This window comes from Lissotriton helveticus, chromosome 1_1 (assembly GCF_964261635.1).
Source record: "Lissotriton helveticus chromosome 1_1, aLisHel1.1, whole genome shotgun sequence".
Taxonomy (NCBI): Eukaryota; Metazoa; Chordata; class Amphibia; order Caudata; family Salamandridae; genus Lissotriton; species Lissotriton helveticus.
This window is the reverse complement of record NC_136057.1, coordinates 1,059,532,209-1,059,820,566: the sequence shown is the minus strand read 5'-3', so window position 1 is coordinate 1,059,820,566 and position 288,358 is coordinate 1,059,532,209. Positions and strand designations below refer to the sequence as shown.

Sequence of the window (288,358 nt, the reverse complement as noted above, 5' to 3'; positions counted from 1 at the left end):
GGTCAGGCGCAGGACGGTCGGGAGGGAGTTCCAGGTCTTGGTGGCCAGGTAGGAGAAGGACCTTCCTCCTGTTGTCGCTCTTCGGATGCGGGGGACGGTGGCGAGGGCGTGACTGGTAGATCGGAGATGGCGTTTGGGGGCGTAGAAGTTGAGGCGGTTGTTGAGGTAACTCGGACCTTGGTCGTGTAGGGCTTTGTGCGCGTGGGTGAGGAGACGGAAGGTGATTCTCTTGTTGACGGGGAGCCAGTGAAGGTCTCTCAGGTGTCCGGAGATCTGGCTGCGTCGGGGGATGTCGAGGACGAGTCTGGCTGAGGCGTTCTGGATCCGCTGGAGTCTCTTCTGGAGCTTGGCGGTGGTTCCGGCGTAGAGGGCGTTGCCGTAGTCCAGTCGGCTGGTGACGAGAGGGCCTGGGTGACCGTCTTCCTGGTCTCGATGGGGATCCACCGGAAGATCTTCCGTAGCATGCGTAGGATGTTGAAGCACGACGAGGAGACGGCGTTGACTTGTCTGGTCATGGAGAGGGAGGAGTCCAGGATGAAGCCCAGGTTGCGTGCGTGGTCTGTAGGTTTGGGTGCGGTGCCCAAGGCGGGGGGCCACCAGGAGTCGTCCCAGGCGGAGGGCGAGGAGCCCAGGATGAGGACTTCGGTCTTGTCTGAGTTCAGCTTCAGGCGGCTGGTCGTCATCCACTCGGCTATGTCTTTCATCCCTTCGTGTAGGTTGGTTCTGGCGGCGTCGGGGTCGTTGGTCAGGGAGAGGATCAGCTGGGTGTCGTCGGCGTAGGAGATGATGTTGAGGTTGTGTTGGCGTGCGATGGCCGCAAGGGGGCTCATGTAGATGTTGAAGAGGGTGGGGCTGAGCGAGGACCCTTGGGGGACGCCGCAGATGACTTTGGTGGCCTCTGACTTGTACGGTGGTAGGCGGACTCTCTGTGTCCTTCCGTCGAGGAAGGAGATGATCCATTCCAGTGCCTTCTCCTGGATTCCGACGTTGCTGAGGCGCTGCACTAGGGTGCGGTGACAGACAGTGTCGAATGCTGCGGAGAGGTCTAGGAGGATGAGGGCCGCTGTTTCTCCGTTGTCCAGCAGGGCTCGGATGTCATTGGTGGCAGCGATGAGGGTGGTCTCGGTGCTGTGGTTGGCTCGGAAGCCAGACTGAGAAGGGTCGAGGGATCCATTCGTCTCGAGGAAGGCGGCCAGCTGCTTGTTGACGGTCTTCTCGATGACTTTGGCTGGAAACGGGAGGAGCGAGATGGGGCGGTAGTTCTTGAGTTCGGTGGGGTCCGCTGTTGGTTTCTTTAGTAGAGCGCTGAGTTCGGCGTGCTTCCAGCTCTCAGGGAAGGTGGCGGTGTCGAAGGAGGTGTTGATGATGTCCCGCAGGTGGGGTGCGATGACGGCGTCGGCCTTGTTGAAGACGTGGTGAGGGCAGGGGTCGGTCGGAGATCCGGAGTGGATAGAGTTCATCATGCGGATGGTGTCTTCTGTGTTGATTGGGGTCCAGGCGCTGAGGGTGGTGGTGGGGGGCGTTGGTGTGGTCGTGGGGAGCGTTGGTTGTGTGCTGAAGCTGTTGTGTATGTCGGCGATCTTGTTGTGGAAGTGGGAGGCGAGGGAGTTGCAGAGGTCTTGCGATGGGGTGATGTCGTTGGATCCAGCGTTGGGGTTGCAGAGCTCTTTCACGATGTTGAAGAGTTCCTTGCAGTTGTGTGCGTTGTTGTCCAGCCGGTCTTTGAATGCTGTTTTCTTGGTGGCGTGGATCAGTTGATGGTGCTTTCGGGTGGCGATCTTGAGGGTGGTCATGTTGTCCGGTGTTGGCTCCCTTCTCCAGGCTTTCTCGAGGGCTCGGCAGTTCTTCTTGGAGCTCTTGAGTTCGTCTGTGAACCATGGGGCCTTCTTGCTGCCGGGTCTGCTGGGCGGGGTCTTCAGTGGGGCGAGTTCGTTCGCGCAGTTGCTGATCCACTTTGTGAGGTTGTCGGCGGCCTGGCTTGGGTTCGCTGAGCTGGCGGGAGGGTGCTGGCTCAGGGAAGCGGCGAGCTGGTCGGCTGTGATCTTTTTCCAGCTTCTTCGTGCAACCTGTTGCTGGTGGTGGTGGATCGTGGTTCTTCTGAAGGTGAAGTGGATGCAGCTGTGGTCCGTCCAGTGGAGTCCGGTGGCATGGCTGAAGGCGATGTCTTTGCTGGATGAGAAGACGGCGTCGAGTGTGTGTCCGGCGAGGTGGGTGGGGGTGGTCACCAGCTGCTTGAGTCCGAGGGTGGCGAGGTTGTCAAGCAGGGTGGTGGTGTTGCGGTCGTTGTCGTTCTCCAGGTGGAAGTTGAGGTCCCCCAAGAGGATGTAGTCGGCGGAGGGGAGGGCGTGCGGGCTGATGAAGTCGGCGATGTCTTCGCTGAATGGTGTGCGTGGTCCCGGGGGTCGGTAGATCAGGGTGCCTCTGAGGGTGGTCTTGGGGTCGGTGTGGATCTGGAAGTGCAGGTGTTCGGCGATTGTCAGGGTGTCGTAGGTGTTGGTCGTGATGCGGATGGTGTCCCTGTGGATGATGGCGATGCCTCCTCCAGTCTGGTTGTCGCGGTCTCTCCGGGTGATCTTGTATCCGTCCGGGATGGCGATGGCGATGTCGGGCGCTGAGGAGTCGTTCATCCAGGTTTCCGTGAGGAAGGCAACGTCAGGAGCTGTGGCGTCGAGGAGGTTCCAGAGTTCGATGGCGTGTCTGTGGACGGAGCGGGTGTTGAGCAGGATGCACTTGAGGTGTTTGCTGCTGGTGTTCGGCTTGGTCGGTGCTGGTGTAGTGCAGGTCCGGATGCAGGCGAACTTGCAGGCGTGGCAGCTGAAGGGTCCGTGGGTGCGTCTCGGGGTGGCTCGGTAGCATCCCGGGATTCGGCCGGTGTTGAGTGCGTTGAGGGCGGCGGCGTCGTACGTCCGGCGGGTGGGGTGGCCTCTGCGGGGGCCAGGGGTCTTGGCACTGGGCGTGGTCCAGGCGCGGACGGGCGCAGACGGGCTTACCTTTGGCGCACCTTCGGCGCGCAATCGGCGCGCCCGCTGCGCGTGCACGCTGCGCGTTCGCCACTCTGCCATATGAGGAGAGTGGGGGGGCGGAGCGAGGGAGGGGCAGCTGGGAGGGGGAGCGGGGTGGCGAATGGGGAGGGCGAGCGAGGGAAGGGGGCGGGGCTGGAGGGGGGCAGCGGTGGGGAGGTGGCGGGAAAAACGCAGCCGGGGCTGGGCGAGAAGATGGGGGGAGCCCAGGGGGCTAGGGCAAACAGCGGTAAAAAGGGGAGAAAGGCGGCGAAGCAAGCTGGTGGCAGGGGGCACAGGAGATCCGCGGACCAAGCGGATCCGGTGGTCGGGGCACAGCAGAGGGCACAGCTGGTGGCAGGCGGCGCAGGAGACCCGTGGACCAAGCGGATCCGGCGGTCGGGGCTTCAGCAGAGATGCACAGGGCACAGCTCAGGGCAGAGGCGGCACCAGGGGACGGGCTCACTCGCGAGGAGTGTGCTCGGGGGGTGACCTGCCCGGAGGGTCAGAGGTCACTGCACCTCACTAGCCACAGGACTCTAAGTAGTCTCGTGGGAGGGAGGGGCAGCTGGGAGGGGGAGCGGGGTGGCGAATGGGGAGGGCGAGCGAGGGACCACACATTTAGTTAGAAGTTCAAATCCAAAGAGGATGGGTTTTAAACAAACATTAGATATGATATTCCAATCTTCTACCACATTTAAAGGCGGAAGAATAGTTCAGTCCCATGTAAGAATAAAGGTGAGTCCAAGAGCATTTGGCAAAATATGAAGTGAAACAATTCGTTCGGCAAAGAAAGGTTACAGGTTTACTGCATAAAAGGGTGCAGCATAACAAAAGGCAGTCCAAGATAGAAACTTTAAGGATGATTACAAGATCATAGAAAATGAGTTCCGGTATCTCCCAAGGATAGAAATAAAAAAATGTGTTGTCCAAAAGAAAAATAATGGCAATGCTCTGTCAAAAGTAAAATTGGTATGGCCTTTTCCCTTTTTTGGGGTTTCTTCTTTTGTAGTTCTTATGACACCTTAATGATGTGGTGTGACTCCACTAGTCAGTCCAATGTACGATTAGTTTATGTATGTTGTCACAAAATGCATTTAGTTACTCCTGCATTTTTTCCCAAACACTTCCAGGCCACACAGGTTTGTCAACAGTAAGAAATATACAACGGAACAGACTAGGGCATCGGGTGAGAGTTGATTTTCCCACTTAGCCATTCCACCATGAACTTCGAAAGAATGTCCTTTGTATGTCTTCTGAAACATGCACAGAGCAAATAAAGAAACATTTGCACAAATGTCAATTAATTATTATGCTTGCTGAGGCAGTCATTCATTCAAAGTAATGTTTATTTAGACCGTTGGTCTTTAAACAATGCAAATATATGTATGTATAGGTCACTTATATAACATTTATCAATTTAAATGCAAATCTAATATCATAATTAATTTAATCAACAAGTTTGTGGCTAAAAACAATATTGCTTAAAAATGCCCGATTATAGATGTACCACTTAATTGCACATACTGAATAAAAGAGAAATGTCTACAAGGGTTTTCACTGTCCACAATTCTTCTACAAAAATCAAGCTAATATTGATACTAGTTGGAACAAAAGCCCTACTCATTTTTATATCCTAAATTTCTCACTCTGGCTTCCATTCCTTAATTACCTAAATACACAGATTTTTTTTTTTGTCAAACCTTTTTTTTTGCAGAACCAAAGGCATCACAACTTAATCAGGTATCATGACATCAGCATGGGACCCCCATCCCCTTGTGTGTACATCCATTTTTCGAACACAGCCATTCAGCCCACATCCCGGAGGCCGGGCGGCAATACGCATAGTCAGGAAAGAACGGTTCAATCAACATTTGCTGTGTGCGACGTATGAAGAGGTCCGCTGTCTGCATTTGAGTTATTAACCCCCCCCCCCCAATGTCTCGCGTTAGGGTCGTCACTTGTGTATCGCCTTATCTAAGCACCCCCCCCAACTATCCCAATCCCCTCCCCCCCAAATGTTCCCACTTGCGCCTGTCCAGTCTACCTTTGGTTACTCAATGACCAGCAGGAGGTACAATCGGTTATCTAGATGTGTGTGCCTGGTGAGGGCGCTATCGCTGTAGTTGGGCCGGTCGCGTCTTCTGGCGCCTCCTCATCCCCTTCCTCTTCATTAACTGAGCTATCTCGCAGAGCTTGCACTAAGATCTCCCACTCCAGTGCCGCCTCCTGAGCCCTCTCGTCATCCTTCCGACGCGCTAGTTGGTACCTGATTGTGCTCTCGCTCGCCGCCCATTTCATAAACTCATTCAACCACCTCCGATATGTGGGGCCCGCCTTCGACTTCCACCCTTTGGTCACTTCCCTTTTGGCTAAGAGGAGGCCCATGTCAATGAATTTGCTCGATATCTTATTCTTGGGCGTATGTGGGAACCAGTGCAATATGCTGACTGCTGTATCAAAGCGGAGATCCCTACCCGCCACCTCATTCAGGGTGTCACCAATCTCCTCCCAGTAATTCTGTAGGCGAGGGCAGTCCCTGAGCATGTGGATCAGGTCCGCTCCCATGCTATTACAGCGCGGGCAGGCCGCCTCCTCCGCTCCGAAGTACTCTCTTATTTTACGTGGGGTAAGGTAGGCCCTGTGGAGGATATAGAAGTGGATCAGCTGAAATTGTGCGTTTCTTGTACTCTTTCTAGCTCGCTGTACTAGCTGTGCCCACGTGGTGTCCGGGATCTCCTTTTGCAGGTCTAGTTCCCATTTGGCTTTCAGCCCAGTCAGAGGTTGCAAGGTTTCGTTTAATATCCTAGAATAAAGGCATGTGACCGCCTTGTAGGTGCCCGCAGACATCATAGTATATTGGCATGCCAGCGACGTTGGTGGTTCCACCAAACCCTCGCCCCAGTGCGCTTGAATGGCGCGTGCTACTGCCGCGTGCAGCAAGTAGTCCCCTCGCGGCAAGTCGTAGCGCTCCTGCAACGTTTGGTATGGGGCCAGTGCCCCATCATCGTATAAGTCCCCTACCATCTGCAGTCCCGCTTCCTCCCAGTGCTGCAGGTGCGACCAATCTCCACCATGTTGGAGTGCTGTCAGCATGCCCAGTGGGATCTCGGGAGCGTAGGGATGTTTATTTTCCGCCCGTCTGTGCAATCGGTTCCAACAAAGGCGGAGAGTTCCCTCCTCTAAGGATAAGTCTCTGATTGTTAATCGTTGCCTCAGGGCGATATAAGCAAGCACATGCCTGGGGGTGCCACTGTCTCTCTCCTGATCCGGACCACGGTACACTCTCGCAATTTCTTGTGTAAAGGTCTGTAGCTGGGCTGCCAGGTAGTAGATTTCAAAGTCGGGGACCGCCAGGCCTCCCTCGTCCTTTGGGCGGGTAAGCGTGGCTAGCGCTATTCTGCGCCTGCCCGTGCCCCACAGAAAGGAAATCACCATTGACTTCAATTGTCTAAATATCGCACCCGGCACCCATATAGGTAGTGTCCGGAAATAATATAGCAATCTGGGTAAAGCTATCATCTTTAAAAGAGAAAGGCGGCCCGCCACCGAGAGCGGGAGGGTAGTCCAGAAGGCCATATTACCTTTCAGGGCACGGAGGCAACGGCCCACATTGCCCTCCAGAATGTCCACAGCGTCATGGTACACGTGAACTCCCAGATATTCTAAGCAGGTTGGTTCCCATCTAAGCAGTGGGCGGGTAGAGGGCTGTAACTCTCCCTTCCGAAGGGGAAACAGGCAGGTCTTGGCCCAGTTGACCCTCAGGCCGGAGAGCTCGCCGAAGCGCGCCATAGTCTCTCCGCTCCCTCCACAGCCCCGTCGACATCCTCCAAGAAGAGGAGGAGATCATCCGCGTACAGCGAGATAAAGTTGCGGACACCATTGCGCTCCAATCCTCTGTAGTATCCGCCTGTTCTGGCCATCGCCGCGAGCGGTTCCACCGCTAGGGCGAACAGCAACGGGGATAGCGCGCACCCCTGTCTAGTACCGCGGCACACATCGTATTGGTTTGATATTAGAGTACCCACTCTCACTCTCGCCTTCGCCGCCGCATATAGCACTCTCGTCCATCCTATGTAGCCCTCTCCAAGACCGAAGCGCCGCATCACCCTGTACAAGTACTCCCACTCTAGGCTATCAAAGGCCTTTTCTATGTCAACCGCTAGCACTAGAGGTACTCTAGCCTCCTGCAATGGGTCGCCCATCAAGCGGGTAAGCCTGCGGATGTTGTGGGTGGTATTACGCGTGGGTATGAACCCAGATTGGTCCCTGTGGACCAGGTCTTGCATATGTTGTAGCAGCCTGGCCGCCAGCACGGTGCTTAGGATTTTATAGTCAGTCGTAAGCATCGACAGCGGTCGGTATGATGCCGTGCTGGTGCTCTCCCTTCTTGGTTTCAGTAGAGGGATCATCAGGGCTTCGCGCATAGAGTGCGGTAGTCGTCCCTTGTCCTTGGCTTCGTTGTAGACCGTTTGAAGCCGCGGGGCTAGTTGCTCTATGTATCGCCCATAGAACTCAATTGGCAGGCCGTCCAGACCCGGGGTCTTATTGCGGGCCATGTGTTTCACCGCTCCCCTGATTTCGGCCAGATCTATCGGGCCACCCAATGCGTCTGCTTGCGCCTGGTCCAGGTGCGGTAGGGTCAGGCTATCCAAGAACGCTTCTATGTCTTCTCCTCGGTCGCCCAACGCACTTTTGTATAGTGTTTTGTAGTAGGACCTGAAGCTGTCAAGAATCTCTGGTTGTGTGGTATACATGCGGCCCTCTCCTCTGGAGATGGCCAGGATCGGGTGACTGCGCCTGGTGGGGTCGGCTAGCCAAGCCAGCAATGTTCCAGCTTTATCCCCCTCAGCATGCGTTTTCGTTAGGTAGGCCTTATAATCATAGCTACGGAGTCGCTCAATTTCAACCGCCAGCACTTCCCGCGCCTTGCAGAGGTCCTCCTGTAGCTCGGGTCGATTAGGGCGTGCCAGCTCAGCCTCGCTTAGAGCGCGTTCCGCTCTATCGAGGTCATCTAACAAGGTTTTACGGACCCCAGCGTACTTACCTATGCAATGACCCCTCACCACTATGTTGAAGGCGTCCCATTCCGTTGCCCTGGAATTAGCGGAGCCTTCGTTTTCTAGGAAGTATTGGCCAATTCTCTCCCCTAGCGCTTCGCGGAATGGCGGGTCGTCCAGGGTGTCCGGCCTCAGTTGCCACGTCGGGACCCGGGAGACTTCGGTCATCCAATTGAGTGACAACAACAGGGGGTTATGGTCCGATAGCGTGCGCGCTAGATATTCGGTGCGGGCCACCGCCGGGAGCACTAGTGGAGAGCACAGAAAGGCATCAATCCGGACGTGGAGGTCATGGAGGGCAGAGTGGAATGAGTAATCCCGTTCATTTAAGTGTTGCGTGCGCCAAGCGTCGGCAAGCTCCCACTGCTCTTGCCAGTCTGATCTACACTTCGCTAGCCTGCGCACCGGGGAAGCATGCAGTGGTGGGTGTGATCTGTCTAGGGTTATGTCTGCCACTGAATTAAAGTCTCCTCCCATCAAGATAGGACCTGCAAGGTAACTAGCCAATTCCCCCGATAGTTTCGCAAAGTATGCTGTCTGATCTACATTGGGTGCGTATACGCTGCAAAGCACTATGTGTCGGCCCCTGAGCTTCCCCTCCACCGCCACAAATCTCCCCTCCGGGTCTACTATCTGTCTGATCACTTGAAAAGGTACACCCGCTATGATCCAAACTAGGACCCCCCTGGCAAAGGCCGAGTACGTGGTACTAAACAGGTGACCCCTCCACCTACGCTGCAGCGCTATTCCCCCTTTTTTCGTCAAATGTGTTTCCTGTAGCAGTGCGATGTGGACTCCTCTACGAACTAGGTATGCATGAACCTTATGTCGCCGCGTCATGGTGTGGAGCCCCCTCACATTCCAAGTCACACATTTCAATGTTCCTGCATTAGCCATCATCCCAAAGTGTTCGATACATCGTGTCTTTGAAGCGGCTCCAGGCGCTCGTGGTAGAACATTTCCCCTTTTCCCAAATAACAGTCCCCTTCCCCCCACCCACAACTGTGCCTTGGATCCCCCCAACTTCCTCAGGCCCCCCCACCCCAGAACAGGACCTAACTTCTCAAAAGCCGCTCCCATCCAAACCGTGTGTGAGCAACCGCGCTCTACAATCCACCTAATCCGCAGTCTGCACTATGGAGGCCTTAAGGGCCTTAAGGAGCGTGAGCTAGCCTAAAGGTCTGAGTCACAGTCCCATCCCCCCGCCCCTCAATGTATTTTGTAACTCACGATACCACATTAAAGATGTCGCCCGCTCCTGTGTCAGCTCCGGCAAGGTTCAGGAGCCGAAAGTCAGTATAGAGGCAACGGTCTGCTCTCAGCCTTCAATGATCTCCCCTGATGTTTGTGGCGTGACCTCCGGGCCCTTCATGCTGCCAAGTTCCGACAGTTCAGTTTCAGAGCCCGTTGCTTGATTCTCCGATCCCGAGGCACGCCCCGGGTGAGTTAATGCTGTGGATGATAAGTCCACCACCGCCTGTAGAGCGGCCTTCCGCTCAACTGCTGTCTGGGAGAAAGTCGGTTTACCGTTTTTTTGCTGACGTCTCCGGACCCTCCGCGATCTCCTCACCGGTAGCTGATGTCGTGCCTCCTCTGCCCTCATCTTCGCACCGTCCGTGCCAGCTTTGTAAGTGTCCCACCAAGCCTACGCCTCCGCCGAAGTAGGGAAAAATAGCGATTTCTCATCCACTACCACCCGCAGCCTGGCCGGGAAGAGGAGCGAGTATTGTAGGCCCTCCAACCTCAGTTCCCTTTTGATGGATAAGAAAGAGGCACGTTGTTTCTGAGTCTCGAAGGTGTAATCCGGGAATAGCGTCACCCTGCTATTGTCCACCTGGAAGGGACCCACCTCCCTCGCTCTCTGCAGTAGCCAGTCTCTGTCCTTGTAGTGCAGCAGTTTCACTACCACTGGGCGAGGAGGCAGTCCCGGAGCAGGAGGTCTGGCCGGAACTCGGTGCGCTCTTTCAATCGTGAAGAATGGCGAGAGCCCCTCTGGCGCCACTATTGTTCTCAGCCAGTCGGTTAGGTATTCCATGATGTCTGGGCCCTCTTTTTGTTCCGGAAGGCCCACGAGGCGTACGTTGTTGCGCCTGCTGCGGTTTTCAGCATCCTCTGCTCGCCGTTCCAGAGTTTGTATGCGGTCAAGCGCCTCAGTCAGCCGACCCTCCATGGATTTGTGTGCAGGCACCAGGTCCTTTAGAGTGGTTTCGGTTGCCTTGACCCTATCAGACAATTTCCCGTGGTCGGCGCGCAGGAGGCCCAGACCCGTCGCCACTTGTTCTATATCTCGGTGTAGGGCGTCTTTTGTGGCAGCAATGGCCTCTAGGATACGATCCTGCATCTGTTGCAGGTCCGTCGAGGGTGGCGAAGTCTCGTCAGGCACCTCCGAGCTAGGGCCCCCCTCGCCCTTTGGACCCTTGGGCTTCCCCATCTTGCGCCTCTGCGTGCGTTCCGGGCTCCTCCAGGTGCCAGTGGGTGCAAGCTCGTGTCCCCGCACACGCACCAGTGCTTCACAGTTCGGCGGCCAGATAAGTCCAGTAGGGCAGCCCTTCTAGGATCAGGGGCAACCGCCCCCCGGAAGGGTCAGGTCTCAAGGGGCCTCACTCGTCCAAGCCTGCGTTGTCCAGCCTGTGAGGGGGGGGGGGCAGACGTGTCCTCGTACCTCTGCCCGGGAAGTACCTGGTCCCGGCGTCCACCTCACAGCTCTGCTACCAGCACGTCCACAGGGCAGCTCCGGTCCGATCCGGCAACAGCGGCAGCAGGTTAGGACACAGGAGACTACGATCCAGCCCCGAAGTCTCGCTGCCACGAGGAGCAATTAACAGCTAGGGTAGGCACAGGCCGAAAGTCCGTCCGCCACGGCTGGTCCGTAGATCTAGGTGTCTCCCCCGGTCGGGGCTCGTTCAATAGTGCTCGGGTGGGGAGAGCCTCGTCCAGCGTCCGCGGCGGCCCTCTCATGCCACGTGCGTCATGCCAGTGCTGGCAGTCAGGAGTCTCAGGGCCCCTCCGGTTACCGGCATCTGTGTAGGCGAGGAGCGTCCCCTCCCCAGGTGGATCGGGTGGCAGCAGACCCCATAGGGGGCAGGCGGACTCGGCATATGTCCTCTCCAGCGGGAGGCGAAAGGAAGATGGCCGCCGCCACCAGGGCCACTGCTCTGCAGTGGAGATAGTTCCCGGGGGCTCCGGGGGGTCGTCCGGCACCTCAGACCTTACACCGTAGGTCCGGTTCCGCCCCTCTTAGGCCGCTCGAATCGCCAGAAAGGTCCCCCAACGCCCCCAGCACTCCCAACAATAAAGGCCCCGGGAAGCCGGGGGGTCGATTTGGTGTGTCCCAGGGAGAAGCCTCGCCAGGAGCCTCGCAGGGAGCCTCAGGCCACGGCTCCGGCGTTGGTAGCAGGAGGAGACGGGGCTCAAAGCAGCTGGTCCCGCTCACCCTTAGGGTTCCGGGCGGCAGGCGGTCCGTCGCAGGTGGGCGTCTGGGCCAGAGATGCAGCCTTCAGTTTCTCATCGGCCGTGCGAGCGCCGCCATCTTGCGCTCCGGACGCTTGCTCCCTTTTCTCCGAGCGAGTGTCCCGCAGTGCTGTCTCCGCCGTGCCGGGCAGACCGGAGCAGGCGCTGATATGTTACTCGGGATCGCCCGGAGTTTCACGGGGATCCCGGGTCAAAAACAGGAGGAAGATTCAGGATTACTGGGCGGAGGGGTCGGGAGCCTCGTTAGGCTGCGACCATCTTCTCCGGCTGCTAGCCACGCCCCCCTTACCTAAATACACTGATCATCTTATTTCTCTAAGCAGTGCCTTTTTTACTGTAATCATGAACCTTCTAATAGATATTGCTATATCCAGGTAACGCATATCAACAAGGAGTTCTAAAGCTTGGGCACGGTTCTTTTTTTTTTTTTTTTTTTTTTGGTTAAAAACTTTTATTGAGCAACAAAATCAGGGTTACAGAGACGGGCCTACAACCTCGCGGGCTGGCCGCTAAAATCAAGGCACAATGTGGGAAAAACACTTGCGGCCACTCCGGAGGTCAGGCACAAATCGGAAACAAAATGTCGCCCAAAGTATAAAACAAGATAAGGCATTTTTCTTTTTTATACACACCAAAAAAACAAACAACAAGAAAGGCGAATGCATACTAAACGGAGTCAGCCCAGAAGGAGGAGGGGAAACCCACTAATCAGGAATATGAAATCATAATCAGTAGGACAAAGCAGGGTGGGGGGGACAGCGGGGAGGACAGGCAAATCAAAGGACAGTATACGAAATGTCAGGAACGCCAGCCTAGGGCGATAAGGTAACATCGGGGGGTTCAACCAATGGAGGAGCACAAATACCTCCGCGATAGGCGTTCCACTGACTCCAGATCTTCGTCCATGCCCTAGGTCTGCCCCTGGCTGTATAGACCGTCTTTTCGCGGAACATAGACCAGTCCATGTTTTCCTCCCACACAGAGACAATGGGGGGCCGGTACGAGCCCCAGAGTTGCGCTATGTCCCGCTTCGCAACCATATATCCCAGGGTCGCCCATCTGGTCTGGGCCACCGAATAGTCGGTAGGTTCCCACATGTTCAACAGGCATCTCCGGGCCTCAGGCACTAGGGCAATGCCAGTCACATCAGCCATCACCGCAAGTACCTCAGTCCAGTAGGCAGCCACCCTCGGGCACTCCCAGATAATGTGAAGAAATGTAGCACTCATCCCGCATCCACGCTTGCATAAACCATCCGGGGAAAAACCCATCACAACCAAACGAGGACCAGTAACATACACCCGGTGGAGGATCTTGAGCTGAACCAGACGGAGACGGGCAGGAATGGCGACCTCTTTCGGAGAAGATAGTGCCGACTGCCAATCCTCGTCATCCACTTCCAGCCCGTCGCCGACCCAAGCCTCCCTAAGGCGGACAAGCAAGTCAGCGCGATTGTGAATCAGCTTCTTGTAGATCAAGGAGATAGTGCTATCGGGGAGGTGGCCATCCAGGATACGATCTTCGAGGGGGGAGGACTCAGGGATGGCGGCACCAGAAGTCAGAACAGAAGCAAGGGCATGGCGGACCTGCAAATATCTAAAAAATTCCCTATCACTCAAGTCATAATCATTCCGAAGGGCCTCGAAGGACTTCACCGCTCCATTCGTACATACGTCACCCACTCTACTTATTCCAATCATATCCCAGCGGTCAAAACCCTTCGTCGTCCAAAGACATCCCAGACGCTCGGATGCATAAAGCGGAGTCGCCAGTGTCATGCGATCCTCCCATCCCAGGCTTACATTCGCAGCGCGCCACACACTAACCGCAATCCTGGTCGGTCCCGTAAGATGGCGCCCAGTCGACCTGGAGTAAAGCGCTCTATTAAAGTCCCCTCCCGGCAGTTGGAGTCTATCCATTTCAAAGGCCGGATCCCGACCCGGGGAGTACATTGAGTGGTTAATGGCAGACAGTTGGGTAGCCCAATAATATCTCCTGATATCAGGAAGTGCTATGCCCCCGTCATACCAAGGGATGGCAAGCTTCGCAAGGGCGATACGTGGACGCCCGTCCCAAATCAGCTGCCTTTGTAGACTCTCGACCTCTCGAAAATAGGTAGCGGGGATGTCATCATAGGAATTCTGGAGTGCGTAAAGGAATCGCGGCAAGGACATCATCTTGAAAAGGGCAGCTCTGCCCAGCGGAGACAGAGGCAATTTACGCCAGCGAGCCACGTCCAGCCTCAGTCTAAGAAGCGGGGGAAGGAGATTACGTTCAAACCGGAGCGATGAATCAAGTGTAATAAAAATCCCCAGATATTTGAAGCCAGACTGAACAACCTGGATAGGAAATCTATTCGGCAACGGGGGCAGAACACCCGAGAGAACATATACACAGGACTTAGCCCAGTTGATAATCAAACCAGAATTTTTACCAAACGAGGTGAGAACGTCGAATAAAACATTTAAAGATTTACGCGGGGAAGTAAGGTAAAGAAGAATGTCGTCCGCGTAAAGCGAAACGCGGTCCTCAAAATCTGGGGACCAACGTATCCCCTTGAGAGAAGGCTCCCATCGAAGCCACGCAGCCAGCGGCTCTAACGCGAGAGCAAAAAGTAGCGGAGACAAGGGGCACCCCTGTCTGGTCCCCCTATCGAGGGAAAAGGGAACAGAAACTCGACCGTTAACCAAAACCTGGGCCAGGGGGTCGGTGTATAGCAGCTTCACCCATCCAATAAACCCCGGGCCAAAACCAAACTTCTCAAGAGCTGCCCAAAGATAGGGCCTCTCTATCGTATCAAAGGCCATCGAGGCGTCCAACGAAGCCAAAATGGCCGGCTCCGTCAGAAGCCCCGTGGAGGCGACGCAGATTAAGAGCTGTGTTACGGTGCGGGATAAAACCGGATTGGTCCGGATGAATCAAGTCACTAATGACCGTCAGGAGGCGAGTAGCCAAGAGCTTGGCAAGAACCTTGGGCTCAACATTTAACAGGGAGATGGGTCTATATGACGAACAAAGATCCCGGGGCTTACCCTCTTTAGGAATTACAACGATCGTAGCCAGGCGCTGGTCATAGGGGAGAGCACCCCGCTCACGGGACTCCAAAAACATTGTTCGAAGATAGGGCGCAATCTTATCAGGACGCAGTTTGTACAACTCGATTGGCAATCCGTTCGGGCCCAAAGCCTTGCCCGAACGGAGAGAGCGAATGGCAGTCGCTATTTCGTCCGTAGAGAATGGGGCCTCCATAGAGACCTGCTCCAAATCGGAGAGGCAGGGCAAAGCTATATCACGCAGCAAGAGGCGAGAGTCGTCTACATCCCGTTCTGACACAGGGGAATAAACCGCACGAAAGTAGTCCGCAAAACATTCCACTATTTCAACTGGGTCCGTCACTCTCACACCATTCGAAGTCTGAATCACCGGCACCACTCGATTCGCCCTCTCCTTCTTATCCAACCAGGCAAGCAATTTACACGCTTTGTCCCCAACATCATACAAACGACCCTGTTGCTCTCGAAACATCATTTTAGCCGCATCTGTGACCAGAGACTTATAGGCAAACTGCTTCAGACCCAGGGCATGGAGTTTGCCAGGAGTAACAGTCAATTCCAGGTCAGCCTCCATCTCAAGTATTTCCATCTCAAGATCCACCACCTCCCGATTCCTCGCCTTTTTGGTTTCAGCAATGAGAGACAGGGCCTGCCCACGAATCACTGTCTTAAAAGCCTCCCATAGGGACACCGCAGAGGAGACGGACCCCTCGTTGTCTAGAAAATAATTGTCCAGGGACTTAATCAATAGACCATGGGTCACAGGGGTGTTCAGGTACCAAGGGTTGATAGGAGCCACCCGGCCCGCCGCCTCCACCCCCACATCAAAGCAAAGCCAGAGCGGAGAATGGTCCGAGATGCCCCGGAGAAGGTGTCTAATCTCCCGGACAGCCGATGACTGTGCAGCTGGCATTAGGAAGTAATCCAGTCTAGACAAACTCCCATGGGCCCCAGAATGGAAAGTATATTGAAGCTGAGTGGGGTGCATAAGTCTCCAACAGTCCACCAAACCAAAAGTATCCAAAAAACCACCCAGCCACAGTCGGGCCAAAGGAGTGTCCCTAGGGGGGTAACGATCACTCAGACCGGAGAACACAGAGTTAAAGTCACCAGCCATAAAAAGAGCGCCATCAGGGAGGCCCAGCAGCACTCGGCCCAAATCAGAGAAGGTAGAGGTCTGCAGGCCGGGGGGCAAGTAGACAGCGAACAGAGAAAGGGTCCGGCCCTCATATCGTCCCACGAGGACGGCATAACGCCCCCGATCATCAAGGATCACATCATCTATCGCAAGGGGAAGGGAAGCCCGGACAAGGATGCCCACCCCCCTGGAACCCGTAGTAAACCCTGAGTGCGCGACAAGGCGGTAGCCCCACCTATTCATTGCACGACAAGTATTACCCACTAGATGGGTCTCCTGCAGAAAAACAATATCGGGAGACAAACGTCGCAGGCATCGCAACACCACCACCCTTTTTATACGATCCCCCAGACCATTGACATTCCACGAAATAAACCTCAACCCGCTACCCCCATCCCACAGAGTGATGCAGGAACCATCCCCCATTGAGCATGACATTGAAAATTCCATTAGCAAGATAGAGTCGCCTTGAAAAAACAAAACACGAACCTCAAACACCCCACCAACCCACCCCCCAACATCCAAGAAAACACCCCCCACCCTGCACCCCTGCAGTAAGCTAGAAAGCCACCCCAACATGCAGTGTGCCTGTCGCCCAAAAACCCCTGTTCTACAAAAAGACCCCGGAGGAGGAAAGGCCCCGTCCCACCCGCCACCCCGACAGAGCTAAAGGAAGAAGAGAACACACAGAAAATAGAGGCACTCAAGTATGGAACCCTGGGAGAATTCACAAGGCACAGAGACAGGGGCATAGACAATAAGTTCAGCTCTCTACACCACCCTCGGCACCACCCGGGTGTTCGGTGGGCTCAGTCCAGTTAGGCCGGTCCGGCAGATAGTCCAGCCAGTCATTTACCGAATCAGGCCGATCAAAGAAAAGGGTCCGTTCATTGTACTCAACACGCAGCCTGGTAGGAAAAAGCATGGCGTATCGCAGTCCCAAGTCCCGAAGACGCTTCTTGACTCCACGGAAGCCCATACGTTGTCTCTGCACAAGCTGTGAGAAGTCCGGGTAAAAGTTCACCATGGCATTCTCGAAGGCCACCGGGCCCTTAACTCGCGAGGCCTGCAGGATAGCGTCTCGGTCCCTATAATAAAAGAGTTTTGCAACAATGGGCCTCGGCGGGGCGCCCGGCTTGCCCTGGCCACCCGGAACACGATGGGCACGTTCCACCGCAAAGAATTTGCTCAATCCAGATGGAGAAAGGTAGTTTTGTATCAAGTCCTCAACCAGGAGATCAACAGAATGTGGGTCAGGATTTTCCGGAACGCCAACCACACGCACGTTGCAACGCCGTGCTCTGTTTTCAAAATCCTCCAAGCGCCGAGTCATGAAATCATTCACCTTTCTGAGGTTGCCAATCTCCGTCTGTATCTCCGAGACGTCGGCCGTGAGGCTAGATGACTTGAGATCCAATGACTTCACCTTCTCATTGGTTTTAGATAGGTCGGCCCGAATCAAGTTCACATCGATGGCCACAGTATCTATTTTGTGGGCCAGAGCTTCATACTGTTGGCCGATGGTTTCTCTCATGCCAGAAATGGCGCCCATGATGTCCTGCAGGGACGGCTCCGCCGAAGCCTCCAAAGGGTGCCCAACTGCACTCGGGCCAGGCAAGGCGGCCCCTTCGATTGTGTGTACCGGTCCATGATGTTAGACTGGACCGGGCCCCCGTCTTCCGCCTCTCTTGGTCCCCTCTGCCAGACATGATGGAGACCGCGTCCCCGAGGGACCCACGCGACCTGGTGAAAATGGCCGCAGGAGGACAGGGCGCCGGAGTCAAAAATCAGCAGCGAGGGCACATCGAGGTGTGAACCCGTCTGGAAGGATGCGAGGCAGGCAAAAAGTGCAACAGCAACCTCGCGTCGCTGGACCCAACAACGGCCAGACACCTCTGCCGGAAGACGTAGTCTAAGGCAAAATCGAAACCGAAAGTTAAGAGGGGGACCCACAAGTCGAATCCCCCTGCCGCTGTTGTTCAACTCAGACACGGCAACAGAGCCTCACCAAGACCCGGGCGCACCACCGGGGCGGGCCCCGAAAGTTTGAGTCGACGTATCTTCGGTGCCCCTGGTTCAATTCGAAATCCAAAAACGGCATTAAGATCAGCCCAGGTTCCTCTACAAGAGTCCTCGTAATTAATCAGGATATGTTCAGGATATCATGCCGGGAGTGGCGGGGGTCCGGAGAGCACTGTGCTCACGCGGCCATCATGGATGCCCGCCAAGCTCCTCCTCTTGGGCACGGTTCTTAATTCGATATTTTGAGAAAACTGGACATATAATCAATTTCTGCAAGGGTAACACTTTTTAACAATCCACTAATATGTGAAAAATATCACATTTTGTGTCCAGCCTACATGTACAAATCCCACCAGGTTAAATCATTTCCATTTTTATTCTCCCATTTATTTCCCAAGGGTTAATACTGATTCTTATTCCTAATAATTCACATCTAAGGCAATGATTTTGAAATATGTTCAAATAAGGGTACCAAACTTTCTTCTGCCATGAATTTAGTATACATTGCACCATTTTCTTCTCTCTCAAATACTGCCAGTCCCGTTCCCAAGATAAATACTTCCCTAAGGTTCTTAGTTCACCCTTTGAGACTTCTACCTGTAACGTAACGTCAACCCTCATATTCCCACATACAGATTCCAATTTCTTTCTGACTCATGCGGCCCATTTAAATCACTTTTCTGGATCTCGTTCTTACACCACTGGGAGACTTTCTGTTCTTCTCCCGAGCCCAGTCTTTTCTAAAATCTTATTAGTGCCACTTGGGCCTGTATATTCCATGAAGGCATAACCATCTCCAGTCTTATTGTCAGTATCATGGATGAGCCTGGTAGGGACATTAAGGTCATTATACATTTCCCTTCCTCAATATCGCACCTGCTTTTCCTACTGATACAAAGTAATTCTGCTCCATATTGTAGTTGTGGAGGTATGATGGCCATAAAGGCTTTCATCATAAGGGTATACAACCGTTACAACGCAACTTTTACAACGGACTACTTTTCCAACAAAACTTTTACAACGCAGGATCCATTACAACGAAGTACCATTACAACGCATTTTTTACAACGCAAATACCTTTACAACGCATACCATTACAACGTAAGTATAGGTAAGTATATAATTATAGTAAAAATGTTATAGGTTTGGGTTTTTGGGTAAAGGGTTATTTTTAGGGTTCAGGGCTAGGTTTGGGTTTTTGGGTAAAAGGGTATTTTTAGGGTTCAGGGCTAGGTTTGGGTTTTTTGGGTAAAGGGGTATTTTTAGGGTTCAGGGCTAGGTTTGGGTTTTTGGGTAAAAGGGTATTTTTAGGGTTCAGTGCTAGGTTTGGGTTTTTGGGTAAAGGGGTATTTTTAGGGTTCAGGGTTAGGTTTGGGTTTTTGGGTAAAGGGGTATTTTTAGGGTTGAGGGCTAGGTTTGGGTTTTTGGGTAAAAGGGTATTTTTAGGGTTCAGGGCTAGGTTTGGGTTTTTGGGTAAAGGGGTATTTTTAGGGTTCAGGGCTAGGTTTGGGTTTTTGGGTAAAGGGGTATTTTTAGGGTTCAGGGCTAGGTTTGGGTTTTTGGATAAAGGGTTATTTTTAGGGTTCAGGGCTAGGTTTGGGTTTTTGGGTAAAAGGGTATTTTTAGGGTTCAGGGCAAGGTTTGGGTTTTTGGGTAAGGGGGTATTTTTAGGGTTCAGGGCTAGGTTTGGGTTTTTGGGTAAAGGGGTATTTTTAGGGTTCAGGGCTAGGTTTGGGTTTTAAAATAAATTAAATTAAATTAAATTAAAATTAAATAAAATTAAATTATATTAAATGTAATAACTTACATTTAAAAAAATAATATATACTTACCTATACTTACGTTGTAATGGTATGTGTTGTAAAGGTATTTGCGTTGTAAAAAAATGCGTTGTAATGGTACTTCGTTGTAATGGATCCTGCGTTGTAAAAATTGCGTTGTAAAGGTATGCGTGCTAAAAGTAAGCGTGGTAACGTCATACATCCATCATAAGTCTATGTGACATCTCTCCATTTCTTCAAACCAATCACCGATGTTAGGGCCCTAGCCTTTAGGGTCTCGATATGGGTGTGACAATTCAGGGACCTTTCAAACCAGATCCCTAGATATTTAAATTTGTTTACTGTTTCCAGTTTTGTGGAGCCCAGGTACCAATTAAAAGTATCTACTGTTTTTCCCAAAGAACAGCACCTTGGTTTTATCCATATTTACAGTTAGGTATTTGGACCTACAATATTCACTGAATGCATTCAGATTTTTCTAGAGAACCTTTTCTGTCTGATCTAGAATTACCAAATCGTCTGCATACAACAAGCAAGATATTTGTTTGCCGGTCATTCTAGGGCTAGCACTTCTGTCCACCACAAGAGTAGTTGGTAGGTCAGCTAGAAATATGGAAAAGAGGTGTGAGGCCAACATGCTCCCCTGTCTTAATCCATTATTAATTGCTATTTTCCGTGTCAATGTCCCCTCGGTGTCCTTAATGACCTGTGCCCAGTTTTGCCTATGCAAATCCTGTATTATAGACAATACCACTTTGAAATGTCACATTTTATCAGGGTTTCCCATAGGCAATTCCGGTCTCCCAGGTCGAAAGCTGAATGGAAATCTACGAAATAGCAGAACAACCTCACTCTCTGCTCGACTGATTTCTGTGCGATAGACCAGAGGGCAAAGTGGTGATTAATTCTGGAGTGGCCCTCCTTGAAAACACCTTGCTCTACTGGCACAACTGATCTCTGTTCCCCCCATTCCTTCTGTATTCCCAAGACTATTTTTGTGAATGCTTTTTTTCCCACATCTAGGAGATTGATCAGCCTACAGTTTTTTGTGGCCTTCGTTCCCTTTCTTATGTATCGGTCTAATTATGGCATCTCTCAGCTGTCAGGTATTTCACCTGTATCTAGCATGAGTAAAAACATTTGAGATATCAATTCAGTCCACCACTTAGACCGTGTCTTTATTATAATTGCAGAAAGGTTATCACGGCCAGCTGTGCAAGTGAAGTTTAGTTTTACTATAATACATTTTATGTTGTCGACTGTGAAGTGCACTTTTATATCTTTGTCCACCCCTTCACAAGACATTATATCCCTTTTTGTAGGCTCTGTCCCCCAAATGCGCTTCCCATGCGGCTTCCCCCACCACACAATTCATTGCCCCTTGTTTGTTGCCTGAGCCGTCCTGTATTAACTTCCAGAAATTTCTAACATTTTTTATATCAATTGATTCCATAGATTCCTCCAACATTTCTCTTTAACTTTCGGTTTCTGATTATGGATTAGCATTTTATACGCTTGCCTAATTTTTACTAGATTAATATAACTTTCAAAAATAGGCCCGACACTGTCATATGGTAATGAGATTTTCAGGGGTAAACTGAACATGAATTTAAACCAACACGTGACAAAAATTTATAAAAAAGTCCCTCATTTGCCCAAAAATGCCTCCGCTGCCCAGATTAGGCTAGAATTTGGTTTATTAAACTATGAAGCTTCGAGCATTGGCACTTTTCTAAATCTCTGCCACATATTCAGACAAGCAGACATAGGCTCATTGGAGTCACTAGTTTGGCGAGACATCTTTGTGAAAAACCCAGGGGGCACGTATGGGCGCCTCTTTAAGGAGTACATTCAAGAACTCTCTGCGGGTGACCTATGGGATCTCAACCCCAGTATGACAGTATTTAAATCCACCATTAAGAAAAGCGTCCGAATAAGTTCCCTCATCATGGATAAAAATCACCTTGCCAAACGTAGACACGCCTGGGCCATTATGAACTCGTACGGGCGTTTAGCTCCTGCAATCTATCTGTCCTGCACCTACTCCCTGCACCTAAAACTCAGTTTTATGGCTATCAGACTTGGTGACTGGCAATTTTTAAAAGATCTGCCAGGCTGGCGTCGCACGTCAGATGAAATATGGTGCAGAGGGTGCGGCAGGACGGCTGAAACTCTGGAGCACGTGGTTTGTCTTTGCCCAGCACTCATGGCACAGCGCAGACGTAAATTGAAAGTGGAGTGGAATAGGTTGGGAATCCAGTCCTGCAGACAAGCAATCATTGCGGCCTTATGCCCAGAAAACACAGCTTTAAATATCGGCCTTATACTGTTTATACGCTTTGCATACCGCAACTTTTTGCATGCTCCCCTCATGTTGGGAGCAGCCTAAACCAAGTTGTATCATCTGTAATTTGATTTTATTTACCTTTGCACTATCATGATTTGCTGCTATTGACCTGCTGTTGCTATTTTATCTGATCCCTTTTTTAACATTTGTAATTATTTATTAACGGCGGGTTGGCCTACAAGTTCAACATGGTAAATCACTGTATAACAAACTCCGTATCTTTTTTCTTCTTTTTTAAAAAAAAGTCATTTTTAAACGTCACTTGGATTGTTCAATAGGGAACTGCACAATGCAATGTGGGAACTTTTATCCACTTAAAGTTGATCATTGATGTTATTTTTGCTCTTACAATGTGTATTGCTGTTGGCACTTCTTTTAAGGATGTTATTTTATATCCAAATAAAGATTATTATTATTATTACTTTCAAGATCATACCTAGCTTCTCTCTCCTTCTCTCTACTTTCCTTATCAACCCATTTAGTTTTCTACAATCCCCACTAAAACAGTTCATTCTCGTTCCATGATTAACTCGGTTCCCCTTAGCCATGATCCTTTGTCTTTTAATGTTACCTTAAGCATTGTACCACTGGTCTAATTCTTTTTTTGTACCATTCTAGTTTTTGTATCCTGGCATTTTCCAGGTTTAAGTTCTGTTGGAAATTAGCCAGATTTAGCAAACATTCCTCTGTTAATCTAGTGGTGAGGGGGCAGATCTACAAGAAACTAACGCAGCACAGTACAGTACGTCATGTTGCTGCACCACGCTGCGTTAGTTTCGAAGCAAAGAGATGCATCATATTTACAACAATATGTCACATCTCTGTGCTTCCCCCTGCGCTGGCACACAAACTGCTGCCGTACGCCGATGCAGGCACCCTTGCACCATGGTGCAAGGATGCCTGCGTCATGGGAGATTGTTTTTGTGCAGGAAAGGGCACCTTCAAACATTAAAACATTTCTCCTCGTGGCATCTAGCTACGCCACCCCTAGGGTGGCATAGCATTCTGACGCAGTTCCAGATTTTCAATTTCTCCTAAATCTGAATATGCGATCAAAAGTACAATTGATGGACAGAATGCAGAACAATGTCTTACATTCACCCCAGTTCAGAGATATGGGCCTAAATCCATTGTTTTGTTGCTCACCATGCCATTCCAGTTTGGACCCAGCCATATGCAAATCAGTCTTGACCCTGTGCCCAATGGGGACAGTCCAGCCCAAACTGCCAAGCCAGGTCCTCCCTGAACTGGAAACAAGCATCCTATGACCGGTTTCGGGCTTTAACCCCTCATCAGCCAGGATAGCTTGATTCCATTGGCATGGAGAACACAGGACCCACGTCTGGGCATACCCGTCCAACTCAGGGTGGCAAATGCAAAAAGAACAATTGATGGTCAGAATGCAGAGTAAGCATGGACGAATTTTGCGAATTCGCGATTCGCGAATTTGCGGATTCGCGTATTCGCGGATCCGCAAAATTCGCGGATTTGCGAATTTTTTAAATGGGGTGGTCTTCTGTGCGAGTTCAAGTGCCTCTTGTGTGTATAAATGGTCGGAGACCGATCAGAGCAGCAGATGAAGAGAAAGAAGCTCCTGGTCACAGGAACAGGACGAGGATTGCGCTCGTGAAAGTCAAGGATACAAAGGCCTCTATCCAGCATCACAGCTGATTTTCGACGGTAGATTTGGGAAGAAAGCACACCTGCCCAGCCTCAACAATGCTCACTATTGTTTTTGGGCTGATGAATGCGTCACTGAATTTGAGCTTCAACTAGGGCACATGCTTTATTGATATCTGTAAGTGCTTCCTGTTGAGGTTTAATTTTTGTGATAGGACCATCGTGCCAGAATGAACCCTGCCCTTCATATGTATCCAAGAAGACGCCACCGTTTTGTGCCATACCTCTACTCAACTGGAGTACTTTCTACTGGCTAATCAGTAAGTGCTACCTTGTTGGGTAAATGTATAGTGCTTTTACAACACTACAGCTGCCTAAAGTGCCAGAAGATTTGTCTACAGTGACCATGTGTGTGTTACTATTCAGTCGCGCCGAAGGGCGCAGGGGTCCCTTGAGTGAGCTGTTAATCATAGTGGGTAAATGGCGGGAAGACGGTGCACACCACGAGTGTGTGGGCGGAGCCAAACGGGCGGGCCTTCCATGCGAGTTCACATGCCTCTAGTGTGTATAAACGGTCAGAGACCGATCAGAGCAGCAGATAAGGAGAAGGAAGCTCCTGGTCACAGGAACAGCACGGCGATTGCGCTCGTAAAAGTCAAGGATGCAAAGGCCTCTATCCAGCATCACAGCTGATTTTCGACGGTAGATTTGGGAAGAAAGCACACCTGCCCAGCCTCGACAACGCTCACAATGGTTTTTGGGCTGATGAATGCGTCACTGAATTTGAGCTTCAACTGTCCATCATAGTGGGTAAATGGCGGGAAGACGGTGCACACCGCGAGTGTGCGGGCAGGGCTTCCATGCGAGTTCACATGCCTCTAGTGCAGAGGTCTTCAAACTTTTTGATGCCGAGACCCCCTTGTAAAACCTTTTTAGGCGTAGGGACCCCCTTACGACAAAAGATTCTAGAAACTGGTACTCCTCATCATCAACAACTATCGACAACCATAAATGCGCCTGTTAGACCTCATCACATCCATCCATCCATCATTCATCCACCCACACTTTCACACATCCATCCATCCTTCATCCATCCACCCTTTCATCCATACGTCCATCCTTTACCTATCCACCCATCTATTCATCCACCCACCTTTTCACATATCCATCCATCATTCATCCATGCAACCTTTTACCCATCCCTCCATACATCCATCCTTCATCCATCCACCCTTTCATCCTTCCATCCATACATCCATCCACCATTTCACCTATCCATCCTTCATCCATCCACCCTTTCATTATTCCATCCATACATCCATCCACCCTTTCATCCATGCATCCATCCTTCATCCAGCCACCCTTTCATCCATCCATCCACCCATCATTCATCCCCCCACCTTTTCACACATCCATCCATGCATCCATCCTTCATCCAGCCACCCTTTCATCCATCCATTCACCCATCATTCATCCACCCACCTTTTCACACATCCATCATTCATCCATGCAACCTTTTTATCCACCCATACATCCATCCTTCATCCATCTACCTTTTTGTCCTTCCATCCATACATACATCCTCCATCCATCCATCCACCCTTTCATACATCCATCCTTCATCCATCCACCTACCCTTTCATCCATCCACCCATCATTCATCCCCCACCTTTTCACACATCCATCCATCCATCCATCCTTCATCCAGCCACCCTTTCATCCATCCATTCACCCATCATTCATCCACCCACCTTTTCACACATCCATCATTCATCCATGCAACCTTTTTATCCATCCATACATCCATCCTTCATCCATCTACCTTTTTGTCCTTCCATCCATACATACATCCTTCATCCATCCACCCTTTCATCCATCCATCCATCCTTCATCCATCCACCCACCCTTTCATCCATCCATCCATCATTCATCCATGCAACCTTGTATCCATCCATACATCCATCCTTCATCCATCTACCCTTTTGTCCATCCATCCATACATACATCCTTCATCCATCCACCCTTTCATCCATCCACCCACCTTTTCACACATCCATCCATCCTTCATCCATCCATCCACCCTTTCCTCTTTACATCCATCCACTCATCATTCATCCACCCACCTTTTCACACATCCATCTATTCATCCTTACATCCACCCATCCACCCATCCATCCGTCATCCTTCCTTCCATCCATCCATCTATCCACCCACCCTTCATCCTTCCATCCACACATACATTCATCCTTCATCCACCCACCTTTTCTGTGCCTCTCTCATGGGGGTGGGGTCAGTATCTCTCTGCGTCTTCTTCCTTCTTCTTCCTCTGTCATGGGAGGGCATCTCTGTGCTTCCCTGCTTGGGGGGGGGGGGGAGCAGACAGGCTGTATAAACACCTCACCGTGAAGAACAGTCTCAGGCACATTTCTCCTGCACAGGCGCCAGGTATGAGGGCTCGTGGGACTTGAACCAATGACTGTAATGTCCTTCTGCTGTTTACTATGTGTGTTTGTAAAGCGCTCTGATACCTACGGGTTAAGCTAGCGCTATATAAAACGTTAAAAATAAAAATAAACCCCACAGCTAAGTCCATTGATTGAACTCAAAGGGCTACAGCCTCCTCCCCCAGACACCCCCCCCCCCCACTCCCCAGCACGTGTAAGTGAGCCCGGCTGAAACCGCTTCGGGACACACAGAAAGGCACACCCGAGTACTTCACAGGTCTTCAGAAGACCTTTACTTGTTAATGAGGCGTGAATTAGGCCTCCGCCGTGATCACCCGGCCTCAATCAGCCTGACGCCAGGAACTGCTGCACGCTCCAACAGAATCTGCGACCCCCTTCCCAGGACTCCACGACCCCCCTGGGGGTCGCGCCCCACAGATTGAAGACCTCTGCTCTAGTGTGTATAAACGGTCAGAGACCGATCAGAGCAGCATATAAGGAGAAGGAAGCTCCTGGTCACAGGAACAGCATGGCGATTGCGCTCGTAAAAGTCAAGGATGCAAAGGCCTCTATCCAGCATCACAGCTGATTTTCGACAGTAGATTTGGGAAGAAAGCACACCTGCCCAGCCTCGACAACGCTCACGATGGTTTTTGGGCTGATGAATGCGTCACTGAATTTGAGCTTCAACTGTCCATCATAGTGGGTAAATGGCGGGAAGACGGTGCACACCGCGAGTATGCGGGCGGAGCCAAATGGGCAGGCTTCCATGCGAGTTCACATGCCTCTAGTGTGTATAAACGGTCAGAGACCGATCAGAGCAGCAGATAAGGAGACGGAAGCTCCTGGTCACAGGAACAGCACGGCGATTGCGCTCGTAAAAGTCAAGGATGCAAAGGCCTCTATCCAGCATCACAGCTGATTTTCGACGGTAGATTTGGGAAGAAAGCACACCTGCCCAGCCTCGACAACGCTCATGATAGTTTTTGGGCTGATGAATGCGTCACTGAATTTGAGCTTCAACTGGTGGGTGAGCTGTCCATTATCCTGTAACTATTTTAGGATGGCGCCGGCAAGCTGCCAGCGCCATCCTAAAATAGTTACTAAGTTAGCTTCAACAGGAAGCACTAATAGATAAAATAAAGCAGGTGCTCGAGCACCAGCTTTATTTTATCTATTAGTGCTTCCTGCTGAAGCTAACTTAGTAACTATTTTAGGATGGCACTGGCAGCTTGCCGGCGCCATCCTAAAATAGTTACAACAACGTCAAGCTTGAAGGCTTGAACTTTTGCCCCCCGGATCCGCCGCTCGCGGATTTACGGATTTTTGGTAAATTCGCGGGAGTTCGCGGATCGCAAATTTACCGAAAATCCACAAAATCCGCGAGCGGAACGGATTTTGCGCTCATGCTTAATGCAGAGCAATGTCATACATTCACCCTAGTACATAGATCGGGGCCTAAATCCATCGTTTTTTTGCTCACCATACCATTCCAGTTTGGACCCAGCCATATGCAAATCAATCTTGACCCTGCGCCCAATCGAAACAGTCAAGCCCGAAGTGCCAGGCCAGGTCCTCCCTTGACAGGAAACATTGGACCGGCTCCGGGCTTTCAGCCCTCATCAGCCAGGATATCTTGACTCCAGTGGCATGGAGAGCACGGGACCCACGTACAGAGATCTGGAGCCGGTTTTGGGCTTTCAGCCCTCATCAGCCAGGATAGCTTGACTCCAGTGGCATGGAGAGCACGGGACCCACGTCTGGGCATACCCGTCCCACTCGGGGTGACAAATGCAAAAAGAACAATTAATGGACAGAATGCAGAGCAATGTCATACATTCACCCCAGTACAGAGATCTGGGCCTAAATCCATTGTTTTCTGCTCACCATGCCATTCTAGTTTAGACCCAGCCATATGCAAATCAGTCTTGACCCAGCACCCAATGGGAACAGTCAAGCCCGAACTGCCAGACCATGTCCTCCCTGTACTGGAAGCAAGTATCCTCGGGCCAGTTTCAGGCTTTCAGCTCTCATCAGCCAGGATAGCTTGACTCCAGTGGCATGGAGTGCACGGGACCCACGTCTGGGCATACCAGTCCTCAGCAGGCTGCGCCACTGGTGCGTCACACAACATGATGCACCGGGGGCGCAAGTGGCTTTTAAATCTGCCCTGACGTGTTTAGGGAAGTCTAATTTTTGCCTCTTATTTTTAACGAGTCATGGTCACTTCCCCCTCCTTGTGCTACGCAAAACCCCTTCATTTTTCCCAAGTTCCAGGCATGCATAAACATGTATTCAATTGGGCAGGATTGAAAGCCTACCTTAAACGTTTGCCCAGCAGGGCGGGCGGCCTCTATCATGCCATTCAAACAAAACAAGCCCTTTGTGCCCAGATACCTTCCTAATGCCATGTCTCATGAGAATAGTGTAGTATCAGGAAAGCTAGTCATACTTATATTACATGAGCATTGTATTTCTTTAAACCACAGGTCTATCCTTTTTGTGTAAATTTTATGATTAAAATCTCCCATCAGAATAAGCGTATTAGTGTTGTAGTTTTCACCCAGACAGTTCACATCTTCCCTAAAATTCCCCATCTCTGTCCTACACTCCTCAGGACTCCCCGACTGCATGTATTGATTCATGATTACCATGTTGTCATACTTAGTGTCAGGGTCCAGCAGGCATACTCTGCAAGCCAATAGCAATTTACATTTTGCGACTATGGGTATCAACTTTTTCAAAATCTTAGCCAATATTAAGGTCATAATCCCCCTATGTGATGTCCCTGCTTTCTCATTTTTGCCGGCCTGCTCAATTGAACAAACCCTTCTTTCATGGGGGTTTCATCACACAGCCATGTGTCTTTACAAGCATATCATTTCTAGACTGTTGGTTAACTTTTTAAGGCTTTCTAGTTTTGCCATTCTCCCAAGCCCATTTAGGTTCCATGTTAATATTCCAAGGCTGTGCGAATACCCAGTACCTTAGGCATCCATATCCTCCTGGGCTGGCAAGGAATGGCCTGCTAAACAAATTTCAAAACTCCAATTACTCTAATGCTTACTTGTCTCTGAAGTATCTAAGGTTATTTCGATATTTGCTTTATCCTCGCTCTCCGGATGTATCAACCTGGCCTGTCTTCCCCAAGACCTGCATGGTGCTTCATAAAAGCTTTGCCTTTCTTCAGCCAAATCTGTGTCAGGGATTAATCTTATCCCTTCCTTCAGTACCTCTTTCTCTGCTATTACAATAGCCACTTTTACTGATCCTGAATACATCAAGACCTTCATTATTTCATCCCCTTTGTTATTCTGAGTGAAGTCAACTTGTCCAAGATCCGTGGTTCCTATTTCTTGTAAACTAGCACATTTAGAAAAGGCAAATATGAGCTGGGACCGATTTAAGAATCGTAGCTTTCAAATATTTTTCTTACCCCTCCCTGACTGGGGCGGTTGAAAATATAGCCCCATATTACCTCTACCCTTCTTTTCTACCTCTTGAGTGCTCCCTCTTTCCTGCACTCACTTCCTGCTGAGTGCCTCTTTCCACTTAATCCCCTATGTTTCCATGTTCTCCAGATCCCTTAACCTGTTGTTTACCTATTCTTCTCTCACTTTTCTTCTTCATTTGTCGTTGTAACGTAGCATTCCTTTTTCCCACATGGCTTTTATTCCTTTTTTTCTCATGAGGTCCCCATCTTTTCCCTTTTTTTTAATGTTACTTACAGGGTCTCCCCTTTTTGTTTATTCAATGGTAGGGAACGTCCTCCCTCTTTTCCTTTATGCCATCTCATTTGCATCCCCTTCCCCTGTTGCCAGGCCTTCCTCCTTATTTTTTATCTGTGGGACATGTTGCCCATACCTTAATGATTCCTTGCATTTATTTATCAGCATAGTGCATCTAGAGATGTACACACTCTGTTACTCTGCCGGCCAAGCAGGTTCCCCAGCACTTTCCATATTCCAGTTTTCGATAACAGGTCTTACTTTAGTTGGCATATGGTCCTGAATAACTTTTAGTTCACCCGCAATGTTCTGTAGTGATCTTTTTGGGCTGTTAAGATGTCCTTATTAATCATAGTAACTTCTAGTAATGGTTGCAGTGTTTTGCAGCATCAACATTATGTCCAACATAGAGGCTGATGGTGTTACTGTGATATCTAGTCCTAACATAATGTTTTGCACTAACCCTTCTATCTAAGTATTGCTTTCCGACTGCCCCATGTTCTTTTCCTGTTCAGCCCTTTGGGCTATTTCATGACCCCCCCCCCTCTTTCCATCAGTACTATTCTCCTCCTTCTGCAACCCTTCTTTATCTTGGAGGGTAAAGCGCAGTGGTGATGAGGGCAGTCTTGGCTCCATAGTAGATTTGTTTTTGCTTAAAATGTTTTGATAGTTTAGAATGGATGAGTCTAACTCAAGTGTGCATTGGCTAGCATTCTCATCCTCCAATTGTTGCATTTCTCTGGTTTTCGGTGATTCTAACAGAGATTGTTTCCTCTCAAAGGGTTTACCCACGAAATCCTTCATTGATTTGGAGAAAGATGCTCCTTCCTTCTCTCTCTGCAGTGGGCTTTCAGATGCAGATTTCTTTTTGATATTCCTCCGTGATGGCCTTCTCCTTGCTTCTCGAGGATTTGCCATACTTTCTTCTAATGACCCAGTTTCTGTTGAGGTCTCATGGTCCATCTGTAAGTGTAAGTGCTTGCTGAGGGAAAATGCAGCTCGAGAAAGAACTCGTTTGAAGCTTTAACTGCACACATCAGCTTTAAATGAACCAAACTTAATTGAAATCAAATATAATATTATTATTTCACCAATGTATTATTACACGAAATTGATTAGCATTACCCTTGGTCTACTGCCACCATTTATTCAACACCCATACACGTAAATTATTCTTCAAAAACCATTTTACCAAAATCGTTTTTGTATTTTTAAAAGCATTAAGATCTCTACTATCACCTCTGTAAATTTCAACTTCCTTGCTAACTTTTTTTCATAATTGTACCACAATCCATGTTATAATGCATCTGCAATGAAAGGCAATAGAACTGTTAGGCCTCATCATTAGATGCATTTGTTTTTATCAATACGTGAATAATAAAACATCATTTCATGTGTAATCTTGTTATGAAAATCTATTAATAAGCGTTGTAACTTTTAAGCAATGTGTTTTCTCCTTTTCTAACTTTTTCAAGAATGCTTTTACTGTGCTGTTACTTCACTTGTCTTTATTGTTGTATCACATCTTCTATTTTGTGCAATGTGCACATACAGGTTTTTGTGTCTAATCCGTAAAGTGTCATGTAATGCGCTGTTTAAAATATTTGTTCTCTCAACACCATATTAAGGATAAAGTTTAGTGAGTAATCTTTTCAGTCAATGTCACTAAAAATATTGTGACTTTTAAAGTGAAACTAAAAGTCCTGGGATGCTTAATGCCATTTGTTAAAATGTTACTGGCTGAAAGTTATCAAAGTGAGTTAGCCAATAGCCATGCATTAGACTTTTGTAGCACACCCATCGTCTGGCTCCTGAATTCTGTGTGAGTGTACTTCCTCCCTCTAAGCCATTGCAGAACTTTGGTGCTGTACATGGACCCCAGGACCAGATCATCCTTATCATGCAATGTGCTCCTTTGTAGGTCATGGTAGGCAGTATTGATAGCTATGCCTCTGCACATACAGGCCTGACCATCGCCACAACAAAGGTTCATACACAGCCTAAACTAACCTGTGATGGCTACTGTGGCTTAGTTTTCCTGTCCTCTCTTATATGCCTTTTCTGGAAACTAATCAAGCTGAAGTCTGCGAGGCTGGTGATTAGTTCACTAGAGCTGAGCCCAGACGGGCCTGACTCCCAAGAGACAGTGAGGCAAGCACCGTCCTGGATAGGAATTAGCCAGGGAGGCTGTAGCACCAGTAGGACAGCCACAGGGCACTTTCATGTATGCTTTGCTAGGCCTGGAAAGATTAGCAGGTGTCTTTGAGCATAGTATCTCCTAAACTCTTACAACTATGTCATCGGGTCCGAGGAGAGGTGCTGCACAACACATACTGCTCTGGCAGAGGGCGTGTTATCTGCCCCATAGGTGAATACCTTCAGACACTCTCACTGCTGAGACAGTATCAGAACAGGGCCAAGAATGCTCACGTTAGACTGGACAAACTGGCAGCTTTTGACACATTCAGTAGTGCTAGGAACTACAGGCCATTATCTCCTGCTTAATGCGACATATAGAACACCAAATGGTTTGTACCTAGAGGCATACCTATTCATACTTTTGAAACTGCAAATTCTTCATGACACTGCAGCAAGATGGGAACTTATTACACACAGATTATGATGTCAGCCGGAAAGCCTGCGACCGACATCTCCGGTTTCAATTCCGACCGGCTAATAACAATGTAGGCTGCCGAAATTGAAACCGGCTGGTCATTCTGGCTGGATTTCGACGGTCTCAAGGAGCCCGTTGGCCACTTGAAGGCCCCAACGTAAGCCCTGTGGACTGCATTTCTGCCTTCGGGATTGCAATGTCAGTTTCCGACAAGATTTCCATATCAGGCTTTCCTTCAAGGAAAGCCTGTCGGAAAGGGACTTTGGGGGCCTCCATGGCTTCCGGTTGGGGTTTGAGGTTCCTGCCACGTGGTGCAGGGTTTACCAGAATCTCCCATTTCTCCATTGGAGCTTGTGCTATGGCTGGTTTATGGCCACAGCACAAGCTTCAATAGAGAAATGGGAGTATGCGACCGACCGCACCATGTGGGGTCACATTGTAATTGGCGGTGTTGAGGCTGCCGACCAGAAAAGTTGGTCCTGAGACCACGGCAACATCCACCGGCATCATAATCAGGCCCTAACTCTTCAGGAGCTTCACGGAGCCATCCAAGGTAAAGGTATATTGTTCCTCCAAACTATATTCTAAAAATACTCTCAGGATACACTTCATTGAGAAATAGCCCCTTGTGTTTCCATTCCTCCTGCAAGGAGAAATGCATTGACGACATTTCATTTTCATTATAGGTTGCAAAACTTTAGAGTTTACTTTCATATATTATAAAAACACATACAGGGCTATCTGAAGTTTGAAAAGGAAGTAAAGATTGGCTTTTCGCTAACTAAGGATGTAGAACCACTCGAAAAGCTTTACTACACAAAAACTGCACAGGCTTTGAGATTAGTCCCAAGAAAGACAATCAGTAACCATCACCTGGCATGAGTGATGCATGTGTTTCTCCAATAAGGCATGTTTTCCAGCTGTCAGTGTCCGGAGCAGGACAAGGTTAGCTCCTCTGTTGCTCCTGTATGGGTTTTCAGAGCATAATATCTTGGCAACCAGTGATGAGAACATGTCATTGGAAAGACCAATCCAAACACTCAGACTCTATTCACCAATTCTGAAATAATTCTGGGTCACCGAGAAGCTAACATAGAGTCAATCAGTGCCTTTTTTGTAAACAAATAAATGCCAGTGCCCAAATTAAAGAAGTAATTTACAACAAGGAGTGGTGATGGACAGAGTCTCTGAATTAAGCAGAGTACTCTCACCCAGTCAAGAGATCAGGGCTAGATCCAACACCGTTTTATGGTTCTGAAACTGGGATGGTGCAATGAGCTAAAAAACGGTGTTGGATCTAGCCCAGATCTCTTGACTGGGTGAGAGTATTCTGCTTAATTCAGAGACTCTGTCCCTCACCACCCCTTGTTGTAAATATTTTTGTCCACCCTAAGCGTGGAAGGGTATACTCAGACATGAGTCCCTTGCTCATTGCACCATCAGGATTCAAGCAAGCCGGGCCGAAGACGGCTGTAATGCCAGAAACCGGTCCCCGGAAGCTTGTTTCCTTCCCAGTGTAAGAATTGGCTTTTGTAGTCTGGTCTGCCCTGTTCCCATGATGCACTGGGCCAGGGACAGACTAATTTGCATACAGCCAGGTTCTGAAACTGGGATGGTGCAATGAGCTAAAAAACGGTGTTGGATCTAGCCCAGATCTCTTGACTGGGTGAGAGTATTCTGCTTAATTCAGAGACTCTGTCCCTCACCACCCCTTGTTGTAAATATTTTTGTCCACCCTAAGCGTGGAAGGGTATACTCAGACATGAGTCCCTTGCTCATTGCACCATCAGGATTCAAGCAAGCCGGGCCGAAGACGGCTGTAATGCCAGAAACCGGTCCCCGGAAGCTTGTTTCCTTCCCAGTGTAAGAATTGGCTTTTGTAGTCTGGTCTGCCCTGTTCCCATGATGCACTGGGCCAGGGACAGACTAATTTGCATACAGCCAGGTTCTGAAACTGGGATGGTGCAATGAGCTAAAAAACGGTGTTGGATCTAGCCCAGATCTCTTGACTGGGTGAGAGTATTCTGCTTAATTCAGAGACTCTGTCCCTCACCACCCCTTGTTGTAAACAAATTAAAGAAGGGCACTGCAGCTTGTTCCACCCTTGCCCCTGTCAGAGCAGACATCACAGTACCTACACAACTGCTAACCATCACACAACTAAAGTGTTACAATTCAGACTGTTCGAGACCCCCAAAGCTATAAGAATGGCTTGGGTAGAAGGTATTAGCTGTTTCAATGTATATAGAATTAACAAAACAACTGTAGTTCTGCTTATTTCTACATCACACAAACAGCGCCACCATTTGGCAGCTGTCATTAGTACCGGTGTTGACAATTAAGTGCTGGTGCCGAGCACCACCGGCACAAATTAGGCACTGGAGTCAATGCACGAAAGTGACAGCTGCCTGTCACCATGATCGGATACAGTACAACATATACAAACTCTTTATCTAACTTATACAGTAACTGCATGGACATAGTGAACATCATGGGATGGATACTGTAGGATATTTAGGCTGCCTGCCTGTAATCAGTTAATGCCGTGTTTTTTTTTACACTGACATTAAGAGTGACCCTATCCTGGTCCCACAAGTGAGGTGATTTACCTTCACCTTCACCTGCACCATCCCCTCAGAAGTATTTTATCGAGCTCCTAAATTGGCTACCTGTCGTTGGTACAGCTCTGGAGAAACTGGGGTAAATGCAAGGAATGGTTTTCTTAAGAGCACAAGCAGTGCTTAATTTGTAAAAAAAAATAGGTGCAAGGGATCTCGTTAAGAGGGCAATAGCGGCGATAATCTCATATTGCGCGCCTTGATAATATGCCCCTAGTTATCTTTATATAGACTGAACACAAAGCTTAAAAGCACTCAAGGAGCCACAATGCACATAATTACAGATTCACTTCAAAAGCAATAAAGGCACTCAAAAAGCGTGTGGAATGAACTTAGGGGGTCATTAGTATGGCAGGCTGAATTTGTCCGCCCGCCTACCCCCGGGAAACGGGACAGCCCGCTGAGGGTGCGGTGGTCCCGCACTCCCAATTAGGATGCGCCCGCTACACTGATGGGCGTATGGTGCATTTTTGACATTGCGGCGGGCGGTGCTGATAGCACCGCCTGCTGCAATGCCACAAAGGCAGGTTGTGCCTTTCAATGTACAACGTGACAGGCACCACGCAGTGCCTGTCACGTTGTTCATTGAAATGCAGGGGGGTTCCATAGGTACCCCCATGTGAACTCCCCACCCCCCAGAGTCCCTGAGGGCCCGAAATAGGCCCCCAAAAGCAGACTCTGCATGCCTATCCGTGGCGGAAATGCCGCCACAGAAAGGCATTTTGTAATATGGCTGCCGGTGTATAACAGACAGTGGTCTTTGCTGAAAGGATGGCGGGCAGATCGCCCCTGCCGGGCCGGCGGTAACTACCGCCGGCCCGGCGGGGCGATCCGCCTGCCCTCCTAATGGGACCCATAGTTCGAGGCCGGGGTCCACGTGACCCGGTGATGCACAATGTACCTGAGATTTAAAGGGGCACAGCACGCAGCCTCACAAGAAAAACACTTTGATGACAGTCAGACTTGCAGCTACCACACCTCCCGCTGTAGCGGTCCACGGCGTGCACTCACGATAATCCTGGGACGGGGCTTAAAGGCGGGCACCCAGCGGCACAAGCAGGTGATAACAAAATCCTCGAAGAGGTGACTAATGCGGGAACTCAGCAGCACAGCTCCTCGGCTACAGGGCCCCACAATAGCGAATGCGATAATTCTCGTAGGATGGCAAATGCGGGCACTCAGAGGCAACAGCTCCTCAGCTGCGGAGGCCTACAATAGCGATACCGATGACTTTGGTAACACAGGCAAATGCGGGCTCTCAGCGGAAACAGATCTCTCAGCTGCGGCGGCCCACCATAGCATTAGCGATGACTTTGTAACAGGCAAATGCGGACTCTCAGCGGCAACAGCTCCTCAGTTGCGGTGGCCCACAATAGCGATAACAATTACTTTGGTAACACAGGCAAATGCGGGCACTCAGCGGCACAGCTCCTCAGCTGCAGTGGCCCACACTAGCGATACGATGACTTTCGGCCCGCGTTCCCTGCAGTAGAACCAGAGGCTCTGGAATTCTCAACAGAGGTCTCATTTGCGAGTAAAATGCCCCTCAAATAGGAATCCGGACGGCTGATGGGTGAAATCTAATGTCGCTGAGACTTCAGCAGGAGGCAAGCTCAAATCAGGCTCTTGGGTAGTTGCTTCAGCAAGATGAAAGAAAGTTTCAAAGTCCTTTCCCTCTAGTTACACGGACAGAGGTTCGTCTTGACATCCAGAAGTAACACACCGTGTAGGGGTTTTAGCACAGATCTTTATGCCCCAAAAGTCTTTGTTCTCAAAAAGTCACAAATCACTGAACCCAGCCAGAACCAGTTTGGTATCATCCTGGAGAAGCTTGTTTACAAGGCGGCATCCTTCCTTTCAGGAAGAGGGGTTCTGCCATCAGACGCACAGTGGGAGGTGGAGGCATCATTGACCTTGCCAGGCACAGCCCTGCTCAGATTAAAGGGTCACCCCTCCCCATACTCCAACTGCAGATCTCTCTATTCAATCCAGGTGGGGCTCAGCCTGCCCTGACCCTCCAAAACCAGACAGCCAATACACATAACAGCAGAGCACACTGGAAGGCTTACGCAAGAAAATACCCACTTTCTAAAAGTGGTATTTTCAAACACAGAATATAAAAATAATCTTCACTAAAAGATGCAATTTAAAATTCGGAGTTCAGGCATACCAAATTCGTATTTCCCATCATGTTCCTTCGGTAAATTAGGATTATACCAATTCATACAGTCAATGTACAACAGGGAGCATTTGCGCTGTGGCACTGAATGGCAGTGGCACAGCGACCAGAGCATCTAACACCAGCAAACACAGAGGAGACAAAAGCGAAAAAATGGAAGGGAGACCCACACTAAGGGTGCCAGGTCTAACACACATACCCTCCAGCTGGAATGTGTGGAGAACTACCCACCCACTTGGGAGTTCTCATCACAACGGTGGAAAATTTGGACAGACCATCAGCATTGGCGTGTTCTGTACCAGGGCGGTGTTCCACCATAAAGTCCATACCCTGTAGGGAAATGGACCACCTCAACAACTTTGGATTCTCTTCCCTCATCTGTATCAACCATCTGAGGGGCCTGTGGTCTGTCTGAACCCGGAAGTGAGCCCCAAACAGGTATGGTCTCAGCTTCTTCAGTGCCCAGATCACAGCAAATGCCTCACACTCAATTGCACTCCACCTCTGTTCCCGTGGAAGTAACCTCCTACTAATGAAGGCTACAGGTTGGTCTAGGCCCTCCTCATTGATCTGTGATAGAATGGCCCCCACACCATGCTCGGAAGCATCTGTCTGGACAACAAATTCTTTTGAAAAGTTGGGTGACTGAAGTACAGGTGCTGTGCACATGGTAGTCTTCAGGGCTTCAAAAGCTTTCTGACAGGGGTCAGTCCAGTTCACAATCTTTGACTGCTTCTTAGAGGTCAACTCAGTCAAGGGTGCAACAATGTTGCCATACCCCTTGACAAACCTCCTGTAATAACCTGTGAGGCCTAAAAAGGCTCTCACCTGTGTCTGCGTCTTTGGGGGCTCCCAAGCCAGGATGGTTTCAATCTTGGGCTGTAGGGGTACCACCTGGACGCTCCCCACCTGGTGTCCCAAGTACACCACAGAACCCTGCCCAATCTGGCACTTCATTGCCTTGATTGTGAGGCCTGCCTTTCACAGTGCCATCAACGCTTCCCAGAGGTGGTGCATGTGGTCCTCCCATGATGAACTAACCACTGCAATGTCATCCAGGTAGGCGGCACTGAAATCTTCCAGCCCAACCAACACCCTGTTGATCAACCGTTGAAAGGTGGCTGGGGCATTTTTCATCCCAAAGGGCATCACCCGGAACTGGTAGTGCCCATCTGGTGTGGGGAATGCTGACCTCTCCTCTGCCCCATTAGTCAAGGTGATCTGCCAATACCCAGACATCAAATCAAACGTGCTGCGGTAATGGGCAGCCCCTAGCTGATCTATGAGCTCATCAGCTCTGGGGATTGGGTGCGCGTCAGTCTTTGTGACTGAATTGAGACCTTGGGAGTCCACGCAGAACCGAAGTTCTGGGGTGGCACCAGGAGCTGCAGCTTTTGGTACCAGGATCACGGGGCTGGACCAAGGGCTGCTAGAGGATTCAATCACCCCTAAAGCAAACATTTTGGAGACCTCCTCATTAATGTATGCCCTAACCCGGTCAGTCACTCTGTAAGCCCTGTGCTTAACAGGAGGACTGTCCCCAGTGTCTATGTCATGGACACACAAATTAGTGACACTAGGTACCAGGGATAACAGATCACTGAATTGCCCCAACAGTTGGCGACAATCGCTCCATGGCTCAGGGGTCCGTATGGTGGAGAGAAACACACCATCCACTGACCCATCTTGTTCCTCTGCACACAGGAGGTCAGGAAGAGGCTCACTCTCCTCTTCCATTCCAGGATCTGTGGCCAGAAGCATGCACACTCGCTCAAATGGGGTACTGACAACTGGAAAGGGCTGGAGTGGGGCTTTGATCCTCCCCCACTCTTCCCACTTGCCTGGCAAGTTTCATATGTCCTGCAGTGAGCATCTGAGCTCCTGCGCATCTGGGGCCAATGAAAGTGGGTGACCAGCCTCTCGTAGGTCTTGGCCTGCCCCAGATATCCGGCCAATGGCACATCAAGAGCCAACCCCAGTAGGAAGGCTCTGAAGTACTTGAGTACCACCAGGACACGGGCTGACCCAGGCTCAGCAACCTTAGGCTCGCTGTAAAAGAGGTCATTCTCCCAATAGATCAGATGTGATCCTGACTGATCACCTGCTGCCTGGGCTGCAGCCTGTCACCCCAGCCCCTCAAGAGAAGGGCACGTTCTCTGTTGTTCACAAAATTCCTCACTGGTGGACCCTTCTTCCTGCTGCCAATGGGTCAGCTCAGGCAAGTTCCCCGGTTTGGCTACTTGTTCCCCTATAGGCTCCAGGGCATCCCCTTCTAGGTCTGCTCCCTCCTAGACCGTGGGAACCATGGGGGCTGGTTTCCCACGCCCCCTACCCCTTCTCTTTGAGGCAGGGGCCTGGGCCATACTCTCAGGCTCCAGGTCCTTCTGAACATCCCTACTGGCTGCCATGGACCGAGTGGTCGCGCTTGCCTACTCAGGCAGACCCAACATTTCCAAGTGATATTTCCTCTCCACAGTAGCCCACGGGGAGTTCTGTAAATCGTTGCCCAACAGACAGTCTACCGGCATGGCAGGCCTCACAGCTACTTGAAGAATTCCTGAGACCCTCTTCCCCACTCAAAGAGAACTTGAGCCACCTCACACTGGCTCTCGGAATTGTTCGCTGACACTACTGGGCAGAATGCATGGGGACAACCTGCTCCTTGGACACCAACCAGCAACTGACAGAAGTCAAACTAGCTCCTGTGTCCCTCAGAGCCTCCACCCTATGGCCATTGATGGTCACCCAGTGCCTGTACTTCTTAGTGTTATCAGGCAGCATGGACCTTCTCAAAGTCTCCTAGTGAGGCAAGGGTCAATTCTACAGGACCCCATCCACCTTGGACACCCATCTCCTCCCCTCCCAGGGCTACACTATTAATCTAGAGGGGGCACTCGGGGTGGTGCATTGGAGTCCCTCTGGGGACACTGGGGATCGGAATACTGGTGGCCCACTTGACCACACTTAAAACAAGTAAGGGGCCCCCTCTGAACAGGCCTACCTTTTGGGGGGCACTTGCGTCACCTCAGGGGGAGGCTGGGACAGCACACTTTGGTTCCCTTGGGAATTACTTTGGGGCCCTCTCTGGAACTCCCTCGGTTTATCCCTGTCCCCCCTCTTCTCTGCTGGGGACCCTGCCCACCTTTGGCGAAGTCTCCCACAGGACCCTTGCAAACCTGGGTGCTCACCCAGCAGTCCACCTCCTCAGCAAGCTTCCTAGGGTTAGTTAGCTTGCTATCAATAAGGTGCTGGCATAGCTCAGGAAAACAGTTACTAGATAAATGCACCCATGCAAAAAATCATGCTATTTCTCAAAAGTTTCCATTTTGCTACCCTTTACATCAGCGATCCATTGCTCTGCAAAAAAAATACACATATTCAACCCAAGTGGTACCCACTAACTTTTTACTGGTTCTAAATATCTGCCTGTACATTTCTGGGGTCAACCCATATTGCGTCGTCAAGGCCTCTTTCATATGGGCATACACCATCCTGCTCTCTTCAGGCAGATCCAACAGGGTATCCCTCCCATCACTATTAATCAACAAGGTCCACCTCACGTAGGGTCAGTGTGTATCCTGTTGTTGATGGAATACACAAAATGTGTTAAAATACCCCTCACACACCAAAAGGGCCGTTGGTGTCATGTTTCATCATCGGGGTCTTCCCGCCCGGCTGCCGGACGGGGCAGTGCTACGACAAGCGACTACGCTGGAGCACCTTTTAAATGGAAGTGCTGTGTGAGTGAAATGGAGTGAGTGTCAGTAGGGTCAGGGGTGATATAAATAAGTGGTGTTAAAAAATACCTGGCCTGGTGATAGAAAAAACTATTTAATTAACACTGGCTGGTATTGTTAAAAAATGTGGTTCGGAAAGATCAAGCGGATTAATAGGCTTTCTTTCCTGTGTGGGTCAACATGTTTCGGGGCGCCATGCCCCTTCGTCAGGACCGGGGTCAGATACCCCTGTCACTCACTAATGTCTTTCCACAGTAAAAATATATATAACGGTGTATGTACAAAGTAGTGTAATGATACTATATTTATCAATGTGTATAGGTATATACTTTATAAATATACACAGCCCTAGCTAACACAGAAATACTGGTGTAGTATGCCTGCAAGACAAGAGCATGAGGTTATTAATGCGCAGATCCCAATGCGCTTAAATCTAAGTTACCTGTAAGGGAAAAAGGAAAAAACAAACACATACACAAGGACTGTCGTGCTTCGAATCCTGTGAGATTAGAGAAGTACTCAGTTATGGAACAGTGAAGTGATCAACCACACACAGTCAGACACACACACAATAGGGACACAGTACAATAGGTTAGCCTGAAAAGGTATGTACTCAGTTGTAAATACATACTTAGGGAGGTAGGGAACAATGCCCCATGAGCCAACTCTGGACAAAGGGTATTTGAGGGTCCAACTGCAGAAGGGAAAAAAAGGGAAAAAAAGAGAAAAAAAGGAGAAGAAATAGTTTCTTGTCCCTGTATGCTTTTTTAGGCAGTCTTAGCGGTTTTTTAAGGTATACTTAGTTGCAAACCAAGTATTCAAATGTTTGTCCCCAGTCGGCTATGCCGTACTTACTCAACCCCCAGCACGGTTGTGCTTCCTCCTTCGTCCGTGGCTTCCGTGTTTGTGAGAAGGGAGGAACTGGCGGGTATTTATATGGTTGAGTTAATTGGAAAATGCCCGGTTAATTGATAGATTGCCTGCCGACTCGGGACAGGTGTGCCCGGGAAAATGAGTCCAAAAACGAGGTTACTGCGGTGGCCATTGTTGGCAGGACACAAACTGCCTTAAGATCGTCTTTTTTGTATTTGATATTAGTATCCATGCCTACCGTGGCCGTCCGCTACCTCGTGGATTTGTTTATTGCTCCTTATCTGTACTAAGAACACACAGCTAATCGCCCCTGCGCAGCCGCTATTCCGCTTGTACTGCGCATGTGCTAGGGAGTGTGATATCCCAGCGCATGCGCGGTGAAGTATTAGTTCGTTGCGCATGCGTGGAAGGAAGATAGTATTGCCGGTAGGCGGTAAAGAGATGATGGTTGGCGAGTGTTGTAGAGAAAATTGTGATACACAATCCAAGGCTTTTAATGAGGATGGTTGCCAAAATTGCATTAGTGATGGGAATATTATTAGTCTGGAAGACATGAAAGAATAAGGGGGATGAAACTGAATGAACGGAGGGTTTCAGGCAAGGGACAGCTACACTCGCATGGCGAGTGTGGCACAAACAGCACATCCATGCAGTGCATAATGCTATGCTGCTTTTAAGAGTTAAGGCTAGAGTGGCTTTGGTAATGTGGACATTACTGAGATATTTTTGACACATTTTTGACAATCTGAAGTCTCAAGAGAGGTGGAAGTGGGACTGATTAAGACTTGAGTTGGGACCAGGGTATCTCATCATTGAGGGCAGTCTGATGTGTACCCAACCGGTACACCCAGCGTTGTTCCTTAGATAGGAGGCCCTTGTCACTTTTGAAAGACTCAATAACTGTCCATTTCAGATCATGGATGCTATGTCCCATTGTGGCATAGTGTGTCGCCATTCTGGTCGTGGTTTTTTTGCAGCGTACATTGCTGCGGTGTTCGCCCATACGAATTTTCACCGGCCTGCTGGTCATGCCTATATATTCTTTTTTACAAGGGCAGGTGATTAAGTAAACCACGTTGCGGCTATTGCAATTCGTGAAAGAGCTTTGTTCCCGTGTAGTTTGATTAGAGAAAGTGACGATGCAGCTTTTCTGCGTATATTGGCAGGACGCGCATGAGCCACATGGATGATGTCCCCCAACTGTTGTGAGTCTTGAAGGCGCATTGGACCCCATGTTCCTAGGTCTTGTATGGACCAACATATCCTTGAGGTTTTTGCCTCTCCTATGTGAAAACATGGGTTTAGGGAAATCAAGTTTGCCACAGTTAAGCATACTCCAATGCTTGTTCACAATTTTAGTGATACGGTTGGAGTTGGTGTTATACATTGTTACACAGATGGGTCGTGGATCAGGTTCTTTGTTACATGTTTCTTCCAGTAAGGCCTCTCTGTTGTTATTGCGGGCTCGTTTTAGGCCTTTCTTTGGATAGTTTCTATTCAGTAGTTTGCACTCCAAATCTGCTGCCTGGGTTTTAAAATCCTTAATGTTGCTGCAGTTGCGCCGCAAACGAAGGAATTGCCCATAGGGTAGATTTTCACGTAGGTGTCGCGGGTGAAAGCTGTCGTAAAGTAACAGGCTGTTCTTAGCCGTAGGTTTGAAGTGAGCGCATGTTTCTAGTTTCCCATTGATGGGATAAATATTCAGATCCAGAAACACAAGGTTCTCTTTGGAAACTGTGTGGGTAAATTTAAGAAACCGGTCTTGGTGGTTTAGCCATATCATGAAATGGTTGACTGAGTCCTGATCACCCCTCCAAATCACTAGCACATCGTCAATGTACCTATTCCATGTCACCACGTGGTTTCTGTAGGGATTTTGATCGCTGAGGATCTTTGTTGTCTCTAGGTGGTGCACGCACAAACCGGACAGACTTGGGGTGCAAGTGCTCCCCATGCTAGTGCCGTGCTTTTGTAGATAGTACGTGTCTTCATACTGGAAGTAGTTTTTCTTTAGGGATAGAGAGATACATTCAAGTACCACCTGTCTCGGTGTGTGATATCTCCAAGGTGTAGAGAAGAGGACTTCCTCTATTATTTCCAAAGTTTCCTGGTGGGGGAGGCTCGTGTAGAGGCTCTCCACATCCAAACCTATGAGGAGGTCCTGATCTGGATCGAAAAGTACCTCATTGACTAGTTGCAGGACAGCTTTGGTGTCTCTCAACTAGGTATTGGTCGCTTGCACTATGGGTCTAAGGAATGCGTCAGCGAACTTCGACAGAGGTTCTAGGATTGACTCGATACCGGATACTATAGGGTGTCCAGGTGGATAAGGGGCATCCTTATGAATCTTTGGTATCGTGTAAAAATAGGGTTTTCTGGGGTTGTCCTGAATCAGGAATTCACTCTCTTTTTTGGATAGCCAATCATGTGCTGTGGCTTCCTCTATCATTATCAGAATGCAAATCCTGACCTCCTCTGTTGGGTCTTCTCTGAGTACTTGGTAGTTGCGTCTACCAACAATTTTCTGCATTCCCTGTCGTAATTTGCATAGGTCTGTATGACCGTAGCCCCGCCCTTATCGGCTGGCTTAATCACGATGTCTTGATTGTTGGCAAGTTCTTGCAGTGCAGCTCTCTCCAATTTGGAAATGTTCTGGTAAGTGGTACTTGCATCAGTGGGCAGTTTCTCTAGGTCCTCCATGACCGCTTTCTCGAACGCCAGAAGTTCTACTGGTATGGTAGAATCTAATGGGGTAAAAGTAGATTTTTTTCTTTAAACCCGTGTCTGTTTGGTCAATGGTCTCATTATCAGAGTTCTGAAAGAAGGCTCTCAGCTTTAATTTCCGTATGAACTCTTTCATTTCTTGGCAGACTTTGAATTTGTCCATCTTATTGGTTGGGACAAATCCCAGCCCCTTTGCCAGAACATTCACTTGGGCTTCTGTTAATTGTAGTTCAGACAGGTTCACCACTAGGTTCCCCGACTGGTTGATGCTGTTTTGCTCCGGGTTGACACACCTGGGGGCCCCACTGGTTGTTGATTCCAGTGCACCTGTGTGCCTCTTCGATTTCTTCCCCTTCGGGGGCCATGGCTCTGGCCTAAAAAGGCCGGTGGGCCATAGTAATTGTATGGAGGTGCCTGCTGGTTCCAAGGTTGGAACTGATTGCCCATATAGGGTGGTACTGGTGGATATTGCATGTAGACTGGTGGTCCTTGATAGGGTGCCCAGCCTCTGCCGCTTTGCGGATATGGTCTTCTGTGGGATGGTGCCCCACCTCTAGCCCCCTGATTGCTGTTCCTACTTGAACCTGAACTGTTCGAGCTTGTGTCTGAATAGTCCGTGTCCTGATCGCTGTTGTTATTCTTGGACACATAGTCTTTTTTGGTATACGGATATATGCGTTCTTGTGTGAACCCCTCTGTGTCTTTTTTATGTTTTTTGTATTTACTTTTCTTCAGGGTGAGTTCGAAGTCTGTCATCTCTTGGTTGAGTTCCTCTAGTCTCTTTTTTAGGGCGGCAGGGGATAGATAACTCTTGATTTTCACCTCGAGTTTCGTTATCTCTATTTTGAGTTCTTGTGTAAGTTTGGTGGCAGTTTTTATAATCAGGACTAGCCAGTCCCTGGTGCACCTCCAACTTATCAGAGACCAGTCTCTTTTGAATTCCAAGTCATGGGTGAAAATGAAGGGTTCATTCTTTACTATTAAGCCGGGAGGGACTGTTTTTGTTTTAAGGTACTCAGACATGAGTAGGCCATGCAAAGCTGTCTTTATCTGAGTTCTTCTTAGGACTGCTAGTTCATCCCAATCGCCATCGTTTGTGCCTGGTTCAGAATTGCTCAGCCCTTCAAAGGGGCGGAGGGTAGCTAGGATCCTGTCAACTTCCTCATCATCGAAAGTGAGGCCGCCTGCATCCTCCATGATGAGTGGCTAACTAACTGAGTGTGTAGTGACTATGTGTGTGGAGTAACTGTGATGTACGTGAAAATAATCAGTGTGGATACAAAATGAGACACAGAAACAAACAATTAGGTAGTTCTGTGATGGTCCAGAAATACTGTTTTTTCTCAATCAACCGGTTGAGAGAGAACGAACTCCCACAGCTGCGCACTGTCTAGAGAGTAGAGAAATCAAAAGGGGGGAGTGAAGAGGTGGTGCTGGGTGGCACCGAGGTGGGCACGTCCTCCTCTTTCAAAAGTACTATTAATCAACAAGGTCCACCTCACGTAGGGTCAGTGTGTATCCTGTTGTTGATGGAATACACAAAATGTGTTAAAATACCCCTCACACTATGGGTCTAAGGAATGCGTCAGCGAACTTCGACAGAGGTTCTAGGATTGACTCGATACCGGATACTATAGGGCGTCCAGGTGGATAAGGGGCATCCTTATGAATCTTTGGTATCGTGTAAAAATAGGGTGTTCTGGGGTTGTCCTGAATCAGGAATTCACTCTCTTTTTTGGATAGCCAATCATGTGCTGTGGCTTCCTCTATCATTATCAGAATGCAAATCAGGAAAGAAAGCCTATTAATCCGCTTGATCTTTCCGAACCACATTTTTTAACAATACCAGCCAGTGTTTATTAAATAGTTTTTTCTATCACCAGGCCAGGTATTTTTTAACACCACTTATTTATATCACCCCTGACCCTACTGACACTCACTCCATTTCACTCGCATAGCACTTCCATTTAAAAGGCGCTCCAGAGTAGTCGCTTGTCGTAGCACTGCCCCGTCCGGCAGCCGGGCGGGAAGACCCCGATGATGAAGCATGACACCAAGGGCCCTTTTGGTGTGTGAGGGGTATTTTAACACATTTTGTGCATTCCATCAACAACAGGATACACACTGACCCTACGTGAGGTGGACCTTGTTGATTAATAGTACTTTTGAAAGAGGAGGACATGCCCACCTCGGTGCCACCCAGCACCACCTCTTCACTCCCCCCTTTTGATTTCTCTCCTATCCCTCCCATCACTCACAAAGCATCCCCACAACCCCGCTCCTCAATCATTCTCAGGGACCCAGTAGGACACCATGGCTATCTCATATGCAGCAAACCATTGCCCAATATCCTCACTCTTATGGAAATCCTTGATGACATCCTTGGGAATGTAAACTCTACTCTCTGTAGGTACTAAAGGTATGCTGCCACCAGAGGGGGAGATCTCTAAACTCCTAGCCTTAATCTCCAACTCTCTCTGATGCTCAAGTTTCATTTTCTCAAGTTCAAATGCCAACCTGTTATTCTCAATATCCAACTTTTTACTCTCTAGTTCCTTCTGACCTTCTAATTTGACCATCTCCACACTATGCCTCCTATCTCTCTCCCTGTCCTCCATCTCTTCTGGAGACAGACCCTTTGCGGACACACTAGTACCTGGATTGAAAAGTGTTTTACCTCCCACTAAATCCACTTGTCATCCTGCTGCCCTCCAGCATTCTCTCCCTCATCCCTAGGAGACTCTCTCGCTTCTAACCAGGCCTTAAGGGTGTTCTGATACTCCTCCTTCCTAGAGAGACCTGCAACAGGGACTGTGAATCGTTTGCAAAAAGACTTTAGCTGTTTGCCAGTGTAGGTTTCTAACCTATCTTCCTCAAAGATGAGGTCTTCCGAAGCATTGGACGTTGGCCCACCCATTGTAGACATAACTGGCAATTACAATCAACAATGGAACAAAATCAAACTGTATGTGTTTGTGCCTAGGCCTACACTCACTAGTAGCATACACTAGATATTGTATGTGGATCATAAATGCAGGTCCTGATCCTCACCGCTGACCACCAATGTTAGAAATGGAGATCTCTAGTTGGCAGCTGCTGGCTCCGAGGTCCAAATAGGGATCCTTCTTCCTAAGTCAGAGTAAGGGGGCTACACCCTTTAATAACCCCTGCTCAACCCTGTGGTAACGTAGCGTGAGCACACTGGCCTATCTCAGAGGCAGTATGTGAAGCATTTATGACCATACACAACAACGCAGGAAAGGCGCTACAAATGGACACCACAAGCAGTTATAGAAAACTAGTTATTTTTATATAGACTGAACACAAGGCTTAAAAGTGCTCAAGGAGCCACAATGCACTTAATTACAGATTCACTTCAAAAGCAATAAAGGCACTCAAAAAGTGTGTGGAACAAACTTAGTTCGAGGCCGGGGTCCACGCGACCCATTGATGCACAATGTACCTGAGATTTAAAGTGGCACGGCACGCAGCCTCATAAGGAATCCGCGGTGATGACAGGCAGACTCGCAGTGGCCACAGCTCTCGGCTGTAGCGGTCAGTGGCGTGCACTCACGATAATCCTGGGACGGGGCTTAAAGGCGGGCACCCAGCGGCACACGCATGTGATAACAAGATCCTCGAAGTGGTGACTAGTGCGGGCACTCAGCAGCACAGCTCCTTGGCTGCAACAGCCCACAATAGCAAATGCGATGATTCTCTTAGGACGGCAAATGCGGGCACTCAGTGGCAACAGCTCCTCAGCGGCCCACAATAGCGATAACAATGACTTTGGTAACACAGGCATATATGGGCTCTCAGCGGCAACAGCTCCCTCAGCTGCGGCGGCCCACAATAGCGATAGCGATGACTTTGGTAACACAGGTAAATGTAGGCTCTCAGTGGCAACAGCTCCTCAGCTGCGGCGGTTGACAATAGGGATAACAATGACTTTGGTAACACAGTCAAGTGTGAACACTCTGCGGCAAAGCTCCTCAGCTGCAGCGGCCCACACTAGCGATACGATGACTTTCAGCCCGCGTTCCCCGCAGTAGAACCAGAGGCTCTGGAATTCTCAACAGAGGCCTCATCTGCGAGTAGAATTCCCCTCAAATTGGAATCCGGATGGCTGATGGGTGAAGTCTAATGTCCCTGAGACTTCAGCAGGAGGCAAGCTCAAATCAGGCCCTTGGGTAGTTGCTTCAGCAAGATGGATGAAAGTTTAAAAGTCCTTTCCCTCTAGTTACGCGGACAGAGGTTCGTCTTGACATCCAGAAGTAACACACCGTGTAGGGGTTTTAGCACAGATCTTTATACCCCAAAAGCCTTTGTTCTCAAAAAGTCACAAATCACTGAACCCAGCCAGTTTGGTGTCGTCCTGGAGCACTTTGTTTACAAGGCGGCATCCTTCCTTTTAGGAAGAGGGCGTCTGCCATCAGACGCACAGTGGGAGGTGGAGTCATCATTCACCCCTGCCAGGCACAGCCCTGCTCAGATCAAAGGGTCACCCCTCCCCATACTCCAACTACAGATCTCTCTATTCTATCCAGCCTGCCCTGACCCTCCAAAACCAGACAGCCAATACACATAACAGCAGAGTACACTGGAAGGCTTAGGCAAGGAAATACCCACTTTCTAAAAGTGGTATTTTCAAACACAGAATATAAAAATAATCTTCACTTTAAAATTCGGAGCTCAGGCATACCAAATTCATCTTTCCCATCATGTTCCTTGGGTCAATTAGGATTATACCAATTCATACAGTCAATTTACAATAGGGAGCATTCGCGCTGTGGCACTCAATGGCACTTGCACAGCGCCCATAGCATCTAACACCAGCAAACACAGAGGAGACAAAGGTGAAAAAATGGAAGGGAGACCCACGCCAATGGTACCAGGTTTAACACATATTTTTGAAGATATGGTGCTCTCCTGCTCCCTCCCTGTCGTCGTTGCATGACTTTTTGGTAAATCTCCCCTCAGTTTTGGAACTTTCTTGTTTTACGTCTTTTCATCATACCATGACTTATTTACCGTGACCATGCTTTGTTTTTGTCACCAGATCAGGAAAGGGATATGTCTATTTCCATGCCCGTTCTGGTAATGTATTTTTCTCTAGCCATCACACATGTTGAGTTAGAAGCATTGCTTGAGTGTTAGTTATGCCTCCCACCAGGTCTGTTTTGGAAGTTCCAGGAGATGTCATCAAAGCAGATCATGATACAGAGACCACTGCTTAAAAGTCATCCCATTCACTAGTATGTAAAAGGATGAACTCAGTGGCTTTTCAATCGTCCTGTTATATCGATGGTTTTGTTTTCGGTCCCTAATATTGAGGCTTTAAATATAGAAAGAATGCAATAAGGAATCAGCACAACTTTCACCTTCGTTTTGTCTACAGGCGCCCGAGTCTGCGTGCAGTGAAAATTGCCCTCTTGGTTATAGAGAGGCTGCTCAGGAGGGGAAGCCTGTCTGCTGCTTTGACTGCATCCTGTGTCCAGAGGGAGAAATTTCAAACACTACCGGTGAGCAGCAAATGTGAACACGTGGTTTGAGCTTTAGAAAATGCATGGTAGGTCTTTGTAAGGGGATCAGAATTCCTGAGTCAGGAGGTATTGGTAAAAGGTAGTAATGATCAAATGACACATGGTAATAAATGTCATAACATAGGACAAACAAACATGCAGTAATTGAAGAAAAAACAGGTTGCCCATAAATGCCCGCAGCAACACATATCAACAGACTTCTAGACATAGAAAAGCGCCCACAACTGGAGGCAAAACCTTCTTTAATTATTTTCTCACAATACCAGGTGAAAAATACATCAGTGCCAGCTCACATATTGATAGCATTGCATCACTTTGGCCCACTTTATGGGAAGCCTCATACTTTTGATCGCCACTTAACAGTAGTCACCATCCCAAATAAAATTATGAATTCTGGTCAGTGCCACATTGAGATTGCTTTCAGCTGTCAAAATCTCATGGTGACACTCTGGGAAAAATATGTAATTATGGGGGAAAATCAGACCTGGAATTACCGATTTCCCCTGGCAAGTCCTCATTTCCTAGAGTAGCCTCAGGTTTACACCTACTATGCCATTCGTCCCTCCTCCAGAATTACCTAGTATTATTAATTCCGCTGTAGGGCGCAATTACAAGGCTAATTCAAGGCTACTCCGAATGAGGTTCTTAATGAGCATGTGCGGGTGCAAAAATGAGTTGGAAGCAAAGAGGCAAGATTGTGTAAGATAGTGGGGAGAAGCCAGGATGGCGACCGGGATGGCTGCGTGAACGCTCGGCTCCATGAGCCCTCTCACCCCGCACGTATATCCTGGCGATTATCCTGCGCAATAATTGCATATCTGAAGTTGGCGAAAGTTACCGTTCACTTACCGTCAGCTCCTGAGGCTTCTCCGTGCGATAGACCCTAAGATCTGTCCCCGACTGTTTGGCGGCCTTCACTGTGCCGGAGCCGCGATCTCGAGTGAGGAGAGTATCCGGCCGCGACTGCAACAACAGCGGCCTCTGGCTGCGGTGGGGAGCCGATCGGTGGGAACCTGAGATCCGCTAGCCAAAGGCGACAGTGCCGACCTACTCAACATAGCAGATTGCCCTGCGGGAGGTGCGCTACAGCAGGACCGGTGGGAACCATGATCCTCGGCCCCCCCTCGGTGTGATGCCAGGGCATTAACAACTTCTCCCGAGACGGACGGGTGACTCACGGGGAGCGGCAGAGACTTTGTTTAGCCCTTTGGTGACCCTCCGTTGAGATGCCTGCCTTGATTTTTGGGGTCCTCCTGTGAATCCTGTTGCGTCCTGGTGTAGGGCCCGGTCCTACGGGGAGATGGGGAAGGAGGAGGCCGTAACGGCTGGAATGGCGGATGGCACCTTTTTCCGCGCCCCCCACCCGGGCAGAGAAACCGCTGTACAAGAGAGTCCCGGGGGCCGGAAATGTGAGGAGGGGCCCACGTCCAGAGATGTACTGGCTGCTTTAACAACCCTGCAAATGTCCCTGGTCCGAGAGGCCCGGGAACTGGGAAGGAGGATGGCCGCCATTGTTGTTCCACCGCTCCACGTCGACTTGGTTCAATCTTGTGTAGGCGCCGATCTGCCCGCCTCTGTGCCACTGACGAATGCCTCCGCTACGTTTACGTCCGTAGAGCCGCTAATAGACTTGGTTCATGTGATTACTGTGGGTACACCGGTTGCTCATCGGGGCCATTGTCTGCTTGGCGAGTGACGGAACGACATCGATCTATGTTTTGGGCTGCATCGGCGGTGTTTCATCGCTTGCCGCATTGTGTGACTCTTTTTTCATGGCTGGCGAAACTATGTTCGGATTGGAGGTTGTTATCGGAGTTGCTATTGCCACAGACAGATCTCCGCCATGCATCTTCGGCGGGGTTCTGGTGGTTAACTTCCCATGGAGCAACGACACTTCCAGATCCTCCTGGAACATTTGGACCCTTAATTCTATTTTGTTGGCCGCTTGAGATCGAGACGTACGTTGGTGCTATGGATAGAAGAGGCCAGGGGTGAGACCGTTTGGGACATGGTGGGACTCATTGTTGGTTGATGGTGATTTAAGGGACACTCAGCGGGGTTATAATTGATTGTGATGTAAGTGGTTACTTTTTTCGTAGTCCGTTTTATCATTGCTGTCAGATGATTATTGCATGCGGTGGTGGGAAGGGGCCGGATGGCCGGTTCGATGGTCCTTCTCCAATAATTTTTCTCCTTTTTCCTTCTTCTTCTCTATATTTCGGGTTTCTTCATTAGGGCGACAGGCACGCTGCTGGGGGAGGTAGGCCGTAACCTTCTGCAGGGGTGCAGGGTGGGGGGTAGGGGGATGGGATTGTTACTTTGTCCTTTCTTTGTCTTTATGGCCCTTTGTCCTTTTCTTTTCGATGTCGTCGTCTTCTATGTTTCCTATAGTGTGTTTTGCTTTGTGGGCTAGGGCATAGCTTGCAACGAACTGTATGTGTTTTTTACAACTGTCCTGACTCCAATGCCCTACCCCCGTTACTTTGAATGCATGTGCACTGCTGGCGGGTTTTCTGCTTTTTGATTACTATTGTGGGAGCGTGTATGATTGTACGACATAGATTTTAATCTTATTTTCCTTTATTGTAAAATGAACCTTCTTGGATCCTTATTTTCACATCGTGCATTTCCTCTTATGTTATATCCTGGATGCTCATCAGACCTTGATTTCCGCGCCGCTGTATTTTTCTATAATGTGAGGTTCTATTTTCGATTTGAATAGCGGCCGGCCGGAGTGGTTGTAGGCCCATGTTTGTATTTCCTTGATGACACAATAAAGGTTCTTAAAAAAAAAATACAAAAAAAAAGATTGTGTAGGATGCAGAATTGAACAGCGAGCATGGTCACAGCACAATGACGCGTATGTATACAATGGAGAAGGCCAACAGAAATCATCGCAAGAAAGTTGTAAGCAGTGATTTAGAAATTCGCATTTCTGTAGAGAGTGTAAATCGTTCATGATTAATTACTGTCTGTATGATACTTCTGTGCCATTGCGTCCCTTCAGGACAGATAACTTGGAACAATGGAATGCCTTACCTGACTTCTCCTGCATCTTCACACAGACACTCATTGCTATGCTCCAGAGAATAGATGAGCAAATTCACTAGCAGCGGCATGGAGTAGTGTGGCTCACTGGTTAGAGTTGGCAGACCCGGGAGCAGAAGTCGGCCCGGGACCAGGGTTCAATTCCCGACGCGGCAGGGTCGTGGACTTGGGTCAGCGGACTTGATAATTCTCGCTTCGGTGCTTACTCTAATCAGGGGTTCCACTCGGCAACTCTGGGCATTAGCTTGCCTAATCTCCACAATGGCCCCATAAATTCCGGGGATGCCTGGCTCCACCTTGGGGAATCCCAGCAGGGACCATCCCACAGGGAAAGCCAGGACGGGTTCCCCAGAGTTATACAGCGCCAGGAAACCTACGGACGGGTAGCAGTGCACTTTACAAGCTAAAAAACATTTACATTTACATTTACAGTGATTGTAAATTAATAAACTGCCCACTTGGCCATGTCATATTGCGAGATCTGGGAGGACGTTTCTAAATGTCACATGTACATGTTCTCTTTCCTATGTCTTGCAGGAGTTGCATCCTCAGCCTCATAACAACAATTCACCATTAGAGGATGTGCCTTTTAGGTCAACCCTGCAAGAGTATGCGCTTGCGCATGCGCCTTCGCTTACAAGACTCTTGCGAATCTGTTCATTGCTTACCATTCATTGACATCATGTGTGTTCTTCTTTGCTGCCTTCTCATGGGGCAGCGCATGCCATGTGTCACTTCCTTTTCTTTCCGTGGTTGCACGGACCAAGTACAGATTAATTAGGATTTGATTAATTAGGTTTGATTAGTGTCAGTTAGCCATCCACTGCTCGCAATGTGATTCAGGTGCTATTTCAGCGTTATGATGTGGTCAGCCCTGGCCATGTCATAGCTCTTTTTTAACTCATTCCCCACTCCCTCCCTGTTTCTTCTCCCCTCCCACAAATCTTCCTATCCCTGAGTCTTCTCCCCCACCCAACAAAAGGAAAAAAAGCACCATGAAGCAGCCTGCTCTGGCCACTTCATAGTACTTTTTAAATCATCTTGTTATTCACCTACTCCCGCCTCCTCGTTACCCACCACCACCTGATTACCAAAACCAATAGCTCTCCCACAAGCAAGATTTATTGGCTTTGCCAATGTTTGTTAATAAAGGCAGACAATTACACTGATGAATTTGTAGCAAAACTAAATGGGAACACACCAGTGGGAGCCCTGCACAACTTACTAAGCATGTCTACACACAGACACACACACATACATACACACATAAGCCATGCAGCATGAAAATACTTGTACCTGAAACACAGACGTTGACCACCAATGTTAAAGTTGCTCTTCCCTTAACTTTTTAGTTTCTTATGAAGGGTGCTAAGGGGGTGACCTTCCATAACTGTGACACAACAATCCTTCAGAGTGCCTAGATGAACAGTGGAAAGATGTCAGTTGAATGTACAGATAGAGATGTCTTGCTCAAAAGATGAAGAATCTGATCAGCAGACAAAAACACACTGGATGTATAAAACATTTTGAAAGCAAGTACTCACTTGTGCATGTCCTTTAAAGCCTGCCATTCTTATACATAGGGTCAGAGCTCACATCACATCCTTTCTGGTAATTGAACGTCCCCCAAAGTTTCTGCGTTTTACATTCCCAGAATAGTTGTCCCTTATAAGTTGAAGTTGAAAAGGTTTTATAAAGCGCTCTAACACCATGCGGTTTCTTGGCGCTACACGATGACAGAACTGAGGGGAGACCGGAAGGTTACTACGGTGAATATGCTTGGGAAAAAAGGTACGTTTTTAGGGCTTTACGGAAGTCCATATAGGTGGGGGTGGACCTAATGGTAAAGGGGAGGGTATTCCAGAGGTGGGGGGCAAGGGTAGAAAACCTCATGCCTCCAAATGTTTTCTTCCGAAAACGAGGAACGTTTAGTAGAATCTGCGTGGAGGAACGGAGGCTTCTGCTAGGAACATAAGCACAGATCATCAAGTTGATGAAAGCTGGAGCAGTGCCAGCTAAGGCCATGAAGATCAGGCAGCCCATCTTGAATAAAGATCGCTGCAAGATGGGTAGCCAATGAAGAGTTTTTAGCAAAGGGGTGACTCGATGAGACTTAGGAAGCCTATAGATGAGGCGTGCTGCTTGATTTTGAATTAATTGTAAGCGCTGAAGTTCATAAGCCGGAACGCCTACATATAGGGCATTGCCATAATCAAGGCGGGATAAAATCATAGCCAGAAGAATAAGTTTGAGGGCATCAGTAGAAAAAAAGCGGGAGATTTTGCAAATGATTCTAAGAGACAAAAAACAAGATGAAACAACTGTGCTAATCTGGGAACGCATGGTGAGATCTTGACTGATTTTAATGCCCAAAGTTTTAACAGAGACAGAGGGTGGGGGGGCCGAGGGCTGGGGGCCAGAAGGCAGAGGTGCAGGGGCTAAAGGGACCACCGGTAAGGACCAACTCTGTCTTATCAGGATTAAGTTTTAAATGATTGTGGTTCATCCAATCATAGATGAACATCAGAGTGGATTGGAACTTGAAGATAGAATCAGGGGAAGAAGAAAGGTTAAAGATAAGCTAAAGGTCATCGGCATAGTTAAATACCGTGACCTCCATTGTTAGCAGAGCAGCTATAAGAGGATAGATATAAAGATTAAAGAGAAGGGGAGAGAGGGAAGAACCCTGGGGGACCCAGCAAGAGACAGAACAGGATGGGGCAGAAAAACGCTCCAGCTGAACGGCCTGGGTACGGTCTAGTAAGAAGGAGGCGAGCCAGGCCAAAGCTGTCCCCCGAATGCCGGCGCCCCCGACACGATCGAGAAGGATGGAATGATCGACTGTGTCGAAGGCGGCGGACAAATCGAGTAGGACCAGGGCCTGAGGAGAGTTGATATCAGCGCTACTCCTAAGCTCGTCCAAGACGGAGAGGACAACAGATTCCGTCGAGTGAGCTGGGCGAAAACCGGCCTGATGGGAGGCAAGAAGATGGTTCTCCTCAATAAAAGCAGAGAGACAGGTGGTGACTTGGCTCTCCAGGATCTTTTCCTTTTCAGTATAGGCAATAGTTTTGTCATCAACTGGGATAGTCACTACTATAGAATTTACTTAAATCTAGTAGTGATATTCTTTCTATCAACAGAGTGTGCCTTTTTCATATCTTCTAAAAAAAAACACTATGTGTCTGTGTGCATCTGCTTGAATATCGTGCAGGCAATCTACTAGATATGTAGAAGAAAAGATTCAAAAAAAGGTGTGAAAGGGGCCTCACGGGAGCAACCACCAGGCAACTACTGACTGGTACTCGTCAGTGTGTTCCTCTTATCATCATCGGCTCCTTCCAACCCAAAAATAGGAAAAGTTTCAAAGAATGATGTAGAAAGGAAAAACAATTGTAAACAACTCAAATGGTGGTGATACCTATACTACATATATGTGCACCTCAACCCCCAAGGGAGTGAGAGCCGCTATCCGGCACTCTACTAATGCTAAAAACTGGGTTAGGTATCCCTAGCTATCTGATAATTTTTATTCTGTGCTGGGTACCTACTCCTATTGAAACCTACACTCTACAGTTGTGCTTCGTTTTAATATATGAGAAGCCAACATGTTTCGTTGCCTGTCACTCTTGGTCGGCAACTTCTTCAGGGCTGGGGGTTACCTTTGCCACACATTTCTGGATTCTTCCAGTGTTTAAATCTATATACACATAGAGACACAACAACAAAGATAAAAACATAGAGTGACACTGTTAGATGTATAGCCCTTATTGTAAACAATTTATGATATACCAACTGTGCATGGGACATGCCGTGTTTACCTTCATAGGGGTATACGATAGCATACCTATGGTTTATTCGTATGCACGTATTTCAGTGTTTCGTCCCCCTGTATATGAGGCGGACGCTTTACGTCAACCTAAAAACATGTCATCATAAAAAACGAGTCATTAGGTGATTTGCAGGGGGGCCCCCCTCGTTCACTCGCTTCCCTCTGCTTAGCGTTTTAATTATTTAACACGATGCACCCTCTGTGCATGTACTGACGTGGCTGCCCCGCCTGGTGTTGTGGTGTAAAACAGTAGCTGGGCGCTTAAAATGTCTATCAAAAAGACTCGCATTCATCAAACAATAGTGCCCCTCTGATGGCTGCGCCGCCTGATGTTATGGAGTAAAACAAGAGCCGGGTGCTTAAAATGTCTATCAAAAAGACTCCCATTTATATAACCATAGTGCCCCTCTGATGTTGGCGCAATTATCCCCACTAAATTTAGCAATGGACCCGCACCGCAACTCCTCTTACCGTCACCTGCATTCGGTATTAACTCGTCTCGGGCTCCCGTTCCCGTTCAACATGGCAGTGTTCCTTGCAGATAGATTTATCAAACATAGTGACGCGATATGTTGGAACGTGCGTCCCGAACGTATGACGTCACGGGGCCCTTTGCCACTTGGCGGCCATCTTAGAATGGTGCAATACTAGTGCGAAAAACCCAAGTGAGATATGCCCTGGGATTCCTATACTGATGTACCCCTGTTCCATCTAAATTATTACTCTGCAGGTGACTAGAAATATTAACACGAGGAGACCTTAGATGTATAGCTCAGTGCACAGTACTTGTTTACTATTGATTCACTGTGTCCATTATACAAGGCCAGTCAGAAATCTAGTGTCCTATGAGTAGAACAGAATGTGACAAATACACACGTAGGGAGAAATGCAGTGATGCTATGTCTGATTATTCTCCTATGTATATGCTATTGACCTAGGCTGACAAGAGGAATTTGTGGGCGTTAGCTATTTGTATCAAGGAGCACTAGGTAGGACACTACTAACCCCCATGGAGAGGAATGCTTAGGCGAGCCCTCCTAGTAAGACTGTGTCATTTTGTGATGACCTTATCACTGCATTTCTCCCTACGTGTGTATTTGTCACATTCTGTTCTACTCATAGGACACTAGATTTCTGACTGGCCTTGTATAATGGACACAGTGAATCAATAGAAAGAATATCACTACTAGATTTAAGTAAATTCTATAGTAGTGACTATCACAGTTGATGACAAAACTATTGCCTATACTGAAAAGGACCAGGTTAAATTTGTTTAATACAGTTTGAGTGGAGGGCAACCTGGGTTCTATGTTTTTCCCTCTAAGCTCCTATTTTTCAGCATCTCCAGGATCTTTCCCAGGAGCGGGAGCAAAGAAATAGGTCGAAAATTAGAAAGAGAGGTAGGATCAGCACCAGGTTTTTTTTTCAAATAGGAATAACTATAGCAGATTTAAGTGAGTCTGGGACAATTAGGCACCTGATGAAATACTTTGTAGCACTTAGCTGTGCTGGTCAAAGCATGGGCCTATAAGAACTTTTCTCTCCAAGTGTCCCTTCTGTCTAACCTCTGGTAACTAGGATTGTCACACAATGGCATGAGGAAGGGGGTTGCGGCCACAGGCGAGTTTGCCTTTGGCGCACCAGCGGCATGTCCTTGCACCAGCCCTTACTAAATAATGAGGCCAGGAAGAGAGACACTAATCAATATCAATCTGTTTACACATTTATACTAAAAAGTAAATGTATGAAATTCAATAGTGACATTTGGCCATAGTTTTATAAGGCTAAGGTGTCTTGATTTAGAGTTTGATGGTACTAGAACATTTTCTAGTGTCTGAAGGTGTCATGTATTTCCTGCATGGCCCGTAATTTTCCCTATGTTAGCCTAATTGGGCACATTGTAGGCCACATTTTCTTTTGCACACGTTACTATATAAACACGCTTGCTTTTGTGCCACATTGTGCTTGCACACAGAACCTGCATATGTTTTTGTGTTCTGTTCTTTTCCTGGATTTAGTCTGAACACCACAGACAAGGTCAAACAAAAATGTCCCTTGTTTTTATCTCTGGTCTGGCACTAGCACCTAGACACAACACAAGAATGCAGCTGCTGTTTGTGAGCGCACATGTATTGTCATATAACTGAGCACAAGTGTTTAAGCAAACACTGAGCAAGGATTCAGAGACAATATTGCTATATCAGGTGAAATGTAGAATGTCCATCTATATATATGCTAAGGTTCGGAGTCCACCGCTAATCCCAGAGATGTTTGATATATAGGGCCAGATGTAGGTAAATCCTGATTACCGACTCTTAAATACCGACTCATACCAAATCGGTATTTAAAATTCGGAAAACGGGATGTAGGTAAAAAATCGGTAAAAATTACCAATTCGGTATCACTCGGAAAATGAAATCGGTATTTACCGAATCGGTATTTTCCAAATCGGTAAATACTGATTCGGTAATACCCATTCATTCCTATGGTCCCCCTTGCCCATAGGAATGAATGGGAATTACCGATTCGATATTTACCGATTTGGTAAATACCGATTCGGTAAATACCGAATCAGAAATTTGAAAAAGAACCCATGTGAGCCTGTGAACCAATCAGGAACACCTACCACACCCCACAACAAAGCTACAGAGGATCCAACCAATCAGATGCAACCACCCCTCCTCAGTACCTTGGAGTGGCCACACCCATGCAGGTGCAGAGCAACTGAACATTTTGCAGAGCAGGAGGAACAGAGAGGAGCAGGCTTCCCTGAACATACCTGATCACCAAAATGGAGTCCCAGGATGTGCAGAAGAATGCAGCAGAGCGCAGGAAGAAAATACAATTCAGCCCAGCAGAACTGCAGGTGCTTGTTGAAGAGGTGGGCAAGCACCACACCCAAATTTTCGGTAAACAGTCCCTGCATGTTGCAGAGTCTGTGAAACGTAATACATGGCTTGACATCCAGACAAAGGTCAATGCCATTGGAGTGACGCACAGGGAGATTGATGACCTCAAGAAAAGATGGTACAATCTGCGTATCATCACAAAGAAATAACTTGCTGCACAAAGAAAGGAAGCTGGAGCCACTGGTGGAGGAAAAAACAGAGCACCAAGACTAACAGACCTCGAGGAGCTGGTGGAATCCACCCTGGAGCCAGAAAGCATCGATGGAATTGGTGACGCTGATAGCTCTGCCAGAGCTGCAAAGAAGCAAGGTAAGATGCATGGACAGTAATCCCCACCCATTTCCCTGTCCCCCTTCCCCACTGTGTGTGTAAGCATAACACTCCAGAACAGGTTTCACTGATGTCCAGCAATGCATCATGGGAGACGTAGTCATAGGTACCTCAGATTTAGGAGGATGATGAGGGTGAAATGCAAAGTAATCCACCTGTGGCTGACAAGGCTAGGGAGCAGAGTACTGCAGGCGCTGTGCGGGCCGGTGTTCTTGGCCGAAGGGCACGGGAGAGAGATTAATGCCAGGAAGGAGAGGGGGTCTTTTGTGGACTAGAGGCCACCATGGTAAAGGTGCAGCGCCTGCAGGCGAAGGCAATGTTGGCAGTGCACAGGCAGGTGTGCAGTATCAATTGCAAAATATCTAACATTGACCATGGAATTGGCAACATGTCTGGGAGCATGCAGTCAATTGCAAACGGGATGACAGACATCACACAGTACATGAGTGCTCTTTGTGACAAATTGGATAGAGACCACTCTGAGCGGCGCAGGGAGCGCCAGTGTATGCGGCAGCAGTCAAAAGCCCTGAACCGCTTTGCCACAGCAACCTCACTACTGTGCCGTCGTTCTGTCGCCATGCAGGATGCAATTGTGCACAGCTGCACAGATTTGTCAAGGGGGATGGGGAGAGTCACCTCTGCCATGGAGCAGATGCTCACAAACCAGGCAGGCACTGCTGGAGACACAGGTATCGATGAAACTGAAGGGTCCACCAGCAGGAGTGGCTCCAGCACTCCTGTCACCGAGATGCGTAGGAGCGGCAGGCGCCAAATTTCAGACCCAGGCACCACCGAAAATGTTGAGACCCAGCTTCGTACATCCCGCACTGTAGTGCGTGGGTGCAAACGTTAAAAATGCCCTCAACCCTCAGGACAGGTCACAGTGAGGAGAACTGCGACCACCCAGTCATGGACATAAACATTGTAGGACCATGGTGTTGAATCTTTTACATGCTGTAGTGACAATTAAACTACATACTTCACATACTACGCCTGTCTGTGTCTCCTTACTTACTTAGAAATATCGACGTGTGATCTCTGCCCGTCTCAATCTCCCATATGTTGCTGCTGCTCCTGTTGCATGGGGCTCTGCCTGTACTTGGTCATCATCAATATCCTCGTGATGTGTGAGCTCCACCTCTGTGCCTTCCCTGGTGGCAAAATTGTGCAACATGGCACAGGTCCCTATCATCTTGCAGCACAGGATGGGAGTATACTGGCGTGCACCTCCACTTTTGTGGAGGCAGCGGAACCTGCTCTTGAGGAGCCCAAATGTGCTCACCACTATGTTGCGAGTAGACCTGTGAGCCACATTATAACGCCTCTCACTCCTGGTAGTTGGATTGAGGTAGGGCGTGAGCACAAAGGACCACAGGGCATATGCACTATCGCCTAGGTTGAAATGAGAGGTCCATTAGTTACATACTCATGATACATTCATCTGCTATGACTATCAGGGTGTGTCACAGTTATTTACCTAGCAGGTATCCGTCCCCAAACTCTCCAGCAACAAGGCGTGTGTATATCCCACTGTTCTGGAATATGTACAAGTCGTGGGTACTCCCAGGGAATTTAGCCACAATGTCTGTAATGATGTTGCCAGCATTGCATATCACCTGCACATTGATGGAGTGCGTTGACTTACGGTTCCTGTATATGTGTTCAGTGGCTGCAGATGGACAGAGTGGAATGTGGGTGCAATCTATGCAGCCTATCACGTGAGGGAAGTGTGCAGTTGATACAAATCAGTTTTGGTCTTGGCAAGTTCCGCAGGTGTGTACGGGAACCGGATGTAATGATGCATTCTCTGCATCATGGCCTCAAGGAACTTCCTGAAAAAACGGCACAGGCAGCTCTGTGACACACCACCAACTGCAGCTATCACACTCTGGTAGCTCCCAGAGGCAAGCAGGTGTGGGCTACACAGCACATGCACATGGGGTGGTATGGCGTGCGCCCTTGATGTTGGGTGATCCAGGTGTGGGTGGAGGTCCCCAATCAAGTCCAGGATGGTTCTGGGGTGTAGCCTGTACCTCTGCAGTATCTCTGGCTCAGTCAGTTGGAAGAGCGTTATCCTCTGCCTGTAGACCTGCTCCTCCCTTCTCCGTACCCTCTCTCCTGCTGCCTGTTGCTATGACGTAGAATGCCACCATTCTGGTTGCGCTGTTGCATTTTGGGACCTTCTTTTATAGTCTGCACCTGGTTACCACCTGCTTTCAATCCATGGTAAATATCGACTCTTAAATACCGAATTTCATGGAATTCGGTATTTCTTGGGTTTCCTACATCTCGATGGACATTTTTTACCATTTCTTATTTACCGATTCGGTAAATAAGAACTCAGTAAATAGGGATTCGGTACATACCGAATCGGTAGATTACCGACTCATATTTACCGAATCAGAAAGTTTTTGCCTCCTACATCTCAATTTCCAAATACCGGCCGGTAACGACCGAAATTACCGAATTTCGGCCGTTACGACCGGTATTTGGCTACCTACATCTGGCCCATAATCTTCTAGCATCTAGCATTTTATAACAAAACAGGCAGGACTTTTTATAATATATAGTTTATTGGCCGTGTATTTTTAGTATACATTTGATTTCTAATTGTGGTACAAATACTGCATTTTAGGACACAATAGTTTGAATAAATATTCTAAACTTCCTTTATGTCTCTTCTTTATTTTATTGTGGATGATTACGAGTGAGAAAGGGTGTGTCTTATTACCGCGATCCCTGAGAGGGTCGAGAATGTTGTATTCTGGGGTGTCAATTCACTTGCTTCACTGGTAAAATTAGGAAGGTAAGTGAGACACTGCAGCTAGTCAGACTCTGGCTCATAGGTACTGAGGTGGCATGGTAACTGAGTCCTTGCACAGTGGCGTAACATTAGCCCCTTCAGCCCTGTGGTGTGGGGGCCCCAAGCATCAGGGGGGCCCCCTTAGCACAGTAACTTGGCCAGACAGCTCCTGATTGAGTTCGGAAGGGGCCCTTCCATATACCTTGCAGCATGCAGGTTGTTATGCCACTGTCCCTGCATGCTGATATTTTATGGACCCACGCTAAGTTCTGTTCCTGAGCAGAATCCCTGCAGCTGAGGAATTGCTAAACTATTGGTGGAATCTCCTCTACTATAGGGACAATTTGGAGAAGTAACTTTGTGGGTGGGTTATCCTCTGAATCTCAATCCAAGAGAAGAAATCAGAGCTTTTTCCATTTCCCTTCCATAATATTTAGCTTTCTTAATAACCAATCTGGTCAACAAATATATATTTTAAAACAGTAAATATAACTACCAACAATTCCGTTATTTAAATAATTTCCTGTGCATTAATTGTTTAGAAAATGTGGAAGTTTGCAATTGTTGATATCTCTATATCAATAAATGGTAGTTCCAGCATCATAATTGCTCCTCTATAATACATGGGATTCTACAATCCCTGCATAAACGCCCATCTCTTATTTTGTTTGTGACACTCGAAGTCACTGACTTTAAAGAAAGGAGTCAGAATATATCTATGATAAGTTATTACAGTCGAGTTCTACCGTCCCAATGCCTGCTGCCAGCAGCTAAGGCGAAAAGCAGATCAGGTCACGGAGCAGCTATCAAAAGCAACAGAAAATAAATGTTACTTTTCTGTTTTTCTGCTCTATTTTTGTAGTTTTCAGTGACCAGCACCATAGCAATGAACGAAAAACAAGATGGCCGCGCACATTGCGACCACGTGGGTAAGTTTGTGCAATATTTTCCCCTCGAGCGCGCAATAATGGATGCAAACACGCAATTGCGGCCCGCACGTAGGAAATGCACAACGCGAGCATGCAGCTGGTGCCCGGAAACGGAAATACGCAACGGGAACACTGAAAACAAGATGGCCGTGCCCATGTACGACTGCATGGGTAACCTCGCGGTCGCCGCGCCCGCCAACACGCAAATTGCCCTGCGAACACGCAAACATAAAAAGATTTTGCGGACCGCGAATTCGCATTCCCGCCAATTTGCGTACCGCGAATTCGCAAATTTCGCTCATACTTAACCAGCAGAAAGAACAAGTTTATTTTTTGTACTCCTTAAATAGTTATAGAAAAGCTATAAACATTCTGCATATTTCTAAACATTCTACAGCAGCCTTTTCTAAATTGACTTGTATTGAACTGTTCTAATATCTTATGCAACAAATATCTAACAGGTTTTTGATGTGTTTAATTTTGCAGTAGAGGTTCTAGTTGTCTTCTTCATGTTTGCAAACATACTCTCTCCTTCTTATAAAAGAGCTACGCACCAAGGTTTTAAGTGGTTTGTGGGAAAGGTGATTGTGTGACCATGTATTATATGGGATAAAGTCCCTTCTGCCATAAATAATAAGGATATTGCAAGTCACCTCAGAGTTCCATAACCTTATAAAGGAACTCAGCCTTCGGCTTCCTTCTTCTATATGGTATCCTTATAATGTTCGACTAGGGCTACCTAATCCCTTATATAATAATTTCTTAGAGTTGAGCTGTGATGTCATAATGCCGGTTTAAGACAACAGACTGTGCAAAAGGAAGCATCCTGAGCAGACCCTCAATACTTTCATTTACTCAGTAACAGGGAGGACATCTTTTTAAATTGGTTTCTTTTTACATTGTCTGAAATTTCAGTCATTGTCTGCTATGGAGATGAGTTGCAGAATATGTTTTTATTGCACGGCTGTAGTTATCTAAAGGATACATTTCATATTCTTAACAGCAAATCAGGTAATAATATGGACTTACATTAAAATGGTTGAAATGAGTTCATAACATATTGAAGTGGCCAGAATCTAAGCTTTAAAATCTATAAACTGTTATCAAAGATTAGTCCAAAACTACTAAGTAAGCACACCACAATGAAGAAACTTGTAGTAAAAATATTTAATACAGACTGAAGTGCTCATTCCAAGTAGGCTCTTAGTAACAATGTGGTGGAACAGGAGTTTCTACCCAAATCGTTATTCCAAGGATGTGGTAATGCCACTGTTAGACCTGGCATATTTTGGTGTTGTCGCCCCTGACTTTGTGGCTTCTGACCTCCTGTTTAGACCTTGTTTTGCTAGCTTAGGACTTTGTTCACTTTGACACTGCCATTCAGTGCCAAATAACTGTGCTTGTGATATACATACTTGTTATTGGTCGATACATGATTGGCTGATTTGAGTTAGCTGTAAGATATTTGTCCAGTGGTAAGACATATACCTAGGGCATGTTAGTCAAATGCTACCCCGTGGGCTTGCAGCATTGTTTGTGCCACTCAAGTGGATAGATCTTCAAACGTATCACAGGTTTGTAATGGGGGGGGTTGGTGTGCAGGTTCCTATCACTCAGCTTGGCAATGAAAAGTTACTTGCCAAAGATCTGCGTGTCTCTCACTACATCTGAATTCTCCCTGAGGGCAGGGTAAGGTGTAGGGAAAAGGGAAGGCAGGAGGGAGGGCATGGGCACATGTGCGCTACATGCCCAAGTAGAGAATACCACTGGATGATGTGTTCAGTACTGTGAGGCATGCTTTTTGCATTGATGAACATTGGGGATCAATGGAAGGGCTATTGAGCAGTATTTCCTATGTGCACATAAGTAGCAGTATGGTGATTGGCATCAATAGATTAGTAATGGCAGATCACCTTGGTAGTGAGAGTGAATTTGGTATCACTAAACTATAGACCTCTGATTCTGAGGGGCCTTCCTGGGATGGATAAGAGGGGTGGAATTGGCGTCTGCATTCCGAGGGGCAGGGTCCTGGTTCCATGAAAGATATTGATCAAGCCTCCCAGGGTTAGATGCCAGACATGACAATTTTTAGAGGGGGCTGTGCATTTCAAAGGTGGCCTTTTGAACTGATCTCATCTTCAAAGGTGATTGTGGGTATAATTTCTGGGGTTCCGTCCTCAGGAGTTTAGAGACGCTTTTGGATTAGAACCACACTATGCTGATTCGATGCTGGGACATCAACAAGAGAAACCATTGGGGAAGGAGGGACTGCAATGGGATTATCTACAGACTTGTGGTGGCCTGGGACTTGTTGTGATCCAGAGGGAGGACTATCACTCTGTGGACTTTGCTTGCTGCTAATTGCCAACTGTCATAGCCTGGGTCCCTGAGCACTCTCATAGGGCAGGTTGGCTTGGCTCCTGTCCACGAGATGCTAGGGACAGAAAGCATCCTCCTGTTTCCTCAAGATCACAAGAACCATGCAGGGTGCAGCAGAAGCATGTGGAGGTTATCGTAGGTTGGGACAAGAACCATCCTGACGTATGCAGTAATCACACTGTGTAGAGGAGTGTGCTCATAATGATCTGTGGCCCACCTAGTGTGCCATAATGTGAGGAGTTCGAGGAGTAAAGGGGAAGTTTGCAGAGTCCGAGGACCCAATCTTGCAACTGGAAACCGCAAGGGTTGTTGGGCGATGTTTGTCAGGTCCACAGGACCTGAGCCGAAAGCCTGGACTGTCTGTGACTTCCAGATCATGAGGAGGATAGTGTCAGTAATCATTGCCCTAGTCCGAGGTTGCTGGCTCCCTCCCCCCAGACCCACACCACAAGGTACACTGCTGTTGGTAATATCATGACTAGGCCCGAGGGGTCTCGTTCTGCCTTGTGTGCACCCACAACTGGCTGCTTGGAGTAACTGCAGCTCACATCTCCATCTGGGGGAAACATTTATCTATATTGGAAGTGGGCCAGCTTCTGGTGTCATAGTCTTTTGCCTACAGGAGGATAGTGATTCCACACTTCTGTAGGTGCAGTTGGGTGCCTTGACAGTCTAATCCGGATGGACAAAACCAAGTAACTATTTCCTTCCACGTTAGGTGGTCCCGACAATCTAATCAAAGTGTCGCCAGGGGGGGCAAACGTGTATCATTGAAAGGTGTAATTTGAGTGCCTGCGGGGCTGGTGCAGGAGCCATAGTCAAAACCTCTGAACTGCCTGCATGTATGTTTCTTTCATTGTTGAGGTAGGAGGGATCGCTTGGATCGTGAATAGATCAGGGAACTGCGCACCTGGGTTTATGTCGCTTAGGAGGCTGTGGAGAGAACGGGGCAAATTAAGACTTCTGACTGGTACATATATGTTTATGTCGTTCTTCTGCTAATGGGAAAGATCCACAAATGTATATAACTGTAAAGCATATATCCAATGTATATGTCGTTTTGATTTCAATGTGTGTGTAACCCTAAGACTCAACATACAGTCTTTTTGTAGTGTACTCAGTGTGTTGCGAGGGTGGTGATGTGCCAAAACTTTACACTTTGAACCTGAGGATAAGACTGACTGAGCTATGCCAAGCTACAAGAAGGTGAGTGTTAGACCTGGCACCTTGGCGTGAGTTTCCCTCCCACTTTTTGCTGTTGTGCCTCAGATGTTTTTGCTGGTGTCCGCGACTCAGGGCACTGCGCCACGGCCAATCCGTGCCGCAGTGCAAGTGCTCCCTACTGTAAAGTGTACATGTGATTGATATACCTGATTGGTTCATTGGATTTACTGTCAGTCCCCAGTAAAGTGCACCAGGAGTGCCAGGGCTTGTGAATGCCAATACTGCTAGTGGGCCTGCAGCGCTGGTTGCGCCACCCACAGAAGCAGCCTTAAAATGTGTCTAGGGTCTGCCATTGCAGAACCTGCGTGCAGTCTGGTACTGTCACCCTGGCTGGGCAAGTGCACACACTTGCCAGCCCCTAAACCTTCCCTTAACTTCATATTAGTCACCCCTATGGTAGGCCTGAGGGCAGGGTGCATTGTAAGTGTAAGGTAGAACATGCCCTGATGTGTGTGGCATGTTCTAATAGTGAATTACTGCCAAATTCGTTTTTCACTATTGTAAGGCTACCAGTTCCCTTCTAGGCCAGATGGGCTGCTGGAATTATTACACTCTATAATCCCAGCAGGCTCCGGGAACATGGTAGAAATTCATGTTTAGTATGCCTGAACTCAGAATAATAAAATACTTCTTTTAGTAAAGTTTATTTTAATATCCTGTGTTTGCAAATGCTACTTTTAGAAAGTTAGCATTTGCTTGCCTAACCATTTCAGCCCGCCTCTGCTTGGATGTGGATCTGACTGTCTGGTGTGTGTGAGTGACAGGGCTGGGAGTTGACAGGTAGTGAATAGCCAGATGACACCTTAGTGGGTGGTGGGAGTTTTCCCTGAATGATGCATCAGGCTGTGCTCTGCCACCACAATGCTGGCTCCGCCCTCCTGGGGAGCGACTGATGACTCAGCCTGCACCTGGCCCAGGAAGGACCGAAGCTTGTCAACAGAGTGCTCAGGCTGCCCCTGTCTTCACAATGCCGGCTCCGCCCCCCTGGGGAGCGGCTGATGTGCCTGCCCTCACACTGAATGCAGAAGCAGAAGTACCCACCACAAGTGCTCAGGAGCTGAGAGCAGTTATGCAGAGGCCCCCCTGGCCAGTGAGAACAAAAGAAACTGTGTATAAAAGTAGGAGCCCTGCTCCTTGTAAATTAGAATCCTGTTTCACCACGAAGGACCTCTGCCCGACTAGAAGGAGAAGAGACGCTGGGAGAACTGGCCTGCTGCTTGCCTTGCTGAGAAAGGAGAGGAAAAGACTTGATGAGAAAAGACTTTGCTGCTTTGTGCTTAAACATTCTCCAAGGGCTTGACTGAGCTTGCCCCCTGACCTGAGCCACAGGACCATCTGGCTCAACCTGCCTCTGCTCGTCTGCCGGTAATTAACCGGGATATCTACTACTGCCGGAGCTGTGACTTTGGTGCCCCCCAGCCCCTCTCTGAGGCCGTGACCGACTGTGTCTCCTCGTCCCCGCCGAGGAAGAGCTCCGCTCCGTTGAGCCGCTCTCCCCCCGCTGAGGAGATCGCTGTGTTGACCGCCTGGAAGGCTCACTGCTGTGGTGCCCCCCAGCCCCTCCCTGAGGCCGTGACCGACTGTGTCTCCTCGTCCCCGCCGAGGAAGAGCTCCGCTCCGTTGAGCCGCTCTTCCCCCGCTGAGGGGATCGCTGTGTCGACCGCCTAAGAGGGCCCGCTGCTGTGCCTCACCCTCCCGCCAGAAATCCCCACCGGACGCAAACAGACCCAGGGGACAGACCTCCGACCTGGACGGACGCCTCGGGTGCCAGCCCCGCTCTGCCTGAGCCGCTGGGCACCTCGCCTTTGTCCCCGGAGGAAAGCCGCCACCGAGACCGTCAACGGGCTCGGGGCCCGCAACGTTTGTTTCTACCCTTGATTTTGGGGTTGCCAGCCTGCCTGCAAGGGCCCAGGAATTGTGACTATCACCCGCGGTGCGAGCCGCCCCTGTCCGCGGACTCGCGCCGCTCTGTGTGCCTGCCTGCAGCTCCGCGCTGAGAAGAGCGCTCCAGCCCCTCCCGCTGGAATCCTTTAGCTGTCGGGGAGACGAGGCTGCAACCAGAGCCCCTGACCGAGTGACTGGGGCTGCGCTGGGTCCGTGGGCCTCCCCTCCACCTGGACAGCTCTGAGGTCAGTGTTTCCCCCCCGAGGGGGTCCCGCAGACCAGGGGGGCCATCAGCTGTCAGAGACCCGGCCGGGCCGATCGCGTCTCACGCGGGAAGCGTGAGACTTGGCAGGGCGTCGGGATTTCACCCGTCAAAAGCGCAACCGAGTGCAGAAACGAACAAAGAATCAAGAGAACATTGTGGAATACAACTTAAGAGAAGAACAGTGCCTTTTTGAACTATAACTAAAAGAGAGCTTGCCTATTTACAACCTGTGGGCATACAGAACCGTTATTTGATCTTGTGATAAGTCTGACCTAAGAGATATATATATTTTACATAAAGAAGCGTATTTTTATATACTCACAGCCTGGTGTCCATTTGTGGGGGGATTGGTACATTTTACTGTGTGTGTGTCTACAAATGCTTAACTGACTAACGCCTGGAGAATCGCCTTGGCTGCTCACGCCACGCACCTAGAGGGTGAGCAAGGGTAATTCTGAAGGGTCATCCTTTGCCCTGACTTAGAGGAGAGGGTCCCTGCTTGTCACAAGTACCTACTTGCGCCAACCAGAGACCCCCAATTCTAACATTGGTCGCAGCGGTGAGGATTTGCGAATTTGCATTTGTAGTTTACATACAGTGAATTACTGATCACCACATAGGGAGAGCAGATCTATAACGCAGCCACAGGTTTCCAGTTCCTTTTTGCTAGTTTTGTTGAGACATCTGCCATTACTGAAGCCATGCCTGGCTCACTTCCTGCCGGAAGAGCGCTCTCTACCTTCTCTGGAGCAGATGACATAGATTGGAGAGAGGGAGCCTTGAGGAGCTTAACCAATGACCAGCTGAAAGATCTCTGCACAAAATGCAGAATTGCCAAAAGTGGATTGAGCAACAAGACCCAACTCGTGACGGCGCTGAGAGCCTGGAGGGAGTCAAGAGATCCACAGACCCCAGTGGATATCATTCCACCAGATGGCGCTGTAGAGCCCCCCAGAGGCCTGTCACCAGAGGAGCTGGCAGACAGAGCCGCAGACAGGGCACATGCAATGGAGATGGCAAGATTAGCTGGGCAAATGGAAATGGAAAAACAAAAACTGGAAATGGACAAGCAAAGATTGGCCATGGAGGCACAGCAACGCCAGCTGGACCATGACCTGAGAATGAAGGAGTTGGATCAAAGAGGTTTGGGAACAGCTCCTTCTGGTGGCAGCACAACGCCGGTGCAGGTAGAGTCCAAGGTGTACATCCCCAAAGATATAGTTAAAGAATTCTTTAGGGGGGATGACATAGGACAGTGGTTTAGGGCATATGAGGTAGCCATGTCCTCCCACCGGGTCCCTGAGAAAGATTGGGGAGCGGGGTTGTGGGGAAGGTTCCTTAGCGAAGGGCGGGACACCCTGCTAGATTTGCCCACTGCAGAACAGATTTCTTATCCCCACATGAAAGAGGCCTTAATGACCAGGTATGGGCTTACCCCTGAATTATATAGACAGAGGTTCAGGGGATGTGCAAAGCGTCCTGGGACTACGTATGTGGAGTATGTGAATTTTTTTTGCAGAGCCCTGGATGGTTGGGTGAAGGGTAACAAGGTGAATGATTTTCAAAGTCTCTTTGATTTAATTGCATGGGAGCACTTGTCTGATAACTGTTTTCCTGAGTTACGCCAGCACCTGATTGATAGCAAGCTGTCCAACCCGAGGAAGCTTGCTGAGGAGGCGGACCGCTGGCTCAGCACCAGGGTCCACAAGGGTCCAGTGGGAGACTCCGCCAAGGGTGGGCAGGGTCCCCAGCAGAAGAGTGGGGGGGACAGGGGTAAACAGAAAGGGTTCCCTAAAGGCCCCCAAAGTAATCCCCAAGGGAACCAGCAGAAGGGTTCTCAGCCTCCCCCACCCCCAAAGCAGAATGGGGCCCCGACAGGTAGACCTGTTCCAAAGGGGCCCTTCAATTGTTACAAATGTGGTGACCCGGGGCACATAGCCAGTGACCCCAAGTGTCGCCTGTTTGGAAAACCAGCACCCACTGGTGCTCCGCCCCGACAAGTGACCAGTGTTCACTTAGGAGAAGAAGTGATGGTCCCGGGGGGGTGGAGATCCTGTTCAGATGACCCTAGTCTCACTAGGAGACAGTGAGATGGTCCCTACCAACTACCTGCCCTCTAACACTAAAAAATATGGGCAGGTGGTTACCATCAATGGTAAGAAAGCTGAGGCTCTTAGAGACACAGGAGCCAGTGTGACTGCAGTGAGGCATCACCTGGTGTCTCAAGAGCAGGTTGTACCCCATGCCTACTGTAGGGTTATCAATGCTGATAATTCAGAGAGTCAGTGTCCGATGGCTCAAGTTCCCTTCGAGTGGGGGGGGGTCTCTGGTACTCTGCAGGTCTGTGTGAGGAACGCCATGCCTGTTGACTGTTTGCTAGGGAATGACTTGGAGGACTCCCCTTGGGAAAAGGTGGAGAAAACGACTCACCTGAAGATGGTGGGTCTACCTGACTGGGCGTGCGTGACCACCCGGTCAATGGCAGCCAGTAGGGGTGATCAAGAAGTCCTGGGACCTGAAGGAGAGGCCCAGGAACCGGCCTTAGGGAGAAGGCGCAGGGGGCGCGGGAAACCGGCCCCTCCTGTTCCCACGGTCCAGGAGGAAGCAGACCTTGAGGGGGATGCCCTGGAGCCTACAGGGGAACAGATTGCTGAACTGGGGGACCTGCCTGAGCTGACCCATTGGCAGCAAGAAGGAGGCCCCTCCAGGGAGGAATTCTGCAAGGAGCAGAAAGAATGCCCTTCTCTCGTGGGTATGCGGCAGCAGGCTGCAGACCAGGCCAATGGTGTTCAGGCCAAAACACATTATGTGTACTGGGAGAATGACCTCCTGTATTCAGAGCCTAAGACTGCTGAACCTGGGTCAGCCCGTGTGCTGGTGGTACCCCAGAAGTTCAGAGCCTTCCTACTGGGGCTGGCTCATGATGTGCCGTTAGCAGGACATTTGGGGATGGACAAGACCTATGACAGGCTTGTCACCCACTTTTACTGGCCCCAAATGCACAAGAGCTCAGATGCTCATTGTAGGACCTGTCCAACTTGCCAGGCAAGTGGGAAGAGTGGAGGGAAGAACAAGGCTCCACTCCAACCATTCCCTGTGGTCAGTACTCCATTCCAACGAGTGGGTATTGACATTGTTGGGCCTCTGGACCCCAAGACAGCCATGGGCAACAGGTTCATCCTGGTCTTGGTGGATCATGCCACCCGGTACCCTGAAGCCATCCCTCTGAGGACAGTGACGGCCCCCGTGGTGGGGCGTGCACTAATGGGAATTTTCTCCAGAGTGGGGTTCCCTCTAGAGGTGGTGAGCGACAGAGGGACCAACTTCATATCCAAGTATATGAAGTCCCTTTGGCAAGAGTGTGGTGTGACCTACAAGTTCACCACACCTTACCATCCCCAAGGAAATGGGTTGGTTGAAAGATTCAACCGAACCCTAAAGGGCATGATCATGGGCCTGGAAGGTCCAATGAGGCGTAAGTGGGACGTCCTCTTACCATGCCTGCTCTTTGCATACCGCGAGGTGCCACAGAAGTCTCTAGGGTTCAGCCCCTTTGAGCTGCTGTATGGTCACCCCGTGAGAGGACCACTGAGTTTGGTAAAGGAAGGCTGGGAGCAATCTCCCAGGAAACCTCCCCAGAATGTATATAGCTACATGCTGGCCTTCAGAAACCAAACCAGGCGCTTCAGACAACTTGCTGAGGCAAATCTGGAAGCTAGCCAGGAGGAGATGAAGCGGTGGTACGACCAGAATGCCACTCTGGTAGAGCTTCAGCCTGGACAAGAGGTGTATGTCTTGGCCCCAGTGGAACCCTGTGCACTTCAGGATAAGTGGACAGGCCCATTTGAGGTTGTGGAGCGCAAGAGCTCAGTGACATACTTGGTGGACATGAAGACGCCCAGGAATCCTTTAAGGGTCTTACATGTCAACCGCCTCAAGCCCCACTTGAAAAGGTCCGAAGTGGGCATGCTGTTGGCCACTGATGATGGAATGGAAGAGGAGTCTGAGCCTCTTCCTGACCTCTTAGTGGCCTGTGAGAAAGATGGGTCAGTGGATGGAGTTAACCTCTCACCCACCCTGACCCCTGAGCAACAGGAAGACTGCCGCCAGTTACTGGGGCAGTTTCCAGACCTGTTCTCCCTGGTTCCTAGTGTCACAGATTGGTGCGTCCATGATGTGGACACAGGAGACAGCTTACCTGTGAAGCATAAGGCTTACAGGGTAACTGACAGGGTCCGGGCCTGCATCAAGGAGGAGGTCTCCAAGATGCTTGCTCCTAGGGTGGTTGAGTCTTCCAGCAGTCCTTGGTCCAGCCCCGTGGTCTTGGTCCCAAAGGCTGCTGCGCCGGGAGCCACACCTGAACTCCGGTTCTGTGTGGACTACAGAGGACTCAATTCAGTCACCAAGACTGACGCGCACCCTATCCCCAGAGCGGACGAGCTCATTGATCGGCTAGGGGCTGCCCGGTTCCTCAGCACGTTTGATTTAACGTCTGGGTACTGGCAGATCGCCTTGACCGATGGGGCAAAGGAGAGGTCCGCATTCTCCACACCAGATGGGCATTTCCAGTTCCGGGTTATGCCATTTGGGATGAAGAATGCCCCTGCCACCTTTCAGAGGTTGGTCAACCAGGTGTTGGTTGGGCTGGATGAGTTCAGTGCCGCCTACCTGGATGACATCGCAGTGTTCAGTGGCACCTGGCCAGAACACCTGCGGCACCTCTGGGAAGTGTTGATGGCCCTGCGCAAGGCAGGCCTCACAATCAAGGCGAGCAAGTGCCAGATTGGGCAGGGTTCCGTGGTGTACTTGGGACACCAAGTGGGGAGTGGCAAGGTGGCACCCTTGCAACCCAAAATTGAGACCATCCTGGCTTGGGAACCCCCCAAGACCCAGACTGCAGTGAGAGCCTTCCTGGGGCTCACTGGGTATTACAGGAGGTTTGTCAAGGGCTATGGCACTATTGTGACCCCCTTGACAGAGCTGACTTCTAAGAAGCAGCCCAGGAATGTGATTTGGACTGACACCTGTCAGAAGGCTTTTGACACCCTGAAGACTGCCATGTGCACGGCACCCGTGCTCCTGGCTCCTGATTTCTCTAAGGAATTCATAGTGCAAACAGACGCTTCAGAGCATGGTGTAGGGGCTGTTCTCTCACAGATGACTGAGGAGGGCTGGGACCACCCTGTAGCCTTCATCAGTAGGAGGTTACTGCCACGGGAAAGTAGGTGGAGTGCAATAGAGCGTGAAGCATTTGCTGTGGTCTGGGCACTGAAGAAGCTAAGACCCTACTTGTTTGGGTCTCACTTCCGGGTTCAGACAGACCACAGGCCCCTCAGATGGTTGATGCAGATGAGGGGTGAGAACCCAAAACTGTTGAGGTGGTCCATCTCCCTACAGGGTATGGACTTTACGGTGGAACACCGCCCTGGCACAGATCACGCCAACGCTGACGGTCTGTCCAGGTTTTTCCGCCTTAGTGATGTGGAACTCCCTGGGGAAGGGTAGTTCCCCCCACATTTCAGCTGGAGGGGACACGTGTTAGACCTGGCACCTTGGCGTGAGTTTCCCTCCCACTTTTTGCTGTTGTGCCTCAGATGTTTTTGCTGGTGTCCGCGACTCAGGGCACTGCGCCACGGCCAATCCGTGCCGCAGTGCAAGTGCTCCCTACTGTAAAGTGTACATGTGATTGATATACCTGATTGGTTCATTGGATTTACTGTCAGTCCCCAGTAAAGTGCACCAGGAGTGCCAGGGCTTGTGAATGCCAATACTGCTAGTGGGCCTGCAGCGCTGGTTGCGCCACCCACAGAAGCAGCCTTAAAATGTGTCTAGGGTCTGCCATTGCAGAACCTGCGTGCAGTCTGGTACTGTCACCCTGGCTGGGCAAGTGCACACACTTGCCAGCCCCTAAACCTTCCCTTAACTTCATATTAGTCACCCCTATGGTAGGCCTGAGGGCAGGGTGCATTGTAAGTGTAAGGTAGAACATGCCCTGATGTGTGTGGCATGTTCTAATAGTGAATTACTGCCAAATTCGTTTTTCACTATTGTAAGGCTACCAGTTCCCTTCTAGGCCAGATGGGCTGCTGGAATTATTACACTCTATAATCCCAGCAGGCTCCGGGAACATGGTAGAAATTCATGTTTAGTATGCCTGAACTCAGAATAATAAAATACTTCTTTTAGTAAAGTTTATTTTAATATCCTGTGTTTGCAAATGCTACTTTTAGAAAGTTAGCATTTGCTTGCCTAACCATTTCAGCCCGCCTCTGCTTGGATGTGGATCTGACTGTCTGGTGTGTGTGAGTGACAGGGCTGGGAGTTGACAGGTAGTGAATAGCCAGATGACACCTTAGTGGGTGGTGGGAGTTTTCCCTGAATGATGCATCAGGCTGTGCTCTGCCACCACAATGCTGGCTCCGCCCTCCTGGGGAGCGACTGATGACTCAGCCTGCACCTGGCCCAGGAAGGACCGAAGCTTGTCAACAGAGTGCTCAGGCTGCCCCTGTCTTCACAATGCCGGCTCCGCCCCCCTGGGGAGCGGCTGATGTGCCTGCCCTCACACTGAATGCAGAAGCAGAAGTACCCACCACAAGTGCTCAGGAGCTGAGAGCAGTTATGCAGAGGCCCCCCTGGCCAGTGAGAACAAAAGAAACTGTGTATAAAAGTAGGAGCCCTGCTCCTTGTAAATTAGAATCCTGTTTCACCACGAAGGACCTCTGCCCGACTAGAAGGAGAAGAGACGCTGGGAGAACTGGCCTGCTGCTTGCCTTGCTGAGAAAGGAGAGGAAAAGACTTGATGAGAAAAGACTTTGCTGCTTTGTGCTTAAACATTCTCCAAGGGCTTGACTGAGCTTGCCCCCTGACCTGAGCCACAGGACCATCTGGCTCAACCTGCCTCTGCTCGTCTGCCGGTAATTAACCGGGATATCTACTACTGCCGGAGCTGTGACTTTGGTGCCCCCCAGCCCCTCTCTGAGGCCGTGACCGACTGTGTCTCCTCGTCCCCGCCGAGGAAGAGCTCCGCTCCGTTGAGCCGCTCTCCCCCCGCTGAGGAGATCGCTGTGTTGACCGCCTGGAAGGCTCACTGCTGTGGTGCCCCCCAGCCCCTCCCTGAGGCCGTGACCGACTGTGTCTCCTCGTCCCCGCCGAGGAAGAGCTCCGCTCCGTTGAGCCGCTCTTCCCCCGCTGAGGGGATCGCTGTGTCGACCGCCTAAGAGGGCCCGCTGCTGTGCCTCACCCTCCCGCCAGAAATCCCCACCGGACGCAAACAGACCCAGGGGACAGACCTCCGACCTGGACGGACGCCTCGGGTGCCAGCCCCGCTCTGCCTGAGCCGCTGGGCACCTCGCCTTTGTCCCCGGAGGAAAGCCGCCACCGAGACCGTCAACGGGCTCGGGGCCCGCAACGTTTGTTTCTACCCTTGATTTTGGGGTTGCCAGCCTGCCTGCAAGGGCCCAGGAATTGTGACTATCACCCGCGGTGCGAGCCGCCCCTGTCCGCGGACTCGCGCCGCTCTGTGTGCCTGCCTGCAGCTCCGCGCTGAGAAGAGCGCTCCAGCCCCTCCCGCTGGAATCCTTTAGCTGTCGGGGAGACGAGGCTGCAACCAGAGCCCCTGACCGAGTGACTGGGGCTGCGCTGGGTCCGTGGGCCTCCCCTCCACCTGGACAGCTCTGAGGTCGGTGTTTCCCCCCCGAGGGGGTCCCGCAGACCAGGGGGGCCATCAGCTGTCAGAGACCCGGCCGGGCCGATCGCGTCTCACGCGGGAAGCGTGAGACTTGGCAGGGCGTCGGGATTTCACCCGTCAAAAGCGCAACCGAGTGCAGAAACGAACAAAGAATCAAGAGAACATTGTGGAATACAACTTAAGAGAAGAACAGTGCATTTTTGAACTATAACTAAAAGAGAGCTTGCCTATTTACAACCTGTGGGCATACAGAACCGTTATTTGATCTTGTGATAAGTCTGACCTAAGAGATATATATATTTTACATAAAGAAGCGTATTTTTATATACTCACAGCCTGGTGTCCATTTGTGGGGGGATTGGTACATTTTACTGTGTGTGTGTCTACAAATGCTTAACTGACTAACGCCTGGAGAATCGCCTTGGCTGCTCACGCCACGCACCTAGAGGGTGAGCAAGGGTAATTCTGAAGGGTCATCCTTTGCCCTGACTTAGAGGAGAGGGTCCCTGCTTGTCACAAGTACCTACTTGCGCCAACCAGAGACCCCCAATTCTAACAGTGAGCACAAGTTATTTGACCAGGGTATCGTACATATCCTTTCTAGGACGATGGATTCTGCCTGGCTTCAGTGCATCCCAGCCAGCTAGAAATCGTTGGATCTAACAACTAAATTGTATATTATCACAGTGGTTCCATGTATAAGTTCTCTAGCACACATTTGTGCGAATGTTCTCCAACAGTAAATACCTAAATTACAGACAGACGTGTAAATGAGTCCTGCAACACTGGCTTAGGCAAGTTGTTCTCCATTCCAATGGGACCAATACGTGCTTATTTGTGATTCAGCACTCATTCTGAATGACTGTTAATAGTAAGGATTTTAGTGATATTTCATTTCCTATATCTGTTTGGCTGCTCTACTTCTTCATTGTTCTTGTGTCATTTTGCCAACATATGGAAGTTTACCCAGACAGGTGATGCCTTACAATTGAATTAACAATGCTATAATCTGTCTGTGCCTTTAATTTATATTGCATTGTCCCATGGTAATGTTTTGAGATTGAGAATGTAATCAAATGCTCTACAATTTCCATATTTAAAACTGCCATCCACAGCACCAGTGCCCGGACGGTCAGTGTCAACTCGTTGTCTTCCTCCATCTCAAATTTATTAAACTCATAGGCACTTTCCATTACTGCCTGCACGTGGGCCCTTACATTTGCCCCTCACATTTGACAGTGTGTCCAGGAATCCTGTTGTACTGGTTGCTAAATTACCTGTGTGTACCATCACTCCAGGCGTTACGGTTATCATTTAATTGGGTAACAGTAACACCTGTAGATAATGATGTGAAATGAAGTGCTATATAAAAACTATTACTGATTTCAAAGTCATTATTAGGAATAGTACTTGTAGTAAAATTAGAAGTACCAGTGGTGGTATACGCACAGATCAATAGGTGGACATCTCAATGTCCAAACATTGGGATCATGTTCAAGATTAAGAGCATATGTACCCAGAGAATGATGTAATTGCTGCTTGCACTATGGCATCCTAAAAAAGACTGTATTGCATGCATGCCTTTGGTATGCAGTTACTTTGCAGACAGTAGGGCATGGATTTGCTAATTGTTCATGCAATGCAGTGCAGCGTCCAAACTGGCTGCTGTGCAGTTCACAAGGGGGAAACAGTCCATAGCAATATCTACTAAGATTTGACTGCTGCTTCTCTCATCCCAAAGCTGGTGCTCAAACAAGGCTGCCTAACGCAAAGAACAGCCACACACCATGGCGCAGGTGAAGAGGTGTGTGTTTACTGTTTGGCATAGGATCTGTATGCAATACATTTTTTTATAAGTACACAGTTCCCCTTACATTGATGGGAAACCCGGTCTGGATATATTATGAGGACAAGCCTTGTAACAAAATCTATAACTAATCATGCAAGGATACCAAGATAGAAAACCGGAGTGCAACGGTATCCCCCATTTATAAGATCAGTACAGAATACTGGGCAGAGAAATTGTACTGGTCTTTAATAATGTTTTACAAACCCAGGTTCTCTGGAATCCTGGAGAGGGTCGATGGGGGAATAGGTCACAACCTGAAAACTATCATCTAATCGCATTACTTGATAATGAGACTCTTACTAGGGGATTTAAGAACTTGGCCTGCTGTTCAAAATATACTTTCCATTAACCACATTGGCTTTTCTCGTGGAACTAGGACATCCACAAGCATTATGGCTCTGACCATAATTATAAATCAAATGTTGGAAAATCGCCATACTCTAAATTGATGTTTTATTGACTTTAAGAAAGCACTTGACTGCCTACTGTGCAACTTTCTATGGTATAAACTGTCCAACTGGGTTCTACCACAGCCATGCTAAGTTCTATGTAATTGTTGCACACTGACACGTAGCTGAGAATTAAGATTGGAGGCTGTACCGGCCTCTCAAAAAGGAACGTCATGGAGAAGGGTCTCAAGCAAGGATGTGTGTTGGCACCTCAGATATTCAGGGGCAGAGTTACAAGAAACTGACAGATCTTTAGAGATGCGTCAGTTTCCCTGCGCCGGCCTGCGATACCCTTGCGCCACCATGGATGCACCGTATTTAAAATACGGCGCACCATGTTGCAAGGATTAACACATACGTCAGAAATTCTGACGCATCTGGTGGCCCAAAAGTCACGCATTGCTGGTGTCGTGTTGCAAGCACGACGCGAGTCCAACAATGCATTTTGAGGCTGATTCCCACTACACTGCGTGACACCTGATGCCTGCTTGAAGCATGTAAGGTTTTGATGCAGTGGTGTCCTAGAAGTGACAAAATGAAATGTTGTAGATTTCACTGCGTCACTTTTACGAGGCTTTCCTGCATGGGAACGCCCACCCTGCATACATTATACCTAATGCAGGTATAATGTGACGCAGGGCTTTACAACGTGACGCATCTCCCTAGATGCATCACGTTGTAAATTGGATGCATTTTTTACGCCGCCATTGTGTCACAAAAGTGACGCAACAACAGAGTAAAAGTGCCGCTAGGGGCTTGTAAATCTGCCCCTTTTTCTGTCTAACATAACTGCAGCTCTGCATTCAGTCAATTCACACCCACCGAAGCTTGGAGACCTTCAAGTTTCAAACTTACTACACACTGCTGATGTAATACTTTTGAGTCAAGCCAAAGTAGGCCTTCAATGGCTGCTAGGCGCACTAAAACAACATTCCACTTCTCATGGGATGCTTACTAACCTGAACAAATCTAAAGCTATGGTGGTTAGTAAGCAGCCCGCGAAAAAGCACAAATAGAGCCTGCAAGGTCAACCCCTGGATATTGTTGAAGAGTATACATATCTAGGCGTTCTCTTTGATGTTAAGGGTACATTCTAGCCTCAGAAGTCACAAATCTCATGGAAATGCACTACCCAGACACAGGCCTTTCGTACCATGTAGAATACTTCAAAAAGTCCTAGCCTTGCCACTTTTTTAAAGATTGTCTGCTAAATGTTTACTCAAACTAACTAACAGTACTGATGTCGTGATACAGCATTGTGATGTCGTGATCCTTGTTATTGCATCCTCTGTAATGCTTTGGAGAGAAGAGATACTGGGGCTGTGGGCATATCCTTTGCCTATAAATAAATGGGACTGCAGAAAGGTTAACAAGCTGTGAACAGTTTTTGGGTTGCAAAAATGTGCTGGGTCTGTGGAGAGGAGGTATGGCATGCCACAGGTGCTGCTTTGGAGATATGCTGAATTGATGAGAGATACTGGGACTGTGGTGAGATGTGAGGATGTTAACAGATGCTTGGTTATATTGAGATACTGGTGCAGTGAAGATATGCTGGGGCTTTATTTTTATTTTTTGTAAAAAAATTTATGAAGGTATTTTTCCAATTTTTTTGTACGGGGCAGAAGCAATACATTATTAGAATAATACATTAATCTTGACATACAGCACAAAATATAAACAGAGCATATATAAAAGAAAATTGAGGCAGGCATATTTAGGCCGGGGTACATATTAACATATGTATCTTCATATACATAAGCCAAGGCATCATAAAAAAAAATAAAAAAAAAATACAACAGCAACAGGGAAGAAAAACAGAAAGAGAAAGGAAGAAACAAAGAGACAAAGGGTAAGCAACAGTATACTAACACAATAAAACACTACCCACGGTCTTCATCCTTCCATCTTTTTATGGGTTCCCAAATTTGCATGCCTAATTTCCTTCCCTTTTTTCCTTTTCTTGCATAAATTGCTTTCTCTTGGTTATAAGTTGAAAGTAATTTAGCTAGCCATTGGTGATAGGTCGGTGGATGGCAATCAAGCCATGCCGAGGCGATACATAACCGCAAGACTGCCATAGCTACAAAAATAAAGTATCCGCATTCTGCCTGTCTATCAGCGTCATTCACTTTAATCAATATTATTGATGGTGTTAAAGTGATTTCTATTCCTAATGACCTTTGAAAAAACAACTCAATATCATTTTGTGTTATTTGTAAATGAGTGCATGTTGCAAATATATGTACAATATCAGCCTCCAGACTACCACATCTTGGGCAATTGATCCCCGTTGTCCCCCCCATTGTGCAATCCTTGCGGGTGTGTAATATAATAAGCACAGAGTTTTATAGTGTTGTGCCTGGAGGGCCGCTGAACACAGAATTTTCTGCTCCATATCTAGTGATAAGCGGAAGCTTTCCTTCCCTATACCTACCTTCAGCGCCCATTTATCTTCATATTTCTCCAGGTCGTCCTGCTTATAATCTATCAATTCAGCGTAAAACCTTTTTATTGTACTGTCTGCTCCACCCTGGATACTCTCCAAAATTGAATTCCTTTCAAACCCCGCCGGCCCTCCCTTTTTTGTCACTATAAAACTTCTAATTTGCAAAAATGTCAAAAAATTTCTGGAGTCTAAACCATACGCTGTCCGAATGTCCGAGAATTGAATCATTCCCTGTGCCCCTATAATATCTTCAATCTTTGTTATCCCCTGTCTCCCCCATTCTGCAAACACTGAATCCGAAAATATATCTCGGGCAAGTGTAGAATTGTTAATCATTCTGGTATACGCATTATATTTCCCTAGCCCAAACTTTTTTGTGAAGGCCTTCCAAATATTATGCGCTGCAATAATCGTTTTGAATCTGGTCCTTTTAAAATAACTAGAGTCGGTGTGTTTCAAAAAGGCGTGCTCCGCCTCAGCACCCAGAACTAAGGCATATATGGCTATTGTACCTAGCTCGTCCTGCCCTTCCAACTCCGCTCCCCCCAATAAGCCTGTCATATATTGTAGGGCAGCTGCTCAATAGTACAGCTTTAAATCCGGCAGAGCCCCCCCTCCCCTTTCCCTCGGAAGTGCCATAAACCTCAGTGCTCTTCTAGTCTTACCCTGTGCCCAAACAAACCTATTAATCATGTGTTCTAAAATTTTAAACCACTTTGCTTCAAAAAACAGCGGAATTGCCCTAAAAATATAAAGAAACTTTTGTATCCCCTTTAAAAGGGGATACAAGCATTGTATGACAACCCTTGTGCCTGTATCAGTTATGGGGGGCTGACGTCGTCAGACTTTTTGATTTCCCGGGGCACTCGTCAAGGCTGCCCCCTTTCACCTTTACTATTTGCCCTATCCCTCGAGCCTTTCCTTCATGCACTTCAGGTACAATCACAAATTATACCCTTTACGTCTAATACACAGACACTGAAAATTACAGCTTATGCCGACGATATCGCCATTTATTCATCTGATGTCACAGAGGCACTGAAAGGAATCTTCATAGAGGCTTGTAAATTTGGGACAGTATCCGGCTATAGGTTAAACATAAATAAGACGCAAATTATAGCTAATTACGTACCGGCAGTAGCGACCCCTGAGATCTGTAAAGTCGCTACATACCTAGGCGTGAAGATAACATCTAAAATACGGGAAATTAACAACATTAATTATAGTGCACTGATTAAATCTACCACTGCAATTTTGAAGAAATGGCATAGACTCCCCCTGAACTTAATCGGCAGAATTAATTTAATCAAAATGAAGGTACTTCCAATTTTTTTTTATTTATTCCGCTCTATTCCTTTGGCACTAAATATTTTTTTTTCAAACAACTGGACGGAATATTCAGCAGTTTTATTTGGGGCTATAAAAAATCTAGAAGATCGTTGAAATTTCTCAAGAACGGAACCGACAGGGGCGGGCTTAATTTCCCTGATGTTAAGTTATATTTTTGGTCCTCGTTTATTAGGCGTATTCGTTCTCTGCTTAACAGAGAAGACACTTTCTTTTTTCATTTATTTATGCTAAAAGCTGACTCAAATTTGTTTTTATTTCGAGTAAACGACCCTAACTACTTTAAAAGGGTTAAATTCAAGACTGCAAGGGACATAGTGAGGATTTGGACAAATATATTAGCATTCTGTAAGACCACAGTCTTTCATCCGAAACTACAACTATGGGGTAATCCGGGTCTTCCTGGAATCTTTAATGATGGAGCAGCTCTAAGATGGGCTACGCAGGGAGTTAACGTTCTGGGGGACTTATACGGTGCACAAGGGTTCTTAGATTTCCACACACTTAAAATTTTGTATGGTCTGCCGGAAACGTGTAGGTTTAAATATCTCCAAATTCACGACTTCTGGTACGAAAAAAACAAATTTACAACATCTTAGATTGTGATATTTGGAATTGCCTACATGCAACTAAAAACAAATCCATAATAAGTGATGCGTATAGAAATCTCTGTGCCTTTACATCTGATGATTGCCCAAAACTGGCAAGGAAATGGAGCATTAAAACTGGCTTAAATATTACTCCAAAACAGATAACTCAATCTTTATCTAATATTAACAACTCAGTCAGATCATCTAGTTTAAGGCTGCAACAGTTTAGAACAACATGCATGCTATATTACACACCAGAGTAGATTTCGAAATGGTCGCCCAACAGCAGTTATGGCGACCGTACTAAATGCCCTAAATGTTCAGAGTACGCAGCTGATTTGGAACACATGCTGTTTTCTTGTCCTACTCTGAGGGATTTTTGGGGGGAAGTACATAAAGTTCTGGAAACCAAGAAGATCTATTTACCTCACATCACAGCGGTTACAGTTCTACTTGATGTACATTCCTCCCCTCCACTTTACCCAGCTCTGGTTACGATTCTCTTATCTTGTGCTAAACTGACATTGGCCAGAGCCTGGACTTGCCCCAACCCTCCTAACATCTCGGAATGGTGGTCTTTAGTACTAGAAATACAATCTAATACAAATCTAAGGAGTCAGCTCTGGCAAAACTAAGAGGAGCTCGTTCGCAAAGAAAATTTGAGAAAATATGGAGAAACTTTATATGATGTATGTATAATTATGGCAACACTGTTCATTTGGTCAAATTCTGATTGTTTCGTTTACCAATTTTTATGTTTAATATGAATTACTATCTATTTAATTTATTTTACGTGGAAGCTAGAAACTGAACACGAAAATGTAACAAGTTTGTATGGACAATATAATTTGGCATGTTTCTTCTTATCAGTTTGTCAATAAAAAAAAAATAAAAAAAAATATATAAAGAAACTTTTGGCGGATAATCATTTTCACAATATTAGTGCACCCTACTATGGAGAGATGTAAGTTGTGGAGCCTGTCCAAGTCCTTCTTAACTTTGGTAATTATTGGAGTTATATTTGCTTCCACTAAAGTATCTAACTACAAGGTAATCGTTACCCCTAGATATACTCCTGATTGGACCACCGGATGGTCGGAGCATTGCAGATTCCTGTTCTTAATTATTTGTGTCTTGGAGGTATTCAAAGAGTATCCTGAGACCTGGCCAAACTTCAGAGCTTCAATCTCAACCTGTATTATAGCCTCTGAGGGGTCTGGGATGACAACCGCCACGTCATCAGCATATGCCAAAATCTTACAGTGACCCCTGTGTGTGGCCAATGGGGGAATGCTATCATTCCTCTCTATTTTACGTAACAGCGGGTCCATATACATGGCAAATAAAAGTGGGGAGCATGGGCATCCCTGCCTTGTTCCTCGCTTAATTTGAAGTGGCAATGTATATCCTGTATTTACTCATATACGAGCTACCGGGGCTGTGTACAGAACTTGTATTTCTTTGACAAACCCGTCCCCGAAGCCGGCTCTCCTTAAAATAAACCACAGGTAGTCCCAGGAGACCCGATCAAAAGCCTTCTCAGCGTCTAGTAGCATCACTGCCATCGGGTCTCCTGTGACTTCTGTGTCATCAAATAGGGTAATAACCTTCCGTGTGTGGTGGGTGGTACCTCTCCCTAGAATAAACCCATGCTGATTGCTGCTCACCACTGTATCTATTATACTAGCAAACCTAAGTGCCAGTGCCTTGGAATAGATCTTTGTATCCGCATTCATAAGAGTAATTGGCCTATATGAGCCGGGTTCACTGAATAGCTTCCCCTTCTTTAAAATTATCACAATATCTGCTCCTGCCCAGGAGCTTGGTATAGATACCCCTGCCTGTGTCTGCTGTATTGTGTTTATCAAATCCTGACTAAGAATATTCCAGAAGATTTTAAAAAATTCGATTGGGATTTGATCTGGCCCCGCCGCCTTACCAGAAGGGAGACTAAGTAAGGCGGCCAAGATCTCTTCTGGCTCTAGGGGTACGTCTAACCTTTCGCATTCCTCCTCAGTTTGTATAGACACCGGTATATCCTGCAGATATGCGCATTTTTCATCAGGGTCTTTAACTTGCCGCTCACCATATAATGTAGTGTAGAATTGCCTGAAAACTTCACGTATCCTGTCAGGATCTGTGAGAAGTCTTCCAGCACTGTCCTTAATCTCCCTTACCTCTCCTGTAGCTACTTTCTGTCTAGTACGGACTGCTAGGGTACGCCCCACCGTTTCGCTAAACTCGTGGCACCTCTCCCTGTTTGCTAGAAAGATCTTGGCAGCTTTGCTAGCTATATCTTCTTCTACCTCCATTTTTGCCTTAGCTACTTTAATAAGCACCTGATCAAGCAGTGCCCCCACTATCACACATTGAGACAGCTCCTCCTCAGCATTTAATATGGCCTTAGTTAATTCTACACCTGCTCCTTTTTTCATTTAAAAGTATTAAAGCTTACGGTCTCCCCTCGAACACCTACCTTAAAGGCATCCCACACATTACCTGATGCAGTGCTATCCCTGTTGATCTCAAAAAAGCTTTTAATCCATTGCGTTATGTGCTGAATATAGTTATCATCTTTCAGCAACCCTCTCTCAAAGGTCCAGACCCGCTCACTTCTATGTGTTGTTCCTGTGCTTAAGTTCAAAATCAGCGGATTATGGTCGGAAAGTAACCGAGGGAGCCTTTCAATTTTTAATTGAGACAACAGAGAGTTGGACGAAAAGAAATAATCTAGCCTTACGCATACCTTATGAGGAGCTGAATAAAAAGTGAACCCTTGCTCCCTAGGTTTTAAGCTACCCCAGACATCTGCCAGCGCGTTGTTCCTTGCGAGACTGAGAATTGCTTGGCAAACCCTTTTTTTCCTGCCTTGATATCTCCCACTAGAGTCCAGGCCCAATCCCCCCGCTCCATTAAAGTTAAAATCGCCAGCCAAAATAATACATGGGGACCAAGTAGCCAATTCCAATTTCAAAAAGTCAAAGATCTCTGGATCGTCTTCCGTTGAGCCAGAGATTAAACCTTGGGTAGTCCACTCCCCACTGATTGAACATTCTACAAGCACCCATCTACGCCACTGATCTTCAAGCTTCTTTCTTATTATGATATCCCTACGTTTTGATAATATAGCAACTCCTCTATTCCTAGACCCCTGCTTTGAATATGCTAACACATGAAATCCTAGTTGTTCTAAAAGATAGCCTTGTGTCCCCTCAATATGTGTTTCCTGCAGGCACACAAAATCTACCCTCATAGTTCTCAGTAAGGTAGCCACCCGCTATCTTTTCTGCCGATCATTTAGACCACAGACATTCTATGTGACTAGTCGAGTACCCATTTAAAAAGCATCCGGCGATTGTCCTAACCAGTTATCCATGCACAATTTATTAACGTTTTTACATACTTCAGTCATTTGTGCTCCATCGCTATAAGTGCTCCGTAACTTCCAACTTGTGTCCCTTCCCTGTGTACCCAAGTGCTGTTTCAATGTGCCGTGCCCTGTACCCATTCCCTCACCCAATCCCCCCCCCAGGACCCCTCCCTGACGAGCCCCCCCCCCATACTGGCAAATAGGTCAATCCTGACCTATGTGTGACAGCTGTGACCCCAGGTTGTCCCCTCCCTCCCCTCCCCTCCCATCCCCTCCCTGTTCACATCCTGTTACATCCTCTCATATACTGATACTGCTATTAATGACTGGTCTAGTACTAGAGCCTTCAACCTTGACTACGTAGTTCACCTCTTCATGTTACTACTGTTGCAACTTTCGGTTTGTCTGCCTCAAGGCAACCGTCATATTGTTCTGGCCTCTTTTTTCCTTGAGCTCAGTCAGATATGCTTGTGCCTTAACTTCCGAATAAAGACCCCTGAACTGCCCATTTACCCCCACTTTAAGTCGACATGGAAACATCAAAAAGGCCTTGCAGCCTAAGTTCTGAAAAGGTGATATTAATTGTCTCATTCGCCACCTTCTCTCGATGTGGCATGGCAAAAATCAGTTCTAGCAAAAAATGCTGTACCATTATAGGTACGTCTAGCCTCAGGTTTAGCCTTGCTCATGATCTCTTCTCTCAACAAGTAGTTCCCTACGTAGACCAAAATAGCCCTCGGTTTGTCTGCTGTATTTCCCTTTCTCTGAACCAAAGGGAACCGGTGGGCACGTTGTACTTCACTTTCCCAGTTCCATGCGGTTATTTCAGGGAGCCCCCTCTGAGCAAGTCAGTAAAGTAGGCCAGCACATCTTGTCCTTCCTTTCCTTCTGCGACACCAAGTAGCCTTATGTTGCTGCGTCTTTGGCGATTCTCGAAATCCTCGAGCTTCCACAGGACATCAGACGATATTTTCTCCTGGTCCTGCCTGAATTCCTGCCATTTTGCAACCTCATCTTCCAATTTCCCTGTCATTTTTTCCACCTCCGTGACTCTGCCTGCCCTGTCTGCATACAGTTTATTTACCTTTCTCATTGACCCCTATATCTTCTTATTCGCCTGCCTAGCCCTACGGCTTTCAGATCGGGCCTCCCCTTGCATCTGCTTCAGGGTTGTATATAGTAGCTCCATCGTAGTAGCCTGTGTTGGACTATGAGAATGGGGCTGCTGAGGATTGCTTCCTACCCCCTCCTGATACAGCTGGGAGGTAGCGGAGTAGTCCCAGTCCAATTTTGTTGGTTCTGACGGGTTTTCTGTCCTTTTTGGCCTGCTACGACATCTGCCCTTACTGTTTTTAGATTTCCGGTGAGTGCAGGTCCTGTGAGCTGTATCCCTTCTACCTCAGATGTATCTAATTCCAGCTCTGAGTCCTCAGTGAAGCTCTCTTCCGCTGTTGAGAGCAAGCCTGATTCATCCTCCTGCTCCTCACCCTCATCATCATTAACAGAGAATAAGCATTCGTCACTAGGTGACTCAGGAATTGAGGTAGTAGTGGCTGGTATTTGTATAGTAGTTATACAGTTAACGCCTTAGTTTTATCAACCATCATAATTTGCTTTGGCCTCGTTATTTGCTCCCCTGTAGTCTCCTCTGTCACCTCAACCCATACATTTCAAGCCTTTTCCCCAGCCTGCACTGGTACGCCTGTGCCACTAAAAGCGCAGAGTATATTTGAGACATTGTTTGTATAAATGTTCTGTTCTGTAAGCCCGCCATTATGACTGCCAATGCCAATGTTCCCGCTATCCTCCATATTATTATTCTCGGGTATGGGCAAGGGCACAGGTAATTGCCAGTCTGGACCCACATTTTCTTTCCCCCATACCTGCGAGTCCTTAGAGCCCTGCGGGACCTGCTCCACCCGCTGGCCTCGGCGATCTATTCGATGAAGAGACACTTAACGTTCCCCGCACTGCATTTCAGATTGCTCCGTGCTGTGATCCTCGGTCTCTACTGCTGTGATCTGTACATCTGTATCCATATCGGCGGCCTGCGTCTCTCCCTGGTCATCCACTCCGTTGTTACTCGGCTCTCTCTGGTTGTGCGCGGGGCTGGGTCCTGTGGGGATAGATGACTCTGGATTTTGCGAGGATGCTAGGGCAAATGACTCGTACAAGGTAGGCTGGCATAAATTATTTTCTTATACTGAATCTCCTCCATTCTGCTGTGCCTTAATTGCTCTTCTTCCAACGATGCCCTTCTCTTTTTTTTCCTTTATTTTCTCACTGTTCGCGGTTTCTCTGGGCTCTTCGGGATTCCTTTCCTTTCGATGTTCTTCTGGGACTGTGCCTTTGCTCTTAGATTAGATGCCGGCACACCGGGGTCACTGAGGACTGCTATCTCCTTATCCTTCTCTTTCTGCTCCTTCAGTTCTTTCTGTAGTTTCTGTATTCTTGGTGCCATGGCTTGCATCGGATTCCGCCAACCAATACGGCAGTACTGTCTCTTTATCCCGCTAAAAAATTTTGCTAGCTGTGGTCGTGGGTGCCTTATTCCGCTCCTAGATAGCCAAGACAAGAGGCGCTGAGTCAAATTAGCTATATACAGCATACTTCAGCAGTGACCAGCAGCATTCCACAGCAGTATTCAGAAACCAGGGGAGAGAGTGCGGCTGCTCCCTACGGCCTGTCAGCGGCCATCTTGCCCCTGCCTGCTACAGTTCGATATGCTGGGGCTTAAAAGGCATTATGAAACTGTAATTATTTTGAATTACTTTATTCTGATGATAAGCTTGAGTTGGGGAATTAAGGTATGAGGGAAATTGGAGAACATGAAGCAGACCAATATTGGAGATGTTTTTCAAGTGGAGAGAGAAGCGAGTTTTGAAAAAGTAGGTTATTAAGAGATGATGTGGATTGGAACGATAAGAGACTGTGAGAATTGAGGGGGCAAATGAGCGAAGGGAGTTAGTCAGACAATGAAGGGTCTGTGAAGAAAATTGAGAAAACACAGCGGGCTGTATAACAACGTGAAGGTGAAGAGATGCAGGAATTCAAGAAACACGGACCAGTGAAAAAATTTAGAGTCTGCAGAGCGATGTGACAGTGAAAAGATGCTGGGACTGTAGAGAAATGATTGCAAACAAAACAAAAACAGAGGAGGGCAAAGGAAATTGTCCACCCCTACAAACTGGAAATTTTGTTCAGATGATTGTAGCAGTATAAAAAAGGATTATTAGGGAACGAGGAGCGGCGCCTCCGTTAAGGCATTAGGACATTGCCCAACTCACTATTTTGGCCCCCTGCTCTCCCCCAATAAATGGATTAGTAAACATGTAAAATCCTGTTTCTGACTGCAGTATATCTGGAAAAGCCAAGCCACAAGTGCGGGCCAGAGGGAGTAGGGCATAAAAGTGCAACAATATTGCAACTGCCAGTCAGTCCCAGTCCGGTGTGACCACCGCATTACTCACTACTAGCCTGCGCACCTAAGTGAGTATGTTGCGTTGTTGGACTGCAGCCTGATACCGAGTGCGAATGTCAGGCTGGCCGGAGAATTGCTCCGTCTAGCCCGACATGCACACTAAGAGGCAGATTTACAAGGCGCTTGCGCCATGTTTACGCCGCCGTTTGCGTCGCGTTGTAAAGCCCTGCGCCACATGTGGGCGTTCCGACGCAGGGTGGGCGTTCCGGGGCAGGTGCGCCTGGCAAAACTGCCTGCGTGAAATCTACAAGATTTCACACAGGCACTTGTGCGACGCTGCTATGTCAATTCGTTACGCCTGCTTGAAGCAGGCGTAAGGACTGACGCATCACGTTAAGTATAGGGCACACCCGAGCATTGCTGGAGTAACGTCGCGCTTGCAATGCGACTCCAGTGATGCACTGCCCTTACATCACGAGATGCGTCACGCATCTGCCTACACTTGCGCCACGACGCGCCGCATTGTAAATGCGTCGCATCCGCCGTGACGCAAGGGTAGTTTTGCGTGGCGCATTTGTTCTGGCGCATCCCTGCTGATTTGCAGAGTTGCGCCAGAACTTATAAATTTGCCCCCAAGTCTCCAGAGAGTCTTGGTAATAGCTCAAATTAGTGAGACTGGGGTGACTCAAAGTCGGAGCCCTCAGTCTCAGTAATGAGCGGTGAGATCCACCCGCGTAGCTGGGGGGGGCGAGGGGGGCGGTCCGCCCCAGGCGGCACTATTTTCAGGGCGGCTGTCACGTGGCACTAATGACCCATGATGACGGCCTTTATAATTTATTTGGGGACACTGACAGACTGTCAGTGTCCCCAAATAAATTATAAAGGCCGCCGTCATGGGTCATCAGTGCCCCTACAGTGACCGATGTACAGTGCACTCCCACACACACTTGCGGCTGTTACTTGTGCAAAAAACGCAAGACGGGCGCAGTCCGCTGCGGCCCTCACGTAATGCATTTCAGGCGGGAAACAGTGGATTGGCTGGGTGCGGCTGAGACGACGGCGTTGCCCCTCTGCAGCCAGTGATCGAGTTGCCGAGGCCGGGAGGCCTAACTGTTTGTTCATTGCAGGGCCGGCTCTAGGCTCATGGTGGCCCTGGGCAAGGAGCGTAGGTAGGGGGCCCAGAAGAGGGGGTCCGGGCGGGGCGGAGCGCGCAGGCCAGTAAAGAGGGGAGGGGGTCAGGGTGTTTAGAAGTGGAACAGAGCCAGAGGCCGCCAAATCCCTGCCAGGGGCCGCCACACAAATATGTATCCATCCTCAGAGGATTAATATATTAAGGATATATATTGGCGTGGTGGCCCCTGGGGTGTGGTGGCCCTGTGCAGGTGCACAGCTTGCACATGCCTAAAGCCGGCCCTGTTCATTGCGATGATGGGGCCAGCGAGATGGAAGCGGATGGCTGCAGAGTCAGACCCTGGTGAGGCATCCTGCTCTGCGGTGGGAGATCCGGAGCGGGTGCGGAGGCAGTGCCGCTGCCTAGCCAGTGAGGTGAGTGAGGCTAAGGGACATGCCGTAGTGGGGCCCCAGGGATCTGGCGTCAGTGCCTGTGTGCGGCTGAGCGCCTGGAAGATCGTGGCAAATTACTAGCACTGAAATCCAGCCTACTGTTAAAAGCCGCACTACCGGCTGGTGGTGCAGCGGCTCTGGATCTGTGCTGTACTGTGCTGCCTGCCTGGCTGCCCACACGGGATCTGTGCTGTACTGTGCTGCCTGCCTGGCTGCCTGCACGGGCCTGGATTGCCTTGGGGGGGGGGGGAGGGGGGACTGTGCTGTGCTGTGCTGTGCTGTGCTGTGCTGTGAACACACGGGTGCCGCAGCAGCGACGTATCCCCGGGGGTAAGAAGGTGCAGTGATTTGCGACGTGCATAGAAGTGTGGGAAAGTGTGTGTCTGAGGCCTTCTACCCGAGTATGCATATTTTTTGCCTGCCGTCTGAGTGTGCATGTGGGCAGACTCTCGCCACGCTGCAGGGTCTGCACTCAGCGCATGCTGCAGATGCGTTTTCAGTATCCTGCCAAGTTCCAACAGACTTGGGCCCCCAGGAAATGCTGCCGCCAGCCGAGCTTCACTGTGCCCACTAACCTCAACACCAGGACATTTTAAGGCAAGCCCTGGGCATCAGGCCGCTCAAAGTTGTTAAACTTTGAACTTTCTGCGAAGATTGCTGCAGGCTTCCCTCGTCGACAAGCGCAGGGCCTCCCTCCTTTTCCCTATAGTTTTTTTTGCTTCAACAGCCAAGGTAGCAATGGTTTGGCTTTTCTTTAAATATCAACAGTATTGTTTGTTTATGCTGTTGTGGGGCAGGTGCCCGGTGCACATAGCGTGCGCCAGGTTTCCCTCTCCTGACTGTATTTCATTTTACTTTTACATCAGGCAGTGGAGAAGTCTGTGTGCTTTGTATATTACAGTAAGCGATGCAGTGCTGGAGCGCTTACTTTTCTTTTCGAGCTCCATCTGCAAAGTCAGAAGCTACCATGGTTCATGTTCTCCTTTCTCTTTGCTCAGGAAGCAATTTAAATGTCAAGATAACCCTCGGGAATAATATTCCTGCTAAAGCCAGATAAGCGTTTTGTCTAGTGGCAGTTTCACCCATCATCAAGTAGCGCAGATGGTTAATGTACCTGCTGCACAGAACATGTGCCAGACAGATCACTACACTGCATTTTATGTGGCAAGCTTAGGGGGTTACTACTCTTGTCACAGAGATCCTTTTGTTACTTGAAGTTTGTTACAATCCTAATATAACATATATACATATGAAACACAATCAATGAGCTGCATCTAAACTGCATGGTATAGGCTAGAAATCAATTTTTCCACCAGGTTTTCATTATCTCAATGTTGCTAACAGGGTTAGGTGGGGTAGAAATACATTCTTTTTAATAAAACCAACCACAGTGGTACGTTTAAAATCCTGCGTTTTTGCCTCTCTGGACCACACACACTTAAAATATACTGCCTGTTAATAAGGGTGATGTGTATTCCTACAACTTGTAGCGTAGAGCATGATTGTGGGGGTTATTCCCAGCTTGGATACAGCCGGATGCAAAGAGGCAGTCTGGCTGAGAATGGATCTTACGTTTAGCTTTAGGATTAATACTGCTCAGTGTCTCGAATTGTCTTTTTGAAATAATACAGCATAGATATCTAGCCTATGTGTTCCTCAGTCAGCCTCTTCTCCTGAGGCTTGACCCCCCATCATGCCTCATTGTATTGTAATGTAATTACTTAGACTAGCCATGCAACTTACTTTCAGCCTCAGGTTAATATAGCTGGTGGCGCTGTGCGCAGTGCTGTAATCAACTAATTGTTTTTTATTTAACTGCTCAATATGTCTTTTGAAATAAATAGCATCATTATGCATAGCTGCCTAGGTTTCAGATTGCTGTGTGTGACATTTTTAGAATTTCAGTGTATTATGAGTGACATTTCAACAACTGTGAGTGACTCTTCCGCGTGAGCAAAATCAAGCAATAAAGATGATGGAAACTTATAAAAATAATAAATTAGACCAATTTGAGCAACACAAAACCATAAGAAGATCTTAAAACTGCTGGAAAGCACCAGAAATGGATGGGCACGTACATAGCTAGGGATCGCAACCCAGACTGGAAGGTACTGAATGTGGTGATGAGGAATGAGGTTAAAAATACATGATAACGGGGTGGAGTAATGGAGTATGTCAAACGTTAGGACGTAAAGCATGCCAAGAATGTCCGAACACAAAAGCAGTGTGGGATTTCGCTAAGTCACTAGGCCTTGTGTGAAATTAACTTCTATATATCAATAACCAGCTGGAGGTTTTTGGCGCGATAGAGCCAAGCTACACTGTTGACTTCATTGTGGGCTCCGGAGCAAATATACCCTTTTTTCCCAAGCCCCTCTCTCCCCCTCCCGCTATCGGCCAGGGGCGGCAATCTGAGGGATAGCCCCGGGCGCCAGAAGCTCTAGCTACGCCCCTGGTGAGATCATCTGCCCCAGCCAATCATGGTCCTTCAGCAAAAGCAGGAGCAGTGTCAGGATTGGCTTGAGACGCAGTGGTGCTAGGGCCCTTCAATTCCAATGAATGTGCACGTCGTGACATAAGGCAGCGCAGGGTGTGAAATGAAGCTGTCTCTCTCTTCCCTGGCATCCCTTTTTAGATGTCAGGGGGGAGAAATAAGCGGCAGGTCACAGGACAGCGTTGGTTCAGTTGCTAACTAAAACTAATCCATTCCAATTCCTTACTGACACAAGAGGTGCAGGCTGCAGCTGAGCTGAGTTGTTCGGTTGAGTTTTTCCAAGGGTAAATTCGGTTTATTGACTGAGTTGGTGGAGGTAGAATAATATGTGTCAGTCCGCCTTTGTATAGCATGCTCTCTGTGAAATGCATCTGTTTTGGCAATGCGGCCTGCGGGTGTGACTCTCACCACCCACTTTGGATTCGGTTTAAAGCATTTTTATCTTCTCAGCAGCCATCCTCTACTAGCAAGCACCTTGCGTAGCCTAGAGCTCCGTGCCCGGTAATGGGGTAAACCCACTCTTCAGGACAACAATGACCAGAACACTGGCTCAGGGAGAGTAATGACACTCAGTTTCTGCATTTTTCCATTGTTGTTTTTGAGCCTGTTAGTGCCACTATTTATTTAAACTTTTAACTTCACAACTGTGCAGTAGTACTTTGGCATATATATTCTTTTTGCAGGAAGGTATTTCACTCTCCACAGAGTGAAGTCACGTGCCACTGAGAGTCGCGACTGCTGGCTGTGGAGGTCTGTGCTGCAGTGGATGAGTTGTGTGACTTTTTTGCCTTTTTTGGCATTTGAGTGCTCTATAAGCAAATACATAAAAATATATATATATATTTTTTTACAGTTTTATATATCGCAAACTTGACCCGAATCGGGTTTCAGAATGCTTTACATAGCACCAGTTGCATTACATGAGGACACATTCATTTTTGTTAGGCACGGGGAGATTACGTAATATTGCACAGAATTACAGGATTTTCAGCAACATTGCTGTGACTGGAACCCAGTTCCCCAGATTCGAGGTCGACCGCCCTAGCTGTTAGGCCAACTCCTCTCTCCATAACCACAGAATTGGACGAGCACCAGCAAAACATGACTCCAGCAATTATTACACATATATCCGATTTGGTAGGGAACCCAACCCCATTTAACGTAAACTAACACACGGACACAGGTCCTTAACATTGCAAAACCTTGACTTCTTCAATTAAAAAAAAGGAATTAGCTGACTTTTTCCCCTCAAATTCTGGCTAACCACACTCTTTAGGAACTCCTTAGAGGAAGACACTACCAATACCAACACATACCACAGAAAAAAATCCTATTTTTAACCCCTCTCCACTACAGTGCCCCCACAAATCTTATCTTTGAACAAAAAGACACTATTGATATTAAAAATTTGGAAAATGAACCAGGTAGTCACTACAACATCTACTCTAGACCAGAGAAGGTAGCTCTCAATGAACTGAGGAATAAGAAGGACCTAGGGGCATATTCTCAAGGACTCATCGCCGAGTTAACAGTACTTTATTGCAGCCAAAGTCGTGATACATTTATCGCCCCATTCACAAGCTGGTGCTAACAGCCCATAGCACCAGTTTACCTGCGATAACAGCCGCAAAAAACATCGCCACAGATGACCCCCACAACTATCGTTAATGAGATGCAGAGAAGGCATTCCCGTGCCAAAAGGCGCGACAACACCACTCCGCAACATTCTCAATGACCAGCCAGATCGGCTATAAGAATGCAAAACATGCGATAAGGCCCATTAGCAACAGGAAACTAACACCTGCTCTGACCTGGTGTAAAGTCGGACGACAGCCTGCACCACAAAACGGAGCCCAGCCCAGAGCCACACCTGAATGGCAACAGATGCCATGGATCCAACGATTATACAGGCCGGACACCCAAGAGGGCCACAATACCCACTGCCACCACACCCATTACCCCCCCTCCCCCGGAACTCCACAGCCCCCCTCCGGGACCAACACTGAGGCGGCACAGACAAAGACAGCAACCCTAAGAAAATGCACCAACCTCAAAGACCCAACAGCAGAGAATGTCATTGCCCACTACAGGCCCAAAGGGACAACCATCCACCGCATCCTGACCACCATTGTCCACAGGCTGCTGGTACCAACACAGCGGACAACAAACATCCCACTTCAGACAAAGCTGCTGGCCGTGCTGTACGTGTCGGTCTCTGGTACCCTCCAACCAACAACCGCCTGAGATGGAGGAGTCACACAGCCAGCCCAATCCAAGTCTCTCACAACGGTCATGGATGACATCATCAGCCTGGTACCACACTATCCATACTTCCCACACACTGCGCAGGAACATCCGGAGACCAAGCAAGGCGTCTACGCCACAGCTGGCTTCCGGCACATGTCAGGGGGCAATTGACTGCACACATGTCCTACGTGCAGCACTGCACACAACAACAGCAACAACAGAAAGCGCACATATTCCACCAATGTCCAGGCAAAATTGGACCACAGGGGAATCTCCACCAACATCATCGCCAACCACCCTGGCAGTGTTCATGATCCCCACATCTTCCGACAGTCCATCATCAACCTGCCCTACCAGGATGGCACCCTCGGAAATGCACTGCACGTTGGCAAATTCCAAATGAACACACCACACACCTCAACTCCACAATCATGCAACTAACAACACAGGAAATGCACATGTCACAAGCTCACATACCACATGCACACCCACTAGACATGACAGCACAACTTACTGTGGGAACCTGGGCCAGCCATGTACATCAGCAATCAACGGCATGGCACAGCAGCCACACAATAGCAGCATGTGGGAAGAGGTGGGAACCAGGCATGTGCGAAGGAGGCAAGTGACCGATGAATAAGAATGTATACAATGCCAATTGTGGCGTGGATGTGAGGGCCAGACTGCAGTATGCAGACCACACACACATCCATGTCGACACACACCGCTGTTGTTTGGAGTGCAGTGGACAATGGACGCAACCATGTCACCCCAGCCTGTGGGGAAGATCATGGAAATGTAGCTTGTTATGTGCTCCCGTAAACGTGAGTGGAGTGGGCTGGCCTGGCGTATGCCAGGCCAGCATAGGGGTGTGAATAAAAGGCACGTAACTCTGGGCGTGGTCATCTTCTAGAATGCCCAACGTCTCTGCCAGGGCGGCACCTCTCACCCTGCCACGAGGCCAACGCCATCGCCGTGAGCAGGGTTGCCTGCGATCCTGTGTGCCTGCTGCACCCTGGGACACTGGTCCCCGACCCAGTCTTGCCCACCCCTGCGCACCAAGGACTTAATGCCCACCTGCCGACACCGGCGTGTGTCGAAGAGGGCCCACCACGTGCCGGTTAAATCTCCATGCCCGAGGGACGCGACCTTGGCGGCCTCCTCAGACCATCACGGCCTCCGAGACACAGGCCTGCAGTACTCCTTCCTCGTTGACGTACTCTACCGTCAGACACAGCGGACAAGTAGGACAAACATTTGGAAATGAATCTTGATTACACCATGGCAGAGGACATTAATTATGGCTGAATTTATGTCACTATACTCCCTTCAATGTGGTGACACCAAGTCTGTGCATAGCATCATAACCACACATGCATGTGGGCCCACGTGGACTACTGCCCTCGGCCTACGCTCCGCTCGAGTAGGTCACACAATTCCAACAGAGCATTGATTTTTCAAAGGCAGAGTACATATCATTGCATGCAAGGATAGGTGTAAGAGGATGACGCGTTGCATTTTGGAGCAAAAAAGGATAATCGCTACGGAGGTGATCAAACACTACCGACAACTGCCGTGGTGTCACTAACTCTGTGCATCGCGAGCCTACGACACTTGTCTGGGGGCCACTGCTGACAGCAGCCTCCGGCAAACAATGCGGTCCAGTAGGTCACAGAGTCTTGTTCATATCAGTGTACCTGCATCATCGCAGACAGCATCCCCTCTCAGCCCCTGTGCCACTAAGTCTGTTCCCCGACATTCATGGACACTCTCTGGTCAAACATCGTGGCATCTGAGTCTATGGACTAGGGGGTAGTTTTCATCCTCATGTAGCTGAGACTGAATTGATGGTGGCAACGAGGCTGTAGCATTCCACTCCTCCATTTGCTGCTTCCGGATAGCTTCTGCCCTCTGCATCATGCCTTGGAGGACACCTTCCACTGCCCCCCGCAACCCTACACCACAGTCACCTTCGACATTGATGAGGACCCACTCAGTCTGCGTGACCCTACCTCAGTGGACCGCAAGTCACCTTCCCGTGGCTGTGTGCCTGTGCCGGGCATCTATGCATCCGGGGCCACTAACTCTGGGCAGCTCAATTCAGGGACCCTGTCTGATTCAATATTTGATGGCCTCTGAGACGATGGCCTTGGGGTCATCAATGCCATGTGTCTGTGTCCCTGCGCTGTCTGCTGCCTTCAGCCTCAACTGTGGTCCACCAGGGCTCACACATCCAATCGATTCCTGACCGGCCCGGACGTGGCCTCACCACAGGAGACACATGCCACCATCTCCAGTAGCACCTCCAACCGCCATCTGCCAGTGTCGAAACAGTGGTACTGGCAGACTAACGGAGTTGCTCACACCTGTCTTGGATGCCATCATCTGCCTGATACTCTGCTCAACACTCCAGGTGCCACTGACTCAGTGCATCGCAACCCATGGACCGTTACTGATTGAGTTTTGTGCTGTGGAGAGGTTGCGCAGCAATGTCACCTCAGGCAGTGTGGGAGACCTGGGAAGTTGATGAGGAAGATGATGCAGGTCTCACACCCCCCAATGCATCTGAATCATGAATATCCAGAAAGGACACAATCCTAGTAATTTTCATCTCATGTGCGAGCTCAGTTCTAGTGCCCCAACCTCAGTGCATTGCAACTCACGCATATTTCTGTTTGAATGTTGGGTGACCTCTGTACTTGCTCCAGCTCCCTTCCATGTTGCCCAGCAGTTGACTCTGTTATGCAGGGGTTTTCTGTTTAAAAAAAAAAAAACTATATCCTGAGCTAATAGAACACAATCAATGAGGTGTCTTCGATAAGTCACAAGTAGACGCCGGTTTGCGATACTCTCGACATATTACACTTTGTCCGAGATCTGATATGAATTGTGAACTCTTCACGACACTGAAGTACCTATATTGACAGAGTGAACAAATTATATTCACTCTGTTAAATCTTGGCGGCACTATCGAATATATATGGTATATTGTTTGCGTGGACAGACTATCAGCAACCTAGCATTTGCCCTGAAGAAGTCTGTGGTCTATACCACTATAGACGATACACGTGTTGGCGGCTAGACCTTATGAGAAGATTATTATTGGAATAAAATGAAGAAATGAAGACCACTCTACTTGTGACTTATTGAAGACACCTCATTGATTGTGTTCTATTAGCTCAGGATATAGTTTGTTTGTTAAGTATATATGGTACTGATTTTCATTACCATTCTGGTTGTTGGTAGGTGGCCATCACCTTATCCCTGGAGCTATTCAGATTGTGCTTATACATTTTTGTCAGAACTCTGCGCAACCATCACCCAGCCACCCTTCATCCATTGTTTTGTTTTCTGTTTTCATTTTGCTGGTATCCACTGTTCAAAATATTGCCAGCACCAACCACTCCATTGTGGGCTGGCTTACACTCATCCCACGCACATCCAGCACAGGCATCACTGTACATGTGGCCCTGCCAATAAAGGGGCTGGGCGCACTTGCCCGTAGCCAGTTCAACAAAATATCTGTGTGTGTCTCTGTGGTCTTGTTGTATGCATGACGGCCCTGGGCCCTATGACATTACATTGTGCTGTGTTATGCGGATGCAGATATGTCACCACAGGTAGCGGGTAAGAGCTTGGAGATTTATCTTTGTTGTCACTCACTCAATATGTAAGGGGAGTGGACTGGGCTGTCGAACGCAGAGCCTATGTGGGTGTGTGACTGATATTTGCGTGCCCTTGGGCGTGGTTCAGTAATGGAAATGTGCATCTGCATGTGTCTCTGTGGCAGTGTGGGTCTCCTTTGTTGGGTGTAGGTGGTGGTCCCTGAAGGGTATTAGACACCTACGTATGTGATCTACTTCATCTTCCATAGGTTCGGACCTCACCCGCACCTGTTTGGCCACCTCTTTTTAGCATTCTGACGCCTGGCATTGGGGTGCAATGTATGGGTCGGTGAAGAGTTGTGGCCAGCCGTGCTTACTGGTGCTTCCTGCTGTGTGGTCTGTTGCAGGGGCTGTGTTCTCCTTTAAGTAGCTTGGCTGCTCTTGTCCTGGTGGTGGGTTGTGTGGGATGTCCATGGGCTGTTGTATGGTGTCGGTGTCAAAGGTGTGGTGGTCGTCTCTGGCCTCACTGATGTGTGTCCCTCTCCAATGTGAAGGGGAGATGCTTGTTGACATTGTGTTGACATGTATGTTGGTGCATTGTTCTTGTTTCCATGCAGACTGTATGACAATGTACATTGTGACTGTTTTGGAGATGAAGGATTTAGATGTGGTACAGTGTACATTTGGTCTACCTGACGGATGTGAGGTTGTACACATGCATTTGCATTTCACAGTTTCCAGCTCTGTCAGATGTAGTAGGCCTGTTTCTGCACGTGTGCGGAGCCAGTTGTGTCCTCTGTTCTACAGTGTCGGGGTTGCGCTTTGTACCACATTGTCGTCAATCTGGTGTACTGTTCTTGCTATGTGTATGTGCTGGAGTGTGCCACAGGGAACAGCGACATGATCCAGGGTCATTGTGGGTGTGCAGTGTGCTACACATCGTTGTGCATGTGTGCCATTGTGCTCGTCATCTCCCCGTCCCCACAGTCCCTGGTCGTTATTCACCCTGTTGATGTTGTGTCAGGTCCTCCTGAGCTGTGTCCGCATTCCCGACTCCTTGCACCGCCTTCACGCTGTTGACTGTGGCCTCCGTTTCCTCCAGTTCCGCCTGTAGCACAGGACTCCCACCTCCTGTCGCCATTGTTGCCTTCCTGTTGGCAGTGGGTTTGTGTCTGGTTTAGATTTTCACATCATGCCAGCACCTCTTGGCCTCCTCGACACTCCAACTGCATTCCTGGTAGTCTAATTGTGGGTCAGTTGATGGTAGTGTTCTGCCACCTCGTGACGCTGATCTGGTTTTGCGGCAGACTGCACCTCGTCTTCCTCTCCCTCTTGGCCTTCCCCGACCCCGTTGTTCCTTGCTGGTGGTCTGTGGGGCTTGTGGAGTTCACGTTGGCCTCTGCGCTCGGTCATGGTGCATCCATGTTGATACGCACTTTGGATTGTTTCTGGTGTCTTATTTTTGTAGCTTTTATAGTGCATTTTCCGACCAGACACATGGGATTTGCAGGCCTGCCGCTGGTTTTCGCAGCTTTTTTTCCACTTGTGTTTCACATTTTTGCGGCGTGGCGCTGATTTTAATGCGGTCATTTGTCGCGTTATCTGGAGTCGCGTTAAGTTACTTTGCGATGGTTATCACACGTTCTTGAGAATATGCCCCCTAGTCTTTTATCCAGCAAACAAGCGTGGGGCTAATGTTCTCCAGACAGCTGCTAGGTACTGTAACAAATACTTAATACTATTATCAGACAATTCCAGCTATAGACCTATAGACCAAGACCCCTCTCCAGTGATATTGAGGCAGATTAAAACAAAAGTCAAGGAAGCTGAGACAGAAGTGTGGATCATAAAACAGGAGGTAGAGTTCCTGGTGACAACACAGTCCCAGATCCCAAGCCTTTATATACAAAGAAATAATACTACCTCTGGATCCCCTGTATAATCTGGTATTGAGCCTCTCCAAATTCATGGGTTCCTTTCTTATTGGTTAAAAAATGCCTTTGTATCTTAAGGATACAAATTATATACTGCACCTGATTAGTGAGAATGTAACCCTACCACAGAAATGATGATTAGTTTAGATATTGAAGCTCTGTACACAAGCATTCCACAAGAGGGAGCCCTCAACGTCTATAAAGTCTATATTACATGGACAAGAAAAGCAGTATGTGATATCAATTACCTTCAATATGGACTGTGCCAGATTAGCAATAAGGCAGAAATTGAAGGACAGTTTTACCTGCAGATACAACATACCACTCTAGGAAGTAAAGCTGCACCCAGTCTGTTATGCATCTATGTTAAAAACTTCAAAGAACAACATATTCTGGCTCCTGGTAAACACATCTATGCCATCATTTAAAGTGGCAAATATATATTGATGATATTTTCATCCTGCGGAGAGGGGACACTGCAACAGCAATTGAATTTTTATGTGGATCCACACCAGAAACCACCACTTAAAATGTTCCAATTCCATGAATAATAAAGAATGTAATTCCTCAACGTGCGGTTTATATCAGAAGATTGGTTCTCTACAACTGATGTATATCACAAATTCAAGGATAGAAGTGGTCTCTTGAGATTCAATAGCCATCATCTGCGGTCTTTTCCGGGATAATCTGACATACAAACAATTACTTAGGCACCAATGGAATTGTTCCAAAGTACAAGGATATCAGATGGTCTTACAAAAAAAACTCCTGGCCAGACATCATCTGTTAGAAATTGGATCTCTAGTTAGCAAATGTTTGCACCCTGTCCAAGTAGGGACCACAATTCTAGTCCGGGTAAGCTAGATACACACTTTAAATTAACCTCTGCTCACTCTCTTGTAGCTTGGCACTGAGCAGGCACGCCTAACTTAAGAGGCAATGTGTAAAGTATTTGTGCCACACATAGTAACACAATGAATACATCACAAAAAAAATCCACACAGGTTTAGAAAAAAAGAGAATATTTATCTAAATAAAACAAGAACAGAATGAGAAAATGCAATCAGTAGAAATCGAGATATGCATTTTTAAAGAATAAATGCAAAAACAGGCTTTGAATTTAATTGTGCTAAAAGGTTACTTGAGGTCGCGTGGGACAGGGTAAATCCAAATTTTAGGCTGGCCACGATGCAGATCAGGTGAGCTAAGAGGCTCACGCAGGTCCAGCAGAGAAGGTACATTGGATGGAGCAAAGCGTCAACTCTGAGAGCACAATACATCGATCTTTCCCACAAAGCAGGGTAGCTGTGTCGTCATCAAGCTCTGTTGAGATGCAGGCAATGCATCGTCGCCAAGCTGAGCAGATTGTCGTCGTCGCGCTGTGCATGCGATAGAACTGCTGTTATCGTACAGCCACTGTATCTGTGTTGAAGGGCGATGCATCGGTTCTTATCGGCGCAAAGATGGTGATGCTTTGATGTTGTAGCAAAACAGATGCAAAACCAACTTCTGAGGCCCAGGACTGGAAGAGTCACCTAGGCAATGGTAGAACTCACACACCGCAGAATCTTTTGTGTCCCTGACACTTCAAAAAGCAGAAGGCAAGCTAGCATGCCCTTGGAGTCACTCTGGTTTCCAGTGAGATGGGTCGAGTCCTTGTAATCAGCAAGGCAGAGATCTGCAGGCATCACGGCAGCTCAACAAAGCAGAGAATCAGTTGATCAGAACAGTCAGCCCTGGCTATGGGGTAATCCTTGCAGCCCAACAGTCCTTACTCCAGCCGAGGTTTATTCCAGGTCAAGTAGTATACTGACTTGTTAGGGTCAGAGCCCCAGTACTCATACCCAAATGTGTCTTTAAAGTAGGGGGTGACTTCAAAGCAGCTCCTTAAAGGGCACAGGTTCCCTTTCATACCAGCCCTATCTACAAAGCTATGTGTCGGGCATATTCAGCCTTTTGCGTGGGACACGGGACACTGCCTATTCAGAAGTAAGTGTTAGCTCCCACTCCCCCTTCTTGCCCAAGAAGGCTATCAGAATGCAGATTAATAAGTCCTCTGGTACACCCAACCCTTCCTGCGTTTGTGGCTGTCTAGAATGAATGCACAAAAGGTAGTTGTCACCCAGCCCAGATGTGTATTAGAGACAAGCTGCAGACACACAGAGCAAAGTTAAGAGCAGAGAAATGTCCACTTTCTAAAAGTGACATTTTCAATATAGTAAAGTCAAATTCTACTTTACTACTAAAGAGGGCTTATCATTCCCATTCCAAAGGTATGAAACATGATTTTGCTACTCCTTTATAATCAGGAATTACAGCTTAAAGGTGTTTTAAGGAATGCCCAATGTTAAACGAGGAGAAAAATGAATTTAGCTGTTTGTCACTACAGGACACGTACAACTTAAAATTGCTTGTCCAACATTTTACTTACACAGCACCCTGACCAAAGGGCTACCTAGGACCTACCTTAGGAGTGACCTATGTATAATAAAAGAGAGGTTAAGGCTTGGCAAGCGGATGTAAATGCCAAGTCGAAGTAGCAGTACACTGCACACACAGGTCCTTCAATGTCAGGCCTAAGACAGGTTTGAAAGGCTACTTTTATGACTGGCACAATCAGTGTTATAGGCCCTCTAGAAGTATTCAGATTACAGGCCTTGTGTCATAAGCTGAACAGAAAGTAACTAACCTCAAACCTCCGGATACAGCAGGAGCGATATCTGATGCTTATTTCCTTCCTACCCTGACGTGAAACACCTCTTGTAAGAACTATATATAACTCCAATAAGGGGTTCACAGCCGGGGGAAGGGGAAAAGTGGATAAAAAAACCATAAAGTAGATGCAGTGTAAATCAGCAGGTTTGGATGTAGAAAATGTTAAGGATCACTCCTTCTTACACAGAACCCCTGCAAGAACAAGAGAACAGGTCATACACACATACACTCTCTACTCTCTTTAGTAATCACACTAAGTGTGCAAGAACACTTACTTATTTGAGCACTGCTGCAGTTTCATATAATTGAAATCACAAAAATAGAAAAATAACTCAAATATAAATGAAAATCACAAAAGTAATTCTACTTACAGAAGTAGTTTGTAATTACTGTAAGGAGAGGGAATGGCCCCAGTGTTCTTTTATAAGTACTTATCTGAACTCAGTTCTTCAAACTGTGTGACCACAGAAAATAACATCTTAAGTAATAATGGCCATTATCCCGACTCCCAAGGAATGCAGTGTTCTCCGTGAACACACTTTCAATTTGAGGCAAACCAAGCCTAACTAATCCCGCGCGGCATGCGCGTTTCTAACTACAGTCCCGTATCCATTTAGGCACAAACAAACGCCTCCTTCACGATTCGGTCTTCGCGTTTGCACAGTACACTCGGGACCGTTTAAAGTCTCCTGGACCCTAAGGGCTTCAATCTTCTTGCTCGTATGAGCTCCGATATCCAGCGCGGCAAGCGCTGCAACTTGAAAGGGAGAAATGACTCCAAGAAATCCGGAGAATCCTAAACACGAGTCCCTCTCGGCGTCCACAATAATCAGATGACAAGCACCCGTATCAGGGAAAACAGCGCTTTTGTATCATAGAAAGTGAAGACAGAGTAGGGAATTCTAGCCCTATGACTTCTGGGACATGTAGTCCAACAGGCCTACATCACACATACAGGGCAGAACGTGACAGAACCCCCTCACTACGACCGACGTACCGGCGGTCCACCAGGTTTTCCTGGAAACCGTGCATGGAAACGCCTTAACAATGCAGGGCAGCGCAGATTGGAACGGGGTTCCCAGGAGCGATCCTCAGGGCCAAACCCCTTTCAATCCACCAGGTACAACACCCTCCCTCTCATGCACTTGGAATCAAGGACAGCCCTCACCTCATACTCCAGCTCTCCCTCCACTACAAAGGGGCAAGGTTTCGAAGACAACCTAGCACCAGGATGACAAGGTTTCAGCAACGAAACATGAAACACAGGATGAATGTGCCAAGAAGAAGGAAGGGCTAGTCTCATCGCCACAGGGTTAATAATACTTTGGATAGCATAAGGCCCTACAAATTTAGGCTGCAATCTAGTATTACCCTTAAACTTCAAGTGTTTCATGCTAAGCCACACCTTGTCCCCTATTTGATAGGAAGGCTCTGTTCGTTTCTTTCTGTCAGCATAACGTTTGTCTCTATCTCGGGATTCACACAAATGTTGCTTAGCTTCCTTTAGAACAGTTCTCAGATGTTCGTGATGAGCCTGAATTGTAGGATGAGAGGAAGTGATAGGTTGTGTCATGGGCAACATATTGGGGTGATATCCGTTTAGACAAAAGAAGGGGGAACATCCCAAGGAAGAGTGAGTGGCATTATTGTATGCAAATTCGGCAGTCCATAATAGCATACTCCATTCTTCACTATGTTGGATGGTGAAACATCTAAGGTATTGTTCCAAGGTTTGATTCAACCTTTCCGTCTTACCGTCTGTTTGAGGATGATAACTCGTAGACAGACGAGCGTCAATCTTCATGCTGGAGCAAAGAGCCTTCCAAAACCTAGATGTAAATTTCGTACCCCTGTCAGTAATCAAAATTGAAGGCAGTCCATGTAATCTTACCACATGTTGCAAGAATATGGTAGCCAATTCCCCTGAAGTGGGTAATTTACTCAGTGATACAAAATGCCCCATATTTGTTAAATGATCAATAACAACAAGAATGGTGGTATAACTTCTAGAGATGGGCATTTCGACGATAAAATCCATAGAGACCATGTGCCATGGGGCAGGAGGTACAGGAATTGGCCGTAATAACCCTACAGGGGATTGATGGAGGTTTTGGCTTGGGCTCAAACAGAGCATTCAGTGACATATTCCATTGTGTCCTTCTTCATCGACACCCACCAGAAATAACGAGATAACATCTGCAATGTTTTTTGTTGCCCCAGATGGCCACCTAATGGTGAGTCATGAGTCCACTGTAGTACTAACTGCCTTAAAGGACCTGATGGAATATAGAGCTGCTTATCATGAAATAACAATTCCTCTTTCGTACAGCGATGCTCAGGATCCTCATCCAACCATGCCTGTACATCAGCGACGTCACATTGTTCTTTCACCTCATCCAAGAAGTTTTCAGTTGTTATAACAGCTACGGCATCGGTTTGGAACAGAGCCTTGTGTAAAATAGAAGGAGGGTCGTCATTCATCAAAAGGGAATCAGCATTAGGCTCCGGTCTAGACAAGGCATCCGCTTTCCCATTCTGGGGTCCCGGTCTATATTTGATAACAAAATCAAAATTGGCAAAAAACAGGGACCATCAGAGTTGCCATGGGGTTAAGGCCTTAGCACTTTTTTAAAACAGGAGGTTACGATGGTCCGTAAAAATCTCAACTGTATGTTTGGCCCCCATCAAATGGTGTCTCCATTCTTCACATGCTCGTTTTATTGCAAGCAATTCTTTGTCAGTAATGCTATAGTTGATTTCTGAGGGAGTCAACTTCTTAGAATAGTATGCGACTGGATGTATTTGCCCAGTCTCATGATGCCGTTGGGAAAGAACTCCACCCAATGCATAATACGAAGCGTCTGTCTCTAACACAAATGGTTGGTCCGGGTCAGGATGTCTCAGGATGGGAGCACTGGTAAAACACCTCTTCAACGTCTGAAAGGCTGCTTCTGCTACATCAGTCCAAAGGAATGTAGTTCCCTTTCGCAAGAGCAACGTCATAGGTTGTATGATGGAAGAGAATCCCTGGATAAATCTCCTATAAAAATTGGAGAATCCAAGGAAACTTTGCAAACTTTTCACAGAGGCAGGAGATTGCCACTCGATAATAGCATTGATTTTCTTTTGATCCATACATATACCCCCTGGGCCGATGACATACCCCAAAAACTCCACCTCTCTGGCATGAAACAAACTCTTCTCAAGCTTGGCAAACAGCGTATGTTGCTGCAGACGTTGTAACACCGCCTTCACGTCTTGTACATGCTGATCTTCCGTCCTGGAGTATATTAATATATCATCAATATAGACGATACAGGATACATCCAGCAATCCTCTTAGCACGTCATCCATAAAAAACTGGAAGGCGGCGGGGGCATTGCAAAGACCGAAAGGCATGACTCGGTATTCATACAACCCATATCTTGTACGGAAAGCTGTTTTCCACTCATCCCCTTTTTTAATCCTTACCAGGTGGTATGCTCCTCTTAGATCTAATTTCGTGAACACCTTGGCTCCTTTTAACTGATCCAACAGCACTGGTATCAAGGGGAGAGGATACCTGTTGTTCTTTGTAACCTTATTAATCGCTCGGAAGTCAATGCATGCCCTCAAGCCGCCTTCACGCTTCGGAATAAAAAAAAGCTGCGAAGATGCGGGTGAGGTGGAAAGGCGTATGAACCCTGAGGCCTACATCTTCTGTAAATACGATTGCAAATATTCGTTCTCAGCTTCAGTGAGAGCATATATTCTACTACATGGGATGCTTGCTCCTGGTTCCAATTCAATCACACAGTCATACGCCCTATGAGGAGGCAGCCTGCTCGCTTCTTGTTAGTTGAATACATCCGCAAAGGTAGAATACATGTCAGGTAAGGAAGAGACTAGGCATACACTCTTCTCTCTGCATCCTGATGCCAATAATACCGCTAGATTGGCCTGATTCTCCTTGGATGGTATGTGACTTTCTTTGGTACAATTCTCAGCACAAAAAGAAGAATTCATATCTATGGTCCTTGCTGCCCACTGCACATGAGGATCATGCATAGTTAACCATGGCATGCCTAATATTAGTTTGAAGTTTGGGGCATCAATAAGATCAAATTGATTATGTTTAAAATGTGTTAATCCCATCTGCATTGGAATAGGGTGAGTGTGATAACACACTGGCCCAGAAGTTAGCTCTGTGCCATCTACTGCCTTCACAGGTTCTGGCCGTAACTTCCGGATACAGGAAATTCCCAATTCGTGCGCATACTTCTGATCAATAAAATTCCCAGTGGCCCCACAATCCAAAAGTGCATGAACCATTTCAACCTTTCCTGTAGACACTTCTAAGGTTACACACACATTCATGTGAGCCACAGAATTCTGAATGGTATTGATCAATGCGGGAGAGACTTCACTTTTCTCCAACCTCAAACAAGGAGTCTCCATCAAGTTTGAGGACTTTAGTTTTCCGCCGGCTCTGCCATCCATTCCACCACAGGCACCTTCTTCCCTTCTTGCCTTTCTTTATAGGGAAACTTAGTTTTGGCAGTGCAGTTCTTAATAAAATGCCCAGCTTTCCCACAATACATGCACAGTTTCAACTGCCTCCTTCTTTACCTTTCTTCTGTGCTCAGGGGACCACGTACACCACCTACTTGCATCGGCTCTGTACCATCTGATGAGGTGGTATGTTCGTCTACCATCGGACGTGGTCTAGTAAACAAAAGTCTGGAATCACCTCGCTGTTTATCACCTTTCCTCTCCAGTAAACGGTGATCCAACTGGACGGTGAGTTCTATAAGTTCATCACAATTGTCAGGCATTTGAACAACCTGCGCCAAGACATCTTTTAATTCACTGCGCAGTCCTTGATAGAACAATGAAGTACGCTTCTTCAATGGCCACTCAGTCTCTATAACCAATCGATTAAAATTAGTGATGTAGGTTAAAAGGTCTTGTGTTCCTTGTCTCAATGTCATAAGTTCCCTATCTAATGACAACGAATGAGCCTTCCTGTCAAAAAGTTTCCTCATTTCCTCACAAAAGTTATCAAAATGTAACAGAACGGGGTCATTCCTTTCTATCAACGGAAAAGACCAAGTGGCAGCGTTGCCCCCCAAATAAGACATAACAAACGCTGTCTTCAATTGGTCATTCGGAAAGACGGCAGGCTTACACATAAAGTGCAATTCACACTGCCCCAAAAAGATGCCAAATTTTTTAGGATCCCCATAATACCTTTCGGGAGGAGAAAGAGGTAATTGAAGTGGCTGAATGACCTGAATGGTAGAAGAACTAGTTCCCCCACTCTGAGCCTGCGTAGAGTCCCTCGAGGCAGGAGGAGGAAGTGTCCAGTGTTTAATATAGGAACCCCCTTGTGTTCCTGAAGGACTACCCCTAGAAAGATCAGCAACCTCCCTCCTCAAGGTAATCAGTTCATTACGCATTTCAGTGTTTTCTCTTCTAAAGGCGTCTACCTCCATTCGGAGGGACGTTAAGGATTCCAACACAGTTTGCAAAACGGTGTTAGTATCCATCGCTCAGGCTGTAATATACCGTGGGCTTGCCACTCTGTCATAAGCTGAACAGAAAGTAACTAACCTCAAACCTCCCGATACAGCAGGAGCGATATCTGATGCTTATTTCCTTCCTCCCCTGACGTGAAACACCTCTTGTAAGAACTATATATAACTCCAATAAGGGGTTCACAGTCGGGGGAAGGGGAAAAGTGGATAAAAAAAACATAAAGTAGATGCAGTGTAAATCAGCAGGTTTGGATGTAGAAGATGTTAAGAATCACTCCTTCTTACACAGAACCCCTGCAAGAACAAGAGAACAAGTCATACACACATACACTCTCTACTCTCTTTAGTAATCACACTAAGTGTGCAAGAACACTTACTTATTTGAGCACTGCTGCTGTTTCATATAATTGAAATCACAAAAATAGAAAAATAACTCAAATATAAATGACAATCACAAATGTAATTCTACTTCCAGAAGTAGTTCGTAATTACCGTAAGGAGAGGGAATGGCCCCAGTGTTCTTTTATAAGTACCTATCTGAACTCAGTTCTTCAAACTGTGTGACCACAGAAAATAACATCTTGAGTAATAATGGCCATTATCCCGACTCCCAAGGAATGCAGTGTTCTCCGTGAACACAGTTTCAATTTGAGGCAAACCAAGCCTAACTAATCCCGCGTGGCATGCGCGTTTATAACTACAGTCCCGTATCCATTTAGGCACAAACAAACGCCTCCTTCACGATTCGGTCTTTGCGTTTGCACAGTACACGTGGGACCGTTTAAAGTCTCCTGGACCCTGAGGGCTTCAATCTTCTTGCTCGTATGAGCTCCGATATCCAGCGCGACAAGCGCTGCAACTTGAAAGGGAGAAATGACTCCAAGAAATCCAGAGAATCCTAAACATGAGTCCCTCTCGGCCTCCACAATAATCAGGTGACAAGCACCTGTATCAGGGAAAACAGCGCTTTTGTATCATAGAAAGTGAAGACAGAGTAGGGAATTCTAGCCCTATGACTTCTGGGACATGTAGTCCAACAGGCATACATCACACATACAGGGCAGAACGTGACACCTTGGGTATATGATATACCACTTTACAAAGGACTTAGAAGTGAACTAAATATGCCAACCAGGTATATACCAATGTCACAATGTTTTAGGGGAGAAGCACATGCACTTTAGCACTGGTTAGCAGTGCTAAAGTGCTCAGAGTTCTAAGGCCGACAAAAAGATACAATAAAAAGTGGACGTAAGCAGGAAAAACGTTGGAGGAAGACCACCCTAAGGATGACAGGTCTAACATGTGTCCCTTCTAGCTGAAAGTAGGAAGATCTACCCAACCTTTAGGGAATTCTATTCACTTAGGCGGAAAACCTTGGACAGACCGTCAACACTTGCATGGTCTACTCCTGGTCTGTGTTCCACCCTGAAGTCCATTCCCGGTAGGGAAATGGACCACCTCAACAATTTTGGATTCTCACCCCTCATTTACATGAGCCACCTGAGAGGCCTGTTGTTAATCTGAATCAGGAATTGAGAGCTAAACAGGTATGGCCTAAACTTTTTCGGGCCGGCCCACAGCAACAGATTCTCTTTCTATTGCACTCCACCTCTGCTCACTGGGGAGTAACCTCCTGGAGATGAAAGCTACCTGTTGACCCAGGCCCTCTTCAAGTAGCCCCTATGCAATGTTCTGAAGTATCTGTTTGAATTATAAACTCCTAGGAGATGTCAGGGGTGCTGATCAAATGGGCTGCGCACATGGCATGCTCCAGGCAGTCAAAGTCAGTTAGGCATGTGTTGGGCATGGCCCTTCTTAGGGAATTTCCCTAAAATATTTTGCTTTTTGTGCTCCCTGTTTTTGCTGATTCTCTTTTCGTGGCCTTAGGACACTAGTCACTTTCCCACTGTAATGCAGTGAGAAAGCATGCATGACCTTCTTACACATGCTAGGAGGTGGACTTACCTGATTGGTTTAGATGTTGTACCTGTGAGTACCCCGTAAAGAGCTATACCACATACCCGGGCAGGTACTGAACTGGCTACTAGTGGGCCGCAGCACTGGTTGTGCTACGCACAAGAATGGCCTTTCAAACATGTCTCAAGCCTGCCATTGCAGGCCTGTGTGTGCGCAGTTGCCCTTATGCTTGGGTTGGCATTTCCAAACCATTAGCCAATGCTGAGTGGGCCATTCACTACCTCTAGGGCACACCCAGGGTAAGCCCTGATGGGTGGGGCAAGTGGTAGAGCAAAGGCATGGCAGGTACACATGTGTGTTCCCTGCCCTGGTAGTGAATAATCCTTATGTGCATTTTCCCTACCTAGGAGGTCTGCCCTCCCCATGTCAATATGAGGGAATTGCTGAATGACTTTTAAACTACACTTATTAGCTTACAGTAAGGAGTAGCCTCATGGTGTTTTCAACATGGCTTAAGCCTGCCATTTCAGGCCTGTGTGTGTGCATATGCACTTCTGCTCAGGTTGATCTTTCTGAACCATTGGCCAATGCCAACGGTGCCTTTCACTAACACTAGAGCACCCCTAGGGTGGTGGAGCAATTGAAGGTGAAAGGCAGGGCAGGCACCCATCTGAGTTCCCCACCCAGGCAGTGAACCCCCATGTGTGTTTTCACTACCTGAGGTTTGCTTTCCCCATAGGTTAACATGGGGGAATGGCTGAGATTACTTTAAGCTGCAGTGGTGGCTTACAGTAGAGCAGCCTCATGTTGTTTAATATTTTTTGATTCACAGTGACAAATCCTCCCTTGTGGTAAAGGTGGATTTGTCACGAATAGCTTAGAAATGCCACTTCTAGAAAGTATTTACAACAAGGGGTGGTGATGGACAGAGTCTCTGAATTAAGCAGAGTACTCTCACCCAGTCAAGAGATCAGGGCTAGATCCAACACCGTTTTTTAGCTCATTGCACCATCCCAGTTTCAGAACCTGGCTGTATGCAAATTAGTCTGTCCCTGGCCCAGTGCATCATGGGAACAGGGCAGACCAGACTACAAAAGCCAATTCTTACACTGGGAAGGAAACAAGCTTCCGGGGACCGGTTTCTGGCATTACAGCCGTCTTCGGCCCGGCTTGCTTGAATCCTGATGGTGCAATGAGCAAGGGACTCACATCTGAGTATACCCTTCCACGCTTAGGGTGGATAAAATTATTTACAACAAGGGGTGGTGATGGACAGAGTCTCTGAATTAAGCAGAGTACTCTCACCCAGTCAAGAGATCAGGGCTAGATCCAACACCGTTTTTTAGCTCATTGCACCATCCCAGTTTCAGAACCTGGCTGTATGCAAATTAGTCTGTCCCTGGCCCAGTGCATCATGGGAACAGGGCAGACCAGACTACAAAAGCCAATTCTTACACTGGGAAGGAAACAAACTTCCGGGGACCGGTTTCTGGCATTACAGCCGTCTTCGGCCCGGCTTGCTTGAATCCTGATGGTGCAATGAGCAAGGGACTAGAAAGTAGGCATTTCTCTGTGCAAAACCTTGTTTGTGTGCCTTTTAGTTTGCCTCCAGTCCACACTGGAGGGAGGGGGATCATATCTGTGCATTCCTCAGTACAACCATAAACATTGGACATGCAACTGGAATGACAGACCTCTGCCATTTGATGACTTGGCTGGATAGACTGGGGGAGAGGATCTGACACTTGGCCTCTAGGAAGCCAGATCATGTCCCTACTAAATATTAGGATCTACATTCCAAGGCCTCGTGTCAGGCAGGACTGAAATTTAGGGGAGACATCTGTGGTTCAAAGGGGAACCTGAAACCACCCCCAGCATCAAAGGTACACTACAGTAGGCAGCAATACACTTGTGGGGACATTGGACCACACATCCTGGGCTGCATGGTGCACACAGTCAGAGGAATCTTTGTGCACAAGGAAGATTAGTGCCATTGGAAGGGACCGTACACCCTGCCTGAATAGTGGCTGGCCTGGATTGACTACCTGATGCTGTGTGACGCAATAAGTGTGCTATCCATGGGCTTGTTGGCTTGCCCCCTGTTCTTTGTGGTGGTCTCAGGGACATAAAGACCTCCCTTGAGGGACCTATTCTGTGCACGTGTTTCACCTGGAGAGCGGTGCCCTCTCAAGTTCCTACTTTATCTACTGGATTCTGACGGCAGCGCGGTGTGAATGTGGAACTAAGAATTGTGCCTGGAGACTGGATTGCCTTGTGTTGGGCTCCCAAATGGAGCCCACAAAAAAGGAGTGTGCTCAAGCATCTCTTTGGTGGTGAGCAGATTCACAAGTTGTGGGACTCAGCATGGCCCACCTTGTCGTCCATGTCACATCTCTCTCGTTGGACATGCTGACTGCATGCTCATTGCGTGCGGTGTCTGATTAACAGTTTGCGACCCTCTGAGGGAGGGCAAATCCATAGTAATGCCTCATTCTACCTTATGCAGTACCACTGAACTTGTAACTGTAAGTGTAGATCCGAATTGTCTGGTGCTACTCGTATCATCAAGCCCCAATCATTGTGCCTCATTCCAAAGCGATACAGAAGACCCAACTGTGAGTTGATTGTAACCGGATATTCTGGTGCGACTCGGATCATCGCGCACCACATGTTGTGCCTCATTAAAGGGAGGTACGGCAAACCTGACCGTAGGTTGATTGGGACTGGATTGTTTGGTGTGACTAGGATCATTGCACACCAAACATTGTGCCTCATTTCCAGGAAGGTACATTTAATCCAAATTTTGGTTAATAGTGATCGGATTGTCTGTAGCGACTCGTATCATTGCGCACCAGATAATATTTATCACTTCCCATGGGGTGCAGGGACAGCTGCACCCCCCATTCACCGAGAGTTCTGTATTGCCCTCAGTGCAGCAAATCAACTGCCCTCTCCTCATCTGGTCCGGAGACTTTATTTTGCCAAGTAGATCACCCAGATCGGGCCTTTGTGGCGAGAGTAAGTGACTGGGCTGAGGAACCCTTCCAAGAGCGATTGGAAGCGGGTTGAGAGCCTGCGTAACCCCCCTGTGCTTCACATAACTGGGCAGGTGCTGGAAAGGGAATTCAAGGACCTATTAGGATAGGATAGGATAAATGTTTGTATAGCGCTTGAATGCCACGGTGTCTTGGCGCTGGTGCATGTTAAAATGGTACGGCCAATATTACCAATGAGCTAAATCGAAGTAAACAGCCACGTTCTCAGATCCTTTCTAAAGGACTGTAGATTTGATTGGACTCCCATTGCTGTTGGCATTTTATTCCATAACTTTGCTGCACAGTTAGAAAACATTCTGCTGCCCCATCTTACCCGCCTGACCCTATCAATCTGAAGGGACCTATATTGCCAGACCTAAGGGCACGAGCGGGGGTATAGGGTGAAAATATTTTTTGAATGTCCCTAGCCCCACCCCCGTAGAGTGCTTTATGAACCAGGCATAAGGCCTTGAATTCCACGCGCTGCTGAACAGGGAGCCAGTGCAGTGCTTTGATTCCTGCCGAGGTTGATTGACCTCTAGATATATTTAAAAGCAGCCTTGCTGCGGCATTCTGTGGGAACTGCAACTTTCTCACCTGGGTTTTATCAATGCCCAATAACAGGGCATTGCAGTAATCAAGTTTGGATAGCAAAAGAGCCACCACCACCATCTTTTGCAGTTCCTGTGAAATTAAAGGAAACATCTTCCTCAAGGTTTTTATTAGAAAGAAACAAGAAGAGGTGTGGCTGTTTACCTGGGCATACAAATTTAACTTGTCATCGAAGATGACTCCGAGGTTTCTAACCTTAATTACCGGGCGGGGGCATTCCGCTGCTCCAACCGGCCATTAGGAATCATTCCACATGGGTCGGCCCTGACCAAAGTCTATAACCTCCGTCTTATCTGTGTTAATTTTCAGGAAGCTATGGTTCATCCAGGTCATAATCTTGGTGAGACATGCATGAAACCTAACCGCTGTGTCTTCAGGTTGCTTAGATATCGAGATCACAAGCTGAGAGTCATCAGCGTAGGAAACCAGGGTGAACCCATGCTTCCCGATGAGTCTGGCCAGGGAAGTGACGTAGATGTTGAACATTGTCGGCGATAAGACCGATCTTTGTGGACTCCCACAAGGAAGATAAAAACTGGCCGATGGCATATCCTCCCAATACAGACTCTGCTCCCTCACTTCCCAAAAAGATGAGAGGAGGGACAGGGCAGTATCCTCAACCCCGCCTCCTTCAGCTGCTGCACTAACACCGTGTGATTCACGGTGTCAAAATTAAGCGTGGGCGTAAAATCCGTTTCGTTCGCGGAATTTGCGGATTTTTAGCAATTTCGCAGTCCGCTAATCCTGCGAATTTGCCCAAAAACCGGTAAACTTGCAAGCTTACGTTTTTTTTTTGCTTGATCGCGCTTGAAAAATACAATATCGCGCGCGCGGCGTTGACTTACCGTGATTCTGAGTCCGCCGAGTTGTTTTTCTCCCGGTTTGCGAGTGCTGCACCATTTTGGATCTTGCTGCGTGATCGCGCAAGAGTTTTTCGACCGCATTTACGTCATTGCGGTCCGCCATCTTGCACAGCGAGAGTTTGACATCGCGAGTACGTCATAAGGGCCCGCGATCACGCATCGCGTGAGTAAACAATGCCGAACACGTAGATGCGGCGCGCATCTGACTTCCGGTGGGAGATTTGAACAGCTCCCTTTCCCGAACCTGCAAAAATTGCAATTCTGCACAAGAAATCCACCGCAGGCAGCATAAACCTTCTGAAAATCATGATTTTGATCAGAATAACTCCTCAGATTGAGATTTGGCTGCACTTTTTTGTGCAAGGAGTCCATTTTTGTGGGGGTGGGAGGAAGGAAGTGCCCCAGAGTCTCCAACTTCCTGTTCCTGTCCAGCAGGCTCCTCCCAGTGCTTTGTCCATCTCCTGGTCACTTTTCGTTTGGATCTGGAGCTGGAAGGATTACTTTTTGTGGCTGCTGCTGGATATTTGTATTTGAGGACTTTTTGGACTTTGGAGTTTTTGGATCACTTTTGGAATTCAGATTTTTTTTTTCTTTTTTTAAATTTGTTTTATTGAATTTTACAGGTAAGTACAGTGTATACGGTTCATCAGAGATAGCAAATACATTTGACAAACAGCTGTTCAATATGACCGAGTTATACACAAGATATTTCGTAATGTCCAGATTCATAACAACAAAAACAGGTAGTAGTCAGTACTTTCAATTTTGGCCGAATGAATATCACCCAGACTCAGATTAAGCAACATGCAATTACTATGGGAAGTGGGCAGCATGATACATCCCACATTTCAAAGGATAAACAGTGTACTGAGTAAGTATACATGTTCCGGCAATGTACGAGGTTGTAGTCCTATTACAAACTAACAGGCTACAGGTCATAGTTTCTTATATTCTTTTAGGGTAGCTCAACCTCTCTTCCTGGGCTTGGAGTATGCACATCTATCGGGTCATTTTGTCCTACCATTCCAGACATAGTCTGGGCGGGTGCAGGGGAATGTACTCTAGTCCGTGCCCAGTTTACAAACGGTTCCCATATATCACGGGGTCTAGATGCTGTAGGCATCAACTCCCAGTATGGGCCTAGTTGTGTGTGTCCGTATGTTACATCCGATAACCAGGCTGCAAATGTGGGCAGAACTCTAGGGCCCCATCTGACCGCCACCTGGCGCCTGGCATACAACTATAAAAGGGCATGTAATTTGCCTCTGGCCGGGACAGTGTCAGTTATCAAACCCAGGAGTCCTAGTTGTGGAGAGGGATCATCAGATCGACCAACTATTTGATTGATAGCGTCGAATATTTCAGTCCAGTAATTAGTAGGGAAAGAGCAACTCCAAGCCACATGTAAGAATGTAGCCTCGTCCATACCACATCTCCAGCATCTAGCATTGTCCCTTAAACCCATTTGGTGGAGGCTAACAGGAGTGCGATAATATCTATGCAGGAACTTAAAATGTATAAGGCACAGTTTGTAGTTAGGTGAAAGTTCCAGCAGTTGTTTACAGCAAAAGGACCATTGGTCTTTGCGCAGTGGTGGGTTTAGTTCTCTATTCCAAATTTGCATTGATTTTGGTATAATAATCGGGGCTTGGTCTTGCATAGTAGTGTAAAAGCGAGTTACTAGTTTTTTCGGTGAAGCTCGAGCCAAAATATTTTGGAGTGCAAGCAGTGCCGGAGGCTCATCCGGAAATTCCCCCCAGAATGCCCGACAGGATGATTTCAGTTTATGATAGGTGAATGCGTCCTGGAATGACACATCCGAACCCTCCACCCCCAACTGTGGATCTTTGAACACACCATCTGGGTATATATCAGCAAATGTTTGTAACGAAGTGCCAGCTAATGATATCTCACCTCCACTTTCCAGCAGGCAGGGGATCATTGGATTGTATTTCAGCGAAATGGCTGGTGCGTATAGTAGCGGGAGGTGATCTCGCTTCTGCAACTCCCGCCACGCCCATCATAATGTATTGGCCGAGTCCACATCAGAAGTGGGTCTTGGAGCTCTATGATAGAGAGCCACACTCAAAGGCAGTGGAGCCACCGAGTCGCGCTCAACCGCCACATGCGGTTGATAGGGTGTTGGGTAGGACCCGAAGTGCAGGAATTGAGCTTGTGCACATAGGGCGTACAGGTGCATGTCTGGAGCACCCAGGCCTCCCTGTCTTAGCGGTAGTGTCAATAACGCCCAGCAGATTCTAGCTTGAGTGCCGGCCCATACTAATGATAACAGGCAAGATCTTAAGCAAGTAAAACATTGTTTCGTGAGCGGAATTGGGATGTTTGTAAACAAATACAGGAACTTGGACAGGATTACCATTTTCGCAAAGTGCCACTTTTCCAGCAATAGAAAGGGGTAACTGCGACCAGATCGCCACCTTACCCTTAAGCCAATTGATAGCTCTTCCAAAATTTAAGGACCAAATACTTTGGAGGTTGCGGCTTATCCATACACCTAGGTACTTTACCTCATCTGCCTCCCATCGTAGTGGGAATTCTGATTGCACCTCGGGTGTGCTATCTGTTAGGGGAAATATTACAGATTTAGACCAGTTTATTGATACTCCAGTTAGGCCACCAAAGAGTATAAACTCCCTTAGCAGAGGGTTCAAATTTACAGCTGGATTAAGGACGTAGAGGGTGACATCATCAGCATATAAGGAGTTCAGCAAACTGCGCGTGCTGAAGCCTATCCCCCTCTCAGTATGATGTTTTCTTATCCTTGCCGCGAGTGGTTCCATAGCAATGGCGAATAAAAAGGAGATAGGGGGCAGCCCTGTCTAGTTCCTCTGGAGATCTCGAATGGGTCAGATATCATGCCATTGACTTTCACTTGTGCCATCGGCTTGGTGTATAGGAGCCGTATCTGGTTAATAAATAGCGGACTGAATCCCATGCGCTTCAATATGCGAAACAAGTAGGGCCATTCAAGAGAGTCGAATGCCTTCGTGGCATCTAAAAAAATTGCTGCAGCATGTACAGTGTGGTTGAGATAGTGCAATACTGAGAATATGGTTCTGAGGTTGTGGGATGTGGAGCGCCCAGGTATGAATCCCGATTGGTCCGGGAGGGCCACCATTGGGAGTAGAGGTTGCAGCCTGTCAGCTATGATTTTCGCGTAAATTTTCACGTCCACATTTATGAGCGAAAGGGGCCTGTAGGAGTCCAGAGACTGACTATCTTTATCTGGCTTCAGTAGTGTGATAATCAACGCCTCCCGCATGGATGCTGGCAGAATTTCTAGTTCTAGTGATTCCGCAAAAACAGCGTGCAGTTTTGGTGCTAATTCCTCCACATATGTTTTATAGAATGCTGTGGTGAGCCCATCTAGGCCCGGCGCCTTATTTAACGGTAAGCCTTTAATCACTTTTGCGATATCTTCAACCGTCACTGGGAGATCCATGTATTTCCGATGTGCATCTTTGAACCAAACCAGCGCTATGGATTCTACAAAGTTTTCGAGGTGTCCTGGAGTCGTAGTGTGTGTAGATGTGTATAGCATGGAATAGAAATTTCGGAATTCTTGCAGAATTTCACTTTGACCCACAATTGTAGCGCCTGTAGGGCTATCTATCGTGTGTATATATGCATTAGGTTTGACAGTGTTAATGAGCCTTGCTAGTGTACGGCTTGGTCTATCCCCTTCCCCATAGCGCCTAGCTTCAGCTTGTTTACCTAGGAATTTCAGTTCCCGTTGTGCTTCTTTAGCAAAGTCTAGTAGCTTAACTTTCAGTTCTGCTGCTATTTCAGGCTTGGGGTCTGCGCAAAATAGGTTTTCTAGCTCTTTTATATCCCCCTCTATGGTATTCACAGTGCTTCTAATGGCCTTAAGGACTCCCGCCTGCCTTGCGATGCACTGTCCCCTTATAACTACCTTGAAGGCATCCCACAGCACTGATTCAGTGGATACTGAGCCTGAGTTAATATCAAAATAGTTTGTGATGTCTTTTCTTATTTCGTCTTTAAAAGCTTCATCAAGTAGCGCGTGGGGTGGCAGGCACCAATTAAAGGCACGGGTAGGGGCATCAGGAATTTTCAATTCCAATAGACACGGGGCATGATCTGATAGCGAACGGGCCAGGCCTCCAACACTCGCCGTCCAGGTGGCCACATCAGGGGAGACAAGCCAAAAATCTAGTCCCGACCAGGCTGCATGGTGACTGGAGATACATGTGCCTTCGCGCGCATGCTGGTTTCTTACTCTCCAGATATCTGTCAGATCTCCTTCCAGCATAATATCATGTAAAGCTGGGTTAGCGTGCGGGTGCAATGGCCTAGCCGTACCTCTGCGATCAAGGGAATCGTTCAGAACTACGTTAAAATCTCCTCCCCAAATAACGGTAGCGCAGTCCATCATAATTATCTCAGCCCAAACAGCTCTAAAAAATTCTGCTTCATCTGTGTTTGGTCCATACACAGCTGCCAGTACAACCATTTGCCACTTAGCACACCGCTGACGACAACAAAGCGCCCATCCGGATCTATGCATATTCTGCGCTCCCTCCAGTCCAGTCCCCTTCGTATCAGTATTGCCACCCCTCAAGCATAGTTCGAATATATGGCAGAGTATGTAGCACCCCATCTGCTATGTTTGAGTTTCGGTGATGGCTGGGTGTTTATGTGCGTTTCTTGTAAGAAACAGACATCTATGTTATGTCTCTGTAAATATGTATGCATTAACCTCACCTTCCTGCCGTCGTTCAAACCTCAAATGTTCCACGTCAGGATCTTAGTCATACCCAGCTAGAATGATCAATCTGCATGCACACAGTACCACTCAGCCCCCCATCAGGACAGTTTTGCAGGGTGACATTCAACAAATTATATAGGTACTGACATCCTACCAAACCCCCAACTGTTCCCCACCTCCCCCCACCCTCACCAACCCCCCAATCAGGTTGTGACTTGACGCCCCCAGAAACACACAAAGCGTGAAAGTTAACAGAAATTGTATCCATTGGGAGACTCCCCCGGAGGCGCGGCAGCACGCGCATACACCCCCGTTTGCACAGGGTGGCCGCGGGGGCGTGATTCATTTCCGCAAATACCCAACCTTGTTTTGCTAATAAATCAACCTGATCTAATTATAAGACGAATGTTCCATTATAAGTATCCCTAGTAACAACTAGAAATTGGACATTTGGCAACCAGCAACCATCCCTGAGCACAAAAAAAGAACAACAATGTAACATAATAGTGACATCAGGAGCGCTACATTACACACATGTTTACACACAAATTAGGTGCCCATTATCAATCATTGTCGCTCATGTGGCCTTCTACATTACCACCTGCAGTGCCCTTTCGTGTCGCCTTGGAACCACAGACGTGTGCTTGGCAAATTTGAGTGCTGATTTAGCGTAAGTAAAATAATGTGCAAAGAGTAGGGAATCTCAGCCTGAAAGAGAAGACGCTTAGCTGGCAAGAACTCACGGCGAGCAGCCTGTACCAGTGGCGTGAAATCAGGGTAAAAGGATATCGAGTTCCCCTTGTGTGTAATTCGACCTTTTTCTCTGGCCAGCCGTAGAATTACGTCCCTGTCTTTATAATTCAGCAACTTGGCTAGTATAGGTCTAGGTGTGCTCCCCACCGGGGGCCTCTGGCCAAGTGCTCTGTGTGCACGTTCTACAGTAAATACAGTGGATAGGTGTGGGTCAAAGAGTTTGTGCAATAAATCAGAAACAAATACTTCCATTTTCCCGATGGCCGTCGTCTCTGGAATTCCAGTTATTCTGATGTTGACCCTCCTGGAACGCGCTTCCAAATCATCTGCTTTCACGCGCAAGATATCCAAATGCTTATCCATGGCCGAGATGTGCTCCTTAGCTTCCTTCTGAAACTCACGTTCTACAACATGCCTGTTTTCTAGACAGTCCAGCCTCGTTTCATGCGTTGCGTCCTGGGAGCGTACTTCTTCCTGTCTAGTTGTTAGGGCGTCTAGTTTGGTATCAATGCTCTTAAGGCTGCTGCGCACCTCCAACATTAGTGCCTTAAGGTCGTCATCTTGACTCTCCCTTTGTGTATCAACCGGTTCAGCGTCTTGATTTGGGTCGCTGTGCTTTGGTAGGCGCTTGTTTTCAAATGTGAGTTTGGGCTTGCGGTTTTCAGCTTTTCCCATTTTGGCCCGATTGTAGTGTGCCCTACTCGCTGGTTACTGTGTCTGGCAGCTAGGCACTTGTCCGTAGCACGCTCTCCAGCAGGAAAGAGACGCAACTGCCAAGGGTATTGTAAGTAAATCCCAGGTTATCCGCTATCCTGTTAGGTGAGTAGGGTTGTTGTACACCGGCTAGCAGCTTTTCAAGTGTCCATGCCACCTATTCCCTCACGACGGCGACGGTTCGCACAGACGGGGATCTCGAAGGAAGGAGCGGGCCACGCCACACCAGTCAGTTCTCGGGCCCCGCGCGGCACAATTGAGTGTGGTTCCACTTTTCGTGTAATGGTCATGCAAATGCTAGCCCCCACATGACCAGAGAGCGGCACTGCTCAAACCAACATTTCGCCCAGTCTCAGTCTTAAGGATGAACTAGGGGTCCCCTCTCTGCCCCTTGCTGCTTCGCCGTATTCCGTTTCCCGCTCAGGAGCAATGCTAGTGGGGGGGGAGGGGCGCAGATACCGTTCCCAGTCCAAGCCCTTTTCGCACCACACCGGTGAGTGGACTGTGTAGATCACGGAACTTTGACCTTTTCCAGCCAACACGAACACAGCCCAATTTCTCGAGTCCCTCTCAGACCCTTTGTATAGTTTGTCCGCCGCTGCCATGCAGGTGGCATGGGCCGCATTTTAAAATGGCGTCACGCTGGGACGGTTACAAAGCCCTGCGCCACGGAGCCCCGCACTTACTAGTCAAGCCCTTGGTATTACAGGACAGCGTCTTCCTGGGCGGTGTTATTTGCGGGCAGCTTCGCAGGCGTCGCGTGGCATCTCCTGCAGTCGTTGCGATCCCAGCGAGTGGAATCGTGCTGGGCCTCTGCAGCCTCGGGCTCAGGTAGCAGCACGTAGCAGGGCAGGGCACCGCTACCTTCGGTGCTCAAAGCAGGGCCAACCCGGTGGTACTTCGGAAAAGCGCAGCAAGCCGTATGAGTCAGTTCAGGTCTTGTGCTTTTGTCAGCAGGTGTATCTCAGCCTCCGCTTCCAACTTCTGGTGTTTTAGTGTCATTTAGTCGCGGAAGAAGCAGGATTAATTCAGGATAAAAGCCCCGGCCGGTGGAGCTCGCTCAAGAGGTGCCCATTTTGCTGCCCGGCTGGCCACCCCCCCTTGGATTTCAGATTTTACAAGTAAGTTGGTGTTGTTTGTTTGGGGCATTGCTGTTGCTGCAACTACAATTATAAAACTTTCACAACTTTAAAAATATATTGTGGGTAGCCACAGTATCTAGTAGGCCCAGGGTTAGTCATGGGTGCACGATACAACTGTTTCTGTGAGTTTTGTTGAACTTAAATCTCATTTATGTAATTGAATTTTAGCTCACTATATGTGGATTTTTTTTATTTTATTTTGGGGTGCCTGTAAAGCCACACCAGCCAGGAGGCCCAGGGGTAGTGAGTGGTGCATTCACCAAGTCTTTCTGTGGGGTGTCTTGAATTTAAACATCATTGAGGGCATGTATGGCAGTGGATTGTGGTGATTTTTGTGTGTTTTTTTACTTTTTGGGGTGGTGTTGGGGCCTGGCCATGTGGGTGGGGGCCATTTTGAGGCCTGGTCCAGGCAGGGCCCGGCCATGTGGCTGGGGTTCAAGGGGACATGTTGAAGCCAGGCAGTGTGCTCAGGCCTGCATCCAGGTTGCCTTGCTTTCATCCATTAGGCCCAGGGGTACTCAGTGGTGCATGGACCAAGACTTTCTGTGGGGTGTCTTAAATTTAAACATAATTGAGGGCATGGATGGCATTGGATTTGTTGTGTTTCTATCTAGGACCCTAATTCGATATTCCCGATTTATGCCCTTATATGGCTATAATAAATAATATCCTTATAAAGGCATAAGAATCATATCCATATTTAGTAATAGCTCATGCAGTCCAAATACGGCAAGGCTACTCCCCTAGACTCCTACAAAGTACAACGCGTTCTTTAAACAAACCAAACCTCCAGCAACCTGGGAATTCCCCATGCTTTTGTTTTGATTTGTCCTAGAACTCCTGTGAGCACTGAAAGAACGGCCAGTTCTTAGTGACATCTTTTATTGACGTCTTATGTCCAACCTTACGTCAAACCCGGCACCTTTCAGGTATAAATATACCAACGTTGCCTTAAGCAAACACACGGTGGTTTGGAGCAGAGCGGCTATCTACTTGCCCGAGAGCCCAGCTGATGCAAGAGCCCACGGACGCCGCCTCTCCCCTTTGACGCACTGAGAAAGACGCTGTCTTTTTCTCCAGCCGAGAAAATCCAGCTCCGATGTTTCCAGCCACCCTTGCGGGTTGCTGGGATATCGAGTCCTGAGAGAGAGATACCAGACCTCCTACATTCTATTACCAAGGCACGGAGCTGACTAAACCCTTAAGAGAATTCTTGATTCAGATTCTTGGCAAAAACCACCTTAACTTAAAGTGCTACTTACTTACTCCTTCCCACGTATTAGGCTTAGGTCAGGTACACCGGGGTAGGCGTAGATTAGAAGCACCAGTTGAGTACGTTAGTCAATGTATTTATGTATGTATATATTTTATCCATTTTAAAGTATCATATGGCTAAGAAACCATATCAATGCTTTTACAGTATTATTTCATAATACTCCTTTTACTGTACGCACTTTACTTTATGATTAGTATTGCAATTGTGGCAATTCATTTCTCTTGCATGAGAAAGAAGACTGCTCAAAAAATAACACCTTTTATTGAAAACGCCCGTCTCTCTATTTCTCTGCACTCTGGTGAAACTAAGTATGCACGATTGACTGAGTGAAATAACTGTCTATTGTTTTCACACGACTCTAGAGATACACTCCTTATTCTGAGGGAGCAAAGTTGTCATGTTGTATGGTTGTCAGAAGGTAATCCCTTATTGTGTATCCAGGGAAGTTAAACTCCTCCTTGTTTATTCGAGAAAGTTTCTAGTGACCTCTGAGCTAGCTGGCAAAACTAATTAAGTCTAATATAGTCAGTAGAGACCTAGTCGACCTCAGTCCTACGTCTACACTGCTGTTTATATTATTCCAATGCGCAGAGCCTATTCGGAATATAGGAACTACACTACAGATTGTGGTGATTTTTGGTGTGTTTTTCGACTTTTTGGGGTGGTGTTGGGGCCTGGCCATGTGGGTGGGGGCCATTTTGAGGCCTGTTCCAGGCAGGGCCTGGCCATGTAGCTGGGGGTCAAGGGCCCATTTTGAAGCCAGGCAGTGTGCTCAGGCCTGCACCCAGTTTGCCTTGCTTTCTTCCATTAGGCCCAGGGTTACTCAGTGGTGCACGGACCAAGTCTTAATGTGGGGTGTCTTGAATTTAAACATCATTGAGAGTATAGATGGCATTGGATTGTGGTGATATTTGTGTGTTTTTCAACTTTTTGGGGTGGTGTTCGGGCCTGGCCATGTGGGTGGGGGCCATTTTGAGGCCTGGTCCAGGCAGGGCCTGGCCATGTAGCTGGGGGTCAAGGGCCCATTTTGAAGCCAGGCAGTGTGCTCAGGCCTGCACCCAGTTTGCCTTGCTGTCTTCCATTAGGCCCAGGGGTAGTAAGTGGTGCATGGACCAAGACTTTCTGTGGGGTGTCTTGAATTTAAACATCATTGAGGGCATGGATGGCATTGGATTGTGGTGATTTATGTGTGTTTTTCGACTTTTTGGGGTGGTGTTGGGGCCTGGCCAAGTGGGTGGGGGCCATTTTGAGGCCTGGTCTAGGCAGGTCCTGGCCATGTAGCTGGGGGTAAAGGGGACATTTTGAAGCCAGGCAGTGTGCTCAGGCCTGCGCCCAGGTTACCTTGCTTTCATCCATTAGGCCCAGGGGTACTCAGTGGTGCATGGACCAAGTCTTTCTGTGGGGTGTCTTGAATTTAAACATCATTGAGGGCATAGATGGCATTCGATTGTGGTGATTTGTGTGTGTTTTTCGACTTTTTGGGGTGGTGTTGGGGCCTGGCCATGTGGGTGGGGGCCATTTTGAGGCCTGGTCCAGGCAGGGCCTGGCCATGTAGCTGGGGGTCAAGGGCCCATTTTGAAGCCAGGCAGTGTGCTCAAGCCTGCACCCAGTTTGCCTTGCTGTCTTCCATTAGGCCCAGGGGAAGTGAGTGGTGCATGGACCAAGTCTTTCTGTGGGGTGTCTTGAATTTAAACATCATTGAGGGCATGGATGGCATTGGATTGTGGTGATTTTTGTGTGGTTTTTGACTTTTTGGGGTGGTGTTGGGGCTTGGCCATGTGGGTGGGGGCCATTTTGAGGCCTGGTCCAGGCAGGGCCTGGCCATGTAGCTGGGGGTCAAGGGCCCATTTTGAAGCCAGGCAGTGTGCTCAGGCCTGCACCCAGTTTGCCTTGCTTTCTTCCATTAGGCCCAGGGGTACTCAGTGGTGCATGGACCAATTCTTTCTGTGGGGTGTCTTGAATTTAAACATCATTGAGGGCATGGATGGCATAGGATTGTGGTGATTTGTGTGTGTTTTTCGACTTCTTGGGGTGTTGTTGGGGCCTGGCCATGTGGGAGGGGGACATTTTGAGGCCTGGTCCAGGCAGGGCCTGGTCATGTAGCTGGGGGTCAAGTGGACATTTTGAAGCCAGGCAGTGTGCTCAGGCCTGCACCCAGGTTACCTTGCTTTCATCCATTAGGCCCAGGGGTACTCAGTGGTGCATGGACCAAGTCTTTCTGTGGGGTGTCTTGAATTTAAACGTCATTGAGGGCATGGATGGCATTGGATTGTGGTGATTTTTGTGTGTTTTTTGATTTTTTGGGGTGGTGTTGGGGCCTGGCCATGTGGGTGGGGGCCATTTCGAGGCCTGGTCCAGGCAAAATAAGGAATCGCAAAATTTGCCATTCCTTATTTTGCGATTGCATTTAAGGAATCGCAAATTTTGCGATTCCTTAAATGCAATGTATTAAGCAAAAAAAAATCCAAAATTCCCTTAAGGAATCGCAAATTACCACCAACTTCTAGTTGGTGGTAAGTTGCGATTTCCTTGAAAAATGCAAATTTCAGCATTTTTCAAAGTGCCATGTGACGCACATACATGCCCTTAGGGCATGTATGTGTACCGCATGTGCACCCATGCTTATTTCAGGGGTGCAACAGGGTGTCCTTTGGACACCCCTGCACCCTTGAAATTATTCTCAATTTGCGATTAGCAAATTGCGAATCGCAAATTGAGAAAAAATTCCCATTCCTTCCTATGGGCCTCCTGGCCCATAGAAATGAATGGGAAAGTATTTCTTAATTGCAAATTCGCAATTAAGGAATATCAAGAAATCGCTAACAAATTGCGTTTTTCTTGATACATACCATTTTGCGAATCTGAAATAGCGATTTCTTAAAAATCGCTATTACAGAATCGCAAATTGGTTCCTTGATGCATATGGCCCCAAGTCTTTCTGTGGGGTGTCTTGAATTTAAACATCATTGAGGGCATGAATGGCATTGGATTGTGGTGATTTTTGTGTGTTTTTCGACTTTTTGGGGTGGTGTTCGGGCCTGGCCATGCGGATGGGGGCCATTTTGAGGCCTAGTCTAGGCAGGGCCTCGCCATGTAGCTGGGGGTCAAGGGCCCATTTTGAAGCCGGGCAGTGTGCTCAGGGCATGGTGGGATTGGATTGTGGTGATTTATGTGTGTTTTTCGACTTTTTGGGGTGTTTAACTGATGTTCCTCTGGCTTCCATTGCTTTTAGGTGCACAAGAGAACCACCAGTGCCAGGAAGAAGTCCTGCAGCGGTGTGTGCAGCACTACGTCACGTGACGTCACGTGTGGCCACAGACAAGACAACTCTGCAACTCGTGCAACTGCGGCCTGCTGTTCTGACATCTGAAGAAGATGGGCCCAAAGAAATGTGGCAGTGGCGCCTCAGCGAAAAAAGTTGCCAGTGCCACTGCCAGTAAGAAGAAGCAGAAGAAGCAAGTGGCACCACCTACCAAGGAGACTGGTGGGCCCACCGACACCTTTTTTGGGAGAAAAAAACACTATGCCTGCAGCAGCAGCGGTGTCCGCCGGGGACCAAGCTGGAAGCAGCACCTCCGCTTCATTGGGCTCAGTGCCACCACGCCAAGTTAGGTCCAAGACCATGAGTGCTGCTGAGGCAGCCACTTTAGTTTCTCAATCACCATCGACCAGTGATGTTGGCTCATCAAAAGAAAGTACCATCCAATCAACGCCGGGTGTAACTCAGCTGACAAGTGTTCAACAACCACAGCCGCAACGACAACCACAGGTGCAACTAGTACAAGCGCAAGTACATGGGCAAGGAGAGGCGCAAGTACATGCGCAAAGAGAGGCGCAAGTAGAGGCGCAAGGAGAGGCGCAAGGAGAGGCGCAAGTAGAAGCGCATGGAGAGGTGCATGGAGAGGTGCAACTAGAGGTTCATGGAGCGGCACAACTGCCTACAACGCTTGTTCCTCCAGAAGTAGGGGCATATCAGGAAATTGATATTCAAGCGGAGGTATCATCCGAGGAAGCCACTCATCTTGATGATGATCCATTGTTTTCCAGATCCCCAGCAAGAAAAAGGTCAAGGAGGGCTACTACTACTACAAGTTCTTCTTCAAGCCCCCTTCATTCTGATGACCTTGATCTTGATTGGAACCCACCAATGCAGTCTGAGAGTGAGGCACGCCATGAGCCGACAAAGGTAGCTAAGCCTAAAATGAAGGTTTCCGCAAGACTTCCACTTATGGGTGATGACGACGAACAAGAAGTGGTGTCTTCTGCTGCTGATGAACAGTCTGACGACGACCCAGTCATCACAGTCGTCACTCCAGCCCCAGCGGGCATGCAGCAGACAGACATTTTCACCCTATCCCGAATGGCGGCTGAGCGGGATGTGGGCGGCGTGGCACTGGTACCACCAACAATGCAGTTAACTACAACACCAACACGACCTACAGCTTCCATATTTTTTTGTCAGAAGGGCCGGCAGGGACCTCCATCCAGCTCGACCTCCATTACCTCAAGTAGTGGTGCTGTAAGTGACCAACAGAGACGAATTCAGCCACGCCCATCCTCCACTTCATCTGGCATTGAAACTGAAAGTAGCACCTCCACCAACAGCAGACATCTCCAGTCCCCAGTTTGGGACTTCTTTAGTGTTAGCAAAAATGCAGAAAACATGGTAGTTTGTTGTTCGATTTGTAAAATATTAGTTAGTCTGGGTAAGCTTGGTACCAACTATGGTACCGGAGGCCAGAGAGGTCATCTCCAAAAACACCACACTATCCAGTGGGAGGCGCACCTAAGAAAGATCTGGGATGCCAAAAGTAGAACTGATCCAAATGTATCCATTCTCATTGCATCTGATGCTGACGAGGGGCTGATTGTGCAGGGGGGAAGTCAAGAACCGACCGACATTTTTTCTGGTACACCCAGTACCCCTGGCAGCAGCACTGCAGTGGTAGCGCCCACACTCTCTACCCCTGCAACATGTATAAGGCACACTAATAGTCTGGGAGAGACACCAATTAGAAAAAGTACATCAATGAGCCTCACTGGTTTGAAGAAGTCTGCATCATCATCATCACGTAAAACGGTCCAGACCACCATTAGCAGAATGTTTTGGACGGATGCGCCATTTGAACGCTGTAGGAGAGTAGGGTCTGCAATCCTATGATCACCCAGATTTTTGCTTTTTGCTTCACTGGTTTACGACTTTCCCTGGCTGTGGGCCTGCTAATCAGACCCACAGCCTAGCTGTTCTCTCTATTCCAAATTGTACCCAGGTACTGAATTGGCACTGGGCCCTCTCTAAGTCCCTGTACCCAGGGCTGAGGTGCACCCAGAAGTCTCCCAGGGGCTGCAGCATGTATTATGCCACCCCTGGGCTGACTAACTAAACAGACACAACTGGCTGCTTGACAGCTGGGGCAAAGTGGTGTACTCACCCTTTGCTTTAGATATAGTATTCCTATGTCTAACCCCAAAATGGACACATATATTCCTATCAGTCACTCCTATGGCAGGCCTTAACAATCCTGAAGGCAGAGTGCTTGGAATAATGTGAGATGGTGCTCTGGCATGAGCTGAGCCCGTTTGCAGCTTGCGGAACCAAGTCCTAATAGCTGTTCCATGATAACGCATACCATATACTCTTAGGTGCATTATAATCCTCGCGGTTATATGCCAACTCTGGTATCGCTTTATTAAAACATGTCGAGTACGGTGTCATACAAATTGGAATACTAACCCCTCGCCAATTCTGGCGACGGGGTTAGCATTCCACCCTTCTAGAGGGACACGACATGTTGGTAACCTGTAACCCCGGTTAAAGTCAGACATAGCCTCAGCTCCACAAGATGGATGCTGCCACCGAGACACAAGTCTGCCCTTCTGTTGCTGGGAGTCCTCCCAGCGCAGGAGGCAAGGACAAAGGGTTTCCTGTCAGGGGCGGTGCCAGCACCGTCCCAGACAGGATTTTGTGTATCCTAGGTAGGCAGGGCTTTAGAGGAAGGTGACTGCAAGTGGCACCCCGGTGCTCACTGTGCATATGCCGGCTAGAACCAGTTCCAGGGGCACACCAGCCCCTGAGCTGGGGAAAGCCCGGCATGGGAGAGGGGTGTAACCACCCCCTTCCTAGTCCCACCCATAGGGCAGGACTTAGTCGCGTGCCAGCCCCCTTTTTGCAGGATAAAGGTAGGAGCAGGCCCCCTTCCAAATTAGATCAATCTTTGAATCCTGAACCGACTTTCTACGAGAGGAACTCAAGACTCTTCCTAAGATTTCTCCCTTGTGACTAAGGAGTAGTCACCCTGCAGCAGCAGGCACCAACCAAGCATCGCGGTCTGCTGTAAGTCTCTCCTCCGGATCAAGACTGCCCAGCTCGACGAGAACCAGCTCCCTGGCACCTCTGACCTCAACCTACATCTTCAGCCCAGCTGAGACCCGTGGGTGCGACGAGACCTCGAGGGACCGGCCATCATCAAGACTGCATGACGCTTGTCCAGCACGACCACCGAGTGACCCTCGACTGAGTGCTTTGGGGTAAGAGAAGCCCCGACCCTGAGCAGCTCCAGCACCGAAGTTCAGCCCCCCTGCATCCACGATATCTGCGTGGGGCCCTTCTGCTCTTTGCTGCTCACCGCGTTGTCCAGGTCGCCTGCCCGTTGGCTAGTGGCCCTTTTACGACGCTTCACGACGACAAACACCGCTGGTCTGGTTGCTCCAGACTAGCCCTTGCTCCCCTCCAACAGAGGAGCACCCTGGACCCTCCTGGTCCACTCCAGACTCCATTTTAAGTCCACCGCGTGGGCTTGCGTTTGCCAAGACTTGTTGCCCCAATCCTGGGTCCAGCGACGTCGACAGCAGACACCTTCGTGGGACAGCTCGCACCTCCATCCTGGTCGCCGACAACGCCTCCTGGTCCGAGAGACTGCAGAGCCCAGCAGCGCCCACTCACCTGGTCGAGGTGACTTCGTCCGGTGCCATCCTGGTGCCCACCTAAATCACTGGCTAGTGATTCAGAACTTGGTCCCCTCTGCTTACAGGTCTTCTTCTTCCCTGATCCAGGCTTGGATCACCACGAACTTCTTCACTGGCCGCCTGCCAGCAACTTCTTTCTTCAGGCTCCTGGTTCGTCAACGAGGGTTTCTGACGCCACTTGAACCCTATGCAGCCGCAGCCCCTGGGCTAGGTAAACCGAGTACTCCGGTGCTCCAGCGTAGTCCAACACTCTAAGTGTCCGGATCCACTTTCGTTTTTGACCTACCTAGTCGGGTTCGCCCGAGAACAGTAACTTTGTCTTTGCTAGCCTCCATAGACTTTTCCCCGCCTTACGCGTGAGAGTTCCCACTCTGCACACGACGTCCCTAGGCCTCCTGCTTCTAATCTAAGGGTTTAGCATTGTAGGCCTAGCGTTTCTAAAGTCTATGAGAATAGTACTTACCTGCTAGTAATTTCGCATTCCACTTCTTGTGTATATGGTGTTTCGTGCCCCTCGGGCATTTGTGTAAATTGTGCGACTTTAAGTATTTTCGTCAGAGTTTTGTTGTGTGCTTAGCTCCCTATCTCATAAAGAGCCAGGGTAGTCTTGTTAGAAATAAATATACGTTTATTTTCATAACAACTTGTGTGGTGTCCTTTCACTTGGTGTTCAAGGGGTATATGTGATGGTAAAACAGCTGGCTTAACACGCCCTCTAGAGTCTTAGCCTTAGACTGCTCGTATCCATGCTACTAGGATAGCTGGTCTATAAGGTTGACTTACAACCAATCATCAATAAGGGTTGTCTGGACTGATACATAGTGATCACTAGAATAGTGAGCACTGCATATCAGGCCAACTTCTCACATTGGTGAGCAGCGGTTGGGATTTGAGCTTGCTGTTGTTTTACCACACGTATCCTAAGAATATCATTTGAAAGATCACATAAGTACCAAGGTACATATAACTTAGCTTAGAATACTCTGAGTTCTACTGAACCAGCTGTTGTAGCTCCTAGGGCCTAGCACACCCTAAACTACAACTCTAGCAAGGGATCAGTAGGTAAACATATAGTGTAGGTAAGTGCACCACTTACACCTCACTAGAAAAGCATGTCTACCCATGTAGAGTCTACTGAGACTCCCCTTGTGGTTATTGACCCTCCACAGGTCAAATCAAGATATGCAGCTCTCAGTTTCCAGGAGATGAGACGAGTGTGTACCTCCAGGAAACTGAAACAGGGGTCTAACCCCACCATTCCCTTTCTGATAGGTCTCTTAGAGACATATGATGCTAGGAAAGCATCAGATGGGAATATGCCAGCCTTAGAGGGACACCTTGGTGATCCAGACCTCCTTGACACTGAAAATGCAGTTGAGGAGGAGGAAGAAGAGGAGACCTCTGGGGATGAGGCAGACAAGGGTCCTGAGTTAGTCAGCAGACTTACTAGGGCCAACTTAGACCTGCTTGGGAGAGGAGCTGGGGGCCCCCCAGTACTGACCCTGATCAGGCCTAACATTGGAGTTAGAAGGGATAGATCTCCTTCTAGGGAATCCAATAGATCTCTGCACTCTAATGCCTCTTCTCAGAGGAGAAGGAATTCTCCCCAGAGGAGATTGACTTCCCCTCAGAGAATAGAGCATGAAGCAAGGATGAGACAAGCTAATCTGAGGATTGAAAGGGAAGAACTTGCCCTGGCCAAAGAGAAGCTTGCCTTTGCTAGAGAGCAGCAGATGAGTGGGACAGTTCCCACTGGTGGCAGCAATCTCCCAAGAGATAAAGAGAAGGGTTTAGATACTAAACACCTGACAAAGATAGTGCCCCCCTTTAAACAAGGGGATGACATCCAGAAATGGATGGCTGCTTTGGAGAGGGCCTGCACTGTGCAGTGCATTCCCCAGAGTCAGTGGGCAGCTATACTGTGGCTCTCCTTTGAATGCAAAGGTAGAGATAAGCTCCTCACTACTAGAGTTGAGGATGCTAACAATTACCAGGTCCTGAAAAATACACTGGTTGATGGGTTTGGCTTAACCACTGAACAGTACAGGTTGCTGTTCAGAGACACCCAGAAAACTCAGTCTCAGGACTGGTCTGACTTTGTGGATTGTGCCACTAAGGCTTTGGAAGGCTGGTTGCTGGGTAGCAAGATTACTGATTACACAGGGTTGTATAATCTTATGATGAGAGAACAGATTTTAAATAACTGTCAGAACCAGTTGTTGCACCAGCACCTTGTTGATTCAGATCTGACCTCTCCCCAAGAATTGGGAAAGAAGGCAGACAAATGGGTCAGGACAAGGATCAAGCAGAACCAGACTCAGAACCAGGGTGCTCAGAAGAAAGCAGACCAAAAGGGTAGTAACAAGAGTGAACAAAATGACCAGAAGTCTTCAACAGGTCCCCAACAAACCAAAGAGGGTGGGGGTCAGGCTTCACAGCAGAAAAAGAAGACTCCAGAAGGCCAGTCAAAAAGGTGGTGCCAGTACTGTAAAAGTAAGTCTCACTGGTTTAGTGAGTGCACCAAAAGAGGAGGGCAAACTCCTACCACTACAGCCCCTAAGGGAACTGCACCCCCTAGTACAGTCAGTAGTGGTAGTGCACCTCCCAAGGCATTAGTTGGGTTAACCTTGGGAACTGAGGGGTCTGACAACTTAGTTGGCACACTCACTCAGGCTGTCCTTGTCTGTACAGGGGATGTGGATATATCCCCTGACAAAAGTCCCAATACTTTGGGCAAATACAAGCAGACACCTTTGATAAATGGAAAAATGGCTCAGGCCTGCAGGGACACTTGTGCCAGTGTCACAATGGTGACACCTAACTTTGTGGACCCTGGACAGATCATGCTAGGTACAGATTACCTAGTTACCAATGCTAGCAATGTCACTACCAACCATAGTATGGCAATTGTTAGTTTCTCCTGGGGAGGGGTAAGTGGCCAAAAGAAAGTTGTGGTTAGTTCAGACCTCCCAGTTGATTGTTTGTTGGGCAATGATTTGGAAACATCCCTATGGTCAGAAGTGGAGCAGAGGATTCACATGGAAATGTTAGGCTTGCCAGCACATGTCCTTGCTGTGACTAGGTCACAGGCCAAAAGATGCCCCACTGAACAGGTGCTGGATCCTGGAACAATGGACCAGACACCTTCCAAGAAGAGGAGCAGTAGGGTTAAGGCTTTGCCTTCCCCCTTGCCCCAGGTTGAGGATCAAGCCTCTGAGGAAGCTGATCTCAAGGAACTGAGGGAAACTGAGCCTAAAGAGCTTGAACCTGATCAGGTTGAGTTTCTGGGCTCAGGGGACCCTCCAGGGAAGACCCGGGGAAGGCACAGTTAGACTGCCCCTCACTTGAACCCCTCAGACAGCAGGCTGCTGCTGAGGCTGCAGGGAATGCCACAGGTACCCACAAGGTATACTGGGATGATGGACTCCTGTACACTGAGTCAAGAGACCCCAAGCCTGGTATGACCAGGAGGCTGGTTATCCCCTTGTCTCAGAGAAGTTTCCTTCTTACCTTGGCCCATGAAATTCCCCTTGCAGGTCACTTAGGCCAGAACAAGACGTGGGACAGGCTTGTCTCACACTTTCACTGGCCTCACATGAATGAAGATACCAAGGAGTTTTGTCGCTCCTGTGACACCTGCCAAGCCAGTGGCAAATCAGGTGGTCAAACAAAGGCCCCCCTCATACCACTACCTGTGGTGGGGATACCCTTTGAGAGAGTGGGGATTGACATTGTTGGTCCAATGGAACCCCAGACAGCATCAGGGCACAAGTTTATACTGGTGGTGGTGGATCATGCCACCAGGTATCCTGAAGCTATACCACTTAGGACCACTACAGCACCTGTTGTGGCAAGAGCCCTAATTGGATTGTTCTCCAGAGTGGGCTTCCCTAAGGAGGTTGTCTCTGACAGAGGTGCAAACTTCATGTCAGGATATCTGACTGCAATGTGGAAGGAATGTGGTGTCAACTACAAGTTCACCACACCCTATCACCCACAGTGCAATGGGCTTGTTGAAAGATTCAACAGGACCCTGAAAGGGATGATTCATGGATTACCTGAACCTCTTAGGAGGAGATGGGATATCCTGATCCCCTGCCTCTTGTTTGCTTACAGAGAGGTCCCACAGAAGGGGGTTGGCTACAGCCCTTTTGAGCTTCTGTTTGGGCATCCTGTAAGAGGACCCCTTTGTTTGGTAAAGGAAGGATGGGAGAGACCTCTCAAAAAGCCTGGAACAAACATTGTGGACTATGTACTTGGTCTCCGCTCCAGGATGGCTGAGTATATGGAAAAGGCATCTAAAAACCTTGAGGCCAGCCAAGAACTCCAAAAAGCTTGGCATGACCAAAAGGCTGTCCTGACTGTGTACAAGCCTGGACAGAAGGTGTGGGTGCTGGAGCCAGTGGCCCCAGCAGCACTCAAAGACAAATGGTCTGGGCCCCACACAATCATTGAGCAAAAGGGAGAGGTCCCCTACCTGGTGGACCTTGGAACTCCCAGGAGCCCCCTCAGGGTGCTCCATGTAAACAGGCTCAAGGCATATGTCAACAGGAAGGACATGGGCTTGCTCATGGCCACAGATGAGGGACAGGAGGAAGAGAGTGACCCTCTCCCAGACCTGCTCACTCAGAATCCTGATGATGGATCAGTAGACGGTGTTGTCTTTTGTGGCAGCCTCTCTGAACATCAGCAACAGGATTGTAGACAAGTTCTGCAATCCTTCAGACATATGTTCTCTCTGACCCCCAGCCAAACTGATTGGTGTACCCATGAAGTTGACACTGGAGACAGTCTGCCTGTCAAGAGTAAAATCTACAGACAGCCTGATCATGTCAGAGACTGCATCAAGACAGAGGTGCAGAAAATGTTGGAGCTGGGATTCATTGAGCCCTCAGATAGCCCTTGGGCTAGCCCAGTAGTTCTAGTGCCAAAGCCTCACACCCAGGGTGGTAAGAAAGAGATGAGGTTTTGCGTAGACTACAGAGGTCTCAATGCAGTCACTAAGACTGATGCTAACCCAATACCAAGAGCAGATGAACTTATTGATAGATTGGCTTCTGCCAACTACTTAAGTACATTTGACCTGACAGCTGGGTATTGGCAAATCAGGTTAACTGAGGAGGCCAAACCCAAGACAGCATTTTCTACCCCTGGTGGGCATTATCAGTTTGTAGTAATGCCCTTTGGTTTGAAAAATGCACCTGCCACCTTCCAAAGGTTGGTGAATCAAGTCCTCACTGGGTTGGATGACTTCTGTGCAGCTTATCTTGACGATATTGCTGTCTTTAGCTCCACCTGGGAGGATCACCTGGTCCACCTGAGGAAAGTGTTAGAGGCACTGCAAAAGGCAGGCCTCACTATCAAGGCCACTAAGTGCCAGATAGGGCAGACACAGGTTGTATACCTGGGCCACCTTGTAGGGGGAGGCCAGGTTCAGCCATTGGAGAGTAAGATACAGGCCATCAAGGACTGGACTCCTCCAATCACCCAGACTCAGGTTCGAGCTTTCTTGGGCCTGACTGGTTACTATAGGAAATTTGTCAGAAATTATGGGTCCATTGTGACCCCCCTTAATGACCTGACAAGTAAAAAGATGCCAAAGAAAGTTCAGTGGACAGCAGGCTGTCAAAAGGCATTCAATGACCTAAAGCAGGCCATGTGCACAGCACCTATCCTAAAGAGTCCAGACTACTCCAAGCCATTCATTGTCCAAACAATGCTTCTGAGTTGGGTGTGGGAGCTGTTCTATCTCAACTGAATTTTGATGGTAACGACCAGCCCATTGCTTTTATTAGCAGAAGGCTGACCCCCAGAGAGAAAAATTGGTCAGCTATTGAGAGGGAGGCCTTTGCTGTGGTTTGGGCCCTGAAGAAGTTGAGGTCCTACTTGTTTGGCACTCACTTCACAGTTCAGACCGACCACAAGCCCCTCTTATGGCTAAGTCAGATGAAGGGTGAAAACCCCAAACTACTTAGGTGGTCCATTTCCCTACAGGGGATGGATTTTACAGTGGAGCACAGACCTGGTACTGATCATGGCAATACTGATGGGCTCTCCAGGTATTTCCACTTAGAGCAAGAAGACTCACCTGGTCAAGGTTAGTTTATTGTCCCAAAGTTTGGGGGGGGGTCATGTAGGAGAGTAGGGTCTGCAATCCTATGATCACCCATATTTTTGCTTTTTGCTTCACTGGTTTACGACTTTCCCTGGCTGTGGGCCTGCTAATCAGACCCACAGCCTAGCTGTTCTCTCTATCCCAAATTGTACCCAGGTACTGAATTGGCACTGGGCCCTCTCTAAGTCCCTGTACCCAGGGCTGAGGTGCACCCAGAAGTCTCCCAGGGGCTGCAGCATGTATTATGCCACCCCTGGGCTGACTAACTAAACAGACACAACTGGCTGCTTGACAGCTGGGGCAAAGTGGTGTACTCACCCTTTGCTTTAGATATAGTATTCCTATGTCTAACCCCAAAATGGACACATATATTCCTATCAGTCACTCCTATGGCAGGCCTTAACAATCCTGAAGGCAGAGTGCTTGGAATAATGTGAGATGGTGCTCTGGCATGAGCTGAGCCCGTTTGCAGCTTGCGGAACCAAGTCCTAATAGCTGTTCCATGATAACGCATACCATATACTCTTAAGTGCATTATAATCCTCGCGGTTATATGCCAACTCTGGTATCGCTTTATCAAAACATGTCGAGTAAGGTGTCAAACGAATTGGAATACTAACCCCTCACCAATTCTGGCGACGGGGTTAGCATTCCACCCTTCTAGAGGGACACGACATGTTGGTAACCTGTAACCCCGGTTAAAGTCAGACATAGCCTCAGCTCCACAAGATGGATGCTGCCACCGAGACACAAGTCTGCCCTCCTGTTGCTGGGAGTCCTCCCAGCGCAGGAGGCAAGGACAAAGGGTTTCCTGTCAGGGACGGTGCCAGCACCGTCCCAGACAGGATTTTGTGTATCCTAGGTAGGCAGGGCTTTAGAGGAAGGTGACTGCAAGTGGCACCCCGGTGCTCACTGTGCATATGCCGGCTAGAACCAGTTCCAGGGGCACACCAGCCCCTGAGCTGGGGAAAGCCCGGCATGGGAGAGGGGTGTAACCACCCCCCTTCCTAGTCCCACCCATAGGGCAGGACTTAGTCGCGTGCCAGCCCCCTTTTTGCAGGATAAAGGTAGGAGCAGGCCCCCTTCCAAATTAGATCAATCTTTGAATCCTGAACCGACTTTCTACGAGAGGAACTCAAGACTCTTCCTAAGATTTCTCCCTTGTGACTAAGGAGTAGTCACCCTGCAGCAGCAGGCACCAACCAAGCATCGCGGTCTGCTGTAAGTCTCTCCTCCGGATCAAGACTGCCCAGCTCGCCGAGAACCGGCTCCCTGGCACCTCTGACCTCAACCTACATCTTCAGCCCAGCTGAGACCCGTGGGTGCGACGAGACCTCGAGGGACCGGCCATCATCAAGACTGCACGACGCTTGTCCAGCACGACCACCGAGTGACCCTCGACTGAGTGCTTTGCGGTAAGAGAAGCCCCGACCCTGAGCAGCTCCAGCACCGAAGTTCAGCCCCCCTGCATCCACGAGATCTGCGTGGGGCCCTTCTGCTCTTTGCTGCACACCGCGTTGTCCAGGTCGCTTGCCCGTTGGCTAGTGGCCCTTTTACGACGCTTCACGACGACAAACACCGCTGGTCTGGTTGCTCCAGACTAGCCCTTGCTCCCCTCCAACAGAGGAGCACCCTGGACCCTCCTGGTCCACTCCAGACTCCATTTTAAGTCCACCGCGTGGGCTTGCGTTTGCCAAGACTTGTTGCCCCAATCCTGGGTCCAGCGACGTCGACAGCAGACACCTTCGTGGGACAGCTCGCACCTCCATCCTGGTCGCCGACAACGCCTCCTGGTCCGAGAGACTGCAGAGCCCAGCAGCGCCCACTCACCTGGTCGAGGTGACTTCGTCCGGTGCCATCCTGGTGCCCACCTAAATCACTGGCTAGTGATTCAGAACTTGGTCCCCTCTGCTTACAGGTCTTCTTCTTCCCTGATCCAGGCTTGGATCACCACGAACTTCTTCACTGGCCGCCTGCCAGCAACTTCTTTCTTCAGGCTCCTGGTTCGTCAACGAGGGTTTCTGACGCCACTTGAACCCTATGCAGCCGCAGCCCCTGGGCTAGGTAAACCGAGTACTCCGGTGCTCCAGCGTAGTCCAACACTCTAAGTGTCCGGATCCACTTTCGTTTTTGACCTACCTAGTCGGGTTCACCCGAGAACAGTAACTTTGTCTTTGCTAGCCTCCATAGACTTTTCCCCGCCTTACGCGTGAGAGTTCCCACTCTGCACACGACGTCCCTAGGCCTCCTGCTTCTAATCTAAGGGTTTAGCATTGTAGGCCTAGCGTTTCTAAAGTCTATGAGAATAGTACTTACCTGCTAGTAATTTCGCATTCCACTTCTTGTGTATATGGTTTTTCGTGCCCCTCGGGCATTTTTGTAAATTGTGCGACTTTAAGTATTTTCGTCAGAGTTTTGTTGTGTGCTTAGCTCCCTGTCTCATAAAGAGCCAGGGTAGTCTTGTTAGAAATAAATATACGTTTATTTTCATAACAACTTGTGTGGTGTCCTTTCACTTGGTGTTCAAGGGGTATATGTGATGGTAAAACAGCTGGCTTAACACTCCCTCTAGAGTCTTAGCCTTAGACTGCTCGTATCCATGCTACTAGGATAGCTGGTCTATAAGGTTGACTTACAACCAATCATCAATAAGGGTTGTCTGGACTGATACATAGTGATCACTAGAATAGTGAGCACTGCATATCAGGCCAACTTCTCACAAACGCAACCACCCAACGGCACGTCTGTATAACGCAAAGCTGGCTAAAATGCTAGCGCTGGACCTTCTCGCTTTTTCTTTCGTGGAAGGGGTGGGTTTTCTAGAATTTGTGGCAACAGTCTGCCCTAAATGGAAGGTTCCTAGCCGGTCCTATTTTGCCAGGGTTGCTGTTCCAGCACTACATCAAGATGTGCTGGAGGTGATTGGGGCAGCTATTCCGAAGAGTGCTGTTCACACTATCCACCTGACAACAGACATGTGGACCAGTTGCCAAGCCCTTAATTACACGTGCATCACTGCACACTGGGTCTCTTTTGCAGGGGTTAAAGACCAGTTAAAAGCAGGTGTTGACAGGGACACAGTTATTGAAGCTACTCGGAAACATGCAACAGTAGCAATGTTTGCCATGGAGAATACTCATACTGCACCTAACCTTTTGGAGGAGTTTGATAGGAAGGTCTCTGATTGGCTGCATCCAAGAATCGCATAGTTGGTTATGTTTCCACGGGTAATGGCAGTAATATAGTTAGGGCCATGGCTGATGGTGAATATTTCAGAGTGCCGTGTTTGGCGCACAGTTTTAACATCGTGGTGCAAGATTTCTTGAAAAAAGAAAACACAGTCAGAAAGTTACTGACCACCTGCCGAAGAATCTGCACACATTTCAGCCATTCTTTTAAGGCCCGGAAGCAGCTGAGGAGCCTTCAACATGAACGTAGACTGCCAGTAAAAGGACTTATGCAGGAGGTGGCAACACGTTGGAACTCCACCTTTTACATGCTTGAGCGTCTGTCTGAGCAGCGGGGGGTAATAAATGATTATGTCTATAAACTGGGTTCTACTATGAAAGAGATGAGGCTAGAGTTGGAGGTATGGAAGCTAGTTGCAAGCCTGACAGACATGCTTTGTCCTTTTGAGGTCTTCACGCGTGAAGTCAGCAGGGAGGACTGTTCTTTGGGCAAAGCTATCCCATTGTTGGTCATGCTAGAGCACCAACTGAAGGCGGTGTCTTCAACGTTCCGAGATGATGCTGAAAAGCAAGACGCATATCAGTTGGCGGAGAGGTTTGTGGGCCGCCTAGTTGACAATGAAAGGCTTAAAAACATACATACAGAACAACATTACATTTGTGCCACTATTCTGGATCCACGGTACAAAAAGGCAGTGGCCAGCAAAGCATTCATTCCTTTTGATGAAGCAGATGTTTCAAAGTACAAACATTGGCTAGCTGTGTCAGCCACTCGGTTCGAAAAAGAGTGGCAGAAAATTCAAGGAGCCGGCAGAAGTACAACTGAATCAGCAGGCCATCCGGCATCAAGTTCCACTTCTGAATCCGTGGCCAAAGGGAGTCACTTTCCCTCACTGCCGTTAACGACACCAGCAACCGTATCATCATCCTCACCTGCACCAGGCCCAGCCATAATATTGTCGGAAGCGGATTGGCTAAGTCATCAAGGGTTTGCTCATTCCAGTGATGCAAAGGCCACAGATGGTACGCAAAGTGGATCAACCCTGGAGAACCTTGAGTCGATGGTGCAGGCCTATCTGGATGACTCAACAGAGGTCTTTGTTAATCAGAACCCATTGCTGTATTGGTATAGGAAAAGGCCTCTATGGCGACTGATCACCAACCTGGCTCTAAATTATTTGTCTTGCCCACTCGCCAGCGTGTCTTCGAACGTGTTTTCAGTGCTGCTGGTGCCATTGTAACTTCAAAAAGGACCCGCCTCTCGCCCAAAAATATGGAGAGGTTAACACTGATCAAGATGAATCATCACTTCATACCACCAGATTACAAAATACGTGAATGCACGCAGGAAGAAGAGGACACCGACTTAGGTGACGGAAGTTCTTCTCTGTTAGCTGACCTACTCCCGTCTCAATTCATAGAGTTTGAGGATGAGCTCTACTTCCCTGACACCGAGGCCTGAATATGACTTCCTTTTTTTTCGTCCTTATTCACTTTTATTCCTGTGTGTCTTTCTTTGTTTTGCAACTTTTACCACAACAAAACCCTAATCACCTAATCACAACAAGTCCACCAGCAGCACTGTCTTCATCTTATTTTCCTGGATTCCTGAGGTTCACAAGTTCACAACTCAATCATGCTCCTCTATCCTCCTCCTCCAGACTCCCCCTATTCATTTCCCTCAAGGCAGATGGATGGATTACGAAGATTAAAGAAACTTTGTCTTCGTAGACGAGTCCCATCAAGTGGGACTGAAATTACTGACTGACTACATGCTTGCTGATTGCTGACAGAGTTACTTCTGAAATTGACAGGAGAGTCTGCCCTGTGGGCCCTCACTTTCCGAAGAAGATGCGGACAAAAAGTAGAACAGGTAATGAATAACGAGAAGATGGCATGCAGTGGACAGCAATGGCTGTCTTGCTCTAATGAAACACATTGCTGTTTGTTTTTTGTGCATGAAATGAATCATATGTCTTGTCTTAGTTATTATTTAATCTTTTACACAGTAATTGTAACTCATGTCTACTACTCTGTTTTTTTTTACTTTGTTTAATTCAAATTGTACTTCAACTTCAGGGGCCACTATGTTGCATTTTCCAATATGCAAAATGTCTTTGGAGTGGACTCACTTGCCAATATGCCATGATGATTGATTAAATATTATATTTTTTTTCTTTACAGATCATCAGCGTCGGTTTACGGAAGAACTATGGCCAATTCGTGAGTGGCAAACAGGTAAACCAGTCTACAACAACTACTACAGCAGAACTACATGTCTGTCTATTCGTGGTATGTAGTGGTCGAGGGCGAGGCAGTGTACTGTTGTTGTTATGCCAGGCAGCGTCCACTCCACTCCAGACAGCAGTTCATGTAAAATTGGGGCTATGTGGCTTGCTGCATACAATTAGATATGCTTTGTCTGTCTGACAAAGAGCCTAGGTATGCTACATCAGGTTGCTTCACTCAGTGGTGCCTGCCTTGACCGTCTGCATGGCCCTGCCTCCATCTTGGACCAAACCTCCGTTATGTTTGCGAAATTTGCTGTTTTTCGGTTTGTCATGAATCTCGCGAAATTACCGAAAATTCGCAAATTCTTGAGCGGAACGGATTTTTGGCCCATGCCTGCGGAAGGGCCATGCAGACGGTCAAGGCAGGCACCACTGAGTGAAGCATCCTGATGTAGCATACCTAGGCTCTTTGACACAGACAGACAAAGCATATCTAGGGTTTAGGGTTCAGTGCGATTTCCTAGGGTTTTTGGGTTTAAGTTGGTAGGGTTCCCGCGGAGTCTAGAGCTCAGGGCCCGATGCAGGCTCGTTCATAATGATGTTGGCAAGGTTTTAGGGGGGTTTGGCGTTCTTTGGTCCAGAATTGGCAGAATTTTGGCCTTTTTTTGGTGTTTTGTGGGCGCATGTGTTTGGGTGAAAAGTGAAAACTAGTCGTAGACCTTCTTCTTCTTCTTCTTCTTCAGTTGTTCAATTTTGTTCTGCCTTGCTGAGATTCTTGGGAATCGCTGGAACGAGTGTCCAGGTAAGTTTCAAGAGGATCGAAGTAGTGGAAGTGCTGAAAACAGCAATTCTTTGTGAACAGCGCAATTTGTCATGTTTTGGATATACCAGTATTGCATGCTTTTGGGGCGCTGATTAGGGGTGTTCTAGATTTGTGGTGGTGGGTTTATGGGTCTGGGAGCACTGCTGGGAAGGTCTAATTTTGATTGCAAGTGGTTTGAAGAAAATCCATGGTGGAAAAGGGTGGTTTGGGCCTTGTTGCAGACAGCTTTTTGGTACAATTTAAACTGAGGCCTAGCAGTATGGCATGTTTTTTGGGGGCTGTTTGAGGGGGGGTTCTACATTTTTGGGGCTGGGTCGAGGGGTTTGAAGAAAATCCATGGTGGAAAAGGGGGGTTAGAGCCTAGCTGCAGAGCGTGTTTGGAGCGATTTTCAGGTAGGCCTCTGTAGATTTTCTAAGTGTGGCATTTTCCATTTTTGCTTTTGGCCTGTTTGGGGGGGGTTTACTTTTTTGGGGGTGGGTTGAGGGGTCTGGGGGCACTGCTGGGAAGATCTTATATTGGATGCAAGTGGTTTGGAGAAAATCCATGGTGATTTTTTTTTTCTTTTTTTAGCTCACTTGCGTGTTTTTGGAGGACTGTTTTGGGGTGTTCTAGTTTTTTGGGGGTGGGTTGGAAGGTCTGGGGGCACTGCTGGGAAGGTCTAATTTTGTTCTAAAATCGCAGTTTACACTGTACACCTAGCTTGAGGGGAAAGATCCGCAAATTTCACCCACACTTATTTATCCTTGAAAAGGAGACACAGAGTATGCACTTTCGAAATGATGCTTGTATGTAATTTGTAATACTGTCGACTCTGAAACTGAAAGTTTTATTTTGCACTACACAGCGTACCTTATATTTTTTCTCCATGGTGTTTTAATATCACTTCCTGTTTTTCCATCAACAATTACAGGCCGGCTTTTACCCTGTGCAATGGGAAAATGGATGAACTCAGGCTTACCATTAGCGAGCCGCAATTCAGCATCCGCCAGGCAGGCAGAGGACAAGGTGTCTTCTGGTCCCCAACATTGATCGACGGAGCCTCAGATGGAATGGAGGAGTACCGCGAAAAAGAGGAATGGCTGGATGCATGCAACTTCCCAAATTCAACAGGACAACTACAACAACATACAGTTACAATATCCATCTTCATTTCTACTTATCTTTTAAGTAATGTGAACTTCTACGAGTGTGACTCTGTGCATTTGTTTGCTCTCTGCTTCAATTCATCCCTCCAGCCATTGTATACTTTTTTCTTTGCTATTTTTTAAACTAATTTAATGTACTAAGTGGTTCTTCTCTCTGAGGCAGATAGGCAAGTGAAATTGCGTAATTACTGCAGTCCTGTACTGTCACATTGATTCTTCATAGTTAGTACATTGTAGAAAGTACTACTTACTTTTCAGTAACCTATCCATTTAGCAAACAACTTCATGGTTGCAGTAGTGCATGTACTTCCTTTATGTCCCTTAAAAGATTTATGGATAGCTTTGTATCCAAAGATTTGTTTATCTTCATTTATTGTTTGTCTATGCTGTGCTTTCTTTTTTTCCTCTCTCCACAAAACATTCCCCACAAACCCCATTCCCATCCAAGTTTCAAACCCTAAGCCTCTTCCCCCGGGCTGTGTGGTTTTCATTGAGGTGTGAGTAAATTACAACAATAATTCCACACACTTGCTGGGGAGGATAATGTGCAAGCACCCTCCTCAAATCAATTTTAAGGCAGCTAGATGAATCCTAGGATATTGTAATTCTGGTTATTTTAAAATAAATTCTGAATTTCATGCCCACCATCAATTGGATCCATCGTCAACATCATCCTCCTACATGTCAAGAAGACTTGTTACGCTGCTGTGTGACTGTTCTTGTTGTAGCCATAATCATCCATGCAATTCTTTTTTCCCCATACTTATCTTCAGCATTGCTTAGGCTACTGTTCCTTCTAATACTCCTCTCAGGCCACTCAATGTCTCATTTTTTTACTTTGTTTTTCATATGCTGCTACTGCTAGTGTGGTACCACTCCTACTAACACCACAACAACGGAATTTCGGTCCGGGGTGGCGTAATCGCCATTTGGAATAGCAGCCAGCGCTGTGCCTAGCTCTATTCTCAGTACAAAAGGGGGTGGTGATGGACGGGGCATCTGAACCAATCTGAAGATGGCTGGAATGCCAGAAACCGGTCCTCGGAAGCTTGTTTCCGGTCCAGGGAAGGCATGGTTTGGCAGTTCGGGCTGGACTGTTCCCATAAGGCACAGGGTCCGACTGATTTGCATATAGCCATGTCTAAACTAGGATTTTGCAGATCGCTAATTCGCGCATTTCGCCCATACTTAGTCAAAATCTGCTGACAGGTCTAAAAGTAAAAGGACTGCTCTACCCCCTCACTGGATATTTGACCTTGTTTATCCGAAACATTTGAGTATTCAAAAGATCGTTATAAATCACTTGCACGTTATTCTGGAAATAAAGGCCCTGTTTATTGCACATAGCTTGATCAGGTTGGAATACATTAGCCTGCTGTGACTTAGACAGCAGGGTTATAGTTTTAAAAAGTTCCTTAGTGGAATTTACGGCTTCCTCTATCTTAGTAGTATAAAATAGTCTTTTTGCAGCAATGATTTACTATAATCTTGTCTCCAAAGGCGTTCCGCTCTCCTGCAGTTTACTTTTAGACATTTCAGCTCAGGCCTGTACCAAGGTGACGAAATCTTAGATCTCTTAATCGTCACTAGTTTTTCAGGTGCAACACAATCGGCCGCTTTCAGGAGCCATTCATTAAACTGAGACGCTGCCTCATTATTGTCCTTTCCCAGCGTGAGAGGAACGTGGCTGAGGGTCAACTCTAAGTCGCTGGCTAAAACTTTGTTCCAACGTCTATTTTTTACCTTGGATTCTTTGGTTTGAATATGATGATTAGGCTGCATGACCCTGATATTAAAATGGACAGCCTTATGGTCTGTCCATGAAAGGACTGTTGTTTTCGTCAGATTAATGCCAGTATTATTAGAGAAAATACCATCTAATGTGTGGCCTGCCAGATAGGTATATTCCGTAACTAATTGGCTTAGGCCTTGATTGGACTAGGACGGCCTTTAGTCTATTTCTGCTCCACTTAAAGTTCCAGAGTGTTGGCCAACCCCCAATTTGTCGACTGTTGTCTAGTTACCATGAGAGTCACTCTGTCGTGCAGGCCTCAGCCAGACCTGCTAGTGCAAGGGGTTCGCCCTTCTCTGCACGAAGTCCTCAGACTAGATTAAAAGAAGTTGGCACAGAACCTGGAAATAGAAAACGTAACATTTATTACACCTCATGAGGTGGTGCTACGGTTCAAACAGTACCCTTTGGCATTGCAAGAAGTAGCACACCAAAGCTAGGGATGCCTGGTTTATTTATACCCACACAGGGGCTCTAAAGAAGGCGGTACAAAGCACAAGAGCACATTTTATGTACATTTAAGGTAATATCGAGAGGCACAATCGATCAGTGGGAGGAGCTAACAGTCTTCGGGGTATCGGCTAACACATTCCAATCTAGGGCTAATCACTAACAGATGTGAACCCTAACGGTCAGCGGCAAAACAAGGGGACGCTAATAATAGCCTGTTGCTGGGCAGATTCAAGTGTCATGGACAGGAAGATAGGACAGAGCACATGGTCGGCACGAGGTAGCGTGTGGCAGTCAAAATGGCTGCCATGAATACAAAATGGAGTCCTTTAAATGTCAACGGATAGAACTAAGATGTCTTTCGCTAATGCTCAATCTAATCGCTGTTAAATTACAACAGACGACCCTTTTAGCATTAGCTAAAGATATATGCTCTTTTGGGGTAATCTAAACATTCATCTCGTATATCTATACGCATCATATCAGCTACTTCCTTATCCAACGTATGTTGTGCTTTCACAGTATTCCTTTTGGATGGTATACAAGCAGTTATGCACATAGAACATAGCATCGGGCCACAATGGATACACATACAACAGGTGAAAATCACTGCAATTGCAATACTGAGAATAGTCAGTAATTTCCAACCCCAGGCAGAAACTAGAGCCCAAAACCAACCAGCAAAAGTCCAGGTGCCATTTTTAGTATGAATATCTGCAGCTATCTTATGCTGTTTAAGAATTGCATCATACACTAAGGGCGAATTATCTGGAATGAACACACAGCAACTACTACCGATAACTTTACATGCACCTCCTCTATCTCCTAACATGACATCTAGTACCATCCTGTTCTGGAGAGTTACAATTCTAGCAATTTGCAACTCTTCAGTAATATTGCCAAGAGCTATAGCAGTTTGATTAGTGACAGCTTCCACAACTCTAGTCAGTCGTCGTATTTTCCTGCTATTTAATGCAGCACCCACAAAAGGAAACAAACCCAAATTAAAATCAACATATTGTTGCAGACTAGTGTCTGTCTGGTCTACATCATCTATTGTTATGGCCCTTTTATAACGATTCATTGAAATATTTCTAAACAGTTTAAAATCTCGGTGGTATGAAGCAGGTGCCAGAAAAACAGGAGGCAATAGAAAAGATACATAGCACGTACCGGACAACCCTACTGGTAGTCTATGATATCCATGGCTCCCACATACTAAATACGTGTTGTGTGAGGCCAGGAACGAACTGTCATTTTGCCCATCTATATTTAATACAGTAACACAATCACTAGTTCCAACTGGAATTCGTCGAGTACTTTGTACACATAAATCTGCTTTAGTCCTTGTAACAGTGATTACAGACTGGTTGCTTGTGGTAGAGTCTCTCGTATGGGTGAAAACATATGGTGTAGATGCATTGTCCGGTCGGTATTCCTCCCATTCCCATATAGTTCAATTTGCTTGAGGATACCCATGTTCATCTTGATAACACTCTTTATTCAGATGGAAAAGAAGTCCACCTACAGCAGGTTTCCTAGTTGAAAATAGAAGAGTGTACCAGGCTCGACAAGAACCATTATGCGAAAAAGGAAGTAGAATAAATGGTGTTCAACCTTTCTTTTGATGTGCTGGAAGCATACCACATATCCAACAATTTGTGGCATTTGTGGCGTTGTGGGTGTGGTGGAGCATCTGGACAAACGTATTATTAAGATAGGATTCTCGATGCTTTTGCTCATGATACGGAAGAGTGAAATGCTGATGCTCTTCAGGGACTGGAGTAGTAGGAACCACAATAAACTCACGAGCAGGAATCATCATTTCAATAGACCAGGTGATCACTGCTATAATTGTCAAAATAGCAAAAACACCTATAACTCCTAATGCCTTTTTCTTAGTGGTTATCATAGCAGCAAAATCAGCTTTCTCAAAAACAAAACAACAAAAAAACAAAATAACCGTAGGAGCTCTTCTCCCGTGGGTAGACGTTGGTTTCTTCACCGCAGATCAAGACAGGTGTCACTACACTACGCAGGGCTGATCCCCCTCCCTTGTCATATCGGCATTCCGTTTCCACTAACCAGGGCGGTTGCTCAACCTGTCTCTTTAAAAAAAACTATAGACTCTTTCCTCGGTCTCAAGTTGTATCGCTTTGCTCCAGGAGTCGTCTGGTCCGGGAAGAACTCCGCAGATTCGTCAGGTGATACAGCAGGGCCCTTCTCCGTGGTCAAGATCTCTCGATGATCGGTCAGCACAGCAGGTTCCACCAAGGTCGACAATACCTTCCGACAATGAGTGCTATGCACCCAATTTTTCTTGTTGGTGACTCGAACCGCTGCTCTCGTGGCAAGGAGCACCTGTTCTGGCCCACGCCATCTTGGCTCCAAGCTGCTTGACCTCTCAAACGCCTTAACCATCCCAAGGTCGCCAGGACGGAGCTCATGGCCTTCACCTGTAGATCTGTCAGGAAGTGCTTCACGAACCTGTTGATGAATAGAAACCAAACTGTCGGTTAACTGTGCCAAATAGTCACTCATCAAGACACAAGGTACATCATACACAGAACTCGGTTTTGGAACTCCCCAAATATTCATGGGTCGTCCAAATACCACCTCGTACGGGGTGAGACCCGTCCTAGAATGTGGTACTGATCTGATGGACAACAAAGCCAATGGCAATGCATCTGGCCAAGTCAAGTGCGTAGAAGCTTGAATCTTCGCAATTTTCAGCTTCAGAGTAGCATTATACCTTTCCACCAATCCTGCTGATTGTGGATGGAACACTGCATGGAACTTCTGTTTAATTCCTAATCCTTTCAAGACATACTTGATAACTTCCCCAACGAAATGAGGTCCGTTATCATTCCATAAAAGTCTGCAAACACCGAACCTCGGGAAGAATTACTTCAGTAGCACCTTAGCGGTAGTAATAGCAGTATTGTCCTTCGTGGGGTACGTCTCAATCCATTTACTGAAAGCACAAACCACCACTAGAACATACTTTAAGTTATTACAACGCTCAAGTTGGATGTAGTCCATTTGCAAGACTTCAAAAGGTGCAGTCGGTGTAGCAAAACCTCCAGATAGAACTTGCGTTCCCTTTCCAGGATTGTATTGTAAACAGATCAAACAAGACTGCACTAATCTCTTAGCTGTGCTAGCAATTTCTGGATGCTCCCAAACTTGTGTAAGCATTTTCATTATTGCGGAAGCTCCAACATGTGCTAGCCCATGTGCCATCTGAACCAAAGGTTGTACGAAAGCTATAGGCAGCTTCCATCTATCCATCTGCTTATTCCTCCAACAACCTTCGTCATCTAACTCTCCATCTTTAGACCACTGTTCACGTTCTTTATCAGAGGCTGTCGTCTGTATCTCTCGTACTTCTTGCCTAGCATCATTCCATCTCTCAGCTTGTGACTTCACTACATACATAGGAGTAGTGTTTCTTCTCATCGCAGTTTCACTTGCCACGTGGTCTGCAAAGGCATTTCCTTGTTCAATCTTGTCTATCACTTTCTTATGCGCGCTACACTTCACTATGGCTACTTTCTTTGGGCATGTCAATGCAATCAAAAGATTATGCACTAATTCTCTGTGCATTATTTGCATTCTGTGAGATGTAAGAAAGCCTCTTTCCTTCCAGAGTAGGCCAAAATCATGCGCTACTCCAAAAGCATAGCGGCTATCTGTGTAAATGTTCACACATACATCAGCACTAAGCTCACATGCTCGTGTCAAAGCTATCAATTCAGCTGCTTGGGCCGATTTCTGTGGTATGCGAGCTGTCTCCACTATTGTTTCAAGCATGGTGATTGCATATGCAGCTGAGGTCGTACCATCTGGTAATTTCAAGCAAGACCCATCAACCCATAGTTCACCATCTACATCTGGAAGGGGAGTATCTTGCATATCAATACGACCCTTTGTCGGTTCCTCAGTCAGAAATGTACAATCATGCGTTTCTTGTGACTGAGGCTGAGTCACCGGATACGGCAACAAAGTAGCAGGGTTCAAAGTTGCACATCTCTTCAATGTAATGTGAGGAGCTAGCAATGTCAGTTCATATCCTGTAAGTCGAGCGCTAGTTAAGTGCTGCATCTTTGTCTGATTCAAAAGGGCATCAACCGCATGGGGTACAACACTAACAGCTTATGTGACAAAACTATTCCCTCACTCTGTCGTATTGACACAGCTGTCGCTGCAACTGAGCGAAAACACCCAGGTAATGCTCTAGCAACAGGATCAAGAACTGCTGAAAAATAAGCACAAGGACGTTGCTTATCGCCATGCAACTGGACTAAAACTGACAATGCACATTCATCTTTCTCATGCACGTAAAGTGTAAAAAGCTTCATGTAATCTGGTGTGCCTAATACTGGTGCTGAACAAAGAGCTTGCCGTAACTGTCGAAAACCACTTTCACATTCATCTGTCCATGGAAGGGGTACTGGAGTGTCTTTCATCAAAAGTGCCAACAAAGGCTTAACAATGTATGAAAATCCCAAAATCCACTGCCTGCAAAATGAAGTAAGACCCAGAAATGCACGTACTCCTTTCTGTGTGGTAGGGACTGGCGTGTCTAAAATTGCTTGTATACGATCTGATGTCAATGCACGTCCTTCCTTAGACAAAAAGTGACCTAAGTAGGTTACCTTTGGTCTACAATATTGCAGCTTCTTCCGAGACACTTTGTGATGATGTGAAGCAAGAAAAGAAAGCAAAGACAGAGTACATTTTTCACATTGTTCTGGGGTGTCGGCTGCCATCAAGATGTCATCGACATATTGTATGAGAGCTACACCTTCGGGCAATGTGAAAGAATCAAGTTCTCTTTTCAATGCTTGACTGTAAATACTCGGACTCTCATTATAGCCTTGAGGAATTCTACAAAATCTATTCGAACGATTATTCAAAGTGAAACCGAACAAATATCGGCTGTCAGGATGAATAGGGATTGAAAAGAAAGCGTTCTTCAAGTCTATCACAGAAAATGTAGTCGCAGTCGGAGGAACCAAAGTAAGAAGTGTGGTGATGTCAGAAACCACAGGATACTGCAGTACGACAATCTTGTTTACCTCCCTCAAGTCTATGATGAATCTGTAAACTCGTGTATCAGTGTCTCTTTTCAGAATTGGAAGAATCGGGCTGTTGCAAACATTAAATGGGACTTCCTCAACAACCCCAACTTGGATGAGATCATGTACAATTTGTATGAATGCCTCTTCACCCTCCTGTGAAATCCTGTATTGTGGCAAACGAAGTAACACAGCTCCCTCCTTGACACTAATCTGAACCGGTAGGATAACCATTTGACCCACATCAGTGTCTGAGGTAGCCCACAAACTTTCAGGAAGCGAAGCCAATGCAATATCCTCCTTAACAAAGCAAATTCTTTCATGCTCAGAGTGATTATCATTCAGAATGACATGCACTCCTTCAGGGGAACATCGTATTGTGGCTCTGAAATACTTCAGCATAGTAAGACCCACAATATTATCTGGTGTGTTTGGGAAAAGCAAAAATGGACATGGAGCACTAAATTTATCAACATGGAATGCAAGTGGTTGTGACAATGGGCTAAGGGAAGGTGTTCCATCGAAACCTATCGAAGTGATAGTTACGCCAGACAGGGGAGCCCTCGGAACCAATTGTTTAGACAAAGCGCTACGAGTAGCTCCTGTATCAACCAGAAAACGATCATTGGAACCCAAAACATGTGCTGTAACATAGGGACCCGTCTGATCTACTGGAACTTCGACTGATTCCTTACCACATCCAAGGCAATCCTATGCATGAGCAGAATCGTAAAGGTCAGGCTGGACATAATCGGACATCTGATATTGATTTTGTCTATCAAAAGTGTTTTGACCATTTTGTGTTCGTACATTAGTATCAAATCGAGCACGATAATTCGTATTTCCCCTAGGCCCTGGAAAACTTGAACCATTTCTCCTTTGTCCCCGCCCCCGTGAATTCTGTTGGGCACGCAACACTGGACAACACTGGACAATCAGGCATCCAATGGCCAAACTGTTTACAATACGCACATTGATTGATAGACAAATTTGTACGAGTATAGAAGGTATCGTAACCTCTATCATAGCCTCTATCATAGCCTCTAGAGGGTGGACCATAGACCTGGGCCAACATAATTTTCGTTTTCAAATCTTTGGATTTCTTTTCCTCACTACCTTTCGCTTCTAATTCTTGACGCTCATAATATTGAGCCATCGTCAAAACAGATGCTGGAGAAGAGGTAGTCCAAGAACTTTCACTGGCTTTTAAGCGGCTAGCTATCCCTAGCAACAGATTCGTAACATATTTATCGACAAACAGATGTCTTCCGGTATCATCCGTCAAAGACTGACCGCTAAAATCATGAAAAGCTTCCTAAAAGCGCCTAAAGAAATCGGAAACGGATTCATCAGCCTTTTGTTTACACGATGCTAAGACAGTCCAATCAATCTTTTTAAGGGGATAACTGTTTTAAGTTTAGTTAAAATTGCTGCAGGGAGATCTGGTATTAACCGATGTGGCTTTTGGGCGGGCTCCCTATCCACATCCATTCGTTCTAAATCCTTCCATTCGGGACCAAAGGTAGCACAGTCATCAATTTTACGAACAGTCTGCCACATATCTGGTGGCAAAATCAAACCAAAAAATAAATCTATTTCACATAGGGTCATAGTACAGGAATTCAAAGCGCCTTCAACTTCCTCATAGAAAGCGGCTGTATTTTTACGCGGATCGGGTAACGCTGCTTTAAGCGCCATTACATCTGCTCTATTCCAAGGAGTGTACACCCAATTATAAATAAAATATCCTTTAGCATCAGTAGAGTTTTTATCATCACTATCACCCGCTCCTTTAGGAGGAACATACAAGGGCACGGCTTCCCGCATAGGTCTAATTTCGACTGATATTTTCTTATCTGTTACGAAGGTAGGAGACTGCGACACTCCAGACGGATTGGGCTGTGCAGCTTCATCCGTGCACTTTTTCTGCTCCTTCAGGTGAACCGCATCAGTTCGTAATTTAACCTACCGTCTAATCGTGTCAGGCACCTGAGAGAAAAGAAAAAGACCATCACGCATGGATTTACAATCAGCTGCTACATCATCAGGTTCTATTATTGGTGAGAATTTTCGAAAAAATTCTATGACTTCTGCAGCAAATGTCACAGTGAAATATATCTGCTCCTTTTGCGACCATCCCTGTATACTTGCTAAAAGATCGGAAGCAGAATCAGTACTACTATGTAATGCTTTACGGGGAGCTTGTCTGATTTTGGACGAACGCGCAGTAGTCAACATGGATCGAGTGTCCCTCGCCTTTTGTTGCTCTATGTCAGAATCCCCATCGCCTTCGGTCGCAGCGGACGGAACGGCATACGGAGGTGGAAGTCGATCTAATAACAAAAAATCATCTTGCGGTTTATTAAGGACAGGATAGAGAGGCTGTCGGGCAGGATATTGGCCAGATACCTGCAACCTATGTTCTTTCTCCTCTCTCTCTTTTAACTCTTTCACTTCTTTCTTTCTCAACTCCAGCGCTTTCTCATACACATTCTTTCACTGTTCCTTGTCAATCAACGCTTGCTCACGCTTCTCTTGCTGTCGCACTTCTTTTTCCCACATACGCACGCATTCGAACATGTCACGTCTAGATCTTCGCTCAAACATACATCGCTCCACATACTCAATCTTTTGTGCATCAAGTGACCCATTCAGTGGCCACCATAACTCAGGATCCTTTTTGGTATATTTGTGCCATAACGTGCTGTACATTATGGCAGAAAGACCAAATTTCACGGTTCTATTAGGCGTCCCCTCTGGGGAAGCCGGCTGCGATTCCTCGAGTCGTAGACTGGTACCATTACAAAAGCATCACAATCTTCGAAGTGTGCTAAAAACAGGCATGCCAGAAATAATGCAAAATATGCAATATTATACACAAAGTAGCGCTTAAAGTACCTTTAGTACGTTGCGCCGTTCAAATCAAATAGTTGAAGAAAAATCTTCACATTGCCTGCCTATATGGGTTGCAACACATATATATACACATATATCAAAATACCAAAATACAAATTAGACTAGTCTTTTCCAAATACAAATATGCCACAGTAAGTGTTCCTAAAACTACCTTACCATACAAGGGCATCCAAAACCTACAATGGGTGCCGCAAAACGGCTCTTACCAAGCATAGGAAGTCCAGATTCCAACTGCCAAGTTCTAAATTCGACCAAACGGTCACTGCACGGCGAACCAACAGAAGAGATCTCAGTCGAGGACCGGCGCCGCCTGGATGGTCAGATCGGAAAGAAGGGAAGAAACGCCTCGGGTGCCAAGACTCGGGTCTTCTCTGGCAGCGATCGCGTACTCAGCGAGATTCCAAACCTTCGTCACAACCAATCCTTCGGGCATCCGAGTCGCCGATGAGCCCCACGTGTCGGGCGCCAATTTGTCGTGCAGGCCTCAGCCAGACCCGCTAGTGCAAGGGGTTCGCCCTTCTCTGCATGAAGTCCTCAGACTAGATTGAAAGAAGTTGGCACAGAAACTGGAAATAGAAAACGTAACATTTATTACTCCTCATGAGGTGGTGCTACGTTTCAAACAGTACCCTTCGGCATTGCAAGAAGTAGCACACCGAAGCTAGGGATGCATGGTTTATTTATACCCACACAGGGGCTCTAAAGAAGGCGGTACAAAGCACAAGAGCACATTTTATGCACATATAAGGTAATATCGAGAGGCACAATCGATCAGTGGGAGGAGCTAACAGTCTTGGGGGTATCGGCTAACACATTCCAATCTAGGGCTAATCGCTAACAGATGTGAACCCTAATGGTCAGCTGCAAAACAAGGGGACGCTAATAATAGCCTGTTGCTGGGCAGATTCAAGTGTTATGGATAGGAAGATAGGACAGAGCACATGGTCGGCACGAGGTAGTGTGTGGCAGTCAAAATGGCTGCCATGAATACAAAATGGAGTCCGTTAAATGTCAAGATAACGGATAGAACTAAGATGTCTTTCGCTTATGCTCAATCTAATCGCTGTTAAATTACAACAACCAGCCTTCACCCCATGGCCCCTGGCTAAGTGTGAATCTGGCCTAAGACCAGTATAGTAAGGGGTAACGTTTTTTTACTCTAACGTATGGCACAGTAGTGGGGGTATCTGAGAGGTGGGGGAGGGGTTGGCCACAGGGTCTGCATTCATATTATCAACTGACATATCGAATATCATTTGCACCACATTACAGTGCTGAGTGTGTGTATGTGCTAGTATGCTTCATACGGACTTGCCGATATCCTCTGCACTGCATTACGGTGCAGTGAGAGTATGGGAGAGTGTGCTGCATTGGAACAGCCTGCTAATAACTGCACCGCACAGAGGTGTAGTATCACTGATTTGCTTCATTACCTAACAAATACTCCATTTTGACATTGGTTTTACCTGTGAGGCCTTGGCCCACAGTGCCGCTGAAAAGTGTTATAAATTCCTGTGTGTCACATTCCTGATATAGTTGTGACCTGGGGTGCACCCTAGAAGCATGTGGATTTGAATTGTGTTATTTGTCAGGTTGGGCCAAGTTCTGACAGCGTATCACACCTCATAAGGGTACTGGGGTAAAGTAGGATTTTTCCCAAGTGTGCATACTACTGACGTAATTTTAACACTGTTTGGCCTAGTACTACCAGAAATAGAAAGTTTTATTTGTGACCATAAATACATGATGTCAATGTTGTATTAATTAATGTGTGTTTTAAATACATTAAATCCAATCTTTATTTATATGCACCACGTGTGAAGTCTCTTTTGTTATACTCAGTGTATTTATTGTATGAGAGTGCTGTGCCAATGCTTTTCACATTGCCTGACTGCCTGACTGCTCAGCGCCAAGTTACCCAAGGGTGAGCACTGTGGTTATATAGTGAGGGTAATCCTCTAACCCTGACAGGATTGATAGGTTCTGCCTGGCTTCGGCACCACCTCAGCCAGCAAGAAAGTACCAGTTCCAACAGCATACCTCTGTCCACATCGCATCTCAGGGCTGCTTCTCAGAAGTCAGTTATGTCAAGTGGGCAACAATATTGGCATATCCGTTGACAAACCTCCTGTAGTACACACTGAGGCTTAAGAATGCTCTGACTTCAGTCGGGGTTTTGGGGGCTCCCAGGCCATATAAGACTCTATCTTGGCTTGGAGGGACTACACCATACCCCTGCCTACCAGGTGTCCCAAGTCCCTACCCTATCCGGCACATACTGTCCTTGATAGTAAGGCCTTTCTGTTGCAGAGACGGGGCACTTCTTTTTTTTTTTTTTTTTTTTTTTTTTTTATTAAGGTAGAGATCACGAATACAAAATACAGCATATAACTTATCATCACGCTGTTGTGGAGTTACAAGAGCAGTATACTAAATATTCTTTTCAAGAGAAAATACAAAACAGAAACAGTAAGAATTAAAAAAGAGAGAAAAGAAAAAGGTATGTACATAAACCAAGTCTGGCCATTAATCGACAGCAAAACAGACTTTCAATAAATCGAGTGTTTTGTATCTGATAAAGTGGAACAGATACTGCAGCATTTCAAAACAGTCCGCTAGGGACATTATGGATATTAAACGAGATACAAAGAATATCAGGATTAATCAGTCTTCTGCCTGCATATATGCTCGGACCGGTCCCCATATTTGCTGCCCCAGTGCCTTTTTCCGCCTTCCCTTAATAGCATACAAATTATATTCCATGTTATAAGTAAATAAAAATCGAGTTCGCCATGCTTCAAATGAGGGGGGGTCAGTTTGTAACCAAGAAGAGGCAATGCAGAGTCTTAAAACCGCCGTTGCCACAAATATCAAATAGCCTGTGTTATCCGTGGGCTCGGCTCGGACACCCCCCGTGTCTATACCCAACAAAATCTGCATTAATGACAGCTGGAAAGGAGTACTCAAAATCTCAGATAGGAACTTGTTTACATGTCCAAACAACTCCCCTAATTTTACACACGTGCCAAAGATATGCATTACATCCGCCTGATGGGCACCGCATCTGAAACATTTTCCTTCTGGATCTCCACCCCACTTTGAAATTTTGTCTGGAGTACGATACAGATGAAACAAAGTTTTATAATGTTGCGTTACAAGGTTAGCAGACATAAGTATTCGTCCGGCTAATTCAATTGACCTCTCAAGCGGAATTGCTTGACTTCCTAACCTGCTCTCCCATTTGCTCACTTGTGCATCTAAGTCGTTAGGCATAGCCTCTATCATTAAATTATAGAGTACTCCGATCCGAGCACCTTTCTTATTAGCCTCAATAAGAGGGTTAAGTTACGTGCTTATATTAGTTTTCATTAAGTACTCACGGATTTGCAAATATTTAAAAAAAGGTGTAGTTGGGAGTTGGTATTGCTCCTTTAACGGACTAAATGACTTTAAGCCGCCCCCTGTATACAAATCCCCAACTGTGATTAAGCCTTTTGTTCGCCAACTCACCACTGTACTATCCCAGCATATACTGGGGTGGAAATTCGGGGCGGTCAATGGGGTATATAAGGAGGTCTTTTCAATTTTATAGTAATTTTTAATTGCCTTCCAGACTTTGAAGGCAGCGGCCAGCACCTTAAATCTAGTGCATTAATAGTTCCAATCCGTATTAAGAAAAAGACGATTTCTGGCTTCCAAACCCATTAACAGGTCGTATATTGATGGCTGCAATGCTCGCTCCTTAGGTCCTACCCCTGTAAGCAGGATATTCATACGAGAGAGCATGCAGGCATAGTAATATAAAAGAAAGTCAGGAACCGACCAACCTCCAACAGCCCTTGGCAATACCATGTATTTTTTTGCGCGCCGCTCCTTTCCCTGGGCCCATAAAAATTTCATACAGATCGCCTGGAGTTGTGTGATATGTGCCAGGGGGATCTCTAATGGCATACATCGATAGAAGTTTAAAATCTTAGGTAATACCATCATTTTTAAAGTGTTGCACCTGCCTACAAGCGTTAAGTGAAGGCATTCGAATTGATCCAGTTGTTTACGGATCCACTAAGTAGTTTCTGCCAGTTAGATTCTACCGTAGCCGCAGGCGAGGCATTGATCTGCACCCCTAGGTATGTGACCTCTGTTAGAACCCGGGTTTCTGAAAAAGACTTAATGTTTACACATAAAATCTGGGTGTTAGCAGTATTTAATTTATACCCGGATACTGAGCCATATAACACTGCCAGATGTTCAATCTCAGGCATTGCCAAAGCCGGCCTTGGAGAGAGCACGGCTACGTCATTGGCATACGCTAGTGCCCGATACTGTTGTTGTTGTATCCTAACTGGAGGTATCCGCGGGCTCTTCTCCATCATTTTTAAGAACGGATCTATGTAAAGGGCGAATAACAACAGGGAACAAGGGCATCCTTGCCTTGTCCCCCTTTGTATTGGAACTATTGCTGATTGCAGCCCCATTACAGAGATCTGCGCTGGGTTGTTGGTATAGCGTCTATATTGATTTTATGTATTTTGGTCCGAACCCTCGAGCCTTCATCAGGTCCCATAAGAAGGCCCACAACACTTGGTTGAAAGCCTTCTCGGCATCCAACAATATAAGACTCAGCGGGACTCCCAAGCCGTTTGCATGGTATATTAAGGCAATCACCCGGTTGACATGGTCGGTTGTACCGCGTTTGGGAATAAACCTGTGCTGATATACAGAGACCAAGGAAGATATCGCATCTGAAAGCCTTGTCGCCAGTATTTTCAAATACATTTTCCCGTCGGTATTCAACAGCGAAATAGGCCGGTATGAGGGTGGTTGATCTGCAGGTTTCCCCTTCTTTCTAAAGACCACTACGCTGGCCTCATCCCACGTTTTAGGGTACTTTCCAATCTGCGTGAGTCTAAATGTGGCTAGCATATCATGCTTCAAGACTTGAAAGAATGTTTTGTAGATCTCTAACGGATGCTTGTCAGGTCCCGCTGCCTTGCCTGCTGGAAGTGCACTAATTGCTGCTTCAAGTTCAGACATCACTATTGGAGCCTCTAATTTAGTTACTGTCTCACTGTCCAGAATTTGCGCGGAGAGTTTTCCTAGCAGATCAGTGGCTTTACTACTATCATAATCTTCTCTGGCATATAACCGAGTATAGAATTGTCTGAAGGCTTCTACGATTTCCATCTGTTTGCCCGGCCGCGTTTTTTATGCATTTAATCCGCCGCGCGACTTCCCTAGTTCTCATTCTCTGGGCCAGGCACCTGCCACTTGCCTCCCCATACTCATATAAAAACTGACGCTTAGTGGAATAAGTTTTTGCCACCTCCTTACTCCAGTGGTAGTTTACCTTAGCGTTGCATTGGGCCACTTCTGCTGAATGTCTCTACTTGAGCTTGTATCCTGGACCAACCGCTCTTCGACCTTTCCTAACTCATTGTATAACTCCTGCAGCTTGGCACGTGAATGTTTTTGCGCATATAACCCAAAGCTGAGAACCTTCCCTCTGAAAGTCGCCTTAAACGTATCCCAGACTATCTACCCCTCGGTACTCCCCCTATTATGATTAAAAAACTCTGCAATCCATTCACTCATATACTCTTGAAACTTTGTATCTAACAGTAGCTTGCGGTCAAACGTAAATTCCCGGGGCTTTCTAGGAGGACAGATTGTCTGGATGGAGAGGACTACAGGGCCGTGATCAGACGTGGCACGAGGATATACTTGCATTTTTGCACCATGAAGTAAACTTTGAGGCACTAAAAAATAGTCCAAGCGCACCATTTTCTGGTGAGGTGCCGAAAAGAAAGTATAACCCGGGCTACCACTCCTAAGATGAGACCAGGCATCAATCAGTCCATGTGAGGTAAGGAGCGCCTGCAATGATCTATATACTTTAGGTTTCCTGCCTACATACAAGTATTCATCATTGCCTAATGAATCTGAATATTTAATATTAATATTTAAATCCCCACAAACTATTACTGGGGTGGGCCAGGTTGCTAGTTCAGCATTAAGAAGCTCTAGGACAGGTGACTCATCGAAATTAGATCCATAAATGGAACACAACATGCATTTGAAGGTGTCAATGGTGCATTCTGTAATTACCCATCTACCACCACTGTCCTCCAAGACTCGCCCGGAGCCAATGACATGCTTTATGGCTAATATAGCGACCCCACGGGTCGTAGTAGTTTGCTTAGTACATACTAAAACATTGTAGCCAAGTTCCGTCAAAACCTTCCGCTTAGCCCATGGTATATGCGTCTCTTGGAGACATATAATGTCACAATGCAGCCACTGCCGCTCCCTAGCCACCCGTTGTCTTTTATTTATAGCATTAAGACCCCTGACATTCAATGTACCTAATCTCAGCATTCTAACTGCCATTCCATAATCTCAAAATAGCCGACATGCCCTTCCTCCGCTGCCCTGCCCACCACACATACACAATAAACAGAACAAAATGCAGTCGTGATCTCCTTTTATGTTTAACCCCCCCTCCCAGGTTGACCCCAACCGAGCCCCCCCCTCCCCTCCACCCTTCCCTCCCCAACCACCCACTACCGGGCATAAGGACATAGTCCTTGGTGATGCGAGTGTGCAGTGCCCACCCCCACAGGGAGCCCGCCAGGCCGTCACCCTTTCAAAACTTTTTTCCCACTATAATTTGCCACAAAAATAACAGAGAAAGAACAACTGAGCAGATTATCTCTAACCAACCGAGATTATCAATTGACCAAGGTTACCTGTAGGTACCAAATAAAAAAAAACATCTCTATAACATCTCTGTAGCATTTAACATTTGGGTCTTTTAATCAAAAACCCAAAACAGCATATTTTTGATTATAAATGTCCCATTAATCTGCTCAGAAACCGCCATAAAGTTATATAGCAGACTTAATTTATGCTGCTAATGGAGGCTAAAGTTGGCGGGGTTCTTTACTAAACCGAATTCACACCCTGTGAGTTAATTTACAAAGGTCTTTGCTTTCCAACTCAGGTTAAGGTACTCAAGTGCTAGTGTCTATTGTCTTCAGGTACGCTTGTGCCTGAGATTCTGCTGTGAAGTATTTAGATTGCCCCTTATAAATCACCTTGAGCTTTGCTGGATTTAGAAGGAATACTTGTGCTCCTTTAGCTTGAAATGGCGAGATCAGCTGTCTAAATTGCCATCTTAGTGTGACAGTTGAGGGACAAAAGTCCGGGCGAACAAAGAATTCGCACCCACAGCCAGTGCGGCGCTTGTCCGGGCGGGCTTAATCATATAATGCTTCCCTCAATATGAAGTTATTTAGGGAAATCAATATCGCACGTGGCAATGCTTTAGATCCCGCTGCTGAGTTTGAGGCTCCCTGAGGTTTGCGCTGAGTAAATGGGTACCGGTGTGCCCTAATAATCTCATTCTCCCATTGCCAATCACTTAGCTCTGGAAAGGCTTCTGTAAGAGTCTCAGTAATGAATTTGCGCACATCTTTCCACTCTCTCGTTTCAGGTATGCCTAAAACTCGTAGGTTATTGCGCCTTGCGCGGTTTTCTAAGTCTGTCAGCTTCCATTCCACGTCAGCTCTTGTCGCCTGTAAAGTCTCTATAGCCGCTTGTTGACGGGGCACTTCTTGGAGGTGACAATTTGGTCCTTCCAACTGCAACTGAAGACAACTATGTCATCCAGATAGGCAGATGAGAAGGCCTCCGTTCCAGCTAGTTCATCGTTTACCAGCCTCTGGAAGGTGGCAGGGACATTTCTGAACCCAATGGGCATCACTATTAATTGATATTGGCCCTCTGGATTGGAGAAGGCTGACCTTTCCTTGGCACTTTTTGTTAGGGTGATCTACCAGTACCCTGATGTAAGATCAAAGGTACTTGAGTATTGTACAGTCAGCTTAGCCAACCTGATGATGGGATGAACATCAGCCTTTGTGACAGACTTAGCCCTCTATAATCCACACCAGTTCAGGCGCGGTACCCGCTGGGGAAGCTTTTGGTACCAGAACCACAGAATAGGACCATGGGCTACTGGAGGGTTCTATAACTCCCAATTCCAACATCTTCACTCTTGATGCTGTGCCTCGCCTTATTCGACAACCTGTAGGATGTATTCTTAACATAGAGGTTGTCACCTGTTTCCATACATGGATATAAACAGGTGGGTAGTCCCTGGAATAAGAGAGAACAGAGAGGAGCACTGTCCTAACACTTGGTGGCAGTCCTTCTGCTGCTCAGGAGTTAGAGTGAAGAAAATGTGGCCATCTGGCTTCAGAAGGCCAGCATGTAGCTGTGGACGTGGGGGTGTGGCGGACCGGAATACCAAGCGCGGAGGCCGTATGTAGTGGGCAATGTTTGTTTTATTTTATGTCCTTGAGAAACAGGGTAGGTGACAGTCTTGTAATCACAACAAAAATCAGCTCCTCGGGTAGAAGGATGTGTCCGGTCCGGGACGCGTGGAAAGCTGGGTCTTCCGGAGTACCGGTCTGGGTCGTCCTCGGAGGTTCCGGGAGGGGAAACAAAGAAACAAAACAAAGGAGCCGTTAGTCTCACCGGACTTCGTAGGTCGGACCCTTGTACCAACACCGGGGTATCCGTGAGGGGAAGAAACCGACAGTGAGGAGGGGACGGTAGGGTCGGGGTAGGTATGGGACACAAGACGGGTATTGAGAGCTGGTAGACGTGCTGAGTGGAGGGACGTGAAGGGGACAAAGGGGATTTATTTACAAAGTGGTATGGTGCTTTACAATATATATACAGTGCTACAGGTGACGGCGTGATCCTACGGATAGGTCTAGACACAAGGGAGTTATTTACACTGCACCTAATGTGCTACAGGGGTGATTCCGATTCACTCACCCGCTCCGCCGCAACTCTCCAAGTTGAGTTGCGGCCGCTCCCCAGCAACCTCCTGCGGACACCACCAATCTTCGGACCACTCTTCCTCCTCTTCGGTCGCCTTCTCCTTCGCCACTCCGGTCGGGGTCTCCTGCCACAACCTCAATCCGGCGCCTGACTGCTTCCTGTTTCCTGCTTTACCAGCGTCCGGGCCTCGCGAAGGGGAGGTACTTCCGGGGTCAGGAGGGTGTGTTTCCGGGCGTCCGCCGTTCTGGATAGGTTCCTGGAACAGAGGACAGAGGGTTGGACGTTTGGTGGGCCGGGTTGTTGCCATGGACGCTCGGGATGCGGTCTCTGCTTTGTACGAGGGTCTGAAGGGACGCGGAGCAAGGACGGTATGGGAGGGCGCCGCATCACATCCCCCTCCCCTAGCTGTCCTTCTTGTACGGGTTTGGGGCATGGGGTATCGGGAGAGGTAATCGGCGTTGCCTTGTTCTGTTCCCTTTCGGTGTATTGTCCGAAACCTGTAAGGTTGTAGGGCTAGGAACCAGCGGAGGACCCGGTCGTTATGTCCTTTGTTCCGGGCCATCCACTCCAGAGGGGCATGGTCAGTGTAGATGAAAAACTCTCTCCCTTCCAGGTAATACCGTAGGCTCTCAACAGCCCATTTAATGGCTAGTGCTTCTTTCTCCACGACTGCATAACTGGTTTCTCGGGGATATAGTTTACGGCTCAAGTACAATATGGGGTTCTCGTTCCCTCTTCCGTCTGTCTGTGACAGTACTGCCCCTAGACCCTGTTCCGAGGCGTCTGTCTGTAGAAGAAAGGGCCGTGAATAATCCGGGCTTACCAACACAGGTTTGGATGTTAAGGCAGTCTTGAGTCGAGAGAAGGCCAGTTGCAGATTGGGAGTGGGATGTTTTAAGATGGCTTCTGTTTTGGCCGATTTCTTTAACAAGTCGGTGAGGGGAGCTGCAGTTTGGGAGAAGTTGGGAATGAACCTACGGTAATAGCCTAGCAGACCAAGGAATGCCCGGAGGTCCTTTCGGGACTGGGGAAATGGGATGGATTGAATGGCCTCGACTTTCTTTTCCTGTGGACGAATCAGTCCTTCGCCTAAGAGGTACCCAAGATATTTTACCGATTGTGCTGCCAGAGTGGTTTTTGCGGGATTTATGGTGAAACCGAAGGCGCCCAATGATGTGACAACTTTGCCTAGATGATCAAGGTGTTCCTCCCAGCTGTTGCTATGGACCACGATATCATCGAGGTAGGCCCCGGCATACCCGGAATGAGGTCTTAACACATGGTTCATAGCCCTTTGGAAGGTGGCTGGTGCACCGTGAAGCCCAAAAGGTAACACAGTGAACTGGAATAAGCCGTCCGGGGTGGAAAAGGCAGTTTTCTTTCGGTCTTGTTCTCTTAATGGGATCTGCCAGTAACCTTTGCAGAGGTCTAAGGTGGATATATATCGGGCTTTCCCTATACGCTCGACCATTTCATCGACACGCGGAAGGGGGTATGTGTCGAAGGATGATATTTTGTTTACCTTACGAAAATCAATGCAAAACCTGACGGACCCGTCAGGTTTTGGCACTAACACTATGGGGGAGTTCCACTCACTAACAGAAGGCTCAATAATCCCCATACCCAGCATCTGTTTGGTTTCCTGCCGTATCACGTTCCTACGGGCTTCGGGGACCCTGTAGGGTCGTAGCCGTACTATCTTTCCTGGTTCTGTCTGTATGACGTGTTCAGTAATCGTCGTGTGACCAGGTGAGGAGGAAAACACTCTCTGTAAGGGCTGTAGCGCCTCCCGTAGGCTCTGTCTCTGCCCCCTGGTCATTTCAGGATCAAAACATGGGTCAAAGGAAAAAGAGGGTTGTAGGACAGTGGTGGATAAGACAGGTCGGGGCCCTTCCCATTTTTTCAGGTGATTGATATGATACACCTGGGTAGTACCCCGAGCGGGGTCAAGCTCCAGTTCATATGTAACGGGGGTTACTTGGTGAAGAATCGTATAGGGTCCTTGCCACTGCCCCAGTAATTTATGGTCAGATGTCGGTCTCATTAGGAGGACTAGGTCCCCATCGCTAAACGCACGAGATCTGGTGCCTTTATCGTATTGCCGTTTCTGTTTGGCTTGGGCGTCTTCCATATTCTGTCGGACTATGTCGCGTATTTGCGAGAGATGGGTTTTGAGGTTCTCAACGTATTCTGGTAGGGGTCGGGTTCGGTCGGGTTTGGCCTCCCACGCTTCTTGGGCCATGTCAAGAAGAGTGCGGGGAGGTCGGCCAAAAAGTAATTCGTAGGGGGAATATCCTGTGCTGCTTTGGGTTTTGCAGCGTATGGCAAACAAGGCCAACGGCAGCATTTCCTCCCACCTCCTTGCTTCTAGGGCCAACATTTTCTTCAGTGTCGTCTTGAGGGTAGCATTGTAACGCTCTACCAGGCCATCCGTCTGGGGGTGGTAGGCAGAGGTGCAAATCTGTTTTATCCCCAAGTTTGAGCATACTTGTTTCATTAAGGCAGAAACGAATGGGGTGCCCTGATCCGTAAGGATCTCCCTGGGGAACCCCACTCTGGAGAATATGGAAATGAGGGCTTTGGCTATGGTCTGTGTCGTGGGTTGGCGTAAGGGCACAGCTTCAGGGAAGCGGGTGGCGTAGTCCACAAGAACCAGTGCGTACCGACAGCCACTGCGGGAGGGGAGTAAGGGGCCTATTATGTCCATCCCTACCCGGGTGAAGGGGATGTCAATGAGTGGTAGGGGTTGTAAGGGAGCTCTGGGAGGACGGTATCTGCTGTTCCTCTGACACACAGGGCATTCTCTACAATATTGCTTGACCTGTTGATGTACTCCTGGCCAGTAGAACTTTTCCAGGATGGATAGGCTGGTTTTTTCATCACTGAAGTGACCCCCTAGGAGATGGCTGTGTGCAAGGAAGAGTACCTTATCCCGGAAGGGTCCGGGAATCAGTAATTGGGACGGTTGGCTAGGGCCCCCTTTTCTATATAGTAGTCCGTTCTTTTTGTGAAAATAGGGACCTACTTGAAGAGGATCTTCTTGTTCCAGGGCCTTCCCCCAGGCCTCTTGGAGGACTGGATCTTCCTGTTGTGAGGCCCTGAATTCCCTGTCCGTTTGCCAAGGATGGTCATCAGGGACCACGGGATAGGCGGAGATGTGGTTTCGTTTCTCTTTTCTTTTCTGATTGCGGGACTTCCGCGTTCTGAGAGTTTCTTCGGCGTCAGGCTGCTCCCTGGAAAACGGAGCTTCTTCCCACCATTGGTTCAGAGAGTCAGTAGTGTCTTGCAACAGTATAGGAAGGCCTGCATAGTCGCTCCCTAAGATCACTTGCTCAGGAAGACCCGGTATCAGTCCTACTGTGAGATTGGTTCCGGGATCAGCCGGATGTTGTACCCGTATCTGGGTGGTTGGGTATCTCTTGGTGTCCCCGTGTACGCATTGTATGGCTACCGTGCCGGTGGGTGGTCCCGGGGCTGTTGGCATGTCCTGGGGACGTAGAACACTCTGGCGACAGCCCGTGTCAGCCAAAGCCAGGACTGGATGACCGTCCACATATACCGGACAACGGAATGGAGGGGGCGTTTTTCCAGGTGTTGCACAAACATAGTTCTGTACCAGGCCTACCTCCATGGGCTCGTCCTTATGTGGACAGACACGAGCTATGTAGCCATATCCCCCGCAGTTGTAACACCGTGGACCCGGGTTTGGAGGTCTATACAAGAGGGGAGCTGGCAGTAGAGGAGGAGGATCCGCTCTCCGGGGAACAGGAGGTCGGTGGGGTCGGACAGCGTTGATATTCGGTCTGTGGGGGTGTTCATCCCTGCCTCTTGGTGTTTCTTGTGCACGACTATATGCACTCGCGATCTCCACCGCGGTGTCCAGGGTGAGGTGTGCGTGTTGCCGTACCCAAAGTTGGGTGGCCGGATGTAGGGAGGCCAGGAATTGTTCCAAATAGACTTTAGCTAGGATGTCTTCTTTTGTGGAGGTACCCGGGCTTAGCCAACGATTCGCGAGGTCCTTAATGCGGAAGGACAGGGCCCTGGGGGTTTCCTGTGGCCCTTCCTTGGCTTGGCGTAGTTTCACCCTGTAGGTCTCATCGTCTATGCCCAGCCTCTCTAGTATGCATCTCTTGATATCTGCGTATGGCGTGTTGCCCTGTATATTGGCTTGCTGATACGCAGCCTGGAGGTCGCCGGTCAGTAGCGGACCCAAATATTGACCCCATCGGTCCACTGGCCATGAGGCGGCCTGAGCTAGCCTTTCAAAGTTCGTAAAAAAGTAGTCCGGATCGTCCCCCGGAACATACTTTTGTAGCACCACTGATGGTAGGGAGGTTATGGGTCGTTGTTGCTGTTGTCCAATGACGTCCGTCAGTTTACCCATGGCCTGGTCATGGGCATCCCCTTGGCCCTTTAGGACGTCGTGTAGTTGTCCCCTATCTTCCTCGGCGGTTTTCAAGAAGCGCTCCATTAGCTTGCCCAACATCTCCTGGGACTCCGCCATTTTCTGTACGACGGCCTCCATGCTTCCGGATCCCACTTCTGACACCACATGTGGACGTGGGGGTGTGGCGGACCGGAATACCAAGCGCGGAGGCCGTATGTAGTGGGCAATGTTTGTTTTATTTTATGTCCTTGAGAAACAGGGTAGGTGACAGTCTTGTAATCACAACAAAAATCAGCTCCTCGGGTAGAAGGATGTGTCCGGTCCGGGACGCGTGGAAAGCTGGGTCTTCCGGAGTACCGGTCTGGGTCGTCCTCGGAGGTTCCGGGAGGGGAAACAAAGAAACAAAACAAAGGAGCCGTTAGTCTCACCGGACTTCGTAGGTTGGACCCTTGTACCAACACCGGGGTATCCGTGAGGGGAAGAAACCGACAGTGAGGAGGGGACGGTAGGGTCGGGGTAGGTATGGGACACAAGACGGGTATTGAGAGCTGGTAGACGTGCTGAGTGGAGGGACGTGAAGGGGACAAAGGGGATTTATTTACAAAGTGGTATGGTGCTTTACAATATATATACAGTGCTACAGGTGACGGCGTGATCCTACGGATAGGTCTAGACACAAGGGAGTTATTTACACTGCACCTAATGTGCTACAGGGGTGATTCCGATTCACTCACCCGCTCCGCCGCAACTCTCCAAGTTGAGTTGCGGCCGCTCCCCAGCAACCTCCTGCGGACACCACCAATCTTCGGACCACTCTTCCTCCTCTTCGGTCGCCTTCTCCTTCGCCACTCCGGTCGGGGTCTCCTACCACAAGCTCAATCCGACGCCTGACTGCTTCCTGTTTCCTGCTTTACCAGCGTCCGGGCCTCGCGAAGGGGAGGTACTTCCGGGGTCAGGAGGGTGTGTTTCCGGGCGTCCGCCGTTCCGGATAGGTTCCTGGAACAGAGGACAGAGGGTTGGACGTTTGGTGGGCCGGGTTGTTGCCATGGACGCTCGGGATGCGGTCTCTGCTTTGTACGAGGGTCTGAAGGGAAGCGGAGCAAGGACGGTATGGGAGGGCGCCGCATCACAGTAGCTCACTACATTCTGGGAAGTGTTCCTGGGAGCTTGCTCTCATCCTTCTTTCACCAGACTCAGGGGTCACCTGACAGGGTGTCCAAATGGAAACTCACAGAGGCTGAAGCCTACTCTCTTCTGCTGCACCTCCCTGTAGGAAAACAACAGACAGGGCAAGAGGATATCCCACTTTCTCCTCAGGCCCTCAGGCAGACACCAAATGCAGGTGGTTCAGTGGTGGTCCTTAGAGGGATGGCCTTTCCAAGAGAACTAGGATAAACATGTTGCCTGAACCAGTCTGGGGATTCATAGGATCAACAATGTTGATGCCCACCCTCTCAAAAGGGGTGCTACTGACAGGTAAGGGGAGTTTCAGTCTTTGCCCTGTCTTCCCACTGACCTGGCGGGTCACACAGGTTCTACAGATCGCATCTGAGGATGTCCTGACCATGGGCCAATAAGAGTGGGAGGCAAGCCTTCCGTAGGTCTTGTCTTGAACCAAGTGTCCTGTCTGGGAAATCTTGTGAGCTAGCTGCATCATGAAGGCCATGTAACTTTTGGGGACCACCAGGGACCTTGTTGTCCCCTGCACAGGAACCTTAGGTTCACTGTAAAGGAGGTTGTCCTTCAAGTACATTTGATAGCTTCCAGAGACATCACCGGCTGCTTGGGCTTCAGCTTGTGTCCACATGCCCTCTAGGCTTGGGCACTCCATCTCTTCCCTGCAGACCTCCTTCTACATGCCAATCAGCAGGTGTAGTCAGGTCAACAAGGGAAGCAATGCCCAGCTCTATGCTACCCACCCTAGGGTTTTACATACAGTGGTAGGGTGAGCTCTTTTTCGGCACTTGGGATCCCCCTTGTAGTGTCCATACTGACCATACTCAGCACTTGGAAATTTTGGGTTGCTGACTTTTGTAAGAATAGCTTTGCTTCTGGTGGTCAGATAGGGAATGAGAACCATACAATTTCCTGTGTGTGTTGATTGGAGGGCCTGTAGAGAACTCATTCTTTTTATCCCCCCTTTTTCTTCTGTTGTGAACACTGACCACTCTTTTGGGAGTCTACTCACGACACCTTCCTCGACACTCTGGTACTGACCCAGATGTCTTCCTCCTCAGCAAGCTTTCTAGAATGAGTCAACTTGCTGTCCACCAGGCATTGACACAGCTCTGGAAAACAATTATCAAGGAAGTGTTCTTTCAACAATAAGTTGTACAACGCTTCAAAATCATCAACCTTGCTGGCCCTCACCCAGCCCTTCAGTGCCATATCAGTGTTGCAGCATAAAGCGTGGTACAAATATTTATTATACACTTACTTTCATTTACACCTCTAACAGTATTGGGCCCTTTACCGTCTGACAATATGCAGCATTTTAATTACCATAGAGGCAATGATCCTCTGATTAATCTTTCTCTGCCGATAGGAGGGGGAGGAAAATAGGCTGACCAAACTCCCTGTTAGCTGTCCAATGAGGACCAATGATTGGCAGCCAACTCACAGATTCAAAATCAACTTTAAGTACCCCATTCTCAAGACCATGCTGTAAAAATAAAGAATAACAACAGGAAGACCCAACTTCTTGAACAAGTTAAGTGGTGCAAGGATTACGCAGATCAAAAGCTCTGCAACAGCAGTGCAAAATAAAGTAAGCTACACATGATGTTTTATCAGGGCTTGCTCCCTACAACACATTTAAATCATTATGAAACAGTAAAGTTAAATTGGAAGAACAACAAGACTCAATAATAGACTCAGACAGAAAATGTATTAATTTGATTATTGTCTTAGCGATCCGAAATATATTGCCACGAGTAATTTCTTCAGAAGTTCAGTTGAGAATATCACAGTTTGTATAATGGTGCCAAGCATTTAAGCAGGCTTTCTCAAATCAGAAACAGATACAGAGTTACAGAGTCCTACTACCATTTAGGCAGAAGGATAGTACGTTGTCTAACAGCTTAGGTCCTAAAAGGATGGAAAGGGTTCAGGTTCAGGTTTAGAGTCCATTAAGGGCCCGTCCATTAGCATAGATCAAAGAAATGGGGAATTAAAAAAATGAAAGGTTCAGCAGAGAAGGTTCCATCTACTAGATACCAGCTGTATCATCAGTGAGGCAGACCAAAGTTAGAGAAAAATTAATCAAAAATCAATCAACATAGCATCCTGTTGCACAGGGAGAAAGAAAATATAGAGTTTGTCGAGAAGCAAAAATCAATGGCATTGCCCCTCCTTTGGGGTTCCTTCCTTTGTAAGATTTTAAGATTGTCACAGTGAGGTGACATAACACTGCCATTGAAAGACTATCATATGTCCGTATCCTCATAGTGCCACTATGGACACTTGAAACATTGAGATGCCCATTATTACAAGAAAATAGCTAACAGTAGAAATACCATCTTACCACAATTTTTCACAACATTTGAATAAGTGCATGTTTTTCAAAAACATTTCTTCAAATATCGTTTTTGTATTTTTATAAACTATAGAAGCTCTAGTACTACTGTGCAAAGTTTCAAGCTTGTACTTTATTTATACATGCTTTTTGCACCGACTTTTCTAACTGGTGGACTCTCGGCAGAAAGCATGGAAAACACTAGGCTACTTCATTTAACATCATAATTTCATCAGTATGTATTAATAAGCAACATGTGCAATACAAATTTATTAGTCCAACTTCAAATATATGTTTTAGTATTACTTTATATGTGTGTTTTCTTCATCTCACGTTTTAAAGGACACATTTACAGTGCGTCCACTAAACTTGTCTCAGTTATGTGTGTCACTGTGTCTAACATGTGCACCGTGTACTTTCAGGTTTTTTGTGTCTCTCTTGATTAAACGTGCCAGGTTTTATGGTTTTTAAAATCATACTGCATCATCAGCATAGTGGAGCATAGTCCAGAACATTCATCCATGTCTGTGTAGGGAGTGTGTGACTACCCCTGAACTGCTGCCTGTACTTCTCAGGTGTGAAACTACACTTTTTGACTAAAATGGCCTACATGACAGTGTAGATTCTAATGTAATGAGTGTATCCTTCCCCACTGTGGGCATGTGCTGCCAAAGACTACTCCCCTCCCCCAGAATTTCTCTAGACCCTGTGCACTTTTAAAGCCATTTCAGAGGCATCCAGCCATTTTTCTAAGCTTCAACAAACTAAGAGAGGAGATACCTTGGGTCTCATAAAGTGCATGAATTTAGAGTATCCGAGACCAGTAAGTAAAGGCACCAAGGTAAATTGGCGCTCACCTTACATGTGTCTCAGATCTATATATGTGACTTATCTGTATTTGAAAATAGAAAGATTTTTTAAAAATACATGTATGTATATATATACGCTGCCACTAAGCCTTAGGAGGTCTACGGGCCATTAATCCTGCCTTTCTTGTGGACAGCCAAGGTTTGTGGGATACTACATTCCCGCACAGTCGGACCCCGGGGGACAGAAAACCAGCAGGACGCCACACTGTTTATCGGAACAGTTGGCATCTGGCAGAAGAGTGTGCGCAGGGAAGGATACCGAAGCCGAATCAATAATAAGCAACGATGTTAAACAAATGAAGAAATGACTCTTGTGGGGCAACTATCAGCGCATGCTATGAATGATGGGACATGTAGTCCGAAAGTGCCAACAACTCAACCGAAGGAGAGACCTTCAATAACTGTGAATTATGAGCACCAAGGCTAAAAAAAGGGGGAGAAAGGTCGGGAAATATCCGGAGGTTGGTGCAAACTGCGCGAAATAATAAAGTGAAAGTTACAAACAAAATGATAAACTGGATTTAAAACTTGCCCGCAAGTCCTTCTTCACTTTTGGTGAAACTAAAAACTATTTGAACCCTAATCACCTACTCTTTCAGAAATGCATATGATTAAGACCTGTGAGGGTCGAAACCGGTAATGCTGTACCTGCTGATTAAAGTGGTTCCTCTAATGTCCGACTGGTGGGCTTGATTTCTGCGCTGGAGATGGTGAGGAAAATCCGTTTATATATATATATATATTACCTACTGGCGGTCGCCAGTAGGTAGTTATAGTTAGGATTGATTTCCATAGGGAAATCGCAACATTCTATTGGGAATAACTTTGACGCCAGTTGAGGAATCTGCCTGAATTTTTCAGCAACTTTGCCTCGCGGCGCTCCGCTCCTTCTCTGAAAGTTTGGGGTGGATTCGTCAAGCGGGGGCCGAGATAAAAGGGGGGTCCCAAAACGTGTTTTCCCCATGTTAATTTCCATAGGGCGGTCGGTCGCACTTTTAGCTCGAACGGCTGAATGGATTTTCACCAAACTTGGCAAAATTGTAGAGACTGGTAGCCCGATGTGCCTTTGCTATGTCTCAAGATATATGCTCCAGAGGATTTTGAGTAATTTAGGTTCAAAAAAATTTAGATATCTATAGCAGCGTCCCGGTACGCTTACCGGGGAGCGCTCCGGGCGCGCTACGTGACTTTCGCACGGCAAGCTGATTGGTTCTCGGGTGTCTGTAAACATTCGAAACAGTCCGCAGGGGCCGCCATCTTGTGTCTCGGTAGGATCGAGACACAAGAGGTGGCAAAAAACAAAGGGGGAAATGACCAAAAGGGGGCAGGGTAGACCCCTCCTGACCCCCTAGGTTTGATGTGGGGGCCAAAAAAAGCGTCCCGCGGGGCGAAAAAAAAAATATTTTTTTTTTCGATTTTCGCGGGGGGAGCGCCCGGTACGCGCACCGGGGAGCGTACCAGGGAGCGTACTTTGGTGAAAAATAGTGAAAATAAAAGTGTAAAATTTTGAGTGATTACAGGTAGGGTAGCTCTGAAAAGAGCTTTTGGGTTCTGTGGCTGTTTTAGGTACCTACAAGTACGTCCAACACACACCCACAGGCACACAACCCCACACCCCCACACCCACACACTCCCCACACACACCTCACACATGCACACCTCCACCCACACCCAAACACCCCACACTCCCACGCCGACACCTTACACATCCACACCCACACCCACACACCCACACTCACACACACACCTCACCCCCCCAACACACACACACACGCACACACAGATACCTCACAGACACACCCCACACATCCCACACACACACCTCCCCCCTGCCCCCCCACACACACACACACCTCACAGACACACCCACACATCCCACACATACACACACATCCTACACACATACCCCCCACACCCACACACCCCCCACACACACCTCACATACCCACACCCCCACCTACACCCAAACACCCCACACACCCACACCCACACACACACCTTACACACCCACATCCCCACCCACACCCACATACCCCACACACCTACACACACCTATACACCTCACCCCCCCAGACACACACACACACACCTCACAGACACACCCCACACATCCCCACACACATACACACCTCCCCCCCCACACATGGGGAAAACTCAGTGAAACAGTAAAATAATAATTTAAAGTGCTTAGAGGTAGGGTAGCTCTGAATAGAGTTGTTGTGTTGTGTGGGTGATTTAAGTACCAACATGTAGGTACCAATGCAGAGTCTTAAATTCAATGTACACCGTTTTTTCTGTAGATATCTTGCATGTTGTTACAGAAGTTATTGTGGTATATGGAATCCATACCATAGTCTGTCAGGAAAGCAGAAACAGATCCTTTAAGTACTCCCTGAGAAGACCTACGGGATCATGGGTAGTCTACCCTGCTCCCTTATGATGTTTTAAAATTGCACAGTATACTGTAAGTTTCACTTTATACTATAATATAAACATAATCATTTTGGTACTATTTCATGAATTACATATAAAAAAAGAATAATGTCTAGAGCAATTTTTAATTAATAAATAAAAATGTATTGCTCTGATTTTTCAAAATTTAATAACACTTCCAACATTATTTCGTCAGGAATGTCCCCATTTCAGTCCATGATTCGATTTCTTCCACACAATTAACTAATTCTTCGTCTAGAGACTGATCCATGAAGTCCAAGTCTTCCTCAGGATTGTTTTGAAGAACTATTTCGAAAGAAATATTTGCTTCTCCTTCTATTTTCTTGCTGTAAATTGTATTAAAAATAAATATATCAGTAGAGTTAGGGCAGTGTTGGGTTTAAGTTCAGACAGGTAGTTCTGATTTTTTAACAGTGAAGTTAACTTTGGGCAGTGTATGGTATCAGGCAGGAAGTAGAAATATAAAATAGTGTATATCATAAAGCCTATAAGTAAATTCATAATTATACAAGACAAGCCTAACTCCATCCATAACTATAACAGAGAAGCCTATCTCAATCTATAACTATTACAGAGGGATAGTATATCACTATCAGAAAATGTTTTCCAAATTAACTTAAAGTGCACAACATACTTCAGTTTTCAAAATAACATCTTACCTTTGAAAAAGAAGTTTAAGTTCTCAGTGAAAATCCTTTTGAAATGTACTTCAGGAAGTAGTAGTCAAAATGGCTGTGTTTCCCTCTCTTTCTTTATATATATTCATGTACATAACCAATCAAATGTCATGAAATAATAGTAGAAAATGAAAGTAACATTTTCATTGGTTGTAAATTCTAACACTTCAGATGTATTTTGTCAAGTAATTCACCTCAGGATAGTTAGAGAGGGCTACAGGCCAAATGGCTCAATGGAATTCCACCAAATTTGGGAAAATGGTAGGGACTGGTATGTAGTATGGCCTATTCTATATTTGGTGAAAGTGTCTCCAGTGGTTTTTATGTAAATTAACTTTTAAAAATTTCTGGGAGCGCTTCCCGGTGCGCGCCCCGGTACGCGTACCGGTAAGCGTAACGGGAGTCCTCCATTTTGTGTTTCGGTAGAGTTGAGACAGAAAATGGAGGACAAACAACGTTGGGAATGGGTATAAGGGGGCATTGTAGGCACTCCCTGACCCTCTAGGTTTTATGAGGGGGTCTTAGGAGCCCCATATAGGTGAGAAAAAAAACAACAAATCTTTAATTTTTCGCGGGGGGAGCACCCGGTACGCGCACCGGGGAGCGTACCGGGGAGCGTACTTTGGTGAAAAATAGTGAAAAAAGTTAGAAAAAGATAATCATTTGGAGTGATCAGAGGTAGGGTAGCTCTGAAAAGAGCTTTTGGGTTCTGTGGCAGATTTAGGTACCTACAAGTAGGTACCAATGCACAGTCTTAAATTCAGGAGGAATATTCTATTCCCTTCATCTGAGAAGTGCACACCATCTTCTCTGTAAATATCTTGCATGTTGTAACGCAAGTTGTTGTTGTATATTGAACCCATTCCATAGTCTCTCATGTAAGCAGAAACAGATTTATTCACATGTTTCCGTGCTTTCTCAAATTGTGGACAAAATTGGTTGGACCACTTCCATTTCTGTCTTTGGCATATATTGGAATATACCAAGGCAGTTTGAGGAAAAAGTGCCATCAATTGTTCAAAGGTGTCCTTTAAAAGCATTTCCAGACCTACCCCAGTCAAAGTGCCCAAGTAATTTCCTCCACAGTGCACAATTAAGAGGTCAGGGTGTGGCAAATGCAAAAAGGTTTTCACCAATGGAATCAATTAGTGACATATTAATCCTCTCTGGCCAATCCATTTGATGTTCACATTTGATAAATCAAGGTTGTGAAAATGTCTGGTAGCTGCATTCCTTTGAGCCCAGTGGATATAGCTATGTCCAATAATCCAGACAGAATACATGGTGAGAGGAGATTCTGGTGCTGTCCGATGAAGTGTGGGAAAGAAATGGCAGTTGGAACAATAGGAGTTTGCACAAAAAAAATGTAGACTTTCAGTGCTCCTGGAATGATTGGTAGATTGAGATAGTTGAAAACTGAAAGTTAGGGTGCATGGTTGTGTTCTGTGTAAGAAGTAATTTGAATGGTTAAAAAAGTCATTTAAAGAAACCTTGCACCAGATAAGCTGGTGTATTCGCAGGTCAAACATCCTTGCAGAGGTGATTTGCAACATTGTAGAATAAACTTTTCAACCTGAGAGGTTAGTGAGGAGGGAGTTGCTATGGTAACAGGTAGAAAGGGCTGAGGGGGGGAAGGGTGTTGGTTTGAAAATACAGAGGGAAGAGTTTTGATTGGTTACCATGAGCAATATGTGTTTATAATTAGAGGTTTTCTGTGCCATTAAGGTTTGCAGTGCCTGGAGAACATACCTTTTGCTCTGCTAAAGAAATATTGGTGTGTGTATCTGACACTGTTCTGAATCTCCTAAAGTATTTGTAAAGGTGAGTTATGATTCATTTAATATACATAGAGACTTGTATACTCTATGGAGAAGATTTGGAAGCAAATTGTGGTTTTTTAATGTTGCTTTGTGTCATGCTTTTTGATAATGCTTGGTAAAAAGTTTTTACTGCATAGAGGAATTGTATTTTGTAAAATTGTGAAGTTTTAGTAGTGACATGGAATGCTTGTACATAGACCTGTACTGTGTTTTTTAAATGTGATGTCAAAAACGATTTTGGAAAAAATGAATGGCTTTTACATTTTTTAAAAGGAATAAAGAATGTGTGCATGTTTAAAGAAAGAAATTTGACTCTTTACAATGATGTTACCTGTGTTAACTCAGTGTAGGAAGCATATTGAGTTTGTTTGCATAGAGGAATTGTATTTTGTAAAATAGTGAGGTTTCAATAATGACATGGAATGCTTGTACATAGGAAATGTGCTGTGTTTCCTAAATGTGATGTCAAAAACGATTTTGGGGAAAATGAATGGCTTTTACATTTTTGAGTATAATGTGGCGCAGAGGTTTAAAAAGAGCGCATCTACCTACATGCGTCACTTTTTAAATATGGCGCAAAAAGGTACATGTTTGGGCTTTCCTGGGGAGCATAGGTGGTGAGGCTTGTGTCTAAGAGTGCAGTGGACTAGGCTTCATGAAGCCTATCCCCGACTGCACTCTTAGACACAGGTGTCAATTTGCCTCTTTACAATGATGTTACCTATGTTAACTCAGTATAGGAAGCATATTGAGTTTGTTTGCATAGAGGAATTGTATTTTGTAAAATAGTGAGGTTTCAGTAATGACATGGAATGCTTGTACATAGGAACTGTGCTGTGTTTCCTAAATGTGATGTCAAAAACGATTTTGGGGAAAATGAATGGCTTTTACATTTTTGAGTATAATGTGGCGCAGAGGTTTAAAAAGTGACGCATCTACCTACATGCGTCACTTTTTAACCACTTGGGAGCTAGTAAACAAACCTCCCCAGTGCTGCGCTGTCCATTATCCGGTGCTGAACTGGACGTCCAGCGGTCGCACGCAGCACTGGGGAGGTAGTGCCCGTGACGACCGTTGGCCGACGGCAGCACTTAAGGGGTTAAATATGGCGCAAAAAGGTACATGTTTTATGCCGCCGATGCGTCACAAAAAATGACGCATCAGCAGTGGAAAACTGACGCAGGGGCCTCATAAATGAGTTTTTTTTTTTTTTGCACACTACTACAGTTTAGTCCTCTCCACTGCACTCTTCGACACAAGCCTCACCTTTTGTGCTCCCCTGGACAGTCTTCATCTCATCTGCACTCGTGCTTAGGTGTCAGAATCCTATCACATGGGGAAAGCTCCATGTGAAAGCGTTTGCCTCAGTCTTATCCCTGCTGTGAGGCAGATGCTTGTACATAGGATCTGTGCTGTGTTTCCTAAATGTGATGTCAAAAACGATTTTGGGGAAAATTAATGGCTTTTACATTTTTGAGTATAATGTGGCGCAGAGGTTTAAAAAGTGACGCATCTACCTACATGCGTCACTTTTTAAATATGGCGCAAAAAGGTACATGTTTGGGCTTTCCTGGGGAGCGTAGGTGGTGAGGCTTGTATCTAAGAGTGCAGTGGACTAGGCTTCATGAAGCCTATCTCCGTCTGCATTCTTAGACACAGGTGTCAATTTGACTCTTTACAATGATGTTACCTGTGTTAACTCAGTGTAGGAAGCATATTGAGTTTGTTTGCATAGAGGAATTGTATTTTGTAAAATTGTGAAGCTCCATGTGAAAGCGTTTGCCTCAGTCTTATCCCTGCTGTGAGGCAGGTGCAAGATTTTGATGTAAAAGTGTCCTAAAAGTGACGCAGTGAAATCTCATAGATTTTACTGCGTCATTATTACGAGGCTTTTTGCGGAGAAATGACCCCTCTGTGTACATTACATTTGATAGAAGTATAATGTGGTGTAGAGGTTTAAAAAATGACGCATCTAACTACATGCGTCACTTTTTAAATATGGTGCAACAAAGCACATGTTTTAGGCTGCCAATGCGTCACAAAAAATGACGCATCAGTAGCGCAAAACTGACGCATGGCTTTATAAATGAATTGTATTTTGTAAAATAGTGAGGTTTCAGTAATGAAATGGAATGCCTGTACATAGGAACTGTGCTGTGTTTACTAAATGTGATGTCAAAAACGATTTTGGGGAAAATGAATGGCTTTTACATTTTTGAGTATAATGTGGCGCAGAGGTTTAAAAAGTGACGCATCTACCTACATGCGGCACTTTTTAAATATGGCGCAAAAAGGTACATGTTTGGGCTTTCCTGGGGAGCGTAGGTGGTGAGGCTTGTATCTAAGAGTGCAGTGGACTAGGCTTCATGAAGCCTATCCCCGTCTGCATTCTTAGACACAGGTGTCAATTTGACTCTTTACAATGATGTTACCTGTGTTAACTCAGTGTAGGAAGCATATTGAGTTTGTTTGCATAGAGGAATTGTATTTTGTAAAATTGTGAAGCTCCATGTGAAAGTGTTTGCCTCAGTCTTATCCCTGTTGTGAGTCAGGTGCAAGATTTTGACATAATAGAGTCCTAAAAGTGATGCAGTGAAATCTCATAGTTTTCACTGTGTCATTATGACGAGGCTTTTTGTGGAGAAATGACCCCTCTCTGTACATTACACTTGACAGAGGTATACTGTGGTGCAAAAGGTTTAAAAAATGACGCCTCTACCTACATGCGTCATCTTTTAAATATGGTGCAACAAGGCACATGTTTTATGACGCCAATGCGTCACAAAAAAGTGACGCATCAGTAGCGCAAAACTGACGCATGGCTTTATAAATGAGGATCAATTATGTCATCTGTGTTACCTGAGATTAGGAAATAGATTGTGCAGATGAGGTGAGACATGTCCAGAGGGACAGAGGAGGTGAGGTTTATGATCAAGACTGTAGTGGGAGAGAGGCCTTTCCCGGGAAGCATAGGTGGTGAAGCCTGTGTATAAGAGTGCAGTGGACTTAGACACAGGTCTCATCTTCTTTGTACTTGTGGACAGAGCTGTCTTCCACTACACTCTTCAATACAGGCCTCACCTCTTCTGCACCCCTAGAGAATCTTGACTTGATTTGTAACCCTGAATAGACCGTTTGCTTTTTGTCATTGCTTTGTTGTTTGGTAATAGTGATCTATAATGTGCTATTTTTTTCTTTAACACAGATTGAAATAAAGATTTGAGGAGTAAGACAAAATGCCTTCAAGGGAAAGGCGAAGAAAACAAGACAACCGTGAAAAATCAAAAAGAGCAACGGAATTACAGCACTCTTCCACAACAAATACTTCAAAAAACAGGAACAAAGCTCCTGGTAAGAGAACTGAGTCTTTCATACGTAACATATGTACATCGCAAAAAAATGATGGACAGCATGTAGAAAAAGAGAATGAGAGAGTAAATTTGAAAAGGAAGGAGAGAACCTCAAAGAATTCTACAACTGGATCAGGAGAGAAAAATGTGTATAGGAATAGAAGGCAGAATCAGTTTAGAGACATTCGTTACGAATGTTTCGCAATAGGGTGGTTTTAAATTTGTTAAAAAACATTAGGAAAGGTAAACAGAGAGCTGCTTTTTATAAGAAAAAGAAAAGTGTAGAGAAGATTGTTGATCAGGCTTTTGAAATAAAGAAAAAATTATTTATTTTAGTAATCAATAGAATTAGGACACTTAACAAGACAATTGATGTTTTCAAATCAAACAGTAGATGGAAAAGAGTAATTAATCGGACTAATTTTTGTAACGTTTTTTCGGGAGAATGGATGCACAGTTCAAGTTGTGAGCCATTTTTTAATGAGGAGAGTTACTTCCAGGATAATGATTTAGTGCATGCAGTTGACACCAGTGGTCGAGCGTATGAAGTGAAAGACGGTTGTCCGATTGAAAAAGAGAAACTTGTGCCTAGAGAACTAGAAGAGGTGTTAACTGATGAAGTTTTAGGGAGACGTACTAAGGGTCCAGTGTACACTTGGAAGTGTAGTAGTATTTGTAGTGTGCGACAGGAATCAATTGATTTGTTTTGTAATTTCTTACGTACATATAGTAAGAAAAGTCTAAAGCAGAAAGTGAAGTTGTTGCAAGACTTAGATCCTTGCAGAGTGAGAGAAAACACAGGTTTGCAAGGGCATTCAGTGGCTTGTCTTTCTAGAAAAGTCTGTCAGAGTGTTTTTCATCATTTTAGGATGTTAGAAGTGCATCATACCAAAATGAGGAAATTAGTGAGAATGTTGTATTATGCAAAACGTCCAGCACTTAAGCTTAAACAATTAAACAGTGCTCTTTTGCATGGAACTGAATTAGATGTGAAGAAGATTTGGGAAGAAATTGAGAGTTGTTATTACCGCTGAGTTGCGGCGATTTTTATCGCAGATAAACCTTGGTATTACCAAGGTTTATCGCAAATGCGATAAAAAACAGCCGCAATGCATGAATATCGCTGAAAAGTCAGCGATATTCATGCATTACCGAGCTAATGCTCTTAGCCATGTTATCCACCTCCCATTGGATAACATGGCTAAGAACTGCTCAGGGCAGGTGTTAGCTTTTGGAGATATTCGCCCTTAGCCTGTACAAGAGATAGAGTATTTGGCGGAGAAAGAACCAGAAAGTACAGATATTTTGAAGACAAACATGTTGGATACATATTATCCAAATAGAAGTCATCACCTTGAGAATGCTTGTCTCTATGAAGTTCTGCAAAGATATATTTATAAGAGGAACATCAGAGAAGATATCAATAATGGAATATATGGAGTCATTGGATGTGAAGGATGTCTAGTGAAACAGAAAAAAGGTCATTTGATTAATCATCGAAAATTGAGTTGTGAAAATCCAGATAAAAGAGGATTTTATTATTTGGCTCTTTTGCAACTCTTTAAACCATGGCGAGAAGAAGAGGAACTACTTGGAGATTTTCTCTGTTATGAAGACTCTTTTAATGCTACGAAGGATACCATAGAATGTCCTGTTTTTCCAAATTATCTGCAAATGTTGAACGAAGAAATAGAGCAAGAAACCACAATTGCTGCAGAGATTGCGAGAGAAAGTTCTCAAGGCAGTCAGAGTTCTGCTTCATTGAGTCAGGATCCACTAGGAGGACCAATTATCCAAAATGAAGCTGCCACTGCCATGGATGAGGTGGAAAGAGCTATGGAGAAAGCTCAAGTGGATGTAATTAATTTAGAAGATTTGGTGAAACAATTAAACCTTGAGCAGAAACTGATATATGACGAAGTCACAGAACAGGTTGAACATGGATTGAGTCATGAGAAGAAAGAGTGCTCATGTACATCATTTAAGCCTGTCCGACTGTACGTGAGTGGAGAAGCGGGAACTGGAAAAAGTTTTCTGATTAAAGCAATTGCATCTTATCTGCAGAAAAGGACTGAATCACTGCTGTCTTGTTTTGTTACAGCTCCAACTGGGCTGGCAGCACATAATATTAAAGGAATTACTTTACATCGTTTACTGATGCTGCCAGTGGAGCATGATAATAAATTGCAATATCACAAGCCATCTGGAGATGTGTGTTCCGAAGTTTCGAGAGTCCTGAAGAAAATGAAACTTCTTATCATTGATGAAGTAAGCATGGTGTCAAATATAATGCTTGCTTTTGTGCATTTGAGAATGCAAGAAATTCGTAGAACAGACTATGATGTTTTATTTGGAGGAAAACATATGATTGTTTTTGGAGATCTTCTGCAGTTGACTCCAGTGAAAGGACAACCTGTGTTCAAAATGCTCATGCATGAAGATACCAGGAAGTGCCTAGGAAGCATTGGAAACGTTAATATATGGTTAAACTTCAAATATGCAAAACTGCTTCAAAATATGCGGCAGGCAAAGGATGAAGATTATAAAAATATTTTACAAGATGTAAGAGTAGGAAAAATAAGTCAGCAAGGGAAAGAAGCTTTGCATGGACAGTTAATTTCAAATTTGTACCCAAATGAAAACATTCTTCCAGAGAATATTTTTAAGAAAATTAACGAGAGGAAATCTGCCATATGTTTGATGCCAACTCTGAAAGAATGTTCCATGTTCAACAACAAAATGTTAAATTTAGAAAATGAAGAGATAGTGAAACTGGAAGCTACAGATAAAATAGAGCATATGGGAGCAACAATTGTTTTGTCTGAAAATTTGAAATCAAAATTGGATTCATTAGAGAAGAGTATATCTAAAACTGCTGGTTTTGAAAAGACTCTGAATGTGTGTTTGAATTGTCGTGTCATTTTGAGAAGGAATTTAAATGTTGAAAGAGGTCTGGTAAATGGAGCAATGGGTCATGTTGTTGGTTTTGTGAATACAAAAATAGAGATGGAATTGAAATTTTAAAAATTAAATTTGATGGCATTGATGAAATAGAACAAATTTGTCGTTGTTCAGCTAGATTTTTGCTCGTGAAAGACTTATATGTTTTCCGAAAACAGTTTCCTATTTGTTTGGCATATGCAGTGACAATTCATAAATCTCAAGGTTGAAGTGTAGATAGTGCTTTGGTGAACATTGGAAGTTCTGTGTTTAAAGAGGGTATGGCATATGTGGCATTATCACGAGTCAGAACTTTATCAGGATTGTACTTGATTGAGTGTGATGAAACAAAGATTTGTGCTGATCGAGATTGTGTCAAAGAATACAATAGGTTAAGAAGAGAGTATGCTCCACATTTGCCTCAATATCCTCTGATTGAAAAACGTGTGGTAGGCCGAAAAAGAAGAAATGAGAGTAATTGCAGTGAGGTAGTAGCAAAAAGACAAAAAGTAGATGAAACTGTAATTGTAAGCAGAAGGAAAAAGGATTCTGTTGAGGATGTTGTTGGATTTCAGTTTGAAAACAGTTCTGGTGTCAACTGCTATGCTAATGTAGTAGTTAATGTTGTTTTTTTTCTTCAAAATTTACAAAAACAGATTGTCGAAAATCAGGAACAAACATTGTGCTGTTTATTGAATTCTGTGTTAGAGAAATGTAGTAGTGATAGAGGAAAAATAGAAAGTGTTTCAGAAATTAGGAATCTTGTAGACATATGTTCAGGTCAAAATCAATTTTCACAGATAATTCAGCAGGATTGTCAGGAATTTTTAATGTATATGTTTGATGTATTGGAAGATGAAGCAGTAGATATAAAAAATCTTTGTAACCTTTCTTATCAATGGCAACATGACTGTGATAACTGTGCTTCATCAAGTACTACTAGAATAGACTCTGAAAGATTTATATATTTGACTTTACCAGACTGCAAATCAGTGCCTTTTAATAATCTAGTTAAAGCAGCTGATCACAATATGGTGTGTACCCAATGTAAGTCTACAATGCTGTCCACATTATTTCTACAAAGTTATGGTCACTATGTCATTTTAATGTTCCAACGATGTAGACCTGATGGAACTAAATTGACAACTTCTATTAAAAATGTTGTGGCTTCTCAGTTATCGATATCAGGAAGAACCTTTGCAACTGTAGCTATTATTTTTCATGATGGTCCTTCTACAACATCAGGGCATTACACATGCTATTTAAAAACTTCTAAAGGTTGGACCCAATGTAACGACACTCATTTGACTTTCAAACAACGTTTGCCTTTTGGCTTTATAAATTCATACCTAGTGTTTTTACAGCCAAAATTTAGGTAAAAGTAATTGGCTAATGAAGACGGGAGTAGTTAATAAAGGTTATTTTGCTGTTTAAAAATATATTCTGAGTAAAAGTGATTCAGGCAATATAAAAAATTGACTTGTCATATAGGTCCTGTAAGTGGAACTAATAGTAAGTGATGTTAGTATTATAAAAAATGATGAACATGAGTGAGTCAGAGATGGTTTTACAAATACTTAAATATTGTGAAAATGTTGTAGAGCCTTTCTTTCAGAACGTCGGGGAAAAGGTCATTTCAGAGTGCCTTAGAATTAATTTGAACATATACTCATACATCTGACACTATTTGGCCAAATGGAAAGGTGCAGGAATGAGTATGTCTGAAAAAAAAGAGTATATGAAAATATTGAAAATATTTCAGATGTTCTTAGAGCTTTTCTTATAGAAAGTCGATTAAATGGATTTTTAAGAGAACAGCAAAGTACTTTCCAACGAGAAAAGGACCACCATGATACAGTATTTGGCCTCAAGGAAAAGTAAGTCAATCTAACTTTAGCGTACATTTGTCATTTGTCAGTATTTAAGTTTTTTTTTAAAACACAATCTTTTAGATTGTGGTTTTTTTCCCGCTGTCATATGATGAGTAATTTGAACTCACTGTTTTAAGTGAAATTCAATATATTCTGAGAACAGCAAAAATAAACTATGTAACATGTTGTACAAGTTATTTTATACTTTGGATTGTGTAAATTAAATTGTATTCCCATTCTCTGACACTTACTTTCCTTTTTCCATCCTCTTTCAGCTCTTTTTTCTCACTTATAATGTCTTTCTCTCACTCTCTGTAACCCCCGTTCCCTTACTCCACTTCTTTGACAACCCCTCATTCTCATTTCAACTGTGTGTATCCCGTCTCTCCCTTGCATAACTTTTCAGCTTTCAGTCTCTCTGCTTTACTTCTCTTTTCCGTATTTTCCTCCTTTGCTCTTTTAGTAATTCCTGTTTACTCACTCAGCAGTATTATTGCACTCTATCACTATAAATCACCCACTCTCCCTAGCTTGTCTTTGTTTGCTCCTTACTTTTGACCTCTTCTCCCTATTTTTCGTTCACTACTTCTATGTCCTCAGTGCCTCACTCTACTTGTATTATTTTCACTTGTGTTTATCTACCTTCTATCACTTCTTTTACAACAACTTCACTGCTCCTCTCTCATCAATCTTCATCCCATTTCTTTTACTCTGGTTCCATTACTATCCCTCATTTCCTTTCTTTCAATGTCCTTCTCTTTACTTTCATCACCAAATTATTTTCTCTCAGTACCACTGTTTTAGTCGTCTTCTCCTCTCTTTCCTTCTTTTTGCTCACTTACTCATTTCCGTTTCTCACTCATTGTACTACACCTCACTCAGTTGTTCTCTTAGTGTGTCTACCTTATAACTTCCTCAGTCCATTTCCCTCAATCATTGTATATTATCCTGTCTCCCTTCATCCTTTCACTCTATGACTGTTCTTCACTTACTCTCAGTTATCTTCTATTCCTCATTCTCCTAAATGCATCCTTAATTAGACTGTTTTCTGCCTCAGTCATTATCTTTTTACTTACTTCTGTTTCCTGATTTAGTTTTGCTAACTCACATTGTTTTAGTATCTTTCTTACCTTCAGTTCATTTCTCTGTTCTTCTCTCTCTTTTTGTCAGTGAATCTATATGCCTTACTCTTTGTAATTTACTCTTCTTCTATTTCTTTTTCTCTCTTTTTGTCCTCCTATCTTAGTTTATTTCCCTTTCTGTGTTCTTCCCTCTAACTTTATTTCTAAATAGAGCGTTATGATTTTTAACCTCTTCATTTGTATCTTTTAATTTAAAATACATATTTTACTAATTATAACGTATTTTTTCTTCTCTTTTTCACAGATACAAAGTGTAGTTAAAAAAATTTATTAAAGTTATATTTATTATATGGTAAGTATGACTAAAAAATGTAGTTTGTCATCACCCTTTGCTTTAAGCTCACTAACATTTTCTCAATCTACCACACTCCTGTGTCTTTACTCTGCTTCCCTCACTTATACTTATTCTACATGTTTACTCCCCTTTTCCGATTTCCCATCTCATATTCAACTTCTTTCAATCCCTTTTCTTTACTTCACTTACCCTCTGTTCCCTTCCTTTGCTTCTTCACTCATTCTCTTTTTCTTAATTGTTTACCTTACTCCCACACATACACCTCATCCCCCTTCCAACACATACACACACCTGTAACATACACCCCACACACACCTCATACACGTAAAAAATCCTCCCACACACACTCCTCAAACACACACACACATTCCATACACACACATACATCGCACACATATACACCAGACACCCATACACTCCTCACACATATTTCACACACCCTCACCTCCACCCACACAGAAACACCCCACACAGCCACACCCACAGACACACCTTACACACCCACACTGTGACCTACACCCACTGACTCCCTATAAGTCACACACACTGCATTACTTATCTTTTTTTGCTGTTTTACTCAAGCCCATTCAGGTAATGTTTCCTTTACTCTCTTTGTCCTCTCTCTTTGTCACACCCCATGTGTTATCCTAATTCAATTTTTCTCCCTCTTTCACCCCTCTTTACTTATACTACCTGGTCTTTTCTCACTTTCCCTCATCGTTCTTCATTTATCGTGGTTCAGCCACTACCCTTCATTCTCCATTTTTTACTGTCCTTTCTTTTTCTTTTAACAGCCAATCACAGTCTCACTCTATCTCTACTTTAGTGTTCTTCCTCTCTCTTCCTTTGTTTCGCTCCTGTAGTCATTTTACTTTTCTCACTTTCATCCAATTACACCTTCTCTATTTTTTCCTATGTAATAAACAATCCCTCTGTGGTCATCTTGTAGCTCTTTTTCTCTTAACATAACTCTGTTTGTGTCCTTCCCTCATGCTAACTGCTTCATTAATTTTTTTTATTTCTTTTTTCGGGGGGGGGGCACGCCCCGGTACGCGTACCCTAAGAACAAAAAATTGACAGAGATCCTTTAAAAATATAGGTTTCATTTTATAAATGTGAGGTAGTTCTGAAAAGAACTTTTTTTTAATTCTTTTTGCTGTTTTATATTTTTTTATTGTTTTTCTGAACATTTTTTTTTTGTATTTTTGAACAATTTTATATTTTTTTGTGTTTTTTAGGGGAACAAACAAAAAACAGGGAAGTGGAAATGGCTCAACAGGAGCAAAAAAAAGAAAAGATTTAGTGCTTCCTTTTCTTGTTGCATTGGTGGTTGTCCACAGCATTATTTATTAAGGTGACACTAAGTTCACCTTAACATAACGTTTTGCCACAGAAAATGCAAACAATTTTTATGGTGCCAAATTTTTGTTGTATATTTGGCACCATTCGGCGTGCTTCAGGACCAGAAAGTGAGTCTTCAGTAGAGGAGGTGGTGGCCACAGGGGGTGGGTTGTTCTGAAGTTCCTGTACTTCAGCGTGGGCTAAGTTATTGGGATGAAACCTCTCCATGTGGCGCATCATGGTAAAATTACCAAATGAATATTTCTTTAGGGGATTGCCCCTGGAGAGGACTGAGCCACAAATTAGACAGGTGACTTTGGGGGCGTTCACCTTTTTTTTGTCTTCAGGAATTGAAAAGAATTGCCAAATAAAATGCACTTTAATGTGCCTTTGCCTTGGTTCTTCATGCAGGAAGCGCCTTGATTGTTCCTTATCCTCCTCTTCTTCCTCCTCTTCTTCTTCTCCTCCAAGGAACTGTGGTGGTGGACCTTCTTTTCTTGGTGGTGGTGGTGGTGGTGGGGGTGCACCAGCTGCAGCTACAAGTGATGCCATTGCAGTGATCAAAAATAGCTCTTGCTCTCTCAATGAAGAAAGTTAGAATGAGTAAAAAATGAGGGGGCTTTCATCATGTGGAGAAAAAAAATGATGAGAACCAATGAAAAGTGTTATTTGCAGGTCACATGACCAGACACATGACCCGATGCGCTTACGTAACGCGCTCCGGCGCGCTTACGCTATGCGCACCGGGCCACGCCGCGGAGCGCTTCCGGGTGCGTTTACGCAGTGCGTCATAAGACACATCGCGCGGCAACGCGATACGTCGCGCTTACGCGACGCGCCATAAGACGCATCACGTGGCAACGCGATACGTCACGCTTACGCGACGCGTCACGATGTGTTTTTTCGATCGCGGCAATAGCGCCAACGGGACGCTCTCCGGTAAGCACCCCAGGGCGCGCGGCAATATTGCTCTTACATGTGCGTTCACCGGAACGCGCCTCGGGAGCGCCCCGGGTTAAAAATAAAAATAAAATAAAAATTGACATAATTATACAATATAAAATTCCTTTTAAAATTTAATATTTTTCATACCTATAAAGATTTGCTATTAAAAAACCATTGAAATTCACTAAAAAAAACATAGGTTTCACACCAGTTATAGTTAGGAATTAGCATTAAAAAAACCTATTAAATTTACTGAAAAAACCATAGGTTTCACACCAGTTATAGTTAGCAGAAAGTTTTACTCGCATAAAACCATTGAAATTCCACCGTTATAGTTAGTTGGACTCACTATAACTTGCGCGTGCAATGCACTGCTGATGACGTCACATATTACATCACTCATGACATGGTCAGTGACATCACTCATGACATCACTGATGACACCATCCTTGTGACAGAGTGACAGACCTCCTTTCACTGTAATGTAACCCTTGAAACACATATTCAAAAATAGAAACTAAAATTTTTAAAAAAATATAGATACCCATACCAGTTACAACAACCAATTCAATAATTCCACCATCTATATACACATCCACTCATTCCCCAACAGTTCTATATAGTCACTCATACATATACTCACTCATCATATGTAGTGATACACCTATACATCCTGTTACATACCGACAGTCATCCAAAAGATACTCTCACACATACTCACACATGCAAATAAACTATTGAACATCCATTTATTTGCATATACAGCTATACACATACTGCCACTTTACTTCTAAGGAAACTTACACATACTTACTCTCTTAAACAATCACTTATAGAAACACATACTAATTTAAACAGGAACTCTTACAATCCCTCACTCTCAGATATACTCACTTATATACATCAATATTCACATATACTAGATTAAAACATATGTAATTACTAATAAAGACACTAGTGAGACAGTCATTCACTCACTAACACACACATATACACACTCATCCACCCATACAGTCCTACACATATGCTGTCTTCAAAACACATACAAAGAGAGAGTCAGTCAATCATGCATCTATGTGCTAAGTAATACCCCCACCAAACCATACAAACACTCATACTGATACTAAGAAAAACATCTAATAACCCATATACATACACATGTAGCTACTCATCAACCCATGCAGCCACTTATACACAAAGTGAAACACTAATACATATATTTAAATATTTAAACATTACTCACTAATATTTATTTTTCAGAAAGACACACATTCACTGGATGGTGACATCAGTGATGTCATGAGTGATGTCACTGACCATGTCATGAGTGATGTAATATGTGACATCATCAGCAGTGCATTGCACGCACAAGTTATAGTGAGTCCAACTAACTATAACGTGGGAATTTCAATGGTTTTATGTGAGTAAAACTTTCTGCTAACTATAACTGGTGTGAAACCTATGGTTTTTTCAGTGAATTTAATAGGTTTTTTAATGCTAATTCCTAACTATAACTGGTGTGAAACCTATGGTTTTTTCTGTGAATATATATATATATATATATATATATATATATATATATATATATATATATATATATATATTTGAGATGTCATCAGTGATGTCATGAGTGATGTCACTGACCATGTCATGAGTGATGTAATATGTGACGTCATCAGCAGTGCATTGCGGTCGTGCGAGTTATAGTTAGCTGAACTAACTATACCGGTGGAATTTCAAAGGTTTTGTATGAGTGAAATGTCCAGCTAACAATAAAGTGTGTAAAAACTATGTTTTTTTTCAGTGAATTTCTAAGGTTTTTTAAATGCTAATTCCTAACTATAACGTGTGTGAAACCTATGGTTTTTTCAGTGAATTTGGAAGGTTTTTAAATGCTAATCCCTAACTATAACGTGTGTGAAACCTATGGTTTTTTCAATGAATTTGCAACATTTTTTAAATGCTAATTTCTAACTATATCTGGTCTGAAACATATGGTTTTTCAATGAATTTCAAAAGTTTTTAACATGCTCATTATTGTATCAATTTTTATATTTTTTATATATTTATTTTTCACAAACTGCCTTTGTATATTATAATGGATTGACTGTATCCAGTAATATGCAATGGCACAGCTAATTTTTATGTTTTGGTTAAAGTTGAACAGTATAGTCTACATCTTCAATCAACAATAACCACTCAAATTTGTTATTTACTGTTTTTTTGTGATTTTTTTCACCGTACGCGCACCCGCAATTTAAAAAAAAAAAATGTTTTTTTGCTCTTTAGGGTCCTTCAGGGATCCCCTGAGAAAGCCTAGGGGGTCAGGGAGTCTCTTCCCTGCCTTCTTTTTACGTTTTGAAACTTTTTTGAAAATCGGGCAAACCGCCATTTTGAAGCGACGTTCGCGCACCTATACGAGCACCCGTGCACGCACGTCAAGTCATGTGACTCGAAAACAACACTTTTGATTGGTTTATAGTAGTTACTGTTCCAGAATCTTCAAAAACCCCACCCACTTCCCTCACTATCTGTTTCACTCTATTGGGGGAAGGACCTTTCCAGCTTTCTTCAAGGATTGTTCCAGAGATTTCAAAAAATGGCAGAAAGAATGGATTCCTCTTCTGAATCAGATGTCCAGGAACATCAGACATCTGCAAAGAAGACCAAACAATCATTCATTTGGCAATTTTTTATATATCCACAGGGGCAGAAAAAAGTAAATGCCCCAAAGGTGATATGCACCATTTGTGGATCTGCCCTCTCGAGGGGAAACCCTCAAAAGTAGTATTCCTTCTCATTTTATACTGTGATAAGGCACGTGAGGAATGTGCACCCTGCACAGTACGCACAGGCTTCAACCAGAGCCCTCGCGTCTCAACTACCATCTGCTGTGCCCAGCACATCAACAGGAGCACCTTATGCCCTACCATCTACATCAGCATTGGATATACGCCTGTTCCTGAGCAGAGTGAACATGAGGTGCAATATGTGAAATGAGATACTCTGCTACGGGGAGCAGAGCCTCAACTTAATCGAAATTAAAATTGTGCAGCCAAAGAGTGACTGAAACAAGGGGACTAAGGGTAGGGGAGTGAAGTAAGGTGAGTGAAATAGTAAGGGAATTGCAGTAAGGAAAGGCAAGTGAGGTAGGGGGAGTGAGAAAAGGGGAGCAGGGGACGTACACAGGGAAGGGGAGTAAGAGATGGACGGGGAGAAGTAGACCAGGGTAAAGGGAGTAAAGGTAAGAGAAGTGGAGTGATGGTGAGAGAAGGGGTATAAGGATGAGAAAAGGGGGCTAAGTGGAAGTGAGAGGTGGAGAGTGAGGGAGAGGGAAGTGGAGTGAGGGGATGAAAGTAGTTAGGAAAGCAGAGTGAGTCAGTATTTCAATGAGGAATGGAGAGTGAAGGAGAGTGAGGGTATGAGACTGGAAAAGGCGATGGGTGTGAGATAAAGACAGGAGGAAGTGTAGTGGGGTAAGGGGAGTGACGGTGAGTAAAGGACAGTGACACTTACGGAAGGTGTATGAGGGTGAGGGAAGGGAAATGAGAGAGAAGGAAGGAGATTAAAAGAGAGGAAAGGGGACTGAGAGATGAAGTAGGAGTGAAGGAAAAAGAAAGAGAGAGACAGGAAGGGTGAGGGAGAGAAAGAGAGAGAGAGAGTAAGAGAGAAAGAGAGGGAGAAGAAGTGACTGAGAGGGAATAAGGCGGTTACACTGAGTGAGACAGAGGAACAGAGAGAGAGAGAAATGGAGTAAAGGAGAGTGGGGAACTAAAGGAACTTCATGATCCGACTCAAATGTGCAGTTTGCTGAAGAGCAGCCACGTGGTAACAAGACCCAGGAGTTCTTTATCTGGAAGTTTTTCACCTTTTCAGAGGGGCACAAAAAAGTAAATGCACCAAAGTTCACCTGCAAAATGTGTGGTAGTGAGCTATCTAGAGCCTACTGAAAGAAACACTCAATTCAAATTTGCTTTATTCGAGGTTAACTCATAAAAGCATTTACAATCATCCATAAAACCATCAAAAAACATTTGTATTTAAAAATAAAGCTAAAAACAGATAAAATACATCAATTACCTTGTAAGATAAAATTTTACAGATAAAATACAGACACTCTGGCAGTGCGTCGTCTACAATCATCTGCCTAAAAACTTTTGTCGAATGGACCATGACCAACCAAGATATTTAGCAGTGGCTGTTACTATAGGCAGTGAAGAACTGGTACGTATAATTCTTAGGGCTACCACACTACTAGTCGTACCTAGGTTCTTGCACATAGGGGTAAGCCAAATGCGTCTGGGCTCTGCATAGGTCTTACATGCAAATAAAAAGTGTCCAACTGTTTCATCATGCACTCCACAAGAAGGGCAATTGCTAATCGATGGGCCACCCCACCTGCCTGTCAGAGATCTACGGGGAAGGGCACCCGCTCTGATCTGGAAGAACAACTTCCTATCCCTCGGGCTAGTGATGACATCCCAGTAAAGTTCGAGGCTTGGAAGGGACTTCGCTTCCAGGAATCTTCCAGCCATAGTCTCTGTGCTAGTGTCGTTCCAGGTTCGTTTGGCCACCCTTTCCCAATAGATCTCTTTGTGGGCTGTCTTAGATGGAAATGAGGCTCCCTCTGGGTTTTCCCATAACGTGTGGAGGCCGAGGATACCCAGCATTTTTCTAAGTTCTTTCAGCCATCCTATTTTGTGAAACACATCTGCTTTGATAATGTCCATGAACCCCTCAGCATAATGTATGAGTTCAGGTGTAGTCCAGAGTCTACGCCAGTACATGATTGGGCGCAACCTTGCTAAATCAGCAACAGCCTACCTGCCCAGATCAAACCTAAGCGGCAGCAAGGGAGTACCTTTAGGGAGGCCAGTAATAAGTCGGAAGAACTTGTTTTCCGCAATTTGCAGTGACTGAAGATTCTGATAGCTCCACAGCTCAGCACCGTAAAGTGTTGATCCGAGGGCTTTAGCCTCATACACCTGAAGTGCTGGTTTTACTGGTTTTGTTAGGGAGTTTCTGTGCTCAGAGCCAAGGGCACCGGCTATTTGTTTGTGTCTTATAGTTGCAATATCTATATGTTTGGACCATCTTAAGTCATTTGATACGTGGATTCCCAAGTATGTAAAGGCATTGACAACCTCTAAATGACGACCATTCATGACAATGTGGGATCTACGGCCACGACAAGGATTAAAAACCATGAGCTTTGTTTTGGCAACATTGATTTCTAAGCCATGATCCTCACAGAATTGATCAAAGATGGATAAAGCATGCTTTAATCCACTCGGGGTCTTGGATAAAATCAGAGTGTCATCTGCAAACATTAAAATCGATATCTTGGTACCAGCCAATGATGGTGCGTCCACATTTGCAGACGACATACAGGCAACAACACCATTGATATACAACGTGAACAGCGTGGGGGCCATCGAGCAACCTTGACGTACCCCCCACTCAACAGGGAAATCTGAAGTGACCATACGATGCCCTCCCCACTGGATCTTTGCAAAGTTTGCCTCATGGAGCCTCATTAGCAATGCCAAAAGTTCTTCTGGTAGGCCCAGGTTCTTCAGCACTTTCCACAGCTTAGACCTTGGGACTAGGTCGAAGGCAGCCCGCAAATCAACAAAAGCCGCATACAGGCTGCCCTTGCCCAGTAACACAGTCTTCCACTGTAATAGAGTGAAACGGAAGACCCGGTCCATCGTGCTGATAGATTTTCTAAATCCTGCCTGAAATGGGGACAGAGCGTTGTTCTCATCGGTCCAGTCCAAAAGTCTATTAACAACCACCCTACCGATCACCTTTTGGGTGGTGTCAATTAGGCTTATGGGCCAATAATTTCCTGGTTGGGATCTGTCCCCTTTCTTAAAAACAGGAATTATAACTGCGCCTTGCCATGATGCCGGTATATTAGCGCCCTGGGCAACTGCATTAACAATCAAAATGATTGTGTTTAAAAAACCCATTCAACGTTTTCATTGACAATGTAAGAATTAGAAAAAACATATCTTAAATGTATTTTTCAAACAGCAATTTCTGACGTAAGTAAAGAATGTGAAAAACATTCACAAAGTAAAAAAACAATACTTCTTCTTTGGTATACACTCTAAATAAAGTAATGTCCAAACATATGCTAATAACATTTAGTCGAAATAGTCATTTGTTTGTGATACTATTCCTCTTGGCCAAATAGTATCTGCGAAATCCTTAGTTTGGAACTTACTTAATAGTACTCTAAAGCATCCGTCTCCTGACCTACTGAAACAAAAGCACCCACATCTTTTGGACCATCTAACAATGGTTATACCTCCACCCGATAGTATTTATCATGAACATAGAACCTTATACAAATACCATGCTATCAGAACCTCAACATCATCTGGTATGCCGATCACACTCTGCTCCTCCTTTATTTCACCAAGGAGCTGTATACCATTAAAAGAAACCTCTACAAGGGAATAAAAAATGTCACCAACATCTCCTACAACTACAACAAATCTAAAACACCACTGCCTCACTCATGATCAACATTTCCTGTAATACTCATATCACTCACTATATGATACACTTGCACTACCTCTATGACAAGTTTAAGTTTTTTTTAATCTTGATCACCCAGACTAACAAAGTAATTCTCAGCAGCAGATTAACCTTTTTTTACAGCACTAATCTTCCTAGGCCAATTGTTTTCCCTAAAATTTGAGTTCTAAAAACACTAGGTAAGAATTTGGTAAGTCAAAAGGCAAAAATTGTTTAAAAGTTAATTGAGTGTCATTACAATGAGTCCAGCCTTTTACATATTTTAAGTAAGCTGTATAATGTCCTGATGTTGTAAAACAACCATCATGGAAAATAATTGCTACAGTTACAAAAGTTCTTCCTGAAATTGATATTTGAGAAGCCACAACATTTTTAATTAAAGTTGTCAATTTTGTTCCATCAGGTCTGCAGCGTTGAAGCTTTCAAATTACATACTGTCCATATCTTTGTATAAATAATGTTGATAACATTTCTGAGTTACATTGCGTACAAACCATGTTTTGATTTGCTTCTCTAACTAGATTATTAAAAGTCACTGATTTGCAGTCTGGTAATGTCAAATATATAAATCTTTCTGTGTCTATTTGGGTACTACTTGAAAACGAACAATTATCACAGTCATGTTGCCATTTATAAGATACAACGAATATATTTTCAATATCTATACCTTCATCTTGCAATACAACAAGCATATACGTAAGAAATTCCTGACAATCTTGCTGAATATTCTGTGAAAATCGATTTACTCCAGAACATATGTCTAAAACATTTCGAATTTCAGAAACACTTTCTATTTTTGTTTTATCACTGCTACATTTCTCAAAGACAGAATTCAACAAACAACAAAATCTTTGATCCCGATTATCAACAATCTGTTGCTGTAAAGTTTGAAGAAAAAAAACAACATTAACCACTACATTAGCATAGCAGTTGACACCAGTACTGTTTTCAAACTGAAATCCAACAACCTCTTCAAAACTATTCTTTTTCTTTTTCCTTGCAATTACTGGTTCATCTAGTTTTTTTCTTTTCTCTACAACCTCACTACAATTTTTCTCCAATCTTCTTTTTAGACGTACCACAAACTTTTCAAATAAAGGATATTGAGGTAAATTTGGAGCATATTCTCTTCTTAACCTATTATACTCTTTCACACAATTCAGATCTGCACTAATCTAAAGTTCTGACTCGAGATAAAGCAACATATGCCATACCCTCTTTGAACACAGTGCTTCCAATATTCCCCAATGACTATCTACACTCAAACCTTGTGATTTATGAATAGTCACCGCATATGCCAAACAAACAGGAAACTGTTTTCGGCGGACATATAAATCTTTTACTAGCAAAAATCGAGTCGAACAACGACTCAATTGTTGTACTTCTTCAATATCATGAAATTTGATTTTCTCTATTTGGTAATTCACAAAACCAACAGCATGTCCCATTGCTCCGTTTACTAAACCTCTTTCCACATGTAAATTACGCCGTAAAATAGTTGGAGCGGTAACAACACAAGAGAGTGACGATTCAGTTCTTTTCTGAAGATAAGTTGTAATTGCTTTAATTAGAAAACTTTTTCCAGTTCCTGCTTCTCCACTTATGTACAGTTGTACAGGCTTAAATAACGTACATGAACAATCTTTTTTCTCATGACATAAACCATGCTCAATCTGCTCTGTCACTTCATCGTATGTTTGTTTTTGCTCAACATTTAGTTGTTTTTCCAATTCTTCTAAGTTTATTACATCCTCCTGAGCTTGTTCCATTGCTCTTTCCACCTCATCCATGGTAGTGGCTGCTTCATTTTGGATAATTGGTCCTCCTAGTGGATCCTGACTCAACGAAGCAGAACTTTGACTGTCTTGAGAACTGTCTCTAGCAATCTCTGCTGCAATTGTAGCTTCTTGCTGTATTTCTTCGTTCAACATTTGGAGATGATTAGTGAAAACAGGACATTCTATAGTATTTTTGATTGCGTTGAATGAATCTTCATAACTGAGAAAATCTCCAAGTACTTCCTCTTCTGTACGCCATGGATTAAAGAGTTGCAAAAGAGCTAAATAGTAAAATTCCCTTTTGTCAGGAGTTTCGCAACTAAGTTTTCGATGATTAATCAAATGTCCTTTTCTTTGTTTCACCAGACATCCTTCAGATCCAATCACAGCATATACTCCTTTATTGATATCTTCTGTAATGTTCTTCCTAAAAGTATAGCTTTGCAGTACTTCATAGAGACAAACATTCTCAAGATGATTACTTCTATTTGGATAGTATGTATCCAACATATTTGTCTTCAAAATATCTGTACTGTTTGGTTCTCTCTCTGCTAAATACTCAATTTCTTGTGCAGGTTTCAAAACTCGGTTTCGTGTTCTTGCAAGACCTAAACTCACCCAAATGATTAATCTAGATTTGGCATATAGACTTGCAGATGATAAGCGATCTGAATATTCATATGTATTCAAACTGTAGCTGTACAATTTCTTGCTTAGGCTCTTTTCATGAGAAATTTCTTCCCACATTTCCTTTAGTTCTGTCTTTTCAGATTTTGTAATGTAAGAAGTTACATATCGAGCCACAGCAATGGAGTTGTCTGCAACATATTGAATATCCATGTGTGCATTCCACATGGACAAAATGACTGGGTTATTGTCATGTATATACTTTGACTCTTCATTTCTTCTAAAGTTAAAGGTATTTTTCGGTGATTTCCGTGTCACAGTATGTCGCAAAGATGACATAAAATTGTTCACTCTTCCTTTTGATGTTACTGGTCGTGGAAATCCAAAACGACATTTTGTGTAGAACTTGTCCTTTGATTTGTACTTTCGACAACAGTATTTTCCACAACGATGGGTTTGAAACCGCAAGACTTGATGTTTTAAATTCTTTTCTTCTCTGGTTTTAGGAACAGCACAGGTAGAATACTGTTCAATAAAATTCATCACTGTCTCATCCGAATCAGTACCAAATTTGGGGGCATCTTTGATCCATAGCAGCATATGTATGTGAGGAGCACCTCTTGCTTGATACTCCTTTCTCCGAAAGAAATCTAGAACCTCTCCAAGAGGACGATTTTTTTTGTTTGTGATAAAAGACATCATAGCTTCAAATCTATGATTGTAATACCTGCAAACATTAACTGGATCCAAAGAGCACAGTTCTCCAGGTGTCTTGAATTCTATATTTTCTATGTTTGCATTTGCCTCTCGAAGAAATTGAAGTAAATCTTCCCAAGCATACTCTGCACAGCTTAGAGTAAGGAACCATGTAGGAGTTCCTAAGTTTCTTAGCATACATTTCAATTCCCCATGACGATGGTACCAATACTCGTTAGTGCCACGCTGACATGCCATGAGATTAATTAGCTGAGATTTCAAAACAGTGTTTTTCTCTTGGACTTTATTTATAAAGTCCCTTGCCGAAACATTCTGCAGATGTACTCCACTTTTTAGTATGTGGTTCACTGCATAAGTAAGTCCAGACAAATCACTCTCAAACAGAAGGTGAAATAAATATGGAATACATTGTCAAAATCTTGGATCTTCTGCATACAATCTTGATGTCCGGTATTCAGATACTGGTATCTGCACAGGTCGGTCATCATATCGTCCACCTCGACCTGTTGGAAATAACTGAGGAAAACAACTTTCATTTGAAATAACTCAATAGCGTTCCCCATTACTTCTTTTGAATGCAGTGGATGAACACTATAATGTTCATAAATGTAATCACTTCTGGACACATCCACTTTTTCAATTTGTCCAGCTGACAAATCACTGTCTTCTTCTATAGTTGTTTTCCTCTTCTCCTACATATACATTTTTGTAGTATTGATTGTTTTTTACCAAATGCAACGTTGCCTTTTTGACTTTCCTAACATCCACTAATTCTTGCCAGATTTTCTTACTCTTTGTAGGTACCCCATTAACTAGAATAACTAGAGGTTCCTCTTCCACATTTTCAACACCAATTGTTTCAATATTTTTCTTTAAATCTAGAGGCAAATATACAACTCTTCCCTTTAATCCTCTCTGTAAATCTGAAGGAGGCAATTTCCCTGTCTTAGGCTCCATACAAACAATAGCCTGAAATGGATGCACACATTGAATCAGAATAGATTCATAAATATTTAAATCCATCAGTTCAGAGGGAATATTTACCAACTCCAGATTATTATGTACAGCTCTAGCTGGCATTTTGTTTTCATTTAATTTATTATAACAATATTTACAAATACGTTGATCTACAACAAATATAAGAAAAATTGGGCCTTTCTCCTGAAATGACCTTAAACCTTGTAATTTCTTGGTCAAAATTTTCTGTACTAAAACATTGTACATTTTCTTCCACATTTCCTTCTATTACTGTATCAGTTTCTGCACTGCCCTCTTTTTCACAAAAGTAACTAGCCTCAATTTCTTCACAAATGTTCTTTACATCTAATACAGATCCATGTAAAAGAGCACTGTTTAACTGTGTTAGCTTAAGTGCTGGACTTTTTGCATAATACATCCTTCTCACTAATTTCCTCACTTCAGTATGATGCACTGCTAACATCCTAAAATGGTGAAAAACACTCTGGCATACTTTTTTAGAAAGACAAGCCAGAGAATGACCTTGCAAACATTTTTTTTCTCTCATTTGGCAGGGGTCTAATTCTTGCAACATCTTAATCTTCTATTTAATATTTTTCTTAGAATACTTACGTAAGAAATTGCGGAAAAAATAAATTGAATCCTGCCATACACTACAAATACTACTACAATTCCAAGTGTACACTGGAGCCTTAGAACGTCTCCCTAAAACTTCATCAGATAACACCTCTTCTGCATTTCTTGGGTAAATTTTCTCTTTTTCAATCGCACAACTGTCCTTCACCTCATATGCTCGACCACTGGTGTCAACTGCATGCAACAAATCATTAGTCTGAAAGTAAGTCTCTTCATTAAAAAATGGCTCAGAACTTGAACTATGCTCCCATTCTCCAGAAAAAAAATTACAAAAATGAGTTCTATTAATTAGTCTTTTCCACTTACTTTTCACTTTCAAAAGATTAATTGCCTTGTCTAGTGTACGAAGTCTATTGATTACTAAAATAAATAATTTCCTTTTTAATTCAAACACTTCATCCACAATACCTTCAATTCTTTTTTTTTTGCTTATAAAAAGCTGTTTTCCTTTTAGAAGTCTTTCCACTTTTCATCAAATTTAATACAATTCTGTTATAAATCATTCTCATGCGAATTTCAACAAACCAATTTTTTCGTCTATTACTGTTGATAATTTGATCACCACACACTTTCCCCCCAAAAAAATGTAACTCCTTTTTTTTTATCTTCTCCACAATATCCACATTTTTTTCTTTCAGTTAATTTCCTTATAAAATCCTTTGTTGTCTTACCAGAAGCATTCTTCTTTTTCTCTGTACAATTTTGTTTAGATACATCTTGTAATTATGTTGTCTTGGAAAAGTAAGCCTGTTTATATTTTCTACTTTTAGAATCCTTAGTAGGCATCTTGATATTCTTTCTGTAGATAATAACAATCTATTGTGAAGAAAAAAAAACATGTTATACACCACTACTAACATACTACATAGCAATTACACCAACTATATGATGTAAACACTGATTCACTTCATAAGTAAGTTGAAGGTACAGCAACAGTGTCTGAGCAGAGTAGGAAATCATACAGTCACTGCTGTTTCTCAGTTTACGGCAGTGCAGTGGTGTTTCAACATTATAGGGGAATTTCCTTAGAATGGTGTTTCAAGGTTCTGAACAGTGCAGTAGTGTTTAGACAGTGTAGGAAGCCATGGTGAGATTCATATTTCTGACTTTAGAGCAATACAGTTGTGCTTGGGCAGTGTATAGTATCATGCAAGGGCTAGGAGTATAAAGCACTGCATTCCCATGTCTTAAAACACATACACCGAGGAAGAGAAATGATTACTACATGCAACAGAGAGACTTGCTATGGCATTACTACAACACGGCCAGGATTTTCAGTACACAGCATGCAGACTATTTCCAAATTAAGAGGCCTGACATTTATACTGCATAGCACTACATACCCTAAACCCTACCACACTTCATCTGAACATGTATTCCCATATTTTTAAACACATCAACAAACCAAATTATTACAATACTACAAAAAGACTCACTCGAATAATTTTTAATTATAAATGCATTCATCAAACATTTCGTATTCCAATAAAACCGCCAACATCATTTCGTCCGGTATTTCATTTTGATTTTCCTCGAATTCAAAATTTTGATCTTCAAATTCAAAATCTTCCACCACTTCCAGTAATTCACTGTCCAAAGTCTCATCAGAGAAATCTGCATTTTGTTTTTTAATTTCCTCTGCAAAAGGTCCATCTATTAGGTCCTCTATTAGTTGGTCTGACATGTCAAAATGTAAAGCAAAGTTCTCCTGATGCTCTTCCATTGCACCAATATTATAATGTTGTTGCACCTTGCAAAAAAATATAAACAGTCAATTATATCATGTTCTCTAATATTTTTAAACACACTAACTACACAAATTTGCTCCCGCCTTCCTCTTAAATGAAAACAGACTCACACTGTGATCTTACACACATAACACTATCCCTTCCAATTCAGTAAAATGATTACTACAATCAAAGGGAGTCTTACTGGGAATATTCTTTCAGGCTTTACAACACTGCAGTTGTGTTGCAAGAGTTTTGAATATTTTTCTAGGAATGGAGTTTCAGGGTTTAGGACAATGAAGTGAACTTAAAGCAGTATATTGTCCCCTGCCTACAGCCCTCCACCATCTATCCTCTGTGTGTACCATGTCTGTGTCTGCTTGCACTATCTGTGTCTCCGCTTGAACCATCTCAACCTCTCTCTCCACCATCTTTTCTGTGACTGCACAATCTGTCTCTCTGCCTACAGCCTTACACCATCTATCCTCTGTATGTACCATGTCTGTGTCTGCTTGCACCATCTGTCCCTCTGCTTGCAGCCCTAGACATCTATCCTCTGTGTGTACCATGTCTGTGTCTGCTTGCACTATCTGTGTCTCTGCCTACAGCCCTCCACCATCTATCCTCTGTGTGTACCATGTCTGTGTTTGCGAGCAGTATCTGTGTCTCTGCTTGAACCATCTCACCCTCTCTCTGCATCATCTTTTCTGTGACTGCACCATCTGTCCCTCTGCCTGCAGCCCTACACCATCTATCCTCTGTGTTTACCATGTCTGTGTCTGCTTGCCCTATCTGCCCCTCTGCTACAGCCCTCCACCATCTATCCTCTGTGTGTACCATGTCTGTGTCTGCTTGCACTATCTGTATCTCTGCTTGAACCATCTCACCCTCTCTCTGCACCATCTTTTCTGTGACTGCACCATCTGTCCCTCTGCCTGCAGCCCTACACCATCTATCCTCTGTGTGTACCATGTCTGTGTCTGCTTGCACTATCTGTGTCTCAGCCTACAGCCCTCCACCATCTATCCTTTGTGTGTACCATGTCTATGTCTGCTTGCACTATCTGTGTCTCCGCTTGAACCATCTCACCCTGTATCTGCACCATCTTTTCTGTGACTGCACCATCTGTCCCTCTGCCTGCAGCCCTACACCATCTATGCTCTGTATGTACCATGTCTCTGTCTGCTTGCACTATCTGTCCCTCTGCCTACAGCCCTCCATCATCTATCCTTGGTGTGTACCATATCTGTGTCTGCTTGCACTGTCTGTGTCTCTGCTTGAACCATCTCACCCTCTCTCTGCACCATCTTTTCTGTGACTGCACCATCTGTCCCTCTGCCTGCAGACCTACACCATCTATCCTCTGTATGTACCATGTTTGTGTCTGCCTGCACTATCTGTGTCTCTGCTTGAACCATCTCACCCTCTCTCTGCAACATCATTTTCAATTTAAAGCACTATTTCTATACCAGCATTTAATCGAAACACTGTGTCTAACACACACCAGCAGCCATATCATAACAGGCCTCTGCAGATGCACATCAGAGGATGCAGGCAGTGGGAGAGAGGTGGTGCAGACAGATAAGCAGAGACAGGTAGACTCTGAGGAGAGACAGGGGAGATTATAGAAAAAGGTGCAAATATAATTCTTTAATTTACACAGACACTCAGTGTGATCTCAGTCAAAAATGTTAAAACCATAGATTTCACCAAAACTCATATACCACAGAAAAACCTTTAAGAGACAGAACACTATCCCTTCCAATTCAGTAAAATGAGTACTACAATGAAAGGGAGTCTTACTGGGAATATTCTTTTAGGATTTACAACTCTGCAGTTGTGTTGCAAGAGTTTAGAATATTTTTCTAGGAATGGAGTTTCAGGGTTTAGGACAATGAAGTGAACTTAAACCAGTATAGTGAGTTAAGGTGGGACTGAGAATGTAGAAATCAAATTCACTGAAATGATTACGACATGCTACAGACACAGTTGCTTTAGCATTTCAACAGCACACCCAGCATCTAAATTGCACAGCATAAACACAATTTGAAAATTAAGAGGCCTGAAACATATACTGCATAGGACTTTCTACAACTACATCACCTAAACCATGACTCAGTTCATGCTTTAGGTGATTTAGCACACAGAGGGAGACAAAGTACAAACAGAGACAAAATGGTACACGCAGAGGGTGCGAGACTACAGGCAGAGAAGGAAAAGATTTAACATGTAAGCGCTGTCTAACACACACCAGCAGCCATATCATAATAGGCCTCTGCGGATGCACATGAAAGGGTGCAGGCAGTGGGAGAGGGTTGGTGCAGACAGAAAATGAGATACTGCAGGCAGAGAGTAAACTGGTACAATCAGAGGATAGATGATGCAGGGCTACAGGCAGAGGAAGAGATGGTGCAGTCAGAGAAAAGGTGGTGCAGAGAAAGGGTGAGATGGTTCAAGCAGAAACACAGATAGTGCAAGCAGACACAGACATGGTACACACAGAGGATAAAATGGTACAACAGAGAAGAAATACTGGAAACAGTGAGAGAAATGTTACATGCAGAGACTAATTGGAGCACAGAGAGGGGGAGATAGTGAAGACAGAGATAAAATGATACACACAGAGGGTACGAGACTACAGGCAGAGAAGGAAAAGATTTAACATGTAAGCGCTGTCTAACACACACCAGCAGCCATATCATAATAGGCCTCTGCAGATGCACATCAGAGAATGCAGGCAGTGGGAGAGGGTTGGTGCAGACAGAAAATGAGATAAGCAGAGAGAGGTAGACTGTGAGGAGAGACAGGAGAGATTATAGAAAAAGGTGCAAATATATTCTTTATTTTACACAGACACTCAGTGTGATTCTGGACAAAAAGTTTAAAACCATACATTTTACCAAAACACATTTACGACACGAAAACGTTTAAGAGACAGGACACAACCTATCTATTTCAGAACTACAATACAGTGCAGAAACCTGAGTAATTTTCAGAATACATTTCCAATTTACAGTATTAATTTTTTTGCCAACATTACATCCAAACATGAGACACAATATCAGAAGAAAGAACACAGTATAAGCAGAGAGAAGTACACTGTGAGGAGAGACAGAGGACATTATACAAAAAGGTGCAAATATAATTCTTTAATTCACACAGACACTCAGTGTGATCCTGGACAAAAACTTTAAAACCATACATTTTACCAAAACACATTTACCACACTAAAACAATTAAGAGACTACATTACAATGCAGAAACCTGAGTCATTTTCAAAATACATTTCCAATTTGCAGCATTACTTTTTTCCCAGCATTACATCCAAACATGAGACTCACACTGAGACCTTAGACACATAACAGAAATCCTAGCATTTCAGTCAAATGATTACTACAGTGAAAGGGGTGGAAGAGGGGACCTTGCTAGTAGTGATGTATAAAGAGAGCAAGCGTAAGGTAAACAGAAAGAGAGAGAAAATGAGAGTGAAAAATGAAACAAAGAAAATAAATCAGAAGGAGAGAGGGAGTTAGAAAACAGGAGTGAAGAAAAGGAATAATGACAGTGAGGAAAAAGATATGAGGGTAAGAAAAGGAGAGTGAGAGAAAAAAAGCCATATTAAGAAAAAGGAAAAATGTGTAAGGAAAACAGAAGGATTTATAGAGAAACTGAAGAAGGAAAAAAACAGTGTTGGAGAGAAAGGAAGACAGTGAGGGAGAGTGAAAGAGTGAGCCAATGAGTAACATCCACATTGCAACTCATTTTTATTATTAACTTAAAATGCACAACATATATCCCCTCACAAATTAATAACTCACCTTTAAAAATGCTTTTGAAGATTTAGAACAGTGTCAATCACACACCAGATTTTCTTAAGCAGAATCTCTGAAATGTACCTCAGACACTGCAACCACAAATGGCCCTTATTCCCTCTCATTTTACACACAAATTCCAGTACATAACAAATGAAATTTCTTCCCACACAAATTCAAAACCAAACTAACATTTTAATTGGTTGTACATTTCAACACTTTCAAACTCCCATAATGTTCAACCTTCCCCCACTGCTCTCTCTGCCTGTTACCAAAGTAACTCTCCATAGAACACCTAACTGCACTCAAAAGGTGAAAAGTTCATCTCTCAATGTTGCAAACCAAAGCAGCAAGTGTGTTTGACTTCTCAATATTCCAGCTTATCCTGTGCAATGTTCTTTTCAATCACTTTTTCTAAACCAATAGTATTATTCCTTTAAAAAACAGTAGTATGCACCCTAGTTTTCAATGTTAAATTATCAGAAACCACCAATCATTTCTTGTTTTTCAAATTCTCTGAATCTCAACAACATTTTTTTACCAAACTCCGAGTTTTCAAACTGCCATTTCATTTCCAGAGACCATCTGATTCCTACAGATCTGCCTTCAAGATGCTTAGATGCTTGTAGGCCATAGCTATATTTTCTGGATTGAAAGGTATGCAGCAAATAGATGTTTTCTCAACCTTGATTTACCAAATGTGGATATTATATGGATTGGCCATAGAGGATTGAGATGTCACCAATTGATGCCATTGGTAAAATCCTTTCTGCATCTCCCACAACCTGACCTCATAATTGTGCACTGTGGTGGCAATGACCTGTGCACTTTGACTGGGGTAGGTCTGGAAATGCTTTTAAAGGACACCTTTGGCCAATTGATGTCACTTTTTCCACAAACTGCCTTTGTATATTCTAATATATGCCAAAGGCAAAAATGGAACTGATCCAACCAATATTGTCCACAGATTGAGAAAGCAAGGAAACATGTGAATAAGTCTGTTTCTGCTTTCCTCAGAGACTATGGCATTGGTTCCATATACCACAACAAATTATGTTACAACATGCAAGTCATCTATAGGAGAGATGGTGTACATTTTACAGATGAGGGGAACAGAGTCTTCCTTTTAAACTTTAGACTTTGCATCGGTACTTACTTGTAGGTACAAAAAACACTTAATAAACACATCGGCTTTTTTTAGAGCCACCCAACATCTAAACACACAAACTTGTTTTTTAAATGTTTTTTTTTTATTATTCTGAAGTGCGCGGAACGTACGCGCACCTCGCGATTTTAAAAAAAATAGAATTTTTGGGGGGGGGCCTTCAGGGGTCCTTCAGGGACCCCCTGAGAAGGCCTAGGGAGTCAGGGAGACTCTACCCCGCCTCCTTTTTAAAGAACCGTATATTACTTTTTAAAGTAATTACAAATCTCGAGAGGGTACATCGCACGTAAGTGCACCCTGAGAGCACTGTAAGAACAACGTAAAACCTTTGTGCGCTTACCCCCGTAAGTTTTATAATCTTAAATATGTTATATCTGCGGATTTATTATAGATTTTAAAGGTAGACAACATTATCTGGGATAATGAAGAAATTGTTTTTTTTTAAACTTTTAAGAACCGTATATTACTTTTTTATGTAATTACGAATCTCGCGAGGGTACGTCGCATGTAAACTCACCGTGAGAGCACTGTAAGCACACGGTAAGATCTTCGTGCGCTTACCCCCGAAAGTTTTATATTCTTACAAACTTAATATCTACGTATTTATTCTAAATTTTAAACGTAGACATTATCTTGGATAATGAAGAAAATGTTTTTTAAACTTTTATGAACCGTATATTACTTTTTAAAGTAATTACAAATCTCGTGAGTGTACGTCGCACGTAAGCGCACCCTGAGAGCACCGTAAGCACAACGGAAAATCTTTGTGCGCTTACCCCCGTAAGTTTTATAATCTTAAATACGTTATATCTACGGATTTATTATAGATTTTAAAGGTAGACAACATTATCTGGGATAATGAAGAAATAGTTTTTTTTAAACTTTTAAGAACCGTATATTACTTTTTTATGTAATTACGAATCTCGTGAGGGTACGTCGCACGTAAATGCAGCGTAAGCGCATCGTAAGAATACGTAAGCGCTCCGTAAGCGCTCCGTAAGCGCACCGTAAGATTACGTCCAACCATGTGACTTTAAAACAAGAGATTCTATTGGTTTATAATACTTCCTACTCCAATTGTTGAAAGACCCCTCCCATTTTAATCATTCTTCTTTGACTTTCACAGAAGAACCATCTTTTTTCTTCAGCTCATGTGCTTTAGATAAAGACTTTAAAATGGCTGGACTTCCAGAAGAACCTTCTGATCATTCTTCATCTGAAGAATTTGTGGAAGAAGACCCACGGCCCAAGAAAAAGAAAGAAGCCATTGTATAGAAATGTTTTATTTTCCCTGAAGGTCAAAAAAAGTTAACGCCCCACTAGTCACATGCAAAATATGTGACACTGTTTTATCAAGGGGTAATGCCAATAAAAAATATACTTTTGGCACAGCAAGCATGGAACGCCATGTTAAAAACCTCCATCCTAACAATTGGGCAAGAGCAGTTGTCAGAAGATCAAAGGAGGAGCAGGGCTCTGCTCCAAGCACTTCAAGGGCACCACCACCACCACCACCAACACCATCAAGTATGATTCCTTCTTTGCAGCCAGAATTTAGAAACTTAACCCCTTCCATGCTCATGACGAGCTCAGCTCATCATGCAGTACACTGCTCGTGTGCTCATGACGAGCTGAGCTCGTCATGAACAAGTTCAGCACCAAGAGAGAATTGCTGTATCATTGAAGGTGTTAATGGTTCACTGCATACATTGCAACCAATTGATTTCTTATGGACAACAGTCCATAGAAACAATTCTTCAAAAGAACAGGAGCCACAAATTGTTTAAGTTCTTTGTTCCTGTTGAACACTTGTTTCTTTTAAAAAGTTAATTTTTTCTCCTTTTTTGAAGAAAAAAAAAGTGCTTTTCAGAACTACTTCTACCGGTTACAACTCTATGCTTCAATTTGCACTATTAATGAAAGTGCGTGGATGAATTTATATGTATTAAGGGCCGTTTTATAATCCCCTTGTGTCACTTTTTTTTTGCCAACGTGCACACACCATCCTCGTACGGGTGCGTGCACCGTGCGCGCACCTCTCGATTTTTTCAACCAAAAAAATTGTTTTTTTGGGCCTTCGGGGTCCTTCAGGGACCCCCTGAGAAGGCCTAGGGCGTCAGGGTGTCTCTACCATGCACCCTTTCGTGTTTTCCACTTTTGTTTTGGGCTCTCTTGTGCCTCAGTTCTCCCGAGAGACAAGATGGCGGCCAACACTTCCTGGTTTGGACAGTTTGGAATGTTGACAGACGACTGACAGCCAATCACAATTTTGCTCGTGCACGCCAGGGTCCGTGTACGGTGCGAGGACCATGCGCGTACGGTGCGCGGCTCTAGAAATATTCATTTTTTTAAACTTGATTTTCTCAACAACTACTGGACGGATTTACACCATTTAAACAAAAGGGCAATCTGCGAATAAGACTCTACCATTTTGCCAAATTTCATGTAATTCCATTAAGCCGTTCGGGCTGTAGCCGTGTCTAATCGTCCTATGGAAAATTGCATGGGGAAAACACGTTTTGGGACCCCCCTTTTTTCTCAGGCCCCACTTGAGGAATCCCCGCAAAACTTTCAGGGAAGGAGTGGAGCGGGCCATCTTCTTTGAGAAATTTGTGAAGATTCGTCAACCGGCACCAAAGTTATTCCCAATAGAATGTTGCGGATTTCCTATGGAAACTAGGTCCTAACTATAACTGCCTACTGGCGACCGCCAGTAGGTAATATATATATATATATATATATATATATATATATATATATATATATATATATATATATATATATATTTGATGTGATCAAGCTCCGTTCGCGGAGCGAAACGCGTCAGGGAGGGCACTGGCTCTTACACTTTAACTGCAATTAAAATGGATTGCTGGCATTGACTTTCGTATTGTGGCTTTGTTCGTGTTCGTGTTTACGATTTAACTAAACACTTCTGGATTGCAAACGAGGTCCGCGCCTGTTGTTTCCGCCACGTTTGGCGGTCAGGATTCAGCATTGAATATATATATATATATATATATATGCTTCCAACCGGTTTCAGTGCAGTGAAACCTCCCAAGCACTTCCTCCAGCGCGCAGACACAAATAAAGCTCCAAAACCAGTCTTCAATTCGTCGTGGTTTGTTTATTTAAATCATAAGTGCAGGGGTGCACATGAGAGCATCGGACAGACGCGTTTCGGGCGTGAACGCCCTTGCTCACTGTAATATATATATTACCTACTGGCGATAGCCAGTAGGTATATATAGTTAGGATTTTTTCTCTATGGGATTTCTGAAAATTCTATGTCTAATAACTTTGGCGTTTGTGGACGGAATTGGCTACAATTTTCAGGAAAATGGCACATTTTGTTTCTGAGCAGCCCCTGAAAATTTGGGGGGGGTTCGTCAAGCGGGGGCTGAGAAAAAAGGGGGGTCCCAAAACGTGTTTTTAACATTGAGTTTTCCATAGGGCGGTTGGACTCACTTTTAGCTCGAACGGCTGAATGGACTTCCACAAAACTTGGCAAAATTGTAGGGACTGGTAGCCCGATGTGCCTCTGCTATGTCTCAAGATATATGCTCCAGTGGTTTTTACGAAAATTAACTTTGAAAAATATATATTGGGCTACATTGGGCTATATATATGTTGGAGCCCAATGTAGCCCAATGTAGCCCAATGTAGCCCAAAGATGGCCACCAGAGACAAAAGAGCCCAAATGTAGCCCAAATATCAGCCAGATGTAGCCCAACTATAGCCCAGTGACAGAATGTCCCAGAGTGTTCTAAAGAACAACTAGAGCGCTAACAGTCTTACTTATGACAAAAGTATGGCACACCTGAAGTCATCTTCGTTGGAATAAAGTGTTAACACTTAAAATATTTGATTTGCAAAGGAACAAAATGAGGGGTTTCATTTTGCCATACAAATGTTATATATATATATATATATATATATATATATATATATATATATATATATATATATATATATATATATATATATATATATATATATATATATATTACCTACTGGCGATAGCCAGTAGGTATATATAGTTAGGATTTTTTCTCTATGGGATTTCTGAAAATTCTATGTCTAATAACTTTGGCGTTTGTGGACGGAATTGGCTAAAATTTTCAGGAAAATGGCACATTTTGTTTCTGAGCAGCCCCTGCAAATTTGGGGGGGTTTCGTCAAGCGGGGGCTGAGAAAAAAGGGGGTCCCAAAACGTGTTTTTAACATTGAGTTTTCCATAGGGCGGTTGGACTCACTTTTAGCTCGAACGGCTGAATGGATTTCCACAAAACTTGGCAAAATTGTAGGGACTGGTAGCCCGATGTGCCTTTGCTATGTCTCAAGATATATGCTCCAGTGGTTTTTACGAAAATTAACTTTGAAAAATATATATTGGGCTACATTGGGCTATATATATGTTGGAGCCCAATGTAGCCCAATATAGCCCAATGTAGCCCAAAGATGGCCACCAGAGACAAAAGAGCCCAAATGTAGCCCAAATATCAGCCAGATGTAGCCCAACTATAGCCCAGTGACAGAATGTCCCAGAGTGTTCTAAAGAACAACTAGAGCGCTAACAGTCTTACTTATGACAAAAGTATGGCACACCTGAAGTCATCTTGATTGGAACAAAGTGTTTACACTTAAAACATTTAATTAGCAAAGGAACAAAATGAGGGGTTTCATTTTGCCATAGAAATGTTATATATATATATATATATATATATATATATACAAATTGACAACTGTTGAAGAATCAATCCTGAGCAAAGGCTTGACCTTTTGTCCTGACAAGCACCATGATGAAGTGGAGACTAGAATTGACATTTACAAATATGTGCGGAAGCTCAAACTGAAAAAACTCTTCTCCCGGAAAAAACAAGGAGAAGAACCGCCAATAACCAACACCAGTGCACAAACTGATCGTGGAACAACCCTTGCAGTCGCGGATGCGACAAGCTTACAAACAGCGCTGGAACTAGCCCACGAGGTGGAACAAACAGACTTGACCAACACCCAATTTCTATCTCAAATGGGTAATGTGATAGGAACTCATCCCAAGACCAATTTGAAAAACAAGTCAAAATTTTGTCCTGTTCTCTACCCTGGCAATCGCATTGATGTATTTCATGACTTGGTAGTGGCGGAATTGGAGACAATGAAAAATACAAATAATAAGAAAGAAAATGTAACCAAGAACGAACGCATTGCTCTAAAAAATCTCCAGTCAAATCCTTTGATTGAAATAAAACCCGCAGACAAGGGTGGAAACATCGTTGTTCTTAACAAAACTGATTATCTGGAGGAAGCATATCGCCAATTGAATGACGGAACTAACTATCAACTTTTGGAGCACAATCCTCTAATGGAGACGACAAGGACGTTGCATAAGAAAATCGAAACATGGCAAGCAAATGGCCTAATAAGTAAAGAAGAAAAGAACTTCCTTATAGTCACTCATCCCATCATGCCAACAGCATACTTCCTTCCCAAGGTTCACAAAACCCTGATCAAACCGCCTGGCCGCCCAATAATATCTAGTTGTGGCTCCCTATGCGAAAATGTATCCTCCTATGTGGATTATTTTTTAGCTCCTCTAGTTCCAACTTTGAGTTCATTCATTAAAGACACCGGTGACTTCCTGCGAATCATCATGGGAGTGGAATGGCAACCAGAGTATTGGCTAGCAACCATAGATGTCGTGTCATTGTACACATCGATCCAGCATGACATAGGCATGAATGCAATAAAATACTTCCTCAATCAGAGACCAATTTCCGAGCTAAGACATACTAACATGCTAATTGACATGATGTCGTTTTGCTTGGAGAACAACGTTTTCACCTTCGACAAGAAAACTTACAAACAAACCTGCGGATGTGCCATGGGAGTTTCCTTCTCTCCAAGCTATGCCAACCTCACCATGGGTTGGTGGGAAAAACACATAGCTTGGAGAGAGGAGAACGAGCCATACACCACGGATGTGGTTGTCTGGCTTAGATTTATAGACGATCTGTTCCTCCTTTGGAAAGGGACCAAACAAAAATTGGTGGAATACATAGACATTCTGAATGTGAACAATGTAGGATTACAGTTTACATCCAATATCCAGAAGAAAGAAATCGAATTTCTCGACACAAAGGTCTACATTAACAACAACAAACTAGAGACCACAGTATTCAGGAAAAAAACATCCACGAACAGCGTGCTCTATGGAACAAGTTTCCATCCTACTTCACTAAAACGAAGCATTCCCTACGGGGAATTTCTCCGAATGAAACGCAACTGCTCGGAAGAAACCGAATTGGAAAATAAATTCACAGAAACCAGAGACCGTTTCATTCAACGTGGATACAAACAAGCAGACATAACCAAGGGCGAGCAAAAAGCGAGAGCAAAAACAAGAGCTGAGACCTTGATACCGAAAAGTAAACCCAATGAGACCAATGAGGAAGAAAAACCGCGACTAATTCTAACATATTCACGAGAAAGTTATAAGATTCGCCAAATTCTAATCAAATTCTGGAACGTACTGAAAAAGGACAATGAGATAGGATCGCTAATAGGTGACAGACCTCTAATCACCTATCGAAAAGCGCCCTCTCTACAAGACACCCTAGTAAAGAGCCACTTCAGAAAAGAAATCAAAACTTTGAGCTGGCTAGAAAAACGACAACTGGGTTTCAGTAAGTGCACAACGTGCAAAGCATGTACAATCGGCCAGAACATTAAAACCTTGAAAGACCCAAAAGGAAGAGTATTTGATATCAAGGACAAGATAACTTGTGAATCGTCATTCGTGGTATACCAAATTGTCTGCTTCTGTGGAAAAAAATATATTGGGTCCACTATTTGCCCACTCAAAAAACGAATACTGGAACATACCAGAGCCATCCAGAACAATGATATGAGCTACGCAACGGCTAAACATCTGAAAACGCATCCTGGCAAAACATGGAAAAATATGAAATACTCAGGAATTGCCATGGTGGGTGAAAATGAAAGAGGAGGCGATCGTAGAACGAGATTGAGACGCCTGGAATCAAAATTGATTATCAGGTTCAAAACGAGACAGCCGTGGGGTCTTAATATGGACGAAGAACTGAGCGTACATCTATAATAACTTTTTCTGTAAGGCTTATAAGTACTGATTTAAAAATAATTTGTGTTGGATTGAACATTGATTCTGGATATAATCAATATCTGATTTTATCTCTTACTAGTTGAACATAAGCAAATTGAAATGACTGAATATAAATGTTTTCTTTATCTGTGTGCCTACCCAACTGTTGATCAAAGTGTATAATGGTATTTTCGAATGGAGGCACTCAGCCTCACACACGCCATAAGTAAATGGAGAACTTGGGCAGTTAGCCTATATATTCCCACATGGACACTTAGTCCATGATTCTCCCGTGGTCTCATGTCGTCTAATAATCTGTGATAACACAAACAAGACTATAGTCATCAATAATCATTTAATGTTCAAGAAACGCCATTACAATGCCGCGATCCGGTTGGGTAATAGCGCACTGCAAGTTATAAATAATGCAAAAAACTACTGCACCCACAATGCATCCTAACTGCCAGGTGGAGTGTGTCAGTATAAATGGTAAAAATCAATGAAGGACACGTGTTTGTTAACCGTGATCAAGGACAGTGTATCTGTCTGAAACGCGTAGGTGGGGAACCTACATGAAATAAACTAACTAGTCATATAACTGAGGTGGTGTGCGGCGTCTTCTTTTGAAGAAAACTTTGCTGGAACCCTAGATTTGCGAGGGTGTCCCAAACCTCGCCGCCGGCACCAGCTTGTGGCCGCTCCTCTCATCTTGGGACGTTTGCTGAAAAAATATATATATATATATATACATATTAGCTACTGGCGGTCGCCAGTAGGTATATATAGTTAGGATTTTTTTGAATAGGGATTTCTGAAAATTCTATGTTGAATAACTTTGGCATTGATGGACGGAATTGGCTGAAATTGTCAGGAAAATGGCACATATTGTTTCTGAGTGTCCCCTGAAAGTTCGGGGGGGTTTCGTTAAGCGGGGGCCAAGAAAAAAGGGGGGTCCCAAAACGTGTTTTTAACATTGAGTTTTCCATAGGGCGATTGGACTCACTTTTAGCTCGAACGGCTGAATGGATTTCTATGAAACTTGGCAAAATTGTAGAGACTGTTTGCCCGATGTGCCTTTGCTAGGTCTCAAGATATGTGCTCCAGTGGATTTTGAGAAATTAACGTTCAAAAAAATATATATATCTGGGACAGTGTCCCGGTTAGCGCCCCGGTTCGCGTACCAGACGCGTAACGGAACTTCGCGAGGAGAAGCGGATTGGCTCTCCGGTGACTCTCAAAATTCTAAACAGTCCGGAGCGGCCGCCATCTTGTCTCTCGGTAGGATCGAGAGACAAGAGGTGGAAATAAACGAAGGGGGAAATGAATGAAAGGGGCAAGGTAGACCCCTCCTGACCCCCTAGGATTGATGTGGGGGCTATTAAAGGGCCCCACGGGGCAAAAGAATAAAATATTTTTTTATTTTTTTTTCGCGGTGGAAGCGCTACCCGGTACGCGAACCGGGTAGCTCACCGGTAGCGTAACGGGAGTCCGCCATCTTGTGTTTCAGACGAATTTAGTCACAAGATGGAGGATAAACAATGTTGGGAATGGGTATAAGGGGGCACGGGAGACATATCCTGACCCCCTAGGTTTTCTGAGGGTGGCTGAGGAGGCCCATATATGTTTTCGCACGGTTAGCGGCCGGACCGCGCACCGGGTAGCGTTCCAGAAAGCGTAACAAGGGGAAAACCAAGGGAAATAGTAAAATAATATTTTAGAGTGCTTTGAGGTAGGGTAGCTCTGAATAGAGCTGTTGTGTTGTGTGGGTGATGTAAGTACCAACATGTAGGTACCAATGAAGAGTCTAAAATTCAATGTACACCGTCTCCTCTGTAGATATTTTGTATGTTCTAATATGGGTTATTTAAATGTAAATGTGTGGAAAAGCACTTTATGCTTTAAAGCAATTGCATTTTTGAACTGATTGTTCTTTCCTCTTAGTCCTCCTCTTTGGTTTTTTTTCCCCACACTCTACTTCAGCAAGATAGTTGATAAATTCGTTCCCTCCAAAAATTTATATACATAAAAAAATTATATTAAATACATATAAAATATATTTTTCCTTTAAAAGAAGAATACATTTTACAGCTTTTGATATTTGCTATTAAAAAACCATTGAAATTCACTGAAAAAACCATAGGTTATAGACCATATATAGTTAGGAATTAGCATTTACAAAACCTTGAAAATTCACTGAAAAAACCATAGGTTATAGGCCATATATAGTTAGGAATTAGCATTTACAAAACCTTATTTTACTCACACAAAACCATTGAAATTTGCATATATAGTTAGTTGCACTAACTATATATCGCGCACCCGCAATCCACTGCTGATCATGTCACATATTACATCATTCATGACATGGTCAGTGACATCCCTGATGACATCACTGATGACATCTCAAATGACATCACTGATGACATCACTGATGACAACATCCAGTGACTGTATGTTTCTGTAAAGTTAAAATATGTCTTACATATTGAAGAATGAGTGGATGTATAAGTGTCTGGATGAAGGATTTAGTAGGTGCATGACTGACTGTATGAGTGAGTGATTAAATGTGTCTCACTGAGTGCATGGGTTAGTGACTAAACTGTCTCAATTTGCGCATCATTATGTCTGTTGTTCTGTAAACTGCTGCATGTGTTGATCATTAGCTATATGATTAACTATATGGGTTATTGATTGGTTGCCCAAGTATTTGTATGAGAGACTGAGAGTGTGTATGGGTGGCTGGGAGGTGTATGACTCTGTGCATAGATGTGTGAGCAGTTGATTCACTAGATGTATTTGTTCAAAAGTGCATGTGGAAACAACTGTATGGGCGGTTGACTGTGTGCATGAGTGTATTGGTGAGTGAATGGATATCTCAGTGCTACATGTCAAAGTAAGTACATATGTAAAACACAGTACATGTGAGAGTTGACATATATAAATAACTGTGCATAAGAGCCAGTGAATGTGTGAGTGGCTGTATGGATCATTGTGAACTTGTATCAGGGATTGTATAAGAGAGTAAATATGTGTTAGTATATGTTTGAATAAGTAAGGTGTGTATAACTGTATAGTTGAGGAAATGGATGTGTGATTGATTCGTTGCATGACTGACTAGGTGTGTGAGTAACTCCATGGATGAGTGACAGTCTGTGAGTGTCTGTTTACACTGAGTGTATCTAAGGTTATATTAGAGTCTGAAGAGGTTCATCGTATTATCACATGAATGATGTCATCAGTGATGTGATCAGTAATGTCAAATGAGATGTCATCAGTGATGTCATCAGTGATGTCATTTGAGATGTCATCAGTGATGTCATCAGTGATGTCATTTGAGATGGCATCAGTGATGTCATCAGTGATGTCACTGACCATGTCATGAATGATGTAATATGTGACATGATCAGCAGTGGATTGCGGGTGCGCGATATATAGTTAGTGCAACTAACTATATATGCAAATTTCAATGGTTTTGTGTGAGTAAAATAAGGTTTTGTAAATGCTAATTCCTAACTATATATGGCCTATAACCTATGGTTTTTTCAGTGAATATATATATATATATATATATATATCAACCTTTCTGAAAAACAATGACAACTACAGAACTTTACTAAACAAAGGATTGGGTTTTTGCCCCAACACGGGCTTTGATTTTGTAAACAGAAGAATAAACTTTTACAAATTCATGAGTAAGATGAAATTAAAGAAACACTTCTTACAGAAGAACAAAGAATGGCATGCGAAGACAGCCCAATCTAGCACAACACCATCTAGTATTACATTCAGTGAATTAAAAATACTACAATCGTTAACATGCCTGGAAAAAAAAGCATCAGGATTACAAAGCACCTCTATGGAGGGGATATCAGAGACATGTCTCCGTGAATACCATGGAATCCCTACGGACATGACTTTTAGAAGTGGATGTAAACCAAAATCTAAATTTTGTTCTCATCCAGTAAGCGCCACTGCACTGCATTGCAGAGAGGTGGTCCAGGACGTGACCCTTTTAACACCTCTCTGCAATGGTGCTTACTGGAGGTACCTAGTGGGCTAGGTTGACCCTAGGGACCCTCAGGATTCAAGGGGACTTGATCCACCAAATTAAAACGGCCAGAGGCCGTGTTTGCACACATCAGCTCAGCCCCCCCTTCACCAGTGTGCAAATGCGCCTTGTGGCGTGTTTTAAGAGGTAGTTTTAATCCCACTGTCCTATTATGTACTAGGGTCTTACAGAGGAGACCATGGTAATCACAGGGGTACCCCAATGCATAAAGTTCCCTAGTGTACGTAGGTGTCTTTACTGTATTCTAAGTGATTTTAGCCTAGCACTGGCTCTAGGACTAGTTAGTCAGAGTCAGTTACTACCAGTAGCCATTTGAAAAAGTTGAGGGTACAGGATGATTTTGTAACAAGGCCTCTTTCTGCTCCGCTGTTTGTTCTTTCTGCACGTCTTCCTTCTTCCTGCACTTTTCTGCATCTTTGAGGACTTCTGTTGCCTCTTTCTGCATTTCTTTTTCTTCTTTCTGTGTGTTTTTTCTTCGTTCTTCACGTATCCTACCTTTGTAGGCATAGTTAGAAACTAGCATTTTAAAAAACTTAGAAATCAACTGAAAAAAACATAGGTTTCAGGCACATTATAGTTACAAATTAGCATTTAAAAAACCTTTGAAATTCACATAAAAAACCATAGGTTTCAGGCACGTTATAGTTAGGAATTAGCATTTAAAAAACCTAGAAATTCACTGAAAAAACAATAGGTTTCAAGGGCGTTATAGTTAGTTGGACACTTCACTCATTCAAAACCATTGAAATTCCCCCGTTATAGTTAGTTCAGCTAACTATAACTCACGCACCCACAATGCACTGCTGATGACGTCACATATTACATCACTCATGACATGATCAGTGCCCATAGATATATAAATGATTTTAACTGTCATTGTCTCAGGAACTACTGAACGGATTTACACCAAATAAGCAAAAGGCACGAGTCTAAACCAAGGTCTACCTCTAATTTCGTTCAGCAGTTCGGCCTGTAGCTGCGGCTAAAGGGCCTATGGGAAATTGCATGGGGAAAACGCATTTTAGGACCCCCCCCTTTTTTCTCGGCCCCCGCTTGATGAATCATCCTGAAACTTTTAGAAGCGGTCCAGAGCTGGCCAAAAGTTTGGGAAATTTTGTGCAAATTCGTCAATCGGCGCCAAAGTTATTCCAAATAGAATGTTGCGGATTTCCTATGGATAATAGGTCCTAACACGCCAGTAGGTTATATATATATATATATATACCTGTGTACAAAACGCGCCGTCCTCGCTTGTGGCACAAGAAAATAAAGCTGAACAAAACCCAAAACGGAGGGCTCGTCTGGACTTCTTCGAATAGAATTTCCATCTTCCCGATATATGTATATATATATATATATATATATATATATATATATATATATATATATATCCAAAACACTTTGACACCGACTGTCGCTCCGCTTCACCTCGGGTGCCTCCTTACCGCACGGTGGACTGCGTTAATATGTACAAACACACAGTTCCCATGTCCACAAACTGCTTCACAATTAAGGACACTCCAGTCAAAATTTTCATAGTCTCTCCGTCAGGTTTATTTTTCCCACGTGCACACTTATTCAGTCAACAAACGCGTTTCGGCGTTGCCGCCTTCGTCAGTGTTGTCTGATTGAGACCAATTTTTGCATTTAAATAAAGTTTCTTCAAAACATTGTCATGTGATTAAAAACAAACATAAAAAAGGGCACTTCAATTCAATTCATTGGTATATGGCGGCCATCTTAGAGTGTCTGAAAACATTACGATTCTGAGCATTTATCAACATAACAAAGCAATCAATTTATTTCGTGCAATTTCATCGTATTCATTTTCAACAGTTATGGGCATCCTATATTTTATGCAAGATAGCCTCATTCATCTCGCCCTGAATGGGCGTTGGCTTGTTCACATCACAAGCACACATCTCTACATTTCATGTTTCGTTTCACTGTATTAGGCCTAAGTAATCGCGCCCATTAAGTCACATATAACTTCGTTATGCTGCCCTGAATGGGCTATCTCAATACAAATACAATATGTGACATTGATTTCTTACAGATACGATAGCTATACTAACATTCTAGCTGCAGGGAACAGATTTAAAGGGGTGACATACTCTACTCTGAATCTTCTTACAGTATAGTGATCTTACCCTATATATACCCACATTTCCTCTTCGTTGTTCAACCCTCCCGGATTCTTTGTTTGGAGCATAATGATGTACCTTGATTCCAAGGTCCTCAGTTTCTTCACCCAGTCTCCCCCTCTCTCTGTTCTTATCAGTTGGTCCAAAATGAAAAAGGTTAGCAAATTGCTGTTGCTTTTATGCACTTTCTCATAGTGTCGGGCCACAGGGTAACTCTGATCTTTTGAGTTAATAGCTCTCATATGTTCCAAAATCCTGAGTTTGGTCTGTTTCGTGGTGCTTCCCACATACTTTTTACCCCACGGGCATACTAGGCAGTACAAATTATATTCAGAGTTACAATTGAGTAATTTCGGAATCGTCACCTTCTTTGATCTCCCCGGTACCTCATACTCCTTCACTTTTTATGAGTTTTTACAGGCCTTACACTTCATACACGGATAGAATCCCAAAGCTGGGGTGTTAGACCCGTCTGCTTCTGAGAGTCCCCTCACCACTATGATTTCTTTTGTTCCCCTGTACCTCCTGAAATTTGTCGCTTTTTATTTGTTTACCAGGACTTTTTATGTATTGTTTCATGGGGTTAGATGATCCTTGACGCCCAGTTGCTCACAAGGTTTGTGGCACCTATTTACAAGGCGCCTGGCCCAAACCTGTGGCATTACAAGCTGGGGTGGTTAACCTGTGTAAATGAACTTAAAATGGTGGACACCCTTTTTCCTCATGTGAAGTGACTCCCATTGGAGCCTTCATGAACCCTGGCCTTTTGAGGTTTTGGCGCCCTTTGTTTGGCGCGCATTTCTGACAGGAATTTCTTTATTTTCCTCAGGTACACAAAATGGCTGCTCTAGAACCCCAGTACGGTGGCTGTGAGTGTCCTAAATACCCCTCAAGAGTGCCATGTCATTGTTACAGCCAGAGAAGGTTCTAGAACCTTCTGGCTCGTGCCAGTACCCCAGGGCGCTGGCTATATAAGGCCCAGTCCCTGGCGGCCATTTTAGATGATGTTCAGATTAGACAGATGGAGATGAGAGATTAAGAGATTCCAGACTTGACACCAGATTGACACCTGCCCTGTTGACCCCTGAGGTGGCTGGTAGCGCAGGCAGTAGAGCAGCAAAGGGTTGCTGGCGTTGTGTCTGACTGGCGTTCCAGTCAGCTACGTGAGAAGTGATCTAGCGCCTACAGCGCCTGCCCAGCGAGTACCTCATTGCCCCCAAAGACTGTGGCCAGATTTGTGTGCCTCCCCGCCCCCCCGGTGGTGAACTGTGATCGATTTATCGAGTCGCGAGGCGAGAGCAAGTTCGCCGCGACCCCGATCGTCAGCTGTGCCCCCTTCGCGACAGGTGCCTCTAGAGGGGAGCTCGGACGTCTCCGAGCCCCACCAGCGTAGAGCGCTTCCTGCGCAGATTGAAGGTGAGGTGGTGCGCCGGGGCGGGGAAAGGCCGGCCTTCGTTGGGCGGGACTAGCGTCTCTGCCACTCCCCAGTGACCCGGGAGCTGTAGCTGTGGGCGGGAACCACCCTGTATGCGGAAGTCGGAGGGAGGTCCGTGGAGCCCCTGAGAGCCCCGTCGCTGACGAGAGAAGTGCTGTGCCCGACTGAATCGTATTTTGATTGCAGCCGATGTGAGGTGGGCCCGTTTCTTCATAGTGAATGCAGCGTTGTGAAAGAACTGTGAACCGGCGTTCATTTGACTGTGCGCGAAGGTTGTGTGACCTCTCCGGCAGCCCGTTCGTCAGTCTAAAGACTTTGAACTGGTGCCGCCTGTGCTCTAGTGGTGCTAAAGCCCGTAGGCGCGCATAGACTTCACCGGCAAAAGCAGAGATCCTATCCCGGTGACCGCCGAGTGCAAATGATGTATTTACTGTGTTTCCTTGCCTTTTAGATATACGCGCATACGCCCTGAATGATTATTAAAGAGTCCCAAACCTTATTTTGTGCTCAGAGAAGCCGTATACCCGGTCATTGAAAACAGCATAAACTGTAAGAGTTATCTTTCCCATTTGAAACTATTGCACATGTAATGATTCTAAAGTATTTAATTGGTGGCAGCGATACCAGAAGAAACATGTGGTTGTTTATTTAAATGAACCAATATTTATTCTGATATTTATTCTGATATTTATTCTGATATTTATTCTGATATTTATTCTGATACTCATTCCTGAAGTTATTCTATTTATTAATACTATTTATTACCAGAACTGTATGACCAAAAGAAATGTATATGTGCTTTCCCAGTCAACCCTATTTACAACAAAGAACTTTTATATAAAGGAATCGTATTTTTCTACAGCAGTGGTGTGGTGTCCTTCTTTTTGGTGTGGATGTACAAGTAGTTATTATTGGGTCAGAGCCGGCTTAACACTACAGCCTTCACTTGCCTTGTCACTTGAGCCAAGCTACCCCCTTTGTGCTGGGCTTGCCCATCGCAGGTCCAACATAAAATTGGTGCTCAGCGGGTGGGATTGCGAGCCGTGATTGTTTTGTACCCCATAATAATTCAGTGTGTACCACAGGTACACACCCGGGGTTTTCTCCTAGCGGACCTCATATTCAACGTTTTGCTTTTTCCAAATTCTTTCCTGGAGGTGGGTGGAAGTGACCCTCAAAGTTCTTATCCTGGTCACATACTTCAGGGTGGTTGTCCACACTTTTCACTGACAAGATGGAATTCGAAATGTCAGAGCTGGAGACCTATACTGTGGCACAGCTCAAGGATTTCTGTCAGGAGAGGGGAGTGTTTGTCAGGCGAGGGGCCAAAAGAGAGGAGCTCCGTACTAGTCTGCGAGCATGGGTGGAAGCACACACGGAGGGAACGGTGGAGGAGGAGGAATCGGACAGAGGTACTGTCATTGATAGGACTGCGGAATGTCCCCCGGGGGTGGGTGAGATGTCAATCAGCCCCAAGGCAACCTCAAGGGAGGGCAGCAGTGTGTCATCGAGAGGGTTGTCAGAAACCGAGTTAGCTGACAGGAAGAGAGGAAAGACTGTTAAGGTGGGAAATAGCAAAAATGGAGTTGGAAGAAAGGAGGGAGGGGAGGAGGTTGGAACATGAGTCCAAGCTGGAGATGGAAAGGAAAAGGATGGAACACGAGTTCAAGCTACGAGAACTCGAACTCCAGGCCCCTAACATCACTCCGAAGGGTGTCGAGTCAAAGGAATTTGCCAGGGAGCCCAGGCCCCGTTTACCCAAGGACGTAGTCGCCAGCTATACCGCTGGAGACGACATAGCCAAGTGGCTGGCAGCCTATGAGGTCTCCTTAAGAGCCCATGGGATCCATGAGAAGCATTGGGGTGGTGGATTATACCGGTACATGCCTCCGACAGGTAGGGATGCCCTATTGGCCCTAGACCGGGAGGAACAGGTTAATTACCCCGCCATGAAGGTGGCGCTCATCAGGAAGTTTGGGTTGACCCCCGAGAAATACCGGCAAAGGTTTAGGGGCAGCCATAAGCTGAGCTCACAGAATTGGGTTGACTTCCTGGATTTTGCCAAGAATGCTCTGGATGGGTGGGTCCAAGGTAATGAGGTGGAGGACTATCGAGGGTTGTACAACCTGATACTCAAGGAACATCTACTCGAGAAATGTCTTCCCGAGCTGAGGCAACACCTGGTAGACAGCAAACTTACTTGCCCCCGTAAGCTTGCTGAGGAGGCGGACATTTGGGCAAGTACCCGAGTGTCCACGAAGGGGACGGGAGGAGATTCTCAGAAGTCCGGACAGGGCGCTCCCCAGATGAAAGAGGGGGGAGATAACAAGAAGCAGGAGTTCTCCAAAGGCCCCCAAAATACCTTTAAGGGGAAAAGTTTCTTCTCCACTTCTAAGGCTAACCCGCAGAAGAACCCTAATCCTGGCCAGAGTCAGCAGCCAAGGGTTATCCATTGCTATGAGTGCGGTGGTATTAGACATTATAAGGGAGACTTGAAATGCCCAAAGAGACCACCCCCTCCCACTGGAGGAAAGGCCCCGGGAGTCGCTAGTGTAGCGCTCGGGGAGGAGATGCCCTTAGTTAAGGGGGGGGAGTGAGCGGGTGTCACCTTAGTGTCCCTGGGTGATCGGGAGGTGGTTCCAAAGATCCAGGTGCCCTCAAATACTACCAAGTATGGGCAATGGGTCACCATCAATGGCCATAGAGGGGAAGCTCTGAGAGATACAGGAGCCAGTATGACTATGGTAAGGAGTCATCTGGTGTCCTCAGAGCAGGTGATTCCAGGCGTACTTCATCCAGCCGCGATGGCTGACGGCAGAATGGGCCACTATCCTGTGGCCGAGGTTCCCTTTGAGTGGGGAGGGTTTGCAGGTTCACTTCGATTTGCCGTAAGCCCCGCCATGCCAGTCGATTGTCTGCTGGGCAATGATATGGAGCACAATGCTTGGAAGGAGGTGGAATACCGGACTCATACTGAGATGCCGGGTACTCCTGATTGGGTCTGTGTGAGTACCAGGTCTGCGGCTGCTCGGGAGGAGAAGTCGCGTGGGTTGGAGCCTGGAACAATGGCCCACCCAGCTGCTAATGAGGGAACATTTCGAGGACAGGAGGAGCCTACCTCGAGGTCCATGCCCCGTGAGACGGATAGGCCACCTGTGGAGGTGGACCCGGAGTCCGCGGAGGAGGACATGGTTCCGTTGGAGGACTTGCCTATCCCCACTGAGTGGCGAGTGGAAGGAGGACCATCCAGGGAGGAACTGAGCAAGGGACAAAGGGAATGTCCCACCCTCGAGGGTCTGAGGCAACAGGCTGAAGCCCAGGCAGCAGGTAACGAGTCTGGGAACTATCGTGTTTACTGGGAGGATGGTCTCCTCTACAGTGAACCCAGGGCGCCAGTGCACGGATTGTCACGGGCCCTGGTAGTCCCACAGTGTTACCGAGCCTTCCTATTAGAGTTGGCTCATGAGATTCCCTTGGCAGGACACTTGGATCAGGACAAGACCTTTGCCCGGCTTGTCCCCCACTTTTATTGGCCTCGAATGAGGGTGGCGTCTGACACATACTGTCAGTCGTGCGTGTCATGCCAAGCCAGTGGGAAAACAGGGACGAAGCTGAAGGCTCCCCTGGAACCACTTCCCATCGTTGGCACCCCCTTTGAAAGGGTGGGCATCGACATTGCTGGGCCCCTAGATCCACCTACATCATCCGGTCACAGGTTTATCCTGGTCCTGGTGGATCACGCCACAAGGTATCCAGAGGCAATTCCTCTGAGAACCATTACTGCACCAGTAGTGGCCAAGGCCCTGATGGGGATCTTTACCCGAGTGGGATTCCCCAAGGAAGTTGTGTCTGACAGGGGGACCAACTTCCTGTCAGCATATATGCGGGCCATGTGGAAGGAGTGTGGAGTGACTTACAGGTTCACCACTCCTTATCACCCACAGACCAATGGTCTTGTGGAAAGATTCAACCAAACCTTGAAGGGTATGATCAGAAGTCTACCCGAAAGCCTGCGGAGGAAATGGGACGTCCTCCTACCCTGTTTGCTCTTTTCCTACAGGGAAGTGCCGCAAAAGGGAGTGGGCTTCAGCCCCTTCGAGCTTTTGTACGGGCACCCTGTACGTGGACCTCTCAGCCTGGTGAGGGACTCCTGGGAAAAGTCTCCCCGGAAAGTTCCCCAGGATGTGGTGAGCTACATGCTGGCCTTCCGAAGCCAAATGGCTAAGTTGTGGAAGCAAGCTTCTGACAACTTGGAAGCCAGTCAGGCAGTTATGAAAGCGTGGTATGACCACAACGCTCACCCAGTGGAGTTGGAGCCTGGCCAGAAGATGTGGGTGATGGAGCCTGGAGAGCTGAGTGCCCTCCAGGACCGTTGGACAGGCCCCTACGAGGTATTGGAGAAGAAGGGCAAGTCTACCTATCTGGTGGACGTAAAGACCCCTCCGCATCCGCATCGGGTGTTACATGCCAATCGCCCAAAGCCCCACTACGAGAGGCCCGAAGTCCTGTTGGTTATGGTGACTGACGGATCGGAGGAAGGGGACACGGAGCCTCTCCCGACCTTTTTGCGTCTCAAGAAAAGGATGGGTCAGTGGAGGGAGTGAAACTCTCGCCAACCCTGACTCCTGAGCAGCAGGAGGAATGTCGCCAGGTCTTGGGGTCATTCGCTCCTCTGTTCTCCCTTGTCCCGGGTAAGACCCACCTGTGTACCCATGACGTGGACACAGGGGACAGCCCACCTGTGAAGTCAAAGTCTCACCGGCTGTCTGACAAGGTGAAGGCCAGTAGCCAAAGCGAAGTAGCTAAGATGCTGGAGCTAGGAGTCATCGAACCTTCAAGTAGCCCTTGGTCTAGCCCGGTGGTGTTAGTTCCTAAAGCTGCCCCACCTGGCACCACACCAGAATTGAGGTTCTGTGTGGACTACCGAGGACTAAATTCGGTAACCAAAACGGATGCTCATCCGATCCCTCGGGCGGATGAATTGATTGACCGGTTGGGAGCTGCCCAATATCTCAGTACCATTGACCTCACTGCAGGGTACTGGCAGATTCCCATGTCTAATGGAGCCAAGGAAAGGTCAGCCTTCTCCACACCTGATGGACACTACCAGTTTTGCGTCATGCCCTTTGGGCTCAAGAACGCTCCTGCCACTTTTCAGCGGCTGGTGAACACGATCCTCACCGGGATGGAGTCATTCTCTGCTGCTTACTTGGATGACATAGCTGTCTTCAGTAGCAGCTGGGAGGATCACTTGCAGCACTTGCAAGCCGTTCTCCAGGCCCTGGAACGGGCTGGCTTGACGATCAAGGCCAGCAAATGTCAGATTGGACAGGGGTCGGTAGTGTACTTAGGACACTTGGTGGGCCGGGGAACGGTGCAGCCCCTTCAGGCGAAGATTGAGGCAATCATGGCCTGGAAACCCCCCAAGACCCAGACTGAGGTCCGAGCCTTCCTGGGCCTCACAGGTTACTACAGACGATTCGTGAAGGGGTATGGCACTATCGTGGCACCCCTTACAGAACTCACGGCCAAAAAGCAACCCAGGAGAGTCATTTGGACGGAGGCTTGCCAGCGAGCCTTCGACACTCTGAAACAAGCATTGTGTAAAGCTCCAGTCCTGAAGGCTCCAGATTTTTCAAAAGAGTTCATTGTCCAGACAGATGCATCCGACATTGGCATTGGGGCGGTGCTATCGCAACTCAATGAAGAGGGTCTGGATCAACCCGTGGTCTTTCTGTCACGGAGACTGCTTCCCCGGGAACAGAGGTGGAGTACCATCGAGCGGGAAGCCTTTGCGGTGGTCTGGGCATTGAAGAAGCTGCGACCATATTTGTTTGGTTCACACTTCCTTGTTCAGACAGACCACCGACCCCTTCGTTGGCTCATGCAAATGAAGGGGGAAAATCCCAAACTGTTGAGGTGGTCTATCTCCCAACAGGGAATGGACTTTCGGGTGGAACACCGGCCCGGAGTTGACCACGCCAATGCAGACGGTCTCTCCAGGTATTTCCGCCTTAGTGTTGAGGACTCCCAAGGGGTTGGGTAGCTCTCCCCACTTTCAGCTGGGGGGGACGCGTGTTAGACCCGTCTGCTTCTGAGAGTCCCCTCACCACTATGATTTCTTTTGTTCCCCTGTACCTCCTGAAATTTGTCGCTTTTTATTTGTCTACCAGGACTTTTTATGTGTTGTTTCATGGGGTTAGATGATCCTTGACGCCCAGTTGCTCACAAGGTTTGTGGCCCCTATTTACAAGGCGCCTGGCCCAAACCTGTGGCATTACAAGCTGGGGTGGTTAACCTGTGTAAATGAACTTAAAATGGTGGATACCCTTTTTCCTCATGTGAAGTGACTCCCATTGGAGCCTTCATGAACCCTGGCCTTTTGAGGTTTTGGCGCCCTTTGTTTGGAGCGCATTTCTGACAGGAATTTCTTTATTTTCCTCAGGTACACAAAATGGCTGCTCTAGAACCCCAGTACGGTGGCTGTGAGTGTCCTAAATACCCCTCAAGAGTGCCATGTCATTGTCACAGCCAGAGAAGGTTCTAGAACCTTCTGGCTCGTGCCAGTACCCCAGGGCGCTGGCTATATAAGGCCCAGTCCCTGGCGGCCATTTTAGATGATGTTCAGATTAGACAGATGGAGATGAGAGATTAAGAGATTCCAGACTTGACACCAGATTGACACCTGCCCTGTTGACCCCTGAGGTGGCTGGTAGCGCAGGCAGTAGAGCAGCAAAGGGTTGCTGGCGTTGTGTCTGACTGGCGTTCCAGTCAGCTACGTGAGAAGTGATCTAGCGCCTACAGCGCCTGCCCAGCGAGTACCTCATTGCCCCCAAAGACTGTGGCCAGATTTGTGTGCCTCCCCGCCCCCCCGGTGGTGAACTGTGATCGATTTATCGAGTCGTGAGGCGAGAGCAAGTTCGCCGCGACCGCGATCGTCAGCTGTGCCCCCTTCGCGACAGGTGCCTCTAGAGGGGAGCTCGGACGTCTCCTAGCCCCACCAGCGTAGAGCGCTTCCTGCGCAGATTGAAGGTGAGGTGGTGCGCCGGGGCGGGGAAAGGCCGGCCTTCGTTGGGCGGGACTAGCGTCTCTGCCACTCCCCAGTGACCCGGGAGCTGTAGCTGTGGGCGGGAACCACCCTGTATGCGGAAGTCGGAGGGAGGTCCGTGGAGCCCCTGAGAGCCCCGTCGCTGACGAGAGAAGTGCTGTGCCCGACTGAATCGTATTTTGATTGCAGCCGATGTGAGGTGGGCCCGTTTCTTCATAGTGAATGCAGCGTTGTGAAGGAACTGTGAACCGGCGTTCATTTGACTGTGCGCGAAGGTTGTGTGACCTCTCCGGCAGCCCGTTCGTCAGTCTAAAGACTTTGAACTGGTGCCGCCTGTGCTCTAGTGGTGCTAAAGCCCGTAGGCGCGCATAGACTTCACCGGCAAAAGCAGAGATCCTATCCCGGTGACCGCCGAGTGCAAATGATGTATTTACTGTGTTTCCTTGCCTTTTAGATATACGTGCATACGCCCTGAATGATTATTAAAGAGTCCCAAACCTTATTTTGTGCTCAGAGAAGCCGTATACCCGGTCATTGAAAACAGCATAAACTGTAAGAGTTATCTTTCCCATTTGAAACGTATTGCACATGTAATGATTCTAAAGTATTTAATTGGTGGCAGCGATACCAGAAGAAACATGTGGGTGTTTATTTAAATGAACCAATATTTATTCTGATATTTATTCTGATATTTATTCTGATATTTATTCTGATACTCATTCCTGAAGTTATTCTATTTATTAATACTATTTATTACCAGAACTGTATGACCAAAAGAAATGTATATGTGCTTTCCCAGTCAACCCTATTTACAACAAAGAACTTTTATATAAAGGAATCGTATTTTTCTACAGCAGTGGTGTGGTGTCCTTCTTTTTGGTGTGGATGTACAAGGAGTTATTATTGGGTCAGAGCCGGCTTAACACTACAGCCTTCACTTGCCTTGTCACTTGAGCCAAGCTACCCCCTTTGTGCTGGGCTTGCCCATCGCAGGTCCAACATGGGGGCTTTTTCTTTTTCTTGTGTTCATAGTGGCTATTTACTAGGTAGTCTCTAAGGGAATGGCTTTTTCGATATGTGACCAGTGGATAGTCAGGTAAGAGTTCGCCCACCACCCCATCTGATTTCAGTATGTTCCAATTTCTACGTAAGATTTGGAACATTTCTGGAGATTTGTCAGTAAAGTTAGTAATTAGCCTCACTTTCATATCCCTTGCTTTGATCCTATCGATAAGCAGTTTGTTTCTGGGCCTAGCATCACTTTTCCTTTGTGCCTCATCTAGAACACCTTTACAGTATCCCCTTCGTTCAAATCTCTTCCTGGATTTGTTTTTTGCTTTCGTGTACTCTTCCTCAGTTGAACAGTTCCGCTTTATCCGCAGGAACTCTCCCAGTGGGATGTTATTTACAACACTACGTGGGTGGCAACTTCCTGCGTGCAGGATGGTGTTCCCTGCCGTAGGTTTCCTATATAGGGCCGTCTGGATTTTGTTGTCTTGAATGAATACCCTCAGATCCAAATAGAAGACCTCATCCTTGCTAATGTGGCTGGTGAATCTGAGGTTCTGTTGATTCTCATTCAAGATCTTGATGTATTCTTCAGCCTCTTTCTGTGTTCCCCGCCACACGATGAAAAGATCATCTATGTAGCGGGTCCACAGAGCTATTTTTTCCACGCATTTCTCATTTGTCCCCGCCCAGGCCACGTGCTCCTCCCACCAGCCCACGAATAAATTTACGTAGCTGGGGGCGAAGCACGTGCCCATCGCGGTCCCCTGCAGTTGCAAATAAAGTTGTCCTGCAAATAGAAAAATATTATTTTTCAAACAGAAGTCTGTAAGGGATATGAGCATATGGTTATGTGTTCTATACTTCAACGACCAGAAAGGACTCCATCGCCTTCAGGCCGTCCTCGTGTTGTATGGAAGTAAAGAGGCTTGTAATGTCTAATGTTATTAGCAATAAGTCCTTCTCCCATACCACCCCTTCGATGGTCCTTAGAAAATCTTGTGTGTCCCTCAGATACGAGCTTAGATCTTTTACTAATGGTGCAATGAAATTGTCAATGTATACTGAGGTTTTCTCCAGTAGGCTGTCTATTGCCGACACAATGGGTCGTCCCGGTGGCCAAACTTTGATTTTATGCACTTTAGGTAAGTGATAAAAGGTAGCCAACAGCGGATATTCGCATTTCAGATTCTGACAATCTTTTATATCCAATATGCCCCTATCTGTCCAATCCAAAATGAGGGCATGAAACCTCGTTATGCTGTCTGTGTATTGTTCTCTCTTTATGGGCGTATAGTGCTCAGGTTTCTTCAGTTGGGACAATGCCTCATCCTCATATTGTTGTTTATTCACAATCACAACGTTCCCCCCTTTGTCACTTGGCTTGATTATTATGTTGTCATCATCTTTCAAGCTTTTAATTATGTCCCATTCAGGTTTATTAAAGTTTCTTCTTGCACCATTGAATTTCTTTTTTTGTAAATTTTTTAGTTCTACAATTACTACCTCCTGAAAGGTGTCAATAGCATCATGTGTGCTCTTAGGGATGAATTTAGATTTGATAGTCATCTTACTCTTACACCCTTGTTGAACAATTCCTCCCTCTTCCAGAAATTGCGTGGGGGATATGGTATAGTCAGTATCTGAGTCTCTTTCCTCCAATAGACTTTGTGCCGTGATTAGCACCTCCATGTCACTCCCCACTAACACATCGAACCTGATATCTTCCTCTGTTGTCGTGGCAATGTTCTCTTTTGGGTGAAGTTTACGTATTTTCATTAATTTGATTTTCCTAGCAAATTTATAAAGGTCAATTCTTGTTTGTGTATAGTTAAACATTGGAGTAGGACAAAATGTTAGTCCCAATTGTAATAGGCTTCGTTCTTTCTCAGACAGGGCCCTATCTGACAGGTTGATTATAGTTTTTTCCTCCATACTGTTCAATACTTCCATATCAGCTAGTTCCATTTGCCCCCGCGCCTGCTGCGTGTCATCACCGGGGTGGAACGACCCGTTTCTGCTTTTCTTACCCCTCCTCGTTTTCCTCTTGTGGCCTCTGGAGGGTGGGTTCGTGCAGCTGGTCTCTGTCGCAGGCCCCGTATCAGTTTGTATTCTTGAAAAAAAGAAGAGGAAGAGGAAGTTGAGGTGGATGCCTGTTCCTCTCCACCACCGTTGTTCTCCTCACCTAATGCTGTTACACTCTTCTGTTTGCCTCCTCGTACAGATTCGTCTTCCGATACCTCTGATTCCTCTGTACTGGGCTGAGACACTATTTGTGACTGTGCCTTTGCTAGTTGTTGACTTTTTCGCTGGGCATCAAATTTCTTCGCGAATGTCAGAATTCGGCCATTTGCATAGTCCTTCTCATCCCTGATAAATTTCGCTTGTTTCCTCGTTTTGATTACGTTCTCATAATCTATGAGTCGTTGTTTCATTTGTTTGCGCAGATCTTCACTCGTTTTTAAATCTTTGTCTTCACTGATTTTTTTGTCTTTAATTTCCTCCTGCAATTTTGCCCTATCATTCCAAGCATGCTTTACAAGCATCTTCAGCATTCCATGAGTCACTTCTGTCATATATTCGGACCATTCTTGGAGCAGTTCCTTGTTCGGGCTTTCATACGAGGGAAATCTAAGGGCATGTGTGTGCGCAACATGAAACTTTGAAAAATGCACAAAAGTGCTTTTTTCAAAGTTTTAGCAAATTACCATGAAGTTCAACTTCATGGTAATTTGCTACTCCTATTAGCGAATTCGCTATTTTTTTGACTTTCATGCATTGCATTTAAGGAATCTCAATTCGGGATTCCTTAAATGCAATCGCAATTTAAGGAATCTCAATTTAGAGATTCCTTAAATTGCGATTTTTGCATTTGGGATGATGTATCCAAAATGCAAATATACCGGGAGCAAAGGGTCAGATTCAGAGAATCTGCCCCTTTGCTCCCGGTATTTACTTTGATGCATATGCCTGTATGTTTCCACCTTTGTCGGCGTTCCTTATAATGATGTCATTATTGCATAACAATTTTTTTCATTAGTTGTTGGTATTAGATTCTCTGTTTGGTCTTCTTGTTCTAGGGGTCTCTTTTTTCATTTTGTTAGTTTTGATGTTTATCTCCTTAAGACCAATTATGATTTGTTCATGATATGCATCTATAGCGTTTCTGCGCATGACTGGGACATAGGTTGAGCGAGATTTGAACTTGGTATATACATTTGTGTCAAACGTGCTTGTTGTATTTGTTGTTATCTGTCCACTTTTTGCGGAGGATGATTCCAGTGCTTCCATATCATTGAAAAGTGGCATATCTTCGTTACTTAATCCATAGATTGAAGGAGAGACATTGGGCGAAGGCAATGTGTCTGTATTTTTAGCAGTTCTTGCTGATTTGATTAGATGGTATTTTTGCAGCTTTAACTTTCTTATTGCTTTATACACATCTACCCTAGTTGCAGCGTAGTTGAATGAACTTTCTGGGCAGAAAGGAAGTCCTAGTGAGAGCAATTGTGTTTCTGCCAAGTTTAAGGTCAACGTTGTTAAATTGGTTACTGTGATGTTCTTTGTGTTTTGTTGTACCTCCATTATTTGCGGTTCCATTGTTGTGTTTGGTATCGTCTTGTTTCTTCTCCTTTGTTTTACCCTTCTCCTTTCTCTTCGCTTGGCGGTTTTCTTGTTGGTTGTTGTTGATGTTGTCTTTTTGGTCGAAGGGTTTGCTTTCTTTCTTCGACTAAAAAATCAAGTTATTCAGTTAAGGAGAAGGCAATTGGAACTCTCTGATCTCTATTTTCGGCTTCCGTTTCGCTTTCAATGGCCGAGCTTAAATCTGAAGCAGACGACATAGTTTGTTTGGTACTATTTGTACCTTTAGATGACATCTGTGTATTACCACTGTATTTAGACATCTTCATATTTTCATATTTTGTGGCAAAGGTAAAAATGCGTCCGCATTCATAATCGGCTTTGTCTCTGTGATACTTGTATGATTTGAGCTCTCTTATTTTGTCTTCTTCTTTCTTTAAAAGCTGTGTCATTTCATCTTTCAGTTTGTTCCCTTCTTCACTTTGCCCCATAGATTCTATTTCATTAGTTAGACTGTCTATTTGTTCCTGTAATTTTAAACGGTCTGATTCAGCATATTTTACTAATAAAATGATGAGTATTCTAGATGACTCCAAATTTGTCTCAGCCCACTCCTTCATCATTTGAGGATCCGGTGTTTCGTAGCTTGGGCCTATTAGTATGCGCAAACCTCGTAGGATTCTTCCGACGTCTAAATAGCCTTGGAGAGAACGACCCTCCCACCACTTGCTCTGTTTGCTTTTTCTCAATTTTTCCAAGCTCCGGTATTTGTCTCTGAGACTTGTGTTTCTAGCCACTGTGGGAGCATTCTGGGCTATGTGGTTTATATCCGGCGTGCTGAAATCGTCAAGCATCGCCATTGCAGCAGCCTCACGGTCTCTAAGCATATCGGCCGACATTCCCTTGAAAATATGCAAATGTCTCTGATGTTTTGAATAGACTATCGGGTTTCTTGAGTCTTCGCCTTTTCCGAATTTTGGTTCAATTGGCAATTTCTGACCCTAACTCGAGTCCTCTGTGCACCCCTCTACCCAGCAGATACGCTGGACGTGTGCCAGTCCTACCTTCTGCCACCGCTGTCGTCAGCACTTATCGGGTCCGCCGACCCATATCGGTCCTGCTTGGCTTAGACTTTACTTCTGTAGGTCGTGGAGTCTGTGACAGCGCCGCCGGGGGGTTGGGCTCGCATTAATCCTCCTGGATTCAAACAGCTGCGTCTGTTGCCAGACTGCGTCTTCCTTGTGCTCCGCCAGCCCACATCGAGGGGGGTCTGTGTACAACCGGGAAAGGCAAAAAAACTGTTTGAAATATTGGAATACTCCGCTGCCGCTGCTGCTGTTTTGGCGCTTCAATGTCGAGAAAGAAGGAGCATGGACCACAATTCTGCACTTTTAATTCTTCTTTATTTTCTTAGGGTAAGTCAGCCATTACGCGTTTCAACTCCGTAGAGCCTTGATCACATGGTAAGCTTAAAGATCACATGACTGTTTAAATACCATTGTGTGTCTTTTTTTCTCTTTTTTTCTTTTTTCACACCGTGAATGGTTAAAGTGACAGTGCTCAAAACTTCTTTTGTGTTGTGTATGTACAAAAAATACATCGATCAGTATGCAATTGTTTTCATATTATATAAATAAATATATATATATATATATATATATATATATATATATATATATATATATATATATATATATATATATATATATATATATATATCCTGCCACAAAGTCGCGAATGCTCTAGCCTCTTCAAGTGAGAAGTGGTCAGCGAGGTAGCGAGCCTCTAACATCCGACACGAACTGTTAGATATCCCAATATACGCCACCAACGAAAATGAACCAGAGGTGCCACTCAATTTACAGCAGAGCGTATATTTTATTTCACACATGGGTAACAAAGAAACAAAACCCAAGGAGTTTTGGAGTTCCAACCACTCCTTGCTCACAGGTTAGTCGTATGCATGCTTTCAATCTATTTAAAGTAACATGGTGTGGAAACAGAATTATAAACATAGAAAAAATGCTGTGAATTTATGTTTCTTTTTGTCGATAAAGTTAAGCAGTTTTTCAATGTGACAGCAAACACCGGACATGCAATTCAGAGTATGTGGTATATGCTCTTTTTTGTCCCTGCAAATTGCCTATATAGGCAGTACTATACACAGGGACAGAAAAAGCCTACTCGAACATATGTGTGCTATTCGTAACAACAACAGAAATTACCCGGTGGCACGATGGCTGTGGAAGGAGAGCCATTGGAAAAGAACAGAATCTCTGTCTTGTCATCATTAAATTTCAAGGAATTCTGAGACAACCACAAGGCTACAGCCACCATGCACTCTTAAAAAGTGGCACTAGGGGTATACACTGTGGTGTCAAAAAAGATCACCAATTGGGTGTTGTCAGCATAGTTAATAAATTAAACCCCTAATTATTGTATGAGCTCAGTGTAGGAAAGTCAGCATAGTTCATAAATTAAACCCCAAATGATTGTATAAGCTCAGTGTAGGAAAGTGGGTTATTAGTGGGTGGGAATTTCATCCACAGCTCATAATAATTCCACAATCACTAATAGGTTCAGTCAAGTCTCAGTAAATTAATCCTTACTCAACCCTTAGTAGCTTAGCAAACAAGCAGCCAGGCCTAACGTATGAGACAGCTATGTTTGAAGCATTTCATACCACCAAAACAGTAAATAAGTAAAAGACACAACATAATAAATTACAACACCAAGATATAAAAAGAAAGAATATTAATGTCTTCAAAACAACAAATATCCAATGTAGGGATCCGGAGATATTTATTTATTTATTTATTTATTTACTGGATTTCTAAAGCGCATAGCTGCCCGTGAGCGTCCCAGCGCTGAGCCATTACAGATGGAATGTAGAGAGAGGGAGGCTCACGGGAACAGCCATGTCTTCAGAGATTTTCGAAATGCTAGCAGGTTGGGTTGTGCACGAAGGTCAGAGGGAAGAGAATTCCACAATTTGGACGCGTTGTACGAGAAACAGCGACCTCCTGTACGTGCTCTATTGATCTTGGGTACTCGTGTAAGGTGGGCATTAGAGGATCGGAGGGGTCTGGAGGTGGTATATGGAGTAACCAGATCTTTGAGTATAGGGGGGGCTTTTCCGTTAAGAATTTTGTGTGTAAGGCAAAGCGCCTTGAACTGCACTCTTTCTATGACGGGTAGCCAATGCAATTCTCGGATAGCTGGTTTGGCCGAGCAGCGGGTCTTGGTATTGGTCAAAATCCTGGCGGCGGCGTTTTGTACTACCTGTAATTTAGTTGTAACTTTCTGGGGTACGCCCAGGTACAGTGCGTTGCCGTAATCCAGTCTTGACAAAATAAGACCTTGGATCAAAAGTTTCCTTGATTGGAAAGGGAGCAATGGTAGGATTTTTCGGATGGAGCGCAGAAGACCGAAACAAACTCCCGCCGTTTTCCTAGCTTGGGTTTGCATGGTGAGGTTTTTATCTAGCCAGAGGCCGAGGCTTTTGATCTCGGGCTTGGGAGTTGGAGGTTTACCCATGCAGGGAGGCCAAAGAGAGTCTGGATGGAAATGGGCCTGATTCCCCATCACCATAATCTCAGTCTTGTCGCTGTTCAGCTTCAAGTGAGATCTGTCCATCCAGCTGACTATGTCTCTCAGGCAGGAGTAGAGGTCTATGCTGGGATTTTCCTGCTGAGTGAGAGAAACCACCAGCTGCGTGTCATCTGCGTACGTCAGGAGTTTTATCCCATGTGGGGTGACTATCTTTTCCAGGGGGGACATATATACGTTGAAGAGCGTAGGGCTCAAAGAAGAGCCCTGAGGCACTCCACAACGTATAGGGGTCTCTTTAGATGTATAATTGCCCTCTATGACCTGGAATGAGCGGTCCTGAAGAAACGATTTCAGCCAAGACAGGGCGATGCCTGTGATCCCGAGGTCGCTGAGTCGCTGGACCAGGATCTGGTGGTTGACCGTGTCGAAGGCCGCGCTCAGGTCCAGGAGGATCACTGCCACTGATCCTCCTGTGTCCATGATCTTCCTGGCTTCCTCGACCACTGTCACCATCGCGGTTTCAGTACCCTGGCCCGGGCGAAAACCTGTCTGTGAGGATTTAAGTAATTCGTTCGATTCGAGATACTTAGACAGCTGAGAGTTGATGAATTTTTCTGTGATCTTGCTAGTGCACGGAAGGAGGGAAATCGGTCTAAAGTTGGAGAGGTTGAGGGGGTCTCAGTTAGGTTTTTTAAGTAAGGCCCTAACCTTCGCCTTTTTCCAGCTGGGGGGAACCAGTCCGTTGGTCAGCGAGGCATTGATCTCATTTACCAATGGTTCAAGAATGGTAGGTGCAACCAGCTTTAAGATTTTGACTGGAGCGGGGTCCGAAGGTGAGCCACTTTTAAGTGAGTGGAAGATGGGGGACAGAGTATCAGGACTTATAGGGATGAATGAGTCAAGTCCCATATTAAGATCGTTGCCCTGCAATACCGGTGCCGATGAGTGGTCTGTCGGGGAAAGGGGTGGGAGTAACTGTAAAATTTTTTGGATCTTTTGATCAAAAAACATGGCCAGTTCATCACAGTGGTTGTTTGAGGGGTCAGTAGAACCTGTGGACTCTGGTGTTTTGAGAAGTTGTTTGACAATTCGGAAAGTCTCCCTCGATGAGCATGATGCCGAGCTGATTTTCTCTTGAAAAAAAACGGTCTGGGCCATTTTTAGGGCTTTTTTATACGTAAGAATAGACAGTCTATAGTCCTTCTTGCGGTTAGGGTCGAAGTCTTTCCGCCACTCTCTTTCGGCTTTCTTGCAGTGTTTCTTTAGCTGGCGGGTCTCCTGGGTGAACCAAGGGGCAGATGTCTTTTTGCGGGAGGTAAGATGAGGTTTTTTTGGGAGAATCGTGTTAAGGGAGTTTTCAATCCACAAGGAGAATTCCATATCTGCTGTGGTAGGGTCTGTTTCCTGGGATGGTTTACGGAGTTCCAAAGCCTGCTTCCACTTCTCAGTGTCTAATTTGGCCCAAGGACGCGTAGGTTTGTCAGAGGGTCTATTGGGAAGGGAGATGTTAGGTACTTCTCACCTGAAATGGATGAGTAAATGATCCGACCATGGCAGAGGGATCGGGACCTTAGTTTTAAAATCATTAATGTTACTTATGATGGGGTCAAGTAGATGTCCGAGCATATGCGTGGGTTGATCGCTCTGCAGGTGGAGCTGAAGAGTCGCTAGGTCTGCAATTAATTCTGATGCAGTGTTGTCATTGCTGTTGTCGAAATGTATAATAAGGTCCCCTAGGACTATCATGTTAGACGATTGCTGGACATTATAGTTGAGAATTCCACCAGGGAACTACAGAATTGACCCAGAGGCCCTGGTGGGCGGTAAATGAGGACTCCAGAGAGGGAATTGCATGGAGATAGTTGGATATTAAAATGTACATTTTCACAATTCGATAGGGGACTGTCGTGAAATCGACATGTAAATTGGTCCTTATAGATAATAGCAATCCCTCCTCCCTTTCCCTTTGCTCGATCTAGATGTTGCAGGAGATAACCCTGAGGTAGCGCCTGAATAATGTCGTAGTCCGAGTCTGGGCTGAGCCACGTTTCTGTAAGAAACAAGATTTCAAATTTCTCCTCTTTTAGTAACATATGTATTTCCTGGGAGTGTTTGGGTAATGATCTACAATTCAAAAGAGCCATATTAATAATTGTCGGAGGTAGTTGGTTCTTCAATGTTGGAGATAGTTTGAATGGGCAATATAGACATTGGGTACAACGGATCTCACCTTTAAGGGAATTGGTGCAGGAAGCCTGTAGGGGCAGGTTCAGTTGTAACAGAGAGTCCCTGGAGTATGACAGTCTTGCTTGGTGAGAAAGGTCTAGAGAGCCTGGCCCTAGGCTCGTTCTGGCGCGGACGGGCGCAGACGGGCTTGCCTTAGGCGCGCCTTCGGCGCGCAGACGGCGCTCCCGCTGCGCTTCCGCCAGTGACACATTTTATGTAAAAGGAAGAGGCGGGGCGTGGCCAGTAAGGGGGCGTGGCCTAGGTGCACGCCGTCAATGGCGTCAGCCAGTGGTCGTTGTCGGCGTTTTAGGAGCCGCTGCGCGACTTGAGCAGGGTCTTAGTTCGGGTCCAGAGAGTTTGTAAGGTAACAACAAGGAAGGGTTGCTAGACTGTTCCTATGCGTGACTAAGGGAAGAATTAACTGGCGTGACCAAAGGTGTAAGTGTAACACCCTAGGGCATCCATTTTGTTGGATGGATTTGCCTCACACACCCAGAAGGGTGTCATGCTTCATCATCGGCGGTTGCTCCTCGTCGGGGAGGCGGTGCAATCCCCGACGGGCTCACCTCAAAGAGGGGCTCTTTGGCGGAGATCTTTTTCCAACAGCCTTATGGTGAGGTGTGGGTGTGTGGGCAGGGTGATATGTGATAGCGAATAGGGCTATTAAAATGAAGCTACGGGTACCGGAATGAACTTTATTCTGGGGGTCCCCTGGCTGCAAATAAAAACAGGGTGCTAGCTCACTAGGAGTCAACGAGTAAGGTCAGGTGAACCTAGATAGGGCTAGTGGTGAAGGCGGTCGACATGTTTCTCGCAGTGGGCAATAGTTACCCGCGATTCATCAGGACCTATAAAAAGGTGATTTAAAACATGCTGGTGTCATGTGTGGGTTGTTGTGTGTATTACCTCTGTGGGGGTTGTCCTATGCCTAAACATAGAAAAGAGATAAAACAACAAGGATTAAAAAACAATTTGCAAGGTGCAAAATAGGTCACGTCATGGAAAAGAACTGTGAATAGTGTGGCATGCTGTTGGTGTACTTGTGATTCAAGTAACAGTCATTGCATGCCATAGTGGTTATGTATGCCTAGTGTCTAAAGTGTGGCACACAGAACAATCACTAAGTAGGTGAGGTGGTGAAGTGGTGTAAGAAGGTTTAAAAAGGTTTAAAAGATTAAAATATGCAGCAGCTATCCAGGTTCAGGTGTACACCTGGGTTCATACCATGTGTAGGCATCAGGCAGTAGAGAGGGAGACACCCATTGAAACATAAGGTGACTCAGTGGTCAATTAAACAATTAAACACACTCTGATTCTACAAAAAGCCACAGTTCTAACAACCTTGCATTACCTACTCACCTAACAGTCAAGAACTACCAGCCACCAGAGGGGTCGGCGGGATAAGGCATCAAGGAAGTGTCCATGGGTCAAAACTGGGGTGAAAGATAAACAGACCGCCAGGCAAGCGTTAATGGCTGAGCAGTATCTATAACCTCCACGGACTCCTAGCCTAAAGCCCCGTTGTCCCGCTATAACACTCACCTCCAGTCTCTTGTGCCTTGGCTGCATGACCTACCCTTCTCCGCCGAGCTCGAGTAGATATGGGAGCTCGGCGGACAGGGTTATTTACACCGGCAACCGCGAATCGGAATGAAACACGCGTCTCCGCCTCTTGGCGTGTCACGTGGTTTCGGCCGATCGCGGAGCGGCCATCTTTGAATGGTGAATCTGTAACGTTACAGATTCACCATTCAAAGATGGCCGCTCCGCGATCGGCCGAAACCACGTGACACGCCAAGAGGCGGAGACGCGTGTTTCATTCCGATTCGCGGTTGCCGGTGTAAATAACCCTGTCCGCCGAGCTCCCATATCTACTCGAGCTCGGCGGAGAAGGGTAGGTCATGCAGCCAAGGCACAAGAGACTGGAGGTGAGTGTTATAGCGGGACAACGGGGCTTTAGGCTAGGAGTCCGTGGAGGTTATAGATACTGCTCAGCCATTAACGCTTGCCTGGCGGTCTGTTTATCTTTCACCCCAGTTTTGACCCATGGACACTTCCTTGATGCCTTATCCCGCCGACCCCTCTGGTGGCTGGTAGTTCTTGACTGTTAGGTGAGTAGGTAATGCAAGGTTGTTAGAACTGTGGCTTTTTGTAGAATCAGAGTGTGTTTAATTGTTTAATTGACCACTGAGTCACCTTATGTTTCAATGGGTGTCTCCCTCTCTACTGCCTGATGCCTGCACATGGTATGAACCCAGGTGTACACCTGAACCTGGATAGCTGCTGCATATTTTAATCTTTTAAACCTTTTTAAACCTTCTTACACCACTTCACCACCTCACCTACTTAGTGATTGTTCTGTGTGCCACACTTTAGACACTAGGCATACATAACCACTATGGCATGCAATGACTGTTACTTGAATCACAAGTACACCAACAGCATGCCACACTATTCACAGTTCTTTTCCATGACGTGACCTATTTTGCACCTTGCAAATTGTTTTTTAATCCTTGTTGTTTTATCTCTTTTCTATGTTTAGGCATAGGACAACCCCCACAGAGGTAATACACACAACAACCCACACATGACACCAGCATGTTTTAAATCACCTTTTTATAGGTCCTGATGAATCGCGGGTAACTATTGCCCACTGCGAGAAACATGTCGACCGCCTTCACCACTAGCCCTATCTAGGTTCACCTGACCTTACTCGTTGACTCCTAGTGAGCTAGCACCCTGTTTTTATTTGCAGCCAGGGGACCCCCAGAATAAAGTTCATTCCGGTACCCTTAGCTTCATTTTAATAGCCCTATTCGCTATCACATATCACCCTGCCCACACACCCACACCTCACCATAAGGCTGTTGGAAAAAGATCTCCGCCAAAGAGCCCCTCTTTGAGGTGAGCCCGTCGGGGATTGCACCGCCTCCCCGACGAGGAGCAACCGCCGATGATGAAGCATGACACCCTTCTGGGTGTGTGAGGCAAATCCATCCAACAAAATGGATGCCCTAGGGTGTTACACTTACACCTTTGGTCACGCCAGTTAATTCTTCCCTTAGTCACGCATAGGAACAGTCTAGCAACCCTTCCTTGTTGTAATCATTGAAACGGGCACGCGCTACGACTGGACCTTCCATTCACCTGAGTGGTAAACTGTGTCCGTTGATCTAGTGATCACTTCTTCTTCCTCCCTCTTTTTGGAAAAAAAAGTTTGTAAGGTAAGACAGTTTTAAAATACACAGTTTTCAAAGTGACACTCAAATATAAAAACAACAGAGTAAAGCTCCCGCCTTCCGCCTCAGGAGTAATGGATCTGAAACGCGCTCGTATTCAGCGCCTTTTCAAGCTGGGCGGGGGGGCGTGGCCAGTAAGGGGGCGTGGCCTAGGTGCACGCCGTCAATGGCGTCAGCCAGTGGTCGTTGTCGGCGTTTTAGAAGCCGCTGCGCGATTTGAGCAGGGTCTTAGTTCGTGTCCAGAGAGTTTGTAAGGTAAGACAGTTTTAAAATACACAGTTTTCAAAGTGACACTCAAATATAAAAACAACAGAGTAAAGCTCCCGGCTTCCGCCTCAGGAGTAATGGATCTGAAACGCGCTCGTATTCAGCGCCTTTTCAAGCTGGGCGGGGGAGCGTGGCCAGTAAGGGGGCGTGGCCTAGGTGCACGCCGTCAATGGCGTCAGCCAGTGGTCGTTGTCGGCGTTTTAGGAGCCGCTGCGCGATTTGAGCAGGGTCTTAGTTCGTGTCCAGAGAGTTTGTAAGGTAAGACAGTTTTAAAATACACAGTTTTCAAAGTGACACTCAAATATAAAAACAACAGAGTAATGCTCCCGGCTTCCGCCTCAGGAGTAATGGATCTGAAACGCGCTCGTATTCATCGCCTTTTCAAGCTGGGCGGGGGGCGTGGCCAGTAAGGGGGCGTGGCCTAGGTGCATGCCGTCAATGGCGTCAGCCAGTGGTCGTTGTCGGCGTTTTAGGAGCCGCTGCGCGATTTGAGCAGGGTCTTAGTTCGTGTCCAGAGAGTTTGTAAGGTAAGACAGTTTTAAAATACACCGTTTTCAAAGTGACACTCAAATATAAAAACAACAGAGTAAAGCTCCCGGCTTCCGCCTCAGGAGTAATGGATATGAATTTTGAAAGATTAAAGGAACAATTGTGTACCTTCGGGCCAAAAAGCTTAAACGCCAGTAGTGGCTATGTGGTCACGCTGGTACGTGACAAAGTCAGTTTTAGGCCAACCAAAATGGAGTGCTGGTCAGATAGGTGGAGAATTAAGCCCCAGACAAAAGTTTACCTTCAGAATTAGTCTTTTTCTTGGAGTTTTTCTCTTGACCGTGAAGCATCAGGTTACTCGGATATGGTGTTCTATTCAACCATGTTGTTATGAACAGAGGGGTCCCCCACTTATATGGAGTCGGTACGAAAAAAGGGAAATCAACACATAATTCAAAAGGTTTAGAAAGAAAGGTTAATCAAAAAGCGTTCTGGAAATGCATTGTTTTATTCACTATGCATCCATATCGTCACAGTCACGTAATTCATTTGTGAATATCAGAATACACACTCAATTTGTCATAGATTTATGTGCCCATAGGGAAAAGGAAAGGGAAGGGAAGGTAGTAAAGTTAGCATAGAATTGTGACTCACTATACATTTAATAGAAACAAAATTACATTGAAATTCATGTATGAGTTCAAAAATGATCCCTATCCACAACAGGGTCATATACAATGTCCGCAATGTCAGGTGCTTGTTCAGAAAGTTCAAGCTCCTATAAAGCCGTGTATATCATGCTGGTACTAGGAGTTGAAGAAGGGTAGAGGAACAGTCTACGTTTCGACCCAGGAATCGATGTAGGATAGTTGGTCCTTACAGAGAGGGTCTTCTTCAGGACATACGGGGTGGGGGGATGGGCAAGCCTCCTAGGGTAAAAGGAGAGCAGAGTCAGACTTTACTTAGTGTAGGGCAACAGTGTCCCTAAGATAACCGTAGCGGGGAAATGACAGGCCGCCCGGGAACAGCGTTAAAAACATACTGAGGACTATAAGGTTGTCTGTGAGGACTATTACCTGCTGTGTATTGCAAGTAAGCGTATGACCAGCACGGTCATAAACAAATCGTAGGGTTACGGATTGCGGAAATCTAAATTTCAATCGGTGTGATCCAAATCTAAAGAGGAACATAAGAATTTTTTAAAAAATTTTTAAAAAAATATATTGATCACCACTCAGAGCAAACCAAACTGCTATTAACTCTAAGCCAACTATATCCGGTCATACCTTAGTTAGAAATATCAAGTAGTGCAGAGAGGAACTATCTTTGTGTGTCAGAAACGGCTCAACTGATTTCCGAGTCCGTATCTAAAGTAAAGAGAACAAGTGGAGACTGATTTGATAAATGAGCTGCCCCACCGTAAATGCTGGCAGATGTCCAAAAAGAGGGGGGTTGTGTTAGGTCTTACCCATGAGAGCCGGTCCTTCAGCGTGGGACGGGTGTCTCAGAGGAGCGACTCCAAAGTGCTACTGCCTGGAGGGGGCGGGGGTTGGGGCGAGCATGAATAACTTCGCCGTCGTCTCTGAGTTAAAAGAGTGAATCGGCGATTAATAATAAAGTAAACAAGGTTTTGTGGGGGAGAGCGTAATAGTTGTAACGCATTTACCTCTCAGTGCGTCTTCGAGATGTTCGAGCCCGGAGGGCGGGGGTGGGGGCGGTCTCGTGTGACTTCGCCGTGGTATCTGAATCAATAAAGTGAATCAGAGGTTAGATTGCATTAAATTAACCAAGGGGCTCCTCAAAGAAGCGTGATTGTTAAGGGCATTTACCTCTTGCTGTAATTCTCTCTGCAGTGACCGGGAATCCTCGCGGGCAAACACAGCTCCGTAACCAGGAAGTGTCCTGGCGGGGGCGTGGCAACTCAATATATATGGAGTTAACAAGGTAAAGGAAGGACTAAAATTAAGTAACTTAGCAACCGTCTGGATGTAAACAAATATACACGGAGTCAGCAAGTTAAGGGAAGGACTCAAAGTCAGTAACCTAGCAACCGTCTTAGTGTGAACAGATGGCGGACCAACTCACTGAACATTGTGTGGATGTTAATAATATAAGCATAACGTATATGAACGATACCTATAAAAACGAAGTTCATGATTTAACAAAAGTATTGACCTCAGACACCACGTGTATTCATAATGTACATTGTGTTCGCTAAAGCGAATAGGACATATGACTCAATTATCCCATATTGGCATGGACCTGCCAACAAGGCGGTCAAAATGCATGATCAAAGGTTGGGTCACTACAATATATTGGATTTGATGGTAAAGTCACATACATACGGTAACACACTGATAGCTAATATCTAAGATACTGCATAGGACATTCCGATAGTGTTGAATTCAGATAATTAGCATGAAACTGCCAACATGAGTAAGGTTGGTTGATGTGCACGTACCTACCAACATGGTGGTAAAGGTGCACATAAATAACCAAACTTCTTAAGGGTATCATAAATTGGCCAGTTGGGCAAAGGTATTCTCAGATTCATTTAACCCATTGTTCACTGAGTTGAAAAAAGTAATCCATTTCAATTCCCTGACATTCAGGATCGGGGCTATACTACCTCCTCTAGGACCCAGTTTAACCTGTTCTAGGATGACCCATCTCAAGCTTTCTGGTAAATGGTTCTTCGCAATACAGTGTTCTACCATCGGGGCCCCCTGTACCTTGCATTTGATCCTACTGCAGTGTTGGAGAAACCTCACTTTTGCACGTTGTTGTGTCTGTCCAACGTAGGGTAAATCACATGGACATATAATGCAGTATATCACATTGGTTGTGTTACAGTTGGTATGAGATTTGAGAGTTACTCGTAGTTGTTTGTGAATGAATTCTTTTGTTTGAATGGTCGCGGGGCATGCTTTACAGGAACCACATCTGAAGTGTCCCATGATTGGAGGGAGATTCCACATTGCGGTGATTGTGGGTTCCGAAACAGTGTCAAGAAGTGAACAGACCACATGGTCACGAATGTTCTTCGCCTTCTTAAAGGAATGTAATGGCAGATCTTTACTGCCAAGGTCCTCCGAAATCAAATTCCAATGATTGTTAATCACCTTCTTTATGGAATTACTCTGGGTGGAGAAAGTTGTCACACAAATTAAGCGGTCCTCTGTGTTGCTTTTGTGCTCCTTAGGCTGTAACAGGATATCTCGGTGATTGAACCATGCTCTTTTCCTGGCCTTTGTGGTTAAGCGTTTTGGATAGCCACGTTCTATTAGCCGCGCCTTTAGGACTTCCGATTGTTCCATGTAGTCCTCTTGCTTGCTGCAATTTCGGCGTATTCGCAAGAATTGCCCGAAAGGCAGATTGTCCCTCAGACCTCTGGGGTGGTGGCTGGAGTATTGGAGCAGCGAGTTCCTTTCCGTCGGCTTCCGGAACAGAGTCGTATGTAGTACATCATCCTCAGCGATGATGGTGATGTCCAAGAAGTTCACAGATGTTTTATCATATTGTATGGTGAACTGAATATCCTGAGATCTTCTATTTAGCCAATTGTAGAAGTCTTGAATTCCTGTCTCAGTACCTGTCCAGATTAGGAGAATATCGTCGATATATCTCATCCACATACGTATGTTCGATCTGTATGGATTGATGTCATTCAACACAAAAGTCTCTTCAAATGTAGACATGAAGATTATGGCCAGGTCAGGCGCAAAGGCAGCCCCCATAGCCACGCCTTTGGTCTGTAGGTAGAAGAGATTTTGAAATATGAAGAAGTTCTTCTTCATGGCAATTTTGAGGAGCTGGACAATGAATGAAGTGGGTACCTGGACCGGGGCCTCTCTTTTGTTGAGTGCGAGTGTGGCCACGACAAGTGCTTCATCTTGGGGTATGCTTGTATAAAGTGACACAATGTCACACGTCGCCAGTAGCTCTTGTTGAGAATCAAATGGGCTTCCGTCCACCAAATTGATGGTGTGTGTAGTGTCCCGGATGTAGGTTGCGGTGTCTTCGGCTAGAGGTTTTAGAAAGAAATCTATATATTTACATAGAGGTTCCAGTATCGAGCCACAGCCGGAGACAATTGGTCGTCCCGGTGGTCGATTCAAGTCTTTATGCACCTTCGGCAAAGTGTAAATTGTTGGTATCCTAGGATCTTTTTGATTCAGAAATCCAAATTCTTTATCCGATAGAAAACCTTGGTCCAGGCCCTCCTGAGTGGTTCTTAGTATTTCATTGGCCAAATCTCTGGAGGGGTCACCAGGCAGTCTCCTGTAGCTGATCCCGTCTCCTAGTTGTCTCAGGATTTCATTCTTGTAGTCTTCCACATCCTGAACTACAATGGCTCCGCCCTTGTCGGCGGGTTTGACAACCACGGTTTTGTTTTCTTTCAGGGACATTAACGCCTGTTTCTCAGCCCTACTCGTGTTGAACTTGATATATTTCCTCTCGTCCAGGATCCTCTTTACATCCCGTGTGACAAGGCTTTCATAGGCCAGGATTCGTTGGGTCATAGTGTGGGTCGGCGGAACAAAAGTTGAAGGGACCCTGAGCCCAGTCGTGGAAGAGGGGCGTTGCATCGGTCTGTCTTTAAAGAAATATCTGAGTCTGATCTTTCGGAAAAAATTATGTAGTTCTGCCAGAGTGTTGAAAGTATTGGGTAATGCGGTAGGTACAAAAGATAACCCGCGATTAAGCACTCTCAGTTCCTCTTTATTCAGTACATATTTCGAAATGTTGATCACAGGGGACGGTACATCTCTCACCACCTGTAGTTCTTTCTGCGGGTCGATCTCTCCCCGTGTTCTTCTTGGGCCGGGAAGTTCACCTGTTTCATCCCTCTGCCTCTGCCCGAGTCCCATTCTTCCCTCGAGTTCTGTTGGCCTCTGCCCGACCCTCTGGTCCAGTTGTTGCCTCTTCCCCGTGGGGGTCTCCAACCACCCTGTCCTAAAAAAGAGTTCTGTTGGTAGGGGGGGCCGTATGTTCCTTGGTATCCGCTGGGTCCGGCTTGTTCTGTGTCTTCACCTGAACTATAAGAAGAGTCTGAGAAGGTTGTGAAGTTCCTTCTCCCTCCCCTGTAGGCACCACGTCCACGGTTGGTAAATCTACCCTGGGAGTCCTGTCGGTAATACTCTTCTTGAAGATAGGGATATGTCTTCTTCTTGTCATACAATTTCAGGTCTCGTGCAAGTTTCTCCAATTTTTTCTTTATAGTCGTTGTTTCAAAGTCTTGTAATGTGGATACAAGTTTGGTGAGAGCTTCCTTGGAGTTAGTTAGAGTTGAGTCACTTGTTATTTCTGCCTTTAGATCAGCAATTTGTTTTGTTAGGACGGAAATTTGTTCATTGGCGGTTTCGATGCCAAGCACCATCCAGTGTCGCGAACAATTGTTCGCGACAAAACTGAAACCCTCCCTGAATTTCGGGACGTCGACAAAAATTGCCGGTTCCACCTTAACCTGTAAGCCTACAGGGATGATGTTAGACGTCAAGCATTGTGCAAGAAAGTGTCCGTGCAATTTTGTTCTGATGAGTTTCTTCTCAAGGCGTTCCAGGTTACTGATTTTATCATTCAATGTGAAGTCCAAATTCAACCATGGCAGTCTACTGAAACGCCGTGCCTTGGTAAGTCCCTGGAAGCCTTTGTCCTCAATGTCAATAGTGAGGAGCTCCGGAGCTTCCAGTGGTACAAACCAGCGCTGTCAGACCGATTAGTGAGTCAACAACGGCGGCTTGACCCTCAACATTTAGCCAGTCTACTGCTGGAGTTTTTCTGCGAAACTTTGCAGAAAGTTTCCAAACCTTGAGTTTTTGCAATTTCTTGTTCCTTTGTGGAAAATAAGGGTCCAGTTGCACCAGCCAAGAGTTCGGAGACTCTAGATTTCCCCTTGGAAAGTCCTGGAAAATCCAGTTGCAACTGGTCAGTTGTGATAATCCTCTATTTGATTTTCAAAGTGGCTTCTTCTAGCTCTGTTGTACCTGTTGCTGATCTGGGAGTCCACACCATTTCCTTTGAGTAAGGCACAGTCCTTTATTTGTGGAGCCTTGGAAGTGCAGCAGGTGCAGTGTTTCAGAGTACAAGACTTCTGTGGTGCAGTCCAAGTGTCCAGCAGGGCAGTGCAAAAATAAATCAAAATGGAGAAATTCTCTCCCTGGTGTGTGTAACTTTGTAACCCAACCCAATGGTGTGGCTAACAACCGCCTACACATCCCTACCAGCCCTTTTCCTAATCTACTTAGAGAGGCTCCCATCTGGCTGGAGATCACGGAAGTAGGGGCTGGTTTGGGTCCAATGACATCTGTTCTCCTGCCTTTGATGCCCAGCTTATCTCCCCAGCCCCTTTCATCTCCCAGGCTTTTACAGTAAGAAAATCTCTTCCCACCAAATGCCTGTATGATTGTAGCCCCAGGACTCTTCACACCTACTCAGGGCACAGCTTGGCTCAGGCTGTCAAAGGCAGATCAATCAAAAGAGGCTGCTACAGAGCTGTTTTAGGTAAACTTCAGGACAGTAAGTTCTAAAACTACTCTTCTATGATTGTTACATTAAAACCAACATTGGCAAGTTGTCGAATTTAAGTGACAATTTGATACTTTGAATGGTATTACTAGCTCCAGTGCAAAGACAGACTTTATTACATTTAATAAAGCCTTCCCAGTGTTAGCCTATAGGGTTAGCAACACTATAATAGGGAAATACAACTTTAGCTATTTTTCTCCACCAGGGCATATAAAACATATTGTATTTTGTCCCTGATTTTTACAACAATGCACATGCTCTTTGGGGCACCTAGGGTAGACCTTAGGGGTGTTGTATATGTTATAGGAAAGTAGTTTGGAACTTTGACTGCAAGGCAGGCCTGGGTTTAAAATGACAACAGACTCCACAGCAGTGAGCACTAAAGTGCATTAAGTCAACTGGGGTCTCTAAACCTCAAAGCCCTTCCATATCCCAGGGCCTTAAATGTAGGTAGATTTTGCCAATTAGAATTATACCAACTACCATATACCTCTAGAGGACAGATCACTAGCCCTGGCCCTGTTTAACAGAGCCCAGGGCGCCTTCAGAGTCAGTAGCCACCAGAATCAGTCAAAAATGGTGGTGACCACGGCAAAAAGGATGGCTTTCCTACACTCAGCCAAAGGGTGGATGTGTAAATTAAAAAGAGATGAGCTCAGCAAAGAGCTTGGAGGAACACTCTGCCATAAGACATTGAACTCATAAAAAAATGGAGCGAGGTGAGCAGTCTGATATCTATTCTCCAAATAAGACTTAAACCATTGAAGGACTGAAATCTGAATGCCTACCTCAGCCAGCCTTAAAAGCAATTTGTCATGTGATATCATGTTGAAGGCGGCGGGCCAGTTAAGCAGCATAAAGTCTCCTGAATGGCCAGCACCTACTGACACTCGAAAGTCATCCAAGACAGACACCAAGGCCATTTCCAGCCCATGAGCAAGACGAAAGCCAGTTCATAGTGGGTCCATAGTGAGCCCAAGATTATATACTGTTACAGACATCTAGAGAGCTGAGTGTTGATACATTTCTCCAGAATGGTCACAGGGAATGACAGCAACAATATAGGGTGAACATTGCTTAAGATGAAAGGGTCAGAATTGGTCTTTTTCAGTAATAGTAGAACCAAAGCCATTTTCCACTCAACTGGTAAGGTCCCATTGACAATGGATGTACTGCAAATGTTCATAAGAGGGTTTGCCAGACAAACAGCTACTATTTTTGAGACCCCAGGAGGAAAAGGATCAGGAGGTGATCCAGAAGTAACAGAGTTCACCAAATCCCAAAACAACTTATGGGTAAACTGTTTCAAACTGAAGAACATAAACACCTTAGGTTCCCATGACTCTTACAATCCGTAGCTGGATTAATTGTACTAGTGAGCTATGAGAGCCAGGAGGAGGGACTACTAGGTGGGCACAAATCATAGCAATGCTATCATAAAAAATAAACAATTTGTTGTACATTTGCTGAGTATAATTAGTTCAGAATGAGAAAACAAACAGCGTATGATCAAGAATATCTACTTCAAGGTGTTCCGAGCTCCAAAAATCCTGTTCGTAGAACGATTTGCCTTGCGGGTGAGGACTAGCTATTTTAACTTTTTATTCATCCTGAACATTCAGTTTAGCCTCAGTGGTGTAGTTCGTTAATCAGATCCTTTCCAACTTTTTGGCACCATTTTGGCTTTCATCAATGAATCATCATATCAAGGTAAAGATGGACGAGCCTGATTACGCTGCAGGATGTGAAGGGAAAGCACAGTGTTGATGGCTGAGAAAAAAACACTCAGAAGAGTTCTTATCATTGACACCATCAACCCGAATATTAATAAGATAATACATTCTTCACTTGCACAAGCAGAAGTAGCATCAACTTGGAAAATCGCAGTAGTCAAACCCCTCCAAGAAAAGCCAGTATCTGTCACTGAGATCCTTTCTAACATTCGTCCAATCTCTCTTTTACCCTGTCACAGTAAAATCACTGAGAAACTAGTTAATACGCAATTGACTCCCTTCCTAGAAATGGTGAATATCCTGCACCCAAGCCAATCGGGTTTCAGGCCCATGTATTCCACAGAATCCGCATTACTACATATCACTGAAACTCTCAAATTTGCATTAGTCCAGGGGAAAATGAGGTGCTAATTCTATTAGACCTTTTGGCCTCATTTGATACGGTCTCCCATGATATTCTTGGGGACCAACTCAAAACCTATGGTACCGTCCACTCAGGGCTAGCATGGCTGAAGTCCTTTCGTTGACCGTCCTGTTTCTTCCAGAAGCGGTCGCTCCCCTCACCTCCTCTCCTGGTATCGTACCTTTCAGCTGATTACTGCCTCGTATTTCTAAATATTTAAATACCGCTTCTGTGCCTTGCTTTTGACTGTGCTTGTGCTCTGATAGTGGCGATTACTGCCTCGCATTTCTAATATTTAAATACCGCTTCTGTGCCTTGCTTTTGACTGCGCTTGTGCTCTGATAGTGGTGCGCTTCGTGATCTGCTTTGCATAGCGCTTTGTGGTTCTACTTGGTGTGGCGCTTTGCCCCTGCTGACCTGAGGTGCTCTTTCCCCCATAGCGCTCCATTGCTAGTGTGGCTCTTGTTGTTGGGGACCCTTCGCAGCATTGTTTACTTTACGGCCATTTTGTGTTTGCTCTTTTGACCCGTCCCAGACCCTCCCTGCACCTCGCTCCCGCCTCCCAGCTGACCCTCCCACGCCCCTCCCCCTCCCCTATCCATATATGACAGATGCTTTTGCGTGCAGCGTTCACGCGCAGCAGACGCGCCCCATGCGCGCCGAAGGTGCGCCAAAGGTAAGCCCGTCTATGCCCATCCGCGCCTGGACCGCGCCCAGCGCCAGACCCCCTGGTCCTCGCAAACCCCACTCCACCCGCATAACATATGCCGCCACCACCATTCTAGCTCTTAACCCCGGACGCACACCGCAATGCTACGAAGCTGGCCCGGGACGTACCCACGGTCCCTTTGCCTGCCACTCCTGCAAATATACCAGCATCAAGACCCATACCACATCCACTAACCCCAAAAACAGCTCTGACTCTTATCACCTGAAGTGCATCCTGCTAAACACCCGCTCGATCCACAGACACGCCACTGAACTCTGGGATCTACTGGACACTACATCACCGGACATCGCCTTCCTTACTGAAACATGGATGAACGCATCATCAACACCCGACATCGCCATAGCCATCCCGGACAACTACAAAATCATCCGAAAAGACCGCACCATCCAAACAGGAGGAGGCATCGCCATCGTCCATAAGAACACTATCAAAATCACGACCAACTCCGACGATAACCTCACAACCGCCGAACACCTCCACTTCCAGATCCACACCGACCCTAGGACCACACTTATAGGCACCCTCATCTACAGACCTCCAGGAACCCGTAAACAATTCAGCGAAGACATCACTGACTTCATCAGTCCACATGCCCTCGCATCCGAGAACTACATTCTACTAGGAGACCTCAACTTCCACCTGGAAAAGAATAACGACAGCAACACCACCACCCTTCTTGAAAACCTGGCCAATCTCGGCCTCAAACAACTTGTTGATACCCCCACCCACGTAGCCGGACATACGCTCGACCCAATCTTCTCCTCCAGCAAACATATCGCCTTCGATCACACCACAGCTCTCCATTGGACGGACCACAGCTGTGTTCACTTCAGCTACAAAACCACCTCGACCCACAACACCCCACAACCTATTCCCCGAAGGAAATGGAATAAAATCACCACCGACCAACTCCTCACTTCGCTCAACCAAAACCCACCCGCCCTCTCATCGGACCCAAACGAAGCGGCCATCAAACTCAAACAATGGATCACTCACAGCGCTGACGAATTAGCACCCTTGAAAAACCATCGCACCAAACAAGACAGCAAAAAGGCCCCCTGGTTCAACGATGACCTTAAGAAATCCAAGAAGCTATGCCGTACTCTCGAGAAAACATGGAGAAAAAACCCAACCACCAACAACATGTCCACCCTCAAGGCAGCCACCCGCAAGCACCACCAGCTGATTCGATCCACCAAGAAATCTGCATTCAAGAATCGACTCGACAACAACGCCCATAACAGCAAGGAACTATTCAACATCGTCAAAGAATTCACCAACCCCACCGCAGCCTCAAACGACATCACTCCCTTCCAAAACCTCTGCGACTCGTTATCCTCCTTCTTCTACAACAAAATCGCAGACATACATAAAAGTTTCGGAAACAGCTCCAACGAACAACACTATCCACCACCCTCAGAACGTAAACCGCCCTCTAACAACCTCAGCACCTGGAACCCAATTTCCACTGAAGACACCATCCGCCTGATGAACTCCATCCATTCTGGCTCGCCAACCGACCCATGCCCCAACCACATCTTCAACAAAGCTGACTCTATCATCGCACCCCATCTCCGTGATGTCATCAACTGCTCCTTCAACTCTGCTACCTTCCCAGAAAGCTGGAAACATGCCGAAGTCAGCGCCCTCCTGAAGAAACCAACTTCAGACCCCTCCGAACTTAAAAACTACCGCCCCATATCCCTCCTCCCATTCCCTGCCAAAGTCATTGAGAAAGCCGCCAATAGCCAACTTGCCGCCTTCCTCGAATCAAACAACTCCCTCGATCCCTCACAGTCCGGCTTTCGAGCCAAACACAGCACCGAAACCGCCCTCATCGCTGCAACAGACGACATCCGAACACTACTGGACAACCGAGAAACAGTGGCCCTCATTCTACTTGACCTCTCCCCCACCTTCGACACGGTATGCCACAGCACCCTCATACAACGTCTCAACAACATCGGCATACAAGGAAAAGCCTTGGACTGGATCACCTAGTTCCTAGCGGGGAGAACTCAGAAAGTCCGACTTCCCCCATTCAGATCAGAGGCAACAGAAGTCATCTGCGGTGTACCACAAGGATCATCACTCAGTCCCACCCTCTTCAACGTTTACATGAGTCCACTCGCTTCCATCGCGCGTCAACACAACCTTAACATCATCTCCTACGCTGACGACACCCAGCTGATCCTTTCCCTCACCAAAGACCCCAACACCGCCAAAACCAATCTTCACGAAGGCATGAAAGAAGTAGCCGTCTGGATGAAAAACAGCCGCCTAAAACTCAACTCAGACAAAACGGAAGTGCTCATCCTAGGATCATCCCCCTCTGCCTGGGACGACTCATGGTGGCCTGCGGATCTGGGCTCAGCACCCATACACACAGACCACGCACGTAACCTTGGCTTCATCCTAGACTCCTCACTCTCGATGACCAAACAAGTCAACGCCGTCTCATCCTCCTGCTTCAACGTACTTCGTATGCTCAAAAAAATCTTCCATTGGATCCCCACCGAAACAAGAAAGACTGTCACCCACGCACTGGTTACGAGTCGACTAGACTACGGAAACACCCTCTACGCCGGAATTACAGCCAAATTACAGAAAAAACTCCAACGCATCCAAAACGCATCAGCGAGACTCATTCTGGACATCCCTCGCCAAGATCACATCACCGGCCACCTGAAAGACCTCCACTGGCTTCCCGTCAACAAGAGAATAACATTCCGTCTCCTCACCCACGCACACAAGGCCCTATACAAACTAGGACCCGAATGCCTCAACACTCGACTATCCTTCTACACACCCACCCGCCAACTAAGATCCTCCAATCAAGGCCTCGCCGCAGTTCCGCGTATCCAAAGATCCACCATGGGAGGTAGATCCTTCTCCTACTTGGCGGCCAAGACCTGGAACTCACTACCCACTCACCTCCGCCTTACACAGAACCACATCCCCTTCAGAACAGAACTCAAAACCTGGCTATTCGATAAATAATAATCCCCCTCCCCAAGCGCCTTAAGACCCTCTGGGTGAGTAGTGCGCTATATAAATCCTTGAACTTGAACTTGAACTTGAACTTCGTTCCAACCGAAGACAAGTAGTTACCCTTGGCCATTATCAACCAGCAGAGAAGCACATAACATCTGGTGTTCCACAGGGCTCTGAGAGTTAATCAGAATCCAGTAGAAATCTCCTTCACCAAAGGCGCACTAAGAGCACAAGGAAGGGAGCTATCAAGACATCAGGACATAGAATACTTGAGAAAGATAAATTTGTTTCAATGTATGATAGAAGCATGGGAAAATGATGCATGGTATCCATACTTAGAAACCCTGCCGAACTACGGATTAAGGTGGGAGATTTTGAAAATCCGAATTGGAACTAACCCTTGGCTACTGGAGGGGAGATGAAAAGCAGAAATGCTATATCCTGATGGTCTATGTAAGTGTGGACTGGAGACGAAGTGTGATATTTTGCACATATTGTTGGATTGCCTAACTGGTTTAGGAGTGAGGAAACAGTTCTTACGACCGTTATTTATAAAATATGGCATAAATTCAAGAGGGCAAGCAGCTACACTACTAATAAAAATGGAAAAATTGGATACTGCAATTGCACTAGGGAACTACCTGAAAGGTATAAACCGTTTGGCCAGGGAAAAGCTCAAGAAAGGATTGTGACTCATTTTATTACCTACCCTTGCAGGAGACATTATTAAAGCCCGATGCACGTCTAGTTCAAATGGTCTTAACCTTTGTAAAATAATAATGATGTTTGTATAGGTTTTTTAAAGATTGTAAATGCTTATTTTATTATGTTTAGAGATTTTTAACATTTTAGCTGACTTTTAATTTTGGAAATACTGAAATGTATGGGCCTATAGTAGTAGGGTTTTATTAGAAATGTATAAGCAACTTAGAAATGCAATTGTGTGATTTTAGAGATCATTACGTATCATTGTTACCGTTTGGATTGTAATGTTTTAATTTTATATGAACTCGAAGTTTAATGACCACGGTCTAAATAAACAGATTTCTCTCTCTCTCTCTCACAGGGCTCTGCTTTGAGCCCAGTACTGTTTAATATATAAATGGCTCCCCTGTTAAATTTGACATCACCTTTGAACATGGAAGCTATTTCCTATGCAGATGATACTCTGTTAATTCTAGTATTGTATTGGATAAAAACTCTAACACAACGGAAGAAATTCTGCAGCACTGCCTCACAGCTGTATTCCATTGGATGAAATCCAACCATCTGAATAGTAACACCAAAAAAACAGAGATCATGTTGCTGGGTAAAACCAACACCTTCTCACCCAGTGTTTGGTGGACTAAAGATATTCCTCCTCCTCCCAATACAGAAGACAGTTTGAAGAATCTTGGAGTGAAATGTTACACCTTATTATCTTTTCATCAACAAGTGCTCTCCGGTGGCTGGCACTTGTTTCCATCTCATAAAGTCTCTGTGGCGAGAAAGTCAATTGCAGTGGCCCTTATTACATCTAGATTGGACTACTGTAACAGCTTTATGCAGGGACCAACAAGTTGGTCCTGAAGAATCTACAGATAGTCTAAAATCCGCAGCTCGCCCAGTCTTGTCCTAAAATGGTTTTGCGGCTCTCAGCCACAGCTGCATTAACATCCCTACACTGGCTGCCTATTCACAAAAGAATATTTACAAGATTCTAATATCACCTAGAGAGCCTTTAGATCGGATGGTCCCAACTATCTAAGGACCAGAGTCAAACCTTCGGTGACGCAGTGAACCCATAGATCTTCATCAGCCGATTTTCTTTCACTACCCTGCTTTAGCTACATTTCTAAAGGAAGTAAATCTGTAGCAGTACTAGGGACTAAAGCCTGGTATTTTCTACCCATCCATCTTCGGTTAGCCTTTCGGAAATCCTTGAAAACCTGGATCTACAGAGCATCAGATGCTCTAGTTTTCTCACTCATCTGATTCCGTAGTTTCCCTGTCTGATATTGCGCCATGATGATCCTTGAAGTGAAAGTTGTGCTCTATAAATACTAGTATACATACATACATAAATTATTCACCGGGCACTCTTTCAATTAATATGAACTACCTCTTAGTGCGACTATAAGATCATTGGCTGAAACTTCACCCAAGATTGTATCAAATTAGGTCACCTATCCATCTTGTTTTAACCATTCTAACCATCCTTGTCCTTGCCTACCCTAAACTTAATTAGCAGTGGACAGTCCAGAACTGGGGAACAATATCCTTAAGGACTACAAGCTTCTCAAACAAAAATCAGGTTGTATATCGGAGTCTCCAGATTTGTACAGGTGGGGAGCATTTGCTGAAGATGTAACATGATTAGCATTCTGATGGAACCTGCTGGGTGAGCATTATTAGGGAACTCCACCAACACATTAAAATCACCCAATATGAGGAAAGTAATATGCATGACTAATTATTGTGTGTTATCTATAGACACAATTGCACAAGTGAAATAAATCACTTGCTAGAAAGAATTAAATATGCTAATTCGACCTTTCTGAATTTTTCCAGGTATGAGAAACTGCTTGAAGTGCCCAGAAGATCACTGGTCTAACCCTCAGCGAGATGAATGCATTGAAAAACATGTAGAGTTTCTCAGGTTTGAAGAGACCCTTGGCACAGTGTTAGTTGTTGTTTCCCTTGTCTTGGCTCTGACCACAGCCTCCGTGCTCATTGTGTTCCTCAAGCACAGAGAGACCCAGATCGTACGAGCCAATAACCGAACCATCAGCTACCTCATCCTCATTTCCCTCATCTTCTGCTTCATCTGCCCCCTACTGTTCATTGGGAGGCCTGAGAACAGGAGCTGCATTTTCCGCCAGATGGTGTTCGGCATTGTTTTCTCACTATGTGAATCTTGTATATTGGCTAAAACTTTGATTGTTGTTCTCGCCTTTAAAGCAAGGGAGCCAAATAGTAAATACAAGAGGTGGCTGCCAGTCAAAATTCCATCTTTAATAATAATCACCTGTTTATCTACACAGTTGTTTATCTGTATAACATGGCTACTCTTTTCACCTCCTTTCCTCGAATTCAATTTGAATGGCTCTGTGGAAAGTATATTTCTGGAATGTAACGAAAACTCACAGACTGCATTCTATTGTATGCTGGGGTTCCTTGGTCTCCTAGCCTGCCTCAGTTTTGTTGTGGCCTTTAAGGCAAGACATCTACCAGATCGCTTTAATGAGACTAAGTGGATCACGTTCAGCATGATGATCTTCCTCAGTGTCTGGTCTTCCTTTCTCCCGGCATACCTCAGCACAAAGGGGAAGTACATGGTGGCTGTGGAAATCTTTGCTATTATTTCTTCTAGTGCCGGAGTGCTGGGCTGTATATTTCTTCCCAAATGTTACATTGTAATTTTAAACCCTAAACTAAATGCCGGAAAACAATTTACTAGAATAAATCAAGTATCCAAGATAAAAATTAAATAAACTGTTATTAAATGTCTGGTAACAAATAAATGGTCTGATCAATATGTTGATCTCTGGTTTTAGTGGTGCATGTATGCATGCATGTAATTTGTAAAGTGTGAACAACAGAGCACTGTACAAGGGTGTAGGTTAAAAGAGAGCTGGGGTACAACTGTGAAGGGATACAGCAAATAAGTCAGACTAGGGAGATACATGGTATTGAGAGGAAGAACGCAGAGTAATGACTTGGGCAACATAGATAAAGGGCAACAGGTTGGATGATATAGGGGCCTAGGAGCCCTCTTCTTCATTGGCAGCCATTCCAGATACTGTGGTGTACTTGAATTTGCAGTTAGAAAATGACCTCCCTGTACATGATATAGGAGGTCTTTAAAGTGATTCTAGCAGGCAGTGGGTTCTAGTGTTGTTTTCTGACAGTCGGTCAGTTTATGTTTTGCCTCCAAATACATTTGATCAGGCTGGTCCCATATGTAGGATGTGCCTTATGCAAGTAGGGAGTGTCTTGGGGCACCAAACAGCAAAGCAATGCCTTTGAAGTGAGTGGCTGGAGTCAATGCTTCAATTACAGTTCTGAATGCTAAATCTAATAAAACGTCCTTACTTTGCAGATCAGATCCAATTGGTGTGATGTAATTTTCTTCTTCTATGTTATGTGAATCTTGTAGCTGAGGTTGGTGTTTACAGAAACACCCAATGATTTTGTGACTGACAGGCAGTGGCATAACTTAGTCAGTGAGATTTAGGAGGTGTGTAGTCTCAATTTTTTAACTGGAAAAGAACTTGCTTCCGGAGAGAATGGATGAGATGACAGAGACTTGAGATGCACTGTTCCCATGAGGAGCAGGGTCAACACTGATTGGCTGAGGAGGCTGATTTAGAGTTTGGAGACAGATATTACATTGTAATGGCGACAGTGCACCCTGTCCCCCAAAGTCATGGTTCCCTCACCTGCTTTTTATATGGGCATACTGCAAGTTTTACGTTGATGGGGTTACATTTACTCCATTGGTGCAAAACGCCCTCCGATGGCCCGGCAGGGTTGAGGCCATCAGAGAAAAGCCATTCAATCCTCTGTCCTATTTAGACTGGACAGTCAGATGGCGTTTATTTACTCTCCGTCAGTGCCTCCACACCACAGTAGTAAACTCCCTTAATGTTGGGGTCATTATTTTGTTTTTATTTTTTAATTACAAACTCACGCTTTGGGAGTTTGTTTGTAAAAAATAAAAATAAATTGGTAAAGTTTAACAGCCAGCCAGTATGTCTGAGGGATCTCTAAATTTGGCATGTGGAGCAAAGGGAGGGTGGCAAATGTAAAGTCCTCCACCAACCTGTCTGCCTTTACTCTGTTTCCAAACCCTAAGTCAGGCCCTCTGTCTAGTGTTGAACAGTAGGTAAACAACAATGTTTGAATGCCACCCCGAGTAATTGCCAGTGGTTAGTATTCATCCCATCACATTTTTTATGTGTTTGATTGCCAGCAGTATACCTATACAACTGACCCTGGAGCAGCTCTCCGAGCCTACAACTGACAGTGTTTATGAATTGCAAAAAGTAGTACATTTGCATCTTTTCAATGGTTGCAGATTTTCTACGTTTTTGGGAAGCTAGTAAACACATACAAAAATCAAGGGGTTTTGGGTAATAACGGCCATGCTGGACTCAACACACCGGGTTGATAAAACCCTAATAAAACAACTCAAGGGCCAAAATATCATAAACCACTGTAGCAATGTATGTTACAAATTGGTGGAGAGTCGAAAAAAGAAAGACATAATAGTACATTTTGAATTAAAGAACAATTAAATGTAATTCTTGAACGTATCAGTACATTATTATTTTCATTAGTTATTCATTTTCATTTTGCAGGTTTGAATTTTTATGGACTTAACATTACTTTCAAAATTCAGTGTTGCGTCTTCAAATGGTATTGATTTAGTGCAGCCAAACAATTTCAAATTTCAATAGCCTCACTTTCCGTTCATATCAAGTGCAATAATTGGTTACTTTGATGTTGTACTGCCAACATTTGTTTCACAGCCAAAAGTGAACTGCCCCTTTTTCAGGGATATACTGAATTTTGGAAGTAATGTCACACTCGGAAAAATGCAAACATCCAAAATAAAAATTAAGAACTAATGATATTAGTATTGTATTGATATGTTAAAAACATGAATGTAATTGTTCTTTAATTTAGTATGTGTTGTTATGTTGTTCTTTTTTCGGGACTCTCCACAAATTAATTTTTGGGGAAAACTGCTCACTATAGTTATACATATGTATATGTGTATATACATATACATATGAATATCACGCTCCTTCTTCCGTGTTTTCTCCCTTCACTCGCGGTCGGTTGCTGTGCAGCGCGGAGACGGACGCCGTGCATCAATTCAGGCTCAGGGTAAAGAAATTACCAGCACTCCCGGGAACAGTTAAACCCCAAACTTTATTAGGTCAAACAAACTCGACAAGACACGTTCTGGCAGCCGCCTTTGTCAATGGTGACGGGCGCCGGTTGAAAACAAATTTTAAATACCATATCTAATAGACATCATCAAAGGACAGCGGAATTCCTTCTTTCACTCGGTATCCGCCATACTTAAACATGCAAATTTGCAAACTGGTGTGAGTGCAATCCCGCCCTGAATGGGCAATCCCCACAGCATTAAAAAATACCAATATGTTCTCAATTACGTGTTTAAATATTTGATGTGAGAATTAATCTTGAACTGATTAAATTACGCAACATTAACAGCAAAACGAGAATGAGTGTAAAAATTCAGGACGAAGGGTCAAAATTCAAGACAAAAATTCAGGAATGGAGGTCAAAATTCAGGACAAGATTTGGCAACAAAAGGTACATTTTATAGACACATCAGAGGAGGTGGCACAATAGTATACAAGTAAGTACATAGGCAACCAACATAAGTACAAGTGAAAATAAGTTTATATTAAGTTGAGATACCGTGCATTTCAGGTTTTAGGTCTCGCCTGAGCCAGCGCATGCGCTGCTTTGCGAGACATTTAGTAAGTGGGCTGTTAAAAGTATTACCACAGCTTTTTGTCTGGCATAGAGCGTGCGGTTACGCGCACAATGACGAGCAGAGGCACCATCTGCCTTTCCTCTCTTGTCATGGTGCGCGCACATCGCACTCCACTCGCCAGCCTGCTTATACTTTTGCCGTCGCGTGCACCACATTTGGTGCAGATTTTTACATTTTATTTTAGCGCGCGCACAGAACTCCCGGACTTGTTTCCGCGCACGCACGCACCACTCGCGTGCTTGTTTCCCTGATGCTCTGCTCCGCTGTTCCCTTTTCAAGAGGTAAATTAGAAGCATGATTTATGTGGCCAAAGATTTGTTAATTGTTTACAGAGTGAAAGCTCTTTCTCTCCTTATCTTGTCTCTCCCTAGCTTCGCAACCCCTCCCCTTATTTGTCTCCCTTTTTCTCCCTCCCTCCCTATCTTTCCTTACTATCGTTCTACCTCTTACTCCATATCTTATTGTCTTACCCTCCTCCCACCTTTCTTCTTTCTCCTGCTCCGTTTTCTCCCTCCTCTCTCCGTTTCCCTAGTTGACATGGCTCCAACCAGTGTTGTGAAAGCTTTACAGATTCTCAGCTATGAAAACAGTTTAGTATCATGAGTTTTATCTCCTGTCTATGTTTTCTGTTCCCTGTCCTCCTTTGTGTACCTCACTTGTTCCAGTCTTTTCTCACCCGCTCTCTTCATGCTCCCCACCATCAGCCGACCCCTCCCACCCACTTTCTCTCCCCTCACCACACTCCCCCAAGACGCCACCTCATCCCTGCGGGTCGCTATGCGGTTTCCATTCATCCTCTGCCATGTTGGCATTAATTGCCAGCGTGCGCCAAATATCTTTGTAATTGGGAGCCTGCGTGCAAAGGTGGCCTCGCTGCCGGCCCTCCCCCCCCACCTCCACAGGCCTCCTCCTCTGTCCTGCGTTGAATGAGCCGATTCGCTGGACCCACTCCAAAGCGCCTCCTCTACCCTGGCGCCAGGCGCTATAATGGAGGCTTGTATGGAAGCGCTTAAGCGTGGACATGGAGCCCAGCTCTGCAGACAAGTCTGCGGTGTGGGACAGAGAGCTGCCCAGCCCGGTGGCCTGCCATCTTGGTCGTCCTGTTCAGGAAATTACTGGTGGGGCCTAGTCAAGGGAGTAGCCAAAATATTAAAATGCCCCCAACTTCATACCAAAAATCTTATGGCACCATGCAAACTAAACATGTATTTACGACAATCCTCAGAAGAGCTCTCGTGTCTATTCCATCCATGCATCTACTCATTCATCCTTCCTTCCACCTGCTGATATCCACAATGTCATCTTTATATTCTGTTGTGCATTTAATCTTTCATCCATCATTCAGTCTTTCACCATTCTGTCCCTACACCCATCTATATCCAAACCTATGCATCCATCTCCAAGCCCATCCATCCATCACTCCTTTCACTCATCCATCCTTCCATCCATATACCCTTTCACTACATTCATCCTTGTACTCTAGCCATCTTCCCTTTAACTCATCCACCTACCCTTTCACTCAGCAATCCTATCATCCATCCTTCCTCTCATCCTTCCACCCAACCACTCATCCATCCATTTACCCTTTAATACACCCATCCACTCACTCATCCGTGCTGTCACTCATCCATCCACCCTCCCTTCCACTCATCCATCCATTCTTTTAATCATCCATCCACCCTTTAATTCTTCCATTCACCCTCCCTTTCACTCATTTATTTACCCTTTCATTCATCCATCCTTTCACTCATTCAGCCATATTTTCATTCATCCACCCTTTTGCTCATCCATCCACCCTTTCACTCATCCCATCCATCGAACCTCTTTTACTCGGCCATCCATCCTTTCACTCAACCATCCACCCTTTCACTCATCTATTCCCACCCACCCTCCCTTTCACTCATCCATTCCCACCCACCCTCCCTTTCACTCATCCATTCCCACCCACCCTCCCTTTCACTCATCCACTCTCACCCACTCTCCCTTTCACTCATCCATCCTTGCATCCATTTGTTTACTTACCCATCCACCCTTTCATCCATCTATTCATCCACACATTCACCCTTTCATCCACCTACCTTCCCTTTCATTCATCCATTCTTTCACTTATCAATCCATCCACAATTGTATCCATCATCCTTCTAATCCCCCTTTCACTCACACACCTACACTTCAGTCATTTCACTCACTCAAGCAACCACCAACCTTTTCACATTAAAGTAGAGCCCAAATCACGAACTGCACCCACGCCCCTGGGCCTAGTGCTGAAATTGAAACAATGAAATCAGGGGCCCAAAGTTTTTCAAATGCTGGAGTTAAGGATACCAAAGCTGCCTGGTCTTGATTTCACCTCCTACATACATGCCAATCGACCCGCTTCAGGCGGTAGACTCCTGATTCTTAAAGCAAAATGTGATTTCATTTTAGCGGTCTCCTGCCTGAAATTGCCTCTGCTTCAATAGAAGTCAAGGGGGAAAATGTGTTCCCCTGATTTTGTTTTTCTAAATCTCCACTTTCCTTTACTTCAATACGCTCATACGCTCATACCTCTTTATACCACCACCTTACACTTCTGCCTCTGTATCTCACACTTACAAATTATTTTTCATCCCTCCTTTCTCCCTTGTCATTGTATTCCAACCGTTAGGGCGGGGCCATCCTGCTGAGCGTCACTGTCAGGGAGGACTGTTTATAAGTGTTTAACCCTGCAACAGTTGGTGTTGTTGCACCAAGAGAATATTCTGCTGCATAACTAATTACTTAGAAGGTCCCAGAAGCGAGACCTATTGGCTATGCCAGTGCTTGTTCAGTATGCGCGCAGCTTTGCGCAACTGTGCAGGTCTATTTGTTGTATTTCATAGGATTTAAGAATGCTGAAGCTCTAGGTAATGGCAAAGCTAGCACCTTTTAGGCAATGACGGTTATCAAAATAAAAGAATTGATAAAAGCATCCTCCTTAATATTTTGCAATGAAACTTTTACAAACATCTTCTTACAATCAACCTTGCACCATTTCCCCAAAGAATTCCACTTACAGTACTCTCTTTCATCCTAATTGTTGAGATAAACGCCCTGCTATACTACCTTGATCTTGAAGCTATTTTGGCCAGTGGGATTTGCTGAAACCTTTAGTGATAGGACAACTTGGGGAACGATTAATGCAAGAAGCAAATGTTGACAGTAGTTTTACATGCAATTGTGAAATGGTAGGCAAACTATAAAATGGATATGCAGCTCATGGGGCAGACAAATATATTGGATCCACAGGTAGAGAAATGGCACTTGATAGTGAAACGTGTTTTGCATTACCTTTTAGATGCAGAACTAAATATGTAAAGAAAGCAGCACTTCTGTAAACCTATCGCATCTCAGGTGTTTCAAAATTGTGTATGTGTCCTAATCTGTTATGCTTGTGACTTGCTTTAAAACAATAGAGCTTTTTTTGTTGCTTTTCTTAGTATAAAACATCTGTGAGATAGCAGGCCTTCTTGCATTCACGTTCACAACATATCACTGCATTGCCTCATTTAAAGTAGGACATCCAAACCGAGAAACTCAAGACAGCCACAAGAAGCAGGTAAGAGAGATGAATGAAGGGGGCATTGGCAGTGAGCCAATATAGCAAACATTTCGAGATAAGCTCCCGCATTTGCAGTTACAGCAGAAATAAGAAATGTTTCACTTCACGCAGCATAACAGGAACTCTAGCAATTAACACCCATTTTGCATTTAAGCTACCTTTACATGTGCAGATTAACTACTTGCCCGCATTTCCATTTCTTTTAAGAAGCCCGGCCCCCTGGCCTCCCCTCCCGCTGAATCACTTCACAGGAGGCCCCCTCCCTTCTGCTGGGCCTTCTCAACTTCTGAAAATACTTGTCCTTTAGCACCAAGGCTAAAATTACGGACAAATGCCATCCGTGGAAACTTCCTTCACGGACAACCGACATTATGGTATATTCACGGACAGTCCGTGAAATTTACGGACGGTTGGTCACCCTATAAGCAACATAACTGAAGAACAGAGGAAGGCAATTAGGAGCTTGCAAGAAGATCACACTATCGTCTGCAAGCTTTCTGATAAAGGTGGAAATCTGGTGCAGCTGACTGCGGAGTACTATAAGAAGGAGGCTTTAAAACAACTCAGTGACAAGTTGAGCTATGTGAAGATTGCATGGAAAGAACTTGATAATAGCATTGGGGTCTATCGAACACTTCTTAATAAGTGGTACCATGGCGGCATGATGGAGAAGGAGGAGTATGCCTTTTTAGAGTGTAAATACCCGCGTCTTCCAACTTTTTATCACCTCCCTAAGATACATAAAAATGCAACATGCCCCCCGGTCGCCCAATAGTCTCATCTTTGGGCAGCCTGATGGTGAACATGTCCAGATTTGTAGACCATTTTCTATTTGGGTTTGTTGCGCAATTGGTCACTTATGTCAAGGACACAAAGGATTTTTTAAAGCAGATGGAAAACTTTGTCTGGGAAGATGACCTAGTGATGATGACACTGGATAGCTCAAGTTTTTATACCAGTATCGAGCATAAGAAGGGACTCGAAGCTTAGAACCACTTTTTGGGATAACGATCAATAACATTGGTTGAGTACAACAGTATGCTGATTGAGTTTGTGGGCTTCTGTCTGTGTAATAATATTACTTTTTAGGCAAATATGTGGTACTGCTATGGGCACCTGCTTTGCCACCAGTTACGCAAACCTCTTTGTTGGCTTTTTGGAGAAACGGGTGGCCTGGGCAGAGAGCAATGAGGAATGGATCTGTCAGGTCATGAGCTGACAGATAGATAATTTGTTCATTGTCTTTAGGCGTATGGAGCAATCGGCTAGTGAATATTTGGAAGTGCTTATCAGAAATTACCTAAACCTCAGATTTTCAGGTGGGATTAGCAGGACATATGTGAATGTCCTTGATCTCACAGTATTACCTGTGGAAGCGGACTGTGCACATCTTGATCTCACAGTATTCCCTGCGAAAGGCAGACTGTTGACATCTTTGTACCGCAAACCAACTGCAGGGAATTCCCTGCTACATGCTAGCAGTTGTCATTTGGAAAAAACTATTACCAGTATTCCTTATGGCAAGCTGCTAAGGATAAAAAGGAATTGCACACGGGATTGCGATTTCCAAGCAGCAGCTAAAGAGAGTATGCAAAGGTTCGAGGTGAGGGGGTATCATAGAGAGACTCTCAATCAGGCGAATACCAAAGTGGATGTGAAATCGAGACTTTAACTAATCAGTGATGAGACATCAACTAGGGGAAGAAGTGAGAGGGAAAAAGCCTGGAACAATTTCAGGATAGTCACAGACTATTCGAGGGACTGTAATGATATCAGGAGGGCATTGAGTAGGAATTGGTTTATCTTGAAATCCAACCGCATCTTTAGGGAACACTTTCCGAAAAGCATCTTTAATGTCATCCAGGAGAGCGAGGACATTAAGAGATTATCTAGTCCAGAGTCACTATGCCTCAGAGAGTAGACCATCTGCCTTTGAAAAAATAGTTGGCTTTTTCATTTGTTCTAAGTGTAGGGCATGCACGAACAGCAACAAGGTTCTAACCTATGAGGTGCCAGGTCTAGAAAAATCAAAAAGATTCAAAAAATTCATGAACTGTAATACTAGCCACACAGTGTACTGTTTGGTATGTCCGTGTGACTTGAGGTATATTGGCAGTACCATGCACTAAATGAAGGTGTGTAATTTGGAACATCTTAGAGCCATTGCCAATAAGGATGTTACATATCCGGTGGCTTGACACTTTGAGGCATACCATGAAAGTAACAGGGATCTGTTGCGACTCTTTTGTATTGATGATGTACCTACCCATGTGAGAGGGGGAGATAGGCAACTGCAGGTCTGCAGACTGGAGTCCAGGCATATCATTGACAATCAAACATAAATGCTGAAGGGTTTGAGCAGCGGGTAGGAAATGTCGATCCACTTATAAGAATTGGGTTGTAGGATGTGCGACCTGTTGTATAATGGGGATTATGTATTTTGTGACATCAAGTAGTATGATGAGGTGCTCTAATTGTGAAAAAGTACAAGCTTGAATCCACGTGTGAGGAATCATTCAGGGTGGTATACTGAAAGTGCCCAGAATATAAGATTTGCTATTGGAAGCGATAGAGATTGATTTCTGTCATGAGGGTTTTGCCCATTTGTGGGTTAAAATCTGAACCTGTAATGCCCATTCAGGGCTGCATATTTTCAAGATCAATTCTCACATCAAATATTCAATGACGTGATTGAGAACATGTTGGTATGTGTTGATGCCCATTCAGGGTGGGATTGCCCATTCAGTGCGGGATTGCACTCACACCAGTTTGCAAATTTGCATGTTTAAATATGGCGGACACCGAGTGACTGAAGGAAGTTCAGTGTCCTTTGTTGATGTATGTTTGATATGGTATTTAAATTTTGCTTTCAACCAGTGCCCGCCACTATTGACAAAGGCGTTTGCCGAAACGCGTCTTGTTGTGTTTGTTTGACCCAATAAAGTTTGGGGTTTAACTGTTCCCGGGAGTGCTGGTAATTTCGTTACTCTGAGCCTGAATATATATACAAATCACCACGTACAAAATTGTACATGCACACTCCTTCCGCTGAAATGAAACACAGATTCAAAAGTGCTTGGGCACAGTTTTTATTTACAGAACCAAGCCGGAAAAAACCCAACGCGTTTCGGTGTCAACACGTCTTGCTCACCAGTAAATTCATTGCTTTTTTTCTGCGCTCGTATACACACAAATTCACGTACAACATCAATTGATAGACAACATAAAAAGAGGACAACAAGTCAAAGGGTAACATCAATGTCTGCTAGAGATCCGCCATTTTATAGTGGGTTTATAAGCATAATAGCCATAATGATTTTGCTGCAATCATAATTATTTTCAACATACATTTAGGAAAGTTTGATGTTTGTTATAGAAAATTTGAAAAATTACCCCATCTCTGTTTCTTCAACATAGCATCCTCATCCAAGAGATTACTCATTCTATGGGTAACAATTCATAAACATGAACATGAACACTTTGTCAGTTTACCCATAATTATTCAAACACAGACTTACCTCCTATTCTACCTTATTAGTTAGATGGGCAGACATTCCAGCCTCCCATAGAACCAACATGCAATTTGGCAAATTATGACATATTTCCCAATCTTTGTCTAATAAAAGTTTTAAAGGTTTTTAATAATTTTTAGTCTTGTTATTGTGTCTTATCTACGCGGTATAAAACAGCCAAGTGGCTGAATAATGGACAGTATGAGATTCATAACAATAACAACAAAATAGTATTATGTGTATTGCCGTAATTATTCCCTTAATTTATCTGAGTAAGGGCATGTCTCTATCCGTCATAATCAACTATAGCATATAGAGATAGTTTGTGTGTAGATAAATGGGTTAGTCCACACGTCAAAATAAAGAGAGATATGTAACCCTATAACGCCCAAGTGGGCATATCAACCAGTCATAGACAGCTAATAGAGACAATCCCTAGCTGTTAATCCATTGCTATTACCACCGCTCATACATCCAATAGTTCTTTACCCTAATTCTTATAGTCTCGATCTGACAATAAAACAGGAATAGCTTCATACTGCTCTTATATCAATACTGTCTTGCCACCTACAAAAAAGGGGGTAAAAAGTCAGATATCATGGCCTAATCGTTACTTACAGTATTACGAAAAAAACTAAATAAAACAGTGCAAATGTGATGACATAAACAGGGACAGTGCAGTTTAAAATATTTTAAAAAAAATTACGGATACAGATAGTGTCTAACAGCAACCTCTTGAAATCAATCAGCATAAAAGCATAAGAAAAAGGAAGAGAACAACAGAGGAGAAATTTGACAATTGAATCATCTGTTAAGGAATATGATACAACAATTTCTGTTATTTAAGATCCCCAAACAGTAAATAAACTCAGTCACCCAGAAACCAAGATAATTCCTCTTCAGAATTCAGCCCTCGTTGAATTTTAGTGTCTAGCTCCAAGATATATTCTTATTCTAGCTGGCGAAGCCAATGAATCCTATCCCTACCCCGGATATTTGCAGGGACTTGATCAATAACAAAAAAGCGCAACAGATTTCGATTGCTCTTCTGGGATTCTTCAAAGTGGCATGCCACTAGGTACCCCTTGCCTTTATTTTGAATTTCCCACATATGTTCCAACACACGTTTCTTTGCAGAAAACATTGTGCTGTCAACATACTGCTTAGAGCATGGGCACATTAGCACATACACACAGAAGTCAGAGAGACAAGTCAAATATTTTTGTATATATCTTTCTGTGTTAGTTAGTGGGCACCAAACTTTTTTGACATTGGAACTATATTTGCACGCGTTGCAAGACATGCAAGTACAGAAACCTTGGATACCTGAGCTTATAGGTTTAGTGAGTGTGGTTTCATTAGTATAAAGTCTATCCTTAAGAGAGTTAGCTTTTCTAAATGAGATGTTAGGACAATCTTTCAACACCCCCTCCAAAGTTGGCTCAGTTTTCAAAATTTTCCAGTCTTTTTGAGACATTTCTTCAACTCTGGTGAACCCGCATTGTAGATGGTTACATATCTGATGATGTTATCCTCTCCTTTACTGGCACTATTTGTGGGAGCTAGTAGCTCATCCCTTTGAAGATTTTCCGCTTTTTCTTGTGCAACCTTAATCGACCTGGCCGTATAGCCTCTGTTAAGAAAGCTGGTAGTCATACACTCACATTCATTATCAAAAATCTATGTTTGAACTGCAGTTCCTTCGAGCCCGGAGGAACTCACCATATGGTATACTTTGAATTAATACCTTTGTGTGTCCACTCTCTGCATGAAGAAGGGTATTCCCTGCAGTTTCTTTCGAAAAAGTCTAGATGTTATTTGTCCATTCACCACCTCTATCTGCAAATCCAAGAATTCAATACAAGTGTCACTCATATTGCCTTTAAATCAGAGATTGACCTCATTTCTATTAAGAAGTGAAACAAAATGAATTGCGTTTTTCTGACTGCCTAACCAAATGATAAAAAGATCGTCAATATAATGTAACCACAATATAATGGGTTTGCTATATTGTTTGTAGGCATACAGGATAGCAAAGATTTCTTAAACAAAATCAAGGATTAGGTCTGGCAAGAAGATTTTTTTATTGATATCAAGCATGTTGATGGTATCCAGGTGTGCAAACTTTTTTTTTAAATCACGTTCTGTCTCTTTCCTGCAACATAACAAAATGATATTGCTGATGATCAAGTTTTGTCTTGAAAATGTTTTTATTTTCAATGAGACTTACTTTTAACAGACAAAAAACAGGGGACTGCTATGGGCACCTGCTTTGCTCCCAGTTATGCCAACCTCTTCATGGGGCGGTGGGAACAGCAGGTGCCTAGAGCCTACAAACAATATAGCGACCACAATATATTGTGGTTACCGCTGCAACAGTGCCCCGGCTAACTCGAGGAGGTGGAGAGACTATACATATATATATATATATATATATATATATATATATATATATATATATATATATATATATATATATATATATATATATATATATAAATACAAATATCTATATATATATATATATATATATATATATAGATGTTTATAGGTAGATAGATAGATAGATAAATAGATAGATAGATAGATAGATAGATAGATAGATAGATAGATAGACAGACAGACAGACAGACAGACAGAGAGACAGACAGACAGACAGACAGACAGACAGACTGATAGATAGATAGATAGATAGATAGATAGATAGATAGATAGATAGATAGATAGATAGATAGATAGTTAGATAGATAGATAGATAGATAGATAGATAGATAGATAGATAGATAGATAGATAGATAGATAGATAGATAGATAGATAGATAGATAGATAGATAGATAGATAGATAGATAGATAGATAGATAGATAAATAGATAGATAGATAGATAGATAGATAGATAGATATTATATATATTCCCTCCAAAACCAGTTTGAAATTAAACAAGCTCTGACGCAGTCTAGGATCAAATTAAACCATCATGTTTAATCCGGTAAAAACAGTCATTGAGACCCATTTCGGCCGAGGCACCGACCATATATATATGAAACAAAAAAAGTGCTGTGCCCAATTTCAGAGACAACATGCATTTATATTCCTCCTAAGAAACAGTGCACTCTCGTTCTTGTACTCCTCACGTTTTTCGGCTTCCATGAGCCTTGTTCACAGGTGAGAAATGTTTGCAAATTACATAACTACGTGCTCTTTTATTAGGCCTGGGAGTAGTTCACTGAGTTTTGCTATTCGGAACTTCACGAAGTTACAAAAAAACTCAGCGAAGTTCCACAAGTTGCGCAAGTGGCGTGGTGTAGTGTGAACTGTTGTTCTCGCTGGTCTTTCTGCTGTTCGGGTAGAAATTCTACCCAAGCGGCAGTTCGCGCTCACGAACTTACAGTTTGCAAGTGGGTAAAAAACTCTGCTGCACTACGCGAAGCAGGGTTTTCTTGCACTTCGAAGAGTGTGGAGTGTAGAAAACTCAGCAAAATCCGTGAAAGGAGCAGAGTTCAATGCCCAGGCCTATCTTGTATGCGTGTTGCTCTCACATGAGTCAGGATGATGTCAATATCTTTCTGTAACCATAATGCACCATTGATTTAATTAAATGTTTTATCAGCATAGCAGTACAAATGTCTATACAGCATAATTGTGTCCATGGTACTGCATTTGTTCTTCAATATCCGCTAATGAAGGCATATCTGGTAAACATTTGAACAGCAGTCTGAAACTTTTTTGTCTCTTTCTTCAAATCATGTGCAAAGTGGTGCGAGCATTAAAAATGTTATCTCTAAATGTGTGTAATCTGAAAAGGTCGAGAGGGAAATTCCCATCCCCTTATCACATCATGCTTAGTTATCCTCAGGCAAATCTTTTTGCTGGCAAGGCAAAGTACATTATTTGAAGAAAGAGACAGTTGTAAAAAATGTGACCATTTGTACTGCTATGCCATGAGTGATGAAATAAGTGACACTTCATCAGCAGTGCATGGCGTGGGCGTGAGTTATAGTTAGCTCAGCTAGCTATAACGGCTGAATTTCTCTAGTTGTGCACGAGTGAAATGTCAGACTAACTATAACGTTCCTGTAACCTGTGTTTTTTCCTTGGATTTTAAGGTTTTTTAATGCTAATTCCGAACTATAACGTCCCCGAGACCAGTGGGTTTTTAGTGAATTTCTAAAGTTTTTTTAAAATGCTGATTCCTAACAATAATGTCCCTGTAACCTTCTTTTTTTCAGTGAATTTCTAAGGTTTTTTAACTAGCTGTCATGTTTGCAGAGTGGTGGAGAAAAGGGGCTGGGCCTCCAACCAGCTCTCAAGAATTCCAACTCCATAGGACTTACAGGCGCTACCCAGAGGGCTTCTTGGCCCCTAATGTCCCTCTGGAGTAAAGTGGACTTCATCCCCCAACCGGTAGTGCACCAGGAGGTGCGTTTGCCGAGTGGTAGAAAAAAGGATGTGGTCTCCTGCCACCTATCAGCAACCCTACTGTGTGGGGCATACTGGATGTAACGGGTGAGCTAGTTGGCCCCTAAGGACTCCCATCAGTGATGGGTACTTCATCCCCAAAACAAAAACACTCCAGGAGGTGCATTTGAAGAGTTGTGGAGAAAGGTGGCGGGGCCTCCAGCGAGTTGCCGCCTTCCGATGTTTTTTGAAAATTTTAGGAAAGGGAACTGTGTGGCCCCCGTCCGTTTAGCCTTTTGGGTCCTGGGGACCCCATCCCCTGACACATTTGTTTTAATAGTTATAAAACGGGAGGAGGGATGCTCGTCCCTCCCACCCGAGGCTGATTGCGGCCACAGGGACAACATCCCACGAGGCCCAGCCAGTCATTTATTTATTTATTTATGGACTGCATGCCCCCTCTTCCCTGGCCCAGTTTGGCATGCAGCTCCCTCAGCTCAAAAGCAATTCTGCTCTGCTACATGGAACCTAGAGCATTTTTCCAGCTCTCGCTTCCATGAAGCAGACCAGAGTTTGCTATGGCTTGGCAGGAGCCCCGGGTAGGTGGCGGTGCCTGGGGCTCCATAGAGGGGCTGCGTGGCCCCCTGCGTTTAAGATAATTAGCCCCAGGTAGGTGGTGGTCCCTGGGGCTGCGAGGGGGGAAGGACCCCTCACATGCATTTTCTTTATAAAACAAGCATTGGCATAGCCAAAAGGTCTTGCCTTTGAGACCTTATAAGTGTATAGCCATCCATCACATTATCAGCCACTGTCAGCGCAGGGTGATCTATGATGCACTACCACAGGTAGTTACTAGAAGTTTCTGGATAGGAATATACAGTGCTGGGTGCACTATGTTGCATTACCACATGTTGTTACTAGAGGTCTCTAGACAGCCTGAATTTTAGTGTTGTTAATCATGTTATACCTATATCGGCTGAAGGCACACAAACCTAAGGCCATCATGTAAACAAGTTGTGCAGCCCTGGATGGGACTTTAATGTTAGGGTAGCCAACTTCAGAAGCAGATCCTAAGGACAGGTTATCATATTTGACATAAGGGTTCTTGTCTATGGAGTTTCCTGGGTGGTGCTGCTGATCCACTCTGCCTCCTCTTCTTTGGAGACAAAGGGGTAGCCAGCAACCCCTCCTCCCTACTCTAGGATCCCCTCACACCACCTGGCCCTTCTTCCCTCTCTGTGGCCCCTTGAGGCCCCTGGGCCCATGACCAGGGGTCCAGTTCTCATGCAGGCTCCCGGGAAGGAAGGATCCCACACCCTAACCCGGGGTGGCGCAATCCTGGAAAATAATTTCTGAACCTAGGCTCCCCTGGGGCCAAATCTCCCTCCAAATCATTTACCATGCTGAACACTGCCCAATCCTCCAGTGCACTCTTGTACTCATCCACACTTGGCTTTGGCTGTGAGCTGCCACCAATCACACTGGACTCTGCTTATCTACCCTTAATGTCCAGTACCCTCATGCTTAACTCATGAGCAAAGAGAAGCTATTTCTCTTCCAATGCGAGAGCTTTCCTGCTCTCCTCTGCTTGAGTTTTAAGTTTTAACATCTCCGAGGGGGTGCTAGACTGCGCCAAGCAAGATGGCCACACTTACGTGAGGCTCCTGCTGCTTGGGGCACTATCCATCACGTATCCTGGTCTCCACCTGCCCCACACCGCTGCAAATGATGCCGATGTAGAGAGGAAGCCATCTGCTGTCTGGTGCTGTCGCCATCCTTCCCATACAAGGTCTGCTTATCTGGAGAGCGCCGTGGTGGCTGGCCTAAAATGGCGACTGCAGCTCTCATCTAGTCCCACGACTGTCGGAGCTGCGGTCGGAGCGAAACGAGCCGCCCCATCACCTACTGCGACAGGCTGCCCTCCCGGATAGCATTTACCCGGGTGACTGTCTACAGCTGCACCGTCACTTGCGACACCGGGGTGGTGGCCTTGAACAACAGAGAGCAGTGCTGCCCTCCTGGGCCTGGCGCTGCCGCAACTGGAGAGAACCGCCCATCCGACCTGAGGCTTTGGCAGGGTCCTGGTGCGGGAGAGATGTCTGTGCGACGGATCGCGCTGGTGCCTGGAGAACATCTCTCCCCTGTGTGTGCTACTAGCTTGACCTGCATCGCTTCCTCTGTGACTGCGTCGGCTCTGGAGACTGACCGGGGCTGTGGGTAACTGTCCAGGGGCCTCGCCGCCCGCACTGCCTGACCCAGCGATCGGAGGGACCAGTGCCTGTAAGTGAGCCCCCGAGGCCAACCTATGCTCCGCTGGTCACCGCTACGCTGCTTCATCCCCGCTTGTGCCAATCCATGCGCCTGCTCTGCCCCCTCTTGTGGGACCCTGGGGCGAAGAACTCTGCACTCCCTCACTCTGGTGCACACCACGCTGCAGCCCTGCCAAGCAAGTGAGACTGTGAAATCCACATGGGGGCCGCACCTGTGCTCCACGACCCTGGGGCCCTGTGCTGGTCCCGGACGGGGCGGACCTGCGACGCAGTGCACCTGACTCTTTGCGCTGTAAGAAGCAGGAATCACGAAACGGGCCCGTTCCCATCACCACCCCCAGCCTTCTCCTTTTCACCTAGTGCGTGTGCCCTGTCGACAGTGGCCTTGCCCTCGGCCTTCTCAGGGAACCTTGGCCTTCCTTGATGCTATTGCATAAGACACTTCATTGCTGAGCCCCATCTGAGGCCCACTGCCAGTGCCTTTCTCCGCTGACTACACTTGCTCTCCGCATCTTGTCTCCTCCTGCGTTGGGACTGCTCAACCATCTGGGGGAACAATTGAACCACAGGCCACGGCTGCTCACTTTGCTCCTCCACTCTATGCATCATCCCTGGTACGCTACGGCCTACAACACCCAGACAAACTGTGACCTACTGTCCTTGACATTACTAGCTTGTTAGGCTCGTCCCCCACCCGCACAGGTGCAAGACTATTGCTGCTTTCTACCCTGATTTTGCAGTGGATCCTCTCCCTCATCCCGACGGACCAGTAGGCAACCCCAGAGACGTATTCTACACTATGAACGCTCGGCTGGATGCCCTCACCCATAAAATTGACAACCATGAGGAGCGCATTAAGGAGACCGAGCGCCGTATCTCTGACCTGGAAGACATCTCTACTTCAAGAAGGTACGGAACACTGGATATGGAGAGGATCCTGAAGGTCATTGCCGCAAAGAACGAAGACCTTGAATCCCGCTCGAGGAGAAACAACCTGCGGATCCTAGGAGTGCCGGAATCCGCTGCCATGGGCGAAATGGAGGAGTTTGTGGAGCACATGCTGACCACTACCTTTAGGAGAGACGCCTTCTCGCCTGTCTTTATTCTCGAGCGGGCACATCGCGCTCTCTCCCCTCGCCCGTTCCCTGGTGCCCCATCTGGTCCCATCGTGACAAGACTCCTCAACTACAGGGACCGGGATGCTGCGCTCCACCTGGCCAGGGAGTGAGGAAAGGTGCTCTTCGAGAACAATGAAGTCTCCCTATACCCAGACTTTACTATGGCTGTTGAGGAAGGCCGGCACAAGTTCATCACTGTGAAGAAAAAGCTTCAGCAATTGAACATTGCTTACTCCATGCTTTATCCGGTGCGCCTAAAGGTCACTCACCTGGGGAAATACCACTTCTTCACCAACCCACAGCATGTGTATGACTTCATAAAAACTCTGTCCAGAGAGACTGCGGGGCACGCCTCCTCCCTCAATCAATCAGGTGGTGCTGGTAGCACGTCCGATGTAGAATGATACACTTTCCCAGCACCGGGGCTCCCACCTTGGACTTCATTTGTGATTGACAGGAGTGATGCTCCTTTTTCTACTCGATGCTGAACTTCTCGCAGGTCTCCTGCTGGAATGCTGACGATAACCCACTGAGCTCTCTCCCAGTATGGCACTGGCCCTCTCTTTGCTGGCGGACTTTGATAACACTATTGGGACAGCTGAGACCCACCTTCCATATCCCCCGAGTACCCTCGCCGATGCAGGGGGTTTCTGGTTTCCCCTATAGATGCTACCCACTGGGGAAATGCCCACATTGTTCTAGTTTAGCACATACATGACTCTGCCTTCACTCTCCCCTGTTGGGAGAGTAAGGCACATGGACCTGGGGTTGCGGAGGGAACTGCGACACAGCAGGATTAGGCTGCTGATGTGGGTGGGGATAGGGGGATGGAGTTGTTTTATGCCACTTCTTACGGACATGACCGACCATTGTTATGACCTGTTCTGATACCCTACGTGGCAGACATCACACGAAGACTGACTGCTTTGTTGACAATTGCCCATGACGGACCGAACTAGCCCACCCAAATACAACTTTCTTACCTGGATCGTGAGGGGACTGGGAGACCCCCGCAAATCCTGGCCATTGACTCATCCCACATAATATGGGGAGGAGACTTTAATGTTACTTTAGACCCGGTCCTGGACCAATCACATCCACACACCCCCACTACACCAAGACGCACCGCACCCTTAATCAAATCCTCACTGACTGGCCTCATTGACGCTTGGCACACACTACATCCCCACGACAGGGAGGGCTCCTGCTTTTCCACTGCCCACTCCTCCTGGTCAAGACTCGATAAGTGGATTCTCTCATGGGGACTGATACCATGGCTATCCTGGGCCTCTCACCTCCCCCGCACATACTCTGACCACTCGCCTGTGCGCATGACACTCACGCTGCATCACGAAGAGGCTCCGTACTTGTCCTGGCTTTTACCCCTGCAGATTTTTTTAGACCCTGTTTTTAAATCTGAACTAGAGCAGAAGATTGAGAACTTCTTCCCCTGCAACGAACACTCAGTCACGCAGTACTCTTCCATATGGAAGGCCTTCAAGGTCCCCGTGCGCGGTATATGTTTTGCTAAAGCGGGAGGAATTCTGAAAGATATTCGCTCAACGCTCCGTAAACTAGAGGCCGAGCTCAAACAAACAGAAGCTCTGATACAGAGCACTCCCACCCCAGAATTGCAATCGCACTTGCCAGACCTGCTCTCTGACTATCAAGAGACAGCGGAACGAGAGTGTAAATTTAGGGGGAAATATCACCAGACGCGCCACTATGGAGAGGGAGAGAGACCCGGAAAGGCGCTTGTGGCTCTAATTCGCCCACCCAGATTCTCTAACACTGTACTTGAGATTGCGGACGCAGAAGGGCAAATACACCGAAATACCCCTGAGGTTGCTGCAACCTTTCAAACCTTTTACAAAAACTTATACACGTCAAGCAGGACACACCCCGCCGACTTACCCCCTTTTACGACGACACAGCGATTGCTTGGCTGGGGGACACGCAATGGGAATTCCTCCTTTTACATCACGAAGATGAAGAGATTATAGCGGCTATCATGCAGCTGCAATCAGGAAAGACCCTGGCCATGTCGGCCTACCGGACGAATTATACAAAATCTATTGCCACTTACTTATCCCAATACTGAGGCAGGTCTTTGAAGATGCTCGAGAGACAGGTATCCTGCCTCAGACAATGAGGGAAGCACTCATAATCTTCATTCCAATGCCCGGGTAACCGACAACACAATGCGACTCATACAGACCCCTCTCACTTATAAATGTCGATGCCAAAATATTAGCCAAACTGATTGCAAACCGGATTAGCCCTCTCATGACTGCCCTAGTTCTCCCTGACCAGTCTGGGTTTGTACGGAGCAGAGGTACATCGAACAACCTGCGCACCCTATTCGCAATATTGCGGGACATTGACCCTGATCCAAATGCAGTGGCAGTCTTCCTAGACACCACCAAAGTATTTGACGCCCTTGAGTGGGATTATCGGGTGTATGTCCTCCAGCGCATGGGATTTCCCGCCCCCTTCCTGGCATGGATCAACTTGCTTTACACGGGTCTACAGGCCAGCAGCCTTGTTAATGGCACTAGATCTTCTCCCTTTGCCATCGCCAGAGGCACCAGACAGGGGTGTCCCCTCTTACCCCTCCTCTTTGCCCTGGCTATCGAGCCCTTAGCTTCTAAAATCCGCCAACAGTATCAGGATCATGCCCTTATCTACCCTTATAGGCAAATCCTTATTTCCTTATATGCTGACGACCTCACTCTCTACCTCTGCAACCCAGAAGAGAGCCTCAACCCTATCTTACGGCTGCTTATCCTCTTTGGTCACCTCTCTGGGGTCAATATTAACTGGGGGAAGTCCCAGCTGTTTCCTCTCACGGATGCTACTGCGTGGTACATCTCAGACTACTCTCTCACGTGGTGTGATGACACAGTTAAATACTTCAGTATAGTTGTCACCCGTAACCGGTATGACATGATGACGGCTAATAATGGTCGCATAGTCAACCTCCTCACCGACAAGATCACACGATGGATTGCAAACCCATCTCCTTACCCATCTCCTTAGCAGGGCGGACCTCTCTGATCAAAATGGTCATCTTGCCTATATTGCTTCACGTCTTCACTAACATCCCCAACGCTCCTAGTTGGCACTTCTTTAAAGCCCAAAAAAACTCAACTCATACGACTCACTTGGGGAGGGAAACACATTAGGCTCCAATGGGACATTCTCACACGACCTTTGTAGGCTGGAGGCTTTGAAATCCTGGATTTAGAGTAGTATTTTAGCTTTGCCCAGGCCCACTTTGCATCATACTGGATGAACCCCCCTTACATGACGCACCTCGCAGTTGAAGAGGGCTATATGATTCCGGCCCCATGCTCGCTCTGCATTCCTCAAAAAGCATTACACTCCTTGAAACTTGGCCTCCACTACTGTGGAGTGTACCTTCAGCGCTAGGCGTGGCCTGGCTCGCCTCCTTCAAGCACCCTTTCTTTACTCTCCTTCTCTACCCCTCCAAGGCCACTTAGACTTACCCATTACATTTGAGGGTGGCTGCCGGCGACTACTTCGGAAACTCTTCATCCAGTCCTGGGGGAAGTTGTATGTAAAGGGAACTTTCTGCACCAGCATGGGATTTTTTGGCGCTACCCCGCCTACCCCTCTGGAGCTATTTTACTATATTAGGTTAAGGCAAGATGTGAAAGCCCGCATCCCATGCTTCCCACTGGAGCCCCCTATCATGACCCCCTTGCGTGCCCTCTTCCAAAAAATGGCCCCCGCGCATGTGGTCTCGCTGTGGTACTGCACCACTCAACAAGACAGCACACATGATCCCCCACTGGCTCGCTCCCGATGGGAGGAGGAACTGGGCTCCGCCATAACTGATGACCAGTGGTCCTTTTGCTGCCGACAGACTGGAAAATATCTGCCAACAGCAGAATGCATATCATACATTTTAAATATATTCATAGACTCTACTACACACCTCAACGCTTACAACTCCTGCATCTCCACGACAGTGATTGCTTCGATCGCTGTGGCTGTGAAGGGGCGGACTTCAGATATTTAGCCTGGGACTGCCCTCCAGTAAGAATCTTCTGGACAGAGGTGCTAGCGGTACTTGACCAGATGACTGGACTACATGTTCCGGATGACCCTTTGGTAACATGTCTGGGTCACACCGCGACACTAGCTGCTTCGATGCGGCGATACATTTCCCTGGCAATTCTTCTTGCAAAGAGACGGATTGCTTGCTGATGGGGCAGAGGATGGTCTCCTAAATTTAAAGAGTGGCTACGAGACCTCCTATATTGCCAGGAACAATTGACTACATATGCTGGACTTCTTCTGCCTTCTTCCCGCCCACGCGACATCTGGTCCCCCCTTCAATCGTATTCTTTTCTGTGGGTTGGTAGGTTCTAATCCCTACCACCCGCGTCTAATCAACAGTTAAGCTCCTCTCTAACCGTTTCCCAATAGGATAGACGAGTCTTAATGATAGAAACACACTTGTTGCAAAATGAAACAATACTTCTGTTAGAAATGGGATCCCTGGTTGGCCAAGGCTTGCGCCAAGGCCAGGCAGAAATCACCATTCCTAGTTAGGGTAAGGAAGTCACCCGCCAAGACAACCCCTGCTCACCCCCTTGGTAGCTTGGCACGAGCAGTCAGGCCTATCTCGGAGGTGATGTGTAAAGCATTTGCGCACGCACCCACCAGCAACAACCTCCAGGGCCTCCCACAAAAGGAACTCCACACAAGGTATATATGAAAATAGCCTTTGTATTGAAAAACACACTTAGATATCAACACGCAATTTACAAGGTGCCAGGGGCACGTGCAGAATTTACAAGGGACTATGTACAGGACAGGGCCATGGGACCACTGCTAGGAATATGCACATGATGGAACTGGCATTAGAACACATAACAATCAGGGACTTCATAGAACTAGCATTAGGACTCACTATAACCATAAGCAACATATATGAGGCATAGGATATTCAGGAGGGAAGGAATGACAAAGCACATAACGTAACAGAAGCACCTTCAGAGGTGCAACACGTAATAACTTTTAGGAATCACATTAACATTAGCCAATAACTTTCAACAGGCGCTAGGAGGCCCAATGTCTCAATGTCAGGACCGGCTGCAAGTAGCCAGAACCAAACCTACACGTGGCAGCTGCCCACGAAGTGCTGGGCAGCTGTATAGGATAATGAGGGAGGCCAACATTGGAGCCTCGCAGGCTCGGCACAATTATGCCACAGGTGGAGCCTCTCGGGCTCGAGAACAACGATGCGTGGGGCGAGCCTCGCAGGCTGGTGAGGACAATGGCAACGGTGGAGCCTCTCCGGGCTCAAGAAACAACTAGGCCACCTGGGAGCCTCTCGGGGCTCTGGGCCACGGTAGGGCGTAGGCTGAGTCCCTCTCGGGGGAATCGGCATCACTGGGAGGCCCGCGGGCCTCGGAACATAACCCAGGATTCACTGGAGGGGAGGGGCGGGCACCGGGAATGTGCCCTGACGCCCCTCCTCTCCTTTCCTGCACTCACCGGGTTGGGAGCGCCGGTCTCTCCTCGCTCTCAGTTGCTCCCTCTCGCTCCTGGGGGCCCCGGGGGGGAAGCGGCAGTTCTCCTGGGGGGAAGCAGGGGCGCGGAGTAGGCTCCCACCGCTCCCTGCCTCGTCGTGCTCTCTGGGCTCAAACAAACCTCCTCGGGCTGGCAGCCAATCACGGCGCGGCCTGGGGAGACGTCATCGGGGAATCCCGGGCCGGCAGCCAATCACAGCGCGGCCCCGGGGAAGGCGTCATCAGGAGTCCCGGGCCGGCAGCCAATCCCAGCGCGGCCCGGGGTAAGACGTCACGAGGGGTCCCGGGCCGGCGGCGGTGAACTCTGGGGGATAGCGAGGTAGGCACTCGCTGGGGGCTCGGGGACCTTCACGAGCACGGGGCAAATGCCGGGTGGGCACCGGCTTGTTGAATACAGCGCTCCCAGTGCTAGTAACAGGAATGAAGCGCTCCCAAGCGCTAGCTGAAAATAGCAAAGTCCATAAAGAGTCCAGGACCTCAGGTGGAGCACAGCAGCTCCTAGAAGGGAAAGTCCATCAGGAGTCCAGGAGCTGGGCAGGGCCCAGGGAGGCAAGCCATACCCTGAGCCCAAGCAGCAGCACGCCCCTGGTAGATTCAAGTTGGGAACAAGAACAACTCCACAGTGTCACAGCACCCTTTTTATACACAGCACCCTTTGTCTCAAGGGGCAGGCAGGGGGACAACCAGCTAGAACTGGTTATGGGGGATTCTTTTCACTGGCCAGGCTAGGGACATCAGACGCACCCCAGGGGGGTGGAGCCAGCACTGTGTGGGGAAAACCCAGCCTCATTCAGGACCCTCAAACCAGACAGTCAATCCACAAGCAGGCCCAGGCCCTCTCCTCCCCTCACATCAGCATGCTAAACACTCCATTCACCACCGGGGCAGACCCTCCCAGACTCTTGGAGCCAGGCTCACCAGCCAGCCTCAGCCAATCACGCGCCAGCACACTTACTGCACACACACACCCATGTCTGGAAGTGGCACTTCCATTTTAGACACACACACACGCCGCATACATCATCTCGCAGCATTCAATCACACGAGTCCACACATACCAGACTCGACCCTGTACCCCCCACGCATCAGGAACTACCAGGGACACACACATTCCCCATGCATTCCTATGGGAGGGCAGGCCTCTCTCATCTACACGCACTCAGAGTGGGAATCACCATCCCCAGGTCACATATAACAAGCAAAAACTTCAGGGGTGGACCTGCCAGAAGGGCCAAGTCCAACACTACCCCCTTCCAGCCAAAACGCAGGGTAGGCCAATCACCACTGTGATGGACTTCCCTGCTTTGGGCGATAGAACACGGACGCGGCCCGCAATGCAGGGACACCCTCCGGTTCTACGCCACGTTGATCCATAAGACACGCATAGACTTAAAAAAAACACAGGCCCAACCAGGCTACCCCACTGGTACTCCTTAGTTGTCCATGACTAGGACCAGGCTCTAGGCCACCCAGATACCACTGGCCCATACCAATCCGGAGTGGGGGGTGGTAACCCCCTGGCCCACAATAGCCATTCTCCACTCCCTTTCTCAGTGTAGCTCCACCTACCACTGCTCCTTCCACCTAGGGTCCGCACCCTCAGGCTGGCCAGAGGTCACGGGCAAGAATGCCCCACCCTACCTCTACTTCTGAGGTTCTGCGCTCTCCCAGGAGAAGCACCCTCAGAACACACTTTCCTCCCAGTCCCGGAACTTTCTCCCTCCACTGGTCTACCACCTGGGAACTAGACTCTCCCCAAGGCAAGCCGCGAGTCACTCAGCAGGGCTCCCTTGTCCGGGATACAACTTAACATTCCTTCAGAAAACAGGCTCAGGGTTCAGCTCTCCCCAAGGCAAGCCGCGAGTCACTCAGCAGGGCTTCCTTGTCTGGGATACAACTTAACATTCATTCAGCAAGATGAGCCACGACAACGTCAGCAGGGCTCAGTGTTCAGCTCTCCCCAAGGCAAGCCGCGACCCAGTCAGCAGGGCTTCCTTGTCCGGGATACAACTTAACATTCGTTCAGCAAGATGAGCCGCGACCACGTCAGCAGGGCTCAGAGTTCAGCTCTCCCCAAGGCAAGCCGCGATCCAATCAGCAGGGCTTCCTTGTCCGGGATACAACTTAACATTCATTCAGCAAGATGAGCCGCGACAACGTCAGCAGGGCTCAGTGTTCAGCTCTCCCCAAGGCAAGCCGCGACCCAGTCAGCAGGGCTTCCTTGTCCGGGATACAACTTAACATTCATTCAGCAAGCTTCTTATCTCAGAGAACTTACACCCAAGCATTCAGCAAGCTCCCCATCTCAGAGAACTTACACTCCATTATTCAGCACACCTCAACATTCATCCACACCCCCTCCCCCGGACTGGTAAGACAGTTTCTACCGCCCCTGATTACTCAACCTGACCCATGTGGCACAGGTACCATTACTCTAGGGAAGGGACAAGGACCACACACATTGGACACAATTTCGCTGCCACCACTGGATCCCACCCTTCTGGTGAATTCAGAAAACACATTGCACTTAGGGGGATGATCTACCCTCCCGAGCTAGGGACACCTAACTCACAGTGCACCAGAACAACATTTTCCACAGAAACAGATATGTTTAGCAAACTTAAACAATAATCCCTTTTCTTTGCGACCATCTAAAATGCAGAGTTTTGTAGTGAGGCCAGTTATTGCTGTGGTACTGCGCAAACACAAGTCCAAATCCCACCGCTAGCCAACAATGTTAGAAATGGGATCCCTGGTTGGCCAAGGCTTGCGCCAAGGCCAGACAGAAATCACCATTCCTAGTTAGGGTAAGGAAGTCACCCGCCAAGACAACCCCTGCTCACCCCCTTGGTAGCTTGGCACGAGCAGTCAGGCCTATCTCGGAGGCGATGTGTAAAGCATTTGCGCACGCACCCACCAGCAACAACCTCCAGGGCCCCCCACAAAAGGAACTCCACACAAGGTATATATGAAAATAGCCTTTGTATTGAAAAACACATTTATATATGAACACGCAATTTACAAGGTGCCAGGGGCACAGGCAGAATTTACAAGGGACTATGTACAGGACAGGGCCATGGGACCACTGCTAGGAATATGCACATGATGGAACTGGCATTAGAACATATAACAATCAGGGACTTCATAGAACTAGCATTAGGACTCACTATAACCATAAGCAACATATATGAGGCATAGGATATTCAGGAGGGAAGGAATGACAAAGCACATAACGTAACAGAAGCACCTTCAGAGGAGCAACACATAATAACTCTTAGGAATCACCTTAACACTAGCCAATAACTTTCAACAGGCCAACTGGCCTTACAGGGGCTAGGACGCCCAATGTCTCAATGTCAGGACCGGCTGCAAGTAGCCAGAACCAAACCTACACGTGGCAGCTGCCCACGAAGTGCTGGGCAGCTGTATAGGATAATGAGGGAGGCCAACATTGGAGCCTCGCAGGCTCGGCACAATTATGCCACAGGTGGAGCCTCTCGGGCTCGAGAACAACGATGCGCGGGGCGAGCCTCGCAGGCTCGTGAGGACAATGGCAACGGTGGAGCCTCTACGGGCTCAAGAAACAACTAGGCCACCTGGGAGCCTCTCGGGGCTCTGGGCCACGGTAGGGCGTAGGCGGAGTCCCTCTCGGGGGACTAGTCATCACTGGGAGCCCCGCGGGCCTCGGAACATAACCCAGGATTCACTGGAGTGGAGGGGCGGGCACCGGCAATGTGCCCCGACGCCCCTCCTCTCCTTTCCTACACTCACCGGGTTGGGCACGCCGGTCTCTCCTCGCTCTCCGGGGCTCCCTCTCGCTCCTGGG

At 46.1% G+C, this 288,358-nt stretch overlaps 1 protein-coding gene across 1 annotated transcript; it reads left to right on the top strand.

The window, feature by feature from the left end:
• The first annotated feature begins 49,481 nt into the window (after positions 1-49,481).
• LOC144763413 (vomeronasal type-2 receptor 26-like) lies at positions 49,482-261,047 on the top strand. Its single transcript, XM_078648992.1, has 3 exons — positions 49,482-49,505; positions 49,807-49,930; positions 260,125-261,047. Exons 1-3 carry the CDS (start codon positions 49,482-49,484, stop codon positions 261,045-261,047), a joined length of 1,071 nt encoding a protein of 356 aa, XP_078505118.1.
• Positions 261,048-288,358: the final 27,311 nt, after the last annotated feature.

What these genes read in the sequence shown, in the direction of transcription:
- LOC144763413 (XM_078648992.1), top strand. Translation starts at nt 49,482, where the DNA reads ATGTCTATTTCCATGCCCGTTCTG. An exon ending in CTATTTCCATGCCCGTTCTG is followed by an intron (nt 49,506 to 49,806) that starts GTAATGTATTTT and finishes TTTTGTCTACAG; the next exon opens with GCGCCCGAGTCTGCGTGCAG. An exon ending in AGAAATTTCAAACACTACCG is followed by an intron (nt 49,931 to 260,124) that starts GTGAGCAGCAAA and finishes GAATTTTTCCAG; the next exon opens with GTATGAGAAACTGCTTGAAG.